The sequence below is a fragment of the Tiliqua scincoides genome, chromosome 1 (genome assembly GCF_035046505.1).
Source record: "Tiliqua scincoides isolate rTilSci1 chromosome 1, rTilSci1.hap2, whole genome shotgun sequence".
NCBI lineage: Eukaryota > Metazoa > Chordata > Lepidosauria > Squamata > Scincidae > Tiliqua > Tiliqua scincoides.
Genome location: NC_089821.1, coordinates 302,450,044 through 302,738,401, shown reverse-complemented (window position 1 = coordinate 302,738,401; position 288,358 = coordinate 302,450,044). Strand labels below are relative to the sequence as shown.

The following is a 288,358-nucleotide window of genomic DNA, read 5'->3' as shown; positions in this document are numbered from 1 at the left end:
GCCCAGGAGGAAAGCAGGCTGCTGTTTAGATAAATCTCCTTTGCTCGGCTGCAGAAGATTTCCAGTATTAAATATTTTAAAAGTTCTATAGTTTACAAGATCAGGCTAGCAGTTTCTGAAACTGTCAGAAAGTTTTGCTTTCTGTCAAATGCATCTTAAGTTTGCTGGAGACCTGCAAAGATTAAAAGGAGGGAACCACCTATTAGAGACAGAATGAGGGCCAAAACAGACATGATGGATCCATAATTAGGGTCTTCTGCCATTTAAAAAAAACAACAACAACAGGAATTCCATGGAGGAAAGGAAGAAATCAAATAGAGCATGATGCTATTGGCCCTGGTGGGAGGACTGTACAAATATGCTGCAGTACCTATAATTTCTACCTCATGATGCAACACAAATACTGGCTTTGGAGCAGGCAATTATAATTGGAAAAACACATCAGAGAAAAACTCCTCTCCACCAACACTGCAGTCTCTATCCCATTCCCCCCCTCCCCGCCATTGCTGCTGTTAATTTTAGAAATAAACACAGGAGATGACCACACAACATTACGTCTATGTGAGGCCCTGAAAAAAGTATCCTCAATTCAATAATATTTAAAATCTTTAATAAAAACAACACCCAAATAGCTATTCTAGCACAGAATTCTCCATATGCAAGAGGCTAGTCCTGAGCTATAATGTTCTCAGTGACGTAAAGCAATGGGAAAGCAGGCCAGTGAAATAAGGGTATTTAAGTGGAAAAAAATAAGATGAACCCAAACCACTGAAAAAAAAAAAATCACACTCTGAACACAACTGCTTGTGACAGCATCCCGTCTTTCACAAGCCGGAATATTTTTGAGGCCCTTATTTTTTCACTTTAATACCCAATTTTCCAGACCTACCATAAAAGTTTTTGTTAGTGAAGGGCTGGGAATTTCATTTAAAACTGATGCCAAACGAAATCAGCTAAGAGGGTGTTGTCTCATCTCCGTGGATGCTGTTAATAGACACACACCCCATCCATCCTTTGTCCAAGTGACCCCTTTTCCTCATTCTTCACTGCCGCTTCTCATGCAACTCATGACAATTTTGTGGTGCCCCTTCCTTTTACCGTTTTTCCTGATAAAATTATTCCCCCACTTCTTTCTTTTTTTCAAAATTCTCCCTTTCTTTTCTCTTAGAAGGGAAATGCAGAATGGTGCCATTTCACCTTCCTTCCACTACAGACTAGTCGTGGTGCTGGACGGGCTGCTATGCCACCCCTGAATGGCCTGCAATCTAGCATCACCTGAACAGCTTCATAGCAAGGTTGGTCCTGTTCTCATGTTACTTTCTAAGAAGGCAGAAAACGTATTACACTCAAAAGTGGGAATGATGCCAAAATGGCAGTCCTACACCTGATTTTCTCTGCCCCATCACATTTAGATCCACTCACCTGTATCAGCATTCACAGAATTGGTTGCTAACAGCATGAAGCAATGATATCATAAGTAGGAGCACCTAAACATTACAGGAGAAAACGCAACATGGGACTGCCATTTTTATCAGCAGCCCAGGGTCAGGTGTAACATATCTTTCCATCCCAGTGGTGTAGCTAAAGGGGGGCCAGGAGGGTCAACTGTCCCAGGTGCCATACCTTGGGGTGCCATTCAGAAGCCTTCTGAGGCCATGGGAGGTCACGTGCGCCTTCCCTGACCCTCGAAAGGCCTCAGAAGGTCTACTGGAGGCCCTAAAAGGCACTTTTGGTTTTACTGAAATTGGAAGTGCCTTTCAACTGGCCTCCAACTGCCCCCAGTCCTCAACTGGCCTTTCAGGTGCCTTTCAACTGGCCTCTAGCAGGCCAGTTGAGGACTGGGGAGGTCTCCCCATGCAAAAGACTACCTCCTGGATGTCAGAGGGGGTGTCCTGGGCATCTTGCACTCGGGGGTTAACACGCCAGGGTTAACACGCCAGGGAGCTTAAAAATTTTTTTGTCCCCCTGGGTGCCACATACCTTAACTACGCCACTATCCATCCCAAAAGACATGGGTGTACGATCACATCACTCACACTCAACCATCCAGCTCTCTGAAGATTCAGGAAAAGGGGGGCTACAATCAGAGTTATTGCTGGAGGAAATCCAGGACTGAACTCTTGAGATGCTAGTCGCCTATCCCATCACTATAATAATTAATTAAAAACAAGCTTTCTGAACTTGAGTGTCAGAAATGTAGAAATATTTATTCATCTAATCAGTTCTCCTAGGGCGCCTTTATCATTAAAGCAATTCAAAAACATGACAAACACACACTGCCTGCAGTCTGAAATGGTACAGTCCACTCTCATTATTCCACCATTTCTATCAGAATTCTACCATTAATTATGATGAATTAAACAGATCCCTTCTCTAACCTTATTATGTCTAAAGAAGGTAAAGCAATAAACCTGTACTTTTCTTGCAGATGTCTAACAAGTACATTTCATACAAGCAAACAATTTATTAATATTTACTAGACATCCCATCTTTACATTACTAAAATAATGCTCAAGCAGACTAGGCTTATGACAAAATTCTTGCACACTAGCCATTGTGCCACATGGGCTCAGTCCAACATAGTCCCTAAATTGCATGCAAAATATTCAAAATTCCACATTTTCAGCACATCATGTCAAAGAAGGCATGAAATATGTATACACAACATATACACAACAGAGTCAAATTCCATGTCCACTGCTTCCAGAAACTGCTTTCTAAGCTGATGAGACTTTACCACAACTTCTAAAAGAATTTGTGTAAATTAACTCATTTTTGCCCACCCCACAGGTGTACACATTTGATCCTGCTGCATATATGCAACATTGGGCAGAAGTGGCGTAAACAGATTTCAGTTCTCCCCTGCCTTCCCAACACTGAAGTAACTCAACCTGTTTCACCAGTGGAAAAATATCATATCCCAGCGGCTTCATAAAGGCGATAAAACTTATAGGACAGACCCTGTCCTGCCACTGTAACTACTACTATGACAAATTCCAGGCTCCTTAATTTAAAGTGTGTTTGGCCAAGGGTGAGGCTTCTGTGAGCTAAAGACTGTCGCAGACCAGACATCACTTTATCCTTTCTCTGTTTCAGTTCATTAAATTCTGCAGTGCTTAAAGAGAAGCAGAGTTGGGGTGTGCATGCCTCACTTCCCTTCAGTATCCTTCTGAATGTGAAAAATATAACACTAGCCCCTGGCAGAAAAAAAATCCTCTTGAAGGCCAGGGTCATATTTATACCTAAAAAAGCCTGCAGCCCCCCCCCCCAAAATGAGATGGCCATCAACTTAACCTTGTCAGTCAGCTGTCACATCCAGGCCCCCAGCTAGATGCTCAAAGGAGCTACTGCACTCAGTCAAGTCATGCCAATCATGAGCCCTAAATATGACTGTCCAGGACCATTGTGGCATATAAATTTATTGAAAAGTTTAACAAAATGAAATTAACATGGCAGTTCTTGAAACTCCAACCCAGTGTTTCTCAGCCAGTGGTAAGGCTACCACCAGTGGTACTTGAGACGGTGTCTGGTGATACTCACAGGACCCCTGGACATCTGCCACTTGGCAGTGAGACCAGGAACACAACCCAACAAAAAGTGGCAGGAGGCCCCAAAGCAAGCTTTTCGCACTTGAAAAAGCCTGCCCTCTGAGCCTCTTACTGGCGTTTGTCGTGTTACAACGGGCCTCCCAACCAAGAAGTAATTGACAATGATGTCATCAGCAATTACTTCTGGTGGTACTTTGAATAGGTGGCACCATGTGAAGTGGTATGGTGAAGGACAAACATTGAGAAACACTGCTCTAATTCATGAACACGGAGCCCAATCCTATGCATGTCTACTCAGAAGTCAGTTCCATTATAGTCAATGGGACTTACTTCCAGGAAAGCATGATAGGACTGCAGCCTAAAGAAATTTGGGAATGCATTTCAAGGGACCACAGCAAAAGAGAAAAGCACAAAGGTTTTCTCAGAAATATAGATGGCTATCAAATAATGCAAGACATGGCTTCTTCTGCACTCCAAATGAGCTCCAATGAGCACATGGATGAAAACAGAAGGGACACTGGATTTAGGACCCATTGTCTTAATTTTATTTGATACATTTTTACCCTGCCCATCCCACGCTGCCATGGGTGCCCAAGGTGGCTCACATGAAGTTGTTTCAACTTGGTAGTCTTTCAAGCAGCCTCCAATGCAGCAACTAGAACATAAGAAAATACCATTCTTCCTCCCCCATAAAAATAATAATGGTTTGCAATAATAGTTCAAACCAGAAGAGTGGTTTGCAATACAAACAATGTTTTATTATAAACAGGTAAAATGTTAGACACATACTCTAAGTAGCTATTTCCTTTTATCTTAAATTGGTTCACTTACACCAAGCATGTCTCACAGATGACAAGACTTAATCCAGATTGAAAAGGTTTAGGTGCTGTTTCTTGTCTGATCTGAGAACGATGACAGCCTTGGTTGTTCAGTGCTGGACTGACACCAGGAGCTGGACAAGAGAGGCTTACTGGTTTTGCTGGACCCCTGATATTCTTTCAATTCCACCAACCAAGAACCGTTCAATTGGGATGAGTTGGGGGACACCCAATGTCCTTCTGGAATACTTGAAAAGGAGGTCCTGCGTACCATTTTGTGGCAGCTTAAGTATTACCGGGGGCAGATTCATGAAGGATTACTGTTCCAGGCCATGGCCATTGTGTTCCCCTTCAGGGGTTCATCATCCTCTATTCCACTGGTACTCAAATTCTTGGGAGTAAATCTCCTGAGATAGTCTTTGCAGGGGAGGGGGGAAGGTAGCGACATGATCCCAAGGATCACTCCACTGCAGGAGAGGGGGGGGCTATTTTAAATATCCCTTACTTGTTCCCGGGCCCTAAGGGTGCGGGGAGTCCCACAGAGCACTCTTGAGGGCTCCCTGTAGCTTGTAAAAAGTGAAAGTTGCTATCGTGACCCACTTCCAGTTTTTCGATTGCAACCAGCAAGTGGGTTGCGATTGCAACTTTCACTTTCTACAAGCTGCAGGTAGCCCTGCAGAGAGCTCTGCAGGGTTCCCCTCTCCCTCCAAACCCCAGCAGCAGGTAAGGGACATTTAAAAATAGACCCTCTTCCCCCACAGCGGCGCGATCCTGGGAATCACGTTATTGCTTTCCCCGTCCCCACCCCTTAAAAGGAAAGGGGCAGTGTTTTACATGGACTGGTGGGTCGTGACTTTGAGTACCACAGCTCTATTCTATTTAATATCTATATTAAACCACTGGGAGATGAAATCTGGACATTTGGAGTTGGTAGCCATCAACATGCTAACAACAGTCAACTCTTTCTATCCAAGTCTAGGTAGGCTGTGGAGATTCCAAATAGTGCCTTAGTGCACTTTTGTGCGAGATAACAAACGGAGACCCAAAAAATGTGCAGAAATCCATGTGGTAATGAGATTTTCCACAGAATTGGCAAGCAATACTCACGTAGTTTTTCTTATCCCATGTGTATTGTTCCATGGAAGATCCAAGTATCTCTTTGCCATTTGTTGCCCTCCTAATCCAGAAGTTCTGATTTTTCCATGTGGGTTAAACACACGGTTGCAAATCTCATGTGGATATTGATATCAGTGAGCATAGTAGGCAAGATGGCATCTTAGACCATCTTCATGGGGACCTCCTCTTCTTCACCACAGCTCCTTCTCTCGCTAGTCTCACCTCTTAAAAGGTATTGGTCTCCTTCCTCTCCTTTGTGTGAAGTAGGAGTGCTGTGTGTTTCAACTGTGGTCTGAGAACCATTAAGCTTTAGAACCATTTAGAACCTTTAGAACAATTGGTTCATGATGGAGGGAACAATTATTTCCATGGATATTTGAGCGGTCACACATATGTGCCAATGGGTAGGTGCTAGTCTGTGGCTGTTGCCAGTGTGGCCTGTGTTAATCACAATGTGGGAAGACTGTTTCTGAACTCTTTATTAAAATATTGCTAATCAAAGCAGGTTTTTAAAATAAAGTCCTATTTGCCTTCCCCCCTTAAAAAAAACACCCTCATTTTTGTTTGTGCCATCAGCTACTCCAGCCCCCGACTACTGAAGTAACAGTGCCTCTCTCTTTTCCTTTCTGCAGCCTTTTCACATGCTCTTGAGCACTGGCTGGGGGGGAGCAGATGCCGTCCCTCTCTGCCACAGACAGTTTCCTGCTCCAGCAGAACCTCTCCTTGGGAGTGGCAGAAATTGTGAAAGATGTGAACTTGTGGAAGTGCATTGCCACCAAAATTTCCTCTAAGGGTCCCCTCAGTTGCTGTGTGGGAGCCTGGGGGCATTTCCTGGCGCATGGCAATGACATCACACATTATTATTGGACTTCCAGGGATGCAAAGCTCCAAGTTGCACGGAGCTCAGCTTCCCAGGGCTTTGAGCTCTATAGCCACATAGCTTAAAGGGATTAATGACCATCACCACCACTAGAACCAGCCACTTGTCACAGTCCCTTTTCAGCAGAATCCTCCAATGTCTCTTCAAAGGTCTGAAGGCTCTTACCACTCACATCCTGCACAAGCTCAGTAAGCAACTGAACCACTCACACTCCATGATGGGGGAGGAAGGGTGGGACTTCAACAAACACAGGCAGAACAGGTAAGTGACACTCCTGATTATCAAAGGTGGGAACAACCCACTGATGTTCTCTGGCAACATGGGTGACCAAGAGCCCTCCTCAATTCTCCTAAACAGAGGGGACATCCACCAAAACCCTTGATTCATGGCACCCTGCAAAAACATCCAGGAATATCACCCTGGAGTTCACCACCACGGAGTGGCACCTCTTGTGGTTGAGGTAACCATAGCGCCCCCCCCCCAATTTGCTACAGGATTGAGATATAGCTTCCATCCAGGATGCCAACATAGCTTACAAAGCCTTTGGCATGGAAATTCATTGCCCACACAACTTTCAACTGACGAGCAAGGAAGGTTTGATGCACCATCTTAGGGCAAGTTCACAAGTTGTAGATGTATCTTCCCATGGAATAAGTTTGGTTTGAGCCTGAGGCTGAATGTGGCCAAGAAAGAAGTACTGCTGGTCAACATGACACCTAACCTGGAAAGAGATGTAGTTCTGAAGATGTAGTTCTGATGTAGATGTAGTTCTGATGTAGATGTAGTTTTGTTCTGAAGTGGGGTGCTCCTGAACCCAGACATACTTCCTGATTGCCAGGTAGCAGTTGTGGCCAGGAATGCTCTTGCACAGCTGTTGCACATTCTCTAGAAAAAGCAGTTCTCACACCTGACCGTCGTGTCCATTGTTCAGTGATAAAGTGCTTACTTTGCATACAGAAGATCCCAAGTTCAAATCCTGACATCTGCACCTAGGGTTAGGAAATACCCATTTCTGAAACCCAGGAGAGCCACTGCTAGTACACACAGTTAGACGTTAAGTTAGATGGAACAATGGTTTGCTTTAACATAGGGCTCTCCCAACTGCAGCTCATGGGCCGGATCCAGTGCCTGTGCTAACCCCTCCCTCATGTAAACGGAGCTTACCGTTTCACCAGGGAGCCTCTTAGCTTCGTTTGCAATCTCTCCCAAACCTTGCATCGGCCAGCTACTTCCATGCTCTGTCACCCCCAGCAGGCTTTGCAGCCAGATTTCCAGGCAGGCATGGCTGGCCGGCACAAGGTTTGGGGAAGACTGGGAATGAAGAGAAGAGGCTCCCTGGCGGAACGCTAAGCTCTGATTGCACCAAGGAGGTTGCTTTCGGCTTTAGTACAAGGCAAATCCTATCCTTAAACATGTTCACCTGACTCATTAATAGGCAGCATCTCACAACATACTCCTTCCTCCCAGCAGTTCCAGTGAGATCACAACTCACAAACCTCATTTGCAGACTCATTGTTAACATGTGCAAAATTGTTAGGCTAATCACAAAAAGCCAAAGGGTAGGAAAGCTAAGTATCTGTTACAGATTAGTTCCAGTAAATTAATGCTTTAAATACTTTACCATTATTTGATAAATATTCAATTGACCAACTGTTTTTTTTTGGGGGGGGGGGGTGCTTAAATTGCCATGATAAGCATTAAATCACGCTTCCGTCTGCTATGGTAGATCTTTAAAAGGTTCTATAGCTTTAAAAAACCAAAAAGCTAAACAGCTGACTGCCAAAATGACATGGATGCAAGCTTACATAAGGAAAGAGACCATCTCTACTTACTGCTTACTTAAAATAAAAAATCTAACTTAGTACTTCAGGCCATGAGTCATTTGCCAGCTGAGATCAAGAAGACCTTCATAGTTTGCTAATTGAGAGTACCACTTAATCTGAAAGAAGAAAAGGCCACCAATATCTCAGGAGAGAATACAAATCTGTCTGCCCAGAAGCTCCCAAAACCTTTGCCCATCACCATACATCTTATCAATAGCTGGATCCAGCAACATTTGGGCATGCTGCACTTGCAAAGACCAAAAGATAACGCTGCATGGAAGGAACAGTGTCTCTTTAAGGTCCTCTTCCAATATAGAAGCACATGGCACAAGGCCACAGGGGGTCATATTAGTCATGATTATCTAATAGAATATCTATGTAAAATGGCATTCCCCTCTAAATGCCAGATATTATTGACAAACAGGAGAATTAACTGCTATGTCCCAAGTGAGACTTTTGGCTGGCTACTGTTTGAGACAGAATGCTAAACCAGGGGTCTCTAAACTTTTCGGCCGAAGGGTCGCATCAAATATCTGGCATGGTGTTGAGGGCCGGACAAAAAAAATTAAATATAAAATTTAAATAAATACATTAGAGATGGAACTTAGATGAATGACTGAAATTAATGAATGAATGGGTTCAAATGTCCACAGTTTCTCCAAGCACAAACACAGCCCAAGAAATAAAGCACACATACTTAAATGAACCCCCACTCCCCCACCCCACAAGCACAACTCTGGTTGTGTTTGGTCAACTGGGCCAGAAGCTCTCAGGGGATCTGAGGGTGGCCATGGGCCGGATAAAGGCACTTCGTGGGCTGCATTTGGCCCCCGGGCGGGGGTTTGGAGACCCCTGTGCTAAACCAATGGACTTTAGCCTGACCCAATAAAGGTAACCCTTAGATTCACATAAAGAAAGAGCTGAGAATCACAGTGCAATCCTATGCAGTTTACTCAGAAGTGAGTACCATGTTCAGTGGGTTACTCCTAAAGAAATGTGCCTAGGACCACAGCCTAAGTAACTATAACTCAGTGAGAGGAAGTGGGTTATCCCATTTCTGCTCAGATCACAAGTGTACAACATTTTATTCCTGTTGCGTCTATGCAACATTGAGCAGAAACAGCTTAAGAAAAATACAAAATTATTATTTGCTCAATTACAGCTTTTCTGACATCTTACTACTATCTACATATCTGTGAAAAGTTTTTTTTTCTAAGAAGCATTAATGACTACTGTTTCAACAACTCTGCCTACATAATTGCTTGCCTTAACTTGCAGAAAGGAGCTTTATTTATTGCAGAAAAAGTGTCAAACATTTACAATTCACATCTGCACAAAATAGATTATTTTTAAGCAGGGAAAGATACTAAATTTGTGGATATGGTATCGCCAACAGATTGCTCATTCCTTATATACATTCCAGAATTCATTTCTATATTCCAGAAAACAGAATATAAATTTTATATTTTGGGAAACTAAAAAAAAAAAAAGCGCAATGGCCCAGCAACAATGCAGAAGAGGTGGCAGAAAATATTTTAATTTCATCTGAAAATTTGTTAAGGCAGTGCTGTCATTATAAGTTCAGTTCCTCCCCCACTTTTTATAGCACCATATACAATGCAATGTGAAAACCTTCCAACAGAGGATGATTAATGCTGACACCTGAATTTTTCCAACATATAAGTAATATCAGCTTTAATAACACCCCCACACGTCACCCTTTATATTGTATGACATCCAGACCGGAACCTCACAACTGTTCTTCTACAACAGCGTAATATAATGGTGGGGGGAGGGAAGCACATGGGGGAACATGGACTAGAAGAGACTAATTTTATAAGAGAATACTGTCACTGAAAATAACTGAACAGCAAGAGAAGAACAGGCTTATACTGTATTCTACATTTTCTGTTCAGATTTATATCAAGAAATTCAAAAAAGGGAATAGCAAAACTGTTGTTTGTGCCTTTTCATCTGAATATACAATGAATCTTAAACATGGATATTTCCTATCCATCCACTCCAATTCAGCCAGTCAAAGGAGACTAAAAGTGTAATCTTATACAGAAGTCCAACCCTGTTCAATAGGACTTAATCCGGAATAACTCTGGATTGCAGCCAGCCTAAAGCAATCCTATACCCAGTTACCTGGGAGTAAGTTCCACTGAACTCACTAGAGGTTACTTCTGAGTAGTCCTGTAAAAGATGATGTTGTAAGGCAACTGTACGTAGATAAAGCAAGAGCAAAATCTGTGATAAGACCTGAATATTTACTGCAAAGTGCTTCTCAAGAGAGCTGCAATCTAATGTTGCATTTACCATCCAGTGAGTCGTTAACTAGGATTTTTTTTTAATATAAAACAAAATCAAGTGTCTCATGGTTTGCTGAACGTGTTAGAAAAGCTGCTTCTTTAAATACCTTCAAAATAAAAAAAAGCCAACAGCTGTAGACTATAAATAAGAACTGCGCAAATACGGAGAGATTAATTTAATCAGGGAAAGTGTAGCCTAAGAAACTCTCTTAGTACATTGCCTTGTAAGTAGCCCTCAACTGCCAGAAATTCAGAGAGATGAGCTCTGTTGGAATACATATAATTTTTTTAAAGGCTATCAGCCCCAATGGTGAATAGAGAAACAGAGCAGAATCTATTCTCTCTTTCCCTCTCCCCACCTGAAACCTAACAGGAGGGACCAACCTCCCTCCCCCCCCAAAAAAAATCCAGCATCAAAATGGCCTGAAAGTTTAGTTCAACAACGAAAGCAACATGGTTATTTTTAGAACACTACAGGCATAAAAATACAGCACTAAACTGTGACCTAGAGCTATGCAAGCATCGCATCATCCGACAGTCTTAACTTTAGCTAGCAGCGCATCTGGCCTGACTTCAGACTATCGTTATTCATCTAGCTACCAAAAGTACCTTTGGATGCATCTATAGCCATAACAAGCTCCTGCAACTGGCATCTATCCCTTTGGAAGCAAGCAAGCAACACTGCTACACAAGAACTACTACTGCTAAAGGCAAAACTCTATTCAAAAGGTAGAAGCCCTTAATGGACTTTGTGGAACACATCTGGGGAGGGGAAATCCATGCCCAAGTGCATAGAATTTGTCCTCCTATAAGAAAGTGAATTAAGCAGACTTAGAAGCTGGCAAGGATCAGAAGTCATTGATGCTGTCTGAAACATCCTCCTCTAACTGGGTGGAATGAGGAATACTTGTCTCTCTTTTCACAGAACGTCTGACAGCCTGTAAAACGGAACATGCTGAAATAAGCAGTCTTCATTTGGACCCACAGCCTGATACACAGATTTCAAGTAAGTAGGTGAGCCATTTCACTCAAAAACTAACTTATGAAATGAAATGCAAGGAGATAAAATTGTATTGACAGACTATGTAGAACTCACTAATAGTTATCTAAAGAAATTGAGGTTTTGCATGAGAAATTTATCAGTGTGGATATCATGTTAGAACTATTTTGTCATTTTTCAAAAAAATGCAGATCTCTATCAGCCTATGAACTGTATACAGCCTTTTTATGCCAATAAAGATATTCTGAATGAATGAATATATACAGCCATGCGTAAATATACCATTCTAAACAAAACTAGAACTATTTATGACAATAGAACAAAACTTTTCCAGTTTTTTTTTTAATATTAGGTTCCATTGGGAACTTCACTGGCCTATTTCTTAATATATTCTAAAGAGGATGCTTCCAATCTAATCCAAGCATTCTTTTTGTCCCACTGATTTTAAGGGGGAAGAATCCATTACATTTGTGCGAATTGGTAGTACTCTGTGCAATTACAAGATAATTACAATCAAGTTTGAGGTGCAACAAGGAAGAAATCCAAGACAGACGTCTCAATTTGTTGTATCAGCACCAACAGTTTTGTTTCATTTTTTTAAAAATCAGTTGTTCAATATGCCATTCTTTGGCTGGATGAAGTGGCCAAAAAATGATGCCTATAAAACCGGACGATATCCTAGCTCAGAAGTTGTGACAAAGACCCTCCTGCGGGAACTGAAATGGCACCTGAAGGAACGAGAACGACTGATACAGGAGATAGAAAATGAAGAGAAGGTTCAGAAAGGTGGTGTGGATTACAACTGGCTGAAGAGCGAACCCAGCCCTCGGATCACCATCCCAGCTACTGAACAAAGACAGCTTGAAGTCCTTTGCTCCCAAATCCAACCATGTCAAACTGGGATCATTCTCAGCAGGTAACGCCACTGTATTGACCTATCACAGCATAAATTTTTGAAAATTAAGCAAAACCTTTCCCTTTGCAGCTTTATCCTAAGCATATTACCTTGACAAGGAAGTCCACTTTTCTGACCCGAATAAGTACAAGGAAGTGTAAGTGGAAACAGTGGCATAATCTCAAATATTCTTGCTTTGAGATTTCTGGCAAGTGTATACAGGACTGAAGCTTTGTAACATGACCCTATGCATGCTTGCAAAGAGTCCTTTCAATTTCAATATGACTTATTCTGCAATAAGCATGCAGAAGGCTGTGCTTATCGAATTTAACTGTATAGCTGACTGCTGATGCCCTGTTAAAGATTTATCTGGTCTCAGAACGCAATGGAGAAAGTCTTCATTGTAAACTCTCCAAATGATTTTAGAAATAAACTCTTCAGCATTGTAACGTTTGGAGAGGGGGTCTGTGGCTCAGTGGCAGAACACATGGTTTGCTGGCAGAAGGTCATAAATTCAACCCCTAGCATCTTCAGACAGGGCTGGAAAGGTACCCCCCCCCCACTGAAATCTTGCCAGTCAGTGTAGACAATATTAAGTAAGATGGACCAAAAGTCTGATAAGGCAGCTTTTCATATGTAGATAAGATATAGATAGCAATAAAATAATACAATGCACTGATTTAGAGCCCAATCCTATGCCATAGTCTACCCAAAAGTAAATCCCATTATAATCAATATGGCTTGCTCTCGGGTAAGTGTGGATAGGACTGCAGCCTAAATGCCTTATTTTCACTTAATGTACTTTCACATGTTAAGTGAAAATCATATTTTCACTTAACATTAGAAGGCCTTTACTATTTTGAGCTCAGATATTTAAATACGATACACACATTAATGCTCCAAGACATTCATTCCCTAATATATTAATGAACAATACTTTTACCCTGCAAGAAAGCTAAAAATCACTTAGTACAATTTACACCAATGAAACAGGTGGCTCAGATCCAATTCACATGTGTTTTAGTTAGTGTAACAGTTTCTGTTCACATAATGAATTCCCTTTAAAATTCCATCAGGAAAATATTCCTGTGCATGTTACCCCCCTCCACCAAACAGCATACAGAACAAACCTATGCTCTCTTTTTGAGCCCAGAAAAGGACTTGAGGGCAACGTCAGTTTGAATCAACTTGCTCAGACAGCTTAATATAGACAAAATAGCTTCCACCGTTGTGTAGCATCCAAATGACTAAAAGTGCCTTTCTTTATTTTCTTTTAAAAAGCATCACCAACAAAGGGAAAATGCCTTTTTTCCCCTCAAATGGGGAAAAAAGTGAGAGAGATGGGAACACATGGATAGTTTCAGGGTACTGTTTTTGTTTCTCTCTCTCTTTCTTTTTCTTTCTAGATTTCGAGAGGTTCTGGCAGAAAATGATGTCTTACCATGGGAAATTGTTTACATATTCAAGCAAGTTTTAAAGGAGTTCCTAACCAATCTCGAGAGAGAAACTCAACAGGGCCAACTGGCCAACATTTGGAATACAAATTGCTCAGTACACTTTGCGGCACCAGGAGACAACTCTGGCAAAACAGACAAAGAAGAAATCCCAACTGTATCCAGTTATGTTGACAAAAATACACAAGGCATGTTCCCAACTTTCTCCCACAGAATCTGGAATCTTCCCTATTATTACCCATCAAGTTAAGTGTTCCCATCTTCTCAATTATTCGCTAACTTCCCTTATCATTCTCCTGAGTCAAAACTTGAATGAAATCAAAAGATTACTTGACCCCCCTTATTACACGTTCAGAATTTTAAACCTCTTTAAGCTTGCATATAATTTAAAATCTTCCAGCAGTTAGAATAATGACCTTTTTCTACCGTTTAGTTAACGATGTTGTAAAAGAACGCTCCAACCAGATTCCCTTTTAATGAGATGTGTAAAGTAACTTATTTATATTGTTCCTATAAGCATGCACAACAAATCAATGACTTTGCAATATTTTAAAAATACGACCACTGTGAACGACAATGGCAGGTTTTGTCTGTAATCTGCATACGTGCAATCTTTTTGGAAATAAGCCATTAACTCTCTGAAATGAAGACTCAACAGTAAAAAAAAAATCATTCTGCATTATTATTTGTAGCATTAGTCTTCAACTGCTGGGTTGGGACCCACAAATATTCTAGCCTATGATAGTGCTGTTTTCATTGGTGTGACCGATTGTCTTTAAAAAAAGAGAAACAAACAGAAAGATCCAGATGCTAAGGAGTTCCCATGAACTGGATCCTAATCTTTCAACAAAAGTTGTGCTCTCAAAAAAAATATATATTTCAAGGACAAATGGATGGCCATGCAATGCCGCGTCATGAAAGATTAAGATTCTATCCTTTCTCTTTAATAGTTACACAGAAGAAAATATTTAGCTAAGTGCAGCTTCCCCACCCTTCCCGCCACACTAAACTATTAAGAACATAGGATATTTTTCCTCCTTCACATCTGGTTATCTTAAAGAGAAAAGCAAAATAGATCTGTGGTTTTAAAAAACATGAGTTTCATGTTGCAACTTGGGATAAAAAGTGGGTCGTGCATCTGATTTACTACTGACATCTTACAACTACAGGTGTCCCCCTGTATCCGCAGGGGATAGGTTCCCACTGCCACTTTAATACCAGAAACTGCAGATAGTAGCAAACCCTACAAGAGGTCCACAAATCCCCATCCCCATTGTGCAAATGACTTATCTGAATATGACTGCAACCCTCCTGTTGCTGTCTCATGCCATGTTATTTTTCCAACCTGCTTCCTGTTGATGCTTCCTGTTAGTATTTGCAAACAGCACAGAGACAGCCAGACACAGGAGGCAGCAACAGCAGAGCTAGAGTCAGACATAGATAAGTGATTTGTGGGAGGATTTGTGAACCTCAGATATGCAAAACTGCAGATATGGGACCCACACAGGGGGAGGTGCCTGTATTGACAGCACCAATATACATGACATCTTACCGAGTTTCATAAGGAAAGATATTTCTCTGCCCACAAGGAGTTTACAATCCCAGTTCTTACAGTACAAGGCAAAGAAAGGGAAATTAGAGAGGCTACAAGATGATGGGGAAGAACTAACCATTCAACTTTCTTAAAAGTTTATTATACCACATGTGAGTCAAGGTACAAATCTTAGAAGAAAATCTTGTTTTACGGAGTTGGGAGAAGAAGAAATGACAGGTGCAGGCAACATGGTGTCATTACTTGCTGAACATCAGTTACCAAACTGAAATTTGTCCAGTGGAAAAATCCATGTTTGGTATATTGCACAAACATATGTTGGTTGGGTCCATGGTCCATCCTTTTAATAGAATGCAATTTAAGCACACTTACTAGGTAGGATGTAAGTCCAATTCAACTCAGTATTTATTTCTGTCTAACAATCTTAGGACTGTGCTATGCAAAAGCTGTGTTTCATCAGGACTACCAACAACCTCTGCAAACACCAAAACTGGACACTGTCACTTAGGAGCATGAAAGATTTTTCCAAGTTAGTGCAGAGCTGGCAATTAAAAATGCGATGCAAGTTCTTTACACATGTTTGTAACAGGCACCTGGAGTTTCAAATATTTTTTTCCAGTTCTGTTTTCAACCTGAAATAAAGGAGACTCTCCATTTATCCATTTTTGTTTCATAATCTAAACAGCCCAACAGTATCTTCCAGGAATCAGATTTTCTAACACAGAATTATTAACTGGGTCCTACAAGACTGCACAAGCAATTCATGGTGGACATACAGCAAACCACCTTGAAATATTTAAAAAATATATATGAAGGCAGAGCTTCAATGTGTGTTGTTGCCTCAAGCACTCACTGTGTGTGTGTGGGGGGGGGGGGAATCATACAGAAGGTTTTTTTAAGAGCTTCAAATTGACATGAAGGAACTGTGGCTACAACTGACATAAGTAGAGCAGAAAATCAATGAAAATAGTTGCCAGAATTGACTTTTCCAGCAAACAGATCCAAGCTAAATTTAACTCCCACCATTACAGAACAAAAACCAAATGCTTATGGACTGTTCAGTTAAGGTTATGACTCCAAATGCTCACAGGTCAGCATAAGACAGGTTTAGGATAATATTTACCAGAGCGTGTATGTGACTGTTATCAAGAGTTAAAATTGGTTTTATTTCTATTACCCTGGGAAAAAAATTAATTGGTTCTACTGTAACACATTGAGATATACGTATATTATTATAACTGTTCCATTAAAAAGAAGCAAAATTAAGACGGTCTACCAGGTCCAAGGAAGGAAAGAACTATATGCTCACTTGGTATGCACCAGTGTTTCTCAACCAGTGGTACAAGTACCAACAATGGTATTTGAGGTGGTGTCTGGTGGTACTCATGGGACCCCTGGACACCTGCCACCTGGGAGCGAGACCAGGAATGTGACACAACAAACAGCAGCAGGAGGCTTGGCTCAGCAAGCACAGCTCCAAAGCATGCTTTTCCATGCTCAAAAAAGTCCTCCTGCCCACCTTGATCCACTTACTGGTGTCTGTTGCATTGCATCTGGCCTCCCAATCTAGAAGTAACTTACGATGATGTCATTGCCAGTTACTTCCAGTGGTACTTCGAATAGGTGGACCATGTGAAGTGGTATGGAGAAGGAAAAACATTGAAAAACACTGCTATATATGGTTACCTGGGAGGAAGTCCTAGTGAACACAGTAGGACTCACTTCAGAGTAGCTATGCACAGAAACACACTGTTGATGTACAACTTGCTAGATTTATCAACTTTGCAACCAGTCTCTGTAGCTGTGCTCCTAACAGCAGACATAAACAGGTGGCAATTCTCACTTCTTAGCTTTGCCTGATAATTTCTGCAGATCTAACTTTTGTTAATAGCACAAATGCAAGCCAGGCCAGATTTTTAATGGTCAACTGAAGATCCTACTAGTTGGACATATCTGAATCCAAGTCAGATATAGAGCAAGACTAGAGATAATCATTTTTTAAAGAACGGAAAGTGGCTTGAGAAAGTCTTTAGAGCTCATGGTATATAAGGGCTGAAGTAAAATTAGATTTTACTACATTTCTTGATTAACTCTCTTGCTTCAACTGTCAAGAGTAAGTGTTCTGCAACTCAATACACCCAACAAGAGCTAATTACATATAATCTAATTAACATATCACTGACATAAATCCTTCTGCTCTTTAAGCTTAAGAAAAGTACACCATTCTGCTATGTGAATTTTTTTTTCTTTTGTCTAACTCTGAATATATGCTTGAAGGGAGAAAAAGTCAAGAGTAACTTGCTTTCATCATTTTAACATAAGTTGGTCCAACAAAACACACTACATTTGTTCTGTATGTCAAGAGCTGAAAGCATCATTATCCATTCTAACACCAAGAAATCTACCATTTTTTATTTATGGAAATATTTATTAAAATATATGCATCCTATCTTTTGGTTCCAATGGGATTGGGGCTTACTGCAAATTTAAAATATCACTATTATTCAGATTTTTATGTAAGTGATTAAACAGAAAGACAAACTACAGCAGAAACACAAAAGCAGGCAACACAAAAAGTCAGTGTGTAGGTATGCCAAACAGACCAGACTTTGCAATGCACCAAACATTTAACACTGAGAGGAACAAACACGCCTCTCTGGGTAAGCTGTTCCACATTCCAGGCACTAGTCCTGTCTGCATTAATACAAACTACATCTCTGATGGTGGTGGGACACAGAGTATGAACTCCATTGATGACCCGAGTGAGAGGATAATTTAACATAGGAGAAGATTGTCCTAGTTCCAAACTACAGCGTTTTTCCGCCAGTAGTACTTGTACCACCGGTGGTACTTGGGGGGGGGTGGTGTCCAGTGATACACAGAACCCCAAGACCCTCATCACCTGGTAGAGAGACCAGCCATGTAAAGTGACAAGCAGCAGTAGGAGGCTTGGGAATAATAATAATAATAATAATAATAATAATAATAATAATAACTTTATTTCTATCCCGCCCTTCTCCCTAAAGGGACCCAGGGTGGCTTACAACATATTAAAAACAAACAGATAAAAACATATTAAGGCTCCTGGGAAAAACACTGGGAAGGCTCCAGTGTGCATTTTTTTTGCAGGCTTGAAAAGCCCTCCTGTCTGCTCTGACAGCACAATCCTATCCACACTTTCCTGGGAGTAAGCCCCATTGACTCTAATGGGACTTACTTCTGAGTAGACATGCATAGGATTGGGCTGTGAAGCTCTTACCAATGTTCGCTGATTTGCATCTGGCCTCCCAATCCAGAAGTAACTGGCAATGACATTATTGCCAGTTACTTCTAGTGCTATTTCCAATAGGTGGACCATGCGAAGGGGGACAAACATTGAGAAATGCTGGTTTAGAGTTTTAAAAGCAATTTCCAGCACTTGGTGATCTCCAGCACTTGGACTAAAAGTGATCTCTAGCACTTTGACCGTGCTCCAGAAACGAACTGGAAAACAATTACGACTAAGTATCTAAGACATACGGGTTAAACTTTTTATTAAGGTATGTAGGAAACATGCATATATACACAGGTACTGGGTGCCTGCCTCAGCCAGATCAGCCCATTATGACGCAGGAGCAAGTGGAGTCAAGGGGGCAGAGACTCACAACCCATCTTGGTGCTGTGACTCTGGCACATCCCTGTCATTTAGAGCTCAATATAGTGTTTTTGTTTTTAAAGAATGATTTCTTCTGCAGCATAGGGCTCAGCTTGCTTGCTTGCTTGAGCCACAAAGATCTGCACATACCAGGGGTGGCCAAACTTGCTTAACCTAAAACATATGATAAACTTAAGATGTTTTGAGTTCTGCAAGAGAGATGTTTGAGAGACACAATATTTAAGAAGCATTTAAATATATTTACTCACCGTGAACATTAAATGTACATTTTTATCTAGCGGACTCCAAGTTTATACCCAGTAAAAAAAAATTATAAAGTTTGAAAATTTGTTATTTACCTTTTATATTAACTGTGATGCAAAAAGGAGTTTGGCCACCCCAGCATATACCTTTCTGGAGAGCGAACGGCTCAGGTTGATCAACCAGTCCATTTATTACACAGTAGAACAGTGTTTCTCAACGTTTATCCTCCACTGAACCACTTCACATGGTCCACCTATTCAAAGTACCAGTGGAAGTAACTGGCAATGACATTACCACCAGTTAATTCTGGGTTAGGAGGCCAGATGCAACGCAACAAATGTAAGAGGCTCTGGGTGACCAGGAGGGCTTTTTGAAGCACAGAAAAACATGCTTTGGAGCTCTGCGTGCTGAGCCAGGCCTTCTACTCCTGTTGGTTTGTCACATTCCTGGTTTTGCTGCCTGGCAGCAGTTATCCAGAGGTCCTTCGAGTACCACCAGGCACCACCTCAAGTACCACTGGTGGTACCCGTACCACTGGTTGAGAAACACTTAGTACAGTGGTTCCCAACCTTTAGGAGCCTGCAGACCACTGAAGGGAAAATTGGCATTGTCATGGACCACATGCAGCTGTGGGTGGTGTGGCCTCTGCTGTCTCTGGTGGTCTGTCTCCCAAGTGCTCTCCTTCATACTATCAGAGAGGACAGAAAATGGACTGCCCACAACCACAGCTAACACTTAAGTGGTTGTGGCTGCGGGCAGTCTCTACCGTCTTTGGTTGTCAGTGGGAGATTGCTTGCTCAGCAAGACACTGGAAGTGATCAAAGGCTATTTTTTTTTCCTAAAACCTTGAGGACCACTTCTCAGGGTCTCACAGACCACAGGTTGGGAACCAGTGCTGTAGTAGAACAATCCCATGCTTTGGTTGTAGAAAACCTTAGGCTGCAATCCTATACTGCAGTGGTTCTCAAACTTTTAGCATCAGGACCCACTTTTTAGAATGAGAATCTGTCAGGACCCAGCAGAAGTGATGACATGACTGGAAGTGACATCATCAAGCAGGAAAATTTTTAACAATCCTAGGCTACAGTCCTACCCACACATACCCACGAGTAAGCTGCACTGACTATTATTGTTAAAAGTTTATACAGAGTAGCCTGTTAAAAGTACAGATCTGTAATTTTTCCCAAATGCAGTCACATACCATGGTAGTATTCAGTCTAATATATTAAAAACAAATTTTTGAAATGAATGGGGACCCACCTGAAATTGGTTCGCAACCCTCTTAGTGGGTCTCTACCCACAGTTTGAGAAACACTGTACTCAGTTATCTAAAAGTAAGCCCTATTAAACTCAGTGGAGCTGACTTCTAAGTAGACATGCATATGACTGCACTGCTAAACTGTGATTTAAGAACCTAAACCCACCAAAGATGCTGATTCTGATGCTCTTTGGGTCCTCCCAACAAGAAGACCCCCCCCCATAAATGGAGACATGATTCCACCACATTCATTCTGTCCCTCTCCTACCTATTGTAAGTTACTCCAATACTTACTGAGAGGCAGGAGGGGGCTGCTGCTCCTTGGAGCCCCCAGGCCGACTGCAAGCAGGAGGACCCCCGCCCAGGAACTCTACCCCAGTGACCGTCTTCCCAATGGTAAACCAGTCATTGATTTGGTCCACGGTGAGCTTCCGCAGCATGGCTGAGCCCCAAAGGGGGGAAGCTGCCCCCTTGCAAAGGGAGCTTCCCCTCCACCGCCTCCCAGCCCCACCAGCCTGGGCTGATTGCCTGGCTGTGCCACGTGCGTAATGGGAAAAGGGAACATGCGCTGGAACGGCCGAGGTTGGAGCTCCTCGCGCTCCAGCGCAACCAGGGACTGCAAGGCTCCAACCCTACTACTCATACTTACCTGGGAGTAAGTCCCCTTGAACTGGGTAGGACTTGCTTTAGAGTAGACATGCATGGGGCTCTGCAGTAAGGGCACATGCCTAGGATTGGGCTGCAATCCGAACCACACTGACCTGGGAGTAAGCCCCATTGCTTATAATCGCCTTACTTCAGAGTAGACATGCACAGGCTTGGGCTGCAATCCTATCTACATTTACCTGGGAGTAAGCCCAATTGGCTATCATAGGACTTACTTCAGAGTCGACATGCATAAGCTTGGGCTGCAATGCTATACACATTTACCTGGGAGTGAGCCCCATTGGCTATAATGGGGCTTACTGCAGTGGCAATGAAGAAAGCCAATTCTATGCTTGGGATCGTTAGAAAAGGTATTGAGAACAAAACGGCTAATATTATAATGCCATTGTACAAATCAATGGTAAGGCCACACCTGGAGTATTTTGTCCAGTTCTGGTCGCCGCATCTCAAAAAAGACATACTGGAAAAGGTGCAAAAGAGAGCGGCTAAGATGATTGCGGGGCTGGGGCACATTCCTTATGAGGAAAGGCTACAGCGTTTGGGCCTCTTCAGCCTAGAAAAGAGGCGCCTGGGGGGGACATGATTGAGACATACAAAATTATGCAGGGGATGGACAGAGTGGATAGGGAGATGCTCTTTACACTCTCACATAATACCAGAACCAGGGGACATCCACTAAAATTGAGTGTTTTGACGGTTAGGACAGACAAAAGAAAATATTTTTTTACTCAGTGTGTGGTCAGTCTGTGGAACTCCTTGCCACAGGATGTGGTGATGGCATCTGGCCTGGACGCCTTTAAAAGGGGATTGGACAGGTTTCTGGAGAAAAAATCCATTACGGGGTACAAGCCATGATGTGTATGCGCAACCTCCTGATTTTAGAAATGGGTTATGTCAGAATGCCAGATGCAAGGGAGGGCACCAGGATGAGGTCTCTTGTTATCTGGTGTGCTCCCTGGGGCATTTGGTGGGCCGCTGTGAGATACAGGAAGCTGGACTAGATGGGCCTATGTCCTGGTCCAGTGGGGCTGTTCTTATGTTCTGCACACTTTCCTGGGAGTAAGCACCATTGACGAGAATGTGACTTACTTCTGAGCAGGCAGGCCTAGGACTGGGCTTTGGGGCTCTTCTTATAGACATGCATGGGCTATGCTATCCACATTTACCTGGGAGTAAGCCCAGTTGGCTATCATGGGGCCTACTTCAGAGTAGACACGGGCTGTGACTGCCCTGTAAAGCGTGCCTGTCTGGCTGGCAGTGGATGCCGCTGATGCGCTCAGCAAGGCTTCTGGGCCTGCGCTGCTCACCTCCACCCCCCTTGCACGGCTCTCCCGGCCACGTGCAGAGGCAGAGCAGGTCCTCCACGGCAGAGGGCGCTGCGGCAGAGGGAGGTGCACGGCGGACGCTCTAGGAAAAGGAATCGCTGCCTCCCGGCAAGCTTCACGGCGGCAGCGGCTTTGTGACCTTCGCCCGCATCGCCTCGGTGGTCCGTCGGCCGCTTCAAGGTGCGCCCGCCCGCCCCTGACAGTGAGTGGCTCCGTCTCCCCCGCGCCGGGAAGGGCCTCGCGGGCCCGAGGGCAGTGGCAGGCTCGGGCGTCGGAGGGAAGGGTGAGCCTCCTCCTGCCTGGGCCGCTGGGGAGGGGAAGGAGCCAGCCAGAGAGGCAGGCAGGCTGGAGGTGGCTGCAGGGGTGGGAATCTTGCTGCCTGCTGGTGAGGCATGTGGAACTCCCTGCAACAAGATACCTGGGCACAGGGCGACCAGGTGCCTTCTGAAAGGGCATGTGGAGCTCCCTGCCACAAGGTGCCTGGGCACAGGGTGACGTGGTGCCCACTGTCAGGGCATGTGGAGCTCCTTGCCACAAGGTACCTGGGTGCGGGATGACGAGGTGCCCACTGTCGGGGCATGTGAAACTCCATGCTGCAATATACGTGGGCACAGGGTGACCAGGTGCCTGCTGTCAGGGCATGTGGAATTCCCTAGCACAAGATACCTGGGCACAGGTGACTAGGCACCTGCTGTTGGGGCATATGGAGCTCCATGTCACAAGATATCTGGGTGCAGGGTGACCAACTCTCTTTTTTGCAGTACATGTGCTTTTTTTTTTTTAGCTTCCTGTCCTCGAAAAGAACTGAAATGTCCTCCTTTTCCCTGTGAGGCTCTGTGGGCAGAACCTCCCCAGCCTCCACACATCCATGCAGCGCATAGCCTTCATGTCACTAACAAATTAAGTGTAATATAGTTTTAAATTTAATAATAACCAATATAGTGTTTAAATTAACCACATGAAATCAATATATAAGTGTTTTTAGTTTGTCATGTTGTACATTTTTTTGATGTCCTACATTTTGGAGAGTGCCTTGTCCTCTTTTGTGATATGACAACTAGTCACCCTGTACTCAGGCATGGTATTGTGTGTGTTTATTTTAGGCATTTGTATCCTGCTTTTTTTAAACAAACCTCACGAAGTGGTTTCAATTAACAAAATTAAAACCACAAAGCAGTGATTTTAATCTCATGGCACATTGGCAAGACACTAAAATTATCAAGGCACATCATCCATTTTTTTACCGTTGACAAGGCACACTGCGGTGCCAATGTGGTAGCTCACATTCCCCCATTGACCCTACTAATAGAATCAGAATAACCTTTCTTGGCATACATTCTGAAAACAGCAGCCCAGCAGAAAATGTTGCTGGTAAAGTAACAGTTTCTTACAACTGTATTTTGAGACAAGGTTAAATAAAGCCTAAAAAGTTGTCCACAGTAACACCCCTACTAATAAATGTCCCTTCTCCAAATTCCTGGGGTACACCTGCCGACCATTTGAGCTCAGTGGTTGAAAATGGCTACCATAAGTAGCCATTTTCCACAATACCTGGAGTATTATGTCCAGTTCTGGTCGCCGCATCTCAAAAAAGGCATAGTGGAAAGGGAAAAGGTGCAAAAGAGAGCGACTAAGATGATTACGGGGCTGGGGCACCTTCCTTATGAGGAAAGGCTACGGCGTTTGGGCCTCTTCAGCCTAGAAAAGAGACGCCTGAGGGGGGACATGATTGAGACATACAAAATTATGCAGGGGATGGACAGAGTGGATAGGGAGATGCTCTTTACACTCTCACATAATACCAGAACCAGGGGACATCCACTAAAATTCAGTGTTGGGAGAGTTAGAACAGACAAAAGAAAATATTTCTTTACTCAGCGTGTGGTTGGTCTGTGGAACTCCTTGCCACAGGATGTGGTGATGGCGTCTGGCCTGGACGCCTTTAAAAGGGGATTGGACAAGTTTCTGGAGGAAAAATCCATTATGGGGTACAAGCCATGATGTGTATGCGCAACCTCCTGATTTTAGAAATGGGTTATGTCAGAATGCCAGATGCAAGGGAGGGCACCAGGGTGAGGTCTCTTGTTATCTGGTGTGCTCCCTGGGGCATTTGGTGGGCTGCTGTGAGATACAGGAAGCTGGAATAGATGGGCCTATAGCCTGATCCAGTGGGGCTGTTCTTATGTTCTTATGTTATGTTCTTATAAGGAATACAGGTAGATTATAGGCGCAATCCTATCCCCTTATGTCAGTGCTTTCAAGGTATGGCAATGTTTGTTCCCTTACCTCAAAGTTGCATTGCCCTAATGTCGGTGCTAGAAAGTGGGTTAGGATTGCAGCTTTCATCAGGTAGGCTAACTCAGCATTTCTGCTAAATAGCAATGACTGTTCCAGAGTTTCAAATGCAGGTATTTTACCAGCCCTGCCTGGAAATAATTATTATTATTAATTATTTCACCAAACAATTTCACAAAGCAGTTTAAGAGAAAGTCAAATAACTTTCTGTTCCCTACTATAACTAAACTACCAAGCAGTTGCATATGTTTTCCCTTTTTCTATACTTTTCTCTTTGTCTCTTTACCTGTATCTCCCTTGTGTCAATATCTAGATTCATTTCATACATTCATTTCATAAATTTCATACATTCTGATTCATTTCATACAGTGGGCCAAATAGCATTCATGGTGCCTGCTGAGGGCTGGATGTGATGTCATTAAGCAGGAAATGACATCATTATGACCAGAAATAAGCATTTTGTTCTCACTTAGGAATTCAATAGTTGCAAATGACAGAAGAGAAAATGTACAGACCTTGATAATATTTTTAAGATATGGCAGTGCCCAATTAACACACAGGCTGCCCCTTTAGCGGTGCTGCTTCTATGAAAGTATTGCCTTGCAGCTTAGCATCTGAAAGCAGCTGATGGTAGTGCTGGGAGAACCCATTTATCGCAAGAGCCAGATAAAAAGCTTCTGGGGGCCATATTTGTCCCATGGGCCTTATGTGTAACACCCCTGATTGAGATTGTAAACCCCTTGGGTAGGAACCTGGCTTTTCACTGTTTGTAAAGCATCTATGCATTAGTGGCATTTTATGAATAAATAATAATGCATTTGGGTCTGGATCCTTCCCCATGCAAAGCAGGAACTCTGCTATTGAGCCACACCTGTCTCCATCCATTGTGTTGGCTATGACCTTAAAGCCCATATAAAACCCCTTTCTAAAGGGCTGATACAAAAATAACCATGGTGGCTAAGTAGAAGCTCCATCTTCACTGGCAGTATGTCACTGATGCATTGGTTCTTGGGGGGCAACAGTGTGGGAGGACTTCATACCCTGCTGGTGGTCTTCTCTGAAACATCTGTAGGGAAAATCTTAACATCTGGTTGCCTGCTTTGGAAAATGGGATGCTTGACTGGGTGAACCATTAGTCTGATCCAGTAGTATAATCTTAAATTCATGAAAAGTAAGTGTTTCCTAATTGAAATCTTCATGCTCAGTAGCAGTATTCTGAATATTAGCAGGACCAAGGGATTAGTGGTTGAGCATGTGCTTTGCTTGCAGAGACCTAGGTTCAATATCTGGCACTTGCAGGATCTTTAGTAACATGGTTAGGAGAGATCTCTGCCACCAGTAGTTCCCAAACTGTGAGCCATGGCTCCCCAGGGAGCTGCAAAATCCTTGCTAAAAACCGCCTCCCTATACAGTGTACAGAATTGCAGCCCTAATGGAGATCTCCAGCCAGTGGCCCAGTAGGTCAAGGGAACCACCAGATGAAAACATTTGGGAACCACTGGTATAAAACCAATAATTTATTGTCTGTGCCCTGCTTATTGGCCATACAGATGCATTTGGGAAGCCCACATCAACCTATCAGAATGTCAACCTAGACCAGTGGTTCCCAATTTTCAAGAGCCTGCGGACCACTGAGACAAAAACTGGAACCATTTTGGACCACATGCAACCTCCCACTTCCACCCCCTGCACACAAAAAATGCAATTAAATTTGTAATAAAGTAGATTTATTAGAGATTCATTATTTATAGAGAAGATTTGCAGGTTGTGCTTTTGTTACCAGCTGCAGCCATGGGCAGACTGTCCTCCACCCTCTCTGGTGGTCTGTTGGGGTGCACTTGCCTGGTAAGGCAGTGGAAGTGGTGGCTGTGGGTGACAGTGGAAGTGCTGGCAGTGCTGCCTGTGGCTGTTCTCTGCTCCCTCTTGTAGTCTGTGGGGAAGAGTATCCCATGCAAGGGTACCCCCACAGACTACCAGAGAAGGCAGAAAGTAACTGCCAACAGCCGACACTTCAATACTAACTACAGGTGATCCATTCTCCACTGTTTCTGGTGGTCCATGGGTGAGTGCTCACTTGGTGAGATGCTGGAAGTGATGAAAGGCAATTCTTTTTCTGAGATCTTGTGGACCACTTAGGGTCTCACGGACCACCTGTTGGGAACCAGTGACCTAGACAGACCTTTCATCTGTCATAAGAACAGCCCCACTGGATCAGGCCATAGGCCCATCTAGTCCAGGCCATGGACTAGTCCATCTAGTCCAGAATGCATCTGGCATTCTGACATAGCCCATTTCTAAAATCAGGCTCTGTTAAGTTCTCATGTCTTCTGTTATGTTTTCATGTCTTTGTGGCATCAGTAAGATTTTGTGTTTCAACTGACTTTTTCTGTGACCCAACAGTCCATTAAGATATACCTTTATGTGTACATTTGAAATAACAGCAACTATATTACCATTAATTTTGCTAATATGAAGGGTACAATTTATGGACATGGGCTGCCAAGTGGTATACAAGTGAAAAAAGGGTGAGAACCATAGCTCTAAAGAAAATGCATACTGTAATTACGAAGTTGGTATGGGTAGGAGATGTTGAAGGGGAGGACTGCTGTATTACAGCTATGGTTGTACTTCAAAATGTTACCATTCTGTTCCAACACAGATGTGGAGGAGTGCTATTTCAAGGTGGTGGGAAACCCAAAAGATTTACTACACTCAAGCTTACCAGGAAATATGGGTTGGTCTCGCCTTAACCACCTACGTCTACTACAAAATCTCCTATGGAGGTAAGACTTGTGTGTTTAGTTTCTAATACTTACAGAAATGACCTAAAATGACATTGGATGTGAGTCAGAACCATAACGATAATGAACCGCTCAGTCAAAACATAAACTGGATTACATTTCTGGTTATAAATAAACTTTAATTCAGAATCTGCTTTTGTTAAACCAAATCCTGGAAAGTTTTAAATGTCTGCTTTGAAATATGTTTGAATCAGGAAAGCTTATTTCTATAGCAGCTTCAGATCTTTAGTAGAAAATCAGTGGAAGAACTACGGTTTCAGCACTGGCCTCGTTCCTGGAAGCATAATTTAATCCTGGCTCTATGTAATGTTCATGAGCATCAGGCTCATGTGCTCTTCCCTCCTCTTTGTACATAAGGGAAAGATCTCTACTTCTGTGATCTTTTTAGGGCAAGCCAGGATTTGTCATGAAGTCTGAATACAGCAGATCCCTGTTTTTTAACCAGAGTTTCTGAATGTGAAATTGGGGTTGAGGGTTGTGAGCATCATGGAGAATGATTAAACCATGGTTTTATTTGACAACCATCACCTGCTCCCAGCTCTGATAGGTTCCAAGGAGCATCAGCCGCCCCAGTGCCATTCATTCCTCTCTTCAAATCTGTATACCAGTAGTTTTTCAACGTCTTTTCAAGAAATTATCTAAAAGTATAGCCCACTCTTGTGCTGCTTTACACTGGATTCTTACTCCACTTGTGCAAAGGATTGTAGCCTTACTATGCACTTTTGAGTCTGTTACATTTACAACTGAATCCAGATTTTCTGGCTTAAAAATAGTCAAAAATCAGTAGACAGTTCTTTTTAACTTGGCCATTTAGACATAGTGTTTGCTTGTTTGTTTATATCCCACCTTTCTCCCACATTCAAGGGCAATCAAGGCGGCTTATAACATAAAGCCACTACCAATTACATTAGTAATTAAAACAATACTAAAAACTTTAAGCATAAAACAGAACAAACCTCAGAATCGCACAAACTATTAAAATTCCATTTCATTTTAAATGCCAACCCACAATTGTAGCATTTTGGTGCTACTTGAGGAGCAGCTTAAGATGCTGCATTGGTGTGGCAGAGAAGCCATAGCAAGAATTAGCCAACAGACACAGGTTTCAGAGAGGTTGAAAGTGCTGGAAGCAGGAGCAAGAATGAAATCAAGGGAGAAGTGAAATGAAATCTCCGAGCTCCTGGCCCAGCTTTTTATTAAGTCTCAAAACACATGATATAAGGTTACGTAATAGGGAAATTTCCACAAAGATGCTACCTTTCATATCAGCTGCCTACTAGCTAGTTCTAGCTTAACCGCAAACACATTCCTAGATAAGATTCTCTTTCATAGCATTCTGCTGCTCACAGGCACAGAGTTCAATGACCCAACATATTTTCAAGGGCAGTTGAGTGTGCTCAACTGCGCAGGTGTGCCTGACTGTCCTTGATGCCAAATATGCAAAGACATCAAAAAGCCCAGTGCCTGTGCATATAAATACTACACACAATGTCAAGCAAAAGCCTTCCTGTTTAGAAAGGTCTTAAGGCCCCACTGAAAGATCTCCAGAGAGGGAGCCATTCTTAATTCCAAGGAGAGGGAATTCCATAAACAAGGAGCCACTGTAGATAAGGCCTGATTTCTAGCCACTATCCCCCTCACCTCTACTGGTGGCAGCATAGTCAGTCTGTTCAAAATGTGACTGTGGTCTAGAACACGGGTCTCCAAACTTTTTGGCCAGAGGGCCACATCAAATATCTGGTATAGTGTTGAGGGCCGGGAAAAAAATTTTTAATATAAAATTTAAATAAATAAATTAGAGATGGAACTTAGATGAATGAATGAATGGGCTCATTCATTCAACCTCTGGCCCTCAGAACACCCTCCAGATACAACCAGAGGACAGCTCTGGTTGTGTTCAGTTGAATGGGCCAGAGGCTTTCAGGGGACAAGAGCCTGGCTGCGGGCTGGATAGAGGCTTGCTGCGGGCTGCATCTGGCCTCCGGGCAGCGGTTTGGAGACCCCTGATCTAGAACCAGTATGTTTAAATTTCATTTGAAACATTGGTGAATAATGTTGTTTTTCTTCTGTTTTAGGTAAAAAGAAGGCAGTGGCTGACAGTAAGTATTGGCAGCATGTGTAATTTTTCATTAATCAGGAGACACGGGTGGAAACCATTTTCACTGATCAAGATTGATCAAGCCTGAAAAAATAAAAGCTTTTTAAATAGTGATGCCCAGAAGCTCTGAAAATGAAACCAAGCTAATAATAATAATAATACTGGTATTTACATACCACCGTTCTGGTCATCGGATTACTCCTGACTTTATTCAAGGTGGTTCACATAGGCAGGCTATCTCTAAACCCCCAAGGGGATTTTTACAATAACAGAAAGGTTCTATCTTTCAAGAACCGCACAACATTTCAGATGGCTCTTTCATGGTCTGGTATCACTTCTGGCCCCCAGTTGCCTCCCATGCTGGCTGACAAGCAGCTCCTTCATCTCTCACTTGAAGGGTAGCCAAGACGCTTCTTTGCTCACACCAAAGAGCAGGTGGAATAACTCAGCTCAGCTTGTCAGCTGCTTCAAGGTCTCGCTGTTCACAGAGCTGCCGGTGGCCTTGAACCGGCAACCTTCAGATGTTATCTTCGGGCTAACAGAGGCTCTACCCTCTAGACCAGACCTCCTGCCTTAGTTAGCTAGTGTTGTCCTACTTGCCAAGTTGTCATTGGCAACCTGGAATTGTTGCCAGTGGGTGGGTGCAGCAGCAATACTTTTTTGCCCCACAAACCACTTGTGACTTCAGCAGTGCTTTAAGTGCTGATAGAGTTCCCAGCCATTGGCTCCCAACAATCAACAGTTTTTCCCCTAGAGTGCACAAGGAAACCCCCTTCTTGTGTGACTTTTTTCCTGACACATTCTAGGAGGAAAAAGTAGCAAACATCAGGAGTTTGCTGCTGAGAATTCTGTCCTACTGAAGCCACCACTGTCTGCAGAGGTGTGACCCAAAAAGTTTTAAAACGAGAAAAGCGCCATAAATAAATGAGCTCCGTGAGCCAGGCAATTTAATGTGATATATTTTGGAGAATGACTTTTGGAGTTTCTTGCGCTTTGTTTTGGTTCTCACCACCCTGAATTATTTGGCCACTTTTTTTATATGGCCACTTGGAATAATTTTGGAAAACTTGGCCACTTTTGCTTCTTGCCCCTAATTCCAGATCATTTATGAACAAAAAAGACATCATCCCAATACAGATTCATGGGGGACCGAAATTCTTACTTCTTTCATTGTGAACATTGTCCACTTATTTCTATTCCCTGCTTCTTGTTCTTTGGTCAGTTACCAGACTGTAAGAAAATCCATCCTCTTATCCAGGAGTGTCCAAACTTTTTGGCAGGAGGGCCACAACATCTCTCTGACACTGTGTCGGGGGCCAGGAAAAAAAAAAAGAATTAATTTACATTTCAAATTTGAATAAATTTATGTAAATGAGTATATTAGAGATGGAACTTATATGAATGAATGAAGACCTTGCAATAGCTCAAGGCCTATAAAAGGCATTGCACAAAGCAAGGCCGGCCTTTCCTTTGCTGCTGCATCACAGATGTGAAACAGCAAGCAGTGGAAGGAGCACTTGTCCCACAGCTCATTCAAGAGGTTGAACAGTTGGCCGTCACGCTGAGAGCAGTTGCATCAGGCCAGCGTGGGCTCCAGCAAGTGTCCAGAGAGCCAGAGGCTCATTGGAGACTGGAGCCTCCTTGAGGGCCGGATTGGGAGTCTTTGAGGGCCGCAAGTGGCCCCAGGGTCAGGGTTTGGGCACCCCTGCTCTTATCCTATAAGAGTTAAGTTGACTCGTGAGCCTTTGGTGAAGGTCTTCTGTTAAAAGTTTTCGGAAAGTCCAGGTATGCCTCACAAACCCTATACGTACCTGTGATCAGGTTATCACATAGACAGACCATAGCTTGCAATTGTGGCTTGCTGATATGGCATACTGATGTGGCTTGCTGAGGTAGTCACACCAGTGCCTTGTCAGAAGCCTCAAACCTATAGCAAACAGTTCCCTCTCCAGGAGCAGCTGCAACAGCTCCAATCAGTAATACACTGTTGGCTATGATTGCATGGCTGGCCTGGGCCTTCACTATGCTGATTCTGAAGTTTATCAAGGCTTAGTTGCCTGAGCTGGCAATGGAGGACGTTTCAGAAGTTTCTCCTTAGGCTTGGCTTACTCTTTTCTTGCATAGGAGAGCATCTGGACTTGGCCCTCCCACTACACCTGCGGTTTTCAAACTCTCCGGGAGTTTGAAACCCGCAGTAAGTCTTGGCGGGGGCAGGGGGGAGGCGGCAGGGGGAAGGCAGTGATGCGATCCCCAGGATCGCGTTGTCAGGGGGCTGCAGGGACTGGGGTGCACCCACCAGTCCCTGCAGCAGCCGTCCCTGTGTGCGGGGGGCCCTGCATGAGCGCCTGCAGGTCAGGGAAAGGGAGAGTGGAGCGATCTGCTCTGCCTCTGGAAATGCGGAAGCGGAGCGCAATCGCCCCACTCTCCCTTTCCCTGACCTGGGGAGCCCTTCAGGCGCTCGTGCAGGGCTTCCTGCACACAGGGACGGCTGCTGCAGGGACTGGAGGGTGCATCCCAGTCCCTGCAGCCCCGTCAGAAGGGAAAGCGGAGCGATCGTGCTCTGCTTCCTGTTTTGCAGAGCGGGCACGATCGCTCCGCTTTCACTTTTCCTGACCTAGGGAGCCCTGCCGAAGGTTGTGCAGGGCTCCCCGCACCCCCGGGAGGCTGCAGGAGGCTTGGGCAAGTGCACTCAAGCCCCTGCAGCCCCCCTGAGCGGCGCAATCCTGCGGATCATGCTGCTGCCTTCCCCCTGTCTCCTGGCTGCCCCCGCCTCTTAAGGGGGCAGAGGCCAGGACCCACAGGCTGGGGCGTTGCGACGCCCCAGTTTGAATACCACAGCACTACACCATAGAATCAGGATTGATTTATTTTATATGTGACTAGCATGGGGAGACACTGCTAGAAATCATTTACTACTAGATGGCCTATATAGAAAATAATATTCAAAATTGCTGGCTGGCTTTACATGTTGGGTTGATGTGCAGTATTTCCAACTGAACTTCACTAACTTCACTAACAGATGTTGATGTGTTAATGCCTTGCTTAAATTGCTTATTTGTATAGAACTATTCATGTACATGGCACTATAAGGAACTGAGCCTCTGACCTGAAGGGCATGCAGTGTAAATACTGATGCAAGTTAGATAAGAGGAAGGGGAGAGAAATGGAGGTAGGAGTAAACAGGGGAAGAGTATGTAGGTGTCTTGTTTATACGTATTTCAGTTTCTTTATACTAGGAAAGACTAAGACATTGTGCCAAAGGCTTGTTGTTGCTTGATCTTGTTGTGTAACCATTTCTTCTTATTGTTGTGTAACCATTTAAAATTGTTTGTCTTTCCAGAACCATCTTCTGGCCATCATTAAATGGCTCTTTAAGTATGCATTTGAACTGTCACCTTGGCTGTAGATGAAGCAAGCTGCCATCAGGGGAAGTTAATTGTACTGTAAGCAGTGTACAGCATTAGCACAGTCGTAATCTGCCATCTGTCATGGACTGAATAAACGCGTTGCTAAAGAAGTGTGCTGAGTGTATAATTAGTGCAACTTAATTAGCTTGAAATGTGTACAACGTTTTAGACATTATCAACACTTGTCATACATTTAACTTATTTTCATTTTACATACTTTTAACTTATTTTATTTATTTCTATATTTTTCACATCTCAGCTGTTTCTAAAGCATTGGGTAGTACAGCAGAGTAGAACATGTAGCATATTGTTATAAAAACTAGCACAACACTCGTGCATCTGAATGTCCCAGAGTACATCTCCTGTTGGCACATTTTTCTTGTGTTACTCAGGTAGTCAACTATCTTATGGAACTTGCTCATTTTTGCTGATTGTGTACTTTTTTCCTCCTAAATTGCCCTACTCCCAAACCATTTGTAGAAACATCTGGGCAACAGTTGAAGAAATCTCCTCATCATTGAACCATTTAGTGATATTGTGGCAGAAATAGCTCTACAAAATCTCCCTTCATCTTTCCATGTTTGAAGTCCTTTGCTAAAGTGTTTCCTGACCTTTTATTCCCTCAAAAACAGAAAATTACATTTTACCATGGATTTACAGGAAAGCACCTTTTCCCTTAGCTTGAGAGTAGTTGCCTTGTGTGGTTTAAGAAGGAAGGTATTCTCATAAGAACGTAAGAAAAGCCCTGCTGGATCAGTCCATAGGTCCAGCTTCCAGGATCTCACAGTGGCCCACCAAATGCCCCAGGGAGCACACAAGACAACAAGAGATCTGCATCCCGGTGCCCTCCCTTGCTTCTGGCATTCTGACTTAGCCCATTTCTAAAATCAGGAGGTTGCACATCCACATCATGGCTTGTAACCCATGATGGATTTTTCCTCCAGAAATTTGTCTAATCCCCTTTTAAAGGCATCTAGGCCAGATGCCTTCACCACATCCTGTGGCAGATGCCTCATCCTCTTCACAGATGGTGTAGACAAAAAATTTTGTCCTTTATTTTCATGCAGAATAGTGTGTATAAAGAGTCAGAAAGGAGATGGTAAACTCAAAGCATACAGGTGGGGTGGGCAAAGTCTCTGCAGTGCTTATGATTCTGCAGTGCTTCAGCATCTTAGCATAAAAGGGAAGGAGGCTTCTGTTCAGGAGACGTATCCAAAGATCCTGTGGCCTGAACAGATTAAACACTAGCAGGAACCAGCAATTCATTCAAGTTTAAATTCAAGTGTTGTGCAGATTATATAGTATGACAGAAATAGTCCAGAATTACACTAATTCTGTTGCAGGGTCATATTGTTGGTTTGATCACAGTGGTATGAGCATTGGATGACCTACACAGGTGTCTCCACTGTATGATGTCATTTATCACCTGATTCTATAATGAAACTGAAACAATATAAGGAAGTCTGCCAGTGGCATTTATATTGTTCCAGTCCTGGAAGTCTGCAAATCTGTTAGGAAGGAAGCTAGTGAGATTGGAGATTTCCCCAGCTTAGTGTGTTGATTACAAAGTTGGCAGATGGAGGAAATTAAATATTAGCAGTTAATCCTCTGGAAACCTCTTCATACCATATTATCAAGCTCTAGCAATTAACAAAAAGTGTGTGTGTGTGTGTTTTTAATGGCCATTTTTAGAATAGGCATTGAGGTTCAATAATGAACTACTTCTGAGAGTAAAAATTCAGGAATTTAATTATGGCAAACTCAAAGCTAGCTTCTTTTAGTTACATCACTTCAGTGAATTTGTCTTCCCTTCTTGCTGCCCATCTGTTAGGGTGGACATGAATTTAATTTTACACCTGGGCATCTCCCACGTTACCTAGCTGTAGCCAGCATTTACTTCCCAGTAGACTCTACTGGGAGTCTGCTGCTAATTTTTCTAGCTCCTATTTTCTTAGAAGAAGGTTTGCAGCTGTTCAGAGATTGCTTCTTGCTTCAGGTAAAGGGGAATCATTCCTGGTGCAAACATTGCTAAATAACTCAGCATCTCTCATTTTCATGTGTGTTCATCATAAGGAAAGGAGCACAGTTCAGAAAGGTGAGGAATCTTGTGCAGGATTATGTTTATATATGGGTGCAATCCTAACCAACTTACCTGCACTGACATAGCTGTGCCAATGTGGCGTGCACTGCATCCTGCAGTGGGGAGGCAGTCAAGGGGGCCTCAAGGTAAGGGCACGTTTGTTACCTTGGGACTGCATTGCGGCTAGGTCAGTGCTGGAATGTGGATTAGGATTGCGCCATATGTGTATATATGTGAAACGTGTACCAAGAGCTACACAATTTATAGCAATATCACTCTAGTAATTTTGCTTAAAAGGGTCCAAAATGTGTTGGACCCTTAAATTTGTCAGCATCTTTGTTAGTTATTTCTCCTTGGAAATATGCGTGCTGCATTATACTAACTGTGGAGGTGGTGCACAAGCCCTAAAGTGGTGGTAATACAGTTCAATGTAACATTTTAGAGGTTCACAAAAGATCAAGCCTTTGCATTCTATCAAATGAACAGGGCAACCAGGTTAAAGTGCCATTATAAGATACTTATCCTTGCTTCCAATCAAAAGAAATTTAGGTGAAAATAGACAATATAAGAGGGTAAAATCACAACACAAAAAACCTAAACAAATTACCAGCAGTAGGATCAGTTAATTGCCCTAAAAACCTTTTGAATCAAAGTCTGGAAGTCATGCATAGTTGACCACCATAGACACAGAGTGATTTTCTCTTGTTCCTTGGACCTATTTATGGCAAATTACTTTTTAATTCTATTATTTTAATCGTTGGTTTAAAAAAATATAAGGCCTGCTTTAATCCTTGTGTTGTGGGTATAGTGTATTGATCCTAATTCTTAAAGAGTAGGTTACAACTCCTGTGATAATGAAAACCTTAATGGGTTACTGTTGGGCCACATAGTGCATTTCAAGGATAGTATGAACAGGGAGAAGTCATGTTTCTGGCTCAGAAAATCAAACATTTAAGACCACTGGACAGAAATGTGTTGGTAAGTCATTCTGAAACTGAAGGATAACCATTAGACTGTTTAAAAAAAAAATGGGAGATCAGACTTTGGTTAATAGTAATACATGGTAGATAACACACTTTATATTGAGCCATCGGTGTGCTGTGCATGGCACTTTGCAATAGAAAGTTCCTGCCCTGAGGGGCTCACAACTGAAAATAAAATACTTTGGTCTTTGTTCTTACCATGAAAATCTTTTGTAAAAATCCTTAGGTAAGGGGGGGAAAAGTGAGGCAAGCAAAAAAAAAAAACCACATCTAAACAGCCAATTCTCACACACAGAGCTTTCACTTCTACAAACACACAGCAATTAGTGACACTGTTCTATCCAACTCTGTATCCTGCTTTAATGAGAATTAATGAAAGCTGTGGTTAATTATATCAGAGTTCAGTGTTGCTACCTAGTAATCTTGTTTCTTTTTCCTCGCTGTTCACTAGATTAAATCATATATTAAAACACATTCCTGTGTATGCTTTGTGTCATGCTCCATGATGACTATGATGGAGGTGTAATGTGCCTCCATACATAGGCTCTCTGAAGCCTGGCACTGAAAGATGACCTGCTGAGGGAAGAGCCTGCCCTGGATACTGTCACCAGGTTGTTGCTTTGCAGTGAGGGTGCAGCATCCATCCTGCAATCCAGCCAAACTCTTCCTTGGCCCTGTGAAGGCAATATGTTGACTCCTTTCAAATGTGGCTAGTCATGAATAAAATTGATTGGCATAACAAAGAAGAAAAACCATGTTATTTATAATTTTGGTTATTCGGATGTATTTACCATAATGGGTCACAAACTCCAGAAGAGCAACTGGTGGGATTTCATCTTTTAGGCCCTTCCTGTCCTAACCCAGAAGTGAAATGGCTAAACTATTTTGCATGCATTGTCTTTAACACTGGCTTCACTGTTGAAATGAAATGGCAACATGTCCATAAAGCTCCATAAACCTACTCACAAGTCCTAACCTACCATTTGGGAGTTTATTGGCTTCTAGTGACATTTGAGAGTCTCAGCTGATCTAATAGTTGCAATTGTTCTTTGAGCACATTATCTCAGCACAGATACTGCTTGTTCCCTGGAACAAGATATTCAGCTTGAAAAATGTTGCCGAATGGCAAGATTTTAGAAAACATGGATTTGTATTGTATTAATCATTCCCCCAGCTTTCTGAGTAATAAAGCTACTCTGTTCTGCATGTTTGGTTTTGCAAGCAGATTTGACCTTCAACTGTTTGGTGCCTATGTTAATGGCACCCACAGCTTTGTCATAATGCAAAGAAATGCATTAAAGCTCAGGTTCAAGCAGTAGAGTAAAAACTTACAGTACTAAGAAGAAAACTATATTGTTGATAATGATTTTCCCCTTGCTTTATCACTGGATCACATCTGCTGTGACTGGTATGTAGAATTAATGTAGATGTTTGCTTATATACATTTTATATATGCTTTCAATTGGAGCTTTGAAATCTTTGACACATTCAAAGCTTTCAAACTTTGAAAATCTGGTTAAACTGTAGTGGATGTATTCTAGTTGGAGTATCTCCCCTTCCCCTAACCAAATGTATAAGATAGATATGCAATCCCATGCATGTTTACTCAGATATAAGTCCCACTGAGTTCAATGGGGCTTACTCCTAGGAAAAAGCATATATAGGATTGCAGCCTTAATTTCTTATCCTAAGGTATTGGGAGCATTTTGCATTATTATTGAGTGCTTCATTCAGATCTAAATTCCTGCACATCTCAGGTTGTAAAGCTATTATGTAAACAGATTGCAAAATGACTAAAGAGCTGATGAATTCCTTAGTCTGTACAGTAAATTACCTTCTGTATTCTCTGAAGGATAATTACTCTGCCACATGGCTGCTGGTATGTACAGAGTTTGGGTTTGTCACCAGTATTAAAACCCATTTTTGCCCTGTTGCGAATATGCAAAGTTGGGCAGAATGGCTTGATATCTTTATGAAGCCAGGATAGTGTACTTGCTTCCCCTTTTCATCCTTTATTTTGCCCATATCAAGTATGCCATGGAATACTGCATTTATTGGAATAAATGAGGTAGATATGGCTAGGAGCTACCCTTCTCAATTATAGCTGGTAAGCTAATTGCCTATCCTAGATAGCAGGGATCTTGTCACCATCACTCCTTCACACCATCATACCCTTGTTCTGTGTTGATGCTCATGAAGGCAGTTGGGAAACTTCAGAGCCTCCTGCAGTGGCATCACTAGGATTCGTGTCACCCGGTGCAGGAAGCCTGCGCATCACCCCATGCAGTGGGTGGGGCAACACCCCAGGTGGTGGGCATGGTGATGTACCATCACCCCGCCCCCACTAGTTTTTTGTCTGTACCTTTTGATAGAACACAGATATTTCAATGTGGTTTGTTTCATTGAATTCTGCATGAAATTACACATTGATTGATATATAACATGATGGTATTATTCCTCCAAACTCTGATTTTAATTATTTTGAAAACTTGTCGAGTCACACACACACACACCGTGTCAACTTACTAACACCTTATTGCAGCAGTTCTCAAACTTTTAGCACCAGGACCCACTTTTTAGAATGACAATCTGTCCAGGACCCTTTGGAAGTGATATCATGGCCAGAAGTGACATCATCAAGCAAATTAAAATAAATAATTTTAAATAATTAAATTAAATTAAAAAATAATTAAATAAGGGGGAGCCAGGCCTGTTCCACCAAGTGAATTTTCTCTGTAGTCTGCCTGCAATAACACCCCCTCCCCCCGAAAAAGAATCAGTGAGATTTTCAGCCCTCCCCAGTGCCCAGTTTAAAGTTCTTCTATTTCAAGCATATCAAGGTGAAAACCCTCCTGGCTTTACAAGTGCAAAATAGAAAACATTCCCCTTACCAGTTGAAGCCTCTTTTTTTGTCCTTTTTAATGGGGGGGGGGGGAGGCTGCCTTCTGGAGCATTTGTTGTGCTCCAGCTCCATCAGATCGGGACCATTCTAGTGTCCTCGCATTCCCCTTTGCCTGGCCTGATCAAGCCAAGGCACATCTGCCTACTCGCGAGTAAACATGACCGTGAGGCTGTTTTGCTTTCCACAGGGCTCAATACATTCACAGCTGGGAGGGAGGGACCTCCTTCTCATGTGTTTTTGGGGGGGCTGCATTCATTGGATAGGGACCTTTCTGGTGTCATTGAATTCCTCTCAGCCCGCCCTTTCCTACGTACTATGGCACGTACGCCTACTCACAAGTAAACACACGATACGGCTTGGTTTCACTTTCTATAGGGCTCCATGCATTTTTTTCTTTCCAGTTTTTTGGCCATAACTTTTGAAGGAAAGGAGCTATTTCACTCTGGTTTTTTGCACTGCATTGCACTTGGAATTCCACATCCAACGGAGTATGGCATGACGGGGTTGCTCCTCAAATCGCAATTTTAGCGCGTCATCCCCCCAGTGCGCGTCACCCCACCCTTGCATGTCACCCGGTGCGGCCCACACCCCCTAGCGATGCCATTGGCCTCCTATTGGAGTGCTCTTGGGACCAAAGAACATGTGCAACCAATTCTGTGACTGATTCCATTCATTTATTTCAAGGTGCTGGTTTTTAAAGCCCTCTCATAGCCTGTGTTTTGTATATCTCAGGCATACCTTCTTTCAGTGCAGTCTTCATCAATTTAGATCTGATGGAGGAGCCCTACTACAGCAACTCTTAAATAGAAAAGTAAAAGGAGTCAGAATTTTACAGCAATTGCTCTACAACTTCCATGAATTCCCAGGGGAGGTTCAGCAATCCATCTTCTTCATAGAATTTCTAGAGTAAAACAAAGCACATCTTTTTAGAGCTATGCTTAGAGTACAAATTTTTTGCAATGCTTTTGTGTTGTGCTTGATTTGTGATTTTTGTTTTTTTTAATTGTCTGACAATAGAAATAAATGCAGCATTATAAAGTGGTTGGCTGTTGAGTCAAAAGCTGAAATAATCTGAGATTAGAATAATAGCATCACCTGAAGTATGTTGGCATCCTTCAGTCTTGGAAGACTATGGTATCATGCTCTGAGTAGTGTTCTGGAACAGTGTCCTCTCAGTGCGCGAAGCCTGGGTAAAGTAGTCATCATGGAGGATAGACTGTTACCCATGCAGCAAATCCCCCCTCTCCACATCACTGAAATGGTCCAATGGAAAGGCAGAAGCCAATACGGTTGGTTCCAGCGGCATCACAGGAGTTGCCAGAGCGTGACTGCGTTCAGCCATGAACTGCCTCAGGGACTCCGGCTCCAGATTTTACCTCGAGGTTGACTCCTGAAGCCTCTTCCATAACTAGATGTAGCCACAAGGCAGTGGAGGTGTGCGATCAGAGTTTTCCTTCTTTCAGATGAGCTGCCTTCCCAGGCTAAGGAATCCCATGTACCCGGTGGCTGTTTAGTTGCCTCTTACAAGTACAAGTACTTAGTACAAGTGCCTCTTACAAGTACAAGTACAGCCAAACTGAAGGCCAATTCTTATCCCCAGCCCCCAGGGGATAAGTATTGCTACAAATATTTATTTATGGGTGGCAGTGCCCCTCACACTGCCACACCAAAGCATAGCTCATAGCCATACATTTAACATGTATAATGCTACATGTAGTATTGCTACATGTAGTAGTATTGTACTACTGTATTGTACTGCTATTGTACTGCTATCGTATTGCTACATGTAGTAGTATTGTACTACTATTGTACATGTAGTAGTATTGTAACATGTAGTATTGCTACAGATATTTATTTATGGGTGGCAGTGCCCCTCACACTGCCACACCAAAGCAGGTGCTCATAGCCATACATTTAACATGTATAAAGTCCCAGGATAATCCTCAGATTCCCTAGTTAAAGCAACACAGCCAGTAGGACTAGGAAAGACAACCTTAGGGAACTGCTGTCACTCAAGATCGATTATGTAGGAGTTAATGAATGAATGATCTGTACAAAACATATATGTGTTCATGATAAGGTTTCCATAGGGAAGCCTTATTTCTTAGATAAGTTAAAGCAGTTGTAAATACCTCCTCTTGTTTGCATTTCACAGAAACACAAAAAGTTATGATGTCAAAGAATAACTTCCCAATGCTTTTTTCTCTTGAGCTTCTTTGTTTAATAACGCCAGTAAATTACAGTGTTTTAAAACTAGCACTATTTTTTACGCAGTATACTAGGTCAGCTGGAAAAACTAGTCCCTTAAAACTTCCAACCCCGTTTGTTTAAATAAAAGCATAAAAGTACACAGGCTCTTGAGCAAAGTTCCAATTCCATCTGCCCAACTGCATAATCCAGCAGGAGTTTAGCTCCTAAATTAAAGTCAAGTAGTGCTCTCTAAATTACATGCTCCTTAGGCTAACCAGTCATATCCTCCTTGAATGCAAGCTGGTACTTTAAACAGTTGTTCATTTGGGGCCTCAGAGAGATAAAAATAGAAAACCATCACAAACAACTTTATGGAAAGACGTTCTATACAGCAATTTTGATTCAATTGTTTAGCTTTATGCCTGGTGCTGCAAATTACAGGAGGCAGTACTAACCAGGAGGGATCTTGGAGTGATGGTGGACAGGTCGATAAAAGTGTCGACCCAATGTGCGGCGGCAGTGAACAAGGCCAGTTCTATGCTTGGGATCATTAGAAAAGGTATTGAGAACAAAATGGCTAATATTATAATGCCATTGTACAAATCGATGGTAAGGCCACACCTGGAGTATTGTGTCCAGTTCTGGTCGCCGCATCTCAAAAAAGACAAAGTGGAAATGGAAAAGGTGCAAAAGAGAGCAACTAAGATGATTACGGGGCTGGAGCACCTTCCTTATGAGGAAAGGTTACAGCATTTGGGCCTCTTCAGCCTGGAAAAGAGGCGCCTGAGGGGGGAAATGACTGAGACATACAAAATTATGCACAGGAAGGACAGACTGGATAGAGAGATGCTCTTTACACTCTTACATAACACCAGAACCAGGGGACATCCACTAAAATTGAGTGTTGGGAGAGTTCAAACAGACAAAAGAAAATATTTCTGTACTCGGCATGTGGTTGGTCTGTGGAACTCCTTGCCACAGGATGTGGTGATGGCGTCTGGCCTGGGTGCCTTTAAAAGGGGATTGGACAAGTTTCTGGAGGAAAAATCCATTACGGGTTACAAGCCATGATGTGTATGTGCAACCTCCTGATTTTAGAAATGGGCTATGTCAGAATGTCAGATGCAAGGGAGGGCACCAGGATGAGGTCTCTTGTTATCTGGTGTGCTCCCTGGGGCATTTGGTGGGCCGCTGTGAGATACAGGAAGCTGGACTAGATGGGCCTATGTCCTGATACAGTGGGGCTGTTCTTATGTAACCAGCAGGTAAACTATCCCAAGGCTGTTTTCCATGACAGTGACTCACTATGAACTCGTAAAAAAGTCTTTCCTAGACTTGTGGGTAATGAACCTGGATGGGACACTGCCTTGGAACCCAATATGTGCTGTTTTGAATTCTGTTGTAGAAGAAAGGTAAACGATAAATTTTGTTGTTAATATTGGCCTTTGACACCGAGTTCCTTATTGAAAGCATGTAAGCTCTTTTGGTAGCCCAGGGGTTCTCAGTCTTTATGTACTGCAACCCCTGAAAATAATTTATTATAATATGCAATCCCGCCCACTAGGACTGGCCCAGTAATGAAGCAGGCTGATGTGGCTTGCACCAAGGAGGTTGACACAAAGGTGAAGGGGGCAGCAGATTTGGGTTGCCCTTCACCCTGAATCTGATTGCCACTGCCACCACCATCAACTTTGCAACATCAGTCCATTTCCCTATCCACTCACCTTGCTCCTTCCTTGCATGGCTCCTTGAAACCAAAAGGGAATGTGCCAAGAAGGAGCAATGTAAGGGGATGGAGAAGCAGCTGATGAAACCTGGCTCCTTCCATGCTGTTCCTTCAAAGAAAACAAACTCCCAGCAGGACCTGCACTACCTGCAGGAAGGAGCTGTGGTCAGTAGTGGCATAGCAGAGTGTGCCTATTAAGTAGGCCTCTGCTGCAGGTAAAAGTGCATAGCTCACCACCACCCCCAGTTTGACTTTCCCCACTTCCTCCATCCACTCTTGTTTGCATTTCCCTCATTAGTTTTCTCGTATGCAGGTGAGGCACATTTTGAACCTTTGATGAGATGATAATCCAGAATAATTAACCAGCTGTTCTATTATTTCTGACATCACTAGCTTCTAATTTTGGATCTAGGAGTCTTGCCTCCTTGTATAAACCTGCTAAAAAAGTGTTTCAACAGGAGTAGGAGGGACAGAGTCCTATGGGGGCTCACTGGAGGGCCCCCAGCAATCTGGTGCTGGCTTGGTGGGAGCCATCTTGGTGGCCAGGAAAACAGTAGCTCCAAAGTTTGCATGTATTTCCTGTCCATGAGCACAACATGAACCTAGAACTCCTCCACCTCTACATCCACTGCCCAATCAACCTTGAAATGTTTTAAAGAGAACTGGTCAGACTGTTTTCCCTTTCCTTTAACATTCATTTTATGTGCTAATCCGCTTTGTTACCAGGCAATTAAAATGTTTATCTTCCTTGGTGATTTGAAACCAGCCTCATTAGAACGGGAAGTACTAATGAAATTTTGCTAAAGAAATTCACATAAGCATTAGAATTTAGTTTTTCACAAGACCTACCTCTGGCTGGTCCTTGCTCATGTGTAAATATATTGGTTCATATCATGGGGGTGTATGGATACCTTCTGTTTACTGATGCCTTTGTGAGATATGTGGCAAGACGGGGGCTTCTCCGGTTCCATAGCCCATGTGCTTGGACACATTGAAATGGCTTGCAATGACACACACACACACACACACACACACACACACACACACCTTAGCCAAGTAGTAAGGAAATATGCCTGTATTTTGCTAGCTTTTGTGTTTTCTATTCCTGGTGAATAGGTTCTCTGTGAATAAACCTAAACCTGTATTGTATTGATGTTCCTATGGAATTGAACCTCTCTGCCTACCTACAATAAAACATTATCCTCTGTTATGAACTACTGAAAAACAGGTTTTTTGAGAACTGGAGGCACCTGTAAGTGCATTAGAGGGCAGTGGGAAAGGGTATTAAGGCCCATTTTTGGAATAGTAACTGTTCTTGGAGCTTGTGAGCAGTACTGCCCTGCTAAGGCTCAGCATAGTGGGCTGAGTAGGCCACAAGAGTTGGTTTGCCCTGATGGTTTCTTTGGTGGTAATGTCATTACCAAACTCAAGGGTCCAGGAGAATGCCACCAGCCTCACAGCTGGCTGCAGTCAGCTGATAAGAGGGCTGGGCAGTTGGTACCAGCTCTCAAGAAGAACTGGTGCTGGGGAATGGGGGCAAGAAGGAGAAACAGGCAGATGACGGGGGGGGCTTGAAGGAGAGAGGAAGACTGAAGATCGGGAAGAGAGAAAAGGACTGGGAAAATAACGAGGGAGAAAGAAACAAGGAAGAGAAAAGGAGAAGGGATGTAAGAAGCAGGTGCGGCTCTAAAGAAGTGGTCAAGAGTTGGAGAGGGTGTTCAAGAAGAAGCAGCCAAAGGGGCAAGAGTAAGCACCAAGAGGGACAGTGACCAAATCGGGACATCCTGCTCAGTGTTTGACCCAGAAACTGCCCAATGGGCAGGGAAGAGTGATGACTAAATTTTGCGCTGTCTGGCAGATGGGATAAGGTCTCTTAAGGACACTTGCCTCCATGACCCTGTGACTTGGAAGACCCTGTTAGCACAGACGTAGGAGCTCACCTGAGCCACCACATGATTTGTGCCCTCCAATACGCTCACTGGCCATGGTGGGGGGGTTCATCACAGAGCCTGCATCTGGGGACCAAGAAGCACAAATAACCTGCATGACAAAACGACCAGATGGGACCCAGTAACTATGGAAAGTGGGTGCTGGAAACCATCTTTTCTATTTTGTCATTTTCATGACAAAATGACTAATGTGGCACCATTCAGGGACAAGTTTATCACCTCATTAAAATCTAGTCCTAAGAGATCAAACACAGGAAGAAGAGAAATGTGGAGAATGAGAATCAGTTGGCATTTTCTGAAGTGAGATTACTTTTTAAACAAGCATTTGACCAAAGTAACAGAGGGACTCAAATGGTTGTTAGGTGATGGAGATTTCCAATGACAGGATATGCTTGGGGAATGGAGGGGGTAATTTGGAATTTATAATAAAAGTACATTGTATAGTAGAACTGGTATAGTGTAGTGGATAAGAGATAAAATGTAGATAAATAGTACTTACCTTACAGAGCGATTATAAGGATTACAACAAAACAATACAAGTGAAACACTTTGAAAACTCAGACGTGCAATATATAGCTGACAACTGGAATGGGAACTTAACTCATAAAGACTCGACTCGAGTTGCAAAAACACATATTTTTGTAACTCGTGGGAACTCGAGTCATGAGTCACTCTGACCCTGCTTCGTGGCAATGACTCGGAAATAAGTCATGACTTGTAGATATCCAAGTAACAAAAGTCTGTGTTTTTTTTTGTGCTGCAACTCATTTTTGTGTGTGCTTGCTTACTTTTTTTTTTTTTGCCACTTCTGCATTGCGCAAAAACCCAGTGAGGTGATCCAGAAGTTGGCATTCAGACCAGTGTAAGCAGCAGACATGGTAGGAGGAAGGTAGGCTGGTTCCAGGAGTCAGGGGCTGGCGTGGAGGGTAGGAAGAAGGCTGAACCAGGCTGGGGGGAGGAACCAGAATGATGCGGGGCAGCCACGGCATGGGGGAGGAAGCCCCACATGCTCCCTCTGCCTGTGTGCCTCCAGCCCATGCCAGTTCTTCACTCCAGTACCCCTGTGCGCCATCAAGCTGCAATGAATGTACAGTCCCAGTATCTTCCTGAAGAGTTAGCTGATAGGAAGCCTCATTGACTGACCACAATGGGACTTCTGAGTAGGACTGCAAAGCATTGGGGGTTGTAACATAAGCCTCCTGACTGCTGCAAGCAACCCTCCCTCTGGCTTGCCACTTCTGTCCTCTCGTGCTCTACATTCCCTCCCACCTTGCCGAGCTCGGATGCTTCCCGGTTGGTCCTGCTGTTGGTGTGCTGCTGTTGGTGTGCTGCTCAGCACTCCTTCTGAAGGTGGAATCAGTAGTCATGTTGTGAATGGGGGATTGTCGCTGGGATTTGTCATGATCAGTTTCTGCACTGTTGCACTCACTCAAATAACAGCATAGCCTTTGTTTACGTAAGTGAAATGAAAATGGTGGCTGAAGTGAAGGACTTCAGCACATCACTGACTGTAGATGGGATGGGAACATCAGGGTAGTGTTAAATGAGAACTCCGACACACACACCCCCAGCCCCACCAGAACCTCTGTTTTTTCTGCAGAGCCGCACCTGACTCACAGCTTGGCTCGCTTCTCATAAAGACTCGGACTTGAATTGAAATGCTCTCAAAAAGGCTCAGAACGAGTTGTTACAGCTATTATGATTCGCGAGTGAGTTGAGTTGAGTCAAAGGGCAGCTCGACTCAGGTGCAGTGACTCTGGCACATCCCTGGTACCCGGGACGCTGGTAGCAGCAACACATATGAGTGGGGGAGGGGGGAGAAGAGTAGCCAAAGGAATTTTAAAAAATGAAGAAATTTGAAAGGTAATGGAAACTTGTCCACTGTTTTTCGGTCTGGTAGTTTTGATGCACATCTAAAAAATAAAAAAAAACCTTGCATGGATATGCCTCATTCATTTTCTGCTCCATCTCTGCATGCCGTGGCAGAGCACTCATTCCTCCCTGTGATAGGTAGCCTGATAGGTACCTGTGATAGGTACGCATTGCTTCGCTGGACGGTGCCCAATTACTTTATGTGGTGTTTAGCAGATTAATTCATCTGTTTTAAAGTGGGATTAGTCAATTTGTATTAAATCTACTGCTGAGATTTATATTGCATGAGTACTGTACCTTTTTTTGGTTGGTTCCTAATTCAGAGTGGTTTATTTGAGAAAATTATTTTCAACTAAAAAAAATGTTTTTTTTGGCTTAAATCCTAAAGGCTGAACATTTTGGCTTGTTTTAAAATCAGCTGGGCTTCTTTTGCCAATTAACTTTAATGGAGGCAAGATTTCACATTCAGTTCACAGAGTTGTCCCTGTTTCCTTTTAAAACCTTCATTCACTTGGCATTTACTTTTGAGGCTGTGATGTTTTGTTGTATTTTTCCTTCAATGCCCTCCTGTGAAAGGGGGAAGCCAGGCAAACATCTTATTTATGTAATAACCCCACATGGCCCGCCATGTGTTAGAAATTTCCCTACACACACATACATGCAGTTAAGCCATTTCTGCCCAATGTTGCATATACGCAACAGGGATCAAATGTGTACAGCTCTGGGTGAGTAAAAATGAGGAGCTCCAGAAGGATCTCTCCAGACTGACAGAATGGGCAGCAAAATGGCAGATGCACTTCAATGTCAGTAAGTGTAAGGTCATGCACATTGGGGCAAAAAATCAAAACTTTACATATAGGCTGATGGGTTCTGAGCTGTCTGTGACAGATCAGGAGAGAGATCTTGGGGTGGTGGTGGACAGCTTGATGAAAGTGTCAACCCAATGTGTGGCGGCAGCAAAGAAGACCAATTCTATGCTTGGGATCATTAGAAAAGGTATTGAGAACAAAATGGCTAATATTATAATGCTGTTGTACAAATTGATGGTAAGGCCACACCTGGAGTATTGTGTCCAGTTCTGGTCGCCGCATCTCAAAAAGGACATAGTGGAAATGGAAAAGGTGCAAAAGAGTGCGACTAAGATGATTACTGGGCTGGGGCACGTTCCTTATGAGGAAAGGCTACAGCGTTTGGGCCTCTTCAGCCTAGAAAAGAGGCGCATGAGGGGTGACATGATTGAGACATACAAAATTATGCAGGGGATGGACAGAGAGATGCTCTTTACACTCTCACATAACACCAGAACCAGGGGACATCCACTAAAATTGAGTGTTGGGAGAGTTCGAACAGACAAGAGAAAATATTTCTTTACACAGCATGTGGTTGGTCTGTGGAACTCCTTGCCACAGGATGTGGTGATGGCGTCTGGCCTGGGTGCCTTTAAAAGGGGATTGGACAAGTTTCTGGAGGAAAAATCCATTATGGGTTACAAGCCATGATGTGTATGTGCAACCTCCTGATTTTAGAAATGGGCTATGTCAGAATGCCAGATGCAAGGGAGGGCACCAGGATGAAGTCTCTTGTTATCTGGTGTGCTCCCTGGGGCATTTGGTGGGCCGCTGTGAGATACAGGAAGCTGAACTAGATGGGCCTATGGCCTGATCCAGTGGGGCTGTTCTTATGTTATGAGTTTTTAAGTATCTTACAGGTCTGCAAATCAGTTATTCTTTTTTTCTAAGTTTTCAACATCATGTGCTCAGGATTAAGCATAACAATTGATCATTTATTCAAAGTTATACCCTCTCATCACCAAATTCAGAAAGTTGAAAACGTGATAGTAATTGTACACGTAGTTATCAGACTGGCCACAAGATATGGGTGGTGGTTGAGTACTTTTCAATCTCACCAGGTTCTCAAACAGTTCTCCACTTCAGGAGGCTACAGGTTGCAAACAGCTGCATCCTCTGGAACAATCTAAAGTGACTGATTGCTTCCTTTGGGGAGATTTGTGTGCGCTTTCTCTTCCTCTGAGTCCTGAGCAGGATGTTTGCAAGCACCAGTTAAAGGCAGGGGTCTCTTTCAATTCCTATACTCAGGGCTTTTTTTCTAATGGAACGCGGGGGGACGGAGTTCCGGCACCTTTTTGCAGGGGCCCCTCCCCTTTGGAGGCATTCCAGGAGGGGGGGGAGCAAAATAGAGGCATTTGCTGGGTGGGTGCTAGGGGGTGCAGGGTGGGCAGGTGCCTGGCCCCTGCCTGACCGCACAACAACCCCCTCCTGCCCCATCTCCAAGCTCTTGCCTGAGACCAGCCTGCCTCCCCTCCCCCCATGCTCTGCTTTCCAGCGCAGCTTCCAAGCTGGTGGAGGGTGCAGGGGACACGCACCGACACCGAGGAGGACGGACAGCCAGCCAGCCAGGGAGACGGGCTGCGGCACCCACGGAACGCCCAGGTACTGGCTTGGTTGAGGAGGAGGGGAAGGAAACTGGCTGGTGCAGCACGAGCCTAGGCGTGTCTACTCAGAAGTAAGTCTCATTGTGCTCAATGGGGCTTGCTCCTGGGAAAGGGTGCATAGCCTTGCAGCCTGAGAGCCCAAGCATGTCTACTCAGAAGTAAGTTCCATTGTGTTCAATGGGGCTTACTCCCAGGAAAGTGTCATAGCCTTGCAGCCTGAGTAGACAGGCAGAGAAAGAACTCTGAGGCTGCAGTCCTCTCCACACTTTCCTGGGAGGAAACCCCACTGCCTCTAGTGGGATTGACTTCTGAGTAGACAGGCACAGGATTGGGCCCTGAGGCTGCCATCCTATCCACAGTAAGCCCCATTCACTAAAGTGGACTTCTGAGCAGACATGCATAGGATTGGGCTCTTAGGCTGCAATCCTAGGCACTTTCCTGGGAGTAAGCTCCATTGACTAGACTTACTTCAGAGTAGACATACCTAGGATTGGGCTCTTAATCCTGGCAGAGACATATATCTGCACCTGTTTTCACATGCTAAGGGCAGGTGAAAAGGGATTCTGCATGTGTACAACATGCTGTCCAGCCTTGCCAGAGATCCTCTTCATCCTTCCCCCACAAGCATGCCCTCCGCCAGTCAGTGTTTGCAGCTCCTCTCCAGCAATGCACAGCAGCTGCTCAGGGCAGCAGAGGACATACAATTGCATGCCAAGCACCTTCCCAAAGACATAGAGTATTCTGATACCTGAATTAAACCATATTTAATCGCTTGTTTGCAAATGTAGCTGTTTCTATGTGCACCTAAGGACCCCTCTCGTGTAAGAATTCCTTTTTTGTTCTTACTCCCACAGTTGCTTAGAGTAATTTTACTACATGGAACTCATGTAAGCCATTTTTCAGAATCCATTCACTGCTTCCTCTCTTCTAAGTAGTGCCACACTACATACTACATGCTACAAGTGCACCTGTACAGTATTTTTCCCCATGTGTAGAAAAAATAGCTAGGGGGAAGGGGATGTAGAGATTGACAGCCCAATCCTATGCATGTCTACTCAGAAGTAAGTTCATCTTTAGGGGGGAAGCACATAAAAAATATTTTATTTCTCCAATAAAAAATTGTTTAAAAATAAATAAATAAATAAATAAATAAAATAAAATAAAAGATTAACAAGTTGTGAGTTCCTGCACCTTTTTATTTACAAAAAAAGCACTGCCTATACTCAAGATATGAATGCCTAGAGCAAACTATCCGACCTGGTCAGTTACTACCTCCTAATTCCCCCCCCAAAAAAATTATTTTTAGAATCTGCCAGAGAGAGATGTTTGCTAGAGAGATCTTTGCACCTTCACACTTCTTACTTCCATCAAGTAAGGAAGTAGTAGTAACTTTAGCCAGCACCTCACCTTCCTGTGTATTCACCCAAACAAAGTGGGTCCATCTCATTCTTTCCCCTAAGTTCCTGCTGGCTGTATTCCATGCACCTCAGAAAACACAAACCAATCAGTCAAGAGAAAATATAGTGATACCTGTGGATGCCCTCTGTCGGTGTTTACTCAAGAGCCAGTTTTTACAACTCTCACCCTTAACACACAAGAATAAGCTCTTGCCCAGCAATGGCTTTGATGGGTTAGAATGAATGAGTACAGGCCAGGGCCGGATTATGATCTCTACAGGCCTAAGCACTGAAAAGGTGATGACGATGCCCCCATATGTAATTCAAAATAATAACAATACTATGCCGTAAAATTAAATTTTATTTCTTCAAAATAACACAATACATACATGTATGGTGAAATCAAAATAGCTTCTTTCTAAATTTTTTTGTTCGCAGCACTCTGGATAAATTCATCGGAACTGACTCAGTGAAACACGTCCTCTTCCATACACAGTAGGAAAAATGAATTAAATCTGTTCTGACACGTTGTTCTCTGAGAGTTTTTTTTTTTTAACTTATCAGCTGAAAAAAGGAACGCATTGCAGAGACTGTTAATAATCATCAGTGTTAGAAAAATACACATCCACATTCCACATGGGTCAACATGAATAAAAATTCTAGTTCTGGCATCTTTGTTTGAAATGTTTTCTGCCTCTTGTATAATGTATCCTGTCTGTAATTGGTCTTCAGTTATACTTTCCAATTAGAGGTGGGTTTTTTAGATGATAAGAAAATAAAAACACATCACTGCTTTCTGCACTTCTCATTTTTGTAAAACACATGTGTGCGCGCACACACACACAGGGCACAATCCTGAGGCACCCTTGGGCCGGCACAAGTCCCTTGCACCGGTCCAGGAGGGTCGCAAACATACCATAAGGCACATTTGCACCTCCTCTTGAGTCGGTTAGGCTGGCATGCGAGGTACGCCGGCCTGCAGAGGCTGAATTCAGCATCAGAGGGACCGAAGGTGGGTGGAGAAGGGCAGGCATTGGGTGGCCCCGGGGATGGATGGAAGAGAGCAGGAGGCAGGGCTGGGACCCGGGAGTTATGCTGGATCTCAACCCCATTCCCCAAGCAGGGCAGAGTGGCTTCAAGTCTCTCCACTCTTCTCGGACTTGCGCCACCTCAGGAGGTGACACAAGTCCGAGGAGACCCATATGGGCTTCAGTGGCTTTCCTCGGGATAAGGGGAAGAGTTTCCCCTTACCTCTGGCAGAGCCACTGTGGTGCCCTATCTCACGCTGGATACAGTGCACGCCTCCTGATAGGATTGCACCCACACACACACAAACCTAAAATCTGGAAAAAAAATAAAATAATTCTCTAAGTACGTATTTTCTAACATCTCTACATGTATGTGACTGCATCTGCTGACACTATACCACCTATATCACCTACCTAGTACACTTTTAAAGTGATTATAATTTATAATTATGATTTATAAAAATGTGCCCTTGGAATAAAAACACCGTTTTGTGTACTTCTAACTTTGGAAAACACCAAAATCTGCTTAAAAAAACACCACTTTTTCACCCACCTCTATTTTAAATGTATCCACAGCCTTTGAGCAGGCTTCTAGAATTGCACTTGTTGCTAATGCAGTGCCTCCCAGAAAGTATTATTAGAAAGAGATTTCATCCTGTGATCATTGCCCAAAAATGTTAATTGACCACAGTGCGCTGAGACAGAGAAAAATGTATAGAGTAACTGGACAGTTGAGAAAAAACTTACTGCCACTGGAAGAAACATTGAGAACAAGTCCGTCTTTGCTAACCTTTCAGCAAGGCCTGAAGACTTTTCTTTATTCCGGAAAGCCTTTAATGTCCAGTAGAGGATATGATGGCTGCTTTTGAGCAATTAATGTTTTTTAATGGTGGTTTTTATCACTGCTGCTGTTTGGCTTTACTGTCTTTTTTATAGTTTTATCTGTGTTTTTAGTTTTTTAGTTGTTGGCAACCTTCAGTCTCGAAAGACTATGGTATCGCGCTCTGAAAGGTGGTTCTGGAACAGCGTCTAGTGTGGCTGAAAAGGCCAATTCGGGAGTGACAATCCCTTCCACACTGGGAGCAAGTGCAGTCTGTCCCTGGCCTGTCTCCCTGGCTATGGGGCCTTCCTTCTTTGCCTCTTAGCCTCAGACTGTTGTCCAAGTGTCTCTTCAAACTGGGAAAGGCCATGTTGCACAGCCTGCCTCCAAGCGGGCCGCTCAGAGGCCAGGGTTTCCCACTTGTTGAGGTCCACTCCTAAGGCCTTCAGATCCCTCTTGCAGATGTTTTAGTTTTTTATGTATTATCTTTTATGTATTTTAATTGTTGTTAGCCACCTCTGGGGAGAAAGGTGGTACACAAATCAAATCAAATCAAATCAATCAATAGCACTGCAGCCAACAGGACTGAGTGTGAAGCACATGGTGTGAACATGGCATATTTGTTTTGTCCTAAAAGCTGCTTCTGCATTCCTTAGTAACACCCTGATATATTGGCAGTATTTGAGAAAACAATTTTGCAAAACTTGGCACAGAAAATGCAGTACTTGAATGGCCATTCACCAGTATGACCTTTCAAACTGAGGAATGTTATAAATTGTTTAACTGGTTTTCCATCTGTGGAAGACACATATCCTAGTACAATATTCAATTGACCGTTACGTGAAAAAGCAGGTGTAGCGTCAAAAGATAAACTGAAGTACACAGCACTGTTTATTTCCTCCACAATAGCTGAATGCACTTTGTCACTCATTAGACCAGTGATTTTCAGCCTTTTCCATCTCACAGCACACGGCAAGACACTAAAATGGTCAAGTCACACCATCAGGTTTTTGACAATTGACAAGGCACACTGTGCTATCAGCGGGGCGCTCACATCCCCCAATGGCCCTACTAATAAATGACCCTCTCCCAAATTCCTACAGTACACCTGTGGACCATTTGCGGCACACCAGTGTGCCATGGCACAGTAGTTGAAAATGGCTGCATTAGACCAATGAATTTATCACGTATTTTCTAGAATAAATATGATGGGTTACTTTTGCCAGCATTTCCAGATTGTGAGATCAGTTCTGGTCGCCACATCTCAAAAAGGACAGAGTAGAAATGGAAAAGGTGCAAAAGAGAGCGACTAAGGGTGCAATCCTAACCCACTTTCCAACACCGACATAAGGGCAATGCAACTCCTGGTTAAGGGAACAAACATTGCCTTACCTTGACGAGGCCTCCATGACTGTTCCCCAACTGCAGGATGCGGCACATGCCCCACTGGCACAGCTAGGCCAGTGCTGGAAAGTGGGTTAGGATTGCGCCCTCCATTACTGGGCTGGGTCACCTTCCTTATGAGGAAAGGTTACAGCATTTGGGGCTTTACAGCTTAGAAAAAAGGTACCTGAAGGAGGACATGACTGAGACATACAAAATTATGCACTGGAAGGACAGACTGGATAGACAGATGCTCTTTTCCTCTCACACAACACCAGAACCAGGGGACATCCACTAAAATTGAGTGCTGGGAGAGTTAGGACAGACAAAAGAAAATATTTTGTTACTCAGCATGTAGTTAATCTGTGGAACTCTTTGCCACAGGATGTGGTGATGGCATTGGACCTAGATGCCTTTAAAAGGGGATTGGACAAATTTCTGGAGGAAAAATCCATCATGGGTTACAAGCCATGATGTGTATGTGCAACCTCCTGATTTCAGAAACGGGCTATGTCAGAATACCAGGTGCAGGGGAGGGCACCAGGATGCAGGTCTCTTGTTGTCTTGTGTGCTCCTTGAGGCATTTGGTGGGCTACTGTGAGATACAGGAAGCTGGACTAGATGGGCCTATGGCCTGATCCAGCAGGGCTGTTCTTATGTTCTTATGAGATCTGGTCTTCTAAAAACAGGTCACACTAAGCCACAAAAATCCCAAGAAATGACCATTCTGCAATGCTCCGAATGTCTCATTTGGTCTCCAGAAAGGCAGGCCATGCTCAGCTAATGTTTGAATAACAACTGCAACACCCTGTGAGACACGTTGCAGGTATTCACAATACCCTTCAATTTTTTCCCCCAATTTTTGTGTTAACCCAATGCCTTGTCTTTGATTTGAATACATCGACACTGAAACTCTGTTAGTAGTGCTATTTTCATGTTGTTCAATTAAAACAGCATTCTCTCAATCACTGCAGCAACCAGGGATGTTGAAGGGTTATATGCAAAAAGTTTGCAAACAAAGCAGTAAACAAACCCTGTTGAAGGTTAATGCAGTAGCCATTCTCAGGGGCATTTCTCAAAATTAGTTTTCATGGCAAAGAAAAAAAAATTTTGTGAACAAAAACTGTGTCTTGTTCGTTTGCCATTAGTAAAAGTCCAACATGATTTCTCAAATGGCCCAGTACTAAAAAGAGAACACAAAAATGTAACAAAGTTATATGTAATTTTCCCCCTTATGACTCCTTAGATGCTTTTTATTTTGAAATATCAAGTACCAAATTGTTTCCAAAAGATTTTTCTAAGCACCCCTGCTTTGCTATTGCCCTATGTGCTTAGTTTGCCTATTGAGTTATCCAGCACTGGTACAGACATACTGAAATATCCAGTGTATTTTTCCCCTAGTGTACTAAACATGGCTTCTTCTTGCATTTGTAATACAGATAAACTGGTGATCAAGTGCAGATTGTTTTATTTAATTAGTAGGTCTGCATCTAATTTTTTTCATCCAAGATTCCCAAAATGCATCTATTACATTTTATCAATATTGTGGAGTATTAACACCATGCATTTACAACAAAACAAAACCATTTCAGCTAGAACAGGAGCAGGTGTCTGATGTTTACTTTGCCTGAATCCATCTCAATTCCTGCATTCCTATTGTCATTTCCCTCGCTCTTTTTTAAGTGCCCCATGTATGCTTCCTAAATATACCTACAGTCAACATTTTAAAAAACACAATCATTTTTTAAGTAGCTGGAACATTACACTGAAGGAGGGGTAGTGGTTTTGTGATGTACCAGCTCATGCCAATCACAACTGGGCAAAGTCAGCTTCTGAAACTAACATGCAGAACCAGTTTCCCCCAAGCACAACCTGGGAGAGAAAGTGATACATTTTGAATTTAAAGTGCTTCTAGAGCCAGTTCAGGTTGTGTTTGCAGCCTGAGTGGGAGTGATGAGAAGAACTGGAGTACTCTTCTCGCGAGAAACCTAAAAGTCCTTTGCCCCAATTAATAAATTTTTGTACAAAGCAATGTACATGTGAGCTCTCTACCAAACAGATGGTCCAAAGCAGGCTGGATGGATTGGAAGACTAAGGGGAGATATGATCGCTGTATTCAAGTATCTGAAAGAGTGTCACATAGAAGAAAAAAAGTACTTACTCTCTGTAGTTGTGAGTGAAGGACTAGAACCAATAGGGCAGTAGATTTAAGTTGAACACCAGGAAGAATTTCCTATCGGGAACAGCCTGCCTTGTGCAGTTGTGGGATTTCCCTCATTGGTATTAAATCAGAGGCTGAATTGCCATCTGTCAGGGATAGTGAGCAATGGGTTGGACTAGATGACCTCAAATGCACCTTCCAACTCTAGTATTCTGTGATTCACTGGCAACCTTGCCAGCTTTTTTACTAATCGAAATTATCCAGCAAAATAAATTTTACTGCCTTGTTTTCAGTGAGATACTCAGACCTCCCAGGGGCACATTTACTGCCCACTTCCATCAGTGCAATCCAAATGAATCTCAATTAATCACCTTGGGTGGACAGTGACAGCTCAAAGAAATGTTACCCACATTTGCATGTGGCTTTCCCCTGATGTTGTTTAGCTAAAAGCATCTTGGGAGGCTATAAGTTTCATCAGAGGAAGGGAGGAGGTAATGGTACTTAACTTCCCTTCTTGCTGGCTTTCCATTTAGAAACCACCCCCCCCCCCCCGCCAGCTGCTGTTTTTCCCAGGGGTGTAGTTGGGTAAGGCAATTTTGAATGGAAAACTAGATGGAGAGAAAAGGGTAAAGCAGCAGTAACCCTCCCCCAACAAGCCTCTTGCTTCAACCTGATTGTTGAGACCTTAAAATACACAAAATGACATTTCTCAGTATTCAGTGAGTTTAAAAGTGTAGGCCAAAGAATCTTGAAACTAGTCCTGTAAATGCAAGAGGAATTTTTGACTTTTTAAAATTTAAAAATGTGGCACACACACACACACACACACACACACACACACACACACACACACACACACACACACTGTAGACTGGAGCAGTGGTTCTCACATTTTTAACACCAGGACCCACTTTTTAGAATGAGAATCTGCCAGGACCCACCGGAAGTGATGTCATGACTCGAAGTGACATCAGCAGGCAGGAACATTTTTAACAATCCTAGGCTGCAATCCTACTCACACTTACCCTGGAGTAAGTCCCATCATTGTTATCATTGTTAAAAGAATATACATAGTAGCTTGTTAAAAGTAAAGGTCTGTAACATTTCCCCAAATGCGGTCACATAGCATGGTAGCATCAAGTCTAATATATTAAAAATATATTCTAATATATAGTCTAATCTAGTCTAATATATTAAAAATAAAATATTAAAATCAATGGGGAACCACCTGAAACTGGCTCATGACCCACCTAATGGGTCCTGACCCACAGTTTGGAAAACACTGGACTAGAGTAACTTATTTATGAATTGGAGAGTTTCAAAATCTATTCGGAGGATGACATGAAAGCCAGCTGTGCAGAAGAAAAAATTTCACTTGACTCTGGAGCAAGCCCCTTAGGTGAGCCAAGATAGCTCAGGGAACGTTTTGTTCAGGGAAACAAACCGTAATGGGATTTGATTCATCCACATTTGGAAGCCTCTGCTGCTGTTTATCATGTTCCAGTTAGAAGGTGGAATCTGGGCAGGGTCTCTGAAGATAGTAGCTCCACATCAGAGCTGACCTAGACAAAGAAAATGATTAGAAAAGCAGCTCCTTGTGTAATTAACATAAAACAAAAGAGAAAGATGGGTTGGCTGGTTGTGCTAACTCTGGGAGCTGAAAAATCAAACATAATTGTTTATCAAAATAGAATCATTGAGAGGACAAGTCAGAGGAACCCAGTTTGTTATCACAGTGTGTACAGGAAAAGGGTGGGGAGAGTGATCTAGCATCTTTACAAATGTAATGGGCTCCCCTGTCTCCATTATACACTTAAAATTTTCAGAGGCAGCAAAATCCACATGAACATTAAAATTAACTGGAAAAACAACTTTGTGCTCCAATGGTTTCCAGCTTTTCAGGTGAGGGAGGGAAAACACAAGAGCTACTGTGATGTAGTGGTTAGAGTGTTCGGATTCACCAGGAGGTGATTGGGTGGCCTTCCTCTACGGTAAACTCGTGCAAGGAAAGCGCCCTACAGGTAGACCACAGCTGCGATACAAGGACATCTACAAGAGGGATCTGAAGGCCTTAGGAATGGACCTCAACAAGTGGGAAACCCTGGCCTCTGAGCGGCCCGCTTGGAGGCAGGCTGTGCAGCATGGCCTTTCCCAGTTTGAAGAGACACTTGGCCAACAGTCTGAGGCTAAGAGGCAAAGAAGGAAGGCCCATAGCCAGGGAGACAGACCAGGGACAGACTGCACTTGCTCCTGGTGTGGAAGGGATTGTCACTCCCAAATCGGCCTTTTCAGCCACACTAGACGCTGATCCAGAACCACCATTCAGAGCGCGTTACCATAGTCTTTCAAGACTGAAGGTTGCCAACTGTATGGATGGGTCATTCATTTTTACCTCTATCATAATGTGGTTGGAAAGAAGGGACATCTACACTGCCCTGAGAGCCTTGGGGAAAAAAAAGAACAAGAAAAATATAAACTGTTTTGCATTCAAGGAGTTGCTTCCAATGGGCGTGAATCCTAGCTAGGCCCTATTGAAATCAAGAAGGCAACTGATTATGACCCTGATTTCAATGAGACTTAGTCAAGATTCACTTTCTTTGGATACAATCCAAAGTATTATGGAAACAGGGTTAGCACCAGGATCTGAGCCCCTGGACAAAGCCTTGTGTGTTTTATCCTTGTAGCTGTGTGCATGCGAACACCCCTGGCCATCCAGAAAGTTGGTGCAGAGAAAAGACATCTGCTGTGTCCCCTTTCTTAGTGGCCAAAAAAGAGAGCGTGGATACTTTCTTCCCTCAATAGTGTTGAAGAAGACAGCAACCATGAACTCCCTTTCTCAGCACCACTGAAAATGTCCACCTGCATCCCAGAATACGGATCAACTTGCTTGACAAAACTGAGCTGCTCTATGGTCCTGCCTTCTTCCTTTCAGTTCACTTGGTTGAACACACAGCTCTACCTGTATGAAGGTGGGTAGGAGGTTCCAGGGATTGGTTGGGTAGGCACTTGATCAATACCTAGTCTGATCAACCTCTGATACTACCCATGCATCATAATGTTCAGAAAGTGGGTTGGACCTACCTTCTAGCTTTTGCTTGATTTCCTTCCAAAGGAAGGTTTGTTTTACTTTTTCGGAATCACAAGTTTTGTGGCCTACTGTTGGCTCAGCTGCAGAGGTGTTAAATTAAACCCCTCCAGTAAAAGAAAGGGGGAGATGCTTTTCACTGAACCTAATTTCTAAAGTATCTATCACAGGAGACCTATATCCTGTGAATGACAGTGGGTGGAGAAGGGCGAATTGAAAGTTAATCTCTTATGTAAGAGGTAACAAAAGGAATAAACACTGAAAGAACTGGAGCTGCAGTGTGTGTTGACTAACCTGTAAGACTAAAAGATAAAGGCACTCTTGCTGGATTAGATTTATTTTTTGAGTTACAGTATTTGAGTTCTGGTTACTGCAATTGGGAGGAAAATGTTCAAGATTACCTGTCTTCTAATAATAAGTAATAATTTATGACTCAAAGAAAAACAAGTGTGTAAATCCTTTAGCATCACAAAATGCTGCTGTGTTGAGTTTGGTCATATGCATATCGATCAATACCTTAAAGACTAATACGTAAATCCCACACAGTGTAAGCTTTCACGGACTCACGTCCACTTCATCAAATGCAGGAAGTGCCATTTAGTTTCATGGCCATTTGGCACACTGTTTACACTTTTTTCTTGTTACTAATTTATATGCCGGCCAAGTGAGGATAATACTTAATGCATCTTATGAAATAGACTCTGGACTGCAAAAGCTTTTGGCACAATACTGTACATTTGTTAGTCTTTAAAGTCATTATTGTTTTCGTTGCAAGAAGCTAATATGAAAGACGCAACTTTATTTAACCTTAATAGATCAATAACTAGAGAGGTTATAGGTAATGGGAATTTTTTCTGTGCTGTGTATTTTTGGACGAAGTTGTCTCTCTTTACTATGAAAGATTACTGTGCAAATAATTGATAACCTCACTTCTTTAACCACTGGAAAACAGTCTTTGACAAAGAGAAATAGTATTAATAGCCCAGGTAGTATTGTGACCCCTGATGACCCTGAGGTGCCTTAGGCTATGTGCCTAAGGGTGCAATCCTAACCCCTTATGTCAGTGCTTTCCAGCACTGGCATAGCGGTACCAATGGGATGTGTGCTGCATCCTGCAGTTGGGTGTCACTCACGGAGGCCTCCTCAAAGTAAGGGAATGTTTGTTCCCTTACCTCGGAGCTGCATTGCCCTTATGTCAGTGCTGGAAAGCACTGACATAAGGGGTTAGGATTGCGCCCTAAATGTATATTGTGTGTCACAAGCTTTTCCATTGTATTATAAAATCCATATAACCTGTGTGTAAACTTTTCTTGTTACAAGCTAGAAAAAAGGCACACCTGTTAGCTAAAGATGTTCCTACTTAGGAATGTGCTTTGAACTCATCATTTTGGCGTGAACTACAGGGTAGTGTTTTATTAATGAGAAGTGCTAAGTTCTATCAGTATTTTATAATGAGCAGTACCAAGCCTACCAATAGATAGAAATGATATATTGCTGGGTGCTTAGATCACACTAACAAGTTTTTGGGATGTCATCATGGTGAAATCATATGCTTTCGGGGAAATAAAAAACTAAAATTTTAACTAGCTCACTGTTCATGGTGCATGAGTATCAGTTAATCACAGGTGTATTCAATTAAAATGGTGATGGGGTGATCTTTGTTGTTGTTAACCTATAAATACATCATGCATCTGTTCACAGCTGACCTGGGTGTCAGTTATGTTGGCTGTGCACTGAGCAATTGCTCTTAATAATAAAGAGATGTATCTGAACTAGAAGCTGCTTTTGTTTGAGTGTGTGATTTCTCCAGGTCAGAACCCCAGAAGAACAGCTGGTTCCTCAGCATCTGCCGAACATAAGAAAAACCCTGCTGGATTTGGTCAAAGGTCTATCTAGTCCAGCATCCCGTTTCCCGCACCCATACCCCTCTTCAGGCATTAACCCCCTACAACTGGTATTCAGACATACTATTACTGAATCTGGAGGTAGCATATGGTTATCAGGACTATTAATAGACCTGTCCTCTATTAATTTGCCCAGGGCCCAATCCTATCTAACTTTCCAGTGCTAATCCAGTTTCAGTGCAGCCCTAAAGTTAAGGGAATGTTTGTTCCCTTACCTTGAGGAGGCCTCTGCTATTGTCTGGCAGAGTATACTATTGGCATGGCTGCATAAGAGCTGGAAAGGAGGATAGGATTGGGCCCCCTGTCTCTTTTTTTAAAGCCATGCAAGTTAGTGGTCCATACCACATTGTGTGGCAACAAATTCTAAACCAATATTGTATGAAGGACCTCCTTTTGTCTATCTTAAATATCCTGCCAATTGATTTTTGGACAAGCTCTGGTTCTAGTTTTGTGTGAGAGAGAAACTTTTCTCTCTGTCTCCACATTATGCATAATTTTATACATTTCATGACCATCCTTCATCAACTTTTTTTTTCCAGAGCTAAGCCATTTCTGACCAATGTAGCATATACACAACAGGACTAAATGTATACACCTGTGGGCTGGGCAAAAATGGGTTAAATAGTCCCAAATGCTATAAAGTTACCTCATCTGATCATTTTGGTTGCCCTTTTTTGCCTCCTTTCCAGTTTTGCAACATACTTCTTGAAGTATGGTGATGAGAACTGTACACAGTCTCCCAAATGTAGGAGTACCCTAGATCTATAGTGGGGCATTCATGTTGGCAACCTTCAGTCTCGAAAGACTATGGTATCGCACTCTGAATGGTGGTTCTGGAACAGCGTCTAGTGTGGCTGAAAAGGCCGATTCGGGAGTGACAATCCCTTCCACACCGGGAGCAAGTGCAGTATGTCCCTGGTCTGTCTCCCTGGCTATGGGCTTTCCTTCTTTGCCTCTTAGCCTCAGACTGTTGGCCAAGTGTCTCTTCAAACTGGGAAAGGCCATGCTGCACAGCCTGCCTCCAAGCGGGCCGCTCAGAGGCCAGGGTTTCTGTATAATATTAGCAATCTTATTCGCAATCTCTTTCCTAATGACCTTTAGTGGGGAATTTGACTTCTTTGTTGTTGCTGCACACTGTGTTGTTTTTATTGACCTGTCCACCATGATCTCAAGCTCTCTTTCTCGGTTTGTCACCAGTAGCTCAGACCACATCAGTGTATATGTGGAGTTGGGATTTTTGTTCTATGTGCATCCTTTTATGCTTATTGACACCAAAATGAACTTTCCTCCAGATTGCTTATTCACCCAGTCTGGAGAGGCATTTTAGAGCTCTTTGCAACCTGTCTGGGTTTTTACTTCCCTGAACTGGTGTCATCTGGCAACTTAGAGCACTACAGATCCATGAGGGATTACACTTCTTCCTTCCCATCACTGTGAGAATTGCCAATTTATTCCTGCTCTCTGCTTCCTATTTTTTAATCAGTTACTAATCCATAAAAGGACCTGCCCTCTAATATCTTGACTGCTGATTAGGTCTTAAACATGAAAGTTACAGGATATGAATTAGACAAGTTTCATTTGCATACCATACACATTGGTAAATATATGAGTTAGATATATTACTCAATTCACACAAAATTATTGTAAGTGCAGCATATATCTAAGTACAATGCAAGTTTGAACATGTTTATTCAGAAGTAAGTCCCAAAGATCTAATTCACAGGCAAATTAGCATAGGACTGCAGCTGAGTTGACAGTCACTGGAAAACATTTCAGACTTTAAAACACACACACAAAACTATTTTCAAACCTTTTATGCAATTCACCATTTCAGCCCTTTGCAATATATGGACTTTACAATATATGGACATCCACTTCTTGACCCCTGTTAACAAGCGGCCCCAGATACCAGCCCATTATAGCTTTCTGTTGTCATCTGGGCAGCTTGAACACCCATCTCAAACCTCCACCCTCAGGGAGCGCCAGGATGCCTTGCTACTATAGTGCCTGCAGCTTTTCCAGAAGAACAGGAAGTCAGGAACAGGAAAGATGGAGAGGTGTGGTCTCCACCATCTGCATTCCATGCATTCCACTTGTCAATAGAGAGACTGACAGTTGAAGGAGTTCTTTTACAGATGGCTTCTGGCTGCAGCCCGTGAAAATGAAACAGAAGAAAGAGAAGAACTTCCTTGCTTTGGCAAACCTATAAAGACATTTGTAGATTTCATCAGGAGGAAAGGCAGCAGGAGAGGGTATACTGTACACTGTATACCAATGTTTCTCAAGGTTTGTCCACTTCACGTGGTCCACCTATTCAAAGCACCACCGGAAGCAACTGGCAATGACATCATCACCAGTAACTTCTGGGTTGGGAGGCCAGAGGTGATGCAACAAACACCAGTAAGAGGCTCAGGGTGGACGGGAGGGCTTTTTGTAGCGTGGAAAAGCATGCTTTGGAGCTTTGCCCACTGAGCTGAGCCTCCTACTGCTGTTTGTTCCATCGCATTCCTAGGGTACAATCCTAACCAGTTCTACTCAGAAGTAAGTCCTATTTTGTTCAATGGGGTTTACTCTCAGGTGTGGTTAGGATTGCAGCCTGTCTTGCTGCTGGGCAGCAGGGGTCCTGTGAGTACCACCAGATACCACCTCAAGTAACACTGGTGGTACCTGTACCACTGGTTGAGAAACACTGGTGTATATGACACACCATGAAAAGAGAAGCCTTTTCGCAGCCCCTGGTGATTTTAGGCACTTTAAAAATAGCCGTAACATGATACAAAAGGAAGACACAAGCCTGAATCATTGATATGCACCTGCATTGCATGCAGAAGGTCCCATGTTCCATTCTTGGTATCTTCAGGTATGGTGGGAAAGACCCATCAAACTCAGGGAAACTGATGCTAATAAGCACAGGCAATACTGAGATAGATGTGACTCGATAGATAGATGTGACCAATAGTGAGATAGAAGGACTGACTGGTATGAGGCAGCATCATGTGAGAATGGGTGTAAGATGCAATGGCTGAGCTGTGAATCAGGACTTCCTGAGGCAGGATTCATATCACCATGGCCTCACTAGGTAGACTTAGGCAAGCCACTTCCTCTCTGCCTCAGCTCCCCACCTTCAATATGGGGATAATAATACTCCCCTTATGGGGCTGTTGCAAGGACAACAGGTACATGTGAAATGATGGGAATGGTCAAAACCACTATAGAAATGCCTGTGATTATTATACAGTGTGATTTTAACAGACTTCAGCTTAACAGGCTTTGGAAAGAACTGATGGGTTCTACTCCATTAAAAACTAGTCATATGTTTCATACATGTGTGTCCACTGACTTAAATGCATTTGGATTTAATGGACGTTCAGCATTAATGGACAACACTTCCCATCATTAGTTCTTGATTGAGAGTTCACTCAGTATTCAAATATGCAAATCCTAGGCTCATTTATTTGGGAACAGAGACATTGAAAACTGAGACACTGAAAACTGGTTTCTCTGCTACACAGTTGCAACCAAACATTGCTTACTTGGGAATCAGTTCCAATGAAACTTACTTCCAAGGACATGTGGGACTAAGCAAAAGGAAGGCAAACAGATCCATAAGAGCCCTGTTGCAGGGAGAAGTGTCTCTCACTTTTCTTTGTACCTTGCACAGTACAGTCACATTAGTAAAAATCAGAATCCAGCAGTCTTGGTAGACTCAGGGTCCAATCCTATCCAACTTTCCAGCACCGGTTCTGCCTCAATGCAGTCCCAAGGTAAGGGAACAAATGTTCCCATACCTTGAGGAGACTTCTGTGACTACCTTCCCATCACAGGAAGCAGTGCATACCCCACTGATACAGCAGCAGCAGTACTGGAAAATCGGATAGGATTGGGCCCTCATTTGCTAATTGATCACTTTGCCTGCTGCTCTCAACTCAATGAGGCTGAAGTTGGTTCCTCAAAGGCAAGGCCCACAGCTACTGGTGGTTCTCCCCAATCTCCAGCTTGCAGATTTCCCAACACAAAACTCTTAACTCTTTTGCTCATTGGCCCGCTCCAGCCTTCAAAATCATGACAGGTTAAAGCAGTAAGAGTCCAGCATTACGAGGGGCACCATTTCAGTTGGGAAGGACACAGATTTTAGCAGGGATGGGGGAGGCAAATTTTCAACAAGAGCTGAAGGCCCAATCTTCTATATTTTGTTGGAGTCCTTCAGTCTCAGAGGACTATGGTATCGCGCTCTGAATAGTGTTCTGGAACAGAGTGTCCTCTCCAGTGCGCAAAGCCTGGGTAAAGTAGATATGGAGGATAGACTGTTACCCATGCAGCAAATCCCCCCTCTCCACGTTGCTGAAATGGTCCAATGGAAAGGCCAATACAGTTGGTTCCAGCGGCGTCGCAGGAGTTGCCAGAACGTGACTGTGTTCAGCCATGAACTGCCTCAGGGATCTGTGCCTCAATCACTCTTCTATATACCCAAGTTTAAATTACATCATCAAAACAGTAAATTTAGAGCCGGATTGGCACAATTAATTTTGAACAGGAGTCAAATTTTCTACTTGGCAAAGCCTGAGGCGTTTGCCCTATGGTCAGTTGAGTTGAAGTGTTAGTTTCCCCAGTATTAATCACAGGAGAGGCCGAAAAATGGGTTCTTTAAGTCTGCAGTCCTTACTGTGTGAGTAAGCCTATTGAACTCAGTGGTACTTAGTTTTAAAGCAGCCATGCATAGGATTGTGCTGCAAGTCCCTTTCCCCTCTGTATGACCCCCACACAACTCTTTGCTCTTGTTTCATTGTGTCCTAGCTTGAAGATGAGAGTAAACGCACAAGTCCATCTTTATTCTGGGCTCAATGCAAGGCCTTTGGTCTCCAAGTGCCTCCTTCTACATGGTTATTTTTATATACTTCAGCATAACAACCAGAAATATAGATTAGTTCCCTGAGAAATAGTCACATGTGGCACAAAACACAGGAGGCATATCTCACTCTCCCCACACTCATTAAATGCTAATTTAGAGCATTTTGAGTCTGCCTCAAATGCTTATGTAGCCCAATTCATTGTCAGGCTGAGCTCTATCATGCCGCAATTCATATGTGGTTTCCTGCTCACCACATAATCTGCTTCTCTTCAAGAATTTGGGTTTCAGGCTGACCAGTGCCAAAATCAAGGTCTATGAAAAAGTACTAAATTATGGAATGAAAGGGCAGGCAGAAACCACAGTAGAAACAGGCAAGCCTTTGGCAGGGTGTGGTTACGACAGGAAACAACACATGAGAGCTACAGAAGAAGTACAAATTTGATTCTAATAAAGTTGATTCAGAATTAAATCCTGTTAAGCCATTTCTGCCCAACATAGCATATATACAAGGACCAAATGTGTACAATTATGGTCTGGCTGTGCAAAAATGGGATTATTAATCACACTAGGACTTGATTTCCTTCCACAGAAAGTGAAGATCCTGAATGCAGTTATATGGGAACAAGCTTCATTAGACTGCACAATCCCATTCATATCTACTCAGAGGTAAGCCCCATGAAATTCAATACGATTTACTCCCAGGTAAGTGTGTATAGGATTGCAGCCTCAGTGGGACTTACTTTTTGCAGAAGATCAGATGACAACTGTAACAAGGATATAAGGAGACCACAAATTAATTAGCAGGAAAAGCAGAGAGGGAAGCAGTCCCTGCTCAAGCATGTGAGAGATCGTCCACCCACATTAGTTTTCAGGACTTCATATGAATTACAGCAGTGTTTATCTCTCGATGTACTGCTTCCATGATCCACCTGGAAGAACCACTGGAAGTAACTGGTGATGACATCATCACCAGTCACTTCTGGGCTGAGAGGCCAGATGCGACGTGACAAACACCACCAGTTCAGGGTGGACAGGAGGGCTTTTCAGAATGCATGAAATGCATGGTTTGGAGCTCTGCTAGCCAAGCCAAGCCTTCAATTGATGTTTGTCACATCATGGTGCTCATCTCGCTGCTGGGCAGCAGACATCTTGCAGTCTCTCAAGTACCACCAGGCACCATCTCAAGTACCATTGGTGGTACCCATACCATTGGTTGAGAAACACTGAATTAAAGCTGTCATTTGTCCAACCATCCCAGTCCAGAGGTCAGAGAGTGCAGCACGTAGGTCGAGCCAGCTCAGTGTGTAGTAGAGCGTAAGTGGCTGCCTGGGACAGCAGAATTCCAGGAGCTGCAAGTTCATCAAACAAACACCATGTCTCTATGTTCAGCCTTTCTTCGAGTTGCAGATTAGTGGCTGTTTGCCTGGAAGGAGGGAAAAAAGAGGAATCTGAAAAAACCCAGAGGAAGAAACAATATCCTTGTCAGCCAGAGCCTTTCTGAATTGCAGCTTCCCATCTGCATTATACTTACATAGGAAGGGGGCTGCATTACAATCAAGCTCCTTATCCCAAAGGAAACATGCAGTGCCCCCACCCCTCTGGACACTGCATTCAGAAAGGTGGCCCTGTGTGTGAGCTTGAGCAAGCTCCGCCCATCCTTCTCCATAGCCATCATTTGCTCAGAGCAAGGCCCACTCAGGGGAAAGGAAAACCAGCAGGCACTGGAAAACCAGATTAAAATCGGATGGATCATAAATGCCAAAATCCTGAAATGTGGTTGCTACATAATCCTATGTATGTAGCAAGTAACAAGGCAACCTATGCAAAATAAAGATGTCTTGTAGCATGTAGAATGACAGTAAGGCAGCAATCCTATTCACACTTAAATTAAACCTATACTTAACCCAGGTTAAACCTAATCTAAGTTAGAACATAACCTAAACAGGTCAGTAAATTGGGACACAGGATCTAGAGAGCAATAAATAATTAAACAAACCCAAATAAAAACTAGCTTGAGGTTACAAAAACAGTCCAGCCTAAGAGAACAGAACTAGGAGGGAAAGGACCTAGGAAGGGCCAGTTCCCAACCCATTAAGAGCCCCATTAGGCTAATCCAAGCAGTCCATTCAGGAGCCTGCAGAGTAGGTCACGCCCATCAGCAGCCATTTGCCTTCCTGAGCTTTTGTAAACTCACCTGGGAAGGCCAGCCCCCTTTCAATCAGGAAGGAAGGAGGGGGGAGGAGCCAGCCAGGAGTATAAAGCTAGGCGGGCCATCGCGTGAGGCTCTCTGCAGACGTGTGTGGCCTCTGGGACACCAAGTGCCTCTGGGAACTAAGTGCCAGGTAAGGCACAAGAGTTTAGCATCTGGGCGAGTTCAGCAGCAGGGCGAGGAGGCCAGGGCCCCATACGCTGCCCTTCCTCTTCCCTAGAGAAAAGGGCTGCTATCCAGTGTACGGTTTTTAAAAGGATCCCTAAATAAAACAACAACAACAAAAAAAAAGCTATGCAGTCAGACAGCCAGCAGCAGGGTGGGGGCTATCCAGTGTTCTGCATCGAGTGCCACATGTATGATTATATGCCTCTGGGGCATAAGTCATGGGTGTGTCCTTGATGCAAGGAGCTCCAGGCTCTCAGGGAACGCGTCCGCTCCCTTGAAGCCTTGGTGGCCGACCTGGAGAAGCGCAGGCAGCCAGAGGAGGACCGTGGGGAGACTTCTGGGGACGATCAGGCTTCGTCCCAACCTCAGGCGTGCAGCTCCTCGGCTGCCCGGGTGGGAAGTCTCGGGACTGGAGGACGTCATCCTGGAGAGGAGGGAAACAATCCCCTAGGGGGGACCCTTTCTCCAGGGGATGGGCCCGTATCCGAGCGCACTCGGGATACTCCTCGGCGGGAGGGGGGTCGGGGGCTTCTTGTAGTGGGGGATTCGATTATTAGAAACATAGAGAGGGGGGTTTGCGACGGATGTGAGGACCGCATGGTGACTTGCCTGCCTGGTGCGAAGGTTGCGGACATCACTTCTCGTCTAGACAGGCTGGTAGACAGTGCTGGGGGAGAGGTAGTGGCTGTGGTGCATGTCGGCACCAACGATGTGGGCAAGTGTAGCTGGGAGGTCCTGGAGGCCAAATTTAGGCTTTTAGGCAGGAAGCTGAAAGCCAGGACCTCAAAGGTAGCGTTCTCTGAAGTGCTACCTGTTCCACGCGCAGGGCCAGCTAGGCAGGCGGAGATCAGGGGTCTCAATGCGTGGATGAGACGGTGGTGTAGGGAGGAGGGGTTTAGATTTGTTAGGCACTGGGGAACGTTTTGGGACAAGCGGGGCCTGTACAAGAGGGACGGGCTCCATTTGAACCAGAATGGAACCAGACTGCTGGCGCATAACATTAAAAAGGTGGCAGAGCAGCTTTTAAACTGATCCCTGGGGGAAGGCCGACAGGAGCCGAGGGGCATCCGGTTCGGGACTCCTCATCCCTATGGGATGAGGATGGGGAGGTTAGAGAACAACAAGACAAAGGCAGGGTAGGAGAAGAAATTGGGAAAGGTAGGGTGATGGGATGTGATAGACGGTTTGGCACAATGAGAGGATGCGGGGACAAAGGAGCGAATAAGCAGCCCATCCTGGGGCATTCCGTGTATAAATGCTTTTATGCGAATGCCCGAAGTCTACGAGCAAAGGTGGGAGAACTGGAATGTCTGGTGACAAGGGAAAATATTGACATAGTGGGCGTAACGGAAACCTGGTGGAATGCGGAGAATCAGTGGGATACCGCAATCCCGGGCTATAAACTCTACAGGAGGGACAGGCAGGGGCGTGTTGGAGGTGGGGTGGCCCTCTATGTTAAGGAAGGGATAGAATCCAGCAAAATAGAGATTGAAGGTGGGTCCGACTCCACCGTAGAATCTCTGTGGGTTAAATTACCAAGCTTGTGCAGCGATGTAATACTGGGGGCGTGCTATCGTCCTCCAGACCAGAAATCTGATGGGGACCTTGAAATGAGGAAACAGATCAGGGAGGTGACAAGGAAGGACAGGGTTGTAATCATGGGGGACTTCAATTATCCTCATATTGACTGGGTCAATTTGTGTTCTGGTCACGATAAGGAAACCGGATTTCTTGACGTGCTAAATGACTGTGGCTTAGATCAGCTAGTCACGGAGCCCACCAGAGGACAGGTGACTCTGGATTTAATTTTGTGCGGTACGCAGGACCTGGTTAGAGATGTAAACGTTACTGAGCCATTGGGGAACAGTGATCATGCTGCAATCCGTTTTGACGTGCATGTTGGGGGAAAAATACCAGGCAAATCTCTAACAAAAACCCTTGACTTCCGACGGGCGGACTTCCCTCAAATGAGGAGGCTGGTTAGAAGGAGGTTGAAAGGGAGGGTAAAAAGAGTCCAGTCTCTCCAGAGTGCATGGAGGCTGCTTAAAACATCAGTAATAGAGGCCCAGCAGAGGTGTATACCGCAAAGAAAGAAGGGTTCCACTAAATCCAGGAGAGTGCCCACATGGCTAACCAGCCAAGTTAGAGAGGCTGTGAAGGGCAAGGAAGCTTCCTTCCGTAAATGGAAGTCTTGCCCTAATGAAGAGAATAAAAAGGAACATAAACTGTGGCAAAAGAAATGTAAGAAGGTGATAGGGGAGGCCAAGCGAGACTATGAGGAACGCATGGCCAGCAACATTAAGGGGAATAATAAAAGCTTCTTCAAATATGTTAGAAGCAGGAAACCCGCCAGAGAAGCGGTTGGCCCTCTGGATGGTGAGGGAGGGAAAGGGGAGATAAAAGGAGACTTAGAGATGGCAGAGAAATTAAATGAGTTCTTTGCATCTGTCTTCACGGCAGAAGACCTCGGGCAGATACCGCTGCCCGAACGGCCCCTCCTGACCGAGGAGTTAAGTCAGATAGAGGTTAAAAGAGAAGATGTTTCAGACCTCATTGATAAATTAAAGATCAATAAGTCACCGGGCCCTGATGGCATACACCCAAGGGTTATTAAGGAATTGAAGAATGAAGTTGCAGATCTCTTGACTAAGGTATGCAACTTGTCCCTCAAAACGGCCACGGTGCCAGAAGATTGGAGGATAGCAAATGTCACGCCTATTTTTAAAAAGGGAAAGAGGGGGGACCCGGGAAACTATAGGCCGGTCAGCCTAACATCCATACCGGGTAAGATGGTGGAATGCCTCATCAAAGATAGGATCTCAAAACACATAGACAAACAGGCCTTGCTGAGGGAGAGTCAGCATGGCTTCTGTAAGGGTAAGTCTTGCCTCACGAACCTTATAGAATTCTTTGAAAAGGTCAACAGGCATGTGGATGCGGGAGAACCCGTGGACATTATATATCTGGACTTTCAGAAGGCGTTTGACACGGTCCCTCACCAAAGGCTACTGAAAAAACTCCACAGTCAGGGAATTAGAGGACAGGTCCTCTCGTGGATTGAGAACTGGTTGGAGGCCAGGAAGCAGAGAGTGGGTGTCAATGGGCAATTTTCACAATGGAGAGAGGTGAAAAGTGGTGTGCCCCAAGGATCTGTCCTGGGACCGGTGCTTTTCAACCTCTTCATAAATGACCTGGAGACAGGGTTGAGCAGTGAAGTGGCTAAGTTTGCAGACGACACCAAACTTTTCCGAGTGGTAAAGAACAGAAGTGATTGTGAGGAGCTCCAGAAGGATCTCTCCAGACTGGCAGAATGGGCAGCAAAATGGCAGATGCGCTTCAATGTCAGTAAGTGTAAAGTCATGCACATTGGGGCAAAAAATCAAAACTTCACATATAGGCTGATGGGTTCTGAGCTGTCTGTGACAGATCAGGAGAGAGATCTTGGGGTGGTGGTGGACAGGTCGATGAAAGTGTCGACCCAATGTGCGGCGGCAGTGAAGAAGGCAAATTCTATGCTTGGGATCATTAGGAAGGGTATTGAGAACAAAACGGTTAGTATTATAATGCCATTGTACAAATCGATGGTAAGGCCACACCTGGAGTATTGTGTCCAGTTCTGGTCGCCGCATCTCAAGAAAGACATAGTGGAAATGGAAAAGGTGCAAAAGAGAGCGACTAAGATGATTACGGGGCTGGGGCACCTTCCTTATGAGGAAAGGCTACGGCGTTTGGGCCTCTTCAGCCTAGAAAAGAGACGCTTGAGGGGGGACATGATTGAGACATACAAAATTATGCAGGGGATGGACAGAGTGGATAGGGAGATGCTCTTTACACTCTCACATAATACCAGAACCAGGGGACATCCACTAAAATTGAGTGTTGGGCGGGTTAGGACAGACAAAAGAAAATATTTCTTTACTCAGCGCGTGGTCGGTCTGTGGAACTCCTTGCCACAGGATGTGGTGCTGGCGTCTAGCCTAGATGCCTTTAAAAGGGGATTGGACGAGTTTCTGGAGGAAAAATCCATTATGGGGTACAAGCCATGATGTGTATGCGCAACCTCCTGATTTTAGAAATGGGTTAAGTCAGAATGCCAGATGTAGGGGAGGGCACCAGGATGAGGTCTCTTGTTATCTGGTGTGCTCCCTGGGGCATTTGGTGGGCCGCTGTGAGATACAGGAAGCTGGACTAGATGGGCCTATGGCCTGATCCAGTGGGGCTGTTCTTATGTTCTTATGTTATGTTCTTACACTTAGCTGAGAGTAAGCCCATAGACTATGATGGGGCTTACTTCTGACATTCATATTTTGAGTTCTAAGTACGCTTAGGCTGCAATTCTATCTACATTTGCCTGGGAGTAAGGCCCATTGACTATAATGGGATTTACTTCTGAGTAAACACGGATAGATTGGGGCTCTGAGTAGGCTTAGGCTGCACTCCTCTCCACACTTTCCTGGGAGTAAGCCCCATTGACTATTAAGGGACTTACTTCCAAGTAGACATGCCTAGGATGGGGCTCTGAGTAGGCTTAAGGCTGCAATCCTGTCCTCACTTTCCTGGAAGTGAGCCCCATTGACTATAATGGAATTTACTTCCGAGTAGACATGCCCAGGATGGGGCTGTCAGAGCCCTAGCGAAGACTGAGTGAAGCCCAGCAGGCCACGCCCTCCGCCTGCAACAAATGAGCCTCTTCCTGCTGCCGCCGCGCTGCTCCTGGGTGTGCATCACGTGCTGGGACCAGCCGCCAGGTGGCCCCGCCCTCCGCATTCCATCCCTCTCTGTGCCCTCCCCCGGTTCGCATCACGTGCCGAGGCCACGCCCCCCGCGTTCGATCCCCCTCTCTGCCCCTCCCCGCGCGTTTCCTCGTTCCGAGTGCGACCGGGGAGCCCCGCCCCCTTTCCTAGCTACGCCCCTTCCCTGCGGCGCCAGCCAATGGCGGGGCTCAGTGGTTAACCCTTTGCGGGGCGGGCGCTGGGAGGACCTCTGAGGAGAAATAGGCGGAGGGAGGGTGGGGGAGGGGCGGAGGCGCGTCGCTAGTTAGCGCAGCCCGAGCCGTGACGGCGAGAGGCGCGAGGCCGTAGCCGCAGCGGGCGAGTGAGTGAGTGAGTGAGTGAGGACCAGCCGACCGCGGAGCCTGCAGGTGCCGTCGGCGCCCGGAGCCGCCAGCCAGCTAGCCAGCCAGGCCTGGTCCGTGCTGTGTCGTGGCTGGCCGCGCGCGCCCCTCGTCCCTCAGAGAGCGGCGGCCTGGCCGGAGCGGCGCCGAGATGATGCCGGTGAGCGGGCGGACGGAGGGTCGCACCCATCCCCCGGGCGCTGTGAGGGGGCCGCCTCTCCACGCTTACCCGCGAGTAAGCCCGTGGACTATAGTGGGGCTTACTTCTGAGTAGACCTGCCTGGCGCTGCGCTCTGAGGCGGCCACGCGCCCTCCCTGAAGGACCCGATCCCCTGAGGGAGAAGGAGCAGCTGGGGGTCTTTGTGGGGGGAAGGACCACGGCTGGGGGAGGCGGGGAAGGAGCCTGTCAGTCACCTCCCCCCCCAGTCACCTCCCCCCAGATGGCAGGGCCAGCTTGCTGAGGCTGCAGTCCTGTCCACACTTACCTGGGAGTAAGCCCCATTAACTGTAATGGGACTGACTTCTGAGTAGACAGGCATAGGCTTGGGCTCTCAGACTGCAGTCCTGCCCACGCTTACCTGGGAGTAAGCCCCATTGACTGTAATGGGACTGACTTCTGAGTAGACAGGCTTGGGCTCTCAGGCTGCAGTCCTGCCCACACTTACCTGGGAGTAAGCCACATTGACTGTAATGGGACTGACCTCTGAGTACGCAGGCATAGGCATGGGCTTGGAGGTGCTCCTGCTTGACAGGCTTGGATGCCCGCTTGTCACATAGGAAAGCCTTGTATTTCCCCCCTTCTCCCCTACATTCACGTGCAGGTTAACCCCCCCTCCCATGATAGGTCTGCCTAGGAGGAGGATTTAAGCTGCTGGGGTTTGTGTGTGTGTAAAAACCAACCCTAAATCCTAATCCTGTCATTGTTGCTAACACTGGCCTTTTACAGTGCAATTGTAGACTGGTCGACTCAGGAGTAAGGCACATTACATTCAATGGGGCTTATTCCCAGGTCTGTGTGGATAGGATTCCTAAGCTTACTTAGAGCCCCAACCTAGGCATGTCTACTCAGAAGTAAGTCACATTATATTCAGTGGGGCTTAGGTCAGTGTGGACAGGATTGTAGCTGAAGCCTACTTAGACTCCAATCCTAGGCTTGTTTACTCAGGAGTAAGCCTCATTATAGTCAATGGAGGTCACTCCCAGGAAAGTGTCCATAGGGTTGCAGCGCATCCACAGTTTCTTGGGAGTAAGCCTCACTGACTATAATGTGACTAATTTCTGAGTAGACTTGCATAGTATTGGTCTGTTCATCATCTTCTTGTTTTACTATCTAGTATTATGTTCTTCTTCTGTTTGTTATTATTGTCTTCTATTTATTATCTTCGTCATTGTCACTGATGAAATATCTTGGACAGGTTATTTCATCAGCATCCTGGATGGAATGTTTGCGTTTTTGCGTGTGTGAATTTTTTTTATGGTATCCCTGTCAGCCTTGTGGAGTAATCTGAGAGGAAACTGTGAGGTGTTCTTTGGTTTCTTCATCTGGGCAGAGTCATGTCTGTGAGTCTTTCTTTTTGGATATGCACTGAAAAAGGTACCTGGACATACATGATGAAAGGGCACAGTGACGCAAGTTAAGACTGACATTCTATGCATATTGGCTCCTGAGCAAGCCTTTTGGACGATTCCATGCATGGAATCATGCTCCGTGTTTCTTTATGAATCTCTCTCTATGTGCCTCTTTATTTATCTGAATGTTTGGCCTGCTCCCCACTCCCATGCGTCTATGCTATGTGATTCTGTTTTTCATCTCGGCATAAAGTACTATAGGCTTGCTTTGATGCTTTGACACCCATTGCATTGGGAAGTATTTATTTTAAAATAGTTGTTTTTCTGGAATGGTTTCTGCAGTTTTGGGTGTCTCTTTAGTACAGGTGTGAAGAGAATGGGCTGTTTTCTGTTCATATGTGGTCTGTTTGTAACTAGTTCTTAAGATTGATTAACTTTTCACTTATTTAATTCAGAAAATTGTCCCCAGAATTTGTAAGAAAGGAAGCTAGCAAGCAGTATGCCTGATAAATGATTTTAAAATCTTTCTTCCTTCTGTAAATAAGGGGTGTGGGGTCGGGGGTTCCCTGCAGTACTTATCAAAGCAACAGAATGCTTGAGCATGAGAAGGGGGGAGGAGTCAGATGAATAAGATAATGTAAGATTTATTATTATTATTGTTCAACCTGTGAAGAATGCAGGCAGTGGTATAAAGGAGATTTGTGTTATAAGATCACGGTGTGTGGTTTAAAATGAAAGCTTTAGAAATTGATTTTTACCATAGGTTTTAAGATAAACTGACTATTCTCAAGCATTTACTTTAACAGTGAAAGAAACACAATAATTGTACATGAAATTGTTTGTTTGAATTAGCAAAAATAGATGGATTAAAATTAAAATCCATTAAAATTAATGGATTCATAGAACTTGCCCATTATCTATGCCTGTGAAATATAAAACATTTACAGCATGTAGTCTTGCTGACTAGCTGAAATTCATTAAACACTTCCTCTGGCGTGTCTCTTATGACTTCTTTGAATCTATTCCAGTATAATTGTTTTTGGGATTGCATCTATGAAGACATGAACCATGGTATTGGGTTAGTTCTATTGAAAAGATGCCCAAATAAGTGCCTGTGCTATCAAGGCCTTCGCTTATAAATCTGATTGTCTATGTCAGCAATTTTCAATCTCTTTCATCTCATGGCACACTGAAAAACCTCTAAAATTGTCAAGGTACACCATCAGTTTTTTGGCAATTGACAAGGCACACTGCACTGACAATAGGGGCTCGCATCCCCCTGTGACCCTACTAACAAATGACCTTCCCCCCCCAAACCCCCATGGCTCACCTGCAGACCATCTGCAGCACACCAGTATGCCTTGGCACAGTGGTTGAAAATGACCGGTCTATGTTGTTCACATGGTAGCTGTAAAGCAGGCATAGGTTGCTTTCATCATGTGCAACCTCAGTTACATTTAACATTTTCTAAATACTCTTCTATGAACAGTATTGTATTTTTAGATCCAGTTCATAAGTTGTTGGTTCAGTTGTTCTTCTCTATCCTGCTTTTAAAATACTGGTTTGTTAATACCTGAATTCCGTATTAATGTCAGTAGTAATTAAAACTATATCATATTCTTTTTTATGCCTGTATGAGACTATAGTTACATCAATTTGTTAATGACCATTACTTCAGAACCTTCCAGCAGAGCCTTCCCTAGAAGGGTGCCAGTCCTGGGCAACTCAACCACTATGAGCCCCCGCCCCCCAATGATGGCTATATATTGGTCATGAAAACATGGGGCCTAGGGCAGCCACCCCAGTTACCCTGCTCCAAGGTTAACTATCCCTTTCAGAATATTTTAGTAGAAGAGGTCAATCTTTGTAAAACTGATGTAATAACTACATTTGCAGTTATATTTTATCTAAGAGCTAAACTGAGTTTGGTTTCCTTGAATGTTGGCAACCTTCAGTCTTGAAAGACTATGGTATCGCGCTCTGAATGGTGGTTCTGGAGCAGCATCTAGTGTGGCTGAAAAGGCTGATTCGGGAGTGACAATCCCTTCCACACTGGGAGCAAGTGCAGTCTGTCCCTGGTCTGTCTCCCTGGGTGCGGGCCTTCCTCCTTTGCCTCAGTCTGTTGGCCAAGTGTCTCTTCAAACTGGGAAAGGCCATGCTGCACAGCCTGCCTCCAAGCGGGCCGCTCAGAGGCCAGGTTTTCCCACTTGTTGAGGTCCACTCCTAAGGCCTTCAGATCCGCCTTGCAGATGTCCTTGTATCACAGCTGTGGTCTACCTGTAGGGCGCTTTCCTTGCATGAGTTCTCCATGGAGGAGATCCTTTGGGATCCGGCCATCATCCATTTTCCTTATAGAACAGGAATTGCTACTGGAAAAACAAAATGACTTTATTCTGCAATAATGCAGGAAGCTTGGCTTGGGACTGGGCTCATCTGAGGAAGTACCTTCTCCCACATGAACCAGCTTGTCTCTGGAGGTTATGGGGGATGGGTGGCTCTTCCTGGTCCTGCTTATAGCTGAGGCTAGACTCGCAGCAACAAGGGGGAGAGCTGTCTTTTGGTGGCATTGTTACTATAGAGCTCTTTTCCAATTTGAACTAAGATGTGTGCCTTCCCTGTTGGCCTCCTTGGGAAGTTGAAAACTTTTTTATTCTTACTGACTTTCCCACCTTAGTTATGTTTATTGCTCTTCCTAGTTAGTAATCTGCTGTGGCTTTTTGTGGTTTTAATGTTTTGTTGCATTTCCTTGTATGTTAATGGTGCTTTTATTGTAATTTTTAAAATTTATTTTAATTTATGCTGGGCACCTGAATGTTTGGGGGCAAAGGGGAATGTAAATCTTCAAAAAAAAAAAAAAAAAAAAAGACTACATGGGAAGCTTGAATATTAGAGTGAGTTTCAGTACTGACCTTCAGGACCATGATGCTCCATTTCTGGACCAGTATGGATGTACATAATTTTGTAGATTCACCTGTTGTATATATGCAACCGAACTAAAACATGTACACCTGTGGGCTGTGCAGAAATGACTTAAGAAGGCCACTGTCATCAGGTGTCACGCTTGTTAGGGCTAATCCATGTGTACACGTAAGTATGCCTTCAAAGTCAGATAGCATTGCATAGAAATTTATAGTGCTATATTTTGGGGAACGGGGCACTTGAAAACTGCTCTCTCATCTCTGCAACAGTAGAAACCCATGAGCTCATTTCACACATAGTGCGACTTCAGTCCTGCTGAGCACCCTTGGCAGTTGCAGCTTTCTCCAGCTCAGTTTTTCCCCCCTGATTTGCAGCACTTTTTGGGGTCCATCATTTTCCTTCATTGACTTTGACATTGCAGGGTTTGCAGAAGGCAGGAAGGGGTAGTGGATGAATGCTAGGGAAATAACAGGAAAGCTATAATCCAAAAAGCACTATTTATTTAAAGCTGCAAGATTCTGGCCCTTGGAGACCCCCAGTCTGGCCTGCAAGGAGCTCCCAGTCTCCAGTGAGCCTCTGGCCTGATGGACACTTGCTGGAGCCCACGCTGGCTCGACGCAACTGCTGTCAGCACTCTCACACGAGCTATGGGCCAAGGGCTTCCTCCACTGCTTACTGTTTCATGTCTGTGAAGTAGCAGCAGCAGCAAAGGAAAGGTTGGCCTTGCTTTGTGCAAGGCCTTGAGCTATCGCAAGACTTTTAGACACTCATATAAGCTCCATCTCTAGTATATTCATTTATGTAAATATATGTAAATTCAAATTTTAAATGTAAAGATAATGTGGCCCTGCTGCCAAAAAGTTTGCACACCTCTGCTCTAGAACAGGGGTGCCCAAACCACGGCCCTGGGGCCACTTGTGGCCCTCAAGGACTCCCAATGCGGCCCTCAGGGAGCCCCCAGTCTCCAATGAGCCTCTGGCCCTCCGGAGGCTTGCTAGAGCCCACACTGGCCCGATGCAACTTTTTGACCTCTTGTGAGAGCTGTGGGATGAGGGTTCCCTCCACTGCTTGTTGTTTCATGTCTGTGATGCAGTAGCAGCAGCAAAGGAAAGGCCAGCCTTGCTTTGTGCAAGGCCTTTTATAGGCCTTGAGTTATTGCAAGACCTGCATTCATTCATATAAGTTCATCTTTAATGTATTCATTTATGTAAACGTATGTAAATTTATTCAAATTTTAAATGTAAATTCTTTTTTTCTCCGGTCCCCAGAACAGAGAGATGATGTGGCCCTCCTGCCAAAAACTTTGGACACCCCTGCTCTAGAACATGGGCCTCCAAACTACAACTCAACATAAGCTTGAATGCTTATGTCACCCTGTTTAAAGCAAGAAACACTTATCAGTAAGACTTAAAAGAACATTGATGAGCGGGGGGGGGTGCCCCCAGATATGTGGATAATTGAAACCATGGATATGGGGGCCTGGCTGCACTTCTCTTGAACTATATTGTATAGGTACATATATTTGTAATTTATTTGTATCATATAGTATCTGTATGAGAGTAAATGTAAAGGACGGTGGCAGGCTAAAAATGGAACTCTAGGTGGGACTGTGTTTGGTAGCTTCCATTGAATTCTTGTTGTATAGGGGAAGTAGACATGGGTGTAGACCTGCATCCCAGTAAGAAATGAATTCCTTTATTTTTTCAATATAAGAAACAGGATGCTATTTGTTCTTGTTGCAGTGGAGGACAGGACTGTGATGTTGGTGAACGCTTGCCTGCCATCTTTGATGCTGTACACTAGTGGTCTTCAACCCTTTTTGTGCCATGACTCCAATAAATAAAGTATGAGGCTGGAGACTCACAATCAATCCTGCCCCCTCTCAGGACCCTGTCTGCTCACCCTGTCCCCATCACAATGCACTCCCCACCCCTGTAATACCCTCCCAGCACTGTTCACTGTAGCAAAGTATTTTTATTAGAGAGAGCAGAAAATGTTACCATGAAGCCTGGCACTATTATAAGCTGTTTTAGCACAACTGCAAAGAACCTGAGCAGGACTGGGACACAATCTCCTGGTACCTGAAGGGGTATGCCAGATGTCTCCCTCTTTTTCTTGTTGTGCTGTAGTCCAGTGGTCTTCAACTTTTTTCATTTCAGTAAGTTGCCACAACCCCGCAACTGAGGTTTTGCAGCCCTATTGGGGGTCCCAGCCCCAAGGTTGAAGAACACTGCTGAACATTTGATGAATCTTTGTACTGGTCAAGCTCTGCTACTGCCTGTGAAGTTATGGCAAGCTTTTTCTAATGTGGAGAATTGTTAACATATAAAGTGTGTGTGTGTGTGTGTGTGTGTGTGTGTGTGTGTGTGTGTACGTACACACATGCATTCCATACATATGGAAGAGCCTTTTCTCTATATTTCTATCACACCAGCAATTTCCGTTATTGTCATGTTTGACCAGCAGTTTTTAACTGCTGTGACATGGCACACTGGTGTGCCGTGAGGCTGCCTCAGGTGTGCCGCAGGGCCAAGGAGTCAGGCAGAAGCAGCAGCTACCTGTGTGGGAGAAACACTGCTCGGAGCCACGTGCAGCAGCAAGAGAAAAAGGAGCAGCTGCGCAGGGGCTTGGACGTGCCTGCCCTGGGCGCTGATTGGGCAGGCAGCCAGGCAGCTAGAGAAGCCTGGAAGAGTGGGTGGGAACTTGGAAGGAGTGAGAGGGAGCAGTGAGAGTGAGGAGGGAGTGAGAGTGAGTCTGAAGGTGGAAGCAGGTAGGAGCCAGAAGCAGCTAGCTGGAAGAGGATGCTGGAGAAACCCTTTTCCTTGCCAGCAATGCCCCGAAGTGACCCTGCCCGCCTTGCCTCCCCTGGCAAGGCTTTGGCAGGAAGGGTGCTGGGTCACAATCCTATCCACACTTACCTAGGAGTAAGCCCCATTGACTATAATGGGGCTTACTTCTGAGTACACATACAGAGGCTTGGCCGCACTCTTTCTTGAATACGTGAGCAGCCAAGTGATGCTTTTTTCTTCTCCCCCACCCCCTCCCCTCCTGCACACACATCCCCCATCATAACTGCAGTTAACCCCTCTGACTGCCCCTCCCCACCCCTCCCTCTTCCCCACCTTCCAAAGTTCAAAACCAGTTGCCTCCCATTCTTTCTCTCTCTCCCCCCCCCCCACTCCAGTGAATCCTGCACTTGTTTCAGCCACATGTGCTCACTGCCCCTCAACCCCCTTCGGTTTCTTCAGTATGCTCAGTCTCATCTCTCTTTGCCAGCACCTCCTGGCATCTCAAGCATATCAGTTGATAACAGTTTGAACAGACCTGCTTCAAAACATTGTTCTTCCTTTCCAGAAACCACATACAGCTGCCTCTCCAAGCTTCTGGGAAATTTCTTTCATTGTCTTGTAATGATCTAAGGCTGCCATCCTAACCCCACTTTCCTGAGAGTAAGCCCTGCTGAACAAAATAGGACTTACTTCTGAGTAGACCTGGTTAGGCTTGTATCCTTAGCTATATTAATTAAATTAATTGTAACTTAATAATGTGATTAAAAACTAGTAGTGTGCCTTGACAACTTGACTGCCTTGTCAGTGTGCTGTGAGCTGAAAAAGGTTGAAAATGGCTGTGCTAGACTGGGTCTAGAAGTGGGGTCTGTTGCAACTGTTCCCTGAACATTAACAGTGCTTTCTCACTACTTTTTTTATCCCCAGTTTTGTCCACTTCCCCTTCATGTACCTCTTCACACCTTGCTCTGCTGCCTCATTCTCCTCTGATGGACAAGAAAGATGCATCAGAATGGCATTATCTTCCTATGGCATCTCATTTCTCTAGGTGGTGCCATTTTTCTTAATACCTTATTTTGAATTTGATACTATAGTATATAGAATTTTGTGACTGTAGGCAAAATTTGGTACTATGGTGGTAGCTGTCGAATCCCAAAGAAGTGCATTAAATCCCATTCCAATTTTATTTTCCATTATAAGATAGTGTTTTGCAGTTTGTCTGAAAGGTTTTGAAATCTTAAAAAATGACTTAAAATTAATTTGTTCTTAGATTTCTCTGCTAAAATGATTTTTTTCTTGTACTGTATAGAAAGCAGGTTGTTTTAAAGCAGTCTACCTGTCAAGTATTTTTTTTTCTTAAGTTCAGAACCATTTTCCAGGATTGTTCTGTTTCAGGCATTTGGACTATAGGTAGGGAATAGAATGTTTCGTAGGGAATACAGTGCCTTCTTCCCCACCTCCCCAATCTAGTTTGGACCAAAGAAACCAAAATATTATGCTTATCTTCACAGGTGGCTGTGGGATGAATTTCCATTTAAACTCTTTATGAGGACATGGTGAAAGGAGAGGATTGTGAAGCACTCTTTCCTTGTATGGCATTTAAGGGGTCCAGGAAGTGGTGATGGCATATTGCCTAGATGCCTTTAAGAGGAGTTTGGACAAATTTATGGAGGAAAAGTCCATCATGGGTTACAAGTCATGATAGGTATGTGCAAGTAGTAGATTTTAGAAGAGTGTGATTTTAGAAGTAGGCTACCTCAGAATGCCAGATGCAGGGAGGACACCAGGATGCATGTTGTATCTTACTGTTTTGTGTGCTCCCTGAAGCATTTGGGGGCCATTGTGAGATACAGGAAGCTGGACTAAATGGGCCTTTGGCCTGATCCAGTGGAACTCTTTTTATGTTCTCTAACATTACACAAGGAAGATATGAAAGTGTCAGGTCATATTCAGGTCATATCTGTGGCAGTCTGAAGGAAAGTGGTAGCAAACTTAGGGTAAAGTTTGAAGTTTAGGATCTGCCTCTCCCAGGTCACCACTCTTGAAATAAACCACATCATCCACTTTGTGGCTGGGCTGGACCTTCTTGACATTTATGCAGATACATAGACACCTGATAAGCCTAATTTATGCTTCTGTGTTTGGACTTTTAAAGAATTTACCTTTGTTGCTATTTGTAGTGGCAGAAGGCAAGTAGGAAGATGTAGGGAATTTGTGAACAGCCAGCCCATAAAGAAAGACTGAAGATGTCATCTAAAGTGGTAGTGCCTATGCTTAGAATGCAGAAGGTTTCTTCATTTCTTGGCATCTCCAAGCAGAGCTGAGAAGCCCTTGCCTGAAATTTTGGAGACCTGCTTCCAGTCAGAGCAAAAAGTACTGTACTATCCTAGATGGACTGATGGTCTGAATAAGTAGCTTAAAAGGTAAGTTTTGAGAATAGTTGCTATGTGACACAGTGGACCAGTGAAGATGTAACAGTCCTGATCTATTAATCCTGGTTAAGATATTGGTCTATGGGATAATGCGTTCCCAGCCCCTTTCCTCCTTGGATCCCCTATCTCTTTCCTCACAAGCTTTGACGGCAGTTAATATTAATAATGGATAATTCTAACCAAAGTGGAACTAGACTTGCCTTTCAAAATGGACCAATGTATGTTTGCCTACTTGTGAGTAAACATAAACATGTGGCTCAGTTTCACTTTCCATAGGGCTCAATACCTTTTCCTTGTCGGTTTTTCATCTGAAATGTCTGCGTGACTTCCTCTTTGCCGACGATGCAGCTGTCACTACCCACTCTGCCAAAGATCTCCAGCAGCTCATGGATCGTTTTAGCAAGGCCTGCCAAGATTTTGGACTGACAATCAGCCTGAAGAAAACACAGGTCATGGTTCAGGATGTGGACTCACCTCCCTGCATTACAATCTCTGAGCATGAACTGGAGGTTGTCCATGACTTTGTGTACCTTGGCTCAACGATCTCCGACACTCATTCTCTCGATACCGAGCTAAACAAGCGCATCGGTAAAGCAGCTACCACGTTTTCCAGACTCACAAAGAGAGTCTGGTCCAACAAGAAGCTGACGGAACATACCAAGATCCAGGTCTACAGAGCTTGCGTCCTGAGTACACTTCTGTACTGCAGCGAGTCATGGACTCTTCGCTCACAACAGGAGAGGAAACTGAGCGCTTTCCACATGCGCTGCCTCCGACGCATCCTCGACATCACCTGGCAGGACAAAGTTCCAAACAACACAGTCCTGGAACGTGCTGGAATCCCTAGCATGTATGCACTGCTGAAACAGAGACGCCTGCGTTGGCTTGGTCATGTTGTGAGAATGGATGATGGCCGGATCCCAAAGGATCTCCTCTATGGAGAACTCGTGCAAGGAAAGTGCCCTACAGGTAGACCACAGCTGCGTACAAGGACATCTGCAAGAGGGATCTGAAGGCCTTAGGGATGGACCTCAACAAGTGGGAGACCCTGGCCTCTGAGCGGCCCGCTTGGAGGCAGGCTGTGCAGCATGGCCTTTCCCAGTTTGAAGAGACACTTTGCCAACAGTCTGAGGCTAAGAGGCAAAGAAGGAAGGCCCATAGCCAGGGAGACAGACCAGGGACAGACTGCACTTGCTCCCGGTGTGGAAGGGATTGTCACTCCCGGATTGGCCTTTTCAGCCACACTAGACGCTGTGTCAGAACCACCTTTCAGAGCGCGATACCATAGTCTTTCGAGACTGAAGGTTGCCAATACCAATATCATCTTGCTAATTTTTCCACCCACCAAAAATCAGGTTGGAACCCACTAGTGGGTTATGACCCAAAGGTAATGATGCAATTACCAAAGTGTTTCTAATAAAAGAAGAAAATAAACTTCTGAATATTAGCGGGGTGCCCAAACCCCAGGCCCAGGGGCCATTTGTGGACCTCGGTGACCTCCATTCTGGCCCATGGGGAGCCCCTAGTCTCCAATGAGCCTCTGGCCCTCTGGAGACTTACTGGAGCCTGCACTGGCCTGATGCGACTGCTCTCAGCATGAGAGCTGACTCTTTGACCTCTCATGAGAGCTGTGGGCCAAGGGCTCCCTACACTGCTTGATGTTTCACGTCTGTGAAGTGGCAGCAAAGGAAAGGCCGGCCTTGCTTTACGCAAGGTCTTTTATAGGCCTTGAGCTATTACAAGACCTTCATTCGTTCATACAAGTTCATCTCTAATATATTAATTTATGTAAATTCAAATATTAAATGTAAAATTAATTCTTTGTCTCCCAGCCCCCAACACAGTGCCAAAGAGATGAGATGGCCCTCCTGCCAAAAAGTTTGGACCCCCCTGATCTATAAGAAGGAATAATTGCATTTTGGTCTTGAATTCTAACACTTTTGTATAGACTAAGAAATCCTGAACGTATTTTAGCTGGCTAAATATGTTTAAATGAATGGACTTTTTCAATGATAGCAAGACCAAGCCAGAGTTTCTCAACTATTCAATTAGCATTGCTTATGCTTACTGAGACACTTCAAAGAAAAATGGTGGGAGTTGGCTATCTAGGTCTACAATTTCGTTTTAAGGTTCCTAGGGAAGCATAAATCTCATTAAAATTATCCCTGAAGGACCGCCTTCTCCCATATGAGCCTACCTATTGTTTAACTTTTTTAGGTCCTGTCACAGACAAGTGGGGACTCCCAAGAGAAGGCAGGCTGACCCAGGGAAGTAGTGCCTAGTATTTATGTTGCTTGACCTTTTTCCTGTTCCCCGCTTTCCTTTGTTGGAAATGCAGTATATTAGTATTTCAATAATGCCTAAAAATAAGTGGCTTTCTTCTTGCCCCTGAACCTTAGTCATGGAATGCCTGCACTTACTTAAAAAAGGTGAGCACTGGCATCCTCCTTTCAAGCTTACTCAGCATCCCAAAATAGGGTAGGTCTGGTCTAGGAGGAAACTATCCCTTCCTTTGCAACTCCCAGTGTGTGCCATCAGTTAGGATTGTCAGCTGACAATTAAACAACCTGGTCTATCCCTGTGCTTTTAGCAATAGTATGATGTGCAGAAATTACTGGTTGAAGCATTTCACAGCAAGGAAATAAACATACTGATGTCTGAATATCAAGATACTGCTAAGCCTACAGGTGCATGACTGGTGGACAAGTTGGCCACCCTGTTTGCAATAAATTTTGAAAAAAATATGCGTGTAATGCTGATTAAAAATGCATATTTGAAGATTGTCTGTAAAATTGTTGTAGACAGAGCAGCAGGGATTAGTTTGTTTATGCCCTGTTAGAAGACAGACGTAGGAATATAAACTAGGAAATAGTATCTCTGGTTGGTGTAGCTAATGACGGGTGTAATTAGTAATGCTTGGTTCTCTCTGATGATTAAGGGCACCTCTATTTATAATTCAGGAGAGCAGCCTTCTGTGGCATTGGGTTGTAGGCAAAGGGAGCAAAACTAAACATTACTGTTACTTGCAGGCTTGGTAGCTGTCGTTTATTAGCGGACTTGAGTCCTTGATTTGAGGTTCAGGGTGTTGCACAGAGGTGCTGTCAAAAACTGGATGATGGCTTTCAAACATCTCAGTCTGAAGCAAGTAGGATGTATAGACGTGAAAGGGTGGAGGCAGGTGCATGAAGTAGGGAACCAGACAAGCAAGGCCCAAACTGGAGTGGTGCCCAGATCTAATCTAGCAGTATTACATTTAGATGTGCCTGGGGCAAAGAAATGGACTATGTAGGAATGTAGTTCATCTTCTTTAGTTGTCTTCTCTGCAGCCTTGAGTGGATAACCACAAGGGGGACCCACAGGCAAAACAGAAGATTCCTGGTTCTGATTCCTAATTTGCCCCCAAGACACATGCCCCTTGGTTGTTTTGGCCATAATTGTCTGTTTACTAAAAAGTGTATCGCTTTGGGGTCAAATGTAAAAGGACTTACCCTAAAATGATAAATTTTTATCCTGCTATTTTCTGCAGTTTACTTACAGTGTTAATGTATGATTCTGAAGCTGGAGTGACTTTGACAGTGGGGTAGCAATATATAAGAGCCTTGGTCTTTCATGAATCTGAATAATGGACCACATATCTGACATTGTGACTATTACGCCATGTTTGCAGGGATGGAATTCAGTGCTCTGGAGTGTTTGACTGAGTCTTGGTAGAGAAGGATTGTTGATTCTCAGTAACAACCATTGAAATGGCATTTGGTATGTGTGTTTGTGTTGCCAGATGCTTCCTATGGTTAATGGTAATTGAGCAGGTGGTGGCGTCCCAGCTTCAGAGGGTACTGGAGGAAACGGATTATCTGGACCCATTTCAATCTGGCTTCAGGCCGGGGTTCAGGACGGAGACTGCCTTGGTCGCCTTGGTGGATGACCTTCGCCGGGGGATGGACAGGGGGAGTGCAACCCTGTTAGTCCTGCTGGACCTCTCGGCGGCTTTCAACACCATCGACCATGGTGTCCTTCTGGGCCGTCTGGCCGGGTTGGGGCATGGAGGCACTGTTTTGAAGTGGTTCCGTTCCTTCCTGGCTGACAGATACCAGAAGGTGGTGCTGGGGGATGTCTGTTTGGCACCCCGACCTCTTAGGTTTGGGGTGCCGCAGGGTTCCATCTTATCCCCTATGCTTTTTAACATCTACATGAAGCCACTGGGAGAGGTCATCCGGGGGTTTGGAGTAGGTTGCCAACAGTATGCTGATGACACCCAGCTTTATCTCTCCTTTCCCCCTGATTCTGAGGAGGCGGTTTGGGTCCTGGATCGCTGTCTGGAGGCAGTTAGGGGCTTGATGTGGGCGAACAAGCTGAAATTAAATCCGGATAAGACAGAGGTGCTCTTGGTTCAGAAATCCACAGCTCGGGTGCTGGACTATCGTCCTGCTCTGAATGGGGTTGCATTCCCTCTGAAGGAGCAGGTCCGCAGCTTGGGGGTTCTCCTGGATCCACAGCTGCTCCTGGAGTCCCAGGTGGCGGTGGCGGCCAGGGGAGCCTTTGCTCAGCTTCGGCTGATTCGCCAGCTGCGACCGTACCTGAGCTGCGCGGACCTGGCCACAGTAACCCATGCCCTAGTGACATCTAGATTATTGCAATGTGCTCTACGTGGGGCTGCCTTTGAAGATGGTCCGGAAATTACAACTAGTACAGAACGCGGCTGCTCATGTGGTTGCTGGTTTGACTCTGTCGAGCTGTTGCTCTGGCGGCTACACTGGCTGCTGGTTCTGTTCCGGGCCCAATTCAAGGTGCTAGTTTTGACTTTTAAAGCCCTTTACAGCTCGGGGCCGGGGTATTTGAGGGACCGCCTCCTTCCCTACAATCCTGCCCGTGCTCTTAGATCATCTGGGGGGGGGGCCCTTTTGACTGTGCCACCACTAAGTGATGTGAGAGGGGTGGCGGCCAGGAAGAGGGCCTTCTCGGTGGTGGCCCCCGAACTGTGGAATACCTTCCCCTTAGAACTGAGAACTGCTCCCTCGTTGCTAACGTTTCAGCGTGGAATGAAGACCTTTTTATTTCAAAAAGCTTTTAATTGTTTACAGGCTGGCTGGCATGCTTGCTTTTTATATGAAAATCCACGGGGTTTGTTTGTTTGTTTTTAGATTTTTTAATTATTGTAAATTGTTTTTAATAATTGTTTTTAATGTTGTATTTTTAAAGTGTTGTGAGCCGCCTTGTGTGCCCGTTGGGCAAAAAGGCGGGGTATAAATTAATAAAATAATAATAATAATAATAATTAATAATGTTTTACAAGAAACAATGGAAAAAATATCATTGTCTTGCAATTCCACTTTAGTGTCAAGTAATAGTCCAACACATGCTTTTTAAATATACATAGCTAAGAAGAGCATTGAGGGAGGTTTAAGATTTATATGCTAGACACTGAAATGGAATTTGAGCTTTGACATCATTATATTAAGTTTAGGTTTAAAATACCTGGAGCCTCTTTAGTGCAACTCGGGCAAACAACTTTCCTACAACACTAAGGAGAGAGATGCCACGGTAGTTGTTGCAGTCACCCCTGTCGCCTTTGTTCTTGTACAGTGTGATGATGTTTGCATCCCTCATGTCTTGAGGTACTCCGCCTTCTCTCCAGCAGAGACAGAGGATTTCATGCAGCTCAGTGATGATGATCTCTTTGCAGCATTTTAGGACTTCAGCAGGGATGCTGTCTTTTCCAGGTGCCTTGCCAAAGGCAAGGGAGTCCAGGGCCATGTGAAGTTCTTCTAGGGTTGGTTCACTGTCAAGCTCCTCCAGCACAGGCAGGCACTCAATGTTGTTAGCCGCCCTGGGTCCCTTTAGGGAGAAGGGTGGGATACAAATAAAGTTTATTATTGTTGTTGTTGTTGTTGTTCAGCGCTTCTTCAGTGACTACATTTTCTCTGGAATGTAGCTCAGAGTAGTGCTGCACTCAGCGTTCCATCTGCTGCGCCTGATCCTGGATGACCTTGCCTGTGGCAGACTTCAGAGGGGCAATTTTCTTCTGCGTTGGACCTAGGGCCTGCTTGATACCGTCATACATCCCCTTGATGTTGCCCATGTTAGCTGCTATCTGTATCTGGGAGCAGATACAGAACGGTCATGGATCGTTTTAGCAAGGCCTGCCAAGATTTTGGACTGACTATCAGCCTGAAGAAAACACAGGTCATGGTTCAGGATGTGGACTCGCCTCTCTGCATTACAATCTCTTCGAATGAACTGGAGGTTGTCCATGACTTTGTGTACCTTGGTTCAACGATCTCCGACATTCTTTCTCTCGATACCGAGCTAAACAAACACATCTGTAAAGCAGCTACCACGTTTTCCAGACTCACAAAGAGAGTCTGGTCCAACAAGAAGCTGACGGAACATACCAAGATCCAGGTCTACAGAGCTTGCGTCCTGAGTACACTTCTGTACTGCAGCGAGTCATGGACTCTTCGCTCACAACAGGAGAGGAAACTGAACGCTTTCCACATGCGCTGCCTCTGACACATTCTCGGCATCACCTGGCAGGACAAAGTTCCAAACACAGTTCTGGAATGAGCTGGAATCCCTAGCATGTATGTACTGCTGAAACAGAGACGCCTTGTTGGCTCAGTCATGTTGTGAGAATGGATGATGGCCAGATCCCAAAGGATCTCCTCTAAGGAGAACTCATGCAAGGAAAGCGCCCTACAGGTAGACCACAGCTGCGATACAAGGACATCTGCAAGAGGGATCTGAAGGCCTTAGGAGTGGACCTCAACAGGTGGGAAACCCTGGCCTCTGAGCGTCCTGCTTGGAGGCAGGCTGTTCAGCATGGCCTTTCCAGTTTGAAGAAACACTTGGCCAACAGTCTGAGGCAAAGAAGGAAGGCCCATAGCCAGGGAGACAGACCAGGGACAGACTGCACTTGCTCCTGGTGTGGAAGGGATTGTCACTCCTGAATTGGCCTTTTCAGCCACACTAGACGCTGTTCCAGAACCACCATTCAGAGCACGATACCATAGTCTCCCAAGGCTGAAGGTTGCCAACAAGGTTTAAAATGTAATTCTCCATGGTTACTATAACTTGGTTCTAATTCCATAGATTGTTTCACAGTCGATGTGATACTAATGCTTGCAATCAAAACCAGTAGCATATTTTATTTAGTGTAGTTTGCTGCCATGCTGTGCTAATGCAAGTATCACACTAATTCACATTACACTTGCATTAGTGCAAGTGACACTAATGCAAGTGTCTTGAACCGTTACTTAAATAAACCATGAAATGCATCTCAACATGTATCTTTGAACATCTTGGCATATTTGCAGTATCATTTGTTCTCTAATGAATCAGTTTTACCTTTAACTTTTACATTTTAGGAAGACTTTGACCATAACTGCAGCTGTAGATCTTTTTGCAGAAAAGTAGTAATAGGGGATCTGTGCTGCAAGCCTACATGGTTTACCTTGTGTAAGCCCCATGGAAAACAAAGTTTTTAACTTTTGATTAAACATGGCTTGCGCTGCTGATTTTGGGTAGTTTTGCAACCTAAGATGTAAATTATATTCTCATATGAATGTGCATCTGTGTAAGATCCAGTTTGATTACATTGTGTTTTGGGTGGAATTCAAGTATGCATTCCCATTACATTCTTGCACAACTTGTCTATTTGTGATTGGAGTAGGATCATGGCCTGGATATTCTAGAAAAATAATTGAGTATTGCTCTTGGTGTTTGGTCTATCTCTTGTTTGCTACCATGTATGGCAAAAAAAGCAAGTGACTTGTTGATGTTTATTAAGAGTATTTATATACTGCTTTTCATCCAAAAGTTGTTTACAAAGTGGTGTACACGGCAAAATAAATGATTTCCTGTCCCCAAAGGGCTCACAATCTAATTGTTGTCTTATAGTAGGCTAGTTGAAAGCCAGTTGCCCCTGCTGTGTATAATGTTGTATCCTAAGTCAGTGGTCACCAAACTTCTCCTTGGAAGTTGGGAATTATGTAAGTCTTTGCATGGGCAGTGGGGGGGGGATGTTGTTGATGTGATCACCAGGAATACGCCACTGCTGGGAACCGAAGGGTTTTTTAAAACCTACCTAAGTCAGTGCTGGGGAGAGGGGTGTGGGAAGCCCCAAGGATGTCACTGCAGGGCTTCCCAAGTTTCAGAATGACTAAAAATAACAATTAACTTCCAATTGCTGTTTTTAGTCTGAGGCTTGGGGAGCCCTGTGGCACCCACGGGGCTTCCCGCACCCCTCAGAGGCCAGCACTGGCTTAGGTAAGTAAACCTCCCCCTTCTGTCCCTGGCAGTGGCATGATCCTGGGGGTTGCGTTGCTGCCATACCCCTACCCTGCCCCTTAAGGGAGCAGAAATGAGTACTTACCCAGCTGTTGGGTTGTGACACACCAGTTTGGGAACCACTGTCCTATGTTGTTGCACTTGATGCCCATTCTAAGGGGGGTTGGTGAAGGAGGAAGTCGGTGAAATAATTTGGAAGACATCCCAATATGCGTTCAAGTTAGAAAGTGAGAGAAAACATTTTGTGCCTTAGTTGTTCTTTGATTTATCAAAGTGTGTCTTACAAGAACTGCCGTTACTATATTTTAGGAAAACATTTTGTTTGTACCTCATGTGCCATATGGGAAATATAAACTGGAAAGTAAATCTTTGTACTGTACTATGTACTGCTTATGTAAAATAAGAACTCGACACCATGGAAGGAAAAGCTATTCTGATTTTATTCAGGGTCCAGTTCTGTGCAACCTTATAGTTATGATGCAGCCCTAAAATAAGGGAACAAACATTTCCTTACCTTGATGAGGCCTCTGTGACTCCCCCCCACCGCAGCATGCAGTGCATTTCCCATTGGCATGGCTGCATCAGTGTTGGAGGTGGATAGAACTGGGTCCTCAGCCTCTTACTATTTTTCTAGCAGTCGCTGCTGCTTCCTCCAATGGTTGCAGCGGGAATGTTTTGATCTAAGATTGAACCTGATTTTATTTGATCCAAGTAGTCTTATTAAAATGTGTTGAAACATAATAGAATTAGGATCCAAGTGGTTTTATTTCCACCCTTTCCTTACCAGTAGCTTTACTGTTTGCTCTGGTGTGCCATGCAAGACTCTAGAGCAGCTATTTTCAACCACTGTGCCATGGCACATTGGTGTGCCACAGGTGGTCCACAGCTTTGCCACAGGAATTTGGGGGAAGGTCATTTATTTGTAGGGCCAGTGGGGGATGTGAGCCCTTCACTGGCAGCATCCTGTGCCTTGTTAATTGTCAAAAACCTGATGGTGTGCCTTAGCAGATTTAGTGCATTGTCAGTTTGTTGTGAGATGAAAAAGTTTGAAAATTGTTGTTCTAGAGATAACTGCTTAATCTAGTTGTATATATGGTTGGTGGTGGTCCAACTTGGGAGACTGGTTGTGAAATTGCGTTTTGACACCAGTTGAATGTCACAAATTATGGCGGTGCACCAGTACCAGGATCAATGTTCCCTCTAATTTTTTTCCCCTATTATGTGGAACAGTCTATAACCACTATACAGGTGGTGTCTGTTTATCTGAGAATTATACATGCGTGGATCTGGCTCATTGCAGGTCCCCTGGACCCACGTTGAGCCAGACTCTGTTCCACCTGAGCCCTTCGAAGGGGACCGGAGCACAGCTCTGCTCCCCTTTGGAGGGGTTAAAGGGGTGAATTTCACAGATTTGAGTATTCACAAAATTCAGTATCAGCAAGGGGTCTGAGAATGGATCCCTGCGGATACTAAGGCCCCACTTGTAATCTTAGGGGTAATGACTAGTGAGGCAGAAAGTGAGGTACAGCTGAGAAATTGCTATTAAGATAAACATGTCTACTCATCAGGCATGATAAACTACTATGTAATAAGTATGCCTTTAGCTTTTTAAAAAATAAAACTTTAACAGAAGTCTGGATAGTCTCTGCTGCCACTGCATTGCAATACAGTTGTGTGTCTCTCATTAACCTGCTGACTAATGACTGACTTGATATATGATGGTGGCTGTTAATCGGCAGTTAGTGATTTTAAGAAGCAATTTGGAAAAAAAAGCTATTTAGAAATTGCTTACTGGATACTGGGAGGCCTCATAGAAGGCCCTGGAGACTTCCTCAGTGTTGTGCAGGGCCTCTGCAGGCCTCAAAATGGCCCACAGAAGCCTCTGGAAGGCACTTCTGGTTTGCTTCAAAAACCAGGAGTGCCTTCCAGAGGCTTCTGTGGGCCGTTCAGATGCCCTGTGTGACACGGAGGAGACTTTCAGGGCCTTTCATGAGGTATTCCAGCACACAGTAGATCATTTTCCTTTAGTGACAAAGTTGATTAACAACCGGGTTTGTGGACTGTGACCTCATTAAGTAATGCACACTTTTATATACTACATTCAGCCGTATATGAGGAATGTGTTCACTAGATACAATTACTTTTACTAATGCTTGCACTGTGCAGATGCTTATGAAACACAGGGCAGTAGTACAGCCCATACCCTGATAAACTAATGTTTGGAGGAATTCTGATAGCAACCTAGTACTTCAAGCATGCTGTCATAGATTTTTTTCAAGAAAATCTCTTGTGTCATACCCCTAACCCTGTTTTGTTGAAGGGTCAATACAATTTAGCAACTTGAGAAGGATTTTGTTACCAGCAATTATTGCAAGTTTGCACTATATTTTATCTTTTATACATTTAACCTATATAATATTTTGTGACCATTTGGCTCTACTTCTTACATTTTTCTTTCTTCACCTGTGTGAGTGAGGGAGAAAGTGATGTAACATGACTAAACATATCCCTCATCTAAGTGAATGCTAGGTATTCTGCTTACATGGTAACAGACCTTCTGAAAACATAATTTACAGCAGAATCCTATACATGTCTACTCAGAAGCAAGTTCCATTGCATTCAGTGAGACTTGCTCCCAGGGAAGTGTGTACAGAATTGCAGCCTTGGACTCTAAATCAGGGTTCTGTTACCAGAAATTCCAGCCCTACCTGAGCATGCTGAGGATTGAAGCTGGGAGTGGCACCTTATCCATATTAAACTTCCTTAAGATGTTGTGTTTTTCTGGGTGGCACTATTGATATTCTTGCCTTCTGCTTCCACTTCAAACCATTCTAATTTCATTAACGCAGTGGTTCTCACACATTTAGCATCGGGACCCACTTTTTAGAAAAAAATGTTGTCATGACCCACTGGAAGTGATGTCATGACCGGAAGTTACATCATCGAGCAGGGAAATTTTTAACAATCCTACCTACACTTACCCAGGAGTAAGTCCTATTTACCATCATTGTTAAAAGCATATACATAGTATTCTGTTAAAAGTACAGGTCTGTAACTTTTCCTCAAATGCAGTAACATGCTATGGTAGCATCAAAATTAAAATATTTTGATTATTAAATATTTTGATTATTAAAATATTAATGCTATGGTAGCATTAAAAATAAAATATTGAAATGAATGGGGACCCACCTGAAATTGGCTCATGACCCACCTAGTGGGTCCCAACCCACAGTTTGAGAAACACTGCATTAACCTTTTTCTTCTCCACCCTACCTTCCTCACACTCTTTCTGTTCCAAATTAAAAAGCACCTGATCATTTTGGTAGCTCTTCTTTGTACCTTTGTTTTTGGTATAAGGTACAGAATTCTTTGTACCTTTTCCCACGATACCTTTTTGTAGGTGGAGCAAACAGAACCTCACCCTGTAGTATCACTTCTGTCTGCACATAACACACATTTGGCTTCCCTCCCTCTGGTGTTGAGGGAGAAGGGAGATAGATGCTGATAGAAGCATCACTTCTATCACCGATCTGCACACATGTCTGGCTCCCCTCCAGCAGGCTCCATGGCATCCAGGGAGGGAGATAGGTACAGGGCAACTTCTTTCAGCTGTATGGGGCTTCTGTTACAGCCACACAGCTTGCAGGGAACAGTGACTAGGATACTAGCAACCATTTCTCTGTGTTACTTTGCATACATTATTAAACCTGAATTGCTCCTTTGTTAAATTAGAGAGGCTCACTGGGGCGTATGTGAGGAACTCCTATTGTACAGTTTAATGTTTCTTTTGCCTAGCAGGGAAGATATACTTTCTCTTCTGTTTGGTTTCTAAATGGTGTCTTAAAATACATTGTTTCAACATAGGTTGTTCCCTCTTTGGAATACAGCGTTTGAATCTGATAATAAAACATATCTGAAAGAATGGTGCTATGCTTTAAGAAACACTTAGTTGTGTTATGCCTTAGTTTTACTGGTGATGGTGGTCCTTATGTCTAGTTAACAACATAATTCTATGAATACTTGCTCAGAAGTAAACCCTATTGATTTCAGTGGTTTTTACTACCAGGTAGATTTGTGTAGGATTGCAGTCTGTTAAAACTTGTGGACAAAAGCCATCAAAAAGAGGACAAATTATAAGTGATTTTTATAGAGTCTTGAAATCTAGCCAATTGCATTGTCCACTTCTGGATCGTCTTGGGGATTCCAGTGAATTTGATGGGAGAGAGCTGCTGGCACCACACGGCCAACTCATGGCTGCATGTCCAGTCCTCCCAATGTCCCTTGGGCCACCAAGGCACAGGGTTGGTGGCTCCTTGCAGGATGAGGACCTCCTTACTCTGGGATAATGCTGGCTCTTTAACCCTAAGTTGGACCAGGTGGAGCTGAGGATGGGGATGGGAGAGAGACAATTCAGGAAGATGTGGGTCCAGGTCTTCATAAGACAGGGCTGGTGACGAGAGGTCTTTGAACAGACTGAAGGCTGTCCTGTACCTGTTCTGCTGGGAATGGGACAAGCCCAGGGAAGGAGCCAAGAGATCAGAAGGGCAAAGTATCCCACTCTTTTGAACACCCCTCTCCTGACATTTGTTTTGTACTATATGCCTCAGTTTCTCCTTCTAGTTTTAAGTGTCCTAATACTTGAATGTATTGGGATGTGTGTGGACGAAAGAAAATGACTATTCAAAAAAAATGATCGCTAGTATGCGTGAAGGTTACCATTATGCGGTTACTCCTAAATAGTAATGTTTATATCAGAAAGACTATTATGAAGCTATATTTTCATTTGAAGACAATTTTAACTTCCTATTCATCCACATCCTGGAAGTAGATGAGTTCTAATTTTTAAAATGAGGATTTTAGGAGAAAAGAAAATCAGGTTCTGCCACATGAATCTGGGGTTAAAGTCTAGGTCTTCATGGTCAGTCATTTTTATCCTTTGCTACCTATCTAAGAATTCTTTTGTTCAGTACAATAAAAAACTCTTAGAACCAACAGGGAAGAAGGTGGGCTACCTATGTCAGTATGTCTTAAGATCCATGCAGATAATAGACGTGAATAGGTGAGGGGAAGATTCTTAAAAGTTCTTACTATGTAGTTTTTCTTGATCAAGCGGAATTCAGTGTCAATGCAGTATTTATTTATTTATTTTTTATTTATTTATTTTGTGGTTGGTCTGTGGAACTCCTTACTGCAGGATGTGGTGCTGGCGTCTAGCCTAGATACCTTTTTTTAAATGCTTTATTTATTTATTACAGATACAGGTAAGGAAAATTGGATAGACTTAGGGCTAGGACTACATAGGTTACACACGAGGGTGGTGGCCATCGATTACAACAAACATTAATCCAAACGAAATTAATAATCAATACAAAAATTATCATATTCTTTAACCCTACTGGTTAATACTTTAACATTCCATATTTTTCCTCTAACCTTATCTATCCCATCATAAAAAAAACAGTTCAGACTTTTACTTATACACTCTTCTTACCACTAAACTAGTCTCTAAGATAAAATCTTTCTTATCTAATTCTTAATTTCTAATATGACATCTAAAAAAGAAGTCTCTGATTACAATGGTATTACCTCCTTCAATATCTCTTATAACATGTTTTACATCATTTTCCATAACTATCCAATCAAAAAAGGCTTCAAATTTTTACTTATAGATTCTTCTTACCACTAAACTAACCTCTAAAATACAATCTCTTATCTGATTACAATCTCTTATGTTCTTATGTTCTTATGTTCTTATGATTCTTAATTTCTAATATCACATCTAAAAGCAAATATCTCCAATTACAATAATATTATACTTCGCTTATTCACAATACTTATATTCCAAAATTGCAGTTCCATCTAATTTATTTCATATATTTACCACTTTAATTTTCACGATACTTATATTCCAAATTCCCTTTTCATCCACTTAATCTAATTAATAAAATATTAATCTTAATACCACTTAATTTCCGCAATATTTATATTTCAAATTTTCATTTGCATCTATTTTAATTTAATATGTTTAAAAAAAAATTCTATTTATTATTCAACCATTTCGCCCTTCTTATTGTTTACTTTGTACTCTATCTTATTGGTGTTCCCTCTTAGTCCTCCTACTGGTTCTTCCACTTCTTCTTTTTCTTCTTAAGTCCCCCCTTTGTTTTTCTTTCTTCTTTTTCATTCTGTTATTCTTGAATTCAATCCATAAATTCTTCCTCTTCTTGAGACAGCTTGCTCTCTGAACATTTCGTCTTTTTTCTTCCTTAAGATTCTGTTATTATGACATCTGCTTCTTCCATCTCGTGTCCCATTTCAAAATACTCCACTTCTTTAACTTCACCCGACATCTGATCCATTCTTTTTTCTTCTCTATTGTTTATAATCTGTTCCTGAGTGTTTACAAGGGAAGAGCTTATTTGCCCAATTTGTTCAGAGAGTTCTCTGACTTGTTGCTCCATTTCTCTTCTAAAATCCATCAGAAAGTCCACCAACAAGGCCTGGGTTTCACGATCATCTTTTAGATTTTCAAAAGCCATTTTTATCAACTCCAATTCGAGCCACTTCCTACAGGGCTACTTTCTAATTTTGTATCCAGGGCTACTTTCCAAATTTTTATATCAAAAAAAAAGTCAATCAAATCCACAGTCAAATTAGGTTAGTATGCCTTTAAATGACCAAAAGAAGGGAAAAAAAAAATTCAAGCCTCTTGCTGAGAAACCGAAACCGAAAGTAGCAGAGTCCAGGCTTAAATAAAGGCGCTTTGCTGGGAAAATGAAGGTAGACTTTATTTCCTTCGTTGAAGATTACTTATTTATTTATCTTCGGTACATACCATTAAAAAAAATCTTGTACTTACTCCAGCAGGGGAAATACCAATTCACCTATTCCCCCCCTGGGTGGCTAACGGCCAGCGTGAATAATCTTGAATTATCTCCTCCTCCTCCAGACTTCTTACTTACAGTTCTCAGTAAACCTTTTTAACGAGCCAAGTTCACTCACTCTTAATAGCTTTTTTCGCTGCGATGTTGTTGTATCTAGGCCGTGGGAGGACGGGTTTTCAGCTCTCCGAGATTCTCAAAGGTGGTGCCCGGGATAGATATGCTTCAGCACAGAGCAAAACAGAGAGAAATCCTTGAAATTGCCTGTTTCTAAGGACCCCCCCTCCCCCGTTCAAGCTCTCAGCACTTCATACCGTCTTCCTGGCACCGAAGCGTGCCTTAGTTGTTTAGGCACATGAAAACATATCTATTTCGCAGTCTCTTCGGGAACCCCCAAAGTTCACTGCAACTTTGCTGAAAGTTAGCTCCGCCCCCCTGTCAATGCAGTATTTAATTTGCTGCTGCAGCTTCCTCTTTGGAATGATTTCTTTGGGAAAGATTATGGAGTCTGTTGAGCTCTACCCCAAGTGTGCATGGCAGGACCTATCAAGGAGCTGTGACCCATCGTCTATACCAGGGGTGTCAAACATAAGGCCATGGGCCGAATGAAGCCCCTAGAAGCAATTTATCTGACCCATATTATAACTGAGTTCTCCCAGCATGATAATTGGCCTCTCATATCTTGAAAATATGAACAAGATTTGCACATTTTCTCTTCTGTCATTTGCAGCTAATGAGTTTCTATGTGAGAAGAAAGTACTTATTTCTGGCCATCACCTGCTTAATGATGTCACTTCTGGCCCTCAGCATGCAGCTTGAATGCTAACTTTGGCCCTCTGTACAAAATGAGTTTGATATGCTCTATATGTATCTTTACATATACCTTTACAAAACCCTGATATCTCTATATGCTCTATATGTATCTATATGCTCTATATGTATGCTCTATATGTATCTTTACATATACCTTTACAAATCTTTACATATACCTTTATGTATCTTTACATATACCTTTATGTATCTTTACATATACCTTTATGTATCTTTACATATACCTTTACAAAACCCATATATCTTTACAAAACCCTGCTCTATATGTATCTTATTTCTTTATTGATATGTATCTTACAGATGAACTTGATGTCAAATTTTACCACCTTGCATTTCATATAATAGGCATTGATAGTGGAGGAATTGCTTGGGGATGTAAGGAAACAGTGAGAGAAGCTGACTTTTTCTCCGATTCTATATAAGTGTTTATTCCTTGACAAGAGAACAGCAATACTGGTATGTTCACATCTTTTGATAATGGAGATATGGTTATGGAGATATGGTTATGGATATGATAATGGAGAAGTGCCACAGCACTTATTGCCATTGAAAGTGAGTTAAATGTTGTTGGTGGTATGCTGTTACCTTTCAAGTGGTAGGCAGAGCCATTGTGTCCATGACATTATAGAAGCAGGTTAAAACAACTTTCAGATAGTGCTGACGGGTGTGCGCGCATCCCAAAAGTGATTTTAATTTTTCAGCATATCTATGCAGTAATTGCTTTTAAATTTGCCCATCATTTAGATGTGACACTTCCTAAGCTAACAAAAGGGGCATCCAGAGAACAGTGCTCATGGAAACCCCTGAGCCCCCTTCCAAAGCCACTGCTGCGGGTCATGGGACCCTCTGCAAAAACATGGGATGCTGTGTGGGGAAGCTTTGGGAGGCTAAAGCATGGGAGGCTGTAAAGGGAATATCCAAAAACCAGTAAAGAACCATGCTGTTCACAGTTACCTCCCATTCTCTAGGTATTATCTCCAGCATATCCCATGATACTGGGTCCTCAACTTTCAGCAGTGGCTTTTGTGGGGGCTTAAGGGCTTCAGTAGAGAATATGGCTTTGTGAATGTTACACTCTAGATGCTATCCAATGAATCTTGTGCCACCTTAAAGACTAAGTTTTATTTTGACATAAGCGTGAATGAAATAGTCTATTTCATCAGGTGGAATTTGAAGCATATGCTGAAATACATGCTTGTTTTGGAGGTACTGCAAGACTTTTTGCTGCAAAAAGCCAACATGTCTATCCCTGTGGAAGTTGCTTCCTAAGCTGAAACATGGTTAGTACTACAAGTTTGATGAAGAGAACTAAAGTAAGCTTGCTTAATTAGGTGGAACTTGATCCATTATATCTACTGGCTGTCACAACTTTGGCCTGTCTTGTTTCATTAGGATGTCTTATCATGGTACGTCATTACCTCTTGTATGTATACTAGCGGACCAGAGAGATATCCATTTAAGTAGATTCTCCCTGTAGCCTGTGCACAAAAACTATTTTAGATTCTAGCTTTCACTTTGTATATTTTTATTTCTTGTTTGTGGTTTTACACATGAGGAACATTATAAGAATGATTCTTCAAAGCATTATAAACACCTCAAAAGAGAACATTTGGCAGTCCAGGAGAATTGACCTAAAGCAGAGAAATGGGAAGATGGGCAAAATTATGAAAAAAAAGGTGAAAGTGAATTGACATAACTCTCGTTATATTTTTGTGGTTTCTTTTATGGCATGTAACTTTGTCATGATTCTGAGCTTTTATGTATACAGTTTTGCGTTCATCTTTAGTTTGTTTTCTGGTGCTGTTTTTGTACATATTTGTTTGAAAAGTTGTTTCCTTTGCATGTTTTCATTAAGTATTTTTGAATTACGTTAAATAGAATTTTTCAGAATTTGCTTTCAACTGCATCTTTACTGTTGTATATCTAAGCTGGCATGTTACAGAATGATTTTTAAATACAATATTAATAATGGTCATCAGAGATTTGAGAGAAGCTGTCCTCAGAATATCTCTGTATATATCTCTACTGTGTGTAATCCCCTATAAACAAAAGTATTCTGCTAATGAAATGCTTGACATTATTGGTAGGTATTTCAGCCTTTTGCTAATGTTAATAAAAAAAAAGGTTGCTATTAGTATTTATATTAAAATCTGAATAAAAATTTGGAGGAAAATGCAGTTTCCTAGTGACCTTATTGAGTTAAAATTGGTGTGTATCTTGAGAATTCAGTGGTAACCTTACTAGCTTCGTCCCAAGTGTAATGCTTTTCTAATTGTCTTATAGTACTTTACAAATGACAGGAGGCTCAAGAGACCACTATTAGCTTTGTGTTTCTTGACAAATATTTGTAGGTCAGAAAAGCAGTGCACAGTGTTACAGCGAACAAAATGCTGTATAGCTGAGACAGATTCAGAAGGTTAGTTTTGCATAGTTTGACCTTGCAGCAGTGATTTGCAAGGTCATGCCTTAGGCTGTTTTCACAAGTGACAATTAAATCAGTTTTTGCATTTCCTATGCCTGTAAATACAGGAAAAAGAAGCTACACTGCCTAGAATATTCATTCATTTTTTAAATGGTTCTCTTCCCTCCCCTTTCTATGCTTCATTATCTCAAGTGACACATTTAAAGACATTCTTTGCATCAGCTGTGGAAACATCCTTAGGGTAATTACACGTGATCATTGTTTTGTGCAAGTGCTATTCATTCATTATATGGAACAACATTGGTTTTTCCTTCTTTGCACTGATGGAAAGTTGTATTGTATATCCTTAAATCTTTATATTTCAACTTGTGAAATACCCACCATTTTGCATCAGCTTGATCCCACAGGTTGAATTTGGAATGAGGTCCCTTGAAATTAGTTTAAGAAACTTCATCCAATTTATACCTGATTTCAGCTCTTTTTAAACTTGACTCCCTTCTGCTAAGACCCTTTATGCTCACAATGTTATCAGAAATGCAGTGGTACAATAGCCACTTGAGCCTAACATGTTAAGTTTGAATGGGACAGGGTAACTGTGATCTTGTACTGTGAGGCAATCTCTCTTCCTACCAGTATTTTCCTGGAGGATCATGATTACCTGGCACTTTGCAAAGCCTTTTTCTGAGCTCATTTAACTCTTTATTTGAATTTGTGTTGATTTTTGTTGTATTAACCATGTTTTAAAATTGGTATCTGGTAGCATCTTGACTAGAGTGTCTGCCATTTGAAGCTCCCTCCATTAGTGGAAGCTTCCACTATGAATGTAAGGAGCACTCTGCTCACATAAGGGGGCCTTGTGAAAGTGAAAGGTCTCCTTGTGCGAGCAGAACACTTTCTGTTCATGGAGGGAGGTTCTGACAACAGAAGTGCTAGTTGCAGTGCTACCCATTGTAAGCTGCCTTGAGTTCCCTAAAGGGAGAAAAGTGATTTAAAAAGAATGTCTATAATTTGGGAGGTTTTCCCCCAAGTGAAACTGTTGTTCCCCCCCAAACAGTGTTGTTTACCTTTCCTTATCAATTGCATAACAGTGGTATGTTCACCTGTGCCATCAGTGGTTCAGGTGAAGAAGGTGAGCAAATACGCAAACCTAAGAGCTGTGGAAAGTATAATAAAAGATCCAACAGCTAATTATAAGTGTTTAACGTACCTTCTATTTTTGAAATGCTGCATTGACTTCTATGGCATTGGCATGTAAACTTGTCATAGCGTACGTGTCAACATGTATTTGAATCTGACAATAGTTTACTGGAGGAGAGATCATTACAGAAAGGCAGGATATAAATTTTTCAAATAAATAAATACCTGCACATACTGTACATTTTTAAAGCATACCTTGTACTTGAAATACAACATTGTAATTAAAGAGGGGCAAAATATGAGAAAAAGTAGAGGTGATAAAAACTAATTTAAATTTTGCGAAGTTTTTTCTAGGATTACATCATTATAAAAGTGCTGCATTCCCCTGTACACAAGCTTTTAGTAGTATGAGGGCCCAGTCCTATTCAACTTTCCAGCACCAAAACAGCTGCAATACAGCCCTGGGGTAACGGAACAAACATTCCCTTGCCTTGAGGAGGACTCTGTGACTGCCCCCCCCACCTAGGATGCAACAAGCGCCCCACTTGCATGGCTGTATCAGTGCTAGGAAGCTGGATAGGATTGGGCCCTGAGATCATGGAATTTAATTCTTTTGGTTGGCATTGCCATAATTTATATTAGGCACAAAAATAGTTGATCACAAAGCACATTTTGAGCTAACTTGGCTACTGATCCCCAGAACTGGACATTCACAGTAAAACATAGTTTATGGAAAGTAATGTTATTAAGACAACATTTTTCAAAAAGTTGAAATCAATCGGCTGTCTATAAAGATGGAGAAGGGACTGTGAATGAGCAGATAGGTTGCTTATAAAATAGCTAGGTATGTGAATGGAGCACTTTTGAAGCAGAAAAATAAGTGCTTGTGTGGTTGGAATTATCTCTTCTAATGGCTGTGACTGGTATCTCCCTTCTTGAAGTCCCTTCAAGACAGGGAGCAACTTCTCATCCTTTTCTGTGATAACTACTTTGATAACGGTCTGTTAAGTTATATATAATAAAATGAACAACTTGCAGTTGATCCATAAGCAGAGGAATTCTGGGGCTGTTGGATGGGTAATTCTATCCCTTTTCTGCCATGCTCCTCTACATAAAATGACTTTTTCTTTATGGTGGTGTAATGTGATCAAATAACACATCGCTGTATCCAGGAGTACATGTCAGAAATCTGGGTGGTTTGGTGGCAGGAATTGAGATTCCTGAGGCTATCCCAGCACCTCACCAGCAACCTACAATTTCAGCATTCTTTAGACTGTAAAATTTATACATTATTTCTCTCTTTTCCCATGGGGGGATGGGAAGCAGCATCTGGGTTTTGGTGTTGGGGCAATGTCAGAGAGGTTTTGTTTTGATAATGAGCAAAGATAACAGGAAGAAGCCTGTATTGCTTCAGATACAAATTCCATGGTTTCTCAGCTCTGTGCTTGCAGAGAGCCTAATGCATCCATATCTAGTGCAGTGGTGGCTGGTGAGGTTTGGAGTTGATGAAGCCAATGTCTTTTGCTCGTGCATAGCATGCATCACTACAGCAGTTGTAGTGGTTCATATGTACAATACATATGTTCAGTTCATCTTATATGTATGTACTGTTTTGGGTAATCACCGTATACCAAACAAACCTTCACTAACACTTTTCCCTGTAATATGTTTTTCAAAAGCATTAATCTGCCATTCAAGCAAATGACAAATGATAACCACTTCTTGCATTATTGCATTAATGATCATATCAAACATTTGAACATTGGAGAAGAGTGTGTTTGTGTTTCATATCTCCCCAAATGTGGAATCTATTTATGGCAGCCTTTACTCATGCTCAAACCTCACTATGAACAATTTACAGTAAACAGTCTGGGATCTGTGTGAGACAACCATATAAATACAGTACAGAACATGACCCACTCAGGACCTCAGTGCAGAACAGTATAGCTCTAACATTATTCCTGGAGAAGTCCCTGCCCCCTCCACAAACATTTTTTACACAATACCAAATTATTAAGATCTCCAGGATTGCTTTCAATAATCTCCTGATGATTACTGCTAATTCTTAGACACATTCAAGTAAGTATTGGAGGGGTGGCAGCTATAGGGTACAACTGCACCAATTTATGCTTTAAGTAGTCATGTGTGTTTATCTATTCAGAAAAAAAATTAATAATGAACACACCAGATGTAATTGGTTCACATAGACCAGTCACTTCTCACAGCTTCATAACAGGGTTTTTGTGAGGATAAAAGGCTGTGAAGGGAATGATCTGTCTGACATTTAGAGCTCCTTGGAATGAAGAGGTTCAGATTTGATCATAATTCCTTGGTGGGAGAGTGGGGCACTTAGAAGTCATGTAAACATAAAAACCTACTAGGCCAAGCCTACCTTTCTTCACCAACTGTGCGCTCAGTCCTATGTGCCACCCAGTGAGTAAGTGGTGCTGGCGAGGAGGTCTGTGCCACCCTGTTGACTTAGCAGCCAAAGCCCCAGCCACCAACCAAGCAGAAGTGCTGAGTGGCACAGGAGAGGGTGGCAGGAGGGTGAGGGAGGTGTTTCTGGGTGGGGGGGCAGAGAGAGGGTAGGGATGGTGGAGGCCCAGGAGGGGGATGGGACTGGTGGAGGCCTCCTCATCAGGCTTGAAAGCCTGGTACAGGGCTTCTCAAGTCTGTGCAAGCAAAATAGCTAGTGCTGAGAAGCCCCACTGAGCAGGCTGGGGTGTTGCTCAGGGTAAGGGGATGTCCCCTTTCTCCAAGGAGACCTCCAGTCTGCTCAGTTCCAGCAGATGATCCAGTGGTGGCCTTTTAGCACCACTGCTGCTGTACTGGATAGGGTTGGGATTTCAGTCTTTTTTTCTTTTTTTCTTGGGGCAAATGGGGCTTGGCCCCTCCTATGAAGGAGCCTCCACAGATCTAGTGTCTTATTAAGTACCAGAACTGTGACATCCTTCCCTTCCTTGTTGAGGAAAGAAGCCTTTGGATGTTGTAGTCTAGAGAGGTCTGGTCGCATCTATTAAATGCTCAAATTGACACTGAAAAGCAGATACAGTGAATAAAGCATATGTTTTGTGTGTGTGTGTTGCAATTCCAGCCCCTCTACCAATAAAACTGAGATTGTGGAGTCAGTAACTGCCATATTGAAAAACAGTGTTTGAAATCCATTTTATCAGAGTGGCAGTTCTGATTACCAGACATGGTTATGTAATCCGAAACAAAAGTAGCAAGGAGCCTTCATAGGATTTCATGTTCTCTAGAGCAGGGGTGTCCAAAGTTTTTGGCAGGAGGGCCACATCAGCTCTCTGACACTGTGTCGGGGGCCGGGGAGGGGAAGAATTAATTTACATTTTCAATTTGAATAAATTTACATAAGTTTACATAAATGAATATATTAAAGATGAGCTTATATGAATGAATGAAGGTCTTGCAATAGCTCAATGCCTATAAAAGGCCTTGCAGAAAGCAAGGCCAGCCTTTCCTTCACTGCCACTGCTGCATCACAGATGTGAAAGAGCAAGCAGTGGAGGGAGCTCTCATCCCACAGCTCAGGAGAGGTCAAACAGTCGCCCTCACTCTGAGAGAAGTTGCGTTGGACCAGTGCGGGCTTCAACAAATCTCCAGAGGGCCAGAGGCTCATTGGAGACTGGGGGCTCCCTGAGGGCCGCATTGAGAGGCCTCGAGGGCCGCAAGTGGCCCCCGGGCCGGGGTTTGGGCACCCCTGCTCTAGAGACATGAAACCAGGTGAAATGTCTTCTATCCTGGCAGTCCAAAACAGAAAATAAAATAATTAATTTTGGGTTTCAATCTTTTGCCCACTTTTACCATCATTTAACACTGTAGAACTTTCTTCTAAATAAACATGCATAGGATTGCAGTGTTAACCAAGTGAAATTGATCTACTTTTAGCAATATATTTAAAAGTTGTTGCACCTTTTGAATCTGTTGCTTGCATTTTGATAGCTTGTTTTTCAGTAGGACATTGTAAAACAGGTATTTGTACTGAAATGCTTTGAAATCTGTAAGCCTAATCTTTTCCATGGTAAGAGGGGAAAGCTGCCGAAAGAATGCATTCAAAGTGAAAGAAAAAACAATGTTTTTGTTTCCATATTTACTGGAGAAGAGCAGTGTTCTTTTAGTTTTAGTTTAGGGCTTTCTTTTTAGTGGAAGTTGTGTTTTTCTTGAAAATAATGAAAATACTAATTTCCAATCTAGAGCTTGGTCTGTTGTTCAGTTGTGTCCAGCTCTTCATGACCCCATGGACCACAGCCAGGCCCCCCTGTCTACCACTAACTTTCGGAGTTTGTCCAAATTCATCTTCATTGCCTCCGTGACACTATCTAACCATTTCATCCTCTGCCGTCCCCTTCTCCTTTTGCCTTCAATTTTTTCCAGCATCAGGCTCTTTTCTAAAGAGTCCTCACTTCTCATGAGATGACCAAAGTATTTAAGCTTCAGCATCTGTCCTTCCAATGAACAGTCAGGGTTGATTTCCTGTAGGATTGACTGATTTGATCTCCTTGTAGTCTAGGTGACTTAAAAATTTTTGCCAACACCATAATTCAAAAGCATCTATTCTTTGGCGCTGTTTTGCCAGATTCTTGGTCTAAGCTCTGCCTAGAGAATTATTCCCACTTCATGCTAATTAGCTCCCCTTCTTTCCCCAAAAATGACCCTAGTTTTGCCCTGCAGTACTACTGCATCCCACTACCAGGGTAGCTCGCCTGTTTAGCCTGAAGAGGTCCTCCTTCCTCCCTCTCCTGCCAGCAGCCCCTCCTGCCACTATAGTAGCACTTTGGTCCTCAGCAGGCCTTGGGCATGGCAGCCAAACAGCAATCTCAGTGTCTCCAGCAGTCTCCAAAATCCATTCACCAATCAGTCCATCAGCAGTTCCAGTAGTCCATTTGCCATTAATCCAGTCTGTCCTTCCTCAAGCTTTCCTCCTTCATCACGTGCTTTTATGCCTGAGGGCCCTATTGCCTTCAAGTGGCTCCAAGTGTGTAGCACACTCACTGCTTCATGCCCAGGCCTTACCTTTATTTATTTATTTTTTAATATATTTTATTTATTCATTACAGATACAGGAAAGGAAATAGGTTTAACTTTGGGTAAGGTACAACACAGGTTACACATAAGGTTTGGCCCCAGATTCCAACATACATCATTCAGTTAAGATAGAAAAAACACAGTAATCATCAATACAAAGGTTCGCATATTTATCAATATAAAAAATTGGTTTTTACGAAACACTCAATTTTATCTAACTAAATTTAACTACCCAATCATAAAAAAACTTCCAATATTTTCTTACTCTATCTAAATCTCTCTCTTTCATTCTTTCTGTTAAAACTTCCATTTCTGCTACTTCATAGATTTTATCTATTAAATCTTCTTTAGTTGGCACATCTATAGATTTCCATTTTTGCACAAACAATATTCTTGCCGCTGTAACAATATGTACAATAAGGTGTTTCTTAGATTGATCTTTAATTTCTGATGTCACATTTAGGAGGAATATTTCTGGTTTGAATGGTAATACACAATGCAACATCTTTTGCAACACTTTATGTATCATTTTCCAATATTTCTTTGCTTTTTTGCATGTCCACCACATATGATAAAAAGTTCCTTCTAGCTCATTACATTTACAACACTTATTTGATAACCCAGAGTACATTTTTGCTAACTTCTCTGGTGTTAAATACCATCTATAAAACATTTTATATAAATTCTCTTTAAAAGACACTGCTTTAGTTATCTTAAACTATCGAGCAGGAGGTCTGGTCTAGAGGGTAGAGCCTCCGTCTGCCTGAAGATAACATCCACAAGGTCGCCAGTTCGAGGCCACCGGCACCATGCGACCTTGAAGCAGCTGACAAGCTGAAGCAGAGCTATTCCAGCTGCTCTGAGTGTGGGAGGATGGAGGCCAGAATGTGAAGCCAGATCGGAATGAAACACCTGAATGTAGTGGTTCTTGAAAGAAAGAACCTTCTTTCAATTGTAAAAATCCCTATTTAATAAGGGATTTAAATAAGCCTGCCTATGTAAACTGCCTTGAATAAAGTCTTGAATAAAGACCAAGAAAGGCGGTATATAAATACCTGTTGTTGTTGTTATTAGTATTCCAAATTTGATTCCAATCATCCATTGATATATTATATCCAAAAATTTTGCCCAACGCACCGTTGCATCTTTATCTCACCTTCCATTCTCATCTCCAGGAGAAAACTGTACATTTTTCTTATATACTTCCCCTCATCAATCAAAAATATTTTATCAAAACTTATATCTTCTTCATATAGACCTATTTTTTGGTCTTCTCGTAATCTTGTTCTTATTTGCATATCATTCCACCAGTCCAGCTTTATTCCTTTCTCTTCTAACTCAGACTTACTTAAGATCTCTCCTTTATTATTCAGCAACTCACTGTATGGTTTATTTTGATCTTTTTTTGATCCAGTTCGGATTGGTTGCTATTTCAAGTGGTTTTATCCATCTAGGTAATTTAAAAGATATCTTATATTTTATCTGATCCCATATCCAAATTAAAGATCTTCTTAAAATGTGTTGTTTGAAATATCCATGCTGTTTAACTTTATCATAAAAGAGGAACGCATGTTAGCCTATTTGTAAATCGTGTGCTTCTTATGTTAAAATTTTTGCATTCAATAAAAGTCCCCAATCTTTTATCCAATTTAAGGCTGCTGCTTGATAATATAATTCCCAGTCTGGTAATCCAAATCCTGCTCTTTTTTTATTTTCTTGCAATAATTTCAGTCTTATTCTCGGTTTTTTACCTTGCCAGACAAATTTTGTAGTAATTTTGTTCATTTCTTCAAAAAAAAATCTCTTCAAAATAATCGGAATAGTCTGAAATAAAAACATTAATTTTGGTAATATTTTCATTTTCAATAAAGCTATTCTTCCCATTAGAGATAGTTGCAGTTTATTATATTTCTCCAAATCTTTTTTTATTTCTTTCATTAATTTGATATAATTGTCTTCCATTTATGTACTTGTCTTTTTTGTAATTGTAATTCCTTGATATTTTACTCTGTTATCTGTAGTCCAAATGCCTTTAATCGTTCTATATCATTGTCTTTTATGTTTTTAAGTATCATTTTGGTCTTCTGGTAATTTATTTTTAAACCTGCTACTTCTCCATATTGTTTTAAGTCTTCTATCAGAAATTCCATGGAGTTGAGTGGATGTTCCAAAATAAATACCAGATTATCTGCAAACGCTTGTAATTTATATTCTTCACTTTTAATTTTGAGCAGTTTCACCCTGATCTTCTCTTATTACATTATTCAGTATTTCTAATGTCAAGATAAACAATATTTAAAGTGAAAGTGGACAACCTTGTCTTACTCCTTGTCTTACTTACTGTTTGTCAAGATAAACAATATTTAAAGTGAAAGTGGACAACCTTGTCTTACTCCTTACTGGCTCTTAAAGGGGCCACTGCTGACACCACATCCTACCTCCTCGCTAGATCTTCCGCAATTGCATTACAGGCGCTCAGCCCTCCTTATGGTCCAGTTCTCACAGCCATGCATACTGCTGGGAACCCATAACTTTGACTATATGGACCTTTATCGACAAGGTGATGTTGGCTTTTCATTAAGTTATCTAGGCTTGCCATAGCTTTCCTCCCAAGAAGCAAGTGTCTGCCTTCTTCAATGCAGAGAAATAAGAGAAAAACAATAGAAGGGGAAAGACTAGACATCTCTTCAAGAAAACTGGAGATACCAAAGGAACATTCCATGTAAAGATGGGCATGATAAAGGACAAGAATGGTAGGGACCTAACGGAAGAAGACGCGATTAAGAAGAGGTGGCACAAATACACAGAGGAACTCTGATAACCATGATGGTGTGATAGCTGAACTTGAACCAGACATCCTGGAGTGCAAAGTCAAGTAGGTCCTAGGAAGTACCACTAACAACAACAGCTAGCAGAGGCGACAGTATTCCAGTTGAGCTCCTTAAAAGTTTAAAAGATGATACTGTAAAAGTGCTGCATTCAATCTGCCAGCAAATTTGGAAAACTCAACAGTGGCCTCAGGATTGGAAAAGATCAGTTTACATTCCGATTCCAAAGAAAGCCAATGCCAAAGAATGTTCAAACCACCACACAATTGTGCTTATTTCATATGCTCACAAGGTTATGCTCAAAATCCTGCAAGCTAGGCTTCAGCAGTATGTGAACAGAGAACTGCCAGAAGTACAAACTGGCTTTCGAAGAGGCAGAAGAGCTAGAGATCAAATTGCCAACATTTGCTGGATTATGGAGAAAGCAAAGGAGTTCCAGGAAAAAACATCTATTTCTTCTTCATTAACTATGCTAAAGCCTTTGATTGTGTGGATGACAACAAATTGTGGCAAGTTCTTAAAGAGATGGGAGTACCAGACCACCTTATCTATCTCCTGAGAAATCTGTGTGCAGGTCAAGAGGCAACAATTAGAACCATATATGGAACAACTGATTGGTTTAAAATTGGGAAAGGAGTATGACAAGGCTGTATACTGACACCCTGCTTATTTAACATATGCATAGTGTGAAAGGTTGGGCTGGATGAATCACCAGTTAAGATTGCCAGGAGAAAGGAGTTAAGATCGACAGGAGAAATATCAATAACCTCAGATATGCAGATGATACCACTCTAATGCCAGAAAGTGAGGAGGATCTCACCTCTTTACGAGATAAAGAACCTCTTTATGAGGGTGAAAGAAGAAAGTGCAAAATGTGGCTTGAAAGTTAACATTAAAAAAACACCAAGATCATGGCATCTGGCCCCATCACCTCATGGCAAATAGAAGGGGAAGAAATGGAAACCATAACAGAGTTTATCTTCTTGGGCTCCTAGATCATTGCAGATGGAAATTGCAACCATGAAATTAGAGCTTGGTCTGCACTGGTGTTGACTAGATAGATACTTTATTAACGGTCATCCGACCAGCTAGTCACAAAACAACACAACAAAATACACAAAATTAAAACCAACATCCCTTTACACATATATAAAATCATAAAATCATCAATTTATACTCTCAATTTTCTTTCTTATCAACTGTGCAGCATGACAGAAACGGGCCACCCTGAGCGATATATCAGGATTTACATCAGACAGCAGAAAGGCAAGCTGCTCCTCCACCTGCATCCCCGTTACAGCGCCAAAGATCGGGAAAATAAATTTAGATCGCAAATCATCATACTTTGGACACTGCAGAATAATGTGGGCAGTTGTCTCCACCACATTATTATGGCAGGGGCACAGTCTCTCTGAATAAGGACGCTTTGCGTAACGCCCCAAAAGAACTGCTGATAGGAGTGCATTGCACCTGGCTTTAGTAAAAGCAATCCTGAATTTTGGAATAACGATGTTATAAAAATACCTGGCAGGAGAAAGCGTAAGAGCTTGATCCCCAAGAAAAACATATGTAGAAAGTCTGGCTCTCGCAGATCTCATTTCAAGATCCACCAACCTCTGACGCAAAATTTCTTTTGCGTCTCCCAGGCTCATCATCGTTAAAGACTCGGGGGAAAGATCGCAAAAATTAAAGTAATCCAGGCACCTCTTTTCCCAGGAGCCTATAAAGGGATCCAAAAAGATCAAATGAGTAAAATTACCCTGTCTCGAGAGAATCTTCAAAAAATAATGCAAGGCATTTAGCCACATCGACATCTCTATACTTGGGGTACCAGATTCCAGCCTAACCACAGTATTCGGCACACATCGGGGGACATACATCAGTTGACGCAAAAATTTGGTCTGGATCACCTCTAAAGACCTGGTGTTTAAATATGGGGCGATCTCAGAACCATAAAGCAATTGAGCCCTAGTTTTAGCATTATGCAGCCTTAGAGCCGCAGGGAGAAATTTGACGCCTTTAGATGAATAAAAACGATAAATGGCACCAGATGTTTTCTGTGCTGATTGACCGACATAGTTTTTATGGGCCAAACGGCCACCTTGATAGTGAAAAATCACCCCCAGGTATTTTATTAATTTAACCTTCTCGATGGGTTTCCCATTTAGGAGCCATCGATGGGCCTTATAGTGTCTGGCAAAAACCAACACCTTTGTTTTATCAGAATTAATTATCAATTTCTCCTGTGAGCTAACCAGGGCTAAATGGCGAAGGGCCCTCCTCATGCCGACCTGTGTTCTCGATAATATAAGTACATCGTCAGCATATGCCAGAACAGGAACGTGACGATCAGCAAGCTTTGGAGGATGTAAAGCCAGATCATTAAAGGAGGTAATCAGTGAATTTATATAAAAATTAAATAAAAGGGGGGCAAGAACACAGCCATGTCTGACCCCTTTATTAACAAAAATTGGTTTCGTTAAATGACCTCTAGATGAACACCTAATCCTTATGCCCGAGTTGCCATATAAGCTAACCATAAGCAACAATAAACGACGACCAATAGATGAAGCTGCAAACTTATCCCATAGCCATGATCTAGGGATTAGGTCAAAAGCAGCCTTAAAATCAACAAAGGCTGCAAAAAGTCTAGAGCCCCTAGTGGCCAGATGTTTCTCGACAAGGAATTGCAGCACCAAAGTCTGATCAAGGGGTGATCTTCCAGGGCAAAAGGCTGCCTGAATATCAGCTATAATGTCTTGAGATTCCATCCAGGCTAATAGCTTATCTCTTAGATGTAAAGCATAGAGTTTGCTAATAACATTTAGCAGGCTAATAGGCCTGTAATTTGAGGGACCTTCTTTCATGACCTTCTTTCTTATAAATGACCTTCATGACCTTCTTTCTTATAAATGGGAACTATAATTGCCCAACCCCAATTTGAAGGCATATTAGCAGTTTCATCGATATACGAAAATAAAGCAGCCAAAGTTGGAGCCCACCAATCCTGGTGTTCTTTAAGCAAATCACTCCTAATAAAATCTTCCCCTGGAGCTTTTCCACTTTTTACTCTCCTAATAAGAGAGAGACAACCTCCTCACTGGTTACTGGTTCCCAGGATGGAAGATCTTCAGCTAATAATTTTGATCTTAAATCTGGACAGGGGGGTTCCTCCGATGCATAGATCCCCTGAAAGTGTTCCACCCATTCTGATGCTGTAATATGATTAGAAGCTCCCGAGGGAGACACTTTCAGTAGTGGATTAATTGTATGCCAGAAAAGAGAAGTATTTTTCTGAATGGCCGCACTAATTAAAACTTCCCAATTTTTCTTTATGAAGATTTCCTTCTTAAGTTTGATGGTTTCCTTAAATTGCTTTTTTAAATTTTTTAGATGCACATAATGAGCCTCCAATTGAGATTCTCTTGCCATAATCAAAGCAGCAGTAACCTGCTTCTTCAGGATCCTACATTCAAAATCGTACCAATCATAAGATCTGCGTCTCAGACTGATATTGTTGCACGTGTAACTACTTAAAAAAGGTTTTAAGGCAGCAACAACATTATTATAATGCGATAAAGGGTCACCCTCCTTAGCTATAATCGCATCCCTAAAGCCCATTACCCGCTCACAACTCAGAAGCCCCTGAATTTTAACACTGACATGACTGGTCCATTTCACGCATCTTGTCACAGGACCTGAATGATCAGTAGGGTGATGGATCTCTTTAGACTTAAACTGCCCAGCTGTTGAAAATTTGAGTGATAAAGGGAGGTGATCACTCTCTGGTCTACTAAGTACCCTGAAATCCAGCAAATCTGGGAGCAATGACCTAGAAATGGCCACATAATCTAGAAGTGACGGTTTAGCCTCCCTCCAAAAGGAGCACACAGCTGGGTGATCCTCAGGCCATGAGCCATTAAGAATTATTAGATCTTGCTTTATGCAGCATTGGGCCAAAAATAAGCCCTGACGATTACACCTGCAGTCATTTGATACCCGTTTGCACAATGGAGAAGGGTCAGAAAAAGGTGGAGGAAAAGCTCCAAATTTTGTAAAGAGTTCAAAATCATTTCTGCCCATTTTTGCATTAAAATCCCCCAAAATGACCAGCTGAGCAGAAGGATGTGCCTCTTGAATCTCCCCAAGATGCTTCTCAAAGTTGGTCCATATTTGCCTTATAGTGACTAAACCCACAAGTGGCGGGAAGTACACATTAACCAAAATTAGGGGACTTGGCTGTAAATTAAGTTTTACCACCAGAGTATAACGGTCAAAAGCAGGCAGGGATTCCACTGCAATAGACAAATTCGTAGAGATCAATGAGAGTAATCTCCCTTAAGTCTACCCCTTCCCAAACCAGGGACCGCTGGAGTTAAAAAGGCTCTAAAGCCATCTACTTGGGGGGGAGAGGAGAGCCAGACTTCCTGAAAACATAAAATATCCCATTTCTTGACAAAATCCAAAAAATCAGACTGCCCTAATTTCCCCGCCCACCCCGCCACGTTCCATGAAACAAGATGAAATACATTAGCTGCACTCGAGTCAAATACCCACTGAAGGGACCTGACTACTTGCAAAAGGAGAGATGGTAAAACTTATATCATCTGCCACACAGGGATTCAGTACAGGGGACTCAGCCCCCACATTTCTGTATGGAACCCCCTTGGAGACTCTTTGAATCCCAACTGGGCTTGAGCCCAACTTCACAGCTGGATACAAATTTGTAGTATTTGGAGAAGAATGAGTACACAGCGCTGGGCAATCCAAAATTGTCTGGTCATTACCAGACGAAGATTCAACAGCCTCCATAATGGTCAGTTCACTAGAAAGATAACTTTGTTGTGAAACATCAGTTACTGTTATTCCAGGGGTTTGACATCCACTTTGTGCAGACAAGAGCGCCCGACCATGGGCAACAGAAGCAGACTTTACTTCTTCCAAAGTACTCTTTCCAACCTGAGAAAGAAGCAGCAGAGAGGTTGAAGAAAGAGAAGGTGCCACTGACTGTTCTTTAAAGTCCATTAGACACTGTAGATCTGGATGAATGATCTTAGAAGCAGGTATTTGTTTCACAGCTACATCCATTTCCATCAAATCTGTAGGGGCAGCCTGCTTCTGGAGTAGAGTAGAAACTGATGTATCTTGTATGTTTTCAAAGTCTTGCACCAGTTCCTTCAAAGCTGAGATCAAACGCTCCTGTTCTAACAGAGCTAGCTCTGAAAATGACTCTTTCAGCTGAAGTTCGAATGTGGGGTCCAAAAGTTGAGAGTCCATATGCTCAGAGGTTCTAGGCCTGGTAAGGGAAGCCTCTGCCCTAACTGTATCGGGATGTCCAACTCCCCAAGATTGGGTAAAATCAATAATGGGAGGTTCATAATAGACTTTCATAGGTCGTATTCCAAAACGATATAAAAGAGAAGATAACTTAAAAAGCATTTGAGGTATTATATCCTGGCGAAAAGACAGCAGAATATTTTGCCAGTTGGGAGGAGAACTTAACCTAGTCACATTCAGCAGGTCCACTTCATGCAAATCGCAGCGTAGAAGACTGCTCAGAGAGGATTTTGTATGCCACCTGCCATAATTTAACTGGCTTTCAAAAAATGGAGAGGGAGATCTTGCAAGGTTGCAGTCTTCTTCTCATCCTTACTTCAGATGTTGAGGAAACAGCAGGAATGTCACCCCCACAGGGAGACCTGTCCCTCACTGTGAGTGCTTTCATCTGCCTATTCAAAGCCTCTAACTTGCAGGCCATAGACTGCTGGCCTCTAAAGATAGTAAGCAGAGTTTGTGAAAAGAGAGCACATTGTTTACCAAACAAGGCTTTCAGTTCCTTGAGACCTATCAGTTCCAAATTGTCTGTATTAGTAGCTGCATTGCATGCTGAATTGGGTTTCACTGCCCCTTTAAGTACACAGGTGGATAATGGCGTCTCACTCCTTTCTCCAGGATGACTCGATGTTTGACTCCCTTCTTCTATCTCCTCGACCCCCTCTGAAGTTAATTCCACAGTCTTACTCACTTTTACATGATTAAGTGGGCATTCAGATAGCAGCAGCTGTTTAGAAACCTTGAGACTGCGTTTCTTTTTCAGGACGGTTTCCCCGGAGGCAGCTGGGCTGGTTCTCTGTCGCTTGCTTCGTTTCTTCATACCAACAGATAAACACTGATTTCTTATCCCCACCAAGGACATTTGCAAACCAAAACACTTGGCTTGCAGACCTACATTCAAAGGTGCCACAGAACAGGATATGTCATAATAAGGCACACATAAACAGGAGAGAATAAATTTTTTAGACGGAGCTCAGGTGAAACATGTCCTCCCTCCGGTGTTGACTAAGAATCTTGGAAAACAAGATCTAGTAGTCAGTTCAGCCACATTGGCTGAGGTCTAAATATGTACTTTCAGTTGACCAGGGACATGACCATGGCTAGAAAGATTTTTTTCTTCTTCCTTGGAACAAGCCTCCATGTTATATCCCAAAATGTTTTTGAGAGTTCCAGAATTCTTAAACAGAGGTTTATTTATGGCATGGGAGTTGTTATATGAGACACACAAAGGCCCCACAGAACTAGTTGTGCAGTTCTCTGGATCCTAACTAGTGTTTCCTTTTTACCTTGTTAGTATTTATATGTTTAATTATTCTTTTCATCATTGTTATGAGAATGGCCAAGGAATTCCCTCTGAAGCTAAAATTTGTTTTTGCCCTTGATTATTTTAGGAAGGAATGCCGTCCATCAACAATGCTTTGCTTCCTGACTCCCTGGCTTCCCATTAAGCATAGTTCCACTGAACCAGGATGGATTGATTTAAGTGACTTAAATCAGGGATTTTGATTTAGTTCACTCAAGGGAAAATAGCTAACTTGTTTTTTAAGAAAATCCATTGAGTTACCTCCTAAATCAGAGGTTCTCAAACTGGGCATCCTCAGGATTGTGCCACTACCAGGGGTGACAGGGGCTTCATTTTGCTTAGCAGTGGCGGCGGCAGCAGCCTCGCGATCAGAAACTGGAAGTGGGTTGCAATCTTCATTTTTAGATTTTCTGAGGCGTGGAGAGCCCTACAGAGGCTTCCATGGAGCTCCCCGCATCCCCAGGAGGCTGCTGCTGCTAGTGAGTAAAACGAAGCCCCTGTCGCCCCTGGCAGCAGCAGGATCCTGGGGATCGCTTAGCTGCATTTTCCCCTCCCCGACAAAGACTTACTCCTAGAGTTTGGGAACTGCTGTCCTAAATAAAAGTGCATACAAACTGATTGCTTTAATCATAAAATACTGTTGGTTCTGTTGATTTTAATATTGCTTGATTCTGACAACCAGGCTGTGCATCTCCTCACTGTTTTACCATGTTTTCCTGTTTTACCTAGCAAAGAGATTTCTTCAAAATATTCTCACGTGGTTCCTTTTATAGCCTAAACTTATATCATGTTTTTGTTGGTAGGTACTAATTAGAATCAACCTTAGGAGATGTTCTTCCTTTCCAGTGTTCCTTTCTGCTGTAGTCTGCTCCTTCTCCTTTGTCCTATAACTTCCTTGTCCTGCCCCACCCTGCCTCATGGAAAAGTTACTTGGCAAATTAGTGTTCTTTATGAGATGTCCATTTTCTTTTTGTTAATAGAATAATACATTTTTATAATGAGAGTGGTGACTATGAGTCTATACCATTATCAGGTAGTTAGGAGGCATAAAATAGTCAGCAGGTAGATAAGTGAATAAGACCTGTCCTGACTTGCCAGCCCCTCAACCCCCATTATCAAATCATGATATATGAACAGTTGTCCTGTATGATGACTGAAAGTGCAAACATAGGACAGTCTACTCAAGACTAAGTCCTGTTGCGTTCAATGGGATTTACACCAAGGGAGGAATATGTATATAGGATTTCAGCAAATGATATTTTCCTCACAGTTCTTTGTTAGTAAAGAAAAGCAGCCTGTTATAAATTTAGTTTTAAGAGATTGTTCTCATTGTTCATATTTCATTTTAAAACAGGTAACAGTATTTTTAAAAGACAAACTTATAATTGACAATGATATGTAAATATTTCAGCTGGATTTTTTCTTGAACAGGATAACTTCTTTTGTTTAAAACAAACAAACACCTTTATTTGATAACAATTACTAAGGCTTGGTCCAGATATGGAGAAAGAGCATGTATTATTCTTCTTGACTTTAGCGTGTCAAATTGCAAATGGAGGATTACATATTTGGCAATTATGAAAGGCAGATAAATCTAATAATATTCTTCATGATGATCAGCAACAACGAAAGTACAAGATCCCCTCTTTGGAACCTGAAGTCTAACTGATTAAGCAAGTGCCACCATTCTGAGCATATTGCCCCTTTATTTAAAGTATTTATGTAAAAATACATTAAATAAAGTAGTAGTTAAATATTAATTTTTCAAAAATCGGTACCACTTTATTTACCACTTAACTTCATGTACTTACTGTCTTTCTAGGTATTGTAAGTTTTGGATGATAGATGTGAAACATTTTCCACACTTGAAAGTACTGCACAAACCCTAACTTGTTTTGGGAATTTTCTCAAAGTGGTTTACAACTAAAAGTAAACCATCATAATAGCATAATGCTGAAACAGCAATTTATTGCCAAACATCATGCAGTTCATTACATCGATTTTAATAGCTCGCTCTTTAAAGTAGACTGTATCCTTTCACCTCAGGTCTTCTCTATCTTCCACCTTCCGACTATATGAACAATAATTGTATTAGGCTTTGTTATTAGAAACAATAGAACCTCTATGCCAGCGTTTCTCAGTGTGCTCCTAAGAGCCCTGGAGCTCCCTGACCACTTCAGGGGCTGCACAAGCACATCATAAGTGGTTGCCGTCTGCTCAGTGCTGCACTACTCTGCACAAGTACTTGGCACTCTGGGCTCCCCTAAACTCTACACATGTGCTGGCAGGGCTCCTTGAGAGTGTAGGAGTGTAAAGGGCTCTAAAGGAAGCATTTGAGAACCGCTGCTCTTTGCTAAATCTTTCTTAGGCAGACTTTTTCATTTCAATACAAAGTTAGCTTTGGCTATGTTAGTCTAACAACAAATGTTTAATAATCTTCTCTGGAAGCTGTAGTTTTCACAGGTCACAAGATTTCTTCCCAATGAGTCATCTGCTTATAAACATATTGTCCTTACATTTTAGTTCTCTTGTATTCTCTTCTGTATTTTATTGGTATTGGGGAAAATGAATTCTGGAACAAGTGATACAGAAAGAGTAGCTTTTAAATATCCATACTCAAAGTTGTACAGCTTGTGAGCCACCTAACTGAATGCAATTCACTAGGGCAGGGGTGCCCAAACCCTGGCCTGGGGGCCACTTGTGGCCCTTGGGGACTCCCAGTCTGGCCTGCAGGGAGCCCCCAGTCTCCAATGAACCTGGCTCTCCGGAGATTTGCTAGAGCCCACACTGGCTCGAAGCAGCTGCTCTCAGCATGAGGGCAACTGTTTGACCTCTTGAGTGAGCTGTGGGTTGAGGGCTCCCTCCACTGCTTGCTGGTTCATGACTGTGATGCAGCAGTGGCAGCAAAGGAAATGCCGGCCTTGCTTTGTGCAAAGCCTTTTATAGGCCTTGTGCTATTGCAAGACCGTCTTTCATTCATTTAAGTTCCATCTGTAATTCATGTATGTCAATTTATTTTAATTGTAAATTCTTTTCTTTCTCTTGGCCCCAACAGTGTCGGAGAGATGATGTGGCCCTCCTGCCAAAAAGTTTGGACACCCCTGCACTAGTGCAAAGGTTCTCAAACTTCCCTCTGCTGCAACCCACCTGTTCTGTGGCTGGGGGTGCTGCTACCTACCTCCTTTGGTGCCGGGCCTCCACAGGCCACAGAAGGCCTGCAGAGGTTTCTGGAAGCAACTGGAAATCACTTTCACAAATCTAGGTGTAAACAGGAAGTGACTTTCTGGCTGCTTCTAGAGGCCAGCAGAGGTCCAGTGCAGCCTCCAATTGTGTCGGGAAGGCTCCAGTTTGGAGCCAAATGGATGCACAGGCAAGTGGGAGGGCCCAACCCAGGACCCACCAAGTAGGTCATGACCTGTAGTTTGAGAAATCTAGCACTAGGGGTTCAGTACAACCTCTTGTTTTTACTGCCTGTCTGGACTGTAAAAACAGGAGTTTTGAGTTACTTGACAGGCCCCAGTACATGGCTGGTTGGCTACATTTTGCTTGGGGGCTATCAACAGTGTGGGAAGACTATATGCGCTCCTGATTTCTTGGATGTAACTGTAATGAAAACCTGTATTTTTATGAATATGCCTTGAACAGTAATTACGTTTTAGAGAAAACTGCAGTAATGTTTGAAGGAATGTTTTCAGTATAAGTATTAGTGTTATGAAGATCAAGCAAGGAGGCCTTTCACTCTCTTGAGCTCTGATTGACAAAGTACTAGGGGTAATCTTCCCTTCCTGTTTGCAATTCATTGAAATTGCAGTTTAAAAAGAAATCACTTCCAGCCCCAGTACAGGAGTTTTTACAAGTTATTGGTGAAATTTAGAGTACAATCCAATCCTTGTCCACCACCGCCCCGCCCCCCCCATGCAATTACTCCAAAGAGGAGAATGCTGTATCCAGTGGCGGGGGTCACTTTTGGGAGTGACCCCCTTTCAGAGGGGAAAGGGAATTTAATCCATTTTTGCCCAGCCCATAGGTGTACACATTTGGTCCCTGTTGCGTGAATGCAACGTTGGGCAGAAATGGCTTAAATTCCCTTAACCTCTTTGTAAGCCTCACACTCTGCAATGGGTCTCCTCAGATCTGTCCCAGCTCTGTAGCTGGTGCATGTCTAAGGAGAAGAAAGGGGTGGGAAAGCTGCTCAAAGGGAGGACAGAATCCAGTGCATGCCATCATTGCATGATCCACCCCCTCCTGCAGCCTCCCTGCCCCCTGTTTCGCCTTCCGTGTTTTCCTATTTTTTGTGAAGATTTCTGTATCGTGCGAATTTAAAAAATATTTTGGAAAAGAAATATACAAATTTGTATTTATGAGACTTTTATGAAAATGAAAGTGTGCACTTTAAAAGGTTGGCTCTGCATAGTGTTGTCCTGTTTTTCAGATGATTTTAACTGTGTTCCTGAGCAACAATGAACAGATTTTGACTGAAGTGCCAATTACACCTGAAACAACCTGTCGGGATGTGGTGGAGTTTTGCAAAGAACCTGGAGAAGGCAGCTGCCATCTTTCTGAAGTGTGGCGTGGAAATGGTAAGCAATCTCTTGGTATCGTGAATTAGTTTTTTTTAAGTTGCAATGTTTACTTTTGTGAAGTATTCATGTAGTATACTCATTTCAATTTCAGCAGGAATTGCAGTTTTGTTTTGCCTTTCCGCTTGCTCTATCACAGGGTTGTCCAAAGTTTTTGGCAGGAGGGCCACATCATTTCTCTGACACTGTGTCAGGGGCTGGGGGAATAAAGAATTAATTTACATTTAAAATTTGAATAAATTTACATAAATTAATATACCAGAGGTGAAACTTATATGACTGAATGAAGGTCTTGCAATAGCTCAAGGCCTATGAAAGGCCTTGAACAAAGCAAGGCTGGCCTTTCCTTTGCTACTTTTCTTTGTTTCGCATCACAGATGTGAAACAACAAGCTGTGGAGGGAGCCCACAGCTAACGCGAGAGGTCAGTCGTCCTCACGCTGAGAGCAGTTGCGTCAGGCCAGTGCGGGCTCCAGCAAGTTTCCGGAGGGCCAGAGGCTCATTAGAGACTGGAGGCTCCCTGAGGGCTGCATTGAGAGACCTCGAGGTCCGCAAGTGGTACCAGGGCTGGGGTTTGGGCACCCCTACTCTATCACATCCAGATTTAATGAACACTCCACAGTGCTTTCACACATAGTCACCATCTTGGGTTAAAAATGAGGAGCCAAGAATTTTCCAGAATTCAGGGAAGTTCTTGGTAACATCGATAAAGTGATAAAAATAGAATTTTTAAAAATTCTAATAATTAGAATATTTGTGTGTATAGTCCTGATGTTCTTCTGTTATGTAGCCCTTTCTAAATGGTTACCAGGATGTAATGGGAATGCTATTCAAAGCACGTTTAATGACATCTGTTTTTTAAAATGGTGGGGAAAAAGTATGAATTTGTATTTAGCTGAATATTTTATTTTAAAACATTTGTACCCTGCTTTTCTCTTTTGCACTAAAAGACCCTAGGCAGCTAGCAACTGTAAAATGCAATGCAATAGTATTATTGTTAATTAGTTTAAGAGCAGCTGAATAGATAAAGAGGGTGTATAATCTTAGTGGAATAAGAACATTTTCAGGCCATGGTAGAAGGCTAACAGAGAGGGCTAAGTTTGCAGTGCAACTGAGAGAAAGTTTCATAGTTCTGCCATCACCACAGAGAAAGCCCAACCTCTAGTTGCCACCAATTGAGCTTCAAATTTTGGTGGCAGATGCAGGAGAGCCCCCCCCAGGTGACTTTAGGGAATGGACTGTCTCATATAGGAGGAGAGAGTCCTTACAGCCACAGTAAGCGTATGCAGGGGTGGTGGGAGGGCAGTGACGCAATCCACTGGATCGTGCTGGGGTTTGCTACCTCTTACCAGAACCTGCAGCAGCCCCCTGAGGTTGCAGGGAGCCTCCATGGGGCTCCCCATGCTGTGGAGTCAGTAGATATCGCGATCGACACCACTTCCAGTTTTGTGAGCTCAAACCACTGCGCCTCTCCAAAGTGGTGCAGTCCAGCGTATTGCATCACTGCCTTCCCCCATCCTAGCCCCTTAAGGGGGCAGAGGCCAGGGTTCTCTGGCTGGGGCATCATGATGGCCCAGTTTCAGAACCACTACCTTACAGTATCCTGCCATCAGCCACAAAGGGCTTTAAAGGCGAAAGCCGGTTCCTTTAATCTTTAATCAAAACCAGAAGCTAGTGCAGCCAGGAGCAGGGGGTATGGTAGAGCAGTGGCATGGTAGACTCGAGCCATCTGACTCCCATGAGCACAAGGGCTGTCACATTTTCCACTAGCTGTAGTTTCCAGATAGCCTTCATGGGTAGTGCAGAGCATGTTAAAGTAATTGAGTCATGATGTCACAGATGCATAGACAGACCACTGTGTTCAGGACTTAATGACTCTGATACAAATGCAGCTGTTGCACCATTGCAAGCTGGGCAAAGGCCACCCTGGGTACCACTGCCACCTGGACATCCAGGAGCAATGAATAATCCAAGAAAACACCCAAAATGTGAGCCTGCTCCTGCAGAAGGAACGCAACCCTATTCAGAACAGGCTGCTAATCCTAATCCATCTGACCTGTATGAATTTAAGTATATCCCCCCCCCCAAATGAAAACAAAGGAAAACAACCTTTTAAATAGTACAGGTAATCCCATCTGCCATTTGACTTACTGTTTATGCCCTGGTGCGAGCCTGAAATTCATCGAACTCAAATGTGAAATATTTGCTTTTTCTCCGTTCAGAACGGCCCATACCCTTTGACCACATGATGTATGACCATCTACAAAAGTGGGGACCACGCAGGGAAGAAGTGAAATTTTTTCTTCGTCATGAAGAATCCCCAACAGAAATCAGTGAACAGGGTGTGTATACTTTATTCTGAAATGTGTTGCTACTTATGTGAACAGTTCAACCTCATCTGGCTAGACTTTTGTAAATTGAAGTAGAATGTTGCAGTATGATGGCAAAGAAGTGTTATATTATTGACTCTGTGGTAGGGATGGCTGAAGTCTAAGAACCACATACAAGCTCTTTCCACAGTCCTTCCACATCGACTTTCCCAAGGAGCTCCTGTCCATTGCTACCTCTCGTGCCATTTGCCTGTCTCTCTTCAGCATTTTTTTCTATTCTTACTATTGCTATTTTCTTATGCCTGTTCATCATCCCAGCCCCCACTGTGACCCCTGATTTCTTCTTTAACCCTTAATACCAGGCTAGTCTTTGGAGAGGCTGTTTTCCCCCATCCATCTGCCTTCCTTCTTCCTTTCCATTCCTTTCATTTTTCATGCTCGTGACTTCTGAGAACTTCCTTTCTTGGGGATACCTGGGATCACCCTGCCATTTGCAACTTCATAAGCTTCTTGCCTAACTGCAACTACTGCAAGTAAACTGCAAGTTATCCTGATTACAGGGTAAAATTTAAAAATTATTGTAAGAAAAGTCTAAAAGGCTTACAAATTAGTTGTGTTAATGTAAAATAACAGAATTTCACTGATCTTGATGTGATATTTAGAAAATTGGGGTTGCAAATAGTTTTTCAACATACTTTCAAGGAAATGGTCTCTCAGTAGTTAGACTTCCCCTTCCAATCAACTAGGTTCAGAACTAGTCTCAACTAGTAAAAATGCAAAGCTCCTGAGCGTCTTGGGAGTTTCTGGTTCCAACTAGTCCAAATGAAAAGCTCCAGAGCATCTTTGGAAATTCTCCTTCTGACTAGTAAGAATTTGAAAGCACTGTACCAGAATGCCGAGTGCTTTTGTGTTCTGACCAGTCAGAACTTGAATCTCTGAAGACTCTCTGGAGCTTCACATTCTGACTGTTAGATCTCCAAAGACGCTTGGGACTTTTGTGTTTTTACTGCTTGGAATGTATAGTGACGGATTTCAGGTTTTTATGGTAACATATACAATAATTTCTCCCTTTTGTCAGCTGTGATCTCTTTGGCATAAACACTTTATGTTAAGAAAATACACATTTAAACGCACTGCTCACGTATAGACTCTTTCCTGTTTGCTCCCTGATGCTTTTTGCCAATAGTGCAATTATAGATCCTTTTCAAACATTTTACAGAACCTTACGTTTAAACTTACTTAGTCTGCAGTTCTAAGGGTGCATACTTGGAAGGTTGTTAATGTTTTCCTTTGACAAGTTGTTGGGATTCTGAGTCCTACAGAGATGTATTTATTTTACGTACAAGGTTTTAAACAAAGAATCTCTTTTGATTGAGGATAATGAGCTTTCCTTGGGTATCAGTGTCTTCTTTCAACTTTGCTTTTAGTCAGCCCTTCTGTGATTACCCACCTTGAAGGCAAGCCAGCTCAGAGTATATTGTGTTCTGGGTTTGTTTGTTTTTTGCTTTCTAAGACTGGGCCAGAAAGTGTTTTCCCCATGCAAAAAGACAGTGTTCAGTGTTTTCTAGCATGGCAGTTACCCTTTGAATCAGATGGTAATAATATGTTTTTTATGCTTCTTGTTTAATATGTGAAAGAGGGGCTCTTGTATTGGGGCTTTGGGGAAAAGCATGTATAACTGAGATGCAAGTACAGCTCACAGATTTCCCCATATGCTGTACTGAGACTCTTCTGCAGATAGATTATTAAAACTATGTGTTCTTGGGCTCTTTCACTACTTAAAACATACTTGCTTATGTTCAGATGTATGTTTCTTCTTTCCATTCCATCTGTCCTTTCAATGTCATTACTAGGTCAGTTACTCACAACATTATTATAGAGGAAGAGGTTGCAGCTGCATCACTAGGCAGCTTGCTGCCTATATGTAGTAGTAGCAGCCAATCAGCCTAGGCTTCATTTATAATCATGGTGGTGATGGAATTAAATTCTGCCACGTTTTGCTATAAATAGTGAATATACATACTAAAGTTGGTAGAAAATATCTAAAAATAAGTTATACATCTCCTCATCTATGCAGCCTACCTCCTGAGTTTTTATAAACTTATATATCCTGTTTTCTTGCTTAATACTCACCAAAATAAATCAACCTAAATTGTGTGGAAATGGGTCCAGATGAACCCAGATTGCACAGTGTTCACTCAAAGAGAAGCAGCCAGTGTTCACTCAAAGAGAAGCAGCCAGTGTTCAGTCAAAGAGAAGCAGCCAGTCACATCTATGTGATGACTGCCCCTATAATATTAGATTGTTCAAATTTTGGTTGGCTTAGTATTCAACTATTTTTTTAATCACAAAAACCCTGTCTCTGACCTAGTGCTGTACCTCTGAAACGTGCTACTAAGACAGGTAGAATTGCTGACTCTGCTCCCCAGATACAAGCTCAGAGTGGGGTGGGTGCGTAAAAGATCATCACTCCAGTTGCACAATATTTCTAAAGCCCTTGGGGGCCTTGGAAGAGCAGCATGACATCAAGATCTAGCCCACATATTCAGCTTGGAGCTGAAAATAGGCTTTACTAGGTCAGTTACTCACAACATTATTATAGAGGAAGAGGTTGCAGCTGCATCACTAGGCAGCTTGCTGCCTATATGTAGTAGTAGCTGCCTATATGTAGTAGTAGCAGCCAATCAGCCTAGGCTTCATTTATAATCATGGTGGTGATGGAATTAAATTCTGCCAAGTTTTGCTATAAATAGTGAATATACATACTAAAGTTGGTAGAAAATATCTAAAAATAAGTTATACATCTCCTCATCTATGCAGCCTACCTCCTGAGTTTTTATAAACTTATATATCCTGTTTTCTTGCTTAATACTCACCAAAATAAATCAACCTAAATTGTGTGGAAATGGGTCCAGATGAACCCAGATTGCACAGTGTTCACTCAAAGAGAAGCAGCCAGTGTTCAGTCAAAGAGAAGCAGCCAGTCACATCTATGTGATGACTGCCCCTATAATATTAGATTGTTCAAATTTTGGTTGGCTTAGTATTCAACTATTTTTTTAATCACAAAAACCCTGTCTCTGACCTAGTGCTGTACCTCTGAAACGTGCTACTAAGACAGGTAGAATTGCTGACTCTGCTCCCCAGATACAAGCTCAGAGTGGGGTGGGTGCGTAAAAGATCATCACTCCAGTTGCACAATATTTCTAAAGCCCTTGGGGGCCTTGGAAGAGCAGCATGACATCAAGATCTAGCCCACATATTCAGCTTGGAGCTGAAAATAGGCTTGGGGATTATACATCACTTCTCTGTTGTTCTTAAGTCTACCGGGGAAGCATGAGACTTATCATGCTCGTCAGAGGGTGGTGAATTGATTGCCATTGTGAATGGAATTATGAACTTTTATGTAATACATATTTTTGAAAATATATGCTTGTTACATCATCATTGGCATCCTTCAGTCTCAGGAGACTATGGTATCGCGCTCTGAAAAGTGGTTCTGGAACAGTGTCTAGTGTGGCTGAAAAGGCCAATTCGGGAGTGACAATCCCTTCCACACTGGGAGCAAATGTAGTCTGTTCCTGGTGTGTCTCCCTGGCTATGGGCCTTCCTTCTTTGCCTCAGTCTGTTGGGCAAGTGCCTCTTCAAACTGGGAGAGGCCATGCTGCACAGCCTGCCTCCAAGCGGGCCGCTCAGAGGCTATGGTTTCCCACCTGTTGAGGTCCATTCCTAAGGCCTTCAGATCCCTTTTGCAGATGTCCTTGTATCCCAGCTGTGGTCTACCTGTAGGGTGCTTTCGCTGCACGAGTTCTCCAGGAGATCCTTTGGGATCCGGCCATCGCCCATTCTCACGACATGACCGAGCCAACGCAGGCGTCTCTGTTTCAGCAGTGCATGCATGCTAGGAATTCCAGCTTGTTCCAGGACTGCGTTTGGAACTTTGTCCTGCCAGGTGATGCCGAGGATGCGTTGGAGGCAGCGCATGTGGAAAGTGTTCAGTTTTCTCTCCTATTGTGAGCGAAGAGTCCATATTTTTAGATTTACTCTTAAGGCATCTTAGTTATACTCTTAAAAATGAAATATGTGAAATGTATTGTATTCGTATTGGCAACCTTCAGTCTCGAAAGACTATGGTATCGCGCTCTGAAAGGTGGTTCTGGCACAGCGTCTAGTGTGGCTGAAAAGGCCAATCCGGGAGTGACAATCCCTTCCACACTGGGAGCAAGTGCAGTCTGTCCCTGGTCTGTCTCCCTGGCTATGGGCCTTCCTTCTGTGGCATCTCTCTCCTTAGCATTGTAGGAAGGTTGTTTGCCTGAGTTGCACTAAAGAGGCTCCAGGTACTTGCAGAGAGCATTTATCCAGAATCACGGTGCGGATTCCGAGCCAGCAGGTCCACCACTGATATGGTATTCTCCCTTAGGCAACTGCAGGAGAAATGCAGGGAACAACGACAGCCACTCTTTATAGCCTTCATAGATCTCACGAAGGCTTTCGACCTGGTCAGCAGGGACGGCCTCTTCAAGATTCTCCCCAAGATCGGATGTCCACTCAGGCTCCTCAGTATCATCAGATCCTTCCACAAGGACATGAAGGGCACTGTTGTCTTCGATGGCTCCACATCAGACCCCTTTGACATGTGAAATGGCCCTGTCAATAAACTTGAAATAGACTTGTTTCAGTCAGTTCTACTTACCCTCTACGTCAGGGGTCTCTAAACTTTTAGTCCAGAGGGCCACAGCAAATATTTGGCATGGTATTGACGGCCGGAAAAATAAATAAATTTTAAATAAATACATTAGAAAGCCCAAGACATTGAGACAGCCCCAAAAACATCACTTTTGGTTTTTTAGGAAAACCAGGAAGTGAAATTTTTAGGCCTTTCAAAGGCATTGTGAGGGGAGGCACATGGCCCCCCTGGCTCTCAGAACACTCTCCAGACACAACGGGAGCACACCTCTGGTCATGTTCAGTTGAGCGGGCCAGAGGCTTGCAAGGGACCATGGGCTTGCCCTGGGCCGGATAGAGGCTTGTTGCAGGCCGCATCTGGTCCCCGAGCCAGGGTTTGGAGACCCCCGCTCTAGAGTTGGGTTCCTGGAAAACTTACTGGATTCCAAATTTGCAAATACTGAATCATTGAGCCTATGGGGAAAATTGGGTTAGGTTCCAGGAGACCGTCTTCACCATACATTCTATGAACTTCATGAACCTGAATCTCACCTTGAAATTTATGGGACTGGGTGATAGCAAGGACTTATCAGCAACTCTGATACTTCTTCCTCCATGCTGGCTATCCCTCAACTCGTTGAAGTCCCAACAATGAGTCCTCAGACTTTAACAGTGGGGAGGGGGGTGATTCACCCCTTCTCCTCCACCTGTCTTTTGGTTCCTTCCCTGGGTTTGCTCCAGCCCTAGAGCAGCCCTCAGGTAGTCTTCCAGAGGCCTGTAATCACAAGGGTTGTGAAGGTTCAGCTGGAGTCCCTGAGATGGTGCCCAAGTAGATGGGGCAAGTCTGGAAGTGGACACAGATGTGCCTGATGATTCTCCATGGGCCAGTATTAATGCCCATTTGATGCAGAAAATTGACCCAATCCAGACAACTTTCTGAAAAATGAAGAGTATAATTGGCTGGATGTGATTAATGCAATTCCCTCCCCTATCAGCTGTGTATTGTAGAGGTGTCTCTTCCTCTCTTTCCTGCATGGTGCTGATGCTGCCTTCTGTTTCATGGAGGCCACTGTCTCTCCTGCTCCTCCTCTTCCTCCTGCAACCTCTCTCGCCACCCCTACCTGCCTCCTTGTAGCTCCACCAAGTCCCCCCACCCCAGGTACACCTACACAGAATGTGTGGATAACGAAAACAGAGCCACAGATAATGAGGTAGTTGGCAATTCTAATAATGAGGTAGGAAGACAAGCAAATTCGCATAAAAAGAGGACTGCGTACGTATGCAAAACAAGAAAGAATGACTAGTCCTTAGATGTTTACACTACTGTTGTACTACATGGATTAGGTTAATTCCAGTGACTGGGGCTGCTGGTAGTCAAACTTCAAATAGATTTAGAAAAACAAGCACCTGTCTCACCACAATGTTGGAAAACATTTACTCACTAGCTTTCCATCATCACGAGCTATTTTGACCAAATAAAAACTGTGCGATTGGACTTGTTTACTGGGGGGGGGGGCGGTGGAAGGGGAATATATATTTAAAGATGACTAACATTTTACTTATGCTGTAAGTTGCTGTGTTTAATATATTTGGAAATCAGTATATTTACAATATTGTAATGTATTCCTCTTAGGCCGTCAGACTCAAAATCAGAGAAATGGAATCGGCATACCTATGGAGAAACGTACTGAGAATGGGGTATGTGGCAAATTGCAAAAAAGTTATGATTTATTAATATGTCTGTGCTATCCTGAATGTGAAAAGAGTTGAAAGCTTTTTGAAACATTGCTGTATAATTCTGAAACATTAATTTTTTAATCATCACAATCCTATGCCTTTTTTACTCATAAGTAAGCCCCATTGAGTTCAATGGGCTTTGGTCCCAGGTGTGTATATTGGATTGCAGCCTATGACACGTGTCAAGGAGCGGACTTTATCTTAGAAAATTGTACTAAAGGACTTTTATGCCAAACTTACAGTATTCTCTAAGAGATTAACATTGCTAATAACCAACACTAGTCCAAAATGGATTGATCACATATCTTTGATATTGTAGCAGTGTTCTCCATCTCAGATAGTATGGGAGACTGAATTTGGTTGACTTGCCACTAATTTGCTAGCTCTGTTTCCACTTATTTGCTGCTAAAATTTATTATACTTGCCATCTTGCCCTTTCCTACAATCTCAGTGTAGACAATGATATTTAAGAACTCAAATAAAAACAGCCCCAAGTTTAAAACTCATACAGCCTATCCTTTCCTTCACCATAGCATGCAGCTATACTGTGGGGGAGTTTGGGAAGGAAAAGGGAAAATATCTGTAAGCCTACTGATTGCCAATGGGTCTCCTTGAAGGTACACCACTTTTTAGCTGTTTCAAGTCCAAGGAGATAAAGGGGGCTTGTCACCTGCCGCTGGAGGGGATAGCATCCAGCACAAGTTGCCCATGCTGGGTGCCAGTCCCTCCTGCTGTCTCCATGCCCCCAGTGTACTTCCTCATTCTGCCCTCCCCACTAACATACCTGAGCCGATGGGTTCTCTCTGACAGCACTCTAGAAGTGCATGGTTTCACCTGCTACTATACCACCATTCATGATGGCTGTAAAGCAGCCACTGCTGCTGAAATGCTAGTCACGGCAGTGGTAGAGCCCAGTAGGATTGGGCTTTCTGTGCTCCTGCTCAATCCAGCTCGTTGAATACCAGCTTAAAACGGTGTGGTTAACTGTGCATCCAGAAGTAACAGTTGCTCTAGTAAACTGCTCTGAATACCTTTGACAGAGACCCCAGTTCTTAGGTTCCCCCCTTCTATATCTTTGAATTCACATAAAGGTTCTTCAGTGCGCGTGTGATACTTATGTGGGTTTGTGTTATTTCCATAGTAAAGCCTCAAGGACTGTTCAGTACACCAAATCCTCTACTTACGTGGAGGTTAGGTTGTGGACATCTTTATGTAACTTGAAAGCAATGTAACTTGAAACCCAATTCTTCCTGGCCCAGTGCTATTGTGTCTGTGCAGAAGCAGCAGCAAAGAATGTACTGCACATGTGCTAAAGCATAGATGAAGCTGTCTGTAACTTGGCTGTCTGAAAGTCAGAGTGTGCGTATGTGCTGTCATAAGAGAGAGCATACTTTCTAAAATGGTTAAGCACTTTAGGGTAGCTGCAGTATATGACAGGATGGGCATCCCTTATGTGGAATTCAGAAATACAGAACTTTTTTGAGCACCAACATAACTTTTTAAAAAACTTTTTTGCCTAAAGAAATCACAAACTGTTTCTTGCACAAATTTATTAAAAATGCTATATAAAAATACCTTAAGGCTATGTCAGTGTTATTCAAACTTTGAGGCATGGCTCTTTAGGGTGGTGCCAGGAACTCAAAGGGGAGGCGCGGGATGTCCTCTCCCAGCGATACAGTCACACCCCTGGGCAGAATTCTAGAGTGGCTGCTGCCTCCCCGCCCTCTTCCGAGCATGCTCAGCTTGCAGTCCTTAACCCTCGCTGATCCTTGTCTGGTTGGTTCCTAGTTCCCAGCTTGGGATCGCTTCTCATCAAAGTGAAATCTTTATTTTCAACCCCCTCCCTCTTCCACTCCCCCCTTTCGATCTCCAAACCTTCCCGCTTTCCTCCCCCTCCTAAAATAAAACGCTTCCTATTCTACCAGTCATCAGGACTCTTAAAGTTGCTTCCATGCAGTTGGCAAAGGGGGAGGGGAGAGACAAGCACACACTTTACTTGGCCAGGAGCAGAAAAGGGGTACTGTTTTTAAAGTGATTTATTAATCTTGTTGTTTGACTGAAGAGGAAAGGCTGTATTTTTAAAGTGATGAATCTTGCTATTTGAAGGGAATACTTATCAGTCATTGATGAAGTGATTGCCAGTCCAATCCTATCCACACTTTCCTGGGAGTAAGCCCCATTGACTCTAATGGGACTTACTTCTGAGTAGACATGCATAGGCTTGAGCTGTGCATCTTCTCTAGTATAGGAAACAAATCAGCTTCCTAACGAAACCCTTATCAGCTCTGATATATTTTCATGGTCTATTTTTGTTTTCCCCACCAGCTGCTGGAAAAATTTAATTTCATTAAATTAATAAAGGGTTCAATCCTATCTAAGGAGAATGGGAGAAATGACTAGTTGGATTGGGGTCCACAGGGGTGTGTGTGTAATGTTGGTCAGACTGGTTGTTCACAAAGTTCATTTGATAAATGAATTCTATTGGTATGCTTACAGAGTTTAAAAAAATGAGTCCTCCTGGACCAGACAAAATCTACCTACTCCAGCATCCTATCTCCAACAGTGATCAGCAGCTGATCATTTATAAAGCATGTATATTGCTGTGTATTAATAATATATTTTTAAGATCTGCATTTAATTAATGATATGATCAATATAATAATTATTAATATAGTTAATGTATATTAAATATTATAACGCCTGTTTAATGATGTCACTTCCAGCCCTCAGGAACATGATGGGGAGTCGTGGCCAACAGCCACAGGGGTCAAGGGAGCCACTGGCCGGAAACGTTTGAGTACCACTGGGCTATGTGTAGAAGGGGTATTTGAAACATAAATGAAATTTGTGTATAGACTTGGGCCCATCTCCAAGATATCTCATTAGGTATATGCAAGTATTCTGAAAAACAGAAAAATCCAATATCCAGAATGCTTCTGGTTCCAAGCACTTTGGCTAAGGCTGTGGTTCTCACACATTTAGCACCAGGACCCACTTTTTAGAAGGAGAATCTGTCAGGTCTCACCGGAAGTGACATCATCAAGCAGGAAAACTTTTAACAATCCTAGGCTGCAATCCTACCCACACTTACCCAGGAGTAAGTCCCATTGACTATCATTGTTAAAAAATATATATATATACATAGTAGCTTGTTAAAAATACAGGTATGTAACATTTCCCCAAATGCAGTCACATACCATGGTAGCATCAAGTCTAACATATTAAAAATAAAATATTGAAATGAATGGGGACCCACCTGAAATTGGCTTGCGACCCACCTAATGAGTTCCAACCCACAGTTTGAGAAACATTGGGATAAGGGATGGCCAACCTGTATTAAGAGAGTAACTTTTTTAAAGCCATGAAATGTATGTGAATACTCAATGCTTATGCGTGCTTGTTTGCAATTTTACAGTAAATGACAGACTATTACAGAGTGTAGTATTCCCACTCTATTTGTGGGCAGAACTATCTGTACTTGTATGAGGGGTTGGTGTATCGAAACTGGTGACATTAATTTATATTGGATTTCCTGTAATCTTCAGTATATGGTACCTTGCAAAAACCAGCAGGTACACAGCAATCTGCAACTCAGATTGAAGAACAGGATATGCTAAAGTTGTGTGTTTACTTGGGAGTAGGCACCACTAAGCAGAGTGGAATTGAATAAACATGCATAAGATTGGATCTTTAATGGGTGACTACTTTTGTTGTGACTTCAGAAGCCACCCTGTAGTTTAACCGGGTTACATTGCTATAGCATCAAAAACCCAAGTGGGCAGGCAGACATTAATTGCCTGGCAGTGTCAGTCTAATAAATCTGTGCTTATTTTCTGATAAGAGGGCAAAAGAGTACATGAATCTGTAAGAAATTAAGCCATTTCTGCCCAACGTTGCATATATGCGACAGGGACCAAATGTGTACACATGTGGGCCAGGCAAAAATGGGTTAATCAGCTTGCTGTTATATAATTTATTAGGCTTATTTACTGTGCTGACTATCTTGCTGGTTCTAGAATAAATCCAAAAAAGAAAGGGTTGTGTCTCAAGTGCCTTTTTTGTCCATGAAAAAACACCATTTACTGAAGGGGGAATTTTTCACAAACTCACCTTCTCCCTGTCCCCCCCCCCCCCTTTCCCAATATCTGTTCCTTTGGTATTGGGAGAGAGGGTGCCAGGACTGTGGTGGTAAGGGAAAAATCAGCAAAAATTTGTTCTCCTTCTTGTGTAAATGAAGTGGATGCTGCACCTTAGAATATACATTGCAAAGAAAAGTGTTTACTTGTAAAAAGCTTGTCAAGGACACCTTATTGGCAACCTTCAGTCTCGAAAGACTATGGTATTGTGCTCTGAATGGTGGTTCTGGCAACAATTAATTCGAACAAAACTCAAATTATGGTGTTTTCCCGTTCTTGGTCCCCTATAACATGGACGATAGGTCCAAACGTATATAAACAAGTCCAGTCGTATAAATATTTAGGTCTTATTTTTCATTACAAACTTTCTTGGTCTCTTCATAAGAAAGCTATCATTTCGTCTCTTTCCCCTCAACTTAAAGCAATATTAAAAATTTTTTACAATGAAGGTAATCAATATGTTCCAGCTGCTATCCAGATCTTTCAGTCCAAAATTCTCTCCCATTTGTTTTATGGTGTTCCAATTTGGATTAAAGCAATTAACAAGGATATTGACCAGATTGCAACATCTTTTTTCCGCAGAATTCTAGGGATCCCAAATTTAATTCGGGTATCCACAATTATCCTAGAATTAGGTATTCATTTACCATCAACTACAGCCTGGTTACTTACCTTTAAATATTGGCTTAAATTGTTTTTAAATTCTCATTCAGGTTCTTTTTTATATGATTTGTTAAATGATTCTTATTCTTCTCCTTGGTTTCAGTTGATTGAAAATAAACTTGTTTCTCTTGATCTCTCTTTAGAATCCTTGGCAGATTTGAGTCTTACAAGAGCATACTCATTGATAAAAGACAAGCTTTTAGCATTTGAATTTAATTATTTAAGTATTAATCTTAACCCTATTTGTTCCCCTCTTTCTTTTGGCTTGGCCCCATCGTTTAATCATGTATCAAATTATTTTTATACATTAATCAATCCATTACATAGGCGAGCCTTTATGTTAGCTTGTTTTAACATCTTCCCCTCGGCAGTTCATTCTGGCCGTTTTTTTAACATTCCACGGGAGAAAAGGCTCTGTCTCTTTTGTCATGAGTCACCTGATTTTTTGTTTCATATACTCTTTTTTTGTCCAGTTCATCTTGACATTCGTAATCATTATTTAAATTCTTGGATTTCTCCTGACCTAACCCCTTCTGATATTACCCTCTCTAGGTTCATGAGTGATGTTTGTGACTCTTTAACCGCAGCTGTTGCTGGTTATTTATCTGAGATTCTTAAAATAACGTCAGAATTTAAATAATTCTGGTATGTTGTTTTTAAGTTGTTGGGTCGGTATGCAAGTTGATGCGACAATTGTAAAATATGTCTTAATTGTGTTGTGTTGATATGCCAATAAAGGTTTCAGACAGACAGGTGGTTCTGGCACAGTGTCTTGTGTGGCTGAAAAGGCTGATTTGGGAATGACAATCCCTTCCACACTGGGAGCAAGTGTAGTATGTCCCTGGTGTATCTCCCTGGCTATGGGTCTTCCTTCTTTGCCTCTGTCTGTTGGCAAAGTGTCTCTTCAAACTGGGAAAGGCCATGCTGCACAGCCTGCCTCCAAGCAGAACGCTCCGAGGCCAAGGTTTCCCACTTGTTGAGGTCCATTCCTAAGGCTTTCAGATCCCTCTTGCAGACATCCTTGTAGCGCAGCTGTGGTCTACCTGTAGGGCACTTTCGCTGCACCAGTTCTCCATAGAGGAGATCCTTTGGGATCCGACCATCACCCATTCTCACGACATGACCAAGCCAAGGCAGGCGTCTCTGTTTCAGCAGTGTATACATGCTGGGGATTCCAGCTCGTTCCAGGACTGTGTTGTTTGGAACTTTGTCCTGCCAGGTGGTGATGATGATAATAATAATAACAGTATTTATATACAGCTTCTCAACAAAAAATTCACTAAGCGGTTTACAGAGAAAAATCAAATAACTAATGGCTCCCTGTCCCAATAGGGCTCACAATCTAAAAAGATGCAAAAGAACGCCAGCAGGCAGCCACTAGAAAAGACACTGCTGGGGTGAGGAGGGTCAGTTACTCTCCCCCTGCTAAAAAAAGAGGAACACCCACTTGAAAAAGTGCCTCTTACTCAGTTAGCAGAGTGATACCGAGGATGCGTCAGAGGCAGCGCATCTGGAAAGCGTTCAGCTTCCTCTCCTGTTGTGTGCGAAGTGTCCATGACTCACTGCAGTACAAAAGTGTACTCAAGATGCAAGCTCTGTAGACCTGGATCTTGGTATGTTCCGTCAGCTTCTTGTTGGACCATACTCTCTTTGTGAGTCTGGAAAACGTGGTAGCTCGTGGTAGAGTCTTTTTAGCTTGGTATCGAGAGAAAGAGTATTGGAGATTGTTGAGCCAAGGTCTTGGTATGTTCCGTCAGCTTCTTGTTGAACCAGACTCTCTTTGTGAGTCTGGAAAATGTGGTAGCTGCTTTACCGATGCGCTTGTTTAGCTCGGTATCGAGAGAAAGAGTGTCGGAGATCGTTGAGCCAAGGTACACAAAGTCATGGACAACCTCCAGTCCTGAGTACACTTCTGTACTGCAGCGAGTCATGGACTCTTCGCTCACAACAGGAGAGGAAACTGAGCGCTTTCCACATGCGCTGCCTCCGACGCATCCTCGGCATCACCTGGCAGGACAAAGTTCCAAACAACACAGTCCTGGAACGTGCTGGAATCCCTAGCATGTATTCACTGCTGAAACAGAGACGCCTGCGTTGGCTTGGTCATGTCGTGAGAATGGATGATGGCCGGATCCCAAAGGATCTCCTCTATGGAGAACTCGTGCAAGGAAAGCGCCCTACAGGTAGACCACAGCTGCGATACAAGGACATCTGCAAGAGGGATCTGAAGGCCTTAGGGATGGACCTCAACAAGTGGGAAACCCTGGCCTCTGAGCGTCCTGCTTGGAGGCAGGCTGTGCAGCATGGCCTTTCCCAGTTTGAAGAGACACTTTGCCAACAGTCTGAGGCTAAGAGGCAAAGAAGGAAGGCCCATAGCCAGGGAGACAGACCAGGGATAGACTGCACTTGCTCCCGGTGTGGAAGGGATTGTCACTCCCGGATTGGCCTTTTCAGCCACACTAGACGCTGTTCCAGAACCACCTTTCAGAGCGCGATACCATAGTCTTTCGAGACTGAAGGTTGCCAATACATGAGCCAAGATACACAAAGTCATGGACAACCTCCAGTTCTTGCACAGAGATTGTAATGCAGGGAGGTGAGTCCATATCCTGAACCATGACCTGTGTTTTCTTCAGGCTGATTGTCAGTCCAAAGTCCTGGCAGGCCTTGCTAAAATAGTTCATGAGCTGCTGGAGATCTTTGGCAGAGTGGGTGGTGACAGCTGCAACATCTGCAAAGAGGAAGTCATGCAGACATTTCAGCTGGGCTTTGGACTTTGCTCTCAGTCTGGAGAGGTTGAAGAGCTTTCTGTCTGATCTGGTCCGGAGATAGATGCCTTCTGTTGCAGTTCCAAAGGCATGCTTCAGCAGGACAGCGAAGAAAATCCCAAACAAGGTTGGCGCAAGAACACAGCCCTGCTTCACTCCGCTTTGGATGTCCAAGGGGTCTGATGTGGAGCCATCAAAGACTACAGTGCCCTTCATGTCCTCGTGGAAAGACCTGATGATGCTGAAAGACCAGGTTGAAAGCCTTTGTGAGATCTGTGAAGGCTATGAAGAGTGGTTGTCGTCGTTCTCTGCATTTCTCCTGCAGTTGTCTAAGGGAGAATACCATATCAGTGGTGGACCTGTTGGCTCGGAATCCGCACTGCGATTGTGGGTAGATGCTGTTGGCAAGTACCTGGAGCCTCTTCAGTGCAACTCAGGCAAACAGCTTTCCTACAACACTAAGGAGAGAGATGCTGCGGTAGTTCTTGCAGTCACCCCTGTCGCCTTTGTTCTTGTACAGTGTGACGATGTTTGCATCCCTCATGTCCTGTGGTACTCCACCTTCTCTCCAGCAGAGACAGAGGATTTCATGCAGCTCAGTGACGATGATCTCTTTGCAGCACTTTAGGACTTCAGCAGGGATGCTGTCTTTCCCAGGTGCCTTGCCAGAGGGGAGGGAGTCTAGGGCCACGTGAAGTTCTTCTAGGGTTAGTTCACTGTCATGCTCCTCCAACACAGACAGGCACTCGACGTCGTTCAGTGCTTCCTCGGTTACTGCATTTTCTCGGGAATACAGCTCAGAGTAGTGCTGCAGAGTAGTGCTTGACAATTTGTCAAGAACAAATTCGTTATTAAAACGTGCACAAATTTTTATCAGATGTGTGTGTGCGCACACTTTACTGATCTGTACCAGAATATTGTAATAGCAATATGCCTGCTTTCATTCAATATGGATTTAAGCCTTAAATTATGAAGCTTCTACTCTGTTTTGGTAATTTTAAGACTCTTAAGGACTTGCTAAATCTATAGAACCTGTTCATTTTACGAAATATACTCTCTGCTGCTTCATGATAGGAAGAGTATTAAATAGTAAATTCATAGTTTTAAATATCAGATTACGTTCAAGAAGAAATATGTTACAGTATTTTCCAGTAGCTTGAATTTGCATTACTAGTTAACAGTTGTAAATTTCTTCATAACTTCATCTTTGTTCACATGTTATAGTTCAAGTTAAAATATTGGTTGTCTTTGAATGTGATTTACATGTCAATCTGTGAGATTTGGGTGGCTTTCTGTGTGATTCTTACTTTTGTGATGTTAACTTTTGGTTGTAGTTTAGATAATAGTTCTTTGGAAAATTGATCTAGAAGAGGGGTGTCCAAACATTTTGGCAGGAGGGCCACATCATCTGTCTGACACTGTTGGGGGCTGGGAAAAAAAGAATTTACATTTCAAATTTGAATAAATTTATATAAATGAATATATTAGAGATGGAACTTATATGAATGAATGAACGTCTTGCAGTAGCTCAAGGCCAGCCTTTCCTTTGCTGCTGCTGCTGAATCACAGAGGTGCAACAACAAGTAGTAGAGGAAGCCCTCGTCCCACAGCTCATGCAGGAGGTCAAACAGTCGCCCTCACACTAAGAGCTGTTGCATCAGGTGAGCTTGGGCTCCAGCAAGTCTCTGGAGGGTCAGAGGCTCATTGGAGACTGGGGGCTACCTTTGAACCGGATTTGGAGTCCCCGAAGGCCGCGTGGCCCCTGAGCCAGGGTTTGGGCACCCCTGTTCTAGAAGTTGAAATGTGTATGTGCATATCTCCCCCCCCTTTATTTTCCCCTTCTTGGAAAGAACTTACTATTTTGACCAGCTTTGCCATTTGTGGATAAGGCACCCCTTTTGGGAGCCATCTGGCCTGACATATATAGAGCCTACCCAGGTGATCTGCACATACTGTATGTTATTTTTGAAGTTCCACACAAGATAGTCTGCTTCCATGTAATGGGTAAGTGTAGGGGTTTGCTGCAGTAGAGTAAGGTAGAGAATATGTTCTGTAGTCTACATAGGTTGATACGTTTTTATGATTAGCTTCTTATTTGAGGCATTAAAACATAAATATTGACTGTTTCCAGGTTTAGGGTAGCAAATGTACAGTAATTGCCCATAGAATTGCATTAAAAACACCATAATAAGATCACATTTCTGTCTTCTCTCCCGCACTAACAGTTATGGGCATCTGAAATTGGTAACTGGTAAGATTACATTAAGTATAACAGCAAATAGATAGAAAACAAAGAAAGAGATTGGGGCAGTAGAGGGTAATTCAAGGACTATTAAATGCAAAGCGTTCTAGGAAGAGGCCCTTTCATTGCTCGGTTTCCCCCCTCTTGGTTCTCTCTTTAGTCTTGTTGTAGAAAGATCTTTTTGGTAGAAGGAACAGTTGATATGTAAGTTATTTAAACAATTTTGGTTTGTATTATTTCTGTATAACACAGCATTTAGAACATAACAATAAAAAGAATAAACCATATGGGTTGCTGTTATTACAGTATGCATTTTCCCTGTAGTAATATTACTGGGTACACGTACCGATAATAATAATAATAATAATAATAATAATAATAATAATAATAATAATAATAATAATAATAATAATAATAATAATAAACAGTATTTATATACCGCTTTTCAACTAAAAGTTCACAAAGCGGTTTACAGAGAAAAATCAAATAACTAAATGGCTCCCTGTCCCCAAAGGGCTCACAATCTAAAAAGATGCAAATGAATACCAGCAGACAGCCACTAGAACAGATAGTGCTGGGGTGAGATGAGCCAGTTACTCTCCCCCTGCTAAAAAAAGGAGCACCCACTTGAAAAAGTGCCTCTTACCCAATTAGTAGGGGTTAATAATAATTAAAATTGTTCTGTATTTTAAGGAGCTTTGATTTCTGGTTTTGATTACTACCACGTAGGCTCTTTAATTTCTTGCACTATTTCCTGAAGCATTTATGTAAATCATGAAATATGTGCATCAGGCAGAACAATGAAACTCAGTATGTTTTACTATTAATATAAAATGCACTTGAGTACTTGAGTGTTTTACTGAAGTAAAATATAAATGCATCTCCCATCTCCATTATAAATTGATACTCAAGCTTGCTTCCAATTATTTAAAAACTCAATATAACACATATATAAAATACAATGTACTGAAAAGCTTCCTTAACTAGCACACTCTGTTAACAGGCATCTCTGCCTTGCCTGAGAGGCAGCAAACTTCTCAACCAACCACATGTTTGACAGTTGTGGGACACAAATGAAGGCCTTCCCTACTGATCTTAGCAAGTGGGCTAAACAATTCATTCAGTACTTTAGAGACTAGAACCAGCACTTTGAACTGTTCCAGGAAGCACATGGATAGCCAGGGTAGATGTTGGCAATTGTGGTGATTGCATGGTCCTGGTTAGCAGACCCATTAGCAACTGGACTTCTACATTCTGGACCAGCGGAAGCTTCTGAACAATCTTTAAAGGCAGCCCCTTGTCAAGCACATTGCAGAATAACCCAAGCATGAAGTCAAGACATGTTACCATGGCCAGATCTTACACATCCAGGAATGGGCACAGTTGGTGCACCATCCTCAGCTTGACAAATGCACTCCTGGCCATGGCTGAGAACTGGACATTCTGGGAGCGCTCCCAGACTACACACTTGGGCTGTCAAGGGGAGCATTACTTTATCCAGCACAGGCTGAAGCCTGTTCACAAAACGTTGGTTCTGCTAACCAGGGGCACCTCTGTTTTATCTGAATTAAGCTTCCGTTTGTTTGTTCTCATCCAGCCAGGATACATCTAAAGCATGTTCTGTACTGCCAAGCTGCCCATCCCTGGTCTGATTACATGAGCCTGCAAACAGTCTGTCTGTAACTTATCATTTTGATGGAAGTAGTATAAACAGATGAAGTTCGTGTTTGGGAGAGGAGATATATTCTCCATCCTGTGTAAAAGCCGCATGGAGGTATGGGAGAAGGTTTCTATTTTTACCAAGTTGACATGAAAGTACAGTGTACTCTAAGATTTACTGTTTTGATTTTCCAAAGTCCTTTCTAGGCAATTAAAAGTGTTTTTCTTTTGGTGCTATAGTCATACTATCATGAGACCAGAATTAGTACCATGTTCATGTTGCTGTTTAATGAAATAATAGGAGTTTGACTTATTGGGAGATGGTGGTAAAGAGAGCTGTGTTCCTACTCAGTGTTGAAATTATGAGATAAAAATATAGCAATTTGAGTTCTTGGAAAATGTGATATTCCTAAGTCAGGCTTTCAGAAAATGTTGAATCTCCATCAGTGTATCATACCTGCTCTCTTATTGCGTTAAAAAACTATAGTCGAGAACAGTGGTGGCCAAACTCTGCTGCCTAGCGTCCCAGAAGACCATGCAATGGCCAGACAGAATGGAATGGTCCACTCCCCTGGCTGATGGATCCGCCCAAACCCCAGATCCAGCCCCCGTGCTGGGGTTTGAGTTGCCCTGCTCCAGGGACATGCAGTTAGGGGAGGCAGAGCCTCACCAGAACCAACAAGAAAGAAAGCCCAAGGACCCAACAAATTAAAAATAAAGGTACCTTTCCTTTCCACTCTGCCCCTTCTTTCTCAAGGAGAGTCAGTACACACACACACACACACACACACACACACACACACACACACACACACACACACACACACAGGGAGGGAGGGAGGGAGGGAGGGAGGGAGGGAGGCAGGTAGCAGTTGATGTGCTGCAATCATCGCTGGCTTCCAGTGAAAAAGGTATGGCTCCTATGTCAGCAATCATTGGGGAGGCAGCAGGCAGTACTGCCTCAGATCACTCCCTGTACATAGAAATGAAAGCAGCAAGGAGCTTGTGCAGGCTAGTCTGCTGCTCTGTAGTGAACCGGGGAAACAGCTATCAAGTTGCCACAAGGAAGGGGCATGCCTTCTATCCTTGCCCTCTGGAGTGGGAGAAGGGAGTTTAAAAAAATTATTTCTGGAGGGAGAGAGGGAGGGAGGGAGCGAGCATGAGAGTACACATGTGGCTGTGCCTCCCCTGGCCTGGAACCCATTGCATGTCACTGCTATGCTTCATTTTAGAAAAGTGGGCAAAGCACGTAGTGGCAGGTGGTGCAATTTTCAACTGTTCTTTATGTGGTTATTTCTACCTGTGCCAGCTCTGACATTGGCAGAGCATTTTTCTGGAGTCAGGAGTATGTTCTTTCTCTGAAGAGAGGTTAGGCTATGGTGTACATCAATTCCTCCTATGTCTCTCTCATGTCACACCCCAATCTCCTCCCTGTTTTGGGAGTTCTCCTGATGGAGTTGTGCTGGTCTCTGAGTGATGTCTGAGTTATATCAGTGTGGTTTTTTTGTGCCAACATCCATGGCACATTTGATGGTGAGTCGGCTTCTGCACTGGCAGGGCTGCTGTTGTGCTGGCATACATGGAGTTACACTGGCATATCTCAAAGATAGGAATGGGCTGTTAGACTGAACCCAGTCCTATGCATGTCTGGGTAAATCTCATTATAGTCAATGAGGCTTATTCCTAGGTAAATATGGATAGAACTGTAGCCTGATAGTCTGAAAAAATTTGCTAAGCATTTGGTTTTTGTGTGGATTTAGTTCACTACATCCCATCTTCAGTTATGTTCAGTTTTGAACATCCTTAAAATTCTAGTTTTACTAAAACTGATTAATGGAGATAATTTTAACAGCAGCCTTCAGGTGGTATGAAATACTAAAGGAAGCAATGTAGATTTTGGCAGTTTGGACTCAGAAAGGAATTGTTTGGTTTTTAAAGCAGTTGGAACAAAGATATCACCATCTGAAAAGCTGAGACAATGCTGATAACATTTGGGAGGTCAGAAAAATGGAAATAAGTGAAACCTTCTTGAGGAGGAAGGTACCGAAGAACCTAGCTTTGAACAGATTGAAACAAATACAACATGGGCAGCCCACAAAGGTATGTGGGGAAAAAATGGCTAAAAAAATTTGGGAGGACAGAAGTGAAGAATGAGACATAATAGCATAGAAGATAACACCTTGGAAACTTGGGCTGCAATCATGTCTAGTGTAACTGATTTGGAACTAACACCCCAGTGAGACTTGCTTTCAAGTAAGTTTTGCATAGGGTTGTGCTGTTAACTCGATATGTCATATTATGTGTTTTCAAAATGAGTGTTACAGGGCAATCTTACTACAATTCCCAGCTGCATCACTGCTACTAATCCATCCCTGCCTCTCAAACCACTTCCCAGCCCCTACAGAGAGAAAACATTGTATGAAAATTCATTTTGCTAGCTTATTTGCTAGCTTAAATATTTTGCACACAGTGCCCTGCTTGTCTCTATTTGTTTTCTTGTAGAAAACCCAGAGCATTGAGTTATGAATCATGCCTGGATTTTATAAAATGTATGGAAGCCTTTTTGTTTTTCTTTTGTTGTGGTAAAGCGTATTATTCTGAAAGGTTGAGCAAGGGAATGTTATTATTTTGATTCAGAGTTGCGATGGGGATTGACAGAAAATTTATCAGGGCTGGCTGATGCTCTTGACTCATATTTAAGTATGACACATCCTCTTGGCTTTAATTTTATTGCTCCTTCATTGCTAAAATTTATTTATTTTTTGCTCCATTTTAGTCTGCAGATCTAGCAAAGAGAGCTTCCATTGAACTGTTAACATCAATTTTGCTTTGCACATAACGCTTATCATGTCTAGCACAGCCTGCTTCTTCTGATAAGCTAGCAGGTTTCAGTGCATGCCAGTCAACATGGTACCGTTACACTGAACAGCAGAGACTGCTGCAGTGTGAGAAGTGGAGCCAATAATGGCCTTCCACTTTTTTTGACATGTAGTTTTGCACAGCTAGTTAGTATCACAAAAGGACATATTTAAAACCTTCTGTTGTGGGTTTAATGCAAAGTTTGCCCGTATTTTAAGCTTAAACCCATAATCAGCTGCAAAGAAGAACTCGCTGAACATTCTCTATAGAATATGAAAAGTGCAATGCATCAAGCTGATTAGACTTGACAGCTGGCTTGATCTTGTCATGATTAGGTCTTTCACTGCTGGCAAAATCCACTAGCCTTTTCTGTTCACTGATTGCTGATGAATGCAGAGAGACAGCTTTCCATATTGATTAAGAATGTTGGGGGGGGGAATGTTGGGAAAGGGGGCTTCTATGTGTAGTAGGAAAAGGTACAAAACTTACCTGATATTGATTCATAAATTGAGAGTAAGGGTTTATCCCTTGTAAGAGTTGAGGGAGTGTTTGCCAATTTGGCTTGTAAACTGCCAAGTTTATGTTAATGACAGTTGCTATATTAGGGAAATTCAAGGGGAAAATGGAGTTGAAGCACTTTGAAGCATTGCAAGAATTTACAGCTGATGGACAATGCAGCAAAATAAAAGTATGGTCTTTCACAATTTCATGGGACAGTTGCCAGCAGGTAATTACTCTTTTAAAGAAATTTCTTTTTTTCCAACACTTGACACATTAGTTTGCAGTCATAGTAGTGTTTCTTATTCAATTTTAATGGTACAGAAACCATACTTAGCTCTGAAAATGTAAGCTGAAATACAGAAGTTGGAGCATATCAATTGCAGACAAGGCGAGTTGCAAGCTATAAAAGATTCATAGTAATGTTTATTAAACTCGGTTTAGTTGTTGAAAAAGTGAGCTGTGCTGGGAACACATGGGGGCATGAAAATGTGATTGTGTTTTCAACTGTTTGCATTGTGTGTGTTTTCTGAAATACTCTATGGTTTTCATGCATTGCATCATCACTGTAAACATTGCCTTAAAAACATTACCTCAGGAAAAACACATGGTAAAGTAATAATCATGATGTTTAAGAAGCTGATAATGAGCCTTAACCATAGTGGACTAGAGTATATCAAAATAAGATGATGGATTGTGGGTTTTTTAGTATCCAGAAAAATCTAGCTTCAGAGGTCTATATTTAAAGGCATTTGGAGCCTATTTATAATACATAAGAACATAAGAACAGCCCCACTGGATCAGGCCATAGGCCCATCTAGTCCAGCTTCCTGTATCTCACAGCGGCCCACCAAATGCCCCAGGGAGCACACCAGATAACAAGAGACCTCACCCTGGTGCCCTCCCTTGCATCTGGCATTCTGACATAGGCCATTTCTAAAATCAGGAGGTTGCACATACACATCATGGCTTGTAACCCGTAATGGATTTTTCCTCCAGAAACCTGTCCAATCCCCTTTTAAAGGCGTCTAGGCTAGATGCCAGCACCACATCCTGTGGCAAGGAGTTCCACAGACCGACCACGCGCTGAGTAAAGAAATATTTTCTTTTGTCTGTCCTAACCCGCCCAACACTCAATTTTAGTGGATGTCCCCTGGTTCTGGTGTTATGTGAGAGTATAAAGAGCATCTCCCTATCCACTCTGTCCATCCCCTGCATAATTTTGTATGTCTCAATCATGTCCCCCCTCAGGCGTCCCTTTTCTAGGCTGAAGATGCCCAAACGCCGTAGCCTTTCCTCATAAGGAAGGTGCCCCAGCCCCGTAATCATCTTAGTCGCTCTCTTTTGCACCTTTTCCATTTCCACTATGTCTTTTTTGAGATGTGGCGACCAGAACTGGACACAATACTCCAGGTGTGGCTTTACCATCGATTTGTACAACGGCATTATAATACTAGCCGTTTTGTTCTCAATACCCTTCCTAATGATCCCAAGCATAGAATTGGCCGTCTTCACTGCCGCCGCACATTGGGTCGACACTTTCATCAAGCTGTCCACCACCACCCCCAGATCTCTCTCCTGATCTGTCACAGACAGCTCAGAACCCATCAGCCTATATCTAAAGTTTTATTTTTTGCCCCAATGTGCATGACTTTACACTTACTGACATTGAAGCGCATCTGCCATTTTGCTGCCCATTCTGCCAGTCTGGAGAGATCTTTCTGGAGCTCCTCACAATCACCTCTGGTCTTCACCACTCGGAAAAGTTTGGTGTCGTCTGCAAACTTTGCCACCTCACTGCTCACCCCTGTCTCCAGATCATTTATGAACAGGTTGAAAAGCACCGGTCCCAGGACAGATCCTTGGGGCACACCGCTTTTCACCTCTCTCCATTGTGAAAATTGCCCATTGACACCCACTCTCTGCTTCCTAGCCTCCAACCAGTTCTCAATCCATGAGAGGACCTGTCCTCTAATTCCCTGACTGTGCAGTTTTTTCAATAGCCTTTGGTGAGGGACCGTGTCGAACGCCTTCTGAAAGTCCAGATAGATAATGTCCACAGGTTCTCCCACATCCACATGCCTGTTGACCTTTTCAAAGAATTCTATAAGGTTCGTGAGGCAAGACATACCCTTACAGAAGCCATGCTGACTCTCCCTCAGCAAGGCCTGTTTGTCTATGTGTTTTGAGATCCTATCTTTGATGAGGCATTCCACCATCTTACCCGGTATGGATGTTAGGCTGACCGGCCTATAGTTTCCCGGGTCCCCCCTCTTTCCCTTTTTAAAAATAGGCGTGACATTTGCTATCCTCCAATCTTCTGGCACCGTGGCCGTTTTGAGGGACAACTTGCATACCTTAGTCAAGAGATCTGCAACTGCATTCTTCAATTCCTTAATAACTCTTGGGTGGATGCCATCAGGGCCTGGTGACTTATTGATCTTTAATTTATCAATGAGGTCTGAAACATCTCTTTTAACCTCTATCTGACTTAACTCCTCGGTTAGGAGGGGCCATTCGGGCAGCGGTATCTGCCCGAGGTCTTCTGCCGTGAAGACAGATGCAAAGAACTCATTTAATTTCTCTGCCATCTCTAAGTCTCCTTTTATCTCCCCTTTCCCTCCCTCACCATCCAGAGGGCCAGCCGCTTCTCTGGCGGGTTTCCTGCTTTTAACATATTTGAAGAAGCTTTTATTATTCCCCTTAATGTTGCTGGCCATGCGTTCCTCATAGTCTCGCTTGGCCTCCCGTATCACCTTCTTATATTTCTTTTGCCACAGTTTATGTTCCTTTTTATTCTCCTCATTAGGGCAAGACTTCCATTTACAGAAGGAAGCTTCCTTGCCCTTCACAGCCTCTCTAACTTGGCTGGTTAGCCATGCGGGCACCCTCCTGGATTTAGTGGAACCCTTCTTTCTTTGCGGTATACACCTCTGCTGGGCCTTTATTACTGTTGTTTTAAGCAGCCCCCATGCACTCTGGAGAGATTGGACTCTTTTTACCCTCCCTTTCAACCTCCTCCTAACCAGCCTCCTCATTTGAGGGAAGTCCGCCCGTCGGAAGTCAAGGGTTTTTGTTAGAAATTTGCCTGGTATTCTTCCCCCAACGTGCACGTTGAAACGGATCGCAGCATGATCACTGTTCCCCAATGGCTCAGTAACATTTACATCTCTAACCAGGTCTTGTGTACCGCACAATATTAAATCCAGAGTCACCTGTCCTCTGGTGGGCTCCGTGACTAGCTGCCCTAAGCCACAGTCATTTAACATGTCAAGAAATCCGGTTTCCTTATCGTGACCAGAATACAAATTGACCCAGTCAATATGAGGATAATTGAAGTCCCCCATGATTACAACCCTGTCCCTCCTTGTCACCTCCCTGATCTGTTTCCTCATTTCAAGGTCCCCATCTGATTTCTAGTCTGGAGGACGATAGCACGCCCCCAGTATTACATCGCTGCCCAAGCCTGGTAATTTAACCCACAGAGATTCTACGGTGGAGTCAGACCCACCTTCAATCTCTACTTTGCTGGATTCTTTCCCTTCCTTAACATAAACGGCCACCCCACCTCCAACACGCCCCTGCCTGTCCCTCCTGTAGAGTTTATAGCCCGGGATTGCGGTATCCCACTGATTCTCCACATTCCACCAGGTTTCCGTTATGCCCACTATGTCAATGTTTTCCCTTGTCAGCAGACATTCCAGTTCTCCCACCTTTGCTCGTAGACTTCGGGCATTCGCATAAAAGCATTTGTACACGGAATGCCCCAGGATGGGCTGCTTATTCGCTCCTTTGTCCCCGCACCCTCTCATTGTGCCAAACCGTCTATCACATCCCATCACGCTACCTTTCCCAATTTCTTCTCCTACTCTGCCTTTGTCTTGTTGTTCTCTAACCTCCCCATCCTCATCCCATAGGGATGAGGAGTCTCGAACCGTATGCCCCTCGGCTCCTGTTGGCCTTCCCCCAGGGATCAGTTTAAAAGCTGCTCTGCCACCTTTTTAATGTTATGTGCCAGCAGTCTGGTTCCATTCTGGTTCAAGTGGAGCCCGTCCCTCTTGTACAGGCCCCGCTTGTCCCAAAACGTTCCCCAGTGCCTAATGAATCTAAACCCCTCCTCCCTACACCACCGTCTCATCCACGCATTGAGACCCCTGATCTCCGCCTGCCTAGCTGGCCCTGTGCGTGGAACAGGTAGCACTTCAGAGAACGCTACCTTTGAGGTCCTGGCTTTCAGCTTCCTGCCTAAAAGCCTAAATTTGGCCTCCAGAACCTCCCAGGTACACTTGCCCACATCGTTGGTGCCGACATGCACCACAACCGCTACCTCCTCCCCAGCACTGTCTACCAGCCTGTCTAGACGAGAAGTGATGTCCGCCACCTTCGCACCAGGCAGGCAAGTCACCATGCGGTCCTCACTTCCGTCGCAAACCCCCCTCTCTATGTTTCTAATAATTGAATCCCCCACTACAAGAAGCCCCCGACCCCCCTCCCACCGAGGAGTATCCTGAGTGCATTCGGATACGGGCCCATCCCCTGGAGAAGGGGTCCCGCCTAGGGGATTGTTTCCCTCCTCTCCAGGATGACGTCCTCCAGCCCTGAGACTTCCCACCCGGGCAGCTGAGGAGCTGCACGCCTGAGGTTGGGACGAAGCCTGATCGTCCCCGGAAGTCTCCCCACAGTCCTCCTCTGCCTGCCTGCGCTTCTCCAGGTCGGCCACCAAGGCTTCAAGGGAGCGGACGCGTTTCCTAAGATCCTGGAGCTCCTTGCACCGAGGACACACCCATGACTTATGCCCCAGAGGCATATAATCATACATGTGGCACTCGATGCAGAACACTGGATAGCCCCCACCCTGCTGCTGGCTGTCTGACTGCATAGCTTTTTTGTTGTTGTTGTTGTTGTTGTTGTTTTATTTAGGGGTACTTTTAAAAACCCTACACTGGTTAGCAGCCCTCTTCTCAAGTGAAGAGGAAGGGCAGTGTATGGGGCCCTGGCCTCCTCGCCCTGCTGCTGAACTCGTCCAGGTGCTAAACTCTGGGTTTACCTGGCACTTAGTTCCCAGAGGCACTTGGGGTCCCAGAGGCCACACGCGTCTGGAGAGAGCCTCACGCGATGGCCGGCCTAGCTTTATACTCCTGGCTGGCTCCACCTCCCTCCTTCCTTCCTGATTGAAAAGGGGGGCTGGTCTTCCCAGGTGAGTTTACAAAAGGTCAGGAAGACAAAAGGCTGCTGATGGGCATAACCTACTCTGCAGGCTCCTGAATGGAGTGCTTGGATTAGCCTAATGGGGCTCTTATCACCTCCTTAAGGTGGTGATGCTGTATTTCTAAAATGGACTCTGCCTGGGTGGTTGGGAATTGGCCCTTACTAGGTTCTTTCCCTCCTAGTTCTGTTCTCTTGGACTGGACTGTTTTGTAACCTCAAGCTAGTTTTTATTTGAGTTTGTTTAATTATTTATTACTCTCTAGATCCTGTGTCCCAATTTACTGAACTGTTTAGGTTATGTTCTAACTTAGATTAAGTTTAACTTGGGTTATGTATAAATTTAATTTAAAACAAAGTAGAAAAACCTGCTTTCCACTTTATCCTCCTCCCTTCCTTCGATTAGGTGCTAACTTAGGTGAGTTTGGTGCAGCTAACTTTCAACTTTGATTTAAGTGCCTGACCCTTGGGCTCTTACTCACGAGTAGGACTCTGCTCCTGCTCAGAGTAGACCTATGTACCTCCCTTAGGTGCTAACTTTCAACTTGGATTTAAGGTTGATTTAAAGTTAAAGTTAAGGTTAGAAGACAGGGAGTTAGAAAGACAAAGAGTTAGAAAGAGTACGCTTACCCTCTCGTCGTCTTCCTCCTCTCCTTCTCCAAAACTCAGAGGTCTACTTGCCTTCTCCTCACCCAGATGCTAAACTCTGGGTTTACCTGACACTTAGTTCCCAGAGGCACTTGGGGTCCCAGAGGCCACACAATACTGAATGAGGCATTGCTGTTACAACTACTCTTCAGTAAAGAATTGTGGCAAACATGTTAGAACATATATATACCCTTCCTGTCTGTGCTTTTTGACAAATGAAGACTTCGGACCACATCTTTCTATACAAGTTTCCGATTCTTAGTACTTTAGTCCCTTTTAAAAAATATCACTTGCACAAAGAGCCCACTTGCAGTTTGTAGGTGGTCTCTCTCTTGAGTTGTTTTGGAACTAATTTGTTTAAACTTCTCTTTAAACTTAAATGGATTAACAATGACTTTGCTTTGCCTGTACAATGGATAGTTGTCAGAGAGCCAAAATATATTGCTGCATTTGACCTTTTTGTCAAGAAGCCAATTTCCAGGTTTTTTTTTCCTTTTCCAGTGTCCCAGCAGCTCCTGTTTCCCTTCTGAAAGAGCAAAGAGAGCACTGGGGAAACATCACCAATGATAAGATATCAGAAAGCTAACACCTGAAGGCTTCTGCCTACTCACAGTACCTCTGAGCCTTTATTATGTAGGCTGATCTGTGTCAACATGTAGTAGGGGAAGCTAATTAATAGGATGGCTGCTCTTAAGATTTTGTGACTGAATTCATATAAGCAAAGGATTCAGTTGTGTGCAGTGATAGTCTTATATAGGCAAAAATTAGATGGTCTTCTAAATGGTTTTTTGAATTAGATAGTTTTCTGGTTTTCAGTTAACTAGTACATGTTAAATACTTGAATGTTTGTTTATTATATTCTAGATAAAGTGGTCAGTATTGGCATGTAACAATGGTTCATTAGTTTTAGGCACATTGTGCATGTTTTTATTTTGATGTTGAATTCCAAAAACTGATTTATCTGGATTGAAGCTGTATGTTCCTTTCTATAAGCTAAAATGGACCACTGGACTTACCATTGGATTTCTAAATGAATTCTGCTGCCAGCATTTTCTGACCTAATTAAAAACTGCTAGGCAGAGCTGTGGATGAAACCATTAAACTGGCAATAATCTAATGTTTGCTGTAAGCAGAAGGTGTTCTGTTCTATATAGTTCCAAGAGAACTAGATTTCCCTTCATAAGGATGGGCCCATAGCACACTATTCGCTCTATATGGAATAACAGCAGAAGAATTGCAAAAGATAACATTTTAGTTTTGACCTTGAAAAGTATTCTCTTTTTTTATCATAGTAGTGCCTACTGCTCTCACAGCCCAATCTGATCCTTCCCCTTTGCCACTGATGCAGCGATGCCAACATGGCTGTGCTGCATCCTGCAGGGGATGCAGTTGCAGAGATCTCCTCTGGAGTAAGCCTCAGCAGGGCAGAGGGGTCTACTTGAACCTGCACTAGCAAAATATCCCATGCAGGTCCATATGGACCCAGGCTGCAGGATAAAGTCTGGGAAGGGGACTAGGATTCTGCAGTTGCCACTGCCAGCAAACCTGCCCCCCCTTGTCACCTCTCTATTTCGCTGGCCCCCACCAGTCCCTCCTCTGCCTCTGCTTTATTTACGCCAGTGGGTTCACAGTGATCCTCTGGCATGTGGGCAAAGGCTCTGGCCTTCCTGTTGGCACTCTGGGAGCATGCATCTCTGCACACTGCTGGAAGGGCTTGTACGACTGCGTGAGGCAGCTAACGCTGGTGGAATGCTTGTTCTGCAAGTATTACAGCCCAATAGGATTAGGCTCTCAGTCTTAAGAACATGGCTGAATTTGTGGCAGGTCTTGATTACCAGCATTTTGTCTTGGGTCATACAAGGAGTAGCCAATAAATAAAATTGGATCTCAGTATGCACACAGTAAATCTTCAATATTGAATTACCACAAATGGCCCTCTTAGTTTTGACATTGAAGAGAGAGGTTTTTGAATAGGGATTTAGAATAAAACCACCAATATTATTAATGCTGTTATACATAAGAAGAGCCCCACTGGCTCAAGCCAAAGGTCCAACTTCCTGTATTTCACAATGGCCCACCTGAAAACTCAGGAAGCACCCAAGAGAACAAGATACAAGCATTCTGTTGCCACTTCCTTGCACCTACAAATTGATGGTAAAACCACATCTGGATTATTGCTTCTAGTTCTGGTCACCACATCTCAAAAAGGATATTGGGGAAACTGGAAAAGGTGCAGAGAAGAAAGAGACCAAAATTGTTAGTGGGCTGGGGGACCACCCTTATGAGGAAAGGCTATATAGCAGTTGTAAAAAATAATTCCTGTAGCAGGTTTCAGTGTATAAAATGCTTAGTTGACTTTTTTAGTCTGAGATTTTGTTGAGGACATTCATTTTTATAAAGGTTTTTGTTGGGAGAGAATGCTATCAAAACCAAGTTTGCACTAATGGCATTTTAGGCATTCTGATGTGAAACAAGATTACTCAGGATTTGTGTGAATAAATGTAAAAGTCATCAGAATGTTAAGCGTGGAGTGAATTTGTGGAATCTTTGGGAGTAAATGTTTGCAACAGGCCCTTTGTTTCAAGTACTGCATTGTATATGTTTTAAAACTTTTGGTGGGAGCAAGGAGGATGTTTTGTGTCTTACATGTGATAGGTTCAGGTTTGTTTTGAAAGGTGAGTGATGTCATTTGGAGAGCTACTAATAGCTAGTTTGAGCTACATTTGTTACCATTGCTCTGAGGAACAGGCCACATTTTGGAGCATTTAGCTGTTTTTGCTGAGCACGGTGTTCCAATTGAGGGTTTTGTTTTGGATTTACAGGACTGCAAACTTTGCTGAACTTTCACAAGCCATCTTGACTGAACTTTAACCTATGAATTATATTGAATTAGATTAAAAGCTTGAGCTTCATCGTTTAACTAGACTTCTCAAGAAAGAGCCTGTCTGCTGGAGGTTGCTTTTATAACCAGTTTCTCTGATGTTCAAAGGCTTGCTCTACTTTGGAGGCCTAACACATTGATTTGATCTCTGAAAATCACAGTGCTGAGACTGAAGAGGAGTCTTGCTTGTCCTCCCTGTGATCCTTTGCCATGTGGATGAAATGGAAGCAGCCGCGAGTAAAGCTACAGGTTTTAATCTGTGTTTCTTTTCTCTCCCTTCTTTCTCCAATAGTTAAATTCGTTGTGCATGGCAGTGATAGTAAAAGATCTTTCTACAAACAATTTTCTACAAGATACATTTGTACCAGTTGTTAATATATTCTGTCTTGATCTGCTTTAGTTATAAATGGCTTTCTTTGGAAACTAGACAGACATTTTTAGCTACTTGTATTAAGTAGAAAACTTTGTAGTGTTCAGTTAATTTCACTCAGATAACTTTAAAATATTTTAAGGAAAACATAGCATGAGTTCTCAACCTGCTTCTATGTTGCACACCACAAAAACTGCACAGGGTTGATGTTTGGGTTTATATGAAATTTTCAGTCTTGCTGATGTGGGGTGCGATTGCTTGGCAATTTTCTGTAACAAGTTTGTTTGACTTAAATGTGCTATGTAGACCAGTTCTTTCTTTTAAATGTTTAAAATTTTTTGTTTGGAGGATTAACCTTGCTGTATTCTTAAAAATTAAAGGGAATAATTTCATCTGTTATTATCTTTCTGAAGCTGCTTTGATACAGATATGAGACTTGTTCAGGTGTTTGTTTTTGGAAGCAGATAGTACTCATAACCCAAAACTCTTAGCTTTTGGTGTGTCTAAACATAAGGAAGCTATGATAGTCCTGCTGTGTCTCATTTTGATAGCTTGGTCCTTCTGAATTTGACTGTAAGTGATGTTGTATACTTAAAGAATGGTCACGATCATACTTAGAGTTTGATCCTCTAGAGAGTATCCAAGAGATGACATCCAAGTCCCACCAAAGAGAGCAGTGAGCAACAGAATCCCAAGGGCACCTCAGTTCTGTGGGTGGCAGGCAATCTTGAGCATTGCAATGGAATTTAGATGTCTGATTTTGATAGCTTGTATGATCTGCTGGGAACAGTTTCTTCTTTAGAGATCTTACTTGAGAATATTTTGAATTTTGGATGGAATTTGAAAGAGCTTTTTAAAGCTTGCTTTTTAAAAAAAGCTAAAGTTTGCTTTTTGAAAAAGAAATTCAAGCTCTACTTATAAATCAGAAGTTGTTTTATGTAGTGGTGAGAGGCAATTACACGAGTTATATGAAAAATAAAAATTCTAAGAATTAATAAATGTGGGGAACTATATAATGTGTGTGTGAAAACTTAAGCAGTCAAGTTTGACTGCTAAGGGTGGTGGTTTCCTGATGAAATTCTAGGAGAGTCCATATTCTCCAGTGTTAGGTGTCAGGTGGGGCTGCTTTGTGGTGGTTCTGTATTTTATTGCAGAGTGGGTGCTTAAAGTTACAAACGAACAGTTTTTCCACATGCAGTACAGTACTACTGATTTTGTTGGGGTGGGTAGAGTGTAATCCACACAGCATCCTGTACTTCCTGTGAGAGCATTTATGTCAAAGTGTACACCTCATTAAAGAGATTCAGAGTTTTGCTCAGTGGTCTGGATAGAAATACCACACTTCCCTCTTCCTGCCTGTGTCTTAAAATTCTTTCCCTTCATATCTGTGCATTTATGGTCTTATTTTTTGTGTCTAAAGATGAATTTGTCCTGTTTCAAACCTGTATCAATTCACCTCAACACTTCATTAAAGCTGTCCTCAAATTTAATGGAGCAAAAGTTAAGCACCACTGGTTCAGGCTCTGTTCTTCAGACTATCTATGTCCTGCTCTTCCTTTTTTATCTTTGCAAGTCATATCAGCTTTATTGCAGTGTCTGTGGGGGCCTGAGTACAGCTGCAGAAATCCAACTTTAATTAACATGCATAGGAATAAACTCTATGTCAGACTAAGTATGTAGAATAATCACCCAGAAACTTCAGTGCAAGTCACTCAACTGTGGTCTTGTATTGTAACCATTTTTATTTAGCCACCAACAGTGGAGGCCCTGAAAGGTTTAGAAAAGAGATAAAAGATTGCTGAGGAGACAAATGTGAGAAGCTTAAAACAGCTATGAATTTCATTTGAGCAGCAGGATAAACCAATAATCAAAGAATATGTGGAATATAAAATGGAAATGAGTGATCTTTATCAGGTGTAGACACTGATCTTCTTAGGTTTAAGAGTAGAAATTTCAGGGCTGGCTGTTAGCATTATTCTGGGGTGTTGCATTAAGAGTTACTTGCTCTCTCTAGATGTATTTTTTTCCTTCCATGTTTTGTGGGATGGTAAAACCACTTTAGCATATAGCTGCTATATAAACTGTTTGGAGGACTTTTTTTTGTTGAAAAGAGGTATATGCCTTAATTTGTATTGGCAACCTTCAGTCTCGAAAGACTATGGTATCGCGCTCTGAAAGGTGGTTCTGGCACAGCGTCTAGTGTGGCTGAAAAGGCCAATCCGGGAGTGACAATCCCTTCCACACCGGGAGCAAGTGCAGTCTGTCCCTGGTCTGTCTCCCTGGCTATGGGCCTTCCTTCTTTGCCTCTTAGCCTCAGACTGTTGGCAAAGTGTCTCTTCAAACTGGGAAAGGCCATGCTGCACAGCCTGCCTCCAAGCGGGCCGCTCAGAGGCCAGGGTTTCCCACTTGTTGAGGTCCATCCCTAAGGCCTTCAGATCCCTCTTGCAGATGTCCTTGTATCGCAGCTGTGGTCTACCTGTAGGGCGCTTTCCTTGCACGAGTTCTCCATAGAGGAGATCCTTTGGGATCCGGCCATCATCCATTCTCACGACATGACCAAGCCAACGCAGGCGTCTCTGTTTCAGCAGTGCATACATGCTAGGGATTCCAGCACGTTCCAGGACTGTGTTGTTTGGAACTTTGTCCTGCCAGGTGATGCCGAGGATGCGTCGGAGGCAGCGCATGTGGAAAGCGCTCAGTTTCCTCTCCTGTTGTGAGCGAAGAGTCCATGACTCGCTGCAGTACAGAAGTGTACTCAGGACGCAAGCTCTGTAGACCTGGATCTTGGTATGTTCCGTCAGCTTCTTGTTGGACCAGACTCTCTTTGTGAGTCTGGAAAACGTGGTAGCTGCTTTACCGATGCGCTTGTTTAGCTCGGTATCGAGAGAATGTGTGTCGGAGATCGTTGAGCCAAGGTACACAAAGTCATGGACAACCTCCAGTTCATGCTCAGAGATTGTAATGCAGGGAGGTGAGTCCACATCCTGAACCATGACCTGTGTTTTCTTCAGGCTGATTGTCAGTCCAAAATCTTGGCAGGCCTTGCTAAAACGATCCATGAGCTGCTGGAGATCTTTGGCAGAGTGGGTAGTGACAGCTGCATCGTCGGCAAAGAGGAAGTCACGCAGACATTTCAGCTGGACTTTGGATTTTGCTCTCAGTCTGGAGAGGTTGAAGAGCTTTCCGTCTGATCTGGTCCGGAGATAGATGCCTTCTGTTGCAGTTCCAAAGGCCTGCTTCAGCAGGACAGCGAAGAAAATCCCAAACAAGGTTGGTGCAAGAACACAGCCCTGCTTCACTCCGCTTCGGATGTCAAAAGGGTCTGATGTGGAGCCATCGAAGACAACAGTGCCCTTCATGTCCTTGTGGAAAGATCTGATGATGCTGAGGAGCCTGGGTGGACATCCAATCTTGGGGAGAATCTTGAAGAGGCCATCTCTGCTGACCAGGTCGAAAGCCTTCGTGAGATCTATGAAGGCTATAAAGAGTGGCTGTCGTTGTTCCCTGCATTTCTCCTGCAGTTGTCTAAGGGAGAATACCATATCAGTGGTGGACCTGTTGGCTCGGAATCCACTGTAATAAATAATAATGTAGCAGCGTTTCTCAAAGCGTGTTCCCATACTGTGCTTTTAGAACATGAAATATCTGTATATCTATGTGCTGCATATATAATTATGGGATACTAGTACATTAAGGGATTGTAAAAGTGATGAGTTGCAACTCCACTGATTTATGCAAGCCTTTCTCCCACAGCAATATTTCTGTTTGATAATACAGAACAAGCAAACAGCCTAAAACAAATGGCTTGTTTTGCTTAGCCTTAACCTCACCCTAGCTCCTGGATCACTACTCACATGTGATGGCAGCTTAGTTTTTCAGAGCTTCTGGACCACCTGCACAGGGTATAGCTTATTTTAAATACAGTCTTCCCAGGAGGTCCACAATGATACATTCCATTTATGTATGGGTTCAGGAATCCCATGAGGCTATAAGATTTTAGCTCTGCCCAGGACTTCTATTGGTGGTTTTTTCTGCTCAATTTCTAATTATGTGTTTCCAAGTATCTGTGTAACACTTAGACTGAGATTTCATGAGTTCTGTGGGAATTACATTTCCCAGCATGCTTCTTTCTTCACTATGCAGTTGTCATTCCTGATTTATGGTCCTGTCAGAAAAGTGTAGAATTTTCGTATAGAAAGCATAAATAAATATGTTAAATAATTGCAAAATATCAAGTTTCTGCTTTTGCATTTACAGTTTTGTCTTTTTATTTGTCTATAACGTATTCAGTCAATGTTTATTTTCCATTAAATCAGAGGTTTTCAAACTGGGGCATCACAATACCCCGCCTAAGCTCTACCTTGTGTTTTTTGTTTTTGCAATACTTTATTTATTACAGATACAGGTAAGGAACATTGGATAGACTTAGGGCTGGGACTACACAGGTTACACATGCAGGTATTGGCCATCGATTACAACATACATTGGTCCAAACGAAATTATTCATCAATACAAAAATTATCATATTTGCTAATCTACTAATTAATAATTTAACTAAACAATCAATATTTTTTTCTCTAAAATTATCTATCCAATCATAAAAAGGCTTCAAATTTTTACTTATACACTCTTCTTGCCACTAAGCTAATATTTAAAATAAAATTTTTCTTGTCTGATTCTTCATTTCTGATGTTGCATTTAAGAGGAATGTCTCCAATTTAAATGGTAATACACAGTTCAATACCTCTTATAACAGTTTGTGTATCATTTTCCAAAATTTCTTTACTTTTTCACATATCCACCACATATAATAAAAAATTCCCTCATTTCTTTACTCATCCAACATTTGTTTGATGACCCAGGGTACACTTTTACTGTTTTCTCTGGAATTAAATACCATCTATAAATTATTTTATATAATTTCTCTTTTAAAGAATAACCCTTTTATTTATCTTAATACCACTTTAATTTTTGCAATATTTGTGTTCCAAGTTTTAATTTACATCTACTTTGATTTAATATGATTAATAAAATACTCTTCATTTCTAAAAAGAATTTAGTCCATTAATATCTACAAAAAGAAAAAAAAGTTCTACTTGTTAAGCCATTTTAACTTTGTGTCTTAGTACTTGCTTTGTTCTCTGTCTTCTTGGTGTTTTCCTTCTTGCTCCTCCCACTGCTCCTCTCACTTCTTTTTCTTGTTAAATCTCTTAAATTTCTTGACCCCTCTCTTTCTTTCTTTTTCTTCATTCTGTTGTTTTTGGATTTAATCCAAAAATTCTTCCTCTTATTGAGACAATCTGCTCTCTGGATGTTCCCTCTTTTTTCTTCCTTAAAATTCTTAATTCTTATAGTGACGGTTGTTTTTTCTGTCTCCTGTCTCGTCTCAAAATACTCCACTTCTTTAGTTTCATCCGACATTTGATCCATTCTTTTTTCTTATCTGTTGTTTGTAATCTGTTCCTGCAAGCTTATCAGGGAAGAGTTTGTTTGCTTCACTTGTTCAGATAATTTTCTGACCTGTTGCTCCATTTCACTTCTAAAATCCCTCAACAGATCCATTAATAAGGACTGGCTTTTACTAACATCCTTTAAATTTTTAAATGCCATTTTTGTCAATATCAAATCAGGCCACTTCTTGTAGGGCTAATTTCCAATTTTTGTATCCAAAAAGTGTAAGTCAGTATTCCACTTCCAGTCAGTAACAACGTCAAATGAGTCAAACAATTAAAGAGCCATCCAAATCTTTCTTGCATCCCTTCTTCCAGAAAGGGTGGATCAGTAATCCAGGTCAATAACACTGTCAAATTAAGTTAGTATGCCTTTAAATGACCAGGCCTGAATCGAGGCTTCTTGCTAGGAAAGCAAAAGTAAAAGTTATTTTAGCTGTTGAAGATTAGTTATTTGTTTCTTTTCCATGCATACCATTGAGCAGGATAATCTTATCTTTACTCCAGCAAGGATTTCTTTAAATCCAGATTCGATAATTTCCCCTCTGGGTGGCTACCAGCCAACGTAAATAATCTTAAAGTTATCTTTTTCTCCTTCCAACCTCTTGATTGCAGTTCTTGTTATAGCCTTTTAATGAGCCAGGTTACTCACAGTTTAAAGCTTTTTTCGCTGTCATGTTGTTGTATCTAGCCCGTGGGAGGGGGAGTTCCCAGCTTTCCTAATCGTCTCCAAGATGGCAACCGGGATACGATGTGATTCAGCACAGAGCAAACGGGGAGAAATCTTTGAAATTGCCTGTTTCAAAAGACTCCCCCGTTCAAGCTCTCAGCTCTTCGTACCATCTTCTTGGCAACGAAGCGTGCCTCACTTGTTGAGGCACTTGAAAAACACACCTATTTAGCAGTCATCTCCCCTGGGAGCCCTCCAAGGTTCACTGCTACTTCACTGAGTGTTGGCTCCGCCCCCCGCTTAAGCGCTATCTTTACCGCTTTAAGGAGCAGGGAGGGCCTCCTTAAAAGAGCAGAGCAGGCCTCTGTTGGAAGGCCTCCAGCAAGGGAGAACCTACCATTTCCCTTGGTAATTGGTTCCATTGCTGAAACACTTTTACAATTAAGAAATTTCTCCTGCAACTGGAATTCCCCCTCTTGCCGTTCTGAGCCCATTGGATCTAGGCCTGCTGTCTAGGGCAGTACGCAATAAATTCTTACCTGCTTCTATGTCATAGTGTTTCAGGTGCATTATAATTTCTCCTTTTAAAAAAAACAACCATGTAAATAAATGGCAGTCATTCACTTCAATTAGAAAAAAAATAAAGTGCTGAACTTTATTTAGGCAAATGCCCTGTGACTTGGGGTCTGGTATGAAGGGAAGGCAGAATTAATCCCATGAACAATGTCCCTGGGGCAGAGCAGAGTTTGAGCTCATGGGCAAGGAATTGGCTAGGCAGCAGAGATGTTGCACTAGGACCCCCTTGTCTCCTGGCTCCTCCTGCCCTCATCCTCTTAATGACAGGCATTCCACTAATGTGATGTGTTACAAACTTTTGATACCTGAGGCCCTTTTTAAAAAAACAAAAGGAGGCACTCTTCTCTTGACATTGGTGACAACTGTAGTGCACCCCAGTCAGTATTGTGTCCTTTCTCTTTGTCCCAGTTCATGCACAGGACTGTAATTCCTTGACAGTAGTGTTGCTTTTGGGACACCCCCATGATTGAATGCTGTACTGTGGGCTGTGTTGAGAAATCCTAGTGTGTGTCTGACTTTCTCCCTCAGGATGATGTTGGTGCCCATATTTTGGGAAAGGAGGTGAGATCACTGCTACTCCAAGGGGCATTGAATAGTGGAGCCGTCACGTATGAAGGCACACTTGAGCATCTGGTATGCACTGGCACACAGGTTTAGTCTCTTTGTCTTATGAATATAAAAAGAGGACTTTCTAAATGGCAGGAAGAAAAGTTTATTATGGAACGTGATCAACACGATGTAAATGAATGGCATCTAAAACATGAATAAATTCTATAAGTTCACAGTGTATAATGATTCCCTAATGGTACTGTTGTTGTTTTCTGCAGGTTGGGAATCCTCGTGTTGAACTCACACTTTCAGAACTTCAGGATATGGCTGCCAGGCAACAGCAACAGATTGAAAATCAGCAACAAATGTTGGTTGCCAAGGTAAACTTCACTTCCAGTAAGACTAAGAACACAAGAACTAAAAATGTGCTGCTTTCACAGCAGGCTTTCAAACCCAGTAAAATGAAAAAGTTAATAATTGAGAACTGATATACTCAATTTTTGAGTGATTTTTGATTTTTGAAATATAGTTATTTTTTAATAACAAAGGGAGTACCAGACCTAAGCTCATAGTATCCATGTGATCCAGACTCTGTTGCTATCAACAAAATTCCATCTACTGACATGAGCAGTTAGAATTTCAGTGCAAATGTTCTTAACTCTTCTCTAATAAAGAATGTTTAGAGTTGATAATACAAGGATCTCTGCCTCACCCCCCTCCCTGTAAACTGCACATTATACAGCTTATACTGTAATCCTTAACAAGCTTTAATGGAACCAACAATCATATAAGGAAAACTGCAGGCGAAAAAGGAAGCATTTCCCGTATTTGTTCAGTCCATAGGCTGACATTCTAAAGAAGTAGTCTTTATCTTGCTGCAGATCTCCTTATCTTGCCTGTTTGTAGTCCTCTGCTGGTCATTATTTCCTTTGGGAAATTGTATAATGGAGGATTGGGAGCCATTTTGCTGGGGGAGGAAGTGTGTTTGAGCAGCAGGAAACATATGTTGGAAAAACAATTCCAGCTGAAATATTCATTCCCAACACATCTGTTGTTGGAATGAATATTTCAGCTAGAATTGTTTTTGTAGAACATGAGATGTTTGATCTTCTAGCTTCAGAAATGAAATATTTTGTATATTTTGGGCAATACAACCCAGGCAGATGACAAAAATGACACAGTAGATTCTAAAAAAGATTGAATGCTATTAATTTGTTCGCAGATTGAAACATTCAGGAGGCACGGAATTTGTACCTACTGTAACTACTTTAAAGAGTTATCTCAATGCGATTTTTTTAAAATAAAAAGGCAAGTAGCTGGTAACACTTTTCTAAAAATAGATTGCATGATTATATGTTCTACTTGTTTTGATAGGAACAGCGTTTACGTTATCTCAAGCAGCAAGAACGCCGTCAACAGCAATCTGTGTCCGAGAGTGAAAAGCTACTGAAACTTAAAGAGCGAGTGGAGACCCAGGAGTCAAAGCTGAAAAAAATTCGTGCCATGAGAGGGCAGGTGGATTACAGCAAGATCATGAATGGCAATCTGTGTAAGGGTGGTTTCTTCCCATTTCTTTAACTCTTGTCGCTTGCCATCCTTGGACTGATTCAGGGCTGGATCACACGGTCAGATGTCCCTCCACGTGAGCTGCTGCGATACCATGCCTATGTGGGGAAACATTAATGTGAGCTGTTTAGAATATGAAATCTGCTAGGAGCCGTTTCTGCTATCGTGACTGCACTTTTTCCAACTGATATGATGAAGGGAACAGCTGCAGCTGTATCCATATATAGTCTGATTTGCACTTGCATTTCCCCACATCATATGAGCACATTTGACCAAGAAGCAGCCATGACTATTCACTTGTAGGGGAAAGTGATTGTGTGAAGTATCTAAATAGAACAAAATGGTAATATGCTAAAATTGTTTTAGTTTTGTTTTATTTTTAGAAAGACTTCGGGAACAAAAAAAAAGTTTTGTGTATATTCCTAGGTGAGATTTGAATGTGCAGGCCAGTCTATAGAGCCTCTTCAGCCCAGATAGGCTTTTGCAGTTTCTAGTCTAATGAGCATCCTCTGCTTGGCAAATGGGGCAGAGACATACAGTTAAGTATCATTCCATCTTCCTCAGCCTTCCAGGTTTGTTCCTCATTAATGCATATTTCTTAAAGAGTGTTGGGCTGAAGCTAATTCATTGGCCCTAACTCCTGCCTTTCAGGAACTCTGGAGAGTTCATCGTGTGGGACATAGGCCTATGTTACTGAACTACTTGGGATTGGATGCACACAGACTTCTATAGAAACTGAATGGAGCACACACATAACAATAATTATGTTTTTACACATAACAATAACCCCTGCTAATTGGGTAAGAGGCACTTTTTCAAGTGGGTGCTCCATTTTTTTAGCAGGGGGAGAGTAACTGGCCCACCTCACCCCAGCACTGTCTGTTCTAGTGGCTGTCTGCTGGTATTCATTTGCATCTTTTTAGATTGTGAGCCCTTTTGGGACAGGGAGCCATTTAGTTATTTGATTTTTCTCTGTAAACCGCATTGTGAACTTTTAGTTGAAAAGCGGTATATAAATACTGTTAATAATAATAATATTTATTATTATTATTATTATTAATAATATAAATTATATATAAATTATTTATTATATATATAAATTATATTAGAAATAAATAAATAAATAATTGTGTAAAATTTTCACCAAGTAATCAAGCTCCAGTTATCACTTCGCCTTATCTCCTGGTCAATCAGAGGGCAGAGCTTTTCAACTCTGAAAAGTTTCATTTCTTGGGGGACATTAGAAGCAATGCAAAGATTAGTTTCTATTGTAAACTTTGCTGGGAAATTCCAGCCAAAGTTAACCTTTTATTCTCCTCTGTTCCATTTTGCAAATGCTGTTGCAGCCTGGTTCTGTTTTGCATTTAGCAGAGATCTGTTTTTTTCAACACCAGGATGGGATCCTCCTACCCATTTGAAGCAAAGTCCCAGGCTATAATTCAGTGCACCATTGCTCATGGAAAGCAGTGGGTCTACTTCTGAGTAAAAAGGGTTGCAAATATGGGCAGCTGCATCTCTCTGCTGTGAATTGAATTGCACACTCCCAGTGTTATGGGTTGTATGTTGTACGTAGAGCTTCTGGCTTAATACACCAGACACCTTAAAGGTGGATTTGATTAATGGATCTCTTGCAGTGTTTCCCAACCTTTTTCACTTGCATATCTCTTGGCAGCCCATTTCCATAAATTGTACACTTCATATTAGCAAAATGTTTGTAATTAATAATACAAGCCCTCATCTCCTCGATATGAAAGCCCAGACCATGTATTTATCACAGTGTTTTCTCTTTTTATCTGGTTGGAGAACAGAAGACTCTGCCTTTGCACTGTTTTGCACCAGAAGTGTGCTGAGAAATTCTGGGTGATTGATCACTTTCCATATTATGTTTCAGCTTTTTTAGTGTGCTGGTTTTCAATCACTCGTTCATAGATGAATTGATGACCAAAAACTAGCTATTGGTGGGGCTTTCACAGCCAACTAGCCACCTTCCTTCCTGCCTTGCTGGCCCTATAGTCAGACACCCCCCTAAGTTTAACCCCCTACTTATCATAGAAAATTCCATGATTTTTGCTCAAAACCTGCCCTCGACTTATCTGTGAGATCGACTTATAGGCGAGTGCCTGCGGCAATTTCTGTGGTTGGCTCATAATGCTAAGTCTGAACTGTACCACATATCTGTTGCACATAAGACTAAAGCAACTGATTTTGGGTACTCTGGGCTGAATGACGTACCTCCAGATTTGACAATGGCTGTTTGCAACTACAACCTGACTCTGGATCAATCAATATTTGCCACAGCAATCAATGCTTCATTCTTTTATTTCTTCCCTCGAAATTATTTTGCATACCTAATGCAGGCTTGCTGTGCAGGGGCTAGGAGCAGCAAATATTGAACACGCTTGTGTTATGACTTATGACTTCCTATACTGACTTGTGTGTATCTGTTTTTATATTGTATTTTATTCACAGCTACTGAAATTGAGCATATCAGTGCCATGTTCCAGGAAAAGCAACAGGAGTTACAAGCGGCAGTGTTAAAAGTGGATCAGCTTACTCAGCAGCTTGAGGACTTGAGAAAAGGGAAGTTGAATGGATTCCAGTCATATAATGGACAGATGACAGGGCCTGCTGCTGTAGAATTAAAAAAACTGTACCAAGAACTACAGGTAAACAGTTACAAGATGTATTTTACATAGTTCAGTTCTTATTAGTGGTAGAACACATGCTCTGAATGCCCCAGGTTTAATCTCAGGCATATCCAGGAAGAACAAATTCCTTCCTGTAACCTTGGGAAGCTGCATCCAGTCTCTGTGGATAGCACTAAGCTAGATGGATTTACTGTATGTTCCCATTTAACAAAAATGAGGTTTTCCTTTCCCTAGTGTATCAGTGATGTACTTGATCTTGTTGAAATGTCTAAAGCTATTGGAGAAAGCACTAAAGGTGTGAGAATTGCCTTGCTCATAGTCTTGACTATGGGGTGACAGAAGGTTGTGTCCTACATTGCTGCTTTGCAGTTTGCCTTTAGATAGCTCAGACCAGAAGCAAGTCAGGAAGGCAGCACACTAGCAGGTTGCAAAGGACCTGGTGGTTCATATCCTTCCTCCCTGCATCCAGTTGTGTTCAACCTGCAGGAGATGAAAGCTGACCTTGTTGCCAGTCCACCTCCATGCCAGGCCTAGCACTAGAGAGACTTGGTTGTGTACCCTGCTTCCTCATCTCCCTTTTTTCAATATTAATTTGGAAGTCAAAGAGACTCACTAGTGTGATTTTTATATTGGACATAATCACATTTCTTGAAGACATTTTTCATCAGTCGTATATCTGTGAATTAAAATCAGGTTTATGGGATTGCTTTTCTCTTGAGTGTTTATGAAATAACATCTTGTTCAGCTGTTACACTTATCTAGGCTTCAGTTAACCTATGTAGCCTCAATCCCAGAACTGCAGAACTAGTTCTCTTCACTCATGGCCATGAATTTTTATGTTTGTCACCTTAAAACATGAATGGAATAGTATCTGCTTTGAATGATAACCACTGTGATTTTTAAAGATTCGTAATAGGCTTAATCAGGAGCAGAACACCAAGCTTCAGCAGCAGAAAGAACTCTTGAACAAACGTAACATGGAGGTGGCCATGATGGACAAGCGTATCAATGAGCTACGTGAGCGCCTGTACAAGAAAAAAGTTGAGGCACGTCAAAAAGAAAACATCCCTGTAAGATAAACTATTAAAAGGGCCACATTTCAGTGACTTCCACAAAGCTCATAAAGCTTCGAGTTTCCATTTTCTCCAGCCCTTAAATGTGAATAGATGCAAATATTTCTGTCTTTTAATCTTCATCTAGAAATTGATAACAATTCCCAGTTACAAAATGCTGAAACTGTATTATCTGTGATGATCTACTTATTTAATGTTTGCAGCTGCAGCATGGCTTGTTAGGAGGTAAAATAAATTGGATAACAAATTTGAATTGGTTGTAAAATATTAGTTCCTACATGTAAACTTTTTGTTGTTAAGCTGGTGATTTTTACTGAAGTTGCTGGGAAACATTGGCAGTAGAAATTTCCAAACAATATCAGGGATTGTGTATTATATGGGCTACATCTCACTGGCACAGAAATCACTGTATTTCAGAGAAAAGAAGCCTTCTGATATGAAAGGGATGTTCTGGCATTCAGAACATCGGAGTAACTGAAGAGCAGAGATCGTAAAGTGAAAGTGGGACTTCCCTAATCATAGTTTGGAAAAGCAAAGTTCCAGTTCATGCAGACAGAGAAATGCCCAAAGAGGCAAAGAAGGGGAGGGAATTACAGGTTAACAGTGAAACACTCTGCATTCTATAATTCTTCTTTTTAAAAAAAATGTGCAGAAGGATAGGCAGATGTTAACACAAGTTTTGGTGTGTCATATTTTAGTTAAATCGGATAAACGGAACATCCTCGCCTCAGTCGTCCTTGAGTGCTTCAGGCAGAGTCGCCGCCGTGGGGCCATACATTCAAGTTCCTAGTCCCAGTAATTACAGTGTGCCAGTTGACCCAGTGAAACCACAGTCCCTCACCATTACTACTAGTGCAACACATGGAAGATCCAGATCTGGTAAGCACTTCATAACCAATTCTGCTGTTTGTGCAGTGGGAGGTGGCAATGGAGTAGTTCTTGGAGTTGCTCTTCCGTGAAATTAGACTGAGCTGGGATCCCCGTTGTTCTTTTCTACATGAAGCAACTACAGTTTTGTAGTCATTTGGTGAACAGATGACCCAGGGTGCTTTCTCCTTGGAAACTACAGTCAGGACAGCTGTTTGGATTGCTCTTCCTAATGTATTTTAGTAACCTCTTTATCAAGGGAACATTTACAAGGAACATTTACAGGGAACAAGTCCTTTACCAACTGGTTTGTTAATATTTAAATATTCCCTTGAGAAAACTTTATCAATACACATTGGGAAGACCAGTCCAGGCAGCTGCCCTGCCCATGCATGTATGGCAGTTTCTAGCTGCACTTGCTGATCTCTTCCCTATTTACTCTCTCCTTAATTCCACAGTTACTATTAGATGCCTTTGCTGGTTTACTGCAAGTGCTGCAGTGTCATGTGCAGTTCTTACACTAAATATGACTTCATTTGGAATTTCAAGAAGCGTGAACTTGAGTACTTCTTAGATGGGTATTATTCTGAAGATGTAAACATAGCAGCATACATCTTTCTGTGCACTTATGCAAACTGTTGCTACAGTCTGCTGTTTCATCTGCATAGTTTATCTTTAAACAGTGAATGTCTGGTATTTAGCCATTCCAAACTATTATGCTTGCAGTTAGGTCCCTGCAAGGAACAATCTTTTGAACTTGGCCTTGTAGCAGTTTTTGAAAATGTGGCTACCAAGTTATTTTTTCCCCGCCTCCTGATTATAAGTGCAGCCTGTACGAACCATCTATAGTATTTGCAGAATATACACACATTGGTCATATTTAGGATAATTACATACACACTTATTTTTAAAAGCTGACCTTTTTTGACCAGGCGCTTGGCTTGGAAATGGTTTCTATCCAGATTCAATACAAGAGGGCTCTTCTTTTAATATGTCAATTGTCATACTTGTATTTTCCTGTTCTCTTTTATATTTTATTTTCTCTCTTGTTATGATGTTGTAATTTTTTCCCCACATCCTTTTCTCCTTCTCTTTTCTGTGTGACTGGATTTGGTTGTCTCCTATAGATACAGACTATGGGTGTGTGAGAAAATCTCCAGGTCCCTGGAAGATTTCTGATTTAGACATAATAGTGGATCCTATTCTGTCACCTCCCTCTCTTCAATCTGCTGTTCACAATGTCATCCATTCAGCATCTACTCTTTCTGAGATCCTGCACTGTGAGTCCATAGAATGCTTGACAAGCTAAGAAATCCCATTTTTAGTATGATCATCTGAGCTTCAGCATACAGATGCATATTAAACAGGAATTCTTAGAAATTGTGTCATGTTCTGCCGTATTTTGGTGTGTGTGTGTGTGTGTGTGTTTCTGGAATTTTCAGCAAGTGAACACTTTTATATTTACTAGTCTTCTTCACATATCTAGTAAAGATGACTAGTTAGCCAATACTAAATTTGCTGGTATCTTGTCTAGTAATGTAAGCCATTTGTGCCGGGGACACAGTGAATTTAGAACACTGTATACCTTTTGCCAGAAGCTGGCATTGTTTGAGGCAGTCTCTAGCTTTGTATTTTCAGGTGGCTTGCTGTATGGCTCTGGACACATGAACACATAACCTCTTTCTTTTGAAAGGAAATTGAAGTTCAGTGTCACTTATTTTTCAAGTGACAATTTTAGTAAATGAACCATCATCAAAGTCTCAAGTTTAGCAACACTGATGAAATCAAATACCTATGTTCCCCACTTTGGGTTTCATTGGAAAACCTTGTAAACGCTAATTCTAAATACAAGTACCTTGGAGTCCGACTGAGCTGAGTGGGACTTAGAACTGAATAGGCATGGATAGGATTGTACTACACAATGCCTAAATTCAGTAAAACCCATTTGCAGGTTCATCAGGGGGTGTTAGACTGTTTGAAATATAATTTGTGTTTTGGTGGAGTGCCATCTAGCACAAATTCTTGACTACACATACAGATCAGTGCATGAGAACATGGAGCCAGGATCTAGAGGGGTATTTGCATGTATTTTGTTCATTTTTTTCCTCTTTGAAAATGTGTGACCAGAACCTTCAAAGTGGTCTGTAAACTCCACTGAGTTTTTTGTTTTGTTTTCTAAGCCGTTTTGTGCCCTGGTGCAAGAGTAGTATAAGGGCAATCAGTAGGTCATACATACATAGTGTCCGTCCACCCTCCAGCCTTTAAACTGATCTTTTAATTCCAAAACTTCTCTTGTGTTTTTGAATTCAGGATAATTTAAAGAGCAGTTTGGGGCAGTTTTTGAAAGAGAAATAGAAAATAATGTGCAATTCACATGTACTGCTCTGGATCCTAGAATTGAAAGAATTATTCATCTTGTTCCTTGCATGTCCAGAACAACTTTGGATTTTTCTTGAACAGCAGATCCTACTCTCACACCACATGACAAACCACTTTTGAAACTTAAGGGGCTTCCTAGAACAGTTTCTGATCTGTAACTGAGTGGGGAGTGAGTCTGGTCATATACAATAAAGTGAATCAAAGATGGCATCGTGGCAAGGGTTATATAATATAGTGGGCTCTCCGTATCTGCAAGGGTTCTATTCCAGGACCCTCTATGCATACTGAAATTTGCGGAAACTGGAATCTACTGGGGGGGCTGGTACAGTGCTGCAATTACTCACCTGGAGACCATGCCTAGCCCTCCAGAGGTTGTGCCAGCCTCCTCAGAAGGCCTTCCAGATGTAACCAGAAGCCACTTCTTTTTGCCAGTGCTTTCCAGTTGTGCCCAGGATGTGTTCTGAGACATGCAAAGGCATCTGTTTGCCTTGCGAACCAGAAGTGGCTTCTGGTCTTGTCCAGGTGGCCTTCTGAGTCACGGAGAGGCCGCCTCAGAACACCTAGAGATACGACAAGAAGTCACCAGCACTAACCGGAAGAAGCTCCTGGTTGTGACTGAGAGGCTTTCTGCAGTGCAGGCTCAACATTTGCGGCTGAAATCTGCAGATGCTGAGCCCATACGTAAGGAGGGCCTACTGTACCTGGGTGCTTTTTTGTTTTTAAAATTATGGAACCCAAGATGTACAACAGAGTACACTATGACAGAATCTTTTTCTACATATATAACTTTAGCAAGAGGCAGGGTGTGTTTGCGTATGTGGCAGAACAATGCCTCTCCACTTCTTCAGTGGCAGAGTGATGACGTCATCAGATGAAGGGGACCACCACTGCTGCTGCTGCTGCTTTTCATCAACCAGGAGAGAAGAAACTGGGGAAGCATTAGACACCAAAGTGGCGATAGAGCATCTCTGCTTTAACCCACCACTCTGTCACCACTGCTTTCCTGCTTCCTTTTTCCTTTCTAATTCTGTCCTGGCCTCTGCATTGTTAAAACTCAGAGATTGTGGGGAGCAGGTAGAACCACCTGGGAGAAGGAGTGTCAGTTGTGGTGGTGGTTGCACTTGCTGAAAGTAAGGAGCCAGGGGAGGAAAGGGAACCAGCTGGGGCAGGACGGGGAAGAGAGAAAGTGCATGGAACAGGAGACAGAGTCCATGCATGCGTGGCGTGGAGGGATGAGAGAAAGAAAGCTAGGGAGGAGAGAGAGAGAACTTGGAGAAAAGATTAGCGAGCCACCTGGTCATGGTCTCCCTAAGTTGGAATTGTGGGCGACCACCATGCTTGGCATCTGTGGCTCAGCTATGGGATGTCATAGAAAGCTCCCTGCCATTTGAAATTTACCACTAAGCCTCTGGACAGGAGAAATGTTTTCACATGAACTTTCTGATTCTTTGTGCTACTCCAGATGATGATAATAAAAGATCATGGACAATGTCAGACCTTGATGTTGGGCCTGAAGGCGACTCTTTGGGGCGGCCAGGAAATAAAAAAGAGCAGTCTTTGTACTGTATGTTCACAAACCAACATATATACAGTAATTTTAATTGTCCAATCAGAACTCAAATGCATTTTAATTTAAACTATTTTTCTGCACAATAAATCTATTGAATTCAGTTACATATAAAATTATAAGTTTAACAATATTTGATTGAATGTGATTATTTAATATAATGTAGTTTTATTTATTATGTTTATCACTATCCTGTGGGCTCTGGACAGCTTATGGATGTATATGTATTTCTGAGGGAGATTTAATTTATATAAAAGGTCATTCACCAAAAATTTCCAGGACCACATGTACAGAGAGATTAGCTTTCATGTGAGCCAAAGAATTCTTGTATCTGAAATCTGTTTGCCCAACCTTTCTGTTTGGCTCTTAAATTATTTAGTGGTTTCTGTTTTTTTTTCTCTTTAAAAATAAGTATTATCATGTTTGTTGCTTAGAATCTCTAGCTGTTTCTTCCTTAAGTTATTATAAAATCCCTGATTGTGAATTTAAGTTCTACTCCTTAATGGCTCTGAGCAAATTGGTGCTCTCAGAAATACAGTTTTCATTTTTTCACTTCACAATAAAATAAAACATGTGAAGTACAGAACACTGTTTCTGTGCAAGATCTGGCAGGAATCTGCAAATGCATCCTCAAAATCATGAAGTCTTGCAAGACCTAATTTTAACAGTATTCATCAGGGCAGCAGCAAGTCATAAATAGTTCATTTTGCCTGCTGGATAGATAACCTTGTAGCCTTCTCTTGGGATTCAATCTTTCAGATTAAAAACATTTGTAAACTGATTTTAATGCCTTTTTAATGCTACTCTGATTTTCATTAATCAGGATAATTGATGGTTTCTTATTTTATTTTGCTTAAAATGTATTTTCTCTTTACAAATTTGGGTATCGGCAGCCCTTCAGTAAAACATTTTTCTTCTGTTTCAAGCAAATGATGGAAACTGGCCAGCTCTTAAGCAGAACTCGGCTCCGGTGATAAAGCCTCCACAAATCTCCAATGCAGACTGGAAGGAGTCAAATATGGATGCTGCTTTAAAACAACAAGGAACTATATCCAGTCAGCCTTTGCCATCTTCAGTGTTAGGAAGCACTGATAAGCTGGTGGGTGGTTGTTTTATTTACGTCATACAGCTATGTTAAAAAAAAAAAGACTCATTGCTTTTGTGTTTGCGTGAAAGATCCCTGCAAAAGATTGTAAGATTCCCAAACTTCACCCTTTTAACTAGTAACCTGAGAATAAACTATGAAGGTTGTTCACTGCCACCACCCAAAAGCTGGGGACACAGAGAGAGGCTGCCTTGGTGTAACTCTCCCTCCCAGTAAGGCAGAGACACCCAAAAGCCGAGGTCCTTTAAACTAAACTGAGACATTCCTAGCCTGAGGGCAGGCTGTGCTTGAGGCACAGAAAATTCACCACCCTCACTGCTGCTGCCTCCCTATTCATCCTCTAAGCAGAGCAGTGGCAGTGAATGATTTTTTTTTAAAAGGAGCAAGGTAGGGGCCATTCCCATTTCCTTCCTGATTCCTACAAGTGAGTGGGTAGTGGATCAGAGTGGCTCCATCCACAGTAGGCTGGAGGAAATCAGCATCCTCAGCCTGTTGCTGATTTCCCCAGTCTACCACTCATCGTGAATTCACATCGCAGATGGGTTGGCCCTGAATTGAGACCAGACAAGTAAAAGAGTAAGAGTAACTCAAGTAAAAGAGTAAAAATTCAAGAAGTTTATTGAAAGGGCAGAAAGATATCAAAACAATAGACCGAAAGATGCAAGAATAAAAGTCAGAGCACAAATAAAACTAACAGTAGGAGAAAAGCAGGGGGTTGCAAAGGTCAGCAAAAACAAGCTGCTGCATTTTAACAAGTAGCAAATAAAACAAAAACCTTATGTGACTTCTCCGGGTACTTTCCATACCCTACTCTCTCATGCTTTCCTGTTTCTTGCACTCAGTCTTTAGCAGGGTTGGATGTGCCCTCTGGAACACAAGAGGCTCTTAATATCAGATCTGGGAAAATGTACATGGGGTTTGCGTGGATCATTTTTTTTAAAAACATTGAATGGTAACCTGGTTTCACCTGTGGGATTTCATATAGAAGGTAGGTCTCCTGAGCTCCTGAATTTCTCACTCCTGGAAATCAGGAGGGCTTCACAGTCCAAAAAAAACTAACTCAAAGCCAGATTTACTGATCAGTTGGAGAATAAGGAAACATGGCTATGAACTTTGAGTGATTCAGCATCTCTTTCAGGATGCCAAGACATCACAGAAGCCTCTGGGAGCTAGAAACGTCCAAAATAGGTTTATAAAAAGGGGGAGGGAGGCAAAACATTATGGATTTTCACTAGAAAGGTGTTTGCTGAATTCTATCCATGTTTGAGGCCTCTGGCAGGATACTGCCAGTACAGAAACATTGCTAATTCTATTCCATTTTTCCTTTAACCTTTTTTATATCCCTGCTGACAACTTTATGCAGTTATTCCTCCAAGTGTTCCTTCTCAGTCTGATCATTCCTTACATGCTGTGGATCCCTTCTTCCTTGCAGTCCTCTTTGATCAAGTGTGTATCCCATTTTTTCAGACTTGCCCAGGGCTTAATTTCTAGGGAATAAAAAATGTCTCTGTTAAAATCAGGTTGAAAGTACCACCTCTGCTCTGGAAATCCTTTCCCCTAATGCCTGATGAGTGAAGTTGGTAATTATTTAATGGTGAAAGAAGTACACTCTGTATTTTCATATACAATTACAGTCAAACTACATGCAGGTGCAAAAGTGTGAAGTAGAGGTGCACTGGAAGGGGTGTTCCCACCCCCCCCATCCCAAATGGCCTTGCGGGGGTTTGACTCCTGTTAAGATCAGAGCACACATAAAGGTGTTTTCCCCCACACCCCATTTTCTTCTGAAAATTGCCTGCTGTAGCAGCAGTTTCGCCTTGTCTCGATTGCTTGTATTGTTGGCACATCTAGCATGGCTCTTATTTCACATGTTCCAGCAGCAAGCCCTGGCATTAAAGGTGTATATTGGAACCCAGTCTTGATGAGTCCACCACAAGTTAAGCTTACTTTATGCATATTATGCATTACTGGTTTCCTTACAATGCTCTTAATAATACGGTCTTTGCTCTACTGTGGAATGATTTGCATTGAACTCAGATTGTAGCCTCATACATGTTGTCTTGTCTGTCTCTCTATGAGTAGACTTTCAGTGAAGCAGTGCTCTGTCGTGCAAAACTCGCTTCATGAACAGAAGAACCCTTATGTTTTCATAAGGACCCTAGGGTGAGCAGAACACATTTTCTGTTCATGGAGAAAGCTTCCATTGATGGAACACTGCTTAACCGAAGCTCTGGATACTAGGCTTTAAGTGTTGGAATAGCAAAGTTTAGAGCCCAACTTTGATTGTTACTAGTTATTAATTTTTTTTAATTTAAACCCCTCTTTTTTTCTATAGCAAGTCAAGGCTGCTTCCTGTTATATTATGCCAGTACTATTAATGTCTTGTTACTTATCTAAATGTAACACTTCTGTTCAATGAATCCTTATTTTATAGAACATTTTTCCTATGCTGTTTTTGCCCTAGTACCATGAGGAAGTCTAACATGTGAGGGTAGGGCAGTAGAAATGCAAAAGAATAAGCCAGGTAACGAGAGAACACTAAAACAAGCAGGCAAAAAGAAATATTTATGTGGCTAAAATTAAATCTGACTAGACCAAACCATATGAAGAATTTGAAAAATGTAGTGGAGACTCTTCATTTTTAAATACAGAAGAGACATGGTGATTTTGGGTGCTCTTAAGAAAGTAATTTTATGGAAAAGCAACATAAAATTAACTTTTGAATAATTTGTATGTTCTCATATAAACTTATGATACAAACAGAATAACACACTGGGAACTTGAAGCGGTTTTACTTGTTCAGCATCTTCTGCTATGTATACTAGTTTGTGAATTTCTAACAAGGAAGTTGATATAAAAATTATATTTTTGAATGTGATAATGGTGTTTAATGGTCTAGATATACATGCCAAAAACTTCAGAAAAGAGTTTTGGTTTTTAAAAGATTTTTATCCCGCTTTTCCATATCTCAAAAGAGGTTTTGGATTCTTGACTCAGTTACGTCAACTGAATGAGTAGAACTTTGAATGCATTTAATTCATGGTTTGTTTTCATTTTTGGATTTTCTGTGGGATGGAAAGGCTTTTCAGCTTTCCTAACATGTCATATATTGTTCTCCTCTAGGGTCTTGATATGGGGAAAATACCACCAACCATCTCTGGTGTAAGTAAGCAGTTACCTCAAAACTACGGGACCTATCCAAGCTCTGTTCCTTTAGGAACAGGTTCAACCAATTCCCTGGAAAGACGAAAGGATGGCAGCCTACCAAGACCTGGTTCAACAGCAGCAAATCGACAAAGACCCGTCCCATTACCACCAGCAAGCAGCATTCATCAGCCTAGCTCCTCGCAACAAATACAGCAGAGAATATCTGTGCCTCCTAGCCCCACATATCAGCCTTCTAGTGCCCCATTATTTCCTGGTGGAGATGGTAGGCCTGATCTTCCCTTAACTGTGGCCATCAGGCCTTTCTTAGCTGATAAAGGCTCACGGCCCCAGTCGCCCAGGAAAGGGCCACAAACCGTAAACTCCAGTTCCATCTATTCAATGTACCTTCAGCAAGCAATACCACCAAAAAATTACCAGCAAGCAGTTTACAACACTCTGAATAAATCCGTTAAAGCAGGTAATTTGATGTTGCTTTTTTTCTGAAAATGTCTTTTAAGAGCTGCTTTTAAGACGCAACAAGGCTTTTGCTATAACAGGATGTTTGCTTCAGGTGGTGAAAAACAACTTAGGAGCTTTCCCAGCACAAACCTGTTCCTACTTTGGATTTTGGGGCAAATGTTTGAGTCCATTAGAGGTTTGCAGCATTGGATACACTTTGCTGCAAATCTAAAATTAAAGTTTGTGGTATTTCAACCAGTTATGCTCATTAGCATAGAACAACTGCTTTGCGTAGATCCCTTTTCCATCCCACCCCAAAAGTCTGAGTGGTAAGTGATACACATTTTTTTAAAAAAAGTTTTGTAGTGCTAGGTATTGGTAACCTTCAGTCTTGAAAGACTGGTATCGCGCTCTGGAAGGTGGTTCTGGCACAGCGTCTAGTGTGGCTGAAAAGGCCGATTCAGGAGTGACAATCCCTTCCACACCGGGAGCAAGTGCAGTCTGTCCCTGGTCTGTCTCCCTGGCTATGGGCCTTCCTTCTTTGCCTCTTTGCCTCAGACTGTTGGCCAAGTGTCTCTTCAAACTGGGAAAGGCCATGCTGCACAGCCTGCCTCCAAGCGGGCCGCTCAGAGGCCAGGGTTTCCCACCTGTTGAGGTCCACTCCTAAGGCCTTCAGATCCCTCTTGCAGATGTCCTTGTATCCCAGCTGTGGTCTACCTGTAGGGCGCTTTCCTTGCATGAGTTCTCCATAGAGGAGATCCTTTGAGATCCGGCCATCATCCATTCTCACGACATGACCGAGCCAACGCAGGCACCCTCACCTCCCTGCATTTGTAGTGCTATTCTAGGGATTAGTTGTGAGACTTGCTTTATTCAGTATTTTCCTGAATGGCTATGGAGAGTGAAGCATGGTAATATTGGATTTCAAGAAGAGATATGGAGGTATTAATACTGTGACGAAAAGCACTGGTGTGAGATCTCATTCAGTTGTCTTCAGAGGTGAATGAGTACAAAGAGAAACTACTATACTGATTACAAGCGTAGGCGGATTAAAATTCACTTGACCTGCTTAGCATCAAAGAGGAAAGGAATATAATTGTACGTAGGCTTACCAGAGAGGACAGAGAGAATTAGTTTAGTTCTGCACATTTATGTTGGAAAAAAACCATGGGTAAAAATTATAATCTATCTCCAGTCTCCAGCATGTGTTCTTCTACAGAAGATATAAAAATATGTAATAGTATATCTAGTATAGTTGGGGGAGTGGTAAACATTCATTTTGAGACCTTTTGTCGTCCACATGGGCAAAATCCCCACTGCCCTCTTATAGGCTTTCCTATTTAGGGCATTGGTGATTACCACTGGTAAAGATTGGTATTAGATTGATAATACAGTATATTTAGTGGTAGATGACCTGTTTGGCTCAGTCCCTGGCATCTTCACTTAAAAAAAAAAATCTTTGGTAAAGAGGACTAGGAAAGACCACTTAAGACACAGAGAGGCAACTGTTGGTTAGAATGGGCAATAATGGCGTATACTATACGTGGTCTGTGACTGCATCTGGGGAAATGTTACAGATCTGTACTTTTGACAGGCTACGATGTATATGCTTTTAACAATGATAGTAAAGGGGACTTACTCCTGGGTAAGTGTGGGTAGGATTCAGCCTAGGATTGTTAAAATTGTTCCTGCTTGATGTCACTTCTGGTGGATTCCAACAAATTCTAATTCTAAAAAGTGGGCCCAGGTGCTAAAAATTGGAGAACCACTGGCCTAGAGGGACTGATAGGCTGATGTGACATTTTCCATTGGGATGGCTTTGGCTTGAATCCAGAACTCTTGGGTAGGAGTGGAAGGCTTGTTTTGGAGGAAGGGATTGTCATCAGGTGACAGTCAGAGGTGTCCTTCCTATAGCACCTGAACATAATTTTAGAATGTCCCCCCTTATCTTCAGAGAGTGACTTTTCAGGGAACATACAGGAGGTTGGAGAATTCCCTGATGCATGTGAAGGTTCTCTTCAGATCCAAGTCTTTGAAAGGGTTTTATTTCATGTTCAGGGTCTCATACTATAATATTAGTGAGCAGGGGGAAAAAAGTTATCCCAAGCCTTATTTCATGAGAATTTATGGATGTATGTACGAGTATATTTGGTTTCACATTTGGATTTCTCTGTCATGAAAGGCTTGATTTAGTTACCTGACATACCTAGAGTTAAAAATACTGTACTTGAATAATTTTTGTTGTGATAACCCTTATTCTGCCTCCTCCTTATAAACTCATTCTGATTTGCATTTTTGAATGGTTAACGAGGGACTGAAATGCAGGGAATCATGCACGGTGGAGATAGCTGGGCTTTTGACCACGTAGTTCCTTGTAGTCCTTTTGCAGATCTCTCTCTTTCTAGTCCCTTAGAACTAGCGAGTGGGCTGACTCTTGAATTCCTCCACTTCAGTCACAAGTAGGAATTTCTCCTACCAGATTCAGTCACAAGTAATTCCTATCAAAGTTATTATAATGGCAAAAAAGTTTAATGGCTTTTGTAATTAGAAGTATAAAAATCAGTAATTTTCATCATTTATTTTTATATTGCTTTTTAAAAGAAAAAGCAGCTCTAACGCCAGGTTTTCATGTTCCTTTTAATAGCACGTGATTATTTTTTCTTCTCAGTTTATGGGAAGCCTGTTGTACAGTCTGGTTCCACTTCGCCTTCACCACTGCCATTTCTTCATGGATCTGTACCTGCCAACGCATCACAGCCCCCACCTCAGCCTCCGAATGACTATGCCGAAAAAGATCAGGAGCTGGAGAACATCCCACCCTCTGGCGATAACAGCAACGTAGAAAACATTCCTCGTCCCCTCAGTCCCACCAAGCTCACACCCATTGTTCACTCTCCCCTGCGCTACCAAAGTGATGCTGATCTGGAGGCTCTTCGAAGAAAACTTGCCAATGCTCCCAGGCCCTTGAAGAAGCGGAGCTCTATCACTGAACCGGAAGGCCCCAGTGGTCCAAACATACAGAAGCTGTTGTACCAGCGCTTTAATACCCTGGCAGGGGGAATAGAAGGAGCCCCTTTTTATCAGCCGGGCAACTCGCAGGACTTCATAGGCACTTTGGCAGATGTTGACAATGGAAACACAAACACCAATGGCAATATCGAGGAACCTGTTTCTGCATCCCCTACAGCTCCTCTTCCTGATGAACCTTCACCTGATGCCAATGATAATGAACTGCCTTCTCCTGCAACTGAGCTGATCAGTGCAGAAACAACAAATCAAACACCTGAGACAACTGAAGATGACAACAACAACAACCCTGCTGTAGCTCCTCCTGTGGAGCGCCCACCAAGTCCTACGCCTGAAGGTGATTCCCCAGCTGAAGATGAAGTGCAGCTGCCACCGGCTCTTCCTCCTCCTCCATTTCCTGCAGTAAGTTATTACAGCAAAATGTGACTCTTAAAAGGGACTCTTTTGTGTAAATATGTCCACCAATGTTCACGTTCCACTTTGAGCTGTAAGCCTTGATCCAACCTACAGCAAACCCTCCCCTTGTTCAGTGCCCCTCTCCCCAAATACACACAGAATATATTCTTCTATCCAGAAGTACATAGTGGCCTGCCAGGGACTCACTGGTGAACGGTATTCACAAGATTCAGTAGTATTGAGCTGCTGGTGACTGGCATTTGGTTTGTTAGGTCACAAGTTGGGCAGGGTTAATTTAACACTTTACAGTCTACAACTGGATGATGCAGCAACCTAGCCAAGTAACACCAGCAGACCACTGTTTTTGTTTACACTTTTGTTAAGGAGAAGGACCAAGCAAAGAAATATAGAGAAGGACAGAAGAATATGCATGGTAAAAAGTTGGTCTTGAAAGTTACAGCCCAAAGACACTTTGATAGACCAACGACACCCTTTTAGTTCCGTGATAAAAGAGCGCAGTGGTGATTGTCTGAATGTTGTTGACCAGGAGTAATAGACCAAGCTGGGACAACTTTCTCCTTTTCATAAATTTTAGGTTGTAGTTAAAAAAAAAAAAGTTTATTTCAGTGGTGCTTGGTTGCAATGGAACTTAAGACTGAATGTGTCTATTTCTGTGGTGCTTAGTCAGCATTTGCTTTCTTTGGGTGCAACCTCTTAGTTCCAGAAAACATGGGTTTTGAATGAAGAGTGAGTTGTAGTGAGCCCCATAATAAATCTTGGTTGGACATAATGACATTCACACTCTAGTGATATTAATGCAACTTGAACTGAACTGTCACCTTGTTCCTCAGACCAAACGCACCAACCTGAAGAAACCTAACTCGGAAAGAACTGGTCACAGTTTGAGAGTCAAATTCAATCCTTTGGCTCTGCTGCTGGATGCTTCGCTAGAGGGAGAGTTTGACCTGGTGCAAAGGATCATATATGAGGTGAACTTGGAACTATGGTTAGACTTGTCTGTCTTAATAATGGAAAATTTAAGTTCATGCAATCAGTCCCTGGTGTGTTTTCTTTATCTTAGGTGGATGATCCCAGCAAACCTAACGATGAAGGAATCACTCCTCTGCATAATGCAGTGTGTGCTGGACATCACCACATAGTCAAGTTCCTGCTGGATTTTGGTGTCAATGTGAATGCAGCAGACAGTGATGGATGGTAAGAGCCAAAGTAGAGCGACCCCAGTTGCACTGCACTTACCCTGACTCCTAGATGCAGAAGAAAATGAAATATCCTGTTTTAGTAGTGTGACCACTTCAGCATCCATGATCACATAATCTTCATGAATCTTCTATGTCTCCTTTGTTTTCAGGACGCCTTTGCACTGTGCTGCTTCTTGCAATAGTGTCCACCTCTGTAAGCTACTTGTTGAATCAGGAGCAGCAATTTTTGCTTCAACTATAAGTGACATAGAAACCGCAGCAGACAAGTGTGAGGAAATGGAAGAGGGTTATATTCAGTGTTCCCAATTTCTGTATGGTAGGTTTTGAGAGTATCTGATGTGAAGCTTCAACTCATTTGCTTGAATTTGGCATTTTTAACTCATTTCCGAGTCTATAGTGGTGCTCATTTTACAACAAAAATCTCTTAACTACATTAGCAAGGTCAAAACCAGCTTTGGATAATGATTTAGGACGCATGCTGTGGCTGCAGAGATTAAATGAAATATTGCACTGAAGTCTGTAAATTGTTTGCCAACTGGCAAAGAAAGCTGCAGTCTGAAATGTCCATAAATATTGCCTGGCAGAATTGTGGCTGCAACTGATTCCTTAACCATGGACTAAGCTGGTGCAGTTTTCAAGAGATCCCAACTGCTTTTGTTTATAGACAGGTTTTTTTTTGCTGTTGATGAGAATATTGCATGTCAGTGGTGTGTATATATTGGTATGGTAGAGTGGAGAGCGTATCAAGGAGTAAACATGAAGGAGGTATTGCACAGACACATGTGCAAATTAGTACACACCTTGTTCACGTTCAAACTTGGATGAACACCAAGTACTGGATGCAGTCACTGACTTTAAGACTGTGCCACTCTAAATTGACATTTCAGTGTCCAAACAGTGGTGATTGTTTGTCTTGCTCAAAAACATTTGCTTTTTGGTACCAGGTGTACAGGAAAAGTTGGGAGTCATGAACAAAGGGGTAGTTTCTGCACTGTGGGACTATGAAGCACAGAACAATGATGAGTTGTCATTCCATGAAGGAGATGCAATTACCATTCTGAGACGCAAAGATGATAATGAGACAGACTGGTGGTGGGCTCGTCTCAATGACAAGGAAGGCTATGTGCCTAAAAATCTCTTGGGGGTAAGTTCTGATAGTGATTTACCTGTGCAAAACTCTACATTGCAAAAGAAAGTTTCATGGTCTCTGGCATCACATTTGGTTTGGCCCTCAATTGAGAATCAGTAGTGGAGTTAGTTGTGGGCGAGAGGCTAGAACAGGAGCAAAAGAACATTACCAGCAAGCACAGTTGAGCAGTGTGTCACCTGTTGCCAGAAAAGGGCAATGCAGGTGAAACCTTGCCCGCTTTTACCAAGCTTGTGTTGAGAGACAGCAGAGTAAAATCAGAATAGCCTGATCGAGTCCAGGTTCTGCATGTAGATGGAAACCAACTTGTATTGGTTGGCATACTTACTTGCATAACTAGTTTTATACTAAGGAAATAGGTCAATCTTCAAACAGATGTAGCTTTTAGAAGAGTAGCAGCACTCTGAGCTTAGCCATTGGATCAGGTGAGTTTTCCTTCCAAGTAGATTTAGGAGCTGTTAAGTCTGCAAACCAACAAGCCAGAGAATTGTGTTGTCTCCACTGACTCACTCTAAAACCTTAAATCCTCTTGCCTGCTTAATTAGAATATTGTTGCTTCCCATTGTAAGACAGCTCACTATGAACAAGTCTTTGGAGCTTAGCAAAGAGAAACTGTATGCTCAGTTATGTAATAAAAGGCGTTAACTCCTATTTCTACAGTAGGACAAAAGAGAAGGAATGAATACATAATCAGTAACTATTTGATTTTTTTTACTATCCAAAGAGATGTTTTCTTCCACAGCAAAGGTCATTCTCCATTTGAGTAAATCTGAGGAAGGCAGGCATTGTTCTTCAATCTAAAAAGCAGCTTTTAAATGCATTAGCTGAATTGAACAAGCAGAACTATCTAGCTGCAATTATAGCCTATATTTCTATTTTAAATTTTATTGCAGTTATATCCAAGAATAAAACCGCGGCAACGAACTCTTGCCTGAATCCCATTGTTGGACAGTGCAATATCCTGCTGGCAACTGGAAGATGAAAGTATACACTGGAGACATTTTCAATCATTTCACCCGGAGAAATAAAGCTATACCTGTTTTACATGGTGCTCTTGTTAAGAGACAGCATTTGAGGTTTTCAATCTGCAGTTTGTAAGTGAGGTCTGCTCCATGTTAACTCACCTAATGTTTGGGAGAGGTACTCACAGCCTACAGTATTTTTTGCCAATTGAATTACAATTTGTGCTAAATGTTGACACTGCAAAATGCAGATATGCTGTCTGATCTCTGTTCTAGTCCACAGTAACTATCCTGACATGTCAAGTCCTTTACTATTAAAATTGTCAGCTGAATGTTGAGTTTACTGTGTCAAAACTTTAATGATCCTAGTAAAACTGATTTCTGGGAGTCACCAACAGCCCTGTGACAGAAAAGGTGTTATTGAAAAGACCGAAGCATCAATGCTGAATGGATTTTTTGCACATTTCTCCAGATCGCACTTGTTCTTTCACTTTGATGTTTTTCTTGATATTCTCCTTATAGCACCAGTTTAACTTTCCCATATCCCATTCTGCTTTCTCAGTGACACCCTGAATTCCATTCTTTTGCAGGACAAACCTGTGTTGAGATTAAATGGATTTGTATGTTCTTATGGAAGAAAAGTGCAATAGTTGAAAAGGGGTAAGAGTCAGGTTATATAAAGCTATGAAGTTCACTTTAAGAATCTTTAAATCTATCTATGAAAGTAGGAAGGTGACTGAAGAACTGAATAAGAGCCAAGTTGGTTATGTAGAGTGAAGGAAGAAGAGAGACTTATGGCAATGATGATTTGCTAATAGGCAGAATAGGCTGTGGTTCTTGGCAGCCCTGCATCTTGTGCCAGGGTGAGTTATGCAATAACTTAATCCACTATGTAGTTTCAAGCTAAAAAGCACTTCACTGGATTAATTGTACATGATTTTATATACAGAAGTCTATTTTGAACCTCCCATTAAGTTGTAGCCATCCGTGTTTTATAATTTCCTCCCAGTAAACTATAGGCCAATTGGTTTTATTCATGTACCCGTTGAGCATAATTTATATATCCATTGATGCAGTGCTGTTAACTTGCTTTTACCATTGTTTAGCATTAATTGTATATATTGTGGTGATGAAAAGTGAAAGGGTATTATTGTAAAAGAATATCTGCTCAATGAATGTGAGTTAAAGCCTATGATACACTGCTAATCCAGTGTGCACAATAAAACTACTGCTAAGGTATGAATGCAGTTGCAAGTGTCTTCATTTCAGATGTTTTTAGGAAAAGGGGCTGTGATTTTGAGGCTGGATAGTCTGTGCATGTACCAATGTCATGTGTGTGGAAGAAATGCAGAGTCCATTTCTGATGTGATCCTGTCATATTCATTTTTAATCATTTTATTTGGTTATTGAGTTGCATTGTGTGTTATCAATTGTACTGTCATGGCTCATAGCACAGTTCTGTCTGTCTACTCAGGGGTAAGTCCTATCATGGTCAACAGGGCTTGCTCCTGTGTAGATGGGTGAGAAATGTTAAGTAACTGGCACCAAAACAGTTTTAATAAAATAAGTCCTGAAACAATTCTTGATCCTGACTCATTCCTGATGAGTCTTCACTTAGCTGGGAAAGAACCCTGAGGGAAAGTTTAACTTCCTCTCACACATGCATTATAGATGTCTTGTGTTTTTCTTAGTGGCAGAGAAGCCAGTATCGTGTTCTGAATGGTGGTTCTGGCACAGCATCTAGTGTGGCTGAAAAGGCCGATTCGGGAATGACAATCCCTTCCACACTGGAAGCAAATTGTGCTCTTCCCATATCCTGAAATACGATCAAAATTTGATACCTCCTCTTCTGTCATTTGAAGCTAAGTGAGAAAAGGAGCTTATTTATTATGACCTTTTTAATGACATCACTTCTGGCCCTCAGCACACATCATGAATGCTATGCGGCCCTCTGTATGAAATGAGTTTGACACCCCTGAGTTAGGATGTGCCTACAGTATGAAAGCTTGTAATACAACTGTATTTGCTTCCCTAGGGCAGAAGTTCTTGAATTTTTGTCCCAAGGAACCTTGGGCTCCTTGGGAAATAAGAGGCTCCTCTCTGAGATCAGTTTTGATGGATTGCTTACTCAGTACTACTTTCAGCTACAGCTGTGGTTGCAGAGTGGATTGATCTTGGTTCACATAGTGTTCCTCACATAAATAGGGCCAACTGAGCCCCTCCTTTCAATACAAACTGTGCTCAGGGGGAAGGAGGGGCCACTGGAGAAAGAAGGATTGTTAGATTGTCAGCCAGCTGCCCTCTCTCTCATTAAGGAGGCTATTGTTAAAGGACTGTTCAATTTTTTAAACTGATTTTAAAGGGGTGCATTTTCCCCTTCTCCAGGGATCAGCACATTCCTTCTCATTTGCAGGGGCCATTCGTGTTGAGTCAAATCCATGTATAAATAGTCTGGACCTGTAGTTTATTCCACTGCTGTTTGTCTGTTACCATGAGAAGACAGGCCTATACATGAGCCCTGCTTGTATCTTGTCTAAGAAAAACCTTAATGGCATCACTAGTTTATAATAACTCAAACCACCTAGCATTAGTTAATACCAGACAGCTTTTATGTAGTATTTAATCATTTTTATTAGCCAAAGCTAGAATTACCACAAAAAGCATGAATATAAAAACTTCAGAAAATCATCTTGCTGGATGCTTCATTCAAAAAGATCAACTCACACAGGTCAATTTGTGGTATTTGGTAACTTTTTAAAAAAGTGTTTAATCTCATGATACAAATGCCCCACCTCAAGAAAGTAGCTTCTATAAAATGACACCTAAGGCAAATTTCATAGATCATTTGGATATGAGGAGAAAAAAACCTGAGATCTACACACCTGAAAAGCTATTATCTGGAGCAAACGTAAAGTTTGTTTCCTTTTAAAATGAATTATATAGTATACATAATCTGTACTACAAAAGTTGTGCTATACATTTACCAGTAGTGCAAGTCACACTTCATTTTTACACATTAAGTGCAGACAAGATTTAACAAACTATAAAGTCATAGAGGCAAGGCTATATTTAAAGCATTAATAAACTGTATACATATTGCACACTAAATAAGTGAATACTTATGGGTAAAATACTCACATTATAATTGGCCAGTGCTCACATAAATGAACCACATTTAGGAGAGAAAGGAACATGGGGATCCCTATTACCAAGTACTTATTATCATGTGACAGCAAGTAGTGAGAAACTTATTCTTTGAATCAGTCTTTCCCCCTGCAAGTCAGAAGTTGCTATTGGTCCCGAGATTCATAAAGAAGTTTTGCTGCCTGCAATAAGAAAAAGACAATCAAATGCTGTTCAATTTTACACAAAGCCTCAATTCCAAATCACTTTCTGGAATCACCTGGGAATGAAGACACTTTTTTCATTGCATTAAAAAGCATTAAAATCGCCAGGATGCAGAATTCAGGTGATCAGGCTGTTGTTAAATGCAAAGCGATTCCTCCTCTACTCAAACAGTTAAAGAGGAAGAAAGTAATTCAACAAGAGTTTGTCATGGGGGGAAAACAGATGTCAGTGCTTCCTTGCAATTGTTTGGCTATTCTTGGTCAGCACAAAACCAACCTAGTTAACAAACTTCACTTTCATCCAAACTTCCGTTGTCAGATACAAGTCAACTTCCTAACAAGTCTCTCGCCTGTCTAGATCTTGTTATTAACCATATGCAGGGATAATACCAAAGGTGTTCCGCTGCAGCAGCAAAAACCAGAGTCTTGTACCCCCTGTATGTTTCTGATGAAGTGAACTGTATGCCACAGAAGCTCATGTGACAGTTAACATGTTACTCTTTCAGGGGCCACAAGAACTGCTTTGGTTTGTTCCAACTTGGACTGAAAGCACAAATAACCAGAATTGGTGTTTCACCTTATGCATGGCTGCTAGCCATGTTGCTGACAACTTCTTGTTAGAGTTAAAGTCTTCACCAGCAGTAAATTTCATCTGTTTGAGTTCCTCTGTCCCTGGCACCTTGTACTGAAGGAGCATGCCTGTGGCACGAGTATTGCCTCCTAGGGGAGATAAGGAACAACGGGAAAGGGTTTAGATTGTTCTAGCATAAACAAAATCTAACTCAAGTTTTCACTATAATGTACTCAAGAAGTTTAGTGGGATTTTCCACTTTTATATTTTCCTAGTGCCAAAGCAATGATATGCAGGGAACAAAGTGTTTTGTTAACCCTTAAACAGAGCAGTCTGTCTGAGAATGGACAGTATGGGCAAAAGGCCAGTCACTGTGCAAGAGTTCTATCCAGGTCTTCTAGCTCTGCATCACACATTCTGTACTATCTGAATTGTAGCCCACAAAGCTTGATAACTCAATATCCTGCATTTCTAGCCACACAACAGGCTCAAGACTGCACACCATGCAGAACATTAATTTGGAAGTTTAAGCTCAGGGAATCCAGGGCTCTGCACTTACATTTTGCAATTCTCTCTACTCCAGTTCCACAGTAATAATGTCATAATTTGCATATTAAGTGGCAAATGTGTTCAGTAGAATATTTTTGTCACTGATGAGCAGTAATAAAGGAAGACTGATTCACAATGCAAGAAAAGGAGCTGAGGTTTACAGGCGAAGACAGAGGGCACAGGAGTCCCATTCACTGGCAACCCCACCCATTTTCTCAGTGCCAAGGCTCCAACTTGCTTTTGATAATTGCTAAATGTGGCCACCATCTGACCTGCTTTAAGACCAAGCAGGGCCTAGAGCAGGCTGCATAAGCCACACTGAATGAGAAAAACAAAAGCGAAGCACGGTGGGGGGGGGGGGGAGAAGTGATGGCTTGGCAAAGGGAAATGTCTGAAATGTTCAACACTCCACAGCCATGAACACCTCTCAGTCTATTTTGCAGTACTTTTTACTTAGTGTACTGTACTCTGAGGAAAAAAGCATTGAGCAGCAATGTGTGTAGTATGCTTCTAAACACCAAGCATTTAGTTTAACTTTCAAACAAAAGTGGTACATCACTGTTGCCTTTTCCAAGATTAGGAATAAATCTAAGAAAACAGTATCTACTCAGCTCCTATATCCCAGTGTATCTTTTAAAAGCTAGTTATTGATACAGATTCTCTGCATTAATGATGATGCATATTAACAGGCTATATCCAGGTCCTTCAGTTTTTTCATTTGCTACTCTGATTCCACATATGGGTGGGGCGACCTGGCACCATCTGTGGAGTTTGTCTAAGCATGCTCACTACTTCCACCTCTCGAGTCCAGCAGTACTGCCTCTCGAGCAATTTCCTCCCTGTATTCCAAGAATACATCTATGCTACGCAATGTAACAGTTCTATAGAGGAAGCCATGGAACTTTTTTGAGTGAAGGTGCCCAAGGTATTTGTTAGCTCTAGCCGATAACCATGGCACAGATTTGAAACCAATTTCAAACCTTAAATAATGTCATGTCTAACTACACCCAGGATGGTGTAGTGATCAGACCTGGAAATCCATTAACACCTTCAAATTTCCACTCAGCCATGACTTTTCTGGGATGACCTTGGGCTGGTCACTATATCTCAGCCTCACGTACCTCACAGGGTTGTTGTGAGGATAAAAGGAGAGAACAAACTATGTATACCACCCTGAGCTCCTTGGAAGGTAGTATAAAAAGGTCAAAAATATGGCTGTTAAGACACTTCCTCCCCATCTCAACCTCAGCCACTCTATCACCTCTCACTCTTTCATTTCCAGTTGCAGAATTTGCTTGCTTACTGAGGAAGGACTGAAGCCATGTGTCCCAGAAATGACCTATCAGGTCACAGCCTGCAGCTGTCTTGGCAATACACTATAGTTTCCTCCTTATTGCACACACAATACAGCCAGTAGGCTAAAGCAGAAACTACAATGAAGGGCATGTCATGGATATGTACAGTTCAGGCCTAGTAGCATTGCAAGGCCTGAACCAAGCTAAAACAGTAACACAGAAGTGGCTTGCATTTCCTAGCTGCTAGGATTTACAAATCAATGGAAGGTGATTATGTAGCACCTAGGCAGCCAGAAAGAGGCCCATCAAGGATGGAATGCAGGCAGATCTCCAGGGGGGAGGGAAGAGCTGAGAGGGCGAGCTTCCAGCCCCACTTCTGGAGGACAGGGTCTTTGTTCCTTGTCTCTGGGTGAGAGAGGTGGTGGGTGCACATCCTGCCCTGCCAGGACCATGTGGCCATAGGTAACTGGCCTGAGGATCTACAAAAGAAGCTGACCCAGGTGAGGGTTAGGAAATAATAGAGTTAGCCAGTTAGCTTTGTTGTTTTATGCTGTTATGTTTCCTAGAAGTTTTATGCCTCTAGCATTTGCTGCCTTCGTAACCTTTTGTAACCCTATGGATTTAATAAAGTAGAAAATCTTTTTACCATGTTGGTTCATTGTCTGTTGGGGACAAAGGTTCAGAATCCTGCCTAGCCATTCAGCAAGCTACCAAAAATCCTCATTGTGGACTAGTAACTTGAGGACTGAGACTTTAAGTAAAGAAAGTGCTCAGTGCCTACAAGGGATACAGTTAAGCCTAAAGGGTCTCGGTTTCCCTGGACTGAGGCACTGGCTCTTACAGGGTGGTGGCAGTACTACCAAACAGGGATCTTTGAGGGCTCTAGGGTTCAGAACCAACAACTCTGAGCACCCCAAAACCCTGGGAGTGAGACCCAAGTCTATGACAGGGCAACAGCTGTTTGTGCATGTGAAAGGCCCTGCTCTGTTGTGTGAAACAAGCTTTTGGCAATCTTAGCCCCCCCACCCCACACTTTCTGTACACTACTACATCTCCCTTGCAATCACAAAACGGTGAAGCCTCTTATCAAAACAAGCAGCGAAAGAAAAAGTAACCTTCACAGTCCCTCTTCATAATAAATAGGAAAAACAAATCACTCCAATGGGAATGGATAGCAAGTACACACGCAGTTCTAGAGGAATACTGGGACAGGAACAGATCCCTTACCCCGAGGGCAGTTCAAACGTCATGACACACATGGTACCCAGTGATGCAACCGAAGTCACTCCCCACCACTTGTGCCCCAACTTCATCAAGCTGAAACTATAACTCTTTTTCCTATCACTATAGCTTTTCTTTCTCAGAGAGGTCCTCTCTGCCTCCAGATTCATTTTCTTCAGTCCCAGACTGGCTGGGAAGAGGAAGGAGGGCAATAGAGAGGTTGTCTGGATGTAGAATTCTGGCTGCTAACTGATTTATAGATTCAAGTTAGCTATAAAATGAGAAAAATCTTTCCCCAGTGACATCATGGATAGATAATACAAGGATCTAACCACCATTAACATCCCCTGCTCCCCCAAAAGTAACTTGCAGTAAAGCCTGCAGGAATCAACATGCATTGAACAGGAGCTACAAAAAGCATGCTTAGGAGAACTGAACTGCAGTGCTGACCTTCCATAATGTGTTCGTTTTCCAAGAGGCTGGTGTAAGTGTGATTGTCTTTTTCTACATCAAGGAGGCAGGCAAGCAGTGAGGAGAAAGATCAATCAAAAGAAATGAGTAAGAGAGTGCTCCCTTTTCAAAGAAGGTTCAGTATACAGCCACGGAAATATCACAGGACTTGGATTAAAGATGGTAGAAAATTGTTTGGCAGAAACATACAACAGCAAGCTACAGATTAGAGATATGCATGAAATCAACCAAAATCCATGAGAAAGATGCTGCTTGAAGCTCTGGTTCCAATCTGAGTACACTCATAGACTTCATTTTTATGTAACAAAGCTTGGAGAGAGAAATGACCAGGCAGGCTCCAGAGTCACTGTTGCTAGCTGTAACTTTCAGATTTGGACCAAACAGCAATTGCCCCCATTTAGTAGTCTTCTAATCATATTTGAGGCTCAATCTCTCTTTCACATTCTTTAAAGAGCCAAGAAAGACTAGTATACAATTCAGGGTTTACTTAACTTAAAAAAGCTTCAAGTCTGCACCAAATATGAAATATTTTAGGGGGCTGATTGTCAAAGATTTATCATTAACAAATTTTCTGGCAGCCGATAATGAGAAACTGTCCCTACTCCGCTAAATGGTGATGCACTGCGCCCAATTTGAAAGTCATTCCACATCAGCTTTATTTTTAAGGCATTGGACATGATTAGTTCAATCTGATTTAATCAGGGAGGTAGCACTGTCACACAAGAAGACTCCTACCTCCTACTTGGTTTTGCAAGAAGTTGCTGTCAAACATTCTTGAGCTGACTGCCTGGCCAGTGCAGCCTTTAAAAACATGCTTACTCTTTTATTCACTTTTCCTTATTCCAAAGACAACAGGGGCAAAGGGAACTCCAACTGACAGTTTGCATTTTGCTGCAGAATTTACAATTGCTTAAAAGAAAATACCTTGGAAACTGCATTTGCATGGGCTTTATACACAAGCTACACAAGGCTACTTATGGTTACTTGGTGAATAGAAGAGGCATGTTACTAATGCTTAAGCGATTGCAAATATGCTTGGGTCAAGGCCCAACAACACACATAAGATTGCACACCAAGTTCTAACAAGCCCCTAACTCAAAGTAAATGAGGACGGATGAAGATGAGAGAGATTCCTTCCAAGGTACCTATTTTTGCAAAAATAAATATTTTTCTTAGATCAGAAGGAAGCTGTGAAGAACCAGTAAGGAAAGTTTACAGCACAACTGAGCATGATCAATTTCTTTATGTGTTCTGTTGAAGTAACCTCAAGTTAGATTTTAATGTTTTGTTTTTTAAAATCACGTATGTATTGATAGACTAAGGCTGAACATAGCAGATCTCAACATAGCAGATCTCAGCCGCCTTGGGTGCCCTTCGGGGAGAAAGGTGGAATACAAATCAATCAATCAATCAAACCTCAACTGATAGATTATTGTAGAATAATCACTTTATGCTCAAATGGAAACAAACATGTTTACAGTCGAACACAAAAATTTCTTCTTCACAATCACTTAGCATCTGCTGTCATATCAATCTCTGCAATCATGAGGGCAGAAACTTTTTTTTAAATAGTAAGTGATAACCAGGATGCTAACAAACAAGCAAAGACTGGAGACGAATGCCCTGCTGCCAGTCTGCTTACAATTGCCCACAATTATATTGACCACTGCCACTGATCTGGAGGGCTGGGGGAGATGAGAATAAATAAATCTGGAATCTGCACACAGATGTGCTATATAAAGCATAATGACTGACACAGGAATTCTTCCCATTGTGGTTTCTGCTGTCACAGAAGCACTGTGAGCTGGCAGCCCCAAGGGGGCAGTGCAGACACAGAAGCAGTGGATAGTAGTGGTGGGCTTGAAGTTCACAAATTGATTTGAACAAGCAGCATGTGTTCTCCAGCTGCAGGGTTTCAGCTTCCATTTAAACTCAATACAACAATGCACAAAAAAGAAAACCATAGGTCCTGATTTGCCATTTGCACTTCCCTCTCCAAAACACACAGGACCAGGATTTTTTTTAAGCAGTCACTTTCAAAGACACACATCCAAGCCAGGTGCAACATACAGATTTTTGAGTTTTTAAATTTTACTGTATTTTATTGTTTATACAGTACTCATCTGGACATAAATTGTTCTGCCATTTAAGTGAACAGCATATAAAGTTAATATATGCACCCCAATTAATTCAATGCAATATTTACCTCCAGGAGTAAATCCTTCAGTAAGTATCTGGACTGTTGAAATCTGTGCTATTTCAACTTCATAATGGCTTTCTCCATCCAGAAATAGGTATCTACACAAAAGAACATCACACTGCTTATTTCACACGACAATTGACAAATCTTATTTCATTTAACACATTTCAGTCCCTCATTTCCCGCCTCTAAAAGACAACCCAAGATACCTTACAATCAAGATAAAAGCAAAACAGAAAAAACCAACACAAAGCAAACTAATTAGAAGTCAGGATAAAATCAAACAAAATCCACAACTGAAAATTTCAACTTAGTATTACACATACTGGAGGAAGTAAGCCATTTGCTCATGGTCCCATGGACCCAACTAATTCATGCCCAACACTGATCTGAAGCAACCCAGTTTCTACCTCATTCCACTTCTGAGCTTCCGGGAAAAAGGTGTAAAAATCTTGTAGCTGTTCTTGTGCCGCTTTACTTCAGCTCTTAGACTTTCATTCTTTCCAAAATGAACACTGCTATCCCTTGCAGCAGCCAATATTTTGCAGTATTATTAATTAATTATTATTAACAGTATTTATATACCGCTTTTCAACTAAAAGTTCACAAAGCGGTTTACAGAGAAAAATCAAATAACTGAATGTAGTAGCCAATACTACTACAAAACACTAATCCAGGGCTTCTCAAACTAGGGCATCGCGATGCCCCAGCCAGATGGCCCTGGCCAAGGATCACATCGCTAACAGGGGGGGCATGCAGGGACTGGCATGCACTTACCAGTCCCTGCAGCAGCATCCTGGGGGTGCAGGGAGCCCTGCACAAGCATCTGCAGGGCTCCTCAGCCTTCTAAAAGTGAAAGTGAAGTGATTGCGCTGCACTTCTGGTTTTGCGGAGGTGGAGCGCAATCGCTCTGCTTTCACTTTAAGAAAGCTGGGGAGCCCTGCAGATGCTCGCTCAGGGCTCCCCACCCCCCAGGACGCTGCTGCAGGGACTGGTATGTAAATGCCAGTCCCTGCAGCCCCCTGAGCGCCTGCCTGCCTTCCCCCCATAAGCCCCCACCAAGACTTACAGTGGCTCAAACTTTCTGTGAGAGTTTGAGAATTGCTGCACTAATTCATGAGACACTGTCTTCCGTTTCCTGAGCAAGCTCCAAATTGCACAGGTGTACAGCAACTGTGCTTTGTGGTTCATGCCTTTTGTCATCCAATTGGTCTCCCGCCTGAAAAGTTGTAATTATGCAACTCAGCCATCGGTCCACAAGTTTTGTCTCTACTGCCGGTCAAATTCTGAGGTCTCACTTTGAAGACTTATAGTGCCAAGGTTTTACGTGTTTGTCCATTCCAGGTGCCACCTGCATTTGGAGAAGTGGGAATGCCAAGCACTACTCTTGAGAATAGCCTGCAAAAGGTCCTTACATGCTGCAATAGGAACTCCTCTGCACTTTCAGGAGACCAAAGAGCCTGATAAGAACTCTTAAACCTAAGAACTATAAAGGTCATACACTTACCTACAAGCATCATTAGTTACTTAGCATGCTTCTTACCTCTGGTTATTGGAGAGTCGACAAACCATCATCTCTGATTTTTCTGATGTTCCTGGCGTTACAAAGAATGTAGCACCTTGGCAGCACAGGTAGAAGCAGGGAAAGGAAGAAAAAGATGCTTCTCAGATGCCTAGAACTTAAGACAATCACCTTGAAACACCTTTCTCTGAACCTGCCTTATTGCATGTAGTTTTGTATTAATGATTTAATTAAGTTCTCTTGGATCTATTTTAGATTCAGTGGGAAAGAGGCAATGCTGCACCATCATTCCAAGCTCTTACATATGTTTTATGCTTGGTCCATTAACCAAAAAATGGATGCTTTGGTTGATCTACACTAGCCTTTCAATCTCAGCGCTGGACAGGGAACAGGGTCAAGTGAATGTGAAAGCTACTCTCCGTGACACTTTTCACCAGTTTCACATTCAGTATAGAGTGATCAGAAAAATCACCACGAGCAGCAGCACTAACAGTTTTGTAACAATTTCCGCACAACAGAAGCACTCCAATATGATGCAAAGGTTTCAGTAAAGGCTGAATGCAAACTAGACATTACAGTGAACATGTGGATACTGCCCAAAACAGGAGTCCCAGCATCTCTCACCTGAAACCAAACCAGCAGTCCCAACGTCTCTCAACTGCAACATCTAGTAAGTAAAAATACAGCCTACCACCATGCAATGATGTTCCCTACTCTTTCACTGACTGCCTGCTTGTGGAAGTAGGAACAAAACCTCAAATCACAACAAGCATTATTAATAATTGGTTACTGCAGAGGAGACAGATGCAGGGCTACAGTTTTTGGTGACGGTCATGAACAAAAATCCTAAAGGAGCCCCCGTCCACCTTCCCACATGTGTGGCAAAAGCAGAAGCCTGTGGATTGTTGGACCACAGATATAAGCGGGGCAGGTGGAATGCCCTCTGGAAGGCACAGCAAACAAGAATTCACAGTAAAACATTCCTTTATCCTGTGCCTTCCGGAGGACACTTCAAAACTTTCAGGATGTGCCAGAGCAATGCCTGTCTTCTATTGTAGGCTATGAATCACAGAGAAGGTTACACTTGGACCTGGAAGCTGTAAAACCCTGTGCCCTTGAGAATCCTTGCAAGAATGAAAAGGCTGCCAGCATTTAGTCTCTTTTTTTAAAAGAGTCAGCATTTAGTCTCTTTTTTTAAAAGAGACTATTGGCAATGCTTTTTTTCTTATCCCTGGCCTTGAGGAAGCTAGCCTAGAGTCCAATGACTTTCCTAACAACTGGGATCCAGGAAACTGTAATCCTGACAGACTAACCTGTGAACTGGGATTCATGGCCCAAGTGCTGAGTAATAAATTCTGTCTGGCCACTATGTTTTGATGCCACAACTCAAGATTCAGCTGTATGGCATCAAAAGTTGTGTTAGCCATAAAAGGCTACTGATATGGTTATTTTCTTCAACCCACCCTTAATGAGTTTGGTGATTGTCTCTGAAGCTACCAGCTCTTCTATCCAAACGCACATGAACCTGGTGAATACCAAAGCCCACAGGGAAGTTTCTGATGCCTTGAATCCCCTCTGTAAGGCTGTTCTAACCCATTTATCACAGGGGTCCTTGGGCCCTGCTCCTCCTTTTTTAAGGATTATTGTTGTACAGGGCAGCAGAGCTACAGGAGAATCACTATGGGAACCTTAAACAGCTGCATAGTGGCCTCAGATAGTGAACAGAACCAATTTGCCATGAGGAGAGCCGATTTTCCTTTGGCCAAGTTGGTCCACTCCAACTTCCATAACCTGAGCAAAAAACCTCAGAAAATGAAACAGTCATTGGTTTAGAACAGGGGTCACCAAACTTTTTGGCTAAAGGGCCACATCAAATATCTGGCACCATGTAGGGGGCCAGAAAACAATTTATATATAAAATTTATATAAATAAATTAGAGTTGGAACTTAAGAGGAGTGAATAAATGAATGAATGGGCTCATTCATTCAGTCTCTTTGGCCTTTAGAACACCCTTCAGATACAACCAGAGCACAGCTCCAATCATGTTCGGTCAAGTGCGTCAGAGACTTTGAGGGGACAAGAGGCTGGTTGCAGGCCGGATAGAGGCTGGCCGCAGGTCACATCTGGCCCCCGGGCTGGGGTTTGGAGACCCTTGGTTTAGAAGAACCAGAGGGGGGAAACCAATCCCTCTTCATTCAGATTTGATGGAGCTAGATCTTCCATCTCTGCCTTGTGTTCTCACAGCAATAAAGCATACACAGCTTTCACTAAGAGGATCAGAAACATCTCAGCTGGAAAAAGCCATTCATGGTCAATGGATAGTAACTTTAATCATCTGACATATCCAATTGCTCCAATGGGTTGGAAAGGCTGCTCACAGATGAAACGGCAGCAGTCTGCTAGATGGCACAGCCTTGTTTGTGTGTATTGCAACGAACAATCTAGGCCTGAGACATTGCCCTATGGTTTTCCTCTTCCTGAGGAACAGGGAAGGAAGGAGCTCTGAGAAACCAAGCTGCCTAAAGGGGAGCTGGAAGAAAATGCAAGTTAGCATTTCCTTCCAATAATGGGGAATTGGTTGATGATGTCGAAGTAGTAGAAACCACAGGGCAGGGTTTTTCAAACTGGGGCGTTGCGATGCCCCAGCCTGTGGGCCCTGGCCCCTGCCCCCTTAAGGGGCGGGGGCAGCCTGGAGGCAGGGAGGAGGCAGCTGCACTATCCCTGGGATCGCAGAGGCGGGGCGCGATCGCTCAGCATCTACTTTCACTGCTGCCAGGAGCCCTGCTGCAGGCTGCGCCAGGCTCCCCACACCCCCGGGAGGCTGCAGGGGCTTGGGTACATGTACCCAAGCCCCTGCAGCCCCCCTGAGTGGCTTGATCCTGGGGATCGCGCCGCTGCCTTCCCCCGCCCCTGCTGCCTTCCCCTTCTCGCCCACGCAAGAACTTAGTGGCTCTCAAACTCTCCCAGTGAGTTTGAGAACCACTACCTTAGGGGAAAGTGATCACCAACTGTTGGAGCTCTCAATCTTATGGGAAACAAAAGGAATATGCAGTGAAACCTGTACATTGGATTTAAGGAAGGCTGATTTTAACAAGCTCAGACAAATGATAGGTGGGATCCCATGGGTTGATGAACTAACGGGAAAAGGGGCTCAAGATGGGTGGGAGCTCCTTAAGAAGCCGCTTCTACAAGCGCAGTCAGAAACTCCTATGAAAAAGAAAAGATCTTAAAAAACCAGGGTGGCTGCACAAGCAACGCAGCGGCGAGCTGGAGATCAAAAAAGACACGTATAGGAAATGGAAGGTGGGACTGAGCACCAGGGAGGAGTACAGACAAATAACCCTGACTTGTAGGGCAAGGGTCAGGAATGCTAAAGTTCAGTATGAGCTGAGGCTGGCCAGGGATGTCGTATAACAGAAAGAGTTTTTTAAAGATATGTCCAAAGAAAGAAGAATAAAAATGAGGGGGTGGGATTGCTTCTGGATAAGAATAACCAATTAGTGCCTGGAAACAAAGAGAAGGCAGAGTTGCTCAACTCCTACTTTGCACCCGTATTCTCTCAGAAGGAGGATTGTGCAAATGTGGGTGCTGGATCCTTGCTGATGGGGGGATATGCTTACATCCCCAAAGAGGATGGCACAGGACTGCAGATTAGAACTGATAGGGAACTAGTTAGAAATCACTTAACTGGCCCAAGTCATTTGGACTGGATGAACTGCATCTTGGAGTACTAAAGGAATGTGCAGATGTAGTGCAGAGCCTCTTTGAATTATCTTTGAGAAATCCTAGAGAATGGGGGAGGTGCAGCTAGAAGGGACGCAGGCTAATGTGGTCCCAGTCTCTAAAAAAGAGGAAAAAAGAAGATGTGGGAAATTACAGACCTGACAACCTGACTTCCCTGTCAGCTGGGGAAGATGGAACAAATAATAAAACACAGTTTGCACACATCTAGACAACAATTCAGTGATCAATAGAACCCAGCATGGATTTGTCAAAAATAAATCTTGCCAGAGAAATCTCATCTCCTTTTTGATCAGGTTACTAGCTTACTGAACTATAGGAATGCTGTGGATGTAATTTATCTTGACTTCAGTTTCAGTAAAGCATTTAATAAGGTCCTACATGACCTAATCAGCAAGTTGGTACAATAAGGGTTAGATGATACCATCATTAGATTGGTATGGTTCGACGGCAATACACAGAGGTATTTGTCAGTGGCTTCATGTCAACCTGGAGGACAGTTTCGAGTGGGGTGCCCCAAGGCTCTGTCTTGGGCCCAGTTCTCTTTAATATCCTCATCAATGACTTGGATGAGGGAATACAAGGGGCCCTCATCAAATTTGCAGGTGACACCAAGCTGGGAGGAGTAGCAAACACAACAGAAGACAGTAGAAGCCTTCAGGAAGACCTAGACAAAATGGAATACTGGGCTGAAATGAATAAGATGAAGTTCAACAGGGACAAATGCAAGGTTCTGCTCCGAGGCAAAACTAACCAAAGATACAGGTATAAAATGGGAGATACCTGGCTTGGCAGCACAACATGTGAGCCGGATTGTGGAGTTGCAGTGGATCACAGGATGAACATGAGTCAGCAGTGTGATGCAGCTGCAAAGAACGTAAATGCAATTTTAGCCTGCATTAGTAGAGCCACAGCTTTCGAGTTTGGAGAAATCATGGTTCCACTTTACTCTGCACTGGTTAGACCTCACCTGGCATACTGTGTCCAATTCTGGGCACCTCACTTTAAGAAAGATGTAGCCAAACTGGAGCAGGTTCAGAGGAGAGCAACGACGATGATCAGAGGGCTGGAGGACAAGCCCTATGAAGAAAGGTTGAGGGAACTTGGTATGTTCAGCCTGGAGAAAAGAAGGCTGGGAGAGGATATGATAGCGCTCTTCAAATACCTAAAGGGTTGTCATATGAAAGAAGATTTGTTCTCAGCTGCCTCTACAAGTAGAACTCAAACCAACAGGTACAAAGTGCAAGAGAAGAGATTCCAATAGGACATCAGGAAAAATTCCTGACAGTAAGGGCGGTTCAGCAGTGGAGCAGATTGCCAAGGGACGTAGTGGACTCTCCCTCACTGGAGATCTTCAAGCAGAGACTCGTCAAGCACCTGTTGGAGATGCTCAAGGAAGATTTCCTGCTACAGGCAGGGAGTTGGACTAGATGACCTATTAGGCACCTTCCAACTCTATGAGTCTGTTTTCCCCTGGATCACCACCCGTGGAAGTTGTGACTATGGTGATGATGAGCTTTGCAGTCATACTCTGAGCTGCACTTGAGCTGGACTTACCAGAAGCTGCCTAGGTAAGGGAGGGGTTGGCCTCCTTGACCTGTAGTGCTACCATCTCCTTGATCCGGGAAAGGCGTTCCTCCCAAGCTGACTCTCCACTGAGATTCAGTGAGGTGGGAGAGAGAAAGAACAAGGCTTGTGTTTTTTTTTAATGCAACTGAAAGTAGAAGGAGAAAAGAAGGCATGCATGACTCTCCCAATCCCCGCAGCCCACTGAAGTTTCCCCTGTGTGGCTTACCCAAGAACAGTTTGAAAATCAGGGAAAATGGCAAAGAAATGTGTAGGGAACTTCTTAATATGTGTTTCCCTTCAGAAAGGTGCAGGCTGATCAGTCCTGCCCTTATCAAAGAAAAAATAGCTAAGCAAAAGCAGCTCCTTGACAAGGAGTCTTTACACTGGATACAATTAGCATTATACAGAAATACAAATACAGACAGAAGTCAAACATATACTATCAGGAGACAGAAGCTTTCACAATACAATGAGATAGGAATTTGCAACCTTATCCGTTACCCCTAAAATACGTGACATACATGAGCTAGCAACTTGGCAGCAAACAGAAGTCAAGATGGAGATTTGAGAGTTTGAACTGAACCCTGGAAAAGCAGCATCTAAAGTTTATATTAAGGTCCACTGGTGTATATAAAGATTTAAGAAAATAGTCTAAAAGTATGCTGCTGGTGACAGTTGATGTGGGCAGGCAGACTTGACTAGTATGAATTATAGACATTTGAGGTACTGTCCACTGCTCATAGGTTACATGGATATGAGGGAATAATACCATATAAAATAAAAACACACCACCGGTAACACCAGTTCTGCTCTGTTAGCAAAAAAAAAGGCTGCATGATTCCATGGAGCTTGAAAAAGAACCTTACCTGCTGCCATAGGGCAGGGCTGATTAGGAGTAAAGGATAGCCCCTCTCACTGAAGAGGATATGCAAAAGTAGAGCCTTGCACACAGCTACAGGGACAAGGTGCTACCTCAAAGTTCTGGAATGCCCTCCAGAAGGCACAAGAGAACAGGAATAAAACATGTCAATAGCAATGTGGAAGCTTTCCACTATGAAGAAATTGAGAGTTAGATATCTGAATACTGGCAGCACAAGACATGAATTTGTTATCCACATCTTTCTCCCACCTTACATTTGTTTCCTATCTAGTTAACAAAGGGCACAATCCTAAGCAGGTCTACTCAGAAGTAAGTCCTACTGTGTTCAATGGGACTTACTCCCAGGAAAGTGAGGTTAGGATTGCAGCCAAAGTTTCACAATTTCACTCACTATGCTCACCAATGAACGCCAGCCTTTCTACCAAGCTTGGAAACTGTCAGGTGAGTACCTGGGGATCATTCCTATTACTGTGTAATGCTTAGAAGCCCAGAATAAATTGCAGGCCTTCACAATGGTGAACATCTGGTTTATAGGCACCCCATGCTTGGCACTTACCATTCATAAGCACTTTGAGTTGCTTATCATAGAACTCTGTTTCTTTTTGAGAAATGAGAGCACATTCGGCGCACTGGCGCACAGGATCAACAAAGCACATACGAGGCAGAGGCACTTTCTTGCTGCAGCATTTATCACAAAAGCACTTTCCACATCTTCTGCAGTGGTGCTAGGGGTGGGGAGACAAAGAAAAAATTTTCAGCAAGATTGGTATTTTGGGATGAAAAACTGATGAGTCCAATATATGGCCATTACTACGTGAACAGAGCTGAAATGCAGCACAGTATGTATGCATGTAGCCTGAGATGCCAAGTTAAATTGTTCAAATAAAGAGCAGAAAATTGTTTTGATCCAAGCAGACAGTCACATATAGCTTGAGAACGGTCACTTATAATGCTTTGGTACCTCTTCTTTAGTTCCTATTGAGGTCTGCTAACTAAAGGTCAGATACTTAGATGCTGAAAGTGTCAGTTACAATCACAGTAAATTATTTCCTTTCATTTAAGAGCTCTCCTTTTCCCTGTTCTGACTTAGTAGCATTCAGCAAGCTTAAGGTTTAAAACTGCGGAATTGATCCTGGAAACACTGAAGGGCTATATACAAATTCTAAATTAATTCACCTATGATGTTTAGGTTTTTTTTTAAAAAAGATGAAGATCTGCAATTCCATCCACTTCTTGCACTTAGGATTTCTTAGGAATCCGCATAGCCCATTTGTGCAAAAGAGATATTCATTATAGATGCAGAGCCTTTTAAGTTGTGCTATTTAGCTTCCTTTTCATTCTACTCCTATAGCAAAGCATTGTCCAAGGAGTCTTGCTTCTTTCTAACAGAATTGTTAACGCCCCAGACTAGGAAGGGACCTCATGACTCATCAGATCCAGCATCCCCTGCCAGAAACAAAAATTCTCCCCAAAGCTATCCCTTGCCAAATGAGCACCTTTCCCCTCCAGTGATGAGAACACCTCTATAACTAAGGTTTAAGGCACACTTGGCTATCAAGAGATCAGCATGATGCATACTTGCATAGAACAATGCTATTTTGGGATCTTGGAAGCCTCTTGGGAAGAACAGAGCTGACATCATAATGTGTGTATTTAAGATCTGAAACACTTCTTTAGTTTTAACATCTAGGAACACCACTACAAGCAGGAAGCAGTACTTTAAAGCCACAATTCTGAGGTGGAAGTAATTAACAGCCTTGTACAGGAAAAAAGTGATGGCAGAATGAGGATGAGGCAAGTTTCTCCAAGTTTTAAAATACATGTTAGTGAATATGCAACTGGGGAACTGACGGTGTTCGTAACATACATGCATGTTCATACATAAGTGCAGGGTGTTTAAACACAATTTTCACTGCACTAGCAAGCAGACGAGTCATACTTAAAGAGGTTTATAGCACTAGCAGGAGGTCTGGTCTAGAGGGTAGAGCCTCCATTTGCCTGAAGATTAACATCCACAAGGTCGCCAGTTCGAGGCCACCGGCACCGTGCGACCTTGAAGCAGCTGGCAAGCTGCAGCTGAGCTGTTCCATCTGCTCGGAGCGTGGGAGAATGGAGGCCAGAATGTTAAACCAGATCGGAGTGTAACAGCTCGAATGTGGTGGTTCTTGAAAGAGAGAACCTTCTTTCAATTTGTAAAAATCCCTGCGTGGATTTAATAAGCCTGCCTATGTAAACCGCCTTGAATAAAGTCTTGAATAAAGACCAAGAAAGGCGGTATATAAATACTGTATATTATTATTATATTTAGCTATTAGAAGAAAATCAGCGAATGACCCACCTGTACAAAGACTATAGTACTTTCACATCAATAACCCTCTGAATCTTTGGCAGAAAGCTTGCAAAGGAAATTTCAGCTACCCAAGAACAAAGCTTAGTATTCCAGTGTACATTTTTCATTCATCCTTACCTTCCTGGTTATGAAGTCAAACTTTATATTGCACTGCATGCATCTGGGACACTAGAAGACAACAACACAAAAGATAGGAAGATTCTCAACAATCTGTGCCAAACACAGAAGACATTTTCTATACTACAAGGTCTCCTATGATGTTTTACAAGCATGCTTTTCACATTTTTCTTCTCAAGCAACATTGCTCAGGCTCTGTAGAAAACCACATACATTAATACACCCTACTAAGGAGAGGTTTTGAACAAGATCCAGTATGACTACAAAGTTCTATTTCAAGGACGAGTGTGTTTTAAATAAAAAATTGCCCTTTTGGGAAACATCTAAATTAAAAATGTAAAGCTGTTTGAAATTAGTTTAACAGTTATGTCTTTCGCAGAATAATTCTGGAAATTGCGCTCTGTTGGCTTGTTGAAAAATTATTCACCCACTCCAAATAGTTTCTCCATGGAAAGATTAAGCACACTGAAAACAATTTTCCACAACAAGGCTTGAATTCACACGGTTAAGGGCAGGTGTCTACTCCTGCTGATTGGACAAAGAGGCACCTCTTCAAGTGGTGTCGTCTTATATTTAGGGGGAAGAGCAACTGTCCCTCTTCATTTCAGCATGACTTCTTTTCCAATGGTTGTTGTGAGCATCTCATTTTAGACTGTAAGCATATCGGCTATATGAGCAGTAGCAACAAAAAGAAAAGGCAGCTCAGAGCTGACAAGTGAAAACTTGAGTCTGCAGCCTACAATGGCAAAAAACAGGCATAGACAGAAAGGTCTAATTCAGGATATATAGGGATAAGCAGAAATATTTAGGGTCAATCCCCCAAATCTCTAGCGGATAAAAAAAAATCCATCTGAAACCCCAGTGAGCTTCTGTTAGCATTTTAGACGCATAGAGTTGGAAGGGGACTATGAGACCAAGTCCAATTACCAACCAGTGCAGGCTATCTACAACTACAACATCCTTGATAAATGGCTATCCAGGCTCTGCTTAAGCCATTTCTGCCCAATGTTGCATATACATAACAGGAATAAAATGTGTACACCTGTGGTTGGGCAGAAATGGGTTAAAGACTTCCAACAATGGAGAGTCTACCTCCTGAGGTAGACTGTTCCACTGCTAACAGGAACACTGTTGTGTTGTCAGGAAGTTCTTCCTAACATTTAAATGAGATGTCCCTTACTGCAATTTAAACCAACGCGTTGGTCCTTTCCTCCAGAACAAGAGAGAACAAATCTGCTCTATCTTCCCCATGACAGTACCTAAGGTATTTATAGTTATGGTCCCTCTTAATTGTCTCTTCTCCAAACATGCCCAACTCCTTCAACCTGCCCTCAAAGGACACAGTATCCAGCCCCCTCAATGTACTAGCTGCCATCCTCTGGACCTGCTCCAGTTTGTCAATCTCTCTTAAACTGCAACATCCAGAACTGGACACAATATTCCAGGAGGACTAAAATTAAGAAAAATGCAGAAGCAACAATATTGTTGAACAATCCAACAACACTGACCTAGATGGACCAACAGTTCAACTTGGTATAAGCAAGCATCCTGTGCCCTAAACCTAAAGAGCAAGCTTTGATCATTCCAAGTGCTTCCTTTGCAAGGTCGACAAATTCATTGAAAACATTCAAGAGTTTTGAAAACTGTTCAAGAGTACCACTGCATATTTAAAAGAATTCCTTCTAGTTCTTTTTATTCCATAATCTCATTTGACAAAACTGTCATCTGTAACCAAGATGTGATGACAATTTTACACAAAGAAAAACAGATTAATGGAATTTTCAGGTCTGTCTGGGTTTGACATGAGACAAGCTGCCTTTCCAGTATGTCGCTCAATGAGCAAACAACAGAAAGGGCACTGAATTCCAGTGCAAGACTGTCATCAGCAAGTGAAGCAGCTTGAAACACATTTCACCAGCTATTTCATTTGTTTAGAGGTATTTAGGCTTGTGCAAATTCTAAACGTAACTCTACTTCATGGGACATTGCATACAGCAGGATCACTTCAGAGCTATACACAGTGTATTGTGCATGAGAGATTCCATTTTCAAGAAAGGCCATTTAGAAAAATAGGCTTGGAAAAATGGCAATATGCCAAAGCAGGCAAAATGAAAACATACATGAAATGAAATCCCCCTACAATCCTTTTCTTTCTACAAGATCTTTCTCAATGGCCGCCGTTATGTATTTTGCTCGCACAGGCAAACCACAGTGCACAATAGCCAGCATTATATCATCTCCTGCCAAGAGATAAAGAATAAACTGTAATGATCAATAGAGGCCGTTCACTTGCCTACTTTCTCACAGATAGTTCAAGGTTCTTGAGCTTTTCGTATTTTGACAATACAGTACTACCCTGTCAACTATCTATCAACAGAGTACTAATTTGCAAGCGCTTTAGCCAACACTGTTAGAGTCCAGAAGCAGCAACACAGAATATTTATGCAAACGACTATAGGTATGTACACAAATATATTAAAACCCACCCTATTCTGATTTGATCCAGCAGCAAAGTACTGTACTTCACTTATGCATGGTCCATGCAGATAGCTCAAGGAGAAGCAAACAGAGCTGGCAAACAGAGTGGTGAAGACCAGAAGTGATTGTGAGGAGTTCCAGAAGGATCTCTCCAGACTGACAGAATGGGCAGCAAAATGGCAGATGCGCTTCAATGTCAGTAAGTGTAAGGTCATGCACATTGGGGCAAAAAATCAAAACTTTACATATAGGCTGATGGGTTCTGAGCTGTCTGTGAAAGATCAGGAGAGAGATCTTGGGGTGGTGGTGGACAGGTCGATGAAAGTGTCGACCCAGTGTGCAGCAGCAGTAAAGAAGGCCAATTCTATGCTTGGGATCATTAGGAAAGGTATTGAGAACAAAACAGCTAATATTATAATGTCGTTGTACAAATCAATGGTAAGGCCACACCTGGAGTATTGTGTCCTGTTCTGGTAGCCGCATCTCAAAAAGGACATAGTAGAAATGGAAAAGGTGCAAAAGAGAGCGACTAAGATGATTACTGGACTGGGGCACCTTCCTTATGAGGAAAGGCTATGGCTTTTGGGCCTCTTCAGCCTAGAAAAGAGGCATCTGAGGGTGGACATGATTGAGACATACAAAATTATGCAGGGGATGGACAGAGTGAATAGGAAGATGCTCTTTACACTCTCACATAACACCAGAACCAGGGGACATCCATTAAAATTGAGTGTTGGGAGAGTTAGAACAGACAAAAGAAAATATTTCTTTACTCAGCGTGTGGTTGGTCTGTGGAACTCCTTGCCACAGGATGTGGTGATGGCGCCTGGCCTGGACACCTTTAAAAGGAGATTGGACAAGTTTCTGGAGGAAAAATCCATCACGTGTTATAAGCCATGATACGTACGTGCAACCTCCTGATTTTAGAAATGGGCTATGTATCAAAATGCCAGATGCAAGGGAGGGCACCAGGATGCAGGTCCCTTGTTAACTGGTGTGCTCCCTGGGGCATTTGGTGGACCACTCTGAGATACAGGAAGCTGGACTAGATGGGCCTATGGCCTGATCCAGTGGGGCTGTTCTTATGGCAGTGCAGATAAACAATAAGGTTCTGTACCAAGAGTAAAGGTGTGAACGAACCCTGTATTATTCTCTCCTAATAGGAGAATATAAATTAATTCTATATTATCCTCTGGGAGCTGTGAAAAAAAGATTACAAGCTCATCTATAAACAAATTACTAGCAACTCACTAAAGGTTTAACTAAGCATGCCTGCAGCAGATCAAGCACAAGGACTAGGACATACAACCTGTATTAACGCTATTTCAAGGAAAAGTTTTCCTTGACCTCCACAGACTCCTCCCCCATAAACAGTACTTTTGGAGGTGGCTGTGATCATAATTGGAACTATGGTGGGTGTCATGTCTTCCTCCCTTCCCTCCTCCCTGCATGCAGTTTTAAGGCAAAAATAAGACACACACAGAAATCAAGAGGCCAAAATATGCAGTATGGTCCTAAGAACATAGCATAAATTTGGTACAGTCTTATGAGGCTAGACTTCCTGGTCCTCACATAAAAACAGTATCTCATTGAACATGAAGAACATTGCACAATCAGCCTGCACAAGTGTCTCATGAGTGTTCCCCTTCCCAGCTCCTGCTGCACACCCTCATCAATTTGTTGTGTCTGCCTTTGACTGTAATGGTGTAACTTCAACATAACTAGCCAACATCATAAGAGTCCACTGTTCCAAGCAGAGAAAGATTTATCTCAACTAGGACAAGGAGCAAACTACAATGAAATTAGACAAGCTTCTGCAGATAAAAGTCAATCAAAACACAAGACACAGTCAACAACTACTCACAATTACACTGCTTACCAGCCAAAGAAAAACAACATGCATATAAGCCTTAAATAAATCATGGATCTGTTGAGCCAAGAAATTTAGGTTGAAATCCTAGGCACAATTTCCTGGGAGTAAGTCATCAAGACTTACTTCTGAGTAGATGTGCATAGGATTGTGCCGTTACTCAAGGAGTGGCAAGTAAGTCTATAGGGACAACATTATTAGGTTTGAGACCTAAATGCTACAAGCTCACGGATTCAAAAGATTCATTTTGGGTATGGAGACCCAACCTCTTTAGGTGCACATACACCTTACACTTCTAAAGAACCTGAAAAAGATTCTCACAGACAAAAGACATACAAGGGTAGTTGCTACCCATTTCCAAGTATACCAAGGATAGGTTGTGCTTTCCCTGCCATAACATCCAGACAGCAGAGAGAGGTGGCAACAGCTACACCGGCAAGAAGCGGTCACTACAACCCAGGGCCTAAACCAGTGTTCTTCAACATTGGGGTCAAGACCTCAATGGAGTCATGAAACCTCAGTTGTGGGGTCGTGGCAACTTACGGGAATGAAAAAAGGTTGAAGACCAGTGGACTAGAGCACCACCAGGTAAAGGGGGAGGCATCTGCGGTACCCCTTCAGGTACCACAAGATTGTGTCCCAGTCTTGCTCAGGTTCTTAGCAACTGTGCTAAAATAGCTGTCACTAGCAGCAGACTCCATGTTAACTTTTTCTGCTCTCTCTAATGAAAATATTTGGGTACAGTGAACAGTGCTGGAAGGGCATAACGGGGTAAGGAGTGGGTGGCGATAGGGGTGGAGGTGGTTGGAGAGAGTCCTAGGAGTGGGGCAGTATTGACTGCAGGGTCCCCAGTCTCACATTTCATTTATAAGTTGGGGTAGTGGCGTTGAAGAAAAAAGTTGAAGACCACTGGCCTAAATGATATGAACATTGAGCATCACCAAAACAAAACACAAAATAATCTACCCTTTCCCCACATGATTATCACAGATCTCTCAGAATGGAATCACACAGAAACCATCATCACGTGTGATAACACTTTCAGACAAGCCCAAATGTCAAGTGTATTATATATTTCACCAGAGAGCCAGTGCACCGCTATCTGTGGGAAGTGGGGTGGGGTGGGGTCACATCATAAGAGAAGTCCTGCTGGATCAGGACAAGGTCCTCCTTGTCCAGCTTCCTGTATATCACAGTGGCCCATGAGACGCCTCAGGGTGCACACAAGAGGCCTGTATCCTGTTGCCACTCTTTTTGCATCTGGCATTCTGAGGCAGCCTACTTTTAAAATCAGGAGGGTGCACAAACCCATCATGGCTTGTAACCTGCGATGGGCATTTCTTCTAGATCCAATTCCCTTTTAAAGGCATCCAGGTCAGATACCAACACCACAACTTGTGGCAAGGAATTCAACAGACTAAAACAAGGAGTTTGCACGTACCCATCATGGTTTGTCACCTGTGATAGACTTTTCCACTAGAAATTGGTCTATTCCCCTTTCAAAGGCATCTAGGTCAGGCACTATCACCATATCCTGCGACAAGGAGTTCCACAGACTAAAATCAAGTGGTTGCACATACCCATCACAGTTTGTAACGGGTGATGGACTTTTCCTCCATAAGTTTTTCCAGTACCCTTTTAAAGGCAACTATGCCAGATGCCATCCCCACCTCCAGCGGCAGGGGGTTCCGCAGACCCAAACCAGGAGGCTGCGCATGCCCACCCCACCTCCAGCGGCAGGGAGTTCCATAGACCCAAACCAGGAGGCTGCGCATGCCCACCCCCACCCCCTGCGGCAGGGAGTTCCATAGACCCAAACCAGGAGGCTGCGCATGCCCACCCCACCTCCTGCGGCAGGGAGTTCCATAGACCCAAACCAGGAGGCTGCGCATGCCCACCCCCACCCCCTGCGGCAGGGAGTTCCATAGACCCAAACCAGGAGGCTGCGCATGCCCACCCCACCTCCTGCGGCAGGGAGTTCCATAGACCCAAACCAGGAGGCTGCGCATGCCCACCCCCACCCCCTGCGGCAGGGAGTTCCATAGACCCAAACCAGGAGGCTGCGCATGCCCACCCCACCTCCTGCGGCAGGGAGTTCCATAGACCCAAACCAGGAGGCTGCGCATGCCCACCCCACCTCCTGCGGTAGGGAGTTCCATAGACCCACACCAGGAGGCTGCGCATGCCCACCCCACCTCCTGCGGCAGGGAGTTCCATAGACCCACACCAGGAGGCTGCGCGTGCCCACGCCCTCCTGCGGCAGGGCGTTCCGCAGACCACTGACACTCCGGGCGAAGACCTGCCTGATGCTGCCCGCTCTCGCTCTCGCCGCAAGGCTCGTGGAGGAGCAGCGCCGGCCGGCCCGGCCCGGCCCCTGGGCTGCACTCCTTGCAAGGGAAGGGAGCGGGGCGGCTCCGCTGCCCTGCGGGCGGGCGGGAGGCGCGCGGTCCCTCCGGGCCAGGCAGGGCGGAGGCTGCGGGCGGCGCCGTTACCTCCTTGTCGGGCACCCAGGGAGGCTCCTCGAGGCCGAAGGGGCTGCGCGCAGCCCGGCTCTCGGGCACCATCCGGAGCCCGCTGGGCGAACGCACCAGCTTCTTCCCCTCGCGGCCCGTCGACATCTTCGCTTCAGCCGCGGGCGCCGCCGCCACACGTCGCGCCCCGCACACCAGCCGCCGCCGCCCAATCAGCGCGCTCTCTCCTCGAAACGGACGTCCCTCCTAGCCAATGAGAGCGGGCGAGGGGGACCGTGGTGGCAGCGCAGTAGTGTTTTCTGTCTCCAGAAAGGGGCGGGGCCGAGCTCCCCTATGCTGACTTCTCAGCCAATCCCGCTGACCGGACGGGGAGGGGTGTGGGGAGAAGAGCGGAGCACAGCGCGACAAGGCGCATGCGCAGATTGGGTGGCGCTCTGAGCGCGAGCTATGCAAATGAACTGGGCTTTCCCGAGTTTTGATTGGCTGTGAGATATGCAGGGCGTCTTCTGATTGGTTGAATGCCTTGCGCGGGTCCCAGTGTCTCCTGAGTTGAAGTTTGCAGAAGGGCTGGCTGGGACAAGCATTGTCTGTGCAGGAGTGAAAGGTGGTGGAGTCTCATTTATCCTGCAGGAAAGGATCTCAGGTAATTGCAGCCAGGATCCTGGGCTTTCTGCAGGGGGCTCTTTTTCAGTGTGCCTTCTGATTGGCTGCCCCCTTTGGCGATCCTTGCTTTGGCTCTCTGGGTTGGTTGTGCCTGGGATCCTAAACATCTAAGTACAGTGGTTCCCAAACTGTGGGTCGGGACCACTGGTGAGTGTTGGTGGGTATGTAGTCTGTGGAACTGCTTGCCACCGGATCTGGCCTAGACACCTTTAATAAGGGATTGGACAGAAAGAAAACTCCATCAAGGGTTACAAGCCGTGGTGGGTATGTGCATCCTCCTGGTTTTAGTCTGTGGGACACAGGAAGCGTGACACAAGTCATAGTATGTGCAAGCTCTTGGTTTTAGAGGCAGGCTGCCTCTGATTGCCGGATGCAGGGGAGGGCACCAGGATGCAGGTTGCATCTGTTGTCTTGTGTGCTCCCTGGGACATTAGTGGGCCACTGTGAGATACAGGAAGCTGGACTAGATGGGTCCTTGGCCTAATCTAGCGGGGCTCTTCTTAATGTAAGCATGTGTAAATACAGGTTGAGCCTACTTATCCATGACTCCCGTTGAGCCACATTCAGCCCAACCTGAAGCCTCCAGAAGTGTCATCCTGAAGCCAAAAACCAGAAGTGCCCTCCTAGGACCTCCAGAGGCCTTTCTGAGGCCCCCAAAAGCATCAGAAAGCGACTTCCAGTTTTGTCTTCCAACGTTCTTGGGAGCCTTCCAGCACTTTCGGGGGGCCTTTGTGAGGCCCTTGGAGGCCATGCACAGCCTCCATGGGCCTTAGAACAGCTCCAGACGCGACCAGAGCAAGGCTCCAGTCATGTTCGGAGCTCAGAGGACCCTGAAATCTGTGTGATTTAATATCATGCAGAATTCTGTATCCACGAGGGGTCCAGGAACTGAACCCTCACGGATAACTAGGGTTCACCTGTATAGGGAGATAAATGTTTGAGGGTCTTTTTTTCTGGTTATTATTATTTAAGTGTTGTAAACCTAGGTGGGTCCCGATATAGTATTGTTTTAAAAAAGGTATGTAGCAATTCTACCTTTCGTTATCTGAGACTATTCTTGTTATCCGTGCATCTTGTGCCAGTACTGCATCAAATGGGCATTGGCCCATGGAGAATCACTTCCAGGCTTCCCCTCCCCCCCAATCTTGGGCACCACCTTGGAGACTCCAGCTTGAACCTTCACCACTGGTGATAATCAGAGACCAATGTTGAGAGGTCTTTGGAAGGCGACCTAAGGGCTGCTCCAGGGCTGAAGCAAGCCCATGGAAGGAACCAAGAGACAGGTGGTGGAGGAGGATGGGTGAAGCAACCCCCTCCCCACTGCTGAAATCTGAGGACTCATTGTTGGGCCAGCAATCTTAAGTGAGTGGAGGGATAGCCTACACAGAGCAATCGCCATTACCACAGCCTTCAACACACTGAGAAATATCCAGCACTGATGCTGGAGGTGTTAATGAGCCCAGATGTTGGAGGTGCATCAGATGTTGGAGATGTTGATGAGACCTCACTGTCACCCACCCCATAGACTTCGTTAAGGTTCAAATTAATAGACTATATGGTGAAGAGGGTTTCCTGGAACCTAACCTCATTTTCCCCATAGGCTGAATTATTTAGAATCTGCTAATTCAGTATTCACTGTTTTCCAGGAACATAATCCTAGTGTATAACAAGAACTGGCTGTACTGTATTATAAACAAAAGGAAAATTTCCTCAACAGGTCAATTGTAGCTCTTCCTCATCCTCCACACTACAACTTCTGGAGGCCGTTACAAGAGCAAGGACTGGGGAATTCTAAACAGGGAACATGGCCCAAGGAAGGAAAGTGTAAATGAAAGTGGCACCTTCTACATGCACCACCTTCTTTTTGGGGGGTGTTGGATGTAGTTCACAACAATTCCAGTTTTTGCCTTGGTGGTCCTTGGTCGCCCAAAGATTAAGAACCACTAGTTTACAAGGTCAAATGTGCTATGCAAGCAAGATGCACCCACCCATGGCATTTTCTAAAAGTTAGGGGAGGCTTCCTCTAAGTCAGCCTAATTGATCGTGTTTGGGGAAGGGGAGTGCTGTTGACAATTAAAAATGTGGCCTTCTTCTAGGCCAGTGGGATCTGAAGCCTCTTGTCAACAGTCCTGCTTCAAGTCACAATACTAGCCTAGGTCATGCTGTGCTGGCAGGCACCAGCACCAAGCACATTTATTTATTTACTCATTCTGTAGCCTGCTTTTCTCCCAAAAGGGCACCCGAAGTGACTACACATGTCATGTATCTTGCACTCAGAATAAAAATGCTTGTCAGATAACCTATGGATGGTTGCCACTCTTTCTAGTAGTATCTTTGCGAAGTTCCTAATTTGTATTCATATTCTTTTCTGATTTCTGCTTGCTAGGTGTGCCCTGTTACAGTAAACTGTCTAGTTCAGGGATGAGTCAAGAAATGGACTGGGATCAGCTTGACATGAACCCCAGAGTGATTGCAGCTATTAGGAAAGGTAATGTATCTCTCCTTTTGTACATCCTTGTTCTCATAGTTGCGTGTCACACCCTATCTTAACTTATGAACATTGCTTCTGTTGGCCTTTGGTTTGGGGAAATTGTTCTCTGAGTCCACTATTACTCTGTACTAACTGTTCATTTATTTATAATGTTATTATATAACCCAAATAAATTTCAATGATTTCTAGAGGACTTGGGGCCCAATCCTAAGCCTGTGCCCAGGAAGACAGCAGTGCCAAAATGGTCACTGCTATATCCTGTGGGACTACAGCTGTTCCCTTACCCTGTGTAGAGCTCTGGCAGTCCCACAATTTAGCAGGCACAGAACCAAGGAGACCTGTGTCTGTCTCCGCAGCTCTGGATGGGTATGGGATGCAGTGACACTTTTGTGACAGCCATTGCCTGGGCAACACAGAAGCAAGCGGCACCAACCAGGCTCAAGATTGGGTTGTTAGTATCAGTAGGTCTCTTGCAATTGTAGTGTGAACCTACTGATTTCAAAGGGCATTAATTCTGCATAGGATCAGATAGTAATACCTGGGTGCCCTTTGGGGAGAAAGGAGGATTACAAATCCAATAATTAAATAAATAACACCACAGTCCTATGCATGTTCCCTCAGAAGAGCAAAGTCTCACTGTGTTCAGTGGGGCTTATTCCCAGGTAAGTGTGCATCGGTGCATTGCATCAAGTGTAAGTTTGCATTGTAATTAGTCAACTAACAACCCAATCCTAGGTATGCCTACTCAGAAGTAAGTCCCATTGTCGGCCCAATCCTAACTAAGGTCCCAATCTTATCCAACTTTCCAGCACCAAAGCAGCTGCAATGCAGCCCCAAGAAAACGGAACAAATGTTCCCTTACCTTAAGGAAGCTTCCATGATTGCCTCACCACCATAGGATGAAGCACATGCCCCGTTGGCACAGCTACATCAGTGCTGGAAAGTTGGATAGGATTAGGCTGTGTGTTAAATAAGACCTACTCCCAGATAAAGATGCATAGAATTTCAGCCTAATGAATGCATTAGCAGGTGAACTGTACCTATCAAGAACTTTCTCCTGGTGTAGCAACTGAAGGGCAAAAAACAGGGTTGAAAATTAGGATATAGATATCTGAAATAAGATACATCTGCCCAAGGCCTCCTACTACTTTTCACATCAAAAAGCCTAAAGTTATATTTAATAACTTCTCTCATTTCAGCTAATATAAAATCAATGAAAGAGATTTTGAATCATTCGGGAGCAGATTTGCAAAGGCTGACTCAGCTGTCCAGCATGGATGTACACTACCTACTAAGGGCAGTTTCTGGTGTATTGAGAAAGAACTCTGTCCTCACAGGTAATAGTTCTGTTGTTGCCAGTGTGTGTCCATGTCAGTGTCTGCACACACACCAGCATAGTTGTGGTTTGGGTGTCATCCTGGACTCTTCACTGCTCCTGCAGTGTAATCAGGTGGCTAGGGGAGCATTTGCTCATCTTTGGCTGATGCACTAACTGTGACCCTACCTGAGTCGAACAGACCTGGCCACAGTAGTCCACGCACCAGTGGCATCAGACTTGATTAGGCTCAGTATCAGTCTCCATGCTCATTGTGGAGCTGCCCTTGAAAACTGTCCAGAAACTGCAGTTAGTGCAGAATGTGTGGTGTAGTATTTTGACTTGGTTGAGCTGCACTGGTTGCCAATTAGTTTCTGGATGCCAATTAGTTTCTGGCTAATTGGAGAACTCATAGGAGAACTCACTTGCAATAGAGTTAAGAACTGCCTCCTCCATGGTGGCCTTCTGATGGGTGCTGAAAGCCTTTTATTAGATCCCAATACTATCCAACTTTCCAGTGCTGATGCAGCTGCAATGTAGCCCCAAAGTAATGGAACAAATGTTCCCTTACCTTGAGGAGGCCTTCTTGACTGCTCCCCCACCACAGGATGCAATTTGGTCCTTAGCAGTGCTTTTTTTTGTAAAAAAAAAAAAAAAAGGTGCAGGAACTCACAACTTGTTGATCATTTATTTATTTATTTTTAAACTGAACTTTGAGGAGTTTTGCAGCCTCAACTGGCCCCCCTTTTGGCAACTGGCAACCAACCTTTATATTTTGCAGCCATGGAGCCCCTCCCCTCCTAAAAAAAAAATTTCTTCCTCATAGGGATTTGAACCCCTAGCCTCTGGCTCCACAGACGAGCACTTTGACAATTGAGCCATAGGAACTCTTAGACTCAAAGTGTTTGGAACTAATACTTGAGGTGCTGATGGCCACCAACTATATATTAGTTCTGGGCAATCTGACTACAGGCTTTCCTATAGCCCAATGGAAAGAGTGCTGGGCTGTGGAGCACCAGGTCAGAGGTTCGAATCCCTCCCTAGCCCGCAGTTTAAAAAAAAAGCTGGAGCACAAAGTCAGAGCCGGGGGTGCCAAAAAAAAAAAAAAGGTGGAGCACAAGGTCAGAGGTTCGAATCCCTCCCTCAGTGAAAGGGGAAAAAAAGGTGCGGAAGCGTTCTATTACAAAAAAAGCCCTGGTCCTTAGTCTTCTTCCTCTAGTAGTCCCCTCCCCCCTTAAATTGTTTCCTCAGTTTTATTCTACTGTCTTTTATATGTGCTGTATTTTTATGCTTTTCATCTTTGGGTTTTTCCACTATTATTGTATTTTTTTAAATTATTGTATTTTATCCATTGCATTTTTAGTGGTTTTATGTGTTGTGAGCCACCTTGGGCATCTTAGCTTTAAAGAGGAAAGATGGCGCATAAATCGTTTTAAAAAAATAAAATTAAAACAATAGACTGCAATTCTAATCATATTTACCTAGGAGTAAGCCCTATTGAACTCCATGGGACTTACTTCTGAGTAGACATGCATAAGATTGTGCTGTAAGACATTTAATTTGCATTAGTTTCTTTCTTTTGTACCAGAAAAGAGTGAAACAGTATTCAAAGCTGTTTGAGAGTAAGGGAAAGAGGCTTTGGTGAATCAGAGATTTGCCATTTCAACTCATAAAAATACAGTAGTAGATAATTGTCTATGAAGAATTGCTGAATTCGCTACAAGCACAGGAAGACTCAAAAATAATGAGCAAAATATTGCATCCAGGAACACTTCAGGGTATCGCCTCTTTGGATATTGCATCAACTGGAAAAGCAGCCAATGATAAAAGTTTATTTTCTGACTCAGACACATGAAGTGCAAGTCTTTTTGGTAGGAACAGGGTAAATTTGAAAAATGTCACAAACTTGACTTCCATAAGAACATAAGAACAGCCGCACTGGATCAGGCCATAGGCCCATCTAGTCCAGCTTCCTATATCTCACAGCGGCCCACCAGATGCCCCAGGGAGCACACCAGATAACAAGAGACCTCATCCTGGTGCCCTCCCTTGCATCTGGCATTCTGACATAACCCATTTCTAAAATCAGGAGGTTGCGCATACACATCATGGCTTGTACCTCGTAATGGATTTTTCCTCCAGAAACTTGTCCAATCCCCTTTTAAAGGTGTCCAGGCTAGACGCCATCACCACATCCTGTGGCAAGGAGTTCCACAGACCAACCACACGCTGAGTAAAGAAATATTTTCTTTTGTCTGTTCTAACTCTCCCAACACTGCTGTGCTAGTTGTGTTCTTTGCTTTCTCACAGGTAAATCAACTGTGTTGCTTTTTCTTTTTTAAACTATTTCTTTAGCACTTCAGCTATTCCAAGACACAGACCACAGAACTTCCCAGCGTCAGAAGCTAAGCCTGGGCTGCCCCGTTCTAGACAACTTGCTACGAGGTGGCATCCCTCTTACAGGCATAACTGAAATTGCTGGTGAGAGCTCGGCAGGGAAGACCCAAATTGGTTTGCAGCTGTGCCTTTCGGTGCAGTACCCATACAAATATGGTGGACTAGGATCTGGTAAGAAAAATGTGGCTGCTGGTATGCTTGGTGGGGCTGAGGTTTGCGATCTCAAAGAGATATGAAGCTTAGTCAGGGATGTATGTCTTTGTCTTTGGTTGGCAACCTTCAGTCTCGAAAGACTATGGTATAAGCCTACAGCACCTGATATTCCCAGACGGTCTCCCATCCAAGTATTAACCAGACCTGACTCTGCTTAGCTTCCGAGATCAGACAAGATCAGGCATGTGCAGGGTAACAGTTGTATGTTGTGTGGAAAAGTCCATGGGCAATGAGCCCAAATTCTGCACCAAGAAAATCAAAGTTATCCAGCCGGTATGAATTATGCAAATTTGCATAATAGTTGCATGTACAGGCATCCCCCATATCTGCAGCCTGCTAATTATCCTGTTAATACTCACTGTCTCCTCTCTCTAGTGTGCAAGCTGCCTACCTACATGTTGTGTTCCTTAGTTAAGCAAGAAACTGTTCCATTTTTAAGGGAGAAACATGCATGCTTCTACTGGTACTAAAGACAAACAGAGATAATGGGTATGGGGGGGCTGGCAGAGAACTGCAGATAAGTGAAACTTAACATTAAACCATGGTTTACTATCACATCTCCACGTAGCCACTGAGTGTTCAGAGAAGACAGTAATTCCAGAATTTCTCTTTTTCTCCCCTTTAATTGCAGGTGCTGTTTACATTTGCACAGAAGATGTGTTCCCAAATAAGCGCCTGCAGCAACTGATCGAACAACAGCCCAGACTGAGGGCTGACGTGCCCCACGATGTCGTGCAAAAGATAAAATTCGGAAATGGTATTTTTGTTGAGCATGCCGCAGACCTTGTAAGTAGCAGAGCAGAGTGACTCACCGGTGGATTACTTTGGGAACATTAAGCCCAATTTGTACAAACATAAATAGATGGTATCTGGGCCATTTGCAGTGGGAGAAAAGGCTGTCGGTGAATCAAAATGGCAATTAATCGCATTAAGAATCCTAATACAGACTGACTTGTTGCCATAGACACCATCCGGCAGCAAATGTCAGCGGGAAAGGTCAGGAGATTGTTACAGAAATGTCAAATTATTGTGTGTGGTTGTTGGAATTGTAGTATATATTTATGCTTGTATCTCAAAGGTGCATAAATTTCATTGTGCGGCAGCACAATGACAATAAAGTTGTTACTACTACTACTACTACTACTACTACTACTACTACTAAATTAGCTGTTTCACTAAAATTATTCTGATGTACCAAATGCATCAGTACACATGGAACATTTAACAGTATGTTGCACGCAAGAAAAATGAAACTACCCCTTCCCAGAAAGTTCATGGTCCACCTTGAGAGCAGAAAGTATCCTTACCTTGACAGGTGCTTGTTCACTTTATATAGATGAGGTCATCACATTTGCACCACAAGGTGTCATTCAGAAGCCCATAGTTTGTAAGCAATATTATGGTAATTCATTCAGGGTGGGGTTCATGTTGCATTTCATAGCAGGGCTGAAAAACTTGAGCTTTTCTCCTTTTTTCCCTTTAAAAAAATCAAGTCTAGCCCTTTTTGCCATTATCTGCTTGAAAGAGCATGGACTGTGCCACTGAACTCTTGGAAGACAGGGAGGGACTTGCTAAGGGCCAAATCCTATCCAACTTTCCAGCCCTAGTGTAGCAATGCCAGTGGGGTGTGTGCTACATCCTATGGTGGGATGGTAGTTAAGAAAGCCTCCACAGGGTAAAGGAACATTTGTTCCCTTGCCTAGGGGCAGCATTGCAGCTGCACTGGTGCTGGAAAATTGGATAGAATTGGTCCCCAAGACTTCCATCAATACTGGAAAGTTGGATAGGATTGGTCCTAAGAGTGTCAGCGTAGATCCTTGGGAGTTCCAGGGTCAAATGCTCACTCAGCATAAAACTCATTAGGTGACCTCAGGCCAGTCAGCAACTCTCAGCCTAACCTAACTCACAGGGATGTTTTGAGGATAAAATGGGAGCAGAGAGAGTAGAACTTATACTCCCAGGTGTTGGGCTTCTTGGAGGACGGGTGGTAGAAAAATTAAGATATATTCCAAACAGTTGTGGAAATAGTGAACAACTTCGAGTGCCTGCCTGTGCTGGAGGAGCTTGACAGTGAACCAACCCTAGAAGAACTTCACGTGGCCCTGGACTCCCTTGCCTTTGGCAAGGCACCAGGGAAAGACAGCATTCCTGCTGAAGTCCTAAAGTGCTACAAAAAGATCATTGCCACTGAGCTGCATGAAATCCTCTGCTGGAGAGAAGGTGGAGTACCACAGGACATGAGGGATGCAAACATCGTCACGCTGTACAAGAACAAAGGCGACAGGGGTGACTGCAATAACTACCGTGGCATCTCTCTCCTTAGCGTTGTAGGAAAGCTGTTTGCCCGAGTTGCACTAAAGAGGCTCCAGGTACTTGCAGAGAGCGCCTATCCAGAATCGTAGTGCAGATTCCGAGCCAACAGGTCCACCACCGATATGGTATTCTCCTTTAGACAGCTGCAGGAGAAATGCAGAGAACAACAGCCACTCTTTATAGCCTTCATAGATTTCACGAAGGCTTTCGACCTGGTCAGCAGGGACGGCCTCTTCAAGATTCTCCCCAAGATCGGATGTCCACCCAGGCTCCTCAGCATCATCAGGTCTTTCCATGAGGACATGAAAGGCACTGTAGTCTTTGATGGCTCCACATCAGACCCCTTTGACATCCGTTGCGGACATTCCGATGTCAGACCCCTTTGACATCCGAAGCGGAGTGAAGCAGGGCTGTGTTCTTGCGCCAACCTTGTTTGGGATTTTCTTCGCTGTCCTGCTGAATCAGGCCTTTGGAACTGCAACAGAAGGCATCTATCTCCGGACCAGATCAGAAGGAAAGCTCTTCAACCTCGCCAGACTGAGAGCAAAGTCCAAAGTCCAGCTGAAATGTCTGCGTGACTTCCTCTTTGCCGACTATGCAGCTGTCACCGCCCACTCTGCCAAAGATCTCCAGCAGCTCATGAACTATTTTAGCAAAGCCTGCCAAGACTTTGGACTGACGATCAGCCTGAAGAAAACACAGGTCATGGTTCAGGATGTGGACTCACCTCCCTGCATTACAATCTCTGTGCACGAACTGGAGGTTGTCCATGACTTTGTGTATTTCTCTCGATACCAAGCTAAACAAATGCATTGGTAAAGCAGCTACCACATTTTCCAGACTCACAAAGAGAGTCTGGTCCAACAAGAAGCTGACGGAACATACCAAGATCCAGGTCTACAGAGCTTTGCGTCTTGAGTACACTTTTGTACTGCAGCGAGTCATGGACTCTTCGCTCGCAACAGGAGAAGAAGCTGAACGCGTTCCACATGCGCTGCCTGCGACGCATCGGTATCACCTGGCAGGACAAAGTTCCAAACAACACAGTCCTGGAACGAGCTGGAATCCCCAGCATGTATACACTGCTGAAACAGAGACGCCTGCGTTGGCTTGGTCATGTCGTGAGAATGGGCAATGGTCAGATCCCAAAGGATCTCCTGTATGGAGAACTTGTGCAGGGAAAGTGCCCTACAGGTAGGTAGACCACAGCTGCGCTACAAGGATATCTGCAAGAGGGATCCGAAAGCCTTAGGAATGAACCTCAACAGATGGGAAACCTTGGCCTCTGAGCGTTCTGCTTGGAGGCAGGCTGTGCAACATGGCCTTTCCCAGTTTGAAGAGACACTTTGCCAACAGACTGAGGCAAAGAGCCAAAGAAGGAAGACCCATAGCCAGGGGGAGAGACCAGGGACACACTATACTTGCTCCCAGTGTGGAAGGGATTATCACTCCCGAATTGGCCTTTTCAGCCACACTAGATGCTGTTCCGGAACCACCATTCAGAGCATGATACCATAGTCTTTCGAGACTGAAGGTTGCCAACAAGTGTGGAAATAGTAGCTGAGATGAAAACCCATGTTTTTCCCTGCAACAATATTCTGCAATTTGAGACAGGATAGAACACAACCTATTCTCCCTGCAGTGCAGGGGTTAAGAACTAGCTGGGATTAAGAATGTTGGGGCTCTCCCTCGTGATCCTCTTGCCCCAGCAACTGAGTCATGACTGCATCCCTTATGCTACAGAAATATTTGTTAATAGCATATACCAATGAGTGCACACCCCTGAAAAAGGGGGCTCTACACTTGATAATTATTAAGGTTGGGACTTCCACTGGGCTGCATGTTCTCTGTGCTAAACACTATACGTTACAATCTGTCTCTCTGTTTCCAGTTTCTTTCTCCATTCGTATCTTTCAGCCTCCCATTTTCAGTGTTTCCTTATCTCAAGCTCTTTGCTTGCATGTCTCTCCCAGCCTACCTTGTCTTGCCAGTGTTTCCTTTAGTCTTTATTTCAGCCTTGTCAGAGTAAACATGATCTGGATCAAATAGGCTTTAGTAACTTATGGGAGTCTTTTCTCTCTCTCCTTCCTGCTCCCCCCACCCCTTCATCTTCATCTTCTTGTCACATTGTTCTGAGTAACAGCACAATCCTATGCACATCTAACTCAGATATCTACTTCCATTGTGTTCAGTGGGGCATACCCCCAGGAAACTGTGTACTGGATTGCCACCTTACTCCTACTGGACACTCTGGAGCTTACTTCAGAGTAAACCTGCCCTGGATCAAGTGACTAGGCTGCAGGAGCTGGATTTGAGCCTACTTTGCTTCCCTATTGTCCTCCACCTCCAATAGTCTGTATATGTTCTACTTTTTAAAAGATGAATTGATCTTGCATAATCAATTGCTTGGCAAAAAACTAGATTGCCCCCTGGCACACTCAGTTCTCTTTCTACATGAGCACAACAAAGGAATCAATAAAATTTTCCAACAGCACACAATTTTCCTTTGATTTGAAATTGGTTGCTTTTGTTCTCTTTCTGTCCCCCAAAATGTTTGATTTCTACTGGTCACCTTTTATATGAATCTAGAATGCATGGATGGATATTTGGTTGGTGTTTTTTAAAAATCCATTTTAAATATCTTTGGATTTAACAAACAATCTTTGAGTTTATCCATTGAGCTGTAGCACAGTGGTTAAGAGAATGCTGTTCAAATGTCATCTTGGTCACAGACTCACTAGCTATTCTAAGGCAAGCTGCTGGCTTTCAGCCTCAGCTCCCAATCTACAGCATGAGGATATAGTACTGGCTTGTGTTACGGGACTAGTGTAGGCATTACTTTGCTAATTTACAGTAAGTGCTTTGAATGCTGGAAATGGAAAAGGTGCAAAAGAGAGCCACTAAGATGATTACTGGGCTAGGGCACCTTCCTTATGAGGAAAGGCTACGGCGTTTGGGCCTCTTCAGCCTAGAAAAGAGGCGCCTGAGGGGGGACACGATTGAGACATACAAAATTATGCAGGGAATGGACAGAGTGGATAGGGAGATGCTTTTTACACTCTCACATAACACCAGAACCAGGGAACATCCACTAAAATTTAGTGTTGGGAGAGTTAGAACAGACAAAAGAAAATATTTCTTTACTCAGTGTGTGGTTGGTATGTGGAACTCCTTGCCACAGGATGTGGTGATGGCATCTGGCCAGGATGCCTTTAAAAGGGGATTGGACAAGTTTCTGGAGGAAAAATCCATTACGGGTTACAAGCCATGATGTACATGTGCAACTTCCTGATTTTAGAAATAGGCTATGTCAGAATGCCAATGCAAGGGAAGGCACCAGGATGCAGGTCTTTTGTTATCTGGTGTGCTCCCTGGGGCATTTGGTGGGCTGCTGTGAGATACAGGAAGCTGGACTAGATGGGCCTATGGCCTGATCCAGTGGGGCTGTTCTTATGTTCTTATGCTGAAAGTACTATATCACCACCAAATAGGGCTATAACTGGGTTTATACTATTACTGGATATGTATCTGTCCTAGCAATAATCAAAGCTGCTTACCTCCTGTGAGCTCCAAATAGGGTTTATACAGTATAGTCATGCAGAGTTTATAAGGCTCTGCCCTAGAATGTATATTTTATAATGCAGTGCCTTTGATTGCCTGAGAAGTACTTTCCCATCACCATTGTGCAATCACAGCCAGCTTAGACAAGAGGGTGGTGGCTTTAAGAAAGGCTTGAGTGTCTTCAGCAGTGCATGCTGGGGCAGGGCAAGAGTTCAGAAGCTGCCAAAAGCTGAACACAACCAAAAAAAACACAACCAAAAGCTGCGGGCTACAATCCAGCTCACAGTAGACCTAAGATTACAATTCTATGCACACTTACCTAGGAATAGGTCCCATTGATCACACTGGGATTTGTTTATGAATCAATATAAGAATTGCACGGTAAGGTACATTGAAACTAATGGAGCTAGTTGGTCATGATTAACTCAAGTCCTCATCATTTCCACCAGGGGAACCAGAAATCAGCAGCAAGATATCACCATGACTGTGCTGCTGCTGAGCAGGGAAATCTTTTAAAACTTACCTAGGGGTCACTATGATTTTTCTGGAGGGTCTGGGGAGCCTGCAGCCCCCTCTGCACCTCCAAAGTCCTTTAAAAAGGGAGAGGACCACTTTTGGTTTCAAAACAAAAATAGGAAGAGTGTGTGTGTGTGTGTGTGTGTGTGTGTGTGTGTGTGTGTTTTTAACAGGGCTTTGGAGGCATAGGGAGGGCTACAGAGGGGGGGCGTAGGCTCCCCAGACCCTCCAGAAAGCTATAATGACTCCAGATAAGTTTTTAGAAACCCTTCCCTGCCCAGCAGCAGCGCAATCATGGCAATCACCTTGTTGCTGATTTCTAGTTCCCCTGGTGAGTCGCGACCCACCAGTTTGGGAAGCACTGCTCTAGTGCCATTTTAGAGCATATCCTTTGCACACAAAACATCCCGAATTCAGTCCTTGCCATTTCCAGTTATTAAAAGGATTTCAGATAGCTGAATGGGGAAAAAACCCACAGTAGAGAGCCTCTGGCAGTCAGAGTCGAGCACACAGCTAGATAGACCAATGTTCTGATTTTATCTACAGCAGCTTTACATGTCAAGTACTGTTTTTAAAAAATTTGTATCGTGCTGAGTGCGCAAAGAGCTTCACACATTTGACCTTGATGTAGTCCTTCCAAGTGTAAGGTGAGCAATGTTATCCTCCTGCTGTAGCTAGGGAACCAAGGCTGAGAGGGAGTAGTTCACCTGTGTCCACCTAGTATGTTCATAGCAGCGGGGAGACTTGAACTGGGGCAGTCCAGCTTCCCAGGTCAGTCTCAATGAAACGTCTTTTCCTTAACCTGCTTTTAAAGTGGTCTTCTTATTGCAGGACACTTTCCAGGACTGCGTTACTAAAAGGATCCACGTGCTGCTCGCAAGAGGCATGGTGCGCCTGGTTATCGTTGACTCCATAGCTGCCTTATTTCGGTGTGAATTTGGAGCAAAGGATTCGGTTCTGAGAGCCAAATACTTGCAGGCATTTGGAGCAAAACTTCACAGTTTGAGCAGCAAGTTCCGGACGCCCATTATATGCATCAATCAGGTGAGAAGGCAGAAGTAGCTTCTTGGCATCACCATTACGGCAAGGAAAGCGCCCTACAGGTAGACCACAGCTGCGATACAAGGACATCTGCAAGAGGGATCTGAAGGCCTTAGGGATGGACCTCAACAAGTGGGAAACCCTGGCCTCTGAGCGGCCCGCTTGGAGGCAGGCTGTGCAGCATGGCCTTTCCCAGTTTGAAGAGACACTTTGCCAACAGTCTGAGGCTAAGAGGCAAAGAAGGAAGGCCCATAGCCAGGGAGACAGACCAGGGACAGGCTGCACTTGCTCCCAGTGTGGAAGGGATTGTCACTCCCGGATTGGCCTTTTCAGCCACACTAGACGCTGTGCCAGAACCACCTTTCAGAGCGCGATACCATAGTCTTTCGAGACTGAAGGTTGCCAATACAATATTCAGTAGAACTGAAACTGCAGGATCTGGACCTGCATATATAAATGGGCAGCTCAAGCCAATGCTACCCTCGCATAAGGCATGTTTGTGCCACTCGGGGAGTAAATGGTGCCAGTGGGGAGGCTTGCACTGCCCCATTGACACCGCAGCCTGAGACAGCGCTGCTAACAGAGCTCAGGTAAGCGCTGAGCAGTGGGGGGAGGTGTTTCTGGGCAGGGGAGGGCAGAACGGAAGGTGGAACCAGCCTGGGAGGGGGGTGAAGGAGGACTAATCCTATCCTCTCTCCCGGCCCACAGTGCTGACATGGGGCTTCTTGAGTCTGCGCCAGCGATTCAGCTGGCACATCTCCAAGAAGCCCCACTGAACAGGCTGGGGCTTTACTCGGCTTTACTCTGGAGAAATCTCCAGTCTGCTCAAATCTAGCACAGTCTACAGCAGTAGCTGTTCTGCGCCGCTGCTCCTGTGCTGGATAGGATTGGGCTGTGAACGAACTGCAAGCAACAGCAGACTTGAGAAACTGGCATTAAGTTTATTAAATCACCCATGTGCCCCGTTCAAGAAAGGCGTTCACAAAGTGGTTTATGTAGCAAAATAAAGAAAAAGATAGTTCTTTGTGCCAGAATGAGAAGCTTGCAACAGCTGGTGGAAAAGACAGTATGCTGCGGTGCATAGGGACAGTTGCCCTTCTCCTGCTACATAGAAGAGAAACATCACTTATAGGAGCCCATTGACAGTTGTAGGGATGAGTTCTCTGAGTGAGAAGATCTCTGGCTGTTAGGGATCCTGCTTATTAGTTAGCATAGGAGGAGTCAAAATTGGTCTGCCTTATGAATTCTCATTAACTTCACAGCCAGACTTTATCCCTATCCTATCCACCCTTGATCATTGCCTCTTCTGGTGAATTTTAAATGTAGTGTTAATGAACCAGGAATGGGAAAACCCAGCATGGCTTGACTCGAGTCAAGATGGAGTTGCCGAGTCATCCTTTAGTAATTCTAAAGGACTCAAGCCGGGTCCTCTCCCACTTTAAAAAGCGTGCTGGGAAAAAAACAGGGCTGCTGCCAGAATGCGTGTTGGAGCTCTCTTTCAACAAATCCCCTGATGTCCCCATCCATCTGTAAACAGGGCAGGAGGGGGTTGGAGGGAGAGCTGGGAGAGAAGAAGCAAGAGGGAGGAGGGTCATGTGCAGCAGCTGCAAGGTTTACCAGGACTATCCACTGTAGCTGGTCATTCAATGAGAATTCTATCTCCCTTTCCATGTGGTGCAAAGCGTGATCACTATGAACTCCCTCTCCCTGGGCTTCTCAAGCCAATTGCAAGGCAAGAATTCCCCCCCCCCTTGGCTTCTGCTCTCTCTCAGCCAATGAAAATATCAGAATGCAAATCCTTTTTCCAATGATAATCCCTTCTTATCAGAGACAGGAAAAGAGAGCCCAGTCCTGCCTCCACCCCCACTCATTGCAACATTAACCCTTCCTGGCTCCCAGCTGGAACCTCCCTGCTGCTGGCCACACAAGGTTTTTCACTCTGCATAAACAGTAAGCAAGCACACCCAGACACTAGCAGACTTGAGTCAGCATGCTTGGGGAAGAATACTGGGGGGGGGGGCCTTGACTCGAGTCTTTTCAGAGTCTTCCATGTGCATGACTCACAAGTTGCCCCAAATCACACATTTTCAAGTTTGAGTCACTAACTTTCATTCCCAACCCTGTAATGAACTCACAAGAACTTAATCTGCCCTAAATTCTTTACTTCAAGAGCATACGGAAGTGTATAATTTTCCTTCCCTTAGACAAAGTGGGCCTTGTAAACCTTTGCTCCATCTCTTTTTCACTCTAGGTAACTGACACGATGGATGAGAGAGGAGGTGCTGTTCAGTGCAGTCCCGGGTGAGTACAAGAAAGGCAACACGCAGAGTGATGTCATGCTTGCATGTAATGACTCTGCTGTTACAGGACAGGTTGGCCAATCAGTCAAATTCGAGTCAACATGCAGAACTTGAACTGAAACTTGCTTACTGTCCAGAACTCAAAGATAGTTTCTTAGAAATTAAGCTATGACTAATTGCTACAAGACTAAGCACTGAACAGTATACTCTTCATTGTGTGTTACAACAGGGGTGAACCGAAGGTCTATTGGTAGATCCCAACAGATCTCTGGATGGCTTGAGTTCTCTCTAGTTGTTCATCTTCATAGGGTGATGAATATGTGAGGGCTTCTCCAGCATGTGCTGCTGTCACACATGCTTAGCACACCATTCCCCCATCACTGATTGCCGATTGACTGCAGTGACAAACACAGAGTTTGTCTTTGTAATTTTAGACCAGGCTCCAACAAACCCCAGCCCGGGGACGAGATCCGGAGTTTGGGGAATGCCTTTCACCCCATAAGAATAGCCCCACTGGATCAGGCCATAGGCCCATCTAGTCCAGCTTCCTGTATCTCACAGCAGCCCACCAAATGCCCCAGGGAGCACACCAGATAACAAGAGACCTGCATCCTGGTGCTCTCCCTTGCATCTGGCATTCTGACATAGCCCATTTCTAAAACCAGGAGGTTGCACATACACATCATGTAACCTGTGATGGCTTTTTCCTCCATAAACTTGTCCAATCGCCTTTTAAAGGTGTCCAGGCCAGATGCCATCACCACATCCTGCAGCAAGGAGTTCCACATGATTGAGTAACCACATGTTGAGTAAAGAAATATTTCTTTTGTCTGTCCTAACTCTCCCGGCACTTAATTTTAGTGGATGTCCCCTGGTTCTGGTGTTATGTGAGAGTGTAAAGAGCATCTCTCTATCCACTCTCTCCTTCCCATGCATAATTTTATGTGTCTCAATCATGTGTGTCCCCCAGGCGCCTCTTTTTCAGACTGAAGAGGCCCAAATGCTATAGCCTTTCCTCACAAGGAAGGTGCCCCAGCCCAGTAATCGTCTTAGTTGCTCTCTTTTGCACCTTTTCCATCTCCACTATGTCCTTTTTGAGATGTGGCGACCAGAACTGGACACAATACTCCAGGTGTGGCCTTACCATTGATTTGTACAATGGTATTATATTAGCTGAATGAAGCTTACTGTTCTGGCCCTGTGTAGCTCATTGTCCAAGTTGATCTGGGCCCTTGGATGCTTTGGGCAGCCACGTCTGCCCGGACATCCTATCGCACAGCCTTCTGGAATGCTGGACAACAGACACGACTGCCCAGTGTCTCCAGGGGCCCAGATCTATTTGGATGATGAACCACATGGGCTGGAACTGTAAGCTGCGGTTCGAACAAGGACTGCATTCTCGGTGCACAGCTGTCACAAGTTTAGTAACCACTGTTATAGACCTTCAGACAGGAAGAGGGTTAAATATGCATGTCATCATTGCACTATGGAGAAGTCTTCATGCCTTAGTCTCACCATGGAGAAGAACTGAATCCTATTTTTCAGTAGGTTAAGGGGAAATCAAAACTCCTTTCTAAACAAAGAAAAGGACTCTGCTTTCCTTCTCCCAGGATAAAATTCTTGATCTTATTGTGATATGTGTATAGGTTTGTACTTGTATCTGCAGAATAGCCCCATTATCTGGCTTGTCTCTTGCACCACTATTAGTTTCAGTGGGTAGATCACAGGGTTTGTGAAACAAATAGATCCCTGTCCATTCTTGTGTTTTAACACACTATTACCTAAACAGCCTCAGGCTGACAAGTGTGTTTTTAACTCTTAGGATAGACTCTAAGTCAGTTCAAACTTTACTGGACTAATCTGCAAATTAAACCTTGCAGCCCTAATGAGACTGTTTAATAGATACAGGCTCTCTTGTGTTTCAGCCCCACAGCAAAGAGCATTGCTCCAGCACTTGGAATAACTTGGTCCAACCAGTTATTCATGAGACTGATGACAAGCCGCACATCATACCTAGAGGAAGCTATTGGAGGTGCCCCACACCATGGGAGAGGTGTGTTGCGAACACTGAGCGTTATTTTTGCTCCCCATCTGCCCCAGTCTCTTTGCTACTACACAGTAAACTTGGAAGGTGTAAAAGGAATAAAGGTGGAGACTCAAACATAACATGCAGCAGTAGGTAAGGCACCATGTCTTGCATCTGCTTTGCAGGAGGTAAAAAAAAAACTGTCATTGTCTTTTAAAAATGAACCAGAAGCTATTCATGTCACGAGAGTGTCAATTTAACAACTGCCTCATCACTGCAAAACGAGTGGAAACAGTGGCAGACTTGCCAGTGGCAGATGTGCTAATCAGGACTGCACCCTTGGTGAAAGATGTTGGAGAATGCAAGCAAACAGCAGATTGAAGCATAAATAATGTCACAAGAGTCACAGTTTAAGTGACTGCAAAGCTATCTTAGGCTATTTTAACAATGCACTGAGATTGGCAGTAATCCAGCTCCTTCAGAGTCAACTTGTTAAGTCTATCAAGCAATGCTAATGGCTCATAAGCCTGTATTCCTGTAAGCCTGTAGGGTAGTAAGGTAACTAATTTCTTGTTACACAATTGCCATCATAGGAGTAAGTACTTTGCCAGAAGTGAAGTTTTTTCCCCCCTTCTAAACTGAGTACTCTAAAACCAAATAACCTATTTCTGAAATGGTAGTTCTTGGACCCCAGCAACTTGTTTAAGGCTGCAGTTTCCTGAAAAGTGTGCATTTGCAGCCTTCTTCTAAGCACTAAGCACTTAAAAGTAATTCTAAGTAATTATGCCTAGGATTGTAAGCCTATTAATTCCATGTTAGACTGTGACTATTACCTTCACCATACCCAATTCACCCTCCTAAATAACGTGTATTTATATCTTCTAACCTACAGGCCCACCAACCTGCCTTCAAGATATTTTGAGGTGTTGTGTTTCAGTGCTGGTGGGCATTGTTCCCTCAAAGGTGCATGGCCAAGCGGCCACGCCCCTTTCTGCTGAGCTCTGCACAGCGCAGAGCTCAGTAACCCAGAAGTTTGGTGATATAATCACTCAATGTCCAGAGGCAATGTTATGATGCCATGCAGCTATAGGAGAGGTCCATACAGCATAGATCCCTTACTGGGAACACTGCTGGTGAGAAGAATTTAACTCTGGTGGCACCCCAGCTGTAGAACACCCCCATATGTAGATTTTTCTGGCATCAACATTACTCTTCTGAATACTATGACTATTTTTGCTGCTTTTTATCCTGTGTTCATCTGCTTGATTAATTCTGAATGAGTTCACCACTTTGAAGACTGTTTATAATGGAAGGTTTATTTTTTTTTAAATTAAGCAGAGCTTCCCTATAACTATCTTTTAGGGATTTTATTTTGCAATAATCTAGGCCAGTAGCCACCAAACCATGGCCCTCAGACCAGATCCTTCATGCTAGAAAAGCCATCCAGGTGCAGCACTTTCCGTTTTAGGCTGCAGCCTTCATCTTTCCAGCCAGTCTTCTCAGAAACTCATACTGAGGCTGCCTATTGTGCCAGCAGGCTCTGCACCCCAATTTCCAGGCAGAAATAGCTTTCCAGCACAAGTTACTGGAAAGATAGGAGGCTGTGGTGCAGAATGGAAAGCTTCACTGACTGCTTTTCCAACATACAGCAGTCCACAGTTTGGAGACTGCTGATCTAGACTCAATCATGCATCCTTCAATTGTGTGTTGCAAAAATAAACACCCCAGTCCTTAAATGTAACATTTCCCAATAAAATGCAGAAGTGCCATGCAAGGTTAATTTCTCACTAGCATGTCTTCACATGTGATGTTAGATCTTTGTGTGGTCAGAACTTTTGTTTACATAATTCATTCAGATCTTGCTTTTTCACTGCTTTTGTGTTTAACGTTTACTTTTAAATACAAATGAGTTTTAAATACTTTTATAAAAGTTTTACATACATACATATACTTTAACATGCATAAAAAAAGCCAACATCTACACAGCTGTATGATTTAGTTCAGTATTTTATTCTTACACTTTGAAAATACCAAAGAAGCTTTACATGTTAAACAGTTCCATAAACGAACCACAACTCTGTAACAGGTTAAAAAACAAGGATCTGGAGTTATCTAATGAAACCAAACTATGTACTTTGGAAATCGGGTTGCTGCTTGAAAATAGCATAACCCAAGATTTATATTTGCTTCTATATTCTAATGCTGCTTTCTGTAAATATTTGAACTAAAGTGGCAAGCTGGAAGCATAATTCTAGTTAAAAATCCAGAACTTTTGAGCTTTCTAAAAAGTGACATGGTTAGTCCTCTTATTTTCAAAATTTAAAAAAATTGCTTCCTGTTAAGAATGGACTTCTGAGTGTTTTTAAAGCTGTTAAATTTAGTTAACATCCACATATAAAAGCCTTAGCCTGTCTTGAAAGATTTATAAAGTTTACCACATTTCAGTTGTTTAGGATGCTCTCACTTTAAAGCTGAAAAGCTGTTCTCCTACTGTCACCCAGTGATCAGAGATCTCTTTTTAAAAGCCATATTGCTATCATGTCAGTGTGTATACTGACCAGGGTAGCTTCAGTGCTTTAAAGTGAATTTTAGCTATACTTGTTTAGATTGGCTAAACATACCAAGGTAAGTGAACAGACCATTCTACCTCTGTCAAAAACAGCTTTTGAGCTTGCATACAACTGAAAAAAAAATACATCAGTCTAGGGATGTCAAAGAAATACAGGTTTGCATCTATAAATAGCCCAATATCAAGCAATCCTACTCCCTAATGTGTAGTGCAGTTTAATCACATGTCCTCACATTTGTATCATTCTTGCCAGCTGCAACCAATGGTGTGAAGGATGTATGTAAACAAGCAGCTTAAACTATGTCAGAACAATGAATAAATTGCATACACACATGAGAGAAAAGGGAAGAATGCTACACAGGGCTGCTATTGTCAGCAGTAGCTGAAATGTGCAGACTAAGAACTAGTATGTCTTTCGTTCACTATTACAAGTTTGTACAGTTGGTTTGACTCTACAAATGACATGAAGTTTTCTGATTCATACAGAGTAATAGTTACAGATTTTACTGAAGTACATACGTGGTAATGCAAGTCAGACAGGACAAAACTTTACAGAAGTCTTGCTTTATGGCAAGTGCCTTGTTTCATATTTTAACACAATATAGCAGCTTTGGGAAGGAAAAAGACAAGTGACCAAAACACAAAATTGTACATTTCAACTAAACATTGTAAACAATTTCAGTAAAGCACTATACATTCCACTTTCAGCTCACAGGTATGCTATAACTACGCTTCACATCCCAGAGTCAGTGGAATCCTTTATAGTTAGCTCCAAATATCCCCTCATTTTTCCAGCTTCATTTTTTGATTCCTTCTGTTAAATCTACCTAGAAAGTGCAACACACTACTTAGTTCCTTGTAAAAATTCAGTGCACTCATAACCCTACTGGCTTAAATATTACTTGGACACACTAGTGTAGGTTGTACTGGAGGGACACTGGAAGCTTTCCCAGATTTCCAGCCCCATCTATCGACGCATGTTTATTCAGAAGTAGGTCCCATTGCTGCTAATGGGTCTTACTCTCCCAATAAGTGGACACGGGACTGCAGCCTTAATCACTGCCTAAGTCACTCTTAGAAAAGTACTCTCATGGGAAAATTGCTTCAGGGAGGCCTTTGGAATAAGATAAGTGGTTATTTCTGCCTCTGGCCTGCTTAAGAAATAGTCCCACAATCTGTATGGATGACCAGTTCCAAATAGCTCAGTGGGTGTGCTTCAACATGAGTCATTTCCAAAGCCATGAAGGAACTGTTCTATTGTAACTCATTTCACATACAATTACATTGCAAATTGATTTTGTGCCGAGTTCAGGCTCAAAGAACTAACAGGACATCTTAAAGGGGAGGAGGGGCAAGGTGACAGAACAACTTTAAGTTAGCATTTAATATTTAACATTAAAATTAATAACCAGAACTGGAGGCTAGAAACTAGCATGATAGGCAGCACTGAATACATTACCACCAATAAACATAGATTTTCAAGGACTTAATTCCTGAGCAGTTACAATGTTACATAAGAAGAGGCAAATTGTTTTTCAGAAGTTACCTTTAATGTTGTAGTGAAGAAGGCAGAGAATTGCAACTTTCCTCACAATCCTTCACAGAACTGTTCTGATTGGGAATGGCTGTTTGCCAACATTTTTTAGGAGAAGTTCAACCAGTGGCCTTAAATAAAGACTATTAACCATCTCACAACTGTTATTTAAATGTAGATGGACATTAGAGGGAGAAACACAAAGCCTTTTTTGGAGTTGATGGGACACAAAAAAAAGGCTATCCCCACAACTGTTTCTGTCATTGAGAAAGTACTGTGGTCTACTATGGAAATTATACATGTAAGGGCCAGAGATAGCCAAGTCTTGCAACTTCAGATAGAGGTCACTTCTGCACGCTAAACAAGACCCCAAAGATGACTGAAAGCTATACACTGTTTGGTGGGTGGCACCCTACATTTTAACTACAGTATGTTCATCTGCATGAAGGGAAAGGCTGAACTGACACCTAGTCCTTTGCATCACTTCAGTTATATCATACATGCACTCAAGTTGCTAAAAAAGCTGAACCTCCATATCTAGAGCACTTGCAGCCCAAACTTTCGGTCTGCATTATCTACACAACAGCATAAGGGCTAAAACCAAGGCTTTTTCTAAATAGCCATTTGCCTGTGCTGAGTAACTTGCCCCTTAAGAGCCAGGCTGAGAAACTCCCACCCACTCCTGGCCATCTATGTGCCTGACAGCAATCTGGGTAGTACATTCTTCTGTAGGTGGCAAGGCTACCTTGTCCAGCAAAGCTGTTACACAGCCTGAATTTGGTATGATTCCTCTACTGGTCATCTTACAAGGTAGTTTTTCACGCTGGAGCAAACCTGCCCTACAAGTCATTGGCAACATTTAAGTGTAACAAATAAGACTGTTTTCAACATATAGCACTATCACTACATCAGTGCACACTGTCAGAAATATCTATAAGATCAAAATATAAGGCACCTTGGAATCTGTGCCTGACGCTTTCAAAGGATCTCAAGTTTGCTTCTTTTTAAAAGTGCTTGCATATTTTTCAGATCCAGTACCAACCTCAACAGATACTAGGTGAAGTTTCAATTTGAATATAAAACAGAGGAGCTGACGTGCAAGATAATATTGTTCCCAATGATCTTAACAGAGAAGCCCCACATATATCTCACTTGAAGTCATTTTCTTAGATTTTCCTTCAATCAAGCACAACTGGAGAAAAGGGAGATAAGCAGCTGGAAAACTAGGGCGAGACTTTTCTTATTTCTCTACAAAATGCAGAGAGATTTGGAAATATAGGACAGGTATTTACCATCAAATCATAAGAATTTCATTTTCAAAGGCTTGCACTCTGGCATTTCAAGATGTATACAGTAATGCTTGTTTGCCACAATCAAGAAGATTAAGTGCTTGGAAATATCTTCGTTCTTATCTAAATCAAGCCATAACTTTTTCTTCATTATAAGATTCTCTAAAGATTTCACATGCATGAAATTTCTTTCATTTTTACAAAAGGACCTTTATCAAAATCAAGGTCTTTATCACGGTAAGGGTCCCTGAATTCAAATGCATGGATAGGCAGGGAGTGCTGTGTCCTTCACAGGCACAAATGCTGAATGGAATCAGTAACAAGGAAAACCAAAAATGATGAACAGTTCATGGTTCCTACATTTGATAAGCTTACTTGTAACATGGAGGATGTATTTGCATTTTAGGCAGTTAAGTAGAGGTTGGTTGGTTTTAATTTAAATTCAGTCTCTCTGAAGTCAGCTGAAATTGTATACAGCGCTAAGTTAAACAAAAATGGTGATCACAAAAATCTGCATTGTAACTATACCAGTATAATTCTATCAAGTTCATACAGCAGCACCAGGTCATTTTATCAAAGAGCATTACCACCTCCTAGTTATTGCTATTTAGCAACAGTACAGATGTACCTCAAAATGCAAGCCTTGTCAAATATTCTGTACATTACTTAGAAGTCTGTACAACAGGCAAGTGGCTTTAGCACTTATCAAATCTCTGCAGGCTATTCTAATGGAATTGTTTGATTTCCTGTTATACATCGGGTGCAAAACTTTTTTTTTTTTTAAATTCTTACTGACTTTTGCTATCATACAGTCCTGATTTATATACCACACTTTCTCCAGCATTGTAGGAAGTCACAGTCTTGCAAAATGAAAACAGATTTGAAAGATATATAGTTTTTCAACTACCAATTGTAAGGTCAAATGCTGAAATTTTTCGTTTCTCTCACCTGACTGCAAGGACACACACACACACCTCCCAAGCACATATTAAAACAGTGGATAATTAAGAAACAGGCTTCCAATAACACAGGCCAGAAAGTTTTTTTTGAAGTTACCAAGGGTATTTGAAAGAATTAAGAATATTTTTGGGGTACTGAATTAAAAAAATGGCATCAATTTTGCCTGACTGGCTCTAGTTTTGGGAGTACGGCATAGCCACTTTATATGCAGATTCAAACCAATGTCATGGCTTCTTCACAAGGAAGCTGCTTGAGTAGCATATAAGGTGACTATGCCATACTCCCAAAACCAGAGGCACTCAGGCAAAACCAATGCCATTTTTAGATTCAGCACTTCAATACAGCCAAGAATATGTCTAACTTTTAAGACAGCAAAATGTGTGTAAGGCCTGTGTAACAGCATCCAGTACAAATTTTCATTTACAATATTAGTAGCAAGTTTCTTATGAGGCCCCTTTGCACAATAGCTTCTCCACAGTCCAGTATGCAAGTCGCTGGCTTCCATTTTGTCCTGGTCCCATTCTAAACAGAGGCAGAGGTTGAGAACTCAAAACAGTAGAGTACTTCTGGGGTTAAAAATGGAGAGCTCACGGAAATTGACAGAGACCTGTTTAATACACTCTTCACTGTTTAAAATAAAGATTAACAGGTAGTTGGCTTCCCACCCATCCCATCTTTCTGTTTGTGTTCCCTTCTCCCTCCTCCTTTCAAGTTAATTGTTCTGCTTCCATTGATTTTTAGGCTTAAGGTGGCCACAAGTGACATGTTAAGTAGTGTCTAAGTTTTCCATCTTTACTGACTGGGCTTCAGGTTCCTTTAACTTGTCATCAGACAACAGTCCATACAAACTGCAGTAGCCAATAATGCAAGGCATTAACTTTACACAATCCTGGTTTTATACAGTGATGCACTTACTTTAGATTCATCTCATTCCACTAACTTTATAGTTACTAAAACATACCCTCTGTAACAGTTTTTAAACAGCAACAGTTTTTAAACAGCATGTCCACAGATGCCTTCACATTCCTTTAAGATTCAGCACTTTTTCAACTGTACATTCTGCTCTTGGATGCTGTGAAGGAGGGGGGGTATAGGACTGTAACAGAATTCCATACAACTAGCAACACCACAATCTCTAGTTTCTCTTAAGAAGCTAACCACCAACTTTAGGGTTCTTTTTTAAAAATGCCTCTTATTTTTTTGCAAGGAGGCATCAGAACAGCAGTTCTTTGCAACATCATCTCTAACCTAGACGTTCCTAAAAGATAGCGATGGGGGACTCCCCTGAAAAAATTCTGAATCTCAGTGCTTCATGATTTGCAAGGGAATTTTTTTTAAGCTATCATCTGTCCCAGAATCTCATTGGACCAGATCAGTGTGACTGGCACTCAGAGCTCTTGAGTCTGTCAAACAATTAGTTCGTCCCTGGATGGGGAAAGAGAATGGAAAGAGTTTATGCACAGTTCCAAATAATTCCAACATCCATTTAAGAATTACACATTCTGAAAAAAAACCACCAGTACCATGAAGAATCAAGAATAAAAAGTAAACAAAATACCAGTGCTGTTTATAGCTATTCATTTCTTAGATTTTTAAAGACTGAGTCCCATGTGGTTTGTAAAATACTTCCCAGTGAGGGGACTTTGCTCCAGCTCATAATGAGAATATTTCCCATCACCTTTACTGGAGTCTGCATTATGTTCCCTATTTTATACTTAAGGCAGGATTCCAAGGGCCCTGTGTGCTTTCACAAGTGTACAAAGGAGGGAGTAGTGGTGCTGATTTTTGTTTCTGGCAGTGGCTAATGTAGCTCTTAAGGGCTCCCTCAACCTGCAAAAATGTATTTTCAAGGGTAGAAAAAGCTATGGTTTGAGCAGAAGAGCCCTAGTGCACATGAGCCTTTGGATGACAGTCTTCGTTTACAAACTTTCCTCCAAGGACAACAGCCTTGCAGGTAGTCAATTTAGAAAATACCAATGTTGTATTCCAAAAGTGATGTCACAAGTTCATCTGAGACATTGAGTTTGTAATATAAAATCAATACATGTGTGGCGTTTTAAAATATTACTCCAATTAATGGTAATATTACGAACTGCTGCTTTTTCATGCAAATTCTCCATGTAGAAAGATGCTTTGGAACATTAAAACACACTTTCATGCGATGGGTATACTGATCCAGTTGCCAAAATAGTCATTTATTTGATTTTCAAGTTCACTGCATTCTCTGGCCTTGCATAACATATTGCTTAAGAGCACTCAGTTCAACAAGCCAGCTGCTAAAGGGAAGCTTCCCAGACTTTATCAATACCACACCTGACCACTGTTACTCTGCTGCCATTTCCTCGCTAATCCTAAAAGATTATCCAAAAGATAAAAATGATGCTTGGTTTCTTTGAGCTACTTCAATCAAAAGATCCAGTTTTTTATTATAAAAAACTCAAGGGTCAACCCTGTGATACAATTTCTTTCTTTATAAAAAAACACAGTGCAAGAATATTTCAGATAACTGAGAAATGCCTCTATACAGATTGCATTTCCTTTCCTTGCAAATTTGACAAACACGTAGGTTAGTACTGAAACAATTGATACCTCCCCACAAAAGTTAGTTATGTGTAACATGTTAGATAACAGGCACAACACAGAATGCTAATAATTTAGGCAACAGTTATGTGAGGTACAGACAAGGATCACACAGCGCATGAGAAATGTGTTTTCACTGATGACAAACAACGTTTAAGATTAAGAGCTATTGTTTTGCAGCCTTAGCTTGCCCTACAAAGTTTGCTAATGGGTACACATCATCCAATATTCCTATAATCGCTAATCACTCAATAAGTGAACCTTTAGCAATAACCCTTATTACAGTTACTGCCCAAAATCCAAGGAGGCCTGAGTGCTGTTTCTACTTTCATTCACGAAAATAGTCAATTTCCCTGCCATCTATAGTCTTTTTTCTACCTTACCATTAATATTCAAAGCTGAGGGCAGGGATCATAGCACCAACAAGGTATATTAGATGCTAAGGCTGCAATGTGAAACAATGGTGGTCTGCCAGGCAACTGGATTCAAGCTGTCAAGAGTCTTTATAGGCCTTTAACACTTTGAAAATAAAATAGAAGTCACCGGGCACTTAAACTGGATGTGTCTTGCCTACCCCAGCTTCTAAAAGGGCAGGTATGTTCTGCCTCTGATCTCTTAGATGTGAAACATGGCCTGCTACAAATGGATTCTCATTAAGACTCATTTGAGAAATCTATAACCATAGAGTGCACAAACAAGATAGTAGTGAAAAGAAGCATTCAACCATGCAATCCTCAGACTAGTACAAAACGTGCACTCCAGAACAGTTTTACCACCCCATCTGTTTGTATGAAGCATCTGATGCTTAATTCCAGTGACTGCTATGGAAGCATCTTGTTCTAGACTCTAAGTCTAAGTGAACAGGAAAAATTTACTGCCATGTCAGTACACCAAAAGAACCAATTCACATATGCAAGCAGCTGTTTGGGTGGCTACTTCAAAAAACAAACAAACCATTTGGCACACATGGCAAAGGTTGGGTGAAGCTGCTAGTTTCATGTTTGAAGCTAAATCCAAGAGAAAGCCCAAACTACTGTCATTTTAGTGACAGAAACAGCTCTGCAATCCAAGCCCTGCTAGCACCATCTACTTGCATAAGAATATTATAGGGCTTCTTACTTGAAAGCGATCTTCAGTTGCCTTGCCACCCATGTTAAGAACATTCAGTGAACTGGCACGCTTCATGCTGGACAGTGAACATGCAAGGATAAACCAAGTCAGAAGGGCTGAAAACTGGAGAGCTTTGAACATAGGTATACAACAAGATTCTTAGCATGATATACCGCACCTCCCATTATCTTTCATGATAGGATTACTATAGGTGCATTTTCCTATACCCAAAATTTTCCAAATAAAATCACCAAAACAGTCAGTGCTTCATTGTATTTGCTCAGGAAACTAAGTGTTATTCAATCTGTGAAATAGGAATTTACAAAGTGCCTAAAAAAACTAGGTAGTGTTTAAAATTAGTAATTGCCTGCATTGTGGAAATGCTACATAAATTATTATTACCCTATACCACTAGTTTCAGTATCTGTATCCAAATACAGTTTATAAGTAACAGCACTTACTAACAGCAAACGTACCAATCCTGAAATGCAATAACTGCATCAGATCTTTAACCCCAGGCACAAAGCCTCCTGTGCATAGGAGGTCTGAGACAATCAAGTCAGCTGACCCATTAACTAGTTATCCAGGTTGAAAAGGTCCAACTGTTGAACATCTTTGTCCACTAAGAACGTAAGAACAGCCCCACTGGATCAGGCCAAGGGCCCATCTAGTCCAGCTTCCTGTATCACACAACAGCCCACCAAATGCCCCGGGGAGCACACAAGACAAGAGACCTGCATCCTGGTGCCTTCCCTTGCATCTGGCTTTCTGACATAGGGCATTACTAAAATCAGGAGGTTGCACATACACATCATGGCTTGTAACGTGTAATGGATTTTTCCTCTAGAAACTTGTCCAATTCCCTTTTAAAGGCGTCCAGGCCAGATGCCATCACCACATCCTGTGGTAAGGAGTTCCATAGACCAACCACATGCTGAGTAAAGAAATATTTTCTTTTGTCTGTCCTAACTCTCCCAGCACTCAATTTTAGTGGATGTCCCCTGGTTCTGGTGTTATGTGAGAGTGTAAAGAGCATCTCTCTATCCACTCTGTCCATCCCCTGCATAATTTTGTATGTCTCAATCATGTCCCCCCTCAGGCACCTCTTTTCTAGACTGAAGAGGCCTAGACATTGTACTGACCATTTTCTCAAGCTGCAGCTGAAGGTATTTTGCTGAAAGATTGCTTCCTCTCTTTTCCCCATGAACAGTTAAGACAGAGTGGGAGTATAGAGATCCAGTTATCTTACTCTTTGAAGAAAAGGATAAAAACCTGGGACCTCCAAAAAATGGACATGTATCTCCTTGGTCCAGACTACCTAAAACCCAGCCTTTGCAATCAACATTTTATCCATCTCTAGATCACACTGGAAGATGAAAGCCTTTGTTTTCAAAGTAATTGATGAGATTTTCACAACTGGACTGAAGGCAGTGCCTGCTGTTCAAAGTAAAAAAAAAGCGGACAGGCTCAAGCCTTTGGGTGTGCCTGAAGTCGCTCTCTGGATCCTGGTGAAAATATTCAGGCACATCCCCAAAGTCAATATGCTTCTCATCCTTAAATATTATACTAACAGCAGATTTGTGATTGGAAGTAATCTTACACATACTTCTATAATGAGGCATAATCTTGCCAACCACACTAGGTAAGTGTTATTACACTGCTTTTTAATCAGAACATTTTAAAGTCTCAAACTATTTATGCATACACCTTAAAACTTTATACAAGATGTTAGCAACATAAAGAAGCAGTAAGTCATGCAACATTGACACCTGTTATTTATTTCTATAAGTGAACACATGTTAATCTGGAAATACATAAACAAAAGACTAAAAATGAAATTCAATGTTTTTAAAAATCCACAAATACAAAGCTGTGTTAAATATTTTTTAAACCCTCAAAATACAGCATCTCATCTTGTCCGTATCTTTCCTATATGAATTTAGTAATTTTAGAACAAAAAGTTAATTCTATGAGACCATTACAATTATGGCAAGTGCACTTGTACATTTTTCAGGTTTGAGGCAGGACTTCAGTGAACCTGTTTACCTGCAATCTTCAGCATTTCTCTAGGCATTAGAATCTACAGCTGGTTAACAGGCACTGCTATGCTTGCAACACATCTAAAATATTTTTCAGACAGATATCAACGTGGTAGGAGGTTACTCTAGGAGACATGCCTAATAGCACTAAACCCACCAGATAGGAAAGAGTGAGCCTGAATTCCTTAACCAAGTTCAATAAATGTGGCCCAAACATTTTCAGGGCCCAATCCTACCCAACATTCAGGCACCAATGCAGCTGCAATGCAACCCTGAGGCAAGGAAACAAATGTTCCCTTCCCTTGAGGAAGACTACATGACTGCCCCCACTGCCATATATAACACACTCTTCATTAGTATGGCTCTGGAAAGTTGGATAAGATTGGGCCCTCCATTGGGGAAGCAAGGTTCACTTTTCATGTTTAAGGACTGAACACAATGCCACCACTACAACTTGTATACTATTGTAGGAAAAGTTAATTGAGGAATAGTTGAAATCTGTTTTTTTTTCTTAAATGGCAGCCCTGTATGTAAACCTCTTAAGAAACTGAGAGGTGTTTCAAAGGCAGTTTGTGATATGGCATCAGGATCTGTTATTCAAAGACTAATACAAAAAATCTTGCTTTGTATACCCAAACTCTTAAGGCCATGCTTAAAGCAGTTCTTTGGATTCCAGTATACAACTGAGCAAAATTTAGGCAAGCGTGCAAGCTTCAGACTAATAGGTCAACTGGAGGTGGTACGTGCCTCTAATATCTTAGTTACACAATTCTTTGGAGCCACATGAATACATGGCTGGTCAGAAAATACATGCTATATCTTTGTATGGGTCCAGTGAAATGCTACCTTTATTAGGACAAATCAATACTCACAATACAGCACATACAAAACTCCAAAATATTACACATTGGGCAATTCTTAATTTAGTCAACATGATAATTTAGCCAATTTAATTCCAACATAAAATTGTAGAACTTCAGCAGAACTTCCCACATCACCATCCATTCCACTGTCCAAAACATGATCCCAAAAGTGCGGAAATTGAACTTCTGGTGGGTCAGGAGAAAAAATGCATCCAAAATACTAGACAAATACTACCCAATTTGTTTTCTTATTGACTCTGTACTCAGTGTACACTCTAAAATTAATCTCCAGCTTTGCCATTTTCCTTTATTTCTCTTACAGTGTAATCCTGAGTTGCACATGGGCCAGCGCAAGTCCCTCATAAGGCACGTTTGCACCTCCTTGAGAGTTGGCAAGACTGGTGCACAGAGGCACGCTGGCCTGCGGAGGCAGGCAGGCAGAAGCTTCCGCATCAATAGAGGGAGAGAGCCTTATGTGAGCCCAGCTGGGCCGATGCAAGGCTCTGGGGTGGGCAGGGAGGAGGTGGGAGGGAGGTGTTCCTGGGAGGGGGGAGGGTGAGCAGTGGGCAGTTCCGGGAGACCCATTGGGGCCAGGGTGCCTTACCCAAGGGTAAGGGGAAGAGTTTCCCCTTGCCTCTGACTGAGCAGATTCTGGTCCCTATCCTGCGCTGGATACAGCGCAAACCTCTTGGCTTGCCTGTTCCAATGCAGGATTGGATTGTGCCCTTAGCTGCTTTACAAAGGATATGTGCATTCAATCAATGCCAGAGGCAGACATGGTTAGATACTACTCATGTTTATTTTTTCAAAAGAAAATGCTTTTAATGCAGCACAAATCTGAGTAATCCAAGACCCTGACACTTGGCAACTCTAACAGTATAATCCAATCAAGTACACAAGAACTTTCTCTATTACTATTCAAGACAAACAATCTGTTCTTTCCACTTGTATGTGTTGCTTGCTTTGTATGCACACACAAATATATGAAGCTGCCTTGCAGTGAACCAGACCATTGGTCCATCTAATGGTCCATCTAAAGTAGGTCCATACTATCTACTCCAGCGTTTCTTCACTGGTGGTACTTGAGGTGGTGTCCGGTAGTATGCACAGGACCCCCAGGCCCCCGCCACCTGACAGCAAGACCAGCAATGCAATGCATCAAGCAGCAGAAGAAGACTCAGCTCAGCAGGCAGACCTCCAGCATTCACCCATCTGCCCTTGACTCTCTTATTAGTGTCTGTCTCACTGCATCTGGTATCCAATTCAGAAACAACTGGCAATGACATTGCCAGTTACATCCAGTGGTACTTCTAATAGGTGGACCATGCAAAGTGGTATGGCAGGGGATAAATGTTGAGAAAAGCTGATCAACTCTGACTGGTAATAACTCCATGAAGTCTCAGGAAGGCATCCTGCTTATCACCTGCAATTTGACCCTTTTAACTGGAGCCTTTTAACTTTTTGACCCTTAACTTTAACCTTTAAGGCCTGAACCCAGACTTCCTTAATACAAGGCATGTGTTGTACCACTGGATTGCGGTCCCTCCCCTAACACCTGGCCTGAAGAAAGTTTGTGCAACACACTATACTGTGAACACCTGGTTTCCTAGTCAAGCAGTCATTTTACCAACCCTGTTGACTTATAACAAAATTAATACATCTATTTGTGCAACAGCAATATGTTTGATCTTTGTATAGCACACTGAAGTTCATTACCTTCAGAAATAAAGCTTTTCCTGTTAATACTGCTAAATTCCCCATGTAAACCCTGATTTTAGAAACCACAATCAGTTATCAGTTCTTCTGAAATTAGTCTCTGAACACATGTACTTGTGGACAGTTTGTGCTTTTGCACAACAAATCCAGATTCACATCCCATGAGAAAAGGTTTTGAAATGGGAAAAGCAGTTGGACTCTGGCAACAGGCAGGAATATGGCAAAGAACTGGGTCAATATATTTTGTTCCAATTTCACTAGCATATACCAATTTCACCAATTTATGTATAGGTATTCTAGATAGAAAGTAATTAAGATGGTCAAGTATATAAAGATGTTAATTAAAAAGTGCAAATAATCCAGTTTATCAACCTGAAAAGTTTCAACCTACATTTTATATATACTTCTAAATCTATGTGACTTCTTTTGAAACGAATACCACCTCATGTGCCCTTGCCCCATTCTTGGAATAAAAAAAAAAGTGTTCATACTTCAGAAGAAGCTGCTGAAACCAACCAAGTGCATCAATAATATTCCAGTGTTTAAAATGAAAAGAACAGGCGATTCTGGTATCCTTCCTAGATTTTACATAATATAAAGAGTTTGCTTTTACAAAGCCATAACACTGTTCACAATAAAATGATTCAGTACAGAGATCGAATTTTCCCAGCTGTTTGGACAAACTTCCAAAAAGTGCATCTTTAATACATTCCGGTGAGAACTGCTGATCTGTTTTGCAATACTGAATGCCAGATAGTTACCGCAGCAAACACATACTAGCTATTACGCAATATGATGGACATAAACTGAATGTTCCAGCACATCTAGAAATAATTACCCAGGATTCTTTGGTTCACTCTCTCGTGAACTTCCTCCCTTCAGCTTTCTAACCAGCTTCTCACTGCTGCGTCTAATTGAAGCACGAAGTTTGCTAAAGGAGCCACTGCGCTTTAGAGATCCAGTACCATCCTGAAAAAAATAAGCACATTTAAAACTGCAAAAGGTTTTGCCCTTTTGTCATGGCTGAGCATACACTGCAACTACAGACCAGATCTTTGTGTTTGACAATCATTGAACAACAACTGCAGAACTCACTTCAATTCAAACAAGTTATGTGAAGTGTGTTTGTTAAAGCTTACTGCAATCCTCCTAATGCTCTGAGGTGAACAGGCTAGCAGTTAGTAAAAGCATTTTTTTAAAAAGATTCACCAACGTCGTCCGCAACATTCCAAGCAAACACACAGGACATAGATCAGTTTAATAATCTCTTATACCAGCCTCACTGAGATGAAAAGCTGAACAATTTCCATACTTTTCAATGAGGCTTGCTTAGGACAATATTCTGGTAGACTGTGCCCTCTACCTTTAACAGAAAAGATTAGGGATCTCTTATCAGCTCAGCCCATTGCTCAATTATACACAAATGTGTAATCCAAGCATGTTCCAAAACCTTACAAACACATGCACTTTCTTAGTGAATATATCAAAAACCAAATTAGCAGGATATCAAGACTTCTAGATCACTACATCACTCCATGCTACTCTATGCTAGCTACAATGCAATCATGTGAACACAGTAAAAGCCCATCACCAAGCAATAGCACTGCATTAAGATCAGAATAAGCAATGATTTTATTCAGCTTCTTCAATCTTCCTGGGCAATACACTCAGCACACATGCGTAAATTTGAGAACAGAATAAGCCAATACAAAATTCAGTGCTAAATTCTTGTGCTGTATATTTCAGAGATACAGCGTAAAATAATATCTTTCTTCAAGTTGCATTAATATACTATTTTATGACACAGTTTCTGGATACATATTGTTTTATTCTACAAGTCAAGTTTGCAGGGCAAGAGAGCTCTATGCTTCATTCTTTGAAGTAATGCTTACTCAATTGCAAGTTAACAAATGACTTGCTGTATCTAGAAATCCTATGTAGAAAGAAAAAAAGTACAAAGTAGTATGCAGCAGACAGAGACAGCCATCAGTTGGAGTGAGTTTATTAGAAGTTAGAAAGACAAATACACAGTCACCCAACACCAAGATTAGTAGAGAAAAGCATAATAGCTGAAGTTTCACACAAAGACTAAACAGCACTGCTACTTTAGTTATAAGCATAAGTGAAGACATCAAGAGTTCCATATTGATGTTAAACCATGTTATAAGTCTCTAAATACAATTTAAAGCACATGCCTTACTTTTTAAATGTTTTATTCTGTAAAGGTCACCATCATGCCATTTTAATAATACCTTGTGTGATACTTTTAACTACCATTTGTCATAGTGAAACAGCTACTTATGAACCTCCTTTTAGTTTTATTAACTCTCATCTGTTACACAGCCAATGGTTATTAACACCACATTTCGTAAGACTAGATACATATCTGGCAAAGCTACACATGTACAGGAAAAAAGAGGAACCCCTTCCCACCAAAAGAGAGACACCAGCACTGAAGGAGTGGCCTGTTTCGTGTGTGTGTTTTTTTAAACAAGAATTGTAGCTCTGACAAGCATCTTAAGAGACTGCTAAATACACAGAAGTCAGTAGTGGAGAGAAGTTAGAGCTTGAAGATGGTGCACACCCGCCATGCAGGAGACAGTGTAAGAATCACAGAAAAGGCATCTAGGCCTGTCAGACAGAAATGGAGAGAAAAAACTGAATGAAACTGTTGGTGGGGAGGGGGTTTAAACAGGTTTCAATTTTGAGCATATTAGTCTTAACAGTATTTCTAGGTCATACAATTATGCTGGACCTCTACTAAGTGCAAGTCCCCAAAATCAGAGACAACAGTTTAATTTTAGTAATGTCTATTGTACAAGTGTCTATTGTACAAGTTATTTTAGATTGCAGGTCTGCCAGCAGGGCTCTGTTATGTTATTGTATGTGCTCTATACAACATTTTAACCTAACATGATGATGATGCATAGCTTCCAATAAAAATACACACACAAACACACCAAAATAAAGCGATGAAAAGAATGAGTCAGGTATATTAATATTAAAGTGATAATTTCTACAAAACACAGCCGGAAGCAAAAAGATTAAAATACTGTTAAAATACTAAGTGACAAAATGTGCCCATACCAAAAATTTTGTCAATTGATTTGCATTACAGTAGGTTTGTCATTTCAACAGAGTAATAGTTTTTGAACTGTGCTCCCAGGGTTCCTTAGAAGCTTATAAAGGCTTTCTTAATGAAAAAAATCAGTAAGGGAGGACAAGGTTCCCTGAAGGATGGTTTGTTCATCACTACAAATCTTCAGTGATGTGTATTAGCATGTGTTCTAGGCCGTGACTTTGGTTCACTAAAATCAACAGCAAGGTACAGCGGATCAGGCTGGTGCCCCATATTAATGGAGTATACACTCTAGAACAGCAGTTCCCAGCCTGGCGGTTGTGATCTCCAGGTTTCACATTTGAAAAATCCCTTAAGGGGGTGGCAAGAGACTTGTAGGCACCTGCACCTGTCACCTCCAAGTTCTCCCCACTGCTTCTGCCGATGACAGGAAGGTAAAAAAGCAGTTTGTAGGGGGCTTTTTACCCCTGGTAGTTGGCAGCAATGGGGAGAACCCAGAAACAATGGGTACCATCACCTACGGGTCCTCAGCAGGCTCCCAACCCTGTCTTAAAGGGACAGGAGGTTGGGAACCACTACTATAAAACATGCCTCAAAATAGTCTGTACTGCACATGAGTTCCATGGCAAGCACTCAGAGGCTCCTTAGTAAGAAGACAGTGTGGGAAAAGTATTTCCTAAAGGTTGAAAAAAGTCTGAACAACTAACATGGAGGATGCTGCACAGTCATGTCCATAAACTGAGATGAGCTCCAGGTTATAAAATGGGTGCTACAGATAAATAAAGACTGGTTATCCAAGGCCAGGATCCAAAAGGACTCTAGGTGCAGTTAAGGCAATTCCATGCACTCTGTAAAGAGAGGTATTATACAGTAGCTACTTGGTATTCATTGTTAAATAGTTGTATGTGAAAAGAGCCAAGTGAAAGTAGAGGTAAAACTTATTACCTATTATGATAACTGGGTCTTCATGGAATTTTTTTTTCTCAAGCTGCTCATCCTCAAATACACCAGATTGCGAAATCAATGGGACTTATTGAGCAACTAGCCTTAAGATACAACCCTTTGTATTTCTTTTTATCTTATGTTAAGAATGTCCACATCATTTGTCCTTATATGTAAGAAACGCACACAAATCTCTCCCATCTCCAGTAGGTGACTTCTGGTAAAAGCAGCAATTTAAGAGAACACAATATTATTGGTTTTCTCCTTTCCAAATTGCCAGGAGCCTCCATTCTTTAGCAAAGTGTGTTTGACAATAAGAGTGATAAATATCCACTCCAGAAAATTCTTTGGGCTGATCTGAACAATCCTGAACCCTTAGGGCACAATCCTAATCGGGTCTACTCAGAAGTAAGCCTTATTTTGTTCAATGGGGCTTACTCCCAGGAAAGTGTGGTTACAATTGCAGCCTAAGTATGTAGCGCCTAAGAGTAATGGAAATGGAATTCCTCCCACCCACTTTGTATGAGGTGCAGTGGTTGCTCCCTCTAGGCAAGTGTTTTTCAAATTGTGGGTCAGGACCCACTAGGTGGGTTGCAAGCTAATTTCCAGTGGGTCCCCATTTCAATGTGTATTTTATTTTTCATATATTAAACTTGATGCTACCCTGATAAATGATTGCATTTGGGGAAATGTTACAGATCTGTACTAGGTTATTATGTATATGCTTTTAACAATGATAGTCAAGGCACTTAGTCTCAGATAAGTGTGGATAAGATTTGGGATGTTTGGGGAGTTTTTTTTAAACAGATCAGCAACTGCTTGAGGGGATTAGGAAGGTTCTTATTTGTTTTAAGTACATTTTTAAACGTTTACTTATTGTAAACTTTTAATTTTACTTAATTTGATTTTGTCCTATGGGAGGTGGTAAAAATATTCCAGCTTGAGGATGGTACTTGTAGCCATGACATCACTTCCTATGAGTCCCCAACAGATTGTCATTCTAAGATGTGGGTCCTGGTGCTAAATGTTCATGTTTGGGATGCAGTGTTTTCGCTACAGTCTGATATATTTAGGCACTACTTAAATATTGAGGCAGATCCAGCAACAAGACAGATATTCCTTGGGTTCAAAAGCAGGACTTTTTACTCTGGAGCAAGGAATCTGTCTCCAGAATAAGAACCTTAAAGGAAGGAAATATGTGCATGTCAACCAATGAGTGCAATCCTGCTCTCAACACTGAACCTGCTTATGTCATTGTGTCCAGCCTCTTTGAATTCTCTTGCCCCCATCTCCTCTGCTGTGCCTTGCTTCTGGACCCCTCCATCCCTTTCCGCTGATACCTCTGCTACCGTCCTTCTGCTCCCTCTCTCCTCCCAGTCTCTCCTCTGTTACCACTTTCTCTTCCTTACTCGTTTTCTCCTGAGACCTCACACTTCCCTGCCCCAGCACAACGTTTTTAAGAGTCTCCCTGCCTCTCACTAGCTGACAGCACTCCTAAATGATCAAGGGTGGGGAAGCCATCGTTCAAAGCCTTCTGGGAGAGAACAGGTGCAGATGTCACTGCCAAACTTGCTAAACCTGCTAACTGGATAAGAGACACTTTTCAAGCGGGTGCTCCTCTTTTATTTACCAGGGGGAGAGTAACTGGCCCGCCTGACCTCAGCAGTATCTTTTCTAGTGGCTGCCTGCTGGTGTTCTGATGCATCTTTTTAGATTGTGACCCCTTTTGGGACAGGGAGCCATTAGTTATTTGATTTTCTCAGTAAACTGCTTTGTGAACTTTTTGTTGAAAAGCAATATATAAATACTGTTATTATTTATTATTTTTATTATTATTAAGCCTCACAAGAGCAGAAGGAATTGCACTTTGGCAGCCAACAGCTTATAATACCCCATGAGATTCTGCAGGCCACCACAAGGTACAACCACAGAGCTATACCCAGTATTTGGAATGTGGCCATACCACAGAATTGTACAGGGACAATACAAGCAGACAGTCTTCTGTTCAACCTTCTGTTCAAGCAATGACACAATTTGGACATACTTAACCTCACAAAGGTTGCTGAACCTTCAGACCAGACCATAGGACCAAATGACTGACACTACTATGAATGGGCAGGTGAGTTGGCAAATCGTACAGACTTATTTACAAAGCTGATGCAAATTTTAAAAACCAAACCAAGAAGATCAATAAAAGAGTGCCCAGCTTAGTGCCAATTTCACAGCAGTTAAAAATTCCCATAGCAATGAGCAGCTGAGGCAATCTGAGTGAACTGAAGTTAACTGCAGAACTGCCACTGATTTCCATGAGTCAGGAGATCTCGGAAGCCTCAATCACATTTACTTACAAGGGGAGTTCACCAACGTAAGTCAAACTTGCATGTCCTGAGGACTGAAGCACAAGTAATATGGTCTACTGACAATACTGCCAGTGAGTCAGTGCAGTGCACAGAAACTTGACGTGAGAAATCTGGGTTCAAATCCCCACAAATCTATGAAGCTAACTGAACAATCTTGAAACGATCAAACACTCCCGCATAAGAATATTGTGATAAGACTTCATATCTGTCTGCTCTGTGCTGCATGAAGGAAGGGTAGGATATAAATGTGTCATTACTCAATCTTATTGTGAAATAAATTACTATCATAGAGAAAAAAATGGGCATCTACAGATTTAGCAAAGAACAACACCAACATGAAATGGAAAACTGAGAAAGAAAGCAAAACTTAACATAAACAAACAAACCTAAGGAGGAGCAAAGTGGACTAGTAGCATTACAAACGCCATATGTTTCTTAAAGTGGAGAGTTCCACACTTTGAAAGGGTGTGCTTTGAGAGCTTTTATAAAATGGGGATGTCACTGACCTAGAAATACTGTTTAGTTATGTTATCAAATGCCCCTCATCAATTCCAAACCTGCATGCTTGTTAACTTAAAAGGCAAACAAATGAAAAAAAAATGCCTCCCCCCTCCCTCCAATTTGGAAAATTTGAAGGCATGCCAAGAATAGAAGAAAAGTTAGGGAAGAGTACAGTACACAGTTCTAATGCCAATGGGCAGATTAAGGCAATAAGGTGGCAATATTTCCATTATATGCTGATTGACTGTCTAAACACTGCTAATACCAAAGACAATCTGATAAATCACAGCAAAGATCAGAGAAACAGTTCTCTATGTCAAAAGGATATGGATATTTACTGTGGTCTTTAGAGTCTTAAAGCTCTAGCAAGCAACAACAGAATTATAGAATAGCAAGAGTTTAATATCTTAGGTATGGACATTTGTACCCTAGACACTCAAAAGCAAGAAAAGATTTATTTAAAAGCTTATAACTACTAAACTATGACTTAACTTTTACAGAACTAAAAATTAAGGCAAACAAAGTGCATGTATTCAGCGGCCAAAGTCGACAGAGATTAAGAGCAGCAAACTCAGTATTACCAAAAGCTTGAACTGGCTTCATGTATAAGACACCAAATAAAGCAGAGAAGCAGTGTCAAGTGCATGTTAACATGGATGAAAGGTTTAGAAAGGTGTTATTGTAAAATGTGGGCCACAAAAGTTACAATAAACAGTGAACCGAAACGTCACAAGGCAGATGAGGTCTCATAGTTTAATCAAGAATTTGGCAGGCTTCCCTTAGGAATGGAAGAAGTCATTTATCATCTCTGGTCTGGGAAGATTTTATTTTTGCACCATCATGATGCTATGCAGCAGCAAGAATGTTGTATACATGAGCCATATTCTACAACAGCGGTGTCAAATTTGTTCATACAGCAGGCCAAAGTTACCATTCTTGGTGCCTGCAGAGGGCTGGAAGTGAGGTCATTAAGGAGATGGTGACCAGAAATAAACACTTTAATATAGGAACTGAAGCTTTTGTGGTCAGGGTTATTTTGAAGTAAAAGTTATTTCATAAATTTTGACCACATTCAGCAAGTTTAGATTTTCCTAACATTTTACCCCCAAATGTGTAGGGCAGTGATTCTCAAACTTTGAGGGAGCTTTACTCTCTCAGTAAGTCTTTGTGGGGGAGGGGCAAGGGCAGGGAACTGATCCCTGAAGGGGAGGTGCTTTCACTTACTTGGACTCAGTGAGGGCTGTTGGAAGCTGCAGGAGGTGCGGGGAGCCCAGCGCAGCTCTCTGCAGTGCTCCCCAAGGTCTGAAAGCCTGAAACAGAGAGATTGCAACGCACCTCCTTTCCTCCTCCCCTGCTCCTTAAAGGGATGGGGTAAGCATTACACAAACCAGTGGGTTGCGATCCACCAGTTTTGAGGACCAGTGGTGTAGCACATTGTCAAAGGACTAAAAGCACAGCTGAAATGCTGATAATGCTAAGGAGCAAAGTTACAGACTGCTACACTACTTAGAGCAGGGGTGTCAAACATTTCATACAGAGGGCCGATGTTAGCATTCAGGGCGCCTGCTGAGGGCCGGAAGTGACGTCATTAACCAGAAAGTGACATTCAGCAGCTGATGGTCAGAAATCAGCACTTTGTTCTCATTAACTGCAAATGACAGAAGAGAAAATACACAAATCTTGATCATATTTCAAGATATGGGAAAACCCAATTTTCATGTGGGCTGCTGTTTCAGCAGTAACACCTCAGCACTGCTTAGCAGCTGAGAGGCTGAAGGCTGGATAAAAAGCTTTCGGGGGTGCATCCGGCCCCCAGGCCTTATGTTTGACACCCTTGACTTAGACTAAAGATTAATCTACTTGTGAAGACTTAAAACGCAAACTCACCCCACCTAAAGGTCCAACAAAACACCAAAAGCCAGGTGGTTCAAGTTAGAAGTCCAGACTTTTAAAATAGAAGCCCTCTCTAGTCTGATGCCAGAGTAAAAAGGAGGGGAGTTATAGCCAGAACCTCCCAGACCCCAGAAGGTCCCCACAAAGCAGCTCACCGATTGCTTTTCTCATGACTCACATTACACACTTAACCACCTGTTTCCCTTAGGGCAGCCATTTTCAACCACTGTGCCGTGGCACACTGGTGTGCCGCGAATGGACCCCAAGTGTGCCACAGGAATTTGGGAGAGGGTCATTTATCAATAGGACCATTGGGGGATGTGAGTCCCCACTGACAGCACAGTGTGCCTTGTTAATTGTCAAAAAGCCGATGGTGTGCCTTGACCATTTTAGTGCCTTGCAAGTGTGCCACAAGATGAAAAAGTTTGAAAATCACTGCCTTAGGGGGTTGGGACTAGCAGTAGCACAACAGGCCATATCCTAAACCCTATTCCTGGGCCTGGTAGCCTTTCACTGGCTGCTCAGGTTTGTGCAAGCGATTGTTATTGCACTTTAGCTGGCACCTAAGTTGCGCTGGACATACAGTAGGCCACTCAGCCTGCCTGTGCAAGTGCAAGTTAAGATTGGGCTGTTATCTAAATCGGGACTATTACAAGAAATCTGAGCCCTACTTGGGCATGCCAAAGATTGAAGCTGGGAGTAGTGGTACCTTATACTTATTAAGTTTCCTTAAGCTATTGTGTCTTGCTGGGTGGTCCTAATAAAGATACCAATGTAATATTTTTTGAGATTCTCTTTCTGCTTCTCAGTCCAAACCATGTCTAATTTGTTGAACCTTCTTAATCACTGCACCTCTTTGCCCCTTTTTTTCCCATAAGCGAAAAAGCCCCTGATCACTTTGGTAAGCCCTTCTTTACAACTCTGTACAAGGTTCTTTGCCCAATCTCCAAAAGAATATAGCAGGAAAAAGGTACAAACTGAAGCTCACTTCTGTTGGTGATCTGCACTCATGTCTGGCGACCAAGCATCACTCCTATCGGTGATCTGTATGCACTGCCTGGCTTCTTTCCAGAATTAGAAAGCAGCGGAAAGAGATAAGAGCAGCTTCTTTCAGTGTTCCTATTACAACTTTGCAGCTCATTAGCTGAAAGCAAATAATGACCCAATATTTGAGAGCCCAATTATGAGGGCCAGATAAGGAGATTCCATGGACCTGATCAGGCCCGCAAGTCTGATGTTTAACATCCTTGTTCTGCAGTGTGGCTCACAACACTTTAAAGTTCAAGTGGAGGAAAGGAGTTTTGCACTCAGGCGTTCTTAAAGTTAGAACTTTCAGTTTATTCCTCCACCAATTTCATTTTGCACAGCAGTGCTTAGTGCTGAACTAAAGAAAAAGAAACTTGATGAGATACAGAGAAAAGGAGAATTTTAAAAAGAAACAAGCAAGCAAAGTAAACCAATTGCCATCCTATTGCTTCCACTAAAACACTGGTTAGGATTAAGTCCTAGACATCAACCAGGACATTCAATCAGCATTCAGGTGCTCATGGCAAAATTTGAATTTTAGTTTCTAAAAGAGTCTTCCTCCCACCCAAACTTAGAGTTATCCAATAGCAGGAACTTACAAAAAGGCAAAATCTTATGTCTTTTGCTTACATCCAAATCTGCACAAATATGTGAGCTGAGAATATCCCTGAACAAACAATAGGACGACGACTGACTACTGAAGTGGTATACCAATCTAGGTTATTTTCTTATACTGTGTACTGTACTTACCCCATTCCATTCTACGCTCATACTCACTTCCTCTCCTCCATCAGGGCCGCTCTCATACTTTACCACGTCGACATTGAGGCTCTCACGGCTTCGCCTTCTCTCTATACTTTCTGGGTCATTCAACACTTCAGCAACTCTCTGTTTGTGAACATTGTCAAGACCCTGCAAGTCAGGAATTGAGAAACCGGAAGCCTGGTTTGCAAGAAGTAATTAAATACCACAAACAATCATTATAATTGAGTTACTAGTAAATCTGCAAAAGAGTCTGCTAGATGTATAGCAAACAAACCACAAACAGAGCACATATCGAAAACTCAGAATTGCAAAAAGATATTTCAGAAGGGTATTTCTGCATTGTCTATAGCCCAAAGCAGTACAGGTCCAACCTTGTTGTACACGGATTTGACTAAACACAAATGGCTACTGCAAATGAGAAGGAACGTGCTGATCCCCAGAGAGGGGGAAAATGCATCCCTTTAGTTTAAAAAACTGCTCTTCTTACTGTTGTATAGAGATAGTGGTGCAAGTGATCATTCCATTCTTTGGCTGAGCCAGGTATAGGCAGGAGGTCCTTTGTATTTCTAATTGCTGACTGTCTCTCTACAACAGCAAAAAAAGCTGATTTTAAACCACAATTGTGAAGGGACGCAGTTTTTTATTGTTTCAAACGACTTTTATTCAACATATTTTATCAGCAGGGAGTCCCAGAATCAAACTCCTGTGGATGTTGAGGCAAGACCTATTAGGAGCAATGGAGGGGCAAGAAACCTGGAAGTGGGTCTTTAAATCTATTTTTCCACTGTTTTTTTAATCCATGGATTTTTTTTTTAACCACTAGGGGTTCTGGAACAGAACCCTAGTGGATAAAGAGGGATGACCTGTACTTCCCAAACTTACCAGGCTGACAATGCCCTGCTCCTGCCAGTTGCCAAATCTGGAAGTAAGTGCCAACGATATGCAATGTGATGACGTCATCAGCACTTACTTTCGGGTTTGTACCTGGCAAAAAGACTCAAAAATCGTCATGCTTCTGGCCTATAATACAAGTAGTGTTTTCTTTGGGGAGTTCAAGGATTGTTAGCAAGAGCATTCTCACTGTTGAACGCAATTCAAGTTCTTTGTACCAAAATAGCAAACTGGACTAATTGTATCAAACCCTGGAAGAAGAAAAGAAGCTTGATTAACAGAGAATAGAATGTTTTGACAACAAAAGGGAAAGCTAATACTTGCCTGTTTACGAGACCTCATTGCTGCCTCTTCTAATGTTTCAGCAGCTTCAAACTTGCCCTGACGTCTGTAAAGTGCCCCAAGATTCTTTAAGGTAGTTGTGACTGTTGGACTATAAAGATATGCATTAAGATTACTTTCTAGCATCACAAAACTTGATATTTTTATAGTACAGAATAACAATCCATTAAATGTTGCATTCATCATAAATAATAACAGGCATTTATAGCTTACAAGAAGTTGGGGACACTTGCAAATGCACAAGGATTTATTCATTGAAAGGCACTGCACATACTTCTCACATGACTCATCCTCAGGACTCAGGAGTATTATTTCATGAAGGAGTATTATTTCATGAAGTTATCATGCTGATAACTTCATCATAATGGCAATCAGTCAGCATCAATATTAGCAATGGTTTCTGAAGAAGATACTTGTCAAAGAGTTCCAAGTTTTAACAGCAATTCTCCATTCTGTAACTAGGCTAGCATTAGAACCTTGAAGCATAAAGATTGCATATTTCAATTCCCCTTATCGGTCATGCTTAACATTCCAGTTCAGCAAGATTTAACTCAAAGGTCCCTGGTATATTCACTTACAGTCTAGTATGCAAGACTCTTTGTGCCACAGGTCTAATGTCTCAGGTTCTGCTCCAGCATACATCCTCAAGTATGCTACAATATTAAAAGCACAGAGCTACAACTAGGGAGTAACAATAGGATACAGGTATCTTGTTGTCTTGTGTGCTCCTAGAGGTCACTGGTGAGTCATTTCGAGATTCAGGAAGCTGGACAAGATGTGCCTTCAACCTGATCCATGAGTAATCTCACACACAAAAAATGTCCTCTGCTAACAGCAGGAGGAGGGCTAACATTACGGAAATGGTGACAAATACCACTTCCTCTAGTGCAGTGGTTCTCAAACTGGTCGGTTGCGACCCACCAGTTAGTTTAAAGGTTCCCCCGTCCCTTTAAGGGGTGGGGGAAGGGGAGAGGCAGGGAAGCGATCCCTAGGATCACGTCTGTATGGAGGGTGAGGGGGATGCTTGTGCAGTTCCATTTTGCAGGAGGTGCTTTGCGCCCGCTTTCTCTGAACGTTCCAAGCCTTGGGGAGCACTGCAGTGGGCTGCGTAGGGCTCCCCACACCTCCTGCAGCCATGTCTTTATAAAGTAAGTCACAAGCACTCCCCAATCCCCCCTTAACGGTGCGATCCTGGGGATCCTGTCACTGCCCTAACCCCTCCCCCGCAAGAACTTACTGAGGGAGTAAAGCTCCCTCAAATTTTGAGAACCACTGCTCTAGTGCATCTTCTCAGTTCATAAAGCAGGGCAAGTGTCAATACCTCAATGCATCAAGAGGCTGCCACTCATGACAGTGGAAAGTCATTAACCTTTAAAAATTAACATGTAGCATCAATAACCACTTGGAGCAAGTAATTATACCCTACAGCAGTGGTATTCAAACTGGGGCGTTGTCACACCCCAGCCTGTGAGTCCCGGCTTCTGCCCCCTTAAGGGGCGGGGGCAGCCAGGAGACAGGGGGAAGGCAGCGGTGTGATCCGCAGAATCGCGCCACTCAGGGGGGCTGCAGGGGCTTGGGTGCACTTGCCCAAGTCTCCTGCAGCCTCCCGGGGGTGCAGGGAGCCCTGCGCAACCTTCAGCAGGGCTCCCCAGGTCAGGAAAAGTGAAAGCAGAGCAATTGCACCCTGCTCCGCAAAACCGGAAGCGAGAGTAGGGCGATTGCGCTCCGCTTCCACTTTTGCGGAGGCGGAGCAGATCGCCCCACTCTTCCTTTCCCTGACCTGGGGTGCCCTGCAGGCGCTCATGCAGGGCTCCCCGCACACAGGGATGGCTGCTGCAGGGACTGTTGAGTGCATCCCAGTCCCTGCAGCCCTCTGAGCTATGTGATCCAGGGGATTGCAACACTGCCTTCCCCCTGCCCCTGCTGTCTCCCCCCCGCCCCCGCAAAAACTTACTGCAGGTTTCAAACTCCCAGGGAGTTTGAAAACCGCAGCCCTATAGTTACACTGTTGACCACCAATCTGCAACTGTTCAAAAGTCCAGGAGTATAATAATGCTGGGTTGATTTACAGTTGGTGAACTGCAGAAAGCTACTCTCAAGACAGTTACAACTGATAGATTTCTTAAGTGGCTGCAATGTAACTTGTGATAATTCCATTTCTCAGGAAACATCAGTCTTCAATCAAAAGACCACAATGACAACTTCTTAAATACTCTTAGTGCATAACATATCATAAAATGCTTATTTCCTCCAGCTCTCCCCCTCTAAAGATTTACTAAAACCTGAGTTTCTTAGAATCACTGCAACACTTTCTGTGTGGATTGATCAGTTTTGACCAGTAAAATCAGTTTATAGTATGATTTATTTAGTGCCATTTTAAACTGCAAATATATAGTGCTTCAAATTTTAAAACATCTTATCCTCAAATGTTAAACAGCCTACAACATTTTGTTGGAAAAGAAAATGATAAAAACAATCCCTTCTGATTTCCAAGACAGTCTAAAACCAAACAAGTGACTAGTCTTCCTTAAATGACATAGCAAGATTAAACTGGATGTCAATGGCAAGATAGCAGATGTGTCACACACAAGCCCAAAACATGCCAATTACTATACCAGCCAGAAAATTTGACATTTTTACACTTGTGCAAGCTTGGAGAATGAAGTTTACCTCACCAAAGAAGCTAGTATTTCCAGCACAGTATAATCCAAGCCACTCACAAGGTGAAAATGCTAGGCTATGGGAATCCCACTGCTTCTGACTTTGATAGGATGGAAGAAAACACTACCAGATGCAGCAAAGAACATGCATCTTTGCCTGCAAGCTTCACTTATTTGGGGAGAGTCATGGGGCATGTTTAAGAAGCAAATGTCTGGCTTGACAGCTTATGAGAGCAATCTCTGAAAACAGCTACAAACATCCTAGTTTTCCATAATGAAAAATGCATGTTCTTTTGCTAACTTATTCAGATGGTTGGGGCCATGTTATCTGCATATTTTCAAACAAAAGGAACTGATGTAGCCACAAGTAACCAGGATAGCATGATATCACAGTCTAAAGGATTTATTAATTTTAATCATAATTCATTGGAAATGTTTGTCTGTCAAAAAGCTACTTGCCCAATTCAACCCTAGTCACAATTAGATGCGACTAGTCATACTAATTGTCATACTAGCCACCCTGGGTCCCTTTTAGGGAGAAGGGCGGGATATAAATAAAGTTTATTATTAAGTTTATTATACCAGCATGTCAACGGGGATGCAATTCAGATGCATACATCTATGCCCAAGGTCCCTAACCCAGAAATGATGTTGGAAGCCAACATCTGCACATGTTCTCCTTAGTTGCACTTGAGTGACTGTTGATTGATAAGATGTTGCAGGCCATCAGAAATACAATACAGGGCCAAATTTCTAAGGTTATATAGGTAATAGGTGGGATCCCAACTAGTCCTAGTTAGGCGCTAGATCCCAACTAGTGGGATCCCAACTAGTCCTGTTAGGCACTCCCTCCTAAATGACTAGAAGAAGCATTCCTTTAAAAGAAGGATCCCTTCATGAGTAGAATGCTCCTTCCATTCACAGAGGAAGTGCTGGAAATGCTAGTATGGATGCCACCCACTGTGCTTTGTTGTTCAACACCCCCCATTTTTACTTTATTCAAATGCTTTAAGAAAGTGTGCCTACCTATCAACTTTGCAAGCTTTGTACCAGCCTCCGTATTCACCAAAAGTAGTGCCATCTTTTTGCTTTCCCTAAATTGAGAACAATACATTAAATTGCATCCTTAACGCTATAAAAACATAAAGATAGTTCTGCTTTAGACTGCCTCTTACTTTGCATTCTTCTCTCTCTTCAGCATGCATCCAGATAGGTTTGTTTTCATCTATGTAAAAACAAAGATATTAATACCATATGACACAAAGCAATTGCAACACTTGGCCAGGCAAGCATTCTAAAAGACCTTTTAAAAAGACTTATTTTATGATGCTATAAAGCGGGGGTGTCCAAACTTTTTGGCAGGAGGGCCACATCATCTCTCTGACACTGTATCAGGGACTGGAAAAAAAAGAATTTACATTTCAAATTTGAATAAATTTACATAAATGAATATATTAGAGATGGAGCTTATATGAATGAATGAAGGTCTTACAATACTCAAGGCCTACAAAAGGCCTTGCACAAAGCAAGGCTGGTCTTTGCTGCCGCTGCCACGCAACAGACGTGAAACAGCAAGCAATGGAGGGAGCCCTCGTCCTACAGCTCACGTGAGAGGTCGAACAGACACCCTCATGCTGACAGCAGTTGCATTGGGCCAGTACGGGCTCCAGCAAATCTCCAGAGGCTCATTGGAGAATGAGGGCTCTCCGCAGGCCAGATTGGGAATCCTCGAGGGACGGAAGTGGCCCCCAGGTCGGGGTTTGGGCATCCCTGCTATAAAGAAATCTACCCAACCCCTTATCTTCTAGGGCACCTTAAATATCATGAGCCACTCACAGGCCTATTCTCTTAGAAAGGAAATGTCTCTAAAAAGCTGAAAGTAGCAGCAGCAGCTTTTACTGCACCATGTCAGAATAAAGATGATATCACAAGCTTTACATAGATGGTAGAACAGAAAAAAAGTCACCTAAGTATTAAAGTTACAAAATGGTTAAAGTGTTTGTTCAAGGCGGCTTTGATGTCAACCAAGTTGTAAGATGTCAGCTAAGCACACGCTGACAGAAGCTTAGCTGTTTGCTAGAACATATGTAGACTTTGCTTTCATCTTAATACTACTTTTGATATCTTGTGCATGGTGCTTACATAATTTACTTCCTGCAATGAAACCCACATTTTATAGTCAGAATATGACTTGCTAACATTGCACTAGCTAGGAAATGCATAGCCCAGCAAATGACAAGCTCTCTACAGGGAAGCTGACTTTTTAATCCTCATGTAAAACGTGCAGAATTCTGGAATACTGATGAAAAAGACCATGAGCCAAAGAGTTACTATAATAAGCATGGCCAATGGAACTTGAATGTATATATTTTTGCTGTAGATAGTAAAATGATCTCCCCCAATCAAGGTAGCACCAAATACTGCTCTGGAAACACCACTTCATATTAATGGTGGCTTGCCATGCCATATGGGGAACTGCTGCTTGAGGAACACAAACCTTGTGTGGGGTGCAAAACCAGTTGTGTGATTTTTTTCAAAGTCTGGTTAAATAGCTTATAAGCTAAGCACTTCATAAACAAGAATTTCAGAAAAGGATTTTTAAATGCAAGTTATACATCATCTATTAATTTTAAATGGAAACATTTGAGGGTCTCCTAGTTTCAACTAACTTTCCATGATAATACATTTACCATCCACAGAGCCGAATTCCCTTTCATGGGCACGAGTAAGGATCTCTTTGTATAAAGTTTCAGCTTGCTTAAATTTGCCTTGTTTCAGATAGCAGGATGCCTGAAAGAGATGAGTACCATAGTTTTAAATGAACTACTCTCATTATTCAGATTTAATTAATATGATAGTTAATACGAATTATATATTTAATATGAAAGTGTTATTTGTTCAATGTGCATCAATGGGTTGGATCCAAATGTGACTTTCCACATGTAGAAGGCATCTTCTGCTCACAGAAGGGCCATTTTGCACCCTACACTACAGAACCAAGCAACAAAAATGAAATTAAATCCTAAGATATACCGCTATTTGAGCAAGCAAAAGCACAAGAACTGCACAACAATCTATAACACCACTGTGCAAACTTGTCCTCTAGCTCTTGCACAAATGTTGGTGGAATAATGTCTTCTGCTATTTTCATTCTGCTCATAGTTCTCCAGATCTAAATGTATATTTTCAGCAAATGAGACATACAGCAGTTCAACTCCCCTCATTTCCTTCACTGTATAGACGTACCAAATTATTCTTTGTTTTTGCTACATTAGGATCATCCGGCCCCAGTTTAGTTTGGTAGATCTCAAGTGCACGCTGATAGTAGTATTCCACTTCTTCGTATTTACCCTGGTTCTGACATAGTAAGGCCAGATTATTTAACTGTTTGGCAACATCTGGGTGATCTTTTCCCAATACCTAGAAATAAAGGGACGCCAAAATAATTATCTCTCTTGAACATATACACTTAGTAAAGCCATACGTTTTACAGTAGTATTTACTTTATATGAATCTCTCAATTTTCTGGCATTCTTGATTTCTGATAAGACAACCATTACTCACGAGGCACACTTGATTAGCTAATGTGCTTAAAGTGGTCACTTAACAGCTACTTTTGAAGGTACAAGAATAGCATTCCACAACATTAACATGAACCCTAGGGAAAAGATGCTCTAAATCAGTGTTTCTCAAACTGTGGGTCGGGACAGTTCATTTCAATATTTCAACATCTCCATTTCAATATTATATTTTTAATATATTAGACTTGATGCTACCCTGGTATGTGACTGCATTTGGGGAAACGTTACAGACCTGTACGTTTAACAAGCTACTATGTATATTTTTTTTTTAACAATGATAGTAAATGGGACTTACTCCTGAGAAAGAGTGAGTAGGATTGCAGCCTAGGATTATTAAAAATTTTCCTTGATGATGTCACTTCTGGTCATGACATCACTTCCGGAGGGTCCTGAGAGATTCTCATTCTAAAAAGTGGGTCCCGGTGCTAAATGTGTGAGAACCACTGCTCTAAATGTTTTAGTGTGTTACAACTGTTTCATGAGTGTGCTAGAAAAGAAAGGCTCATCTGGGATTCTAAGATATTTCGTGTTCAAAATGTCCTTTATAATATGACATTTTGGTCAAAGAGCAAGAAAACTATGAGAATTTCAAGAAACAGCTTAAGAATTTCCAAGACTTTAAAGTTGCATAATCACCCATAAAACCTCTTGTTTAACTGCACATACATTCTGCCTGGCCTAGTCCAATCCAAAGTGGCAAATGAAAAGGTGTACCAGTTCCATTGCCCCCCTAAAAAAAAACAAAAATTTACGCATACTGCACTACTGCCATCACCTTGACCACTAAATAGGCATATTGCGGCAAGGAGAGGAAGAGCAAGGGAAGACGCAATGCAGTGCTGTCCACTTTGTTAACCTTGAGCTCTGGCACTACTTTATTCCTGTGCACTGTCCTATTTATTTCAAAACAGCACAGTGCAAAGAATAGAGGCAGCAATGGACCAGGAGATAGCTTAGCTGTGCCATGCCTCACAAGTTAGTGGGAGAGGAAACAGCTTCCCCTCACCACAGTGGGCTGTCACTGCCCCAATCTTCTTCCTGTTCAGAGTGGTAAGGGATTGGTGATCTGACTGAAGTGGGTTGCAGGTAGTGGACAGACATGGAGACATAAGAATAGCCCTGCTGGATTGGGCCAAAGGCCCATCTAAGTCCAGCTTCCTGAATCTCACAGTGGCCCACCAGATGCCTCTGGGAGCACACAAGACAACAAGAGATTGGCATCCTTGTGCCCTCCATTGCATCTGGCATTCTGAGACAAGGCACCCCTTGTCAGTTCACTACTCCCCCTCCCCCACTTGAAGCATTTCAATCAACTTCATTAATAGGCCAGTCCTGCATACTGCAAATTTCATAGAAGTCCCAAGCTTTAAAACTGAAATTTAGTAAAGTTTATGCTACCTTCTCTCTGATTTCCAAAGCTCTTTTGCATAAAGGCTCAGCTTCCTTGTATTTCCCTCTTTTCCCATAAAGCACTGCAAGGTTGTTTAAAGTAGCTGCAACCTGCAAAGAGAAGACAAGTATTACACCTACTGCACCTGATGAAGTGATGTGAAGCAAAATTAAGATGCTCACAAATTTACAATGCTTCTATTTATTTGCTGCTCTGATGTATTCAATAAAGGACTCAAAAGAAAAAAATCAAGTTACAGGATACAAGCAAAAAATGTTTGACTAGCACAGTGGTGCCCAACCTTGGTGGTCTACAGTTAACAGTAGATATTTTTGTTGTTGTTGCATTCATAAACTTAGCAAAGAAATATGAATGAACAGTGCAAGACTGCATGTCTACTGAGAAGTACCATTGAATTTAACGGGACTTGCTCTCAGATAAACGTGTATAGGATTGCAACCTTAGAGACTGAAATACTGGATATTATGCTCTCTGCAGTCTGTCTCATATACACCAGCATGCATGGCATCGGTCTTTTTAAATGACCAGGGCTAGTTTATTATAATCCTCGGTCCAGAGGCTAAGAGCCTTATCAGGACAATCATCTAGGCAATACATTAACCATAACATATAGGATGGGAAACACTGGGCTACTATCTCAATAAATACACAAGTTTAGTCCAGATCAGGGGTGTCCAAAGTTTTTGGCAGGAGGGCCACATCATCTCTCTGACACTGTGTCGGGGGCCAAGGAAAAAAGAATTAATTTACATTTAAAATTTGAAAAAATTACATAAGTTTACATAAATGAATATATTAAAGATGAAATTATATTAATGAATGAAGGTCTTGCAATAGCTCAAGAGGCGTATAAAAGGCCTTGCACAAAGCAAGGCCAGCCTTCCCTTTGCTGCCACTACAGCATCACAGACGTGAAACAGCAAGCAGTGGAGGGAGCCCTCATCCCACAGATCACGCGAGAGGTCAAACAGTCACCCTCATGCTGAAGGCAGTTGCGTTGGGCCAGTGTGGGCTCCAACAAATCTCCAGAGGGCCAGAGGCTCATTGGAGACTGGGGGCTCCCTGAGGGCTGCACTGAGAGTCCTCGAGGGCCGCAAGTGGCCCCAGGGCCGGGGTTTGGGCACCCCTGCTCTAGATGATGCAAAATGATAATTAAAGAAACAGGAAGTAAAATTTCACATCTTTTCCGTGCATTTATTTTATTGTTTACATTTAGAGGTGACTTGAAAATTGCGAATAGTGAATAAATGTTCACTCTGTTTTTTAAATAAACATAGCTCCAATGGGATTTAAGCAACACATTTATTTGATACATTTCTTCGCAGTCCAGGAGTACATACAAATCATGCAGTTTGATTGGGAATCAGGCAAGTATGCCAGGAAAGTAATTTTTGTGCATAATTTTTTTTCCAGTGGTCCAAATGTTGAAAAGATTCTGAGATTAGTAAAAGTACAGAATGTTGTATTGAGGGCACCCTACCTGAATGCTCTTAATGATAAGCCAGGATTTTAAAACCTTCCTGTTGAGTTTAATATTAAAGAGTAAGTTTAACACAAAACACAAACAAAAAAGACTTGATACTACAGGAAAGGGAGAGAGAAATATCAAACTGTTAGATATACAAACCGCTGGATGATCTTTGCCCAATGTTTTTTCACGAATAGCCAAGGCATCATTCAATAAGTTTGCCGCATCTTTGTATTTATTCTGGTCCCTAAATTAGGAAAGAATCAACACACCATATTTTACAAACATTCAACCATTAAGAGACAAAGACTGATCTGTTAAGGACTGTTCAGGATATAAAACTGTGAGTATTCAATGGAAATTCTACATGTTCATATCCAGGATTCCCCAGAAGATCAACAGTACAGTAGCTAGCTAGTTAGGACAACATACTACATCCAGCCTGGATGATGATCCAAAGATACTATACACATCCTTATGAAAAAAAACTACAGATCACTATGGTATACATCGGATGTGTACTTATATTCCTCTTTCTCTTGCATCCCCCACCCCTTGTATCAAGAGACACAGAATTCAACCATAGGCACCAGATAGAGCCAAATGCACAACTGATTCAGTTCACAGGCCACTAGTTGCCAACTGCTACCACAGCAAGATTACTTCTGCCCATTTCAAATATTATTCAAGGGAAGTCTGTATGGCGACCTCTCAAAAGCCTGAGATGGAAAAAAAAATTTTTTTAAGGTACAGAAAACCAGATACCACTGATAATGAACAAGAGTTTTTCTAAACACCAACACTGGATTTAACAGCTGTTGCTACAACTGTTTTTATACAGGTTGTTTTTTTTTAAAAAGAGCTGCTAAGAATACCAACCTGTATACCAATGCAAGTATGTTCAACATAGTGGCAACATCAGGGTGATCATGGCCCGAAGTCTTCTCCAGGTCTTCAAGTGCTTGTTTACAGAGGGGTACAGCAACCTCATATCTACCTTGGGAAGCATACTGGATGACAAGATTATGAAGGGTCCTTAATCTTGCTGGAATCTCATAGCCACCCTGTTGAGCTGCAGCTGCTGCACTACTATGCGGCTGTTGGACTGGGGGGAAGACAGACATGATCAGAAAAGTGTGTCCCATTCAAGAATATTAGCACAGAAAAAAATTTGCTATTTTATTGTAATTTTTTTATTCATTGAGCTCTTGCATATCTTTTTTCTGTAAGTCACTCCAGGAAACCCCTGAAAGTATATAGGGATACCAAATATTCTACTTCTGCTCAGTGACTTCTCACCATTCTGCTCTGAGCTTCTGACCATTCTTTGCAGGCTCACTTTGCAATCTCCAAACCCAGAATTGGCTAGCAATGACATCATCACCATTTACTTTCAGGAGCTACTCACTGTATTTGCAACGCTGGGGGCATCGTAGGCCCCAGAAGACTGGGAAGTGTTGCCCCAGACCATGCTTTGATGGGCTATAAACACTACTTCGAAGGGTTTTACACCAAGCTAGAATGTTTGAATGCTTGACTTTCAGAATTTTCTATTAATCAATTCTGTGTCTATAATTTCCATTGCTTCAAGCTAACCAACTACCATGCTTTGATCCTACAGCTAGCCTTTAATAGTATACAATAGTAGCCTACAGCAGCCCAGGAGCTTACTCTTACAAGAAGAGTTACTCTCCTCAAATAACACAAATTAAATGATTTTGAGCTCACTTACTTGGTCCTTGATCATCTTCATCATTGGGAAACAAATCGTCCAGTGGTTCTTTGGTAGAATCTATGTCTTTATCCTCCTAAGCAACCCCAGAAATCAAATAAAACTGTTACAACTGCTAAATAGATTCTTCATGTTCATCATGCACGTTGAGATTGCAAACACACTTTTCGAAGTGATAAGGTGAAGGATTTTCACCCATGCATCTGTTTTTCTCCTCCATCTGTGGAAGCAACACTACTACTGGGGAGGAACATTTCCACATTATTTACTAGGATGTACGTTTTAGAAAATCACAAGTTCCAAGTAGCAGTATCTTGTTCATTTAATTAAGAAACTGACATCTTATACTGTTTGCTATACTTTGGGTCAAAACACATTTTACTTTAAAAGCATGAGCTGACCCTACAAATTTGTTTGCAGTGAGGGAGCAAGATTTAAACCCAGGACAGTAATAATTCCACTACTGTTAGTCTTCCACTAGAAGACTATAGTATTCTGAATGTAAGGTCAGTTCTTGATTGTTTTGGAATAACTCAACAGTTTAGTGGAAATTCTTAATTCTTAAATCCAGTAAAATTCCCCTATCACTATAATATTTTTCTGAAGCTGAATATGTCAACAAACAATGCTCCCATTATGCAATAAATGAAATTACAGGACTATCTCTTTACATGTACCTAGCAACATAAAAACCTGTCTGCTTCAAGCATTACAAATATTTTCAGGGCAACTTTCCTCAGCAGCCAGAGTGGAAATCTCAATGAATTAGATGCACTGTCACATACAGCTACTTACTGAAGGTGATATATCATCGTCATATTTTTTTAACTGGTTCATAAATTCTAGGTGCTTCTTTTCTTCCTCCAGCTGAGCCACAGACTGTTCACTCTTCTGCAATTTCTGCTGAGTATTGGCAAGCTCATCCCTCAGCCACTGATTTTCCTGACATAGCCTGCGAACCTGAGCACGTAATTTCTGCTTCTCTGATTCCACTGCATTTAAGTGATTCGACAAGGCCATCATTACCTAAAATACAGAAAAGATTACAAGATAGTGCTCCTGTTGAATGTGATACTTGCGGCTGAATATCAATTGCCCAGTAAGTTACAACATTTAGGGCACAATCCAATGAATGTCTACTGAGAAGTAAGGCCTATTGTGTTCAATGGGGCTTACTCCCAGGAAAGTGCAGCTACCGCCTTGGGCTGTAATCCTATCCATACTGACTTAAGCCCCATTGATTATAATGGTACTTCTGAGCATACATGCATAGGATTGGCTGTAAAAGTGTTAAACTGTTAGTACCCTGTATCAAAAGCAAGGAAATATTTTAATGTCACAGACAAAACAAGCCTTGCTTTCATTCCCCGTTTTCACCTGTGCTTCACTGAGTCCAAGTTCCAGCATTTCCAGAGACTTGCGAATCATGTTTGATTTCTCTTCCACCAGATTGGTTTCATCATCTTTCTTTAAACATTTAAGTGTCTCAAGTAGACTCTGTAAGATGGAATTGTGCTCATTCTTCAATGCTTCTAGTCCCTGAATCACTTGTTTAGTTTTAGAAATAATTTCATCTTGAGTCAGCTTCTCCAACTTGTCTTCCTTTAGATACACCATTGTGGACATGTTGTCATACATTCTGGAAAGATACAAAACCAACAATTAACAATTTTCACAGAAACTGATTACTTAAGTACAAGAGCTTTCGTTTAAAGCCTCATAATGAAATTTATATCTATGAATATATGCTAAGCATTTAACAGGATTCCAGTACAGCACTTAAACTTACAACAAGATGATCTGAATACATCAATATAAAATGTGCTACAAATTAACCCATTAACGTATGGTTCAATTCAAAATTAATAGCTTTGGTTCCGTTAACCAATCATTAATTATGGTTCAATTAACTACAAGAAAGCCCACACTGATCTTCCCCAATTCCTTAGCACTCAAACTAAACCAATGCATATACATTTGGGTCTTCTCTTAAAAATTACAGACACTTGAAGCCTGTCTTTTGAAATTTAAGGATTACAGGGCAATTACTAAATCCAGTGTTTTGAAAGTGCATTTCATACTCAACAGTGCTATTATTCTCTACCACCATCCAAAGGTAAGTGGCGTTTATATCTTGAACCAAGACCATTAAAGCCAACTTCTCACTCAAGTGACAAAGGATGGCAAATGCTTGCTCTTGTCTATTAGATAACAATGGAAAAAAGGAAGCAACGTAAGCAATATTAATTGCAACATCTGGCATAAACATGTTATACCAATACTTATCAAACCACAGCAACCTCTTGCCACTGAAGCATTGTCAATTTTTCCCCAATGCCAGAATGACCTGCTCAAGTCCTCTTTAAGGTTTCCATGTCTACAACTAAATGTTGAAAGCTAAACAATAACTGTTCTACATCAGTAAGAAAACCTGTTCGCTTAAATGCTATTGCCATGAGAAGTCATTTCAAAAAAATAGACTACATTTTGCCTGACTCTGACGTTGATACTTCGATGTGTTTCTACTGCATTAGAAGAAATCACCAGCTCCATAGGGGAAAAAAGGTAAAGAAGCCAAGTAGCAATCTATGGGCTTCTATAAAGCAGAAAATAAATGGGAAGAAGAATGAACAACTAAGGACTGTATTGCCTTCACAAGTTGATATAGTTGTATCAAGAGAGCCAATATTTTAAACTCCAAGCTGTTAACACAAGACAGTGAGAAAAAAAGGAACCTATGATATGAAGCACATCTGAGGAGGCATCACAATCCTTGAAACATGTATCAAGAGTAGTTCTAGCATATGCTGTGAAGACCAATACTATTGGGTCTAAAAAACACAAGGTTGGTTACATCAATTCACAATGAGAGGTAGCAGTGCCTTCAACTCGCATCTCAAGTGTACTTTCAGATTCACCTGGAATAACTTTCCTGTGCTGCACAACTAACTATTTCCCTCTCCAACAGGTTACAAGCAAAGTTAAACTACTTTTAACTACTAGTTAAACTACAATTAAAGGACAATCCTATGCATGTTTACTCAGAATTTTATGCACAGGAGTAGAGCCTTAAGGGATAAGAGGGTTGCGTAGGTGCTGAACTGGTAACAAGATATTTCATAATTTGGATTTGATTTGCATTACACCTGACAAAGACAGGCCATTTCTGCCACTGGCAACAGGACTACAGGTGGAGCTTCCATATCTGTGGATTCCATATTCACAGATCTGGCTCAACACATGTACCCTAGACTCATGTGGAGCCAGACTTTGCCCTACCCGAGCTCTCTGGAAGCAACCAGAGCTCTGCTCCAGTAGCCTCTAAAGGGCTTTCTGAAGCCCACAGAGGCAGTGCGTGTCCACCCGCTGCCTCTGCGGGCTTCAGAATGGCCATTTCTGGCCAAAAGGGTGTTTTTAAGGATGCTAAGGAATGGTATTTGGGAGAATATATACTCAGCAGGATTAACAAAACCTAAGCTACTGGTTGCCAGGTGTGTTCCCCCAACAAACAGTGCTGATTTAACTGTGACTGACAAAAATAAGGATAAATTAGGGATAAGTCAATTTTGAGATAGAGAAAAGTATGCAGAAACCTTACGTACTGGTGACTGGGCGTGTTCCCCCAGCTCTACTGCTCACTTTTAATACAGGCATCATACTTTAGCACGGTTCAGCACATGATTTGCACTTTCAAAAGGTTCCAGGGTCAACCCATAGATCTCCAGTTAAAAGCATCTGAGGAAGGTGGACTCGGACATACTTCTTCCCCAATGCCTGGAAGACCCACAGCCCATCAAAGCAGGCAGCACTGAGATAGCTGAGCCAACTGTCTGCCTAGGTATGAGTCAGTTACATCTCTCACCAGCCTGTTAGAACTGCTGACTCATGGATCTGGAGTCACTTTATATTGAGTATTAGCAGATGATAAGTGGGTCCATTCCAATTGCTCCAAGTCAAAATATGTTTCACAGTACCCTTCTTTTAATCTCATGAAATAATTGAAGCACACAAACACAAGCTTTACAGCCTTTATGAACTCAAATCAAAGATTCCCAACAGCCCTCCTCCACACAAATGTAAATCTAACAAAGCACCCTTAATGCTCAGAAGATTTTTCCATGCTGAATTGTTTCATGAACACTGAACATTTCCAACAGCAACCCACTTCCACTATACCTATACCCAATCATCTGTAACCCTAACTACTCACACAAGCATTTCCATCCAACTTTTATCTTTATTAATCCTATTTTTCAGGTGCACACTGCCGCCCTAGCCACATAGGTCTGAAAAACATCTTAACAAACAGTCAGATTGGAAGTGGCCAAGGCGACAAAGGAAACTGTGATACAAGTGTAAGGTGTTTTCCTGATGTGCCACAATACACCAAACCAGCACATTCGGTTGTCTAAAGTTGCTGATTTGTACAACTTCTACACTTCTACACTAGAAAGCACTTCTAAATGGCTTTCATGAGATAAAAGCACTTTACTGCTCTCTCAGTAACTGGTAAAGCCTGCTTGGATGCAGAAGTGAGCTCACTTAACCAGTTCTTCCACAAAATCTTTCACTTCAAACTAAAGCCAATGCTTTGAAGTTCAACAAACTTGAATTCACTGACAGATGTAAACCTAAAATTTGAGGATGTCAGGGAAGAATCCTGGCAAATCCAGGATTCCTGGAGGAATCAGTTGTGGACAAGAACAAAAGAGGCTTCCTTCTAAACAGCCAGAACACATTGGTCCATTTTGCTCAGTACTGTCTGTGCTGACTGGTAACAGTTCTCCAATTTCAGACCAGAATTTCTCTCCTTCCTCCCTGGAGATGCTGGGGATTTAACCTGAGGCCTTCTGCATGTAAAACAGATGTCATCATATAGTCACAGTAGTTCCCAGCAAAGGTTCCCAGCAATGATAAGGGAGAGACAATGCCATGTTCACATGTGCACACACCCCCATGTGTGCTAGAAGATAGCTAGAGGATAGCTACCCTCTAGCTCCATCCCACATATAGGTCAATCACTGCAGCTATTATCTCTGGGGTAGCAAAACATTTTTATGACTATTGCTTCTGCCTAACAAGAGAGAGGGTGGAAAAAATCTAATTGTAGCTTTTTTGTAGAACAGCAGCTACAGCAAGGGAGAGAATTGGGATGCCTTCCTGAACATGAAAGAAAAATTGATTAGCTACTAATCTGAAAGCATAAGTGGGTTGGGAAAGCAAGTGGAGAGTTGAAACTTGTCATACTTCCCTAATCTGCCAGCAACTGTTTCCTGAAAAAACACACATGATGCATAAAAAAAAGGAGGAAGAAGACAGAAAGGAGGCTGCAATTACGTTTTTAGACAGTAAAGCCAATGCATATCACCCCCAATGGGTATCTGCAACATAGTCAACACAGCAGACACTCATGCTATAAAAGAACCATTTATCTACTATTAACTTTTTTTTAAATCTTTATGATACAGAATTCTCATTGAAGCTTACACTAGAAATCAAGTAAGTGATGACACACAAGTCCTACAGTTACAGCTGGCAGACACAAAGTAGTAGTTGACAATTCCATGCTAAGAATGTAGAGTCACAACATGCCCTTCCTGCTCATGGCACAAACACAGGACGTCCTCCAAACACAGGACGAAGTCTGCTATCCCTAGATCTGACCATTAGCCCAACCATGCATCCATGACAGTGCCAACAAAACAACATAGCATGCTGTATCCTAGCTAATGTACACAGGTTTTCTTTAAGCTCTTGTTTAAAGGTTTTATCTGGAACACTATTTCTCCTCAAGTACTCACGTCACTCGAGGTTATGCTCTGGATGGATTGCCACTTGAAGCTTGATGAGCATCCACAAGGAGCAGACCCTTCTCAGCAGTGTTGTCAGCTCTGTAGAATACCCTCCTATTGAAAGGCATGAAGATCCATCTGACCTGTTCACTTTGTTCCTTCAGGTGCCAGATTAAAATATGGCTCTCTTTTTAAAAAAACAAAACCTGGAGCTTTCCCCCCCTTAAAACAAGCCCTTGCGACTGGATGAGTGGTTTTTTAAAAAATAAAGTTGGATCTGGCCTTACTCATTAGTGAACTTTCTTGTTGCTCAATTCCTACTTTGCGTGTCTTCTTCTGAAATGAAACTGTTTGGCCTAGTGAGAACATATTAGAGGAGGAAAAAGCTATGACCTAAGACAGGCAAGGATGTCATTGAGGATCACTTAGCTGCACTAAGTGAATAAGTTTGCAAGGCAGGATGAACTGCAGCATAGCAGACTCAAAAGAACTGGCAGATATTATCTTGGAGCCTCTGTCCATAATTTTTGAGAGCTCCTAGAGAACACTGGAAGTGTCAGGAGACTGGAGGCAAAAAATTTGGTCCCTACCTTCACAAAGGGAAAAAAGATGATCCAGGCAACTACCAACTAGTTGATGACAGGTTAATGTCTACAGCTGGGATGGTGCTGGAGCAAATCATTAAGCAGTCTGTGTGTGAGCATTTAGAAAGGAAGGCAGTGATTGCCAACAGCCAGCATGGTTTACTTAAGAAAAACCAGGCAAACCTCCTTCTAGGAAAGAGGGACTAACGTGGTAGATCGGGTAGATGCTGTGGACATAAAATATCTGGTGTTCAGTAAGGATTTTGACACGGTACCCCACAACATTGGACAAGCTAGTAGGCTAGGTAATGTACCTTTCTACCCAGGTAGGAAAAGCAAGGCAAGTTGAACTGAACATACACCTACTATAAGAGTTTTCCAATACTTTATAGGTAGGATACTATAAGAAAAATAAATAAATGCTGCCAATTTTGCCTAAGGAATATTCAATTAAAAAATTATAATTTACTCCTTGGCATTTTTATTCTACAAGAGGGACCTGCAACAAAATGTTGCATCTCTCCAATCCTAATGCCCAACTACTCAAGCAGACCAGCTCCTCCCTGCCCCCACTACAGTTCTGCTGCTGCTGTTTTTTCAACACTCATCTTTCCATGATAAGGATCACTGAGCATGCCCAGTCTGCATTAGGTCATTTTTGGGGGGGGGGGGTCATTTCTTTTAATTGACAAACTTACCTACTTCTGCATTCCTAGAGAGTTCTCCAAGTATGCAGAAAGCACTACTTATCTGTGCATAGTCTTGTTTCACATACTACGCAATTTGAGTGGTTAAGTAGCAACTGCTAGTATATAAATGCATCGGATGAATTCAACTGTAGTTCACAGAAGTGTATGCCAAAATAAATCTACTAAGCCTTTAAGGTGCCACAAAAATATGCCTTTGCTGCTACAAACTAACACCACCACCATTCAGGCAGCCACAGACCTCTGCAGCCTGGCGCACGGGGCAAAGCTCCAAGATGGCACCCCCTTGCGGGCTACCTCCGCCCCCCTCGGGCAGAAATCCGCCCCCCCCACTCACCAGAGGCTCACGGAGCCTCGTGCAACCTCCTCCCACGCAGGGGAAACCTCTGTGAGGTTTCCCGGTACTATAAACTATGCTTCCGGCAAACTGGAAGCACAGTTTCCACCCCCGTTGGGAGCCTCAAAGAGGCTTCCACGGGGCCCTAGAGGCTGGCACTTGAGGCATTTGCCCCACATCAGCCTATGGCAGGCACGCAACTGCATTCAGGTTGGTTGGTTGGCAACCTTCAGTCTCGAAAGACTATGGTATAGCCTACAGCACCCAGTATTTCCAGGCGGTTTCCCATCCAAGTACTAACCAGGCCTGACCCTGCTTAGCTTCCAAGATCAGACGAGATCTGGCACGTGCAGGGTAACAGAAGAACATACATATGGTTCTTTGAATGTTCAAAGTATTTCACGTACATTCTCAGTAATTCTGACAATCCTGTAAGGCAGTGGTTCTCACACATTTAGTATCGGGACCCACTTTTTAGAATGAGAATCTGTCAGGACCCACCAGAAGTGATGTCATGACTGGAAGTGACATCATCATGCAGGAACAATTTTAACAATCCTAGGCTGCAATCCTACCCACACTTACCCAGGAGTAAGTCCCACTGACTGTCATTGTTAAAAGAATATACACAGTAGCTTGTTAAAAGTACAGGTCTGTCACATTTACCCAAATGCAGTCACATACTAAGGTAGTATCAAGTCTAATATATTAAAAATAAAACATTGAAATGAATGGGGACCCACTTGAAATTGGCTCGCGACCCACCTAGTGGGTCCCAACCCACAGTTTGAGAAACACTTACAGTGTAAGGTAAATCGGTTGAGAGACCAGTTGCATGCTTCAGGCCAATTAGCAGGTTCATGGCTGAGGCAGCATTTGAACCAAAAACCGCCTAGTTCACAGTTCTAGTCTCCATTAGCTACAACTTGTATCCAGTTTCAGTATCAGCTTCAATTTTAAAAGGCCTATAGTATATCATCAGTAATCATAAGAGTCTAATTTCCAAGGAACACAAGAAAACAGCACCAATTATAATCTGAAGATAAATGGGAAACAATTATTTTCCAAGAGACCCTCTTCACTGTCCGAGTAGTACAACACTAGCTAAAGAAATCACCAAAAGGATTTCTCATTTCCTGTCTAATTTCTCATCAGAAAAATTCACGCAACCAAGTTTTTAAAAACCACACAATGGATTCGACATGCATATCAGCAGAATATGGAAAATGTAGTGTGGTAATAAGTGCACACTGCTTTAGAGAATGTTATGTTATGACCAAGACATTCCCCAATTAAATTAAGTTGAGGGGACTTCTACTTCATGAAGGAAGCTTTCCATTTTTAAACACTGAAGCTCGAGTCCCACTTCAAGAACATTTCATATTTTGTCCAGCTCGGGGACTGGCTCTTTAGACAGATTTGATTCATACTGTCTCATGTATTGAACTGGCTATTCTGAGAGTTAAAATAATCTTAAAATGTATAGCAGTCATACTGTCACAGTAATGAGGTTATCCTGAAAAATATTCATAGTGAAACACAGTATAAACTGACTGTGCCTTACAGGCAGATCAGAAAAGTGGAGGCTGAAGAGTAGCTGCACTAATCCTCATGCCCAAAGGGAATTTAGCCTGCAGGAAAAAGCCAGAGACTGCATTAGAGGATACAATGAAACATCCCAAGGGCACCCAGCTGAGCAAGAGAAACCAATATATAAATATAAAGCACAAAGGAAGATAGGCAGTGTGGATTTTGCACAAGTTATTGGGATATAAAAGCTAACAGCACACAATCTTTCATTTTAAAAGTATACTGCATTACCCTGATTTTCATATCATAAATGACAATTTTATTTTTTGTTTTAACATCATGATCTTGTTAAATATTTAGATGCTTTCTTTGAAGCTGCAAGTACCATTACTCTTACACCAATGACCTAGATTTCTCTTTTAACCTCTCCATTCCAAACCAAGCTTGCCTTTCATTCTGCTTTAAGGCAGCAAGCATGAATACTGCAAAGTATTAATATTTCACTGTTATTGATAGCTATTTCCCTTGATTTTAATATAAGAGACGGGCTATGCAGTTTGAAATGAGCAAACAACTTTACGGATTGGGTCTATTTTCATACTCACAGGAACGCAGACAAAATTGCCCATCACGTGACACAGAAGTGTTATCATAAATTTGACTTTGGAAAAATTGATCATTTTAGATTTTTAGCTTCTCAGTATTTCTAAACTGCTCTGCATTATTAACACAGTTCTAAGCTTCTTTAAACCTGCAGTCATTTCAGAACAGTTTCCTGTTTAGCAAAACAGTGGTGCTAGCTTCTAGCACATTATCACTTTGACTTCTGGACCTGCTTTAACTTCACTGCTGATGATACTGGGTCTTTTATTCCAGATGCATTTAACTCTCAAGCCAATACCTTCTGAAATGGTGCAGTCTAGTTTAGGCAGTTACTAGAATAAGACTAGGCATCCAAATTAAATGTTTAAAATCAAAATTAGGACACTTCCAAGTGTTTTTAAATGAATACACTTGGGGCTACAGAGAGAGATAAGAAAACCATTCTAATCCCATTCTAGCGTACATTCAACAGGGGAGTGGCTTACCTGCTTTCTAAGTATTTCAAAGCTTACATGCACATTCTGCATTTAAGTAAATCTATTTACTTCTATTTTTACTTCATTTTACCATCACTCTCATATCTGAATTTTAAGTACTATTAAAAAATGTATGCTAGTAAACAAAAATGAAGTAACAAATGGTTTTGCTATTTACCATTATTACATAGGGTATTTTTTTTAAGTTTTCCATCTAATCTACCTGGTAGGTAAAAAAAAAAAAAAAAGGATTCATCCCAGATGTCTCTAGCATAGACTTGGCCTTTAAAATTCATAGTTTAGAGTTTAAAAAATGCATATTAACGTGCAATTTTAAGAGACTACATTTGAAACTTAGTATCAGTTATTTTGCTTCTGTAGATACAGCAATACCTTGACTCTCATCCACTTGACTTTCATCACTTTGCTCTTTCAGTCTCTTTCAATTATAACCATATTTCAAATTTCGTTCATGTGCTTTCCTCTTTCTTCCTATTTCATTCAACCTTCTACAACATTAGTCAACCTTCAGATGTTTATTTTTCTTGTGTTTCTGTTTATTTAAGTTTTGCATGCATTCGCATGTGTTATACAGTTAAGCCACTTATGTTTTTTGCTGGCCAAAATAAATTCGCAAACTAAGTAAGGATGTGTTTTTTATATTCATTCATTTTTTACTTTCATCCATGCAATGGTCCCTAACCAGATGAAGGTGCAAAGTACTGCATTTCTGTAACAGCAAGTGTCAAGCTTTGCTTTAAAGCAGGGGTGGGAAACGTTAGGGATCTTGGACCTTTAACAATTGTGTAGGAGAGAATTTCAGCAGGTGCAGCTTGTCATCTACTACACAACTGTTAAAGATCCAGGATCCCTAAAGCTGAAAGTTTGCCAAGCCCTGCTTTAAGAATTTTCACCCTTCAAGATCATGTAAAAAGTTATAAAGTTTGAAGACAAAGAAAGCAGTTTCATTATCCTTTTTCAAACACACACAAAATGGGGAAGAGGACTGGCCCTGCTCTTCCTTCCTTATTTCAGGAGAAAACAAATAAAATAACCAAAAGACGCTAGCAACTTCACAACTAAAAAGGTTACAATAAAGATGGGGTTGAGAGGACCTATCCCTGTTATTCTCCAAGCTGTTCAAATTTATTCATTCCTGGGCATCGTTAGGCCTCAAACCGCAACACAAACATGCAAAGGGAAACAACGGCAAGGCAAGCAAAAGGAAGGAAGGAAAGAGGGTGGGCAGGAAGCACATCCCCTACATGCAGATGAATTCCTTCTTCTGAATCCCCTCTACACAGAGTCATGTTCCTCACTGCTCATCCATTATTGAACATCAACAGTGTAATGGAGTTGGCTGTTGTCATCAGGGACCAAGACTGCCAAACAGGAGCCTGCTCAGCCTTTTGTTCCAGATGAGTAATTGGAAGGGGGGTTGAAGGAGACTCAACAAGGAAAAAAGAGACGCAGAATTAAGACATGGGCTAAACCCAGTTGCTGTCAACCTCACAGCACCTCCTTCTTTGCCAATACTTGTGTCTAAAAATATTTGCATATTCCTGTATATCACCCTTTATGAACTATTCCAGCACTTTTACAATATATATTAAACTAATTTAAAAGGACATAAAAAAGCCCCGCTGGATCAGGTCAAAGACCCATCTAGTCCAGCTTCCTGTATCTCACAGTGGTCCACCAAATGCCGCCAGGATCACAAGACAACAAGATACCTATATCCAATATTCCCTTGTATCTGGCATTCAGAGATAGCCTGCTTCTAAAACCAGGAGGATGCACATACCCATCATGGCTTGTAACCTGTGATGGACTTTTCCTCCAATCCCTTTAAAAGGCATCTAGGCCAGATGTCATCACATCCTGTGGCAAGGGGTTCCACGGATTAACAGAGGGTAAAGAACTATTTTCTTTTATCTGTTCTAACTCTCCAGGCTCTCAATTTGAGTGGATGTCCCCTGGTTCTAGTATTGTGTGAGACAGAAAAGGACTATCCCAGGGATGACAAGCTCGTTTCATACAGAGGACCAAAGTTAGCATTCATGGTGCCTGCTGAGGGTCGGAAGTGACATCATTAACCAGAAATTGACATCATTAAGCAGATGATGGCTGGAAATCTTTGTTCTCATTTTGAAACTCAATTGACAGAAGAGAAAATGTGCAAATCTTGTTCATGTTTGCAAGATATGAGAGAGCCCATTTATCAAGCTGGGAGAGTCCAATTATAATGGGAACTGAAGAATTTGCCTCCAGGGGCCGCATCCTTATGTTTGACACCCCTTCTCTATCCATCCCCTGCATAATTTTGTACATCTCAATTATGTATCATTTACACACACACACACACACACACCAGGAATGAGTAAATAAGATACTCATGAGTAAATAAGATATGAGTAAATGAGTAAGTAAGATATGAGTAAATAAGTTAATGAGAGCAACATGGTACTAAGCAGCAGGAACCCCAACTCCCCAAATCAGGATATACATTAAATCAGCGCTTCGCAAACTGTGGGTCTGCGGCCAACCAGTAGGTCCCAACCCAATTTCTGGCAGATCACAAAACTGACAATTAAACAAGACCAATGTTTCTCAATGTTTGTCCTCCACTGTACCACTTCACAAGTTCTACCTATTAGAGCTACCACTGGAAGGAATTGGTGATGACATCGACTGCTACTTCTGGGTTGGCAGGCCAGATAAGACATAGCAAACACTAAGAGGCTCAGGGTGGACAGGAGGGCTTTTTTGGGCATGGTAAAGTACGCTTTGGAGCTCTACCCACTGAGCCAAGCCTCCTACCACTGTAAGTTGTGTTGTGATTCTGGTATCACTGCCTGTTGGCTAGGTCCCACAAGTACCACTGGGCACCAGCTCAAGTACCACTGGTGGTACCTGTACCACTGGTTGAGAAACACTGGACTACACTATAACTAGACTGGACAATTAGATTACACTATATGTATCAAAGTTGAATAATCTGCTACTGGGGGGGGGAGCACTATGGCCAGATAATCTTATTGCCACTGAGACTTGAGTGGTTGGTAAAGCTTTTTTTTACATGGGTCTTAATGCTAAAAATGTAGCTTTAAATGCTTACACACACACACCCCTACCTTCCCGCCCACCTCTGCTCCACCCTCCCAGCTGTTCTAACCAACCCCTCCCTTCCCAGGGTGCCACTGCATATGATACAGTAGTCATAAGAACTTAAGAAAAGCACCCCCCTGGATCAGGCCAAAGGGCCATCTAAGTCCAGCCTCCTGTATCTCACAGTGACCCACCAGAGGCCTCAGGGAGCACAAAAGACAGCAGCAGACCTGCGTCCTGGTGCCCGCCCTTGCATCTGGTATTCTGAGGTAGCCTACTTCTAAAATCACTTGGTTGTACATCACGGCTTGTAACCTGCAACAGATTTTTCTTCCAGAAATTTATCCAATCCTCTTTTAAAGGCATCTAGGCCAGACGCCATCACCACATCCTGTGGCAAGGAGTTCCACATACTAATGACATGCTGGGTCAAGAGTGCTGGGTCACCTGTGATGGACGTTTCCTCCAGAAATCTGTCCAGTTCCCTTCCAAATGCATCCAGGCCGGACACCATCAGCACACCCTGTGGCAGGGAGTTCCACAGACTAATGACGTGCTGGGTCACCTGTGATGGGCTTGTTCTCTATAGATCTGTCCAGTCCTCTTCAAAGGCATCCGGGCCAGACACCATCACCACACCCTGTGGCAGGGGTTTCCACAGACTAATGGGTCAAGAGTGCACACCCTGTGGCAGGGAGTTCCAGAGGCGAACGACAGCTGACGCCCTGCCCCCTGGCCTCTTCAGGAGAGGTTGCTGGAAGACCTGCAGCCCCATCGCAGGGTAGAGCAGCTGCCCAGGCACGGTCTGACCTGCAACCCCAGCAGCCAGCCAGCCAGCCAGGCTGCGCTGCCCCTCCGCCCCGAGCCTCCGCCCTCCCCCCACACGCCCGCAGGAGCCCCGCATCCCCGGGCGGTGCCCGACCTCCCTCCCTGAGCCGAGCCGGGTGGGAGGCTCGCCGAGACTCACCCCAGCGACCGCCGCTCCGCCCTGGCCGGGACAGCCGCCTGTCAGTCGCCGGGCGGAGGCCGGACTCCCCTGGGCCCCGCTCGCCGCCGCCGACAGGCCGGCCCTTCCCGGCTTCCCAAGCCCGCTGACTGACTGACTGAGCGGCCCTGGCCCCGCCCCTCTCTCCTCACCGAAAATGGCGGCCCCCCTCCCCGCCCAGGGCGCTCCGCGCGCGCCCGGGCCATGACGTCACCGCTGTCCGCGCTCGCTCGCGACACAGAACACAAACCTGCTGGACCAAGTCTAGAGTGATCCATCCCTTCGCCGGGTGGGGGATTTCCGGGTTCGCGTTGGATGTTTTTTTTTATTTTTCAAGTAAGCCATAGAGATCAATGGGGAAATCTAGGATTGGCCCTTAGCCGTGATTGGAGGACAGCACCTGTGACTGGCACAGAGGAAGAAGGAACAGAGTCATGTTTTCTTTAACTTTGGTTTACACACACACACACACACACACACATATCTATGCACACACACATATATATATACCCATATACTGTATATATATGGCCCTGGACTCCCTTGGCCCTGGACTCCCTTGCCTTTGGCCCTGGACTCCCCTTGCCCTGGACTCCCTTGCCTTTGGCAAGGCACCTGGAAAAGACAGAATCCCTGCTGAAGTTCTAAAGTGCTGCAAAGAGATCATCATCACTGAGCTGCATGAAATCCTTTGTCTCTGCTGGAGAGAAGGTGGAGTACCTCAAGACATGAGGGATGCAAACATCATCACGCTGTACAAGAACAAAGGCGACAGGGGTGACTGCAACAACTACCGTGGCATCTCTCTCCTTAGCGTTGTAGGAAAGTTGTTTGCCCGAGTTGCACTAAAGAGGCTCCAGGTACTTGCAGAGAGCGTTTATCCAGAATCACAGTGTGGATTCCGAGCCAACAGGTCCACCACTGATATGGTATTCTCCCTTAGACAACTGCAGGAGAAATGCAGGGAACAACGACAGCCACTCTTTATAGCCTTCATAGATCTCACGAAGGCTTTCGACCTGGTCAGCAGGGATGGCCTCTTCAAGATTCTCCCCAAGATTGGATGTCCACCCAGGCTCCTCAGCATCATCAGATCCTTCCACAAGGACATGAAGGGCACTGTTGTCTTTGATGGCTCCACATCAGACCCCTTTGACATCCGAAGCAGCATGAAGCAGGGCTGTGTTCTTGCACCAACCTTGTTTGGGATCTTCTTCGCTGTCCTGCTGAAGCAGGCCTTTGGAACTACAACAGAAGGCATCTATCTCCGGACCAGATCAGACGGAAAGCTCTTCAACCTCTCCAGACTGAGAGCAAAGTCCAAAGTCCAGCTGAAATGTCTGCGTGACTTCCTCTTTGCCGACGATGCAGCTATCACTACCCACTCTGCCAAAGATCTCCAGCAGCTCATGGATCGTTTTAGCAAGGCCTGCCAAGATTTTGGACTGACAATCAGCCTGAAGAAAACACAGGTCATGGTTCAGGATGTGGACTCACCTCCCTGCATTACAATCTCTGCGCATGAACTGGAGGTTGTCCATGACTTTGTGTACCTTGGCTCAACGATCTCTGACACTCTTTCTCTCGATACCGAGCTAAACAAACGCATCGGTAAAGCAGCTACCACGTTTTCCAGACTCACAAAGAGAGTCTGGTCCAACAAGAAGCTGACGGAACATACCAAGATCCAGGTCTACAGAGCTTGCGTCCTGAGTACACTTCTGTACTGCAGCGAGTCATGGACTCTTCACTCACAACAGGAGAGGAAACTGAATGCTTTCCACATGCACTGCCTCCGACGTATTCTCGGCATCACCTGGCAGGACAAAGTTCCAAACAACACAGTCCTGGAACGTGCTGGAATCCCTAGCATGTATGCACTACTGAAACAGAGACGCCTGCGTTGGCTCGGTCATGTCGTGAGAATGGATGATGGCCGGATCCCAAAGGATCTCCTCTATGGAGAACTCGTGCAAGGAAAGCGCCCTACAAGTAGACCACAGCTGCGATACAAGGACATCTGCAAGAGGGATCGGAAGGCCTTAGGGATGGACCTCAACAAGTGGGAAACCCTGGCCTCTGAGCGGCCCGCTTGGAGGCAGGCTGTGCAACATGGCCTTTCCCAGTTTGAAGAGACACTTGGCCAACAGTCTGAGGCTAAGAGGCAAAGAAGGAAGGCCCATAGCCAGGGAGACAGGCCAGGGACAGACTGCACTTGCTCCCAGTGTGGAAGGGATTGTCACTCCCGAATCGGCCTTTTCAGCCACACTAGACACTGTTCCAGAACCACCTTTCAGAGCACGATACCATAGTCTTTCAAGACTGAAGGTTGCCAACTAAATACTGTATATCTAGACAAAGTGATGTAAACGGCATTTTTGAAATGTTCCTATTTGTTGGATGCATCTGCATTGGCAAGAAATGCAACCTGCAAGAAAATGTTGTATTTTCCCAAATCTAGTTTCCTTTCTTGGCTAGAGGGAATTCCTTTTCCCACCTGGTTCTGCTGTTGTTCTTTCCAATAGATACATCTCAATATTCCATGGCTCTGACCTGGAGAGGGGGCATATTCAGTCCAAACAGGCTATTGGGTGAGGGGTGTTTTTAATTTACTTCTGCATATCTAGGGAGTCTCCTGAGTATGCAGCAACCACTATCTTGTCTATGGATGGCTCCATTTCACATACAAACTGATAGGCACTCAACCACCTGAGTTTGTTATTAGTACAGAGATGATGATGATAATGTAGGGTTAGAACAGTCCTGTGGTTAGTATTTGCAACTGAAACAAGAGTGACCAGGTAGGAAGCCCAAAGAGAAGGAAATGAGCAAGAAGGAAATCATGTATGTATACTAAACATGGCTAGGTGTTGCCTAATACATTAGTATACACAGTGGTGGGATTCAAATAAATTAACAACAGGTTCTATGTCCTAATGAGCAATGAGCAACTCAGCTTCAATTGTCTGCCGCAAAGGAAGTTGAAAGACTAGGGCTGCACTCCTATACTGTACAGTACACACTTTCCTGGGAGTAAGTCCCATTGAACATAATGGGACTTACTTCTGAGTAGACAGTCCTAGGATTGCACTGTAACTTTAACCAAGTTACTGTAACTTTAACCTAATGTCTAAATCCAAATTGCAAGGCTGCAATTCTGTCCTCTATAGTCATACTTACAGGCCTCTGGCCACTAGTTTCCAAGGAGGATAAACATGCAGCTGAAATGCACACTTCAAATGGACATTTTTTCTTGAATTCTCAAGGCAGTTGTATAATGAAATCAGGAAGGCACCAAGAAGAGGAGGTGGGAACTGCCAGGGCTCCAGGTTACCAACCTCTGCAGACACCACAGCAGCATAGCACCTTCACATCTGCACAAACCAACTTGCTGCACTGGGCTTTGAGCTGGGCCACCTCAGTGGGAACTTGGTGATTTTTACCAGAGCAGTCAATCCTCTCAAGGATCTGGTTCACTTTTAGTGGTGAACATCTGGTCAGCAAAAGTGCACTGAGCACATAGTCTGACACCTCATCATCAACCAAAAGCAACCACAGCATAGCAACATCTTTACATCTCCCCTTCTTTTTTTGTTCTATTACAGCATTCCTCAGCATCTGCCTCTTGCCATTTTGCATGGCCCACCTCTGGGAAGTACAACTGGAAGTAACTGGAATGACTTTATCACCAGTTATTTCCATACTAAGAGGCCAGACATGATGCAACAAACCACGGTAAGAGGCTCAGGCTACAATCCTATCCACTTTTTCCTGGTAGTAAGTCCCATTGACTATAATGGAACTTACTTCTGAGTAGACATGCATAGGATTGGGCTCCCAGGGTAGATGGGAAGGCTTTTTTGAGTGCAAGAAAAGCAGAACTGAGCCTCCTACTGTTTGTTGCATCGTATTGCTGGTCTCACTGCCAGGCAGTGGAGGTCTGGGGGGGGGGGTCCTGCCATGAGTACCACTGGGCACCACCTCAAGTACCACTGGTGGTATGAGTACTACTGGTTGAGAAATGCTGCTCTATTGCTTTTAACGCCTCAGTGACGAGGATGAGATGCTTCCTTCCTTCGCCTTCTGATTGACAGTGGCTGCAATCCTAACCACACTTTCCTGAGAGTAAGCCCCATTGAACAAAATAGGAGTTACTTCTGAGTAGACCTGGTTAGGATTGTGCTCAGTGCCTACCCAGAGGTAAGTTCCATTGTGTGTCCATGGACGTGCGGCGGGGGGCAGGGGGGCTCACCCTCGGGGGCTGCGGGGGCTCTTTGGGCGGGAGCTGCTCCGGCGCCCTCCTCTTCATCCTGCCCGCACCCCCGACCTACAGGGAGAGCTGAGCCCAAGGAGCCTCCAGGCACAGGAGCAGTCTACTCGCCAGTCGGCCAGCTTGGCCGGGGAGGTGTGGGGCAGGCAGATGGGTTGCTTCTCTCGCCCGGCCGTTTGCATCCTTTCGCAGGAGCTGCGAAAGCGAGCTCGCAAGGGCTGATGAGCGACAGCTGCGTCGCGGGAGACTCCAGTTGGCCGCGTCCGGCTCACCCCTTCAGCCCCAGCAGCCTCAGCACCCACTGGGAGTGACCCCCTTTCCCCCGGGACGGGTTGGCCCCGCACGGCTGCTGCTCCCAGGAGGGTTAGCCCTGAAATTTCAAGGCACAAGCTCCCTGGCCAGCAAACAGTTCTTAGAACCAACAGCTGGATTAGGTAGGGGTTCTATAGAATAGGTGAGAACCTGCTGAATCCCACCACTGAGTATACATATGTGCAGTATATGGTGCTGGGTGCATGCCAGGAGAACAGGACCCAAGCCAGTCTTGTGCTGTTCTGCTCAGGCTGATGATATGGATACATCAGGACTTTTGATAAAAGAGAATACTTTGGTTTGTTGGAGCAACCTCCCCTCCCTGCCTTTGAAAATTACAGAACAACCACTCCTTGCTTGGTCAGCTAATTCAGACCAGCAAACAATGCCATATCCTGGGAGCTACCTGACATTTACACAAACAAGATCATTTGTGGTCACAAGAAATGTGTCTTTAGCCCTAGCATCCCTCACAACCTTTGTTAGAAACTCAGTCAAGAGCCTTATGCTAATTTGAGGCACAGGCCTCCTTAAGAACATAAAAACATAAGAAGAGCTGAATCAGGCCAAAGGCCCATCTAGTCCAGCTTCCTGTATCTCACAGCGGCCCACCAATTGCTTCAGGGAGCACAAAAGACAGAAAGATATCCAATAGATCCAAATACTCTCCAAACACCCCAATCCTAACCTGTGCTGGCACAGCTGAGTGGCCTACGCCATATCCATTACAGGTCAGAAGCAGGCCAGAGGTCTCCTCGGGGTAAAGGGATTTTTTAACCCTTACTCCATGTCAAGCCCCAGCCTGCTCAATGGGGTTACTTGGATCTGGGAACATCATGGCTGGGTGGAGGCTTGAATCTAGGTCTCAGGAATTCAGTAGGATTTACTTCTGATTACACATGCATAGGATTGCACCAAAAGCTATTCATTTGGACTCGGCAGAGAAATTAGTTGTGCCTTTCCACACTTGTTTTCATAATGCCAAATTCAGCTGTGTCTACATTTTATGTCAGACCCTAAACTGGCAAACTTTAGCATCTGTATCAATATTATTGACCCTATTTTCTCGCCAACACTTTATTAGTATTCCACAAAGAGGGATAGAGGTAAACACAAGTTTGGAAGAATGCCATTTCCCCCATAAGTCTCTCTGCTTTTACTGACATTTTAAAACCAGTCCCTAGTTACACCCAAAACTTTCCTGGTGCCATTGCAGTCATTGCCAATGCCACTGATGAAAAGACAAGGAACCCCTGTTACAGAAGTAAACTACACACATGGCAAAACAGCTCAATTAATTGAGGGAAGTTATCCCAAATTGCAATTAAGATTTGGAACCGTCATCTGTAAGAAGGAGGCACAGTTCAACTATCCAAAAGCATTTTTTTAAAAAATGCTGTTATGAAGTAGTAAAACCAACCAATTTAGATTCTGGAGAAACATATAATTTCTTAGAAGCAACACTGTTAAAGAAAAAAAATCATGCAGCGCAATCCTATCTTGCTCTGGAACAGGCAGGCCTACGCTGTATCCAGCGCAAAATTGGAACCAGAATTGGCTCAGCCAGAGGAAAGGGGAAACTTCCCCCCTTACCCCCGGGTAAGCCACCACATCCCCAATGGGTCTCCTCGGACCTGCACCATCTCAGGAGGTGGCACAAGTCTGAGGAGAATGGAGCGGCTGAAAGCTGCTCCATGCTTCTTGGGGAAAGAGGTCGGGATCTGGCATAACAGCCAGGTCCCAGCCCTGCCTCCCGCTCCCCGTCTGCTTGCTCCCTGACCCATCAAGGCACAAAAGAATGGTCTGAAATGAGCTTGTCCCATAATAGCTTCCATGTTCTCCTGTGGAAAGTTCCCTTTAAAAAGGCTGATCATAGACCCCGTGTTGCCATATCATGCCATCTCTTTTCATGCCACTGCATCAAGTGTGTGACCTATGCTGCATCAAACATCCTCATTCCCTCCATGGCCCTTGAGCCATTGTGCCAGCTGGCACCCAGGACAGGTTTTAGACATAAGAACATAAGAACATCCCCACTGGATCAGGCCATAGGCCCATCTAGTCCAGCTTCCTGCATCTCACAGCGGCCCACCAAATGCCCCAGTGTCGTACCCCTGCCCAGAAGGGCAGCGCCAGTTCAGTAGACAGGTGTGTAGGTTCTCTCCAGTGCCGCTGAGACCGAATGAGCAGACATTGAAAGGTGGAAGGCTTTGAAGTTTCTTTATTCAACAATGTCTGTGACCTCTGAGAGATGCACACTCAAATTCAGAGGCAATTCTTTGGGCTTTTGATGCCCCTTTTATACATTTCAGTTGTCATTCAAAACACAATCCCCCCCAAAAGGGTGTTAACCTTCCTGACCTTCTCATGCACTCGCCCTCCGCCCTTCTCCATTGCCCTCCTCATGGCTCTTGCCCCCCACCTTCCAACAGGGAAGTAGTCTGGTTTCGATCTTCCTGTGCAAACATGTTTTGCTGTTGCTATTTCCAGCTATATAGTCTGGTTTCTGGTTTTGTCAGCAGGGTTTTTTTACTGGCATTAGCCACCTTTGGTTAACTTGTCAGCAAAGGGTCATAAGAACATAAGAACAGCCCCACTGGATCAGGCCATAGGCCCATCTAGTCCAGCTTCCTGTATCTCACAGCGGCCCACCAAATGCCCCAGGGAGCACACCAGATAACCAGAGACCTCATCCTGGTGCTCTCCCCTACATCTGGCATTCTGACTTAACCCATTCCTAAAATCAGGAGGTTGCGCATACACATCATGGCTTGTACCCCATAATGGATTTTTCCTCCAGAAACTCGTCTAATCCCCTTTTAAAGGCGTCTAGGCTAGACGCCAGCACCACATCCTGTGGCAAGGAGTTCCACAGACCGACCACGCGCTGAGTAAAGAAATATTTTCTTTTGTCTGTCCTAACCCGCCCAACACTCAATTTTAGTGGATGTCCCCTGGTTCTGGTATTATGTGAGAGTGTAAAGAGCATCTCCCTATCCACTCTGTCCATCCCCTGCATAATTTTGTATGTCTCAATCATGTCCCCCCTCAAGCGTCTCTTTTCTAGGCTGAAGAGGCCCAAACGCCGTAGCCTTTCCTCATAAGGAAGGTGCCCCAGCCCTGTAATCATCTTAGTCGCTCTCTTTTGCACCTTTTCCATTTCCACTATGTCTTTTTTGAGATGCGGCGACCAGAACTGGACACAATACTCCAGGTGTGGCCTTACCATAGATTTGTACAACGGCATTATAATACTAACCGTTTTGTTCTCAATACCCTTCCTAATGATCCCAAGCATAGAATTGGCCTTCTTCACTGCCGCCGCACATTGGGTCGACACTTTCATCGACCTGTCCACCAATAATAAAATTTGCAAGGTCTTTTAATAATAAAATTTGGGTCTTTTAATAATAAAATTTGCAATAAAATTTGCAAGGCAGCAAGTCTGGAGCTTTTCCCTTAAGTTCATACTTTGCCTGTCTTCGTTCTGCACCCCCTCCCTCTGTCCTGTATTGATGGTTGTTACAGGTTACTTTGGGAGGAAAGAAGGGGGTCCAAGACAGGTTATTAGGTAACACCAGGGAGCACACCAGATAACAAGAGACCTCATCCTGGTGC

General features: G+C 42.8%; 5 protein-coding genes across 13 annotated transcripts; 3 read left to right on the top strand and 2 right to left on the bottom strand.

Moving 5' to 3' along the window:
- The first annotated feature begins 11,153 nt into the window (after positions 1-11,153).
- On the top strand, positions 11,154-14,477 carry RD3L (RD3 like). Its single transcript, XM_066612300.1, has 4 exons — positions 11,154-11,226; positions 11,423-11,503; positions 12,106-12,413; positions 13,799-14,477. Exons 3-4 carry the CDS (start codon positions 12,115-12,117, stop codon positions 14,094-14,096), a joined length of 597 nt encoding a protein of 198 aa, XP_066468397.1. The 5' UTR covers positions 11,154-11,226; positions 11,423-11,503; positions 12,106-12,114; the 3' UTR covers positions 14,097-14,477.
- A 58,868-nt stretch (positions 14,478-73,345) lies between these two features.
- PPP1R13B (protein phosphatase 1 regulatory subunit 13B) lies at positions 73,346-184,479 on the top strand. 5 transcript variants are annotated; one of them, XM_066629440.1, is made up of 18 exons: positions 73,346-73,577; positions 121,621-121,768; positions 123,990-124,109; positions 130,396-130,460; positions 161,952-162,053; positions 163,048-163,222; positions 165,709-165,905; positions 166,793-166,957; positions 167,659-167,839; positions 168,955-169,107; positions 172,700-172,872; positions 176,002-176,503; positions 179,153-179,913; positions 180,759-180,896; positions 180,989-181,122; positions 181,277-181,443; positions 182,072-182,271; positions 183,168-184,479. In XM_066629440.1, the coding sequence occupies exons 1-18, from the start codon at positions 73,569-73,571 to the stop codon at positions 183,207-183,209; spliced, it is 3,432 nt and encodes a 1,143-aa protein (XP_066485537.1). In that variant the 5' UTR covers positions 73,346-73,568; the 3' UTR covers positions 183,210-184,479. The 5 variants fall into 5 exon arrangements, with proteins under 5 accessions (XP_066485537.1, XP_066485530.1, XP_066485522.1 ...); XM_066629433.1 differs by lacking the exon at positions 73,346-73,577 and adding an exon at positions 100,595-100,797 and having other exon boundaries at positions 166,793-166,933; XM_066629425.1 differs by lacking the exon at positions 73,346-73,577 and adding an exon at positions 100,595-100,797.
- Positions 184,480-185,848: 1,369 nt separating this feature from the next.
- Positions 185,849-210,073, bottom strand: ZFYVE21 (zinc finger FYVE-type containing 21). 2 transcript variants are annotated; one of them, XM_066612297.1, is made up of 8 exons: positions 209,911-210,073; positions 203,071-203,121; positions 201,160-201,328; positions 194,434-194,509; positions 192,897-192,988; positions 190,670-190,723; positions 187,161-187,303; positions 185,849-186,562 (listed from the first exon to the last, which is right to left on the bottom strand). In XM_066612297.1, exons 1-8 carry the CDS (start codon positions 210,034-210,036, stop codon positions 186,527-186,529), a joined length of 747 nt encoding a protein of 248 aa, XP_066468394.1. In that variant the 5' UTR covers positions 210,037-210,073; the 3' UTR covers positions 185,849-186,526. The 2 variants fall into 2 exon arrangements, with proteins under 2 accessions (XP_066468394.1, XP_066468393.1); XM_066612296.1 differs by lacking the exon at positions 190,670-190,723.
- Positions 210,074-210,456: 383 nt separating this feature from the next.
- Positions 210,457-228,865, top strand: XRCC3 (X-ray repair cross complementing 3). The gene is made up of 8 exons (XM_066612295.1): positions 210,457-210,532; positions 212,939-213,040; positions 214,243-214,380; positions 216,714-216,926; positions 217,600-217,754; positions 224,190-224,402; positions 226,651-226,700; positions 228,625-228,865. The coding sequence occupies exons 2-8, from the start codon at positions 212,974-212,976 to the stop codon at positions 228,863-228,865; spliced, it is 1,077 nt and encodes a 358-aa protein (XP_066468392.1). The 5' UTR covers positions 210,457-210,532; positions 212,939-212,973.
- Positions 228,866-230,714: 1,849 nt separating this feature from the next.
- KLC1 (kinesin light chain 1) lies at positions 230,715-280,273 on the bottom strand. Of its 4 annotated transcripts, none has more exons than XM_066629369.1 (16): positions 280,141-280,273; positions 267,414-267,675; positions 266,832-267,062; positions 266,037-266,112; positions 265,184-265,409; positions 264,464-264,551; positions 262,824-262,925; positions 261,091-261,264; positions 260,535-260,634; positions 259,020-259,069; positions 258,871-258,938; positions 255,167-255,275; positions 253,937-254,098; positions 244,224-244,354; positions 238,777-238,843; positions 230,715-236,502 (listed from the first exon to the last, which is right to left on the bottom strand). In XM_066629369.1, exons 2-16 carry the CDS (start codon positions 267,672-267,674, stop codon positions 236,437-236,439), a joined length of 1,911 nt encoding a protein of 636 aa, XP_066485466.1. In that variant the 5' UTR covers position 267,675; positions 280,141-280,273; the 3' UTR covers positions 230,715-236,436. The 4 variants fall into 4 exon arrangements, with proteins under 4 accessions (XP_066485466.1, XP_066485472.1, XP_066485480.1 ...); XM_066629375.1 differs by having other exon boundaries at positions 253,964-254,098; XM_066629383.1 differs by lacking the exon at positions 238,777-238,843.
- Between the last annotated feature and the right edge of the window lie 8,085 nt (positions 280,274-288,358).

What these genes read in the sequence shown, in the direction of transcription:
- RD3L (XM_066612300.1), top strand. Translation starts at nt 12,115, where the DNA reads ATGCCATTCTTTGGCTGGATGAAGTGGCCAAAAAATGATGCCTATAAA. An exon ending in ACTGGGATCATTCTCAGCAG is followed by an intron (nt 12,414 to 13,798) that starts GTAACGCCACTG and finishes TTTTCTTTCTAG; the next exon opens with ATTTCGAGAGGTTCTGGCAG.
- PPP1R13B (XM_066629425.1), top strand. Translation starts at nt 100,672, where the DNA reads ATGAGGAACATTATAAGAATGATTCTTCAAAGCATTATAAACACCTCA. An exon ending in AACAAATGTTGGTTGCCAAG is followed by an intron (nt 162,054 to 163,047) that starts GTAAACTTCACT and finishes TTGTTTTGATAG; the next exon opens with GAACAGCGTTTACGTTATCT. An exon ending in AACTGTACCAAGAACTACAG is followed by an intron (nt 165,906 to 166,792) that starts GTAAACAGTTAC and finishes TGATTTTTAAAG; the next exon opens with ATTCGTAATAGGCTTAATCA.
- ZFYVE21 (XM_066612297.1), bottom strand. Translation starts at nt 210,036, where the DNA reads ATGTCGACGGGCCGCGAGGGGAAGAAGCTGGTGCGTTCGCCCAGCGGG. An exon ending in TTGACTTCATAACCAGGAAG is followed by an intron (nt 201,329 to 203,070) that starts GTAAGGATGAAT and finishes CCCCACCCCTAG; the next exon opens with CACCACTGCAGAAGATGTGG. An exon ending in ACTCAAAGTGCTTATGAATG is followed by an intron (nt 194,510 to 201,159) that starts GTAAGTGCCAAG and finishes TGTGCTGCCAAG; the next exon opens with GTGCTACATTCTTTGTAACG.
- XRCC3 (XM_066612295.1), top strand. Translation starts at nt 212,974, where the DNA reads ATGAGTCAAGAAATGGACTGGGATCAGCTTGACATGAACCCCAGAGTG. An exon ending in CCATTATATGCATCAATCAG is followed by an intron (nt 224,403 to 226,650) that starts GTGAGAAGGCAG and finishes TTTTCACTCTAG; the next exon opens with GTAACTGACACGATGGATGA. An exon ending in GCTGTTCAGTGCAGTCCCGG is followed by an intron (nt 226,701 to 228,624) that starts GTGAGTACAAGA and finishes CTTGTGTTTCAG; the next exon opens with CCCCACAGCAAAGAGCATTG.
- KLC1 (XM_066629369.1), bottom strand. Translation starts at nt 267,674, where the DNA reads ATGTATGACAACATGTCCACAATGGTGTATCTAAAGGAAGACAAGTTG. An exon ending in ATACTTGCATTGGTATACAG is followed by an intron (nt 264,552 to 265,183) that starts GTTGGTATTCTT and finishes TTCCTAATTTAG; the next exon opens with GGACCAGAATAAATACAAAG. An exon ending in AGTGAACCAAAGAATCCTGG is followed by an intron (nt 238,844 to 244,223) that starts GTAATTATTTCT and finishes TTCACTGTCCAG; the next exon opens with CATGAAGCGTGCCAGTTCAC.